This window comes from Aedes albopictus, chromosome 2, assembly GCF_035046485.1.
Source record: "Aedes albopictus strain Foshan chromosome 2, AalbF5, whole genome shotgun sequence".
NCBI classification, from domain to species: domain Eukaryota; kingdom Metazoa; phylum Arthropoda; class Insecta; order Diptera; family Culicidae; genus Aedes; species Aedes albopictus.
The window spans coordinates 260074472-260303353 of record NC_085137.1 but is presented as its reverse complement, the minus strand read 5'-3'; the positions used below and the strand labels follow the sequence as shown (position 1 = coordinate 260303353).

The window sequence follows — 228882 nt, the reverse complement described above, 5'->3', positions numbered from 1 at the left end:
CGCATAACCACATTATGTGAGTATGTCGGGAATGGGATTCGATCCCAGATCCTCGGCGTGATAGTCTTGTGTTCATACCACCACACCAGGTTCGCTCCACATAAATTAATTTTAATTTAATTAATTTTAAAGTTTAGATTTAGGGAAATTATTCCATGGATTCCTTTAAAGGACCCAATGAAGGCAGATTTAAAGTGGAAATGAGCAATTATAGAATCAAATTAAAATTATCCTGGTATAATCGCAATTCAGTCGCATATTTGAGTCGTTTCAGATAATCTTTTTGGTGAAAACCGGGTAGAACAAATCGATGGGGAATTTCCCTTTCAAACTTTCAAAATTACACGACATAACCTCAATTTTTAATCGCCAATGCAGCTGTACCTTCTTGCTTACTTGGAAGGGTCACCATGAAATAAGATAGGTCAGTCGTTGTCCATGAATTCCTGGAGCAATCGTTGAAAGAATTCACTGGAAGCATTGCCGGAAAAATCTATGAAGTAATTCCTGGATGAATCTCTGGTAGAAAGCCTACAGGAATGCATGGATGAATTTCTGAAGAAACCCTAAAGGAATTCCCGGAGAAATCCCTGGATGAATTCCTCAAAGTATACCTGGAGAAACTCCTGGATGAATTCTGGGAGGAATCACTAGAGGAAATGCTAGAGGAATTTCTGAAAGAATCCTTGGAAGAACTTCTGGAGAAATCCCTGAAGCAATTCCTGGAAAAATCTTTAGAGAGAATCCTGGACGAATGCCTGGAGGAACTTCTGGACAAATTCCTGGAGAAATTCTCGGATGAATTCTTGGAGCAATCCCTGGAAGAACTCATTAAAGAATCCCTGGAGGAATTCGTGGAGAAATCTCCTGAAGAAGTCTGGAAGGAATCCCTGGAGAAAATTCTGAAAGAATCGCTTGAGAAATTTCAGGATGATTTCCTGGAAGAATCTTTAGAAGAATTCCTGGACGAATCTTTGAAGGATTTCCTAAAGGAATCCCTTGGGAAATCTCTGGAGAAATCCCTGAAGTAATTCCCTTGAGTTTCTTGAGAAATTTCTGAAGGAATTACTGGAGAACACCTCGAGAGAATTCCTGGAGAAATCCCTGGGGGAATCCTTGGAGAAATTCCTGGAGGAATCCATGAAGCAGCTCCTGGATGAATTCTTAAGGGAATTTCTGGAGGAATCCCTGCATCAATTCCTGGAGGAAATCTGGAAGAATTCCTGGAGGAATGCCTGGAGGAATCCCTGAAAAATTCTCTGGAAAAAAATCCTGAAAATCTTTAAGGGGCTGTTCATAAACCACGTAGACCAAAATTTGGAAATCTCAGACCCCCCCCCTCCCCCCTCGTAGACTTTTGTCCATACAAAAATTTTGAAATTTGTATGGAGCGTAGACTTTGGCCAGACCCCCCCCCCCTCCCCCCAAAAAGTCTACGTGGTTTATGAACGGCCCCTAAGAGATTTCCGAAGGAATTCCTAAAGATACCGCAGATGGAAATCTTGGAGAAATGCTGAAGTAATCCTAAGAAGAGTTTGTAATCCCTTTAGCAGCTCCTGAAGGAATTCCTGCAGGAGTTCTTGAAGAAACCCCAAGAGGATCCCTTAACCCTTTATAAGGCCAAGAAAACTAAAAGAGTTGTCAACGAATACTACATATGATGGAAATGATTATATACATGATTACATGTACAAAAAAAAATGTGTTTGAAAGAAACTCTCAAAAATCTAGGTGTCAATGTTTAGCTGCCCGTTTAGCTCAAAAACGCTGGTGGCAATATAGGTAGTTGCCACTGCCCATGTACCCCAAAAACAAGCTTTTGAGGTGGCAATATAGTTGCCACGGCCTGTTTAGGCCACCAGCGCTGATGGCAATATTCTTGACGTTGCCCGTTTGGGGTACTTTTTTTCTTTAGACTTCGACAAAAAGCCGAAAAAAAGATTTTAGAGTGGTTTAGGGCTTAACCCTTAATAAAAAACTGTGTAGCTTAGCTCATGTCAACCCATAATTTGATTATTTCATAAAATATTTACCAAATCTTAAATTTAACAATAAGTTTGAGCTAATTTTCTTCACATGGTAAAATTTAGCCATTTTAGAGATTAAAAATGGCTCCCAAATTGTTGTTAAAGCTTTGTTTTCTACCAAAACAATATCAGGCGTTGTTAGTAATCCCAATTTTGCGTAAACCAAAAGAAAAAGTTCGAAATGAATTGTTATAAAACAGAAAAAATACAAACAGTAGGTGGCAATATAGTTGCCACGGCCTTATAAAGGGTTAACGAAAAAGTCAAGAAAGTCACGCAGAGACCTCCCCCACCCACTCTTGTGTTACGTTATATTTAACAATTAAAAATTGTTAAATTTGATAAAGTTCAAAGAATGCAAAGATTAGGCAAACTGAAATATAGCTTGTCTTTGACTTGTGATGAATGCACACAACGAATACTTCTTTAGTTCCCATTAGCACTTACGGTCTGCGCTCAACTCGTAACCCAGATTTATACCTAGCTCAAGGGCCAAGCGGTGGTAAATAAACCGGCGCTTAAGTGCTATTGGGTTAGCATAATCACCCTTGAATGTCCAAGCCAGAGGGCACCGTTTTTTCTCCCCAAACCAAACATACCTGCTGCGTTTTTGTTGAGCCCCTCGCCGAACTGGACGGTGGCGCTGATCCGGCAGCCGTGGATGAACTCGGTCCCGTACTGCTACAAACTCCCCCTCCGGCCATGATGTCGTCGTCGGAGTCACTCATGTTGCCGCCACCGTTTTAAAACTGACCTCGTCCGGAAGATCCGATTGTTTAGCACGCCTCGTCGCAAATCTTTCACACACAAACAACATCCAATAAAACAACAATCCTCACAGAGTAAACACAGGGACTTTTTCCACTTTTTTCACACTTGAACCAACTCCGCCAGCTCCAGAAAAGGCTTGACGTACAACACTGAATTAGAGTCACACATTTTCAGTAAGATTCCATGGCACTCAAAAATGAGTAACATTCACATAAATTCTAAAATAAATAGTTCGTTCGCTCACATGTTTGAGGTGTTTTAATATTTTTCTTTATTCTTAACAATATTGTCATGCCTAAATTTTTGCAAATTACAGGTTATGTGGATGCATGAGCTGATTTAAAATGTTTGTCTTACAGAAAGTCCATCGGAATTTGGCCGATTTTGTGTAGGTATCATGCATTCCTGTGTTATGCATTTTACACGTAATAGGAAAGTTTTCTTTCGTCGCACAAATGACGTATTCAATTGTTTGACTTTTGAGCGGTGTCGTGTTTTTAAAGTGGCTGGAAACAAGTTCATTTTCAGTAAACACGGCACCGCTCAAACGTCAAATTAGTGAGCTTAGCTGAATCCATTGTGATGATTAAGTGAGACATCAATGTGATGTTTGATTCTAATGTAACATTAGTTTCAAGTGTCGTTAGATGTATGCTGGTGTTCCAAGATTTCAAGTGGGAAACACTTGACATCACTATGAGGTTTAATTCTAATGTAACGTTGCATTCTGGTGTCGTTACATGTTTTTTGATGTTTCATATGAGCAACACTCGACATCAATATGATGTTTAATTCTAATGTAACATTATAATCATCTGTCGTTAGATGTATTCTGATGTTTCAAGTGAGCAACACTTAACAACAACAAGACATATAATTCTAATGTAACGTTTGATTCTAGTGCCGTGATATGCATTCTGATGTTTCAAGTGAGTAAAACATGACATCAATATGATGTGTGATCCTAATGTTACATTACATTTATCTGTCGTTGGATGTAATCTGATGTTTCAAGCGAACAACAGTTGAAATCGATATGACATTTGATTTTGATGTAACATTTGAAGATGTTGTCCTTTGGATGTAATATGATGTTCAATTCAACATCACATTGAAGTTTGATTTCAATGTTACATGTAAATCTTATGTATCACTGTGTACTCAGATGTTACATTGAAGTCTGAGTACATTAGAAGAACAATAACATACATTAAATGTTAATGTTTTGTTGATGTATGGTGATGTTTTCTACGTTACAATTTCTATTCGGGACTTCCACTATCTACACATTTAATGTGTAGAATTTGGAACCTCAATGTCCAAAGGGAACCTAGAGCAAAAATCCGCGTTGCCCATCTGTGCGGAAGGTCGATATAGTATGTCATAGTCATAAATTGCCATGTCCATTACGTATCTCTGCAATCTTGTTACACACAGTTGGTTTTTCCCCTCTTTACCGAAGATACCTAGCAGCGGTTTATGGTCTGTAAAAATCGTAAACTTTTGGCCGAATAAGAATTTGTGAAATTTTTCACTGTGCACACTAAGGCAAGTGCTTCTAGGTGCAATATGGGGTATTTTCGTTGCGCGGCATTAAGAGAAAAGGAAGTGAAGCTTATCGGCTTTTCTTGCCCATCCACAATATGGGCAATCACCCCACCTAAACCATAGGTACAAGCATCCGATATTACCACTACTGGTTTGCTGGGATCATAAAATTCTAAAATTCCCGCTGTAAGCAATGAGTTCTTACACTCTTGAAAAGCAGACTGACTTTCTTCGTCCCAAACAAATTTAGTGTCTTTTCTTAATAAATGGTATAGCGGACTTAATTTAGCTGAAAGTCTTGGAACAAATTTGCCATAATAATTAACAAGTCCGAGGAAAGCCTTCAATTCCGGTACATCTTTGGGAACTTTTGCTTCTTTTATAGTTAAAAGTTTTTCAGGTGATGGCAGTAAACCATTTTCGGTGATTAAGTGGCCCAAGAGCGGTCTCCATACTTCTACGGTCGGTATGATGCCGCTGCATGGTCGTATGCGCTAGTGGTAAACCGAAACGGGAAGAGACTTGAGAGTACCCACAGGCTGTTGTACCTTAGGATGATCAGCGCATATCACACGGTCTCGAGGGAAGCGATATGCGTGCTAGTGGACATGATGTCCATAGCACTAGTGGTGGCAGAGGATGAACCAGAAGCAGAGTACTTCGAGCGACGCGGTACAAGAGGCGCTAGACGGATTGCCAGAACATCGTCGATATTGAAATGGAGAGATTGAAATTCCTCCAGCAAGACTAGGTCGACATATAAACCGAAGACATACAGGTACTTTACTGCCGTAATTCTGCAAAGTGACGTAAGCGCCATTCAAAATTACGAAATTTTGCGGTATATTATTTATAATATCTGGTGTAAAAATAACATTGTGGTATTGCTTGCTATATTAGAATGCAAGATCTAGTCGTTATCTATCATCTATGGAAAGAAACTTAGAGGATGACCAAGAGTTTTATGCATAATAACCAAAAAATGGGCCAAAACTGTCAATGTCGCTTACGTCACTTTGCAGAATTACGGCAGTTTAGGTGGTATCTGCACAAATTCGGGCACGCAGGCTCCCCCGCATGACCGGAGTGTGCAGACTGAAACGAGCATGTGCTCTTTGAATGCCCACGCTTCGTGGAGCAAAGGTCCAGTATGCAGGATATATGCGGTAGTGATATCACTCCGGACAACATTGTTGAAAGGATGTGTACGAGGGATGACAAGTGGGATTCCGTTACTTTCACGGTTTATCGAATCGTACTAGAACTAGAGAGAAAACAGCTAGTTGAGTTAACCTCCCCCTCCCTTTCCCATCCAGGAGCTTGAGTCCTAAGAGTAGTCTAAGTACTAGTCAGGACCCGAGCCTCCAGGGGAACGTGAACAACTTAAGACGGTATCCGGTGGAACAGTTACCATTAGAGTGTACTCATGTAAGGTAACCCCTTCTTCTCGAAGTTATCTCTAACGAGCGTACCGCGAAGGTAAGGAAAAGAGAGAAAGAGGTTTTAGTGTAGCAATTGAAATAAACGAAATCAAGTGGTAATGATTGAACGCTTCTAACACCACCTAGCGATAAAAATCCAAAACTTATCATTTAGTCTTTTTTTTTTCTATAGCTCTTTGAGCATCCAATTAGACCTGATGGGATTGATCTAAAATTTTACTGACGGTTATGGGTGACATATGGAACAAATTCAAAAGGAATCCCCCGAGCTTTATGCAGTTTAGGTTTTTTCCCCTACAGTTGGATTCTCCTAGTGTACAGCTCAATTCCTTGCTAAATAGGTATGCAACACCACACGCATTCTCTGGTTATCTTCACTTCAAACATTACATGTGCGATTCATATACCTGCTAATGCAGTATCAAAATTTAGGTTCGGATAAAATATTTGTCAGTAGAATCGTAAAAATAATCAATCAATTTCATTTATTAATGTCAGTGATGATTGCTTAAACTTATTTTGTACTTTCAAAAAAAAAAAATAAGATGTTCCTGTCTGATTAACAAACAGTTATACATAGAGATGTGGGAATGTTTTTCTAAAGTATGTGCTCCCGGACTGTCTGACACACGTACGGACATCTTGCAGCATGGCGCCAATGGAGTCATCATTGTTCGTGTCAACATTAGCAATTTTTACTAGAGCTGCTTTCAATATCTGCATTCCTTCGTCATCTTTCTCAATCTGCAGTTGTGCGTAATGGTCTTCGCATTCTTCGTACAGCTTTTGGGCCAACTGTAAAAAAAAAGAATTTAAAATGATTCGATTGAGTTCGTAGGAAACTTATATTTTACCTTAACAACTTCGTTGGGAAATTTGGCAAGCTTTGCAACTTGTATTCCGAAGCTTTTCTCCATGACGCCAGGTTTGACCTGGTACAGCAAAGTAAAGTTGTCGTTGTCGGCAATGGCATTCATATGGCAACTTTTGACGGTCGTAAGCGTCTCTGCCATTTCAGTTATCTCATGGAAATGCGTTGCGAACAGCGTGAAGCATTTCGTTTCCTTGGCAAGGTATTCTGCGATGGACCAAGCGATGCCACATCCTTCATAGGTGGATGTGCCCCGACCTAGCTCATCGATGATCACCAATGACTTATCGGTCGCGGTACGAATAATGCCAGCAGTCTCAACCATCTCTACCATGAAAGTACTGAGGCCTTTACTGAGGTTATCATCTGCTCCTACTCGACCCAAAATCGAATCAATAAGAGTAATCTCAGCTTCCGAACAAGGAACAAATGCTCCCACGTGAGCCATAAGAACGGCTACCCCAACGGATCGAATGTAAGTACTTTTGCCTCCCATGTTGGGACCGGTAATAATGTACATGATCGTTTCGTTCTTCTGAAAAACTGCGTCATTTGCAATGAAGCTCACATCTTCCTGCAACTCCAAGCATGGGTGACGCAGCTGCGTCAGCTTCAAACGACCTTCTCCTTCCGGAAACATTTTCGGCCGGACGTATGGCTCGGGAGCACTGACGGCTGCTATGGCGAAACTCAAGTAGCAGTCCAGCTGGGCGATTTGGTTGTTTAGCATGGTCCATGGCTCAACGTACCCGATAGCGATTCGAACCACCTCGTCGACTATAGTTTTCTGTTGCTCCTCGTACGATGCCTTTGAGGTGGCAAAGTCAGCGTTGTAGTCGGCAAGCTTCTCACTTGTGAATCTGACTCCACCCTTAACGGCATCCAGGGTCTGAAACAAATTAAAGGAAATCATATCAGGTTGTGCTAACGCAAAAGTGCGGAAACTTTTTCGAAGTACGAGTACCGGAAAGAGATTTGTTTGGGGGCGATTGCTAATAGAATTTAGTTTTAGTTAGCTAATGCTCGTTCTAGAGATCTCGAGATATTTCAGGGGACATCTAGAGATTTCAGGAGGTTCGATAGGGTTTCAGGGGCATTCCAATGGGTTCAAGAATGCTTCAGGAGCGTTCCAAGTGTGTTCCAGTGATACCACCTGAAACGCCCTTCTGAACCCATCTGAAACTCCCTTGAAAGCTCTCTGAAACGTCCAAAAATGCTGTGGAATAGCCCTGAAACCCCTTTTCAAAGATAATTGGTAATCGTTCTAATCGTTAACTATGGTTAATTAACAATTTGGAGACACTGCATTAAGGTGCCCGCAGCAGCTTCTTGGAAACCAAAATTAGCTGTCTGGAAAGTCTGGTAGCAAAATTTAAACTTGAAGAAGTTGACTACCAGTAGTGGAGCCCGCGGCTCCATTTGGCACTACACGGAAAAACTTCCATTCGAATTTGAGCAGCTCGTACTCGGGGATTTATTGAGGTAAATCAAAACGAGTTGTTATCTAACCCGACGTTTCGACATTTTGGATGGTGTCTTCTTCAGGGGAAACTATAATTATTTTTTCTTATTGAATGTGACTGTTCACCGACAGTTAGAATTAGACAAAATAACATTGAACAAAAGATGAAAAACGTATCGTCAGTAGGGAACAATTAACTGTGGATTACATAAGTTGTGTTAAAAGTTACATCACTTTTAAATTTGATGATTTAGCCAGACTGCGTAGCCTTCAAAATCCGAGTTGCACAGAATACAGTCGATTCTCCCGTATCTACATAGTAATAACTCTTTTCCAAAATTAAGGGTAGTAGTGCGCGGACGTTTTCAGTTCGCTGAACTAACCAATTTACCTGATATTTTGTGTTTTTCCGGATGATGGTTTCGTCTTTAAGAGAAATTCTAAAGTGGAATCCATGGTGTCCCACAAATTCCAGCTTGATAGAACTTCCAGCATCTAGTCCTAATTCATCAGCCACCTTGGAAAGCAATCGTTTCATTTTGCCTTCGAGATCATCCATCTGCTCTTTGTACTCTTTCAGTTGCTCGTCGAAGGTATGCTTCACCAGATATTCACCCCGCTCAACCGCTTCCAGATCAAGTATCTGTTCGACCATCGACTTGAACAGTTTGAGATCCGCCAAGGTATCTCTCATTGGATCGTTGATGATGTTTCGTACGGTCGGGTTCTCAAGCGTCTCCAACAGACGGATTATTTTCGGCATCCTCAAAACTACTTGATATAGCCGAAAGATATCCTGTAAGGATGCTTTTTTTCTGAGTAGTTTCTTGACGACGATGAGAATGTCTGGAAGTCGTTTCATGTGAGTGTCATGTAACTCAGACCGAACGGTTGCACTGTCGACGAAGCACTCCACGATGTCATGACGATCCTTTATGATGTCGTAGCTGCGCAGTGGCTGTTTGAGCCATTGAGCCATTAAACGATGTCCCTGAGGGGTGCGACAGCGATCGAGAACGCCCAAAACGCTGTGCCACTTGAAGGCAGCCGAATTCATGAGAGCCCCCGGTTTGGGAAAGAGATTCAATGCAGATACTGCGGCTGCATCCAGATGGACAAACCTAGAAAATACAAACATAATAAATAAACAGCGAGCAATTGTACGATGCCGGATAATGAGCAGCTTATCTAGGGTGGGGTGGGGCAAGATGGGTCACGGGGCAAGATGAGTCTGCGCCATTTGTGAGCTTTAGATAAGTTGCAGTACATTGTTTTGAATTAATAACAACACAAGTCTTCAAAAAGGTCACATAAATCCGGTTGATATTTGGTCGGCGTTAAGTCAGACCATCTGTTTTTCAACGGTTTCGGGAAAACGTCCTGCAAGAGCTTGGAATGTCAAATATAGCGCATTTTTGTTTGAAATACTATAGGTCCTTCATGTAACGAAACATCTGCATGAAAATAATGACGAAAAGTTTAGAGTTTTCGAATTCATTCGCTTATCTTTATCTATCCAAAAAATCGCGTAGTCCACTCTGACCGAACGCCGACAATTTGTAAGTTTGGAATGCTTAAACAAATTGTGGACATTTTACGGAAATGGCCAGAATAAAACGGACCGAGTTGGACAAATTACTTCGAATGGATGTATTTCTGTACACTGACTTGTGTTGTTACAATGATGTAGTCACTGGAGAGTAAGCTGCCGACGGCCAGTCAGTCGTAAATAGAGCTGGGGGTTCTGATAACCCGAGCAAAAATATATGTCTGCTACAGTTCGGCTATCCTGCTACTATCGCCCTCGATAGTCCGATAAGGCATTCTAATTACTGCTCGATGACGGGAATCCGAGATCAGCTTCCTGCACCAACTTCGCTTCGATTACAGCGTCCTCTCGTCGATCCTCGTTCTGCAAATTATCGTATTTGACTTGACTCGCTTGTTGGTTCCGGTGCTATTCCTGTGGCGTTGGAACTTGGAACATTCTTTCTCCGGATGTCCGACTCTTCCACATATAGTGCATCGCGGCTTCTTCTGCGGCAATGCACATTGGGCTGAAAGATGACCCTTCTCGTTACAGTTGAAACAGCGTCTAACTGGTGGTTGCTTTTCGTCATCTTCAGCGACAGAATACTCATTCCGTTCGTTGTTCTGCGACACCTGATGTTTCACTGCATCATTCTGGACGTATGGTTGCGTATTCACAACAGCTCTCATCCGAATGTAACGTTGGAGACAACAAATAAGCTCTTTGACTTGGTGCAAATCCTTCGACATCAGATACTCCTGGATCTTGTCATCGTTCACGTTCCTTACAATGTAGGCGATAACAGCTTCTTCGGACAACCGACCCTCTTTCGCAATACTTTGCATTTCGTAAACGTAGCATTCCTCGTCTTCATCCTCGTCACGGAACCGCTTTGCTAGTTTGAAGTGCACGTCAGCTTCGTTCATGCGGCTTGGAAACGCTTCACAGATAGATGCCCTAAAACTCTTCCAATCCAACGTGGTCTCGTCCTGTGCTTCGAACCATTTTCTCGCTGTGCCGGTCAATCTCGAGTGCGCGTAGTGTAATCGAGCTCGCGGTGACCATCCATAAACAACGGCATATCCTTCGATCTTGTTTATCTCCAGCGGCTGCATCCTCCTTCTTTGCCGTTGAAGCACGGAATAAAACGTTCAACTTCTACCGGATGAAGAAAAGCTTCACGAGCGGAGTGACGCAAATGTGCGCTGTTGCGGTCGCAGGATTCAGATACGGTGGATCCTCGAGAGCACACACTAACGGTTGCTTCACTTTCCTCGTCAAATTCTCCCTCCTGAAGGTCGTATACATTCACGTTAGAAAATCTCCTTTGAAATGACGGCGACAACGAATCCTGTTCAGGCACAAATTCGGTGAACACGATTCTCGACGTAGACAAATGTTGCCGACTTTCTTCCTGTTTGGCAATGACGGTGCCTTTTCTCGACGACGACGACATGTTTGCGGAGTCCCAAGATGGCGACTGAATACGTTCCGTCTCGTCGAACCGACGTGTTCTCAAAAACGCTACTTTTAGCGAAAATCGATAAATTCGGATCGATAACACTAAACTCCGATCTTCCGCGTACACAATTTAGGCATTTTCCGGTCTAATCCCACTTCTGAACTGTGGACATTTTACGGAAATGGCCAGAATAAAACGGACCGAGTTGGACAAATTACTTCGAATGGATGTATTTCTGTATACTGACTTGTGTTGTTACAATGATGTAGTCACTGGAGAGTAAGCTGCCGACGGCCAGTCAGTCGTAAATAGAGCTGGGGGTTCTGATAACCCGAGCAAAAATATATGTCTGCTACAAAATAATACATTTTTTAGCTATGTACATTTCTCATGCAAAACACGATGACGAAAAAACATGTTAATTCAGCATACATTCTCAGATTATAACATCTTAGTTTCTGTAATGTTCGTATTTATAATCAATTATGAAGCTAATAACAGGCAAATTTTCTAAAGTTAATGTAAATTTTCAGTAAATTCTTGATTTTTATTACGGGGCAACATGGGTCGCCTCATTTTCGATGTTAACGTTTTTACTTTGAGGTTAGTTTTGTGCTAGTCGCGAAAAAAATAAACCGCAAGTACAAAAGAATGTCTTGCCGCGGGTCATGGAGGGCTGAAGACCTACACTGAACGGCGGCTTGCGGTGAAAATTACTATTCTGAGGGTCAATTTAAATACACAACGCCACTAGATTTGTGCAGACTGATTTTCGTTTCAATTAAAAAAAATATGTTTTCAATTTTACCATGGACTCGATTTTCAATTAAAAAAAGTCTCTGTTGGCAACCGGATTCGAACCAAGAACCTTGACATCACCAGGCTCGCACGCTACCACTCGGCTATCGAACCGGTTGATGTGAGAAGAAACAAAACGCACACAAGAAGCGTTGGTGGGTTGATGACCATGTTTTGCCATAGTAAATTTAAAAACATTGTTATGCTTGTCATTACTACAAGCCGCCTTTCAGTGTAGATAGAACATTGCCGCTAGTGCTAAAAGGTAGGGGTAGGCGGGGCATAATAAGCAGCTAAAGCATTTTGCCACCAAATCCAGTAAATTAAGTGCAATAAATGTGTAATTTTAACGTTCAATCCTCATTTGAACCTTAACTGACAAAAGCTAATCGTTGAAATTCAGAATAAAGTTATAGATGTTGTAGAATTTTATGTTTTTAAAAAACGTATAAAATCGCGAGTTGCGTTTTGGGGGTGGGGCATAATGAGCACCCTAGGTGGGGCAGGATGATCAATATTAGTTTTGCACACAATCAAATGCTTATTCACTATTCTTGTCAATGATAAAACATACCGGCAACAATCAATGAGAATTTGAAGAGATTACGGGGTTTAATTTGTAGGGAACTGTGGGGTTCCAATGAGTCTTCTATTGAGGAATTTTTAAACGGTGATAATATACAGATACTGAAATTTTCAAGTTAATCAATTGAAAGTTACAGAAAAAACCTTACTATATGCATCAAAACAGAGAAAACCAAAATTAAAATTTGTTAGTTGAGGATGTTTACCATTTTCATTATTTTTTCACTAGTTGCTCATTCTGCCCCACCCTACTACCAACTCTTTGAAGCATATTTTTTCAACAAAATAATTATACAAGTAGTTGAAAAGTGTTACAAATACATTTCATTGACCTAGGGAATATCAAGAAAAGCGATAGATGCCCACTAAGTTGTGATTTCGATACCCAAAATCTTATTTTAGGTCACCTGATTCTTATAATATTTTCCCAGTACATGACCACTTTACGCATTTTGATATTTTTTTCAAGGTAAACGGATTTTTTGACTAATGTTTTGTCATCAACTCATTGGATTTTAGATAATAAGGCTACAATCAAGAAATTTGTTTTGTTAATTTGAAGATTTACGGTGAAAATACAAGATGCTCATTATGCCCCACCTGCTCATTATGCCCCGCCTACCCCTACATTTACAGTGCGGGAAGCTTCCACTTGCTACGGTATTCGGCGTGAAACTCTTTGTCGGCGAATGGAAAAGATGGAAAACGGTAGGGTAAAAACCCCTAAAATTTTGCTCTAATCTTCGCCACTTCATACATAAAAAATGGAATTTGTATGGAGGGGGCGAAGACTAGAGCAGTGGCGAAGTCTAGTGCTTGTATCGTATCACTCAAGATTTTTCAACAAATCGGTACATTGGCATCGGCGGAAAGAGGAGTTCTTATTACTGCTGTTATTTGTATGTCTGCCACCGGACATTATGTTCCGCAATGTTGATCTACCCACGGGTTCGTGTAAAGGATGATCTGAAGTCCGGGCTCCTTTCGGAACCCTGTTTAGGGCTCATCCTAGTGGCTGGATGCAAACAGAACTTTTCGTAGATTGGTTTGAGCATTTTGTCTAACACACAAAGGCAACAGCAACAGATTCCGTGTTACTGATTCGTGACGGGCATGCAACCCACACCAAAATTTTGGAATTCCTCGTAATGGCTTAAGAAAACAATGTCACAGTAGTTTCACTTCCATCTCACTGTACGCATCGCCTTCAACCACTTGATGTGGCATTTATTTTTCATTTCATTTCATTTATTTATTTGTACGCTTATCCAATACAATATGATTTTTTAAAAGATCTAACATTGAGATACGGGAATCCTTACAACAATAACGTCAGACAAAATTACATTTAATGTATTAACCTTTCAGTACTCGCGCCAATTTTTGTAACGCGAGCAGTCGCGCGTTGTACTTTGTACAACACCCATACATTCTGAAATATCTAAGGAACCTGATTGTTTAGAGGAGGATTGTCTTTGGCAAAGTTGTTGTAAATTTCATGGGCTACTTGATGCTGACAAAGTTGATTCGTAATACGTCCACTAGGCGGCGCTAGTGAGCAATATCATGTTATATCTTATATCTCAGGATCCTGATGTCTTAGAAAGATGGTGTCTTTGGCAAAGTTGTTTGGTAAGTCAACGGCTTACAGATTATTGGCCGTTTAATTGGAAATTCCACCACTAGGCGGCGCTAGTGAGCAAATAAACTTTATATTCTATGTATCACGGGATCCTGATTACTTTGAAAGATGGTGTCTTTGACGAAGTTGTTTGGTAGGTCAAGGACTTACGGATGATTCGCAGTTTAATTTGAAATTTCACCACTAGGCGGCACTAGTGAACAATTTCATGTTATATCTTATATCTCAGGATCCTGATGTCTTAGAAAGACAGTGTCTTCGGCAAAGTTGTTTGGTAGGTAAACGGCTTACAGACTATTGGCCGTTTAATTGGAAATTCCACCACTAGGCGGCGCTAGTGAGCAAATAAACTTTATATCCTTTGTATCTCGGGAACCTGATAACTTAGAAAGATGGTGTCTTCGACAAAGTTGTTTGGTAGGTCAAGTACTTACGGATGATTCGCAGTTTAATTTGAAATTTCACCACTTGGCGGCGCTAGTGAGCACTTAAATATTATATATTATGTATCTCTGGACCCTTATTACTTAGAAAGATAGTGTCTTCGGCAAAGATGTTTGGTATATCAAGGGCTTATAGATGAGTGACAGTTGCGCTAGCATGTAAATTTTTAATCTCATGTAGCTCAGGATCCCGATTAAAAAGGTACGGGACACCGTCTTCAGCCAGAGGCTGTACAGACTGAACAGAACTTAGCACTAGACCATGGACACGACATACATTACATGCACAAGTGGATAGCATGGTGCGGTTACACGCTTGGTAACGCTAAACGAACGACCACTAAGCTCCAATTTACTCAGAAAGATGGTGTCTTCGGCAAAGTTGTTTGGTAGATCAAAGACCAAATGGAGGAAATGTTACCTCTCGTGCCGACTTTCTAAAAGATCGAAAACTTACAGATAGTTGTCCGTTTGAATCGTAATTTCACCACTAGATGACGCTAGTGAACATAAAAAATGTATATGCAATAGTTCTCAGGATCCTGGTTACTAGAAGAGAGATGGTAGTTTCGGCAAAGTTGTCAAATAGATTAAGTGCATTTGGTTGATGGGTCGTTGAAATCAATATTTCGCCAGTAAGTGGTGCTAATGAGTATGCAAATTTTATATCTTATATATCTCCGAGTCTGATTACCTGGGAAGTTGATATCTTTGGCAAGGTTGTTTGGTAGATCAAGTGCTTTCAGTTGTTTGACCATTTGATTCGTGCTTCTGCCACCAGAAGACGCTAGTTGTAAATTTGCAAAAGCATGAACGTGTTATTATTCATCTAGAAAAAAAATCAATGAGCTGTAAATTTTTATACTTCCGAAAGTTTTCAAAATTTGAAAATTACACGACTAGTTGATTATAATTTGTTTAAATTTGCACTTGATTGATTAATTTTACATAAAGTTAAAGCGCTTAGTAAAATATTCAATATCTGACCGTCGTATTTCAATATACTCTATCTTAAGGTGGTCAATCTCACGGGATAATGGGGCTGTCCATAAACCACGTGGTCATTTTTTTGGGACTTTTCAACCCCCCGCGTGGTCATTGGTCCATACAAAAAATTTTATTTGTCGATACAAAATGGTCATTGGCCCCCCTCATGACCACGTGGTTTATGGACAGCCCCTAAGTACATCCATCCTTTATCCATCAAACAACAATGTCGAAGACATCATCTTTCTAAGCAATCAGGATCTTGAGATATATGAGGTATAAAATGGGAATGCTCACTAGTGCCACCTGGATGTGAAATTGCACGTCATATTTGTCTTCATCATTTAGTGTTTGATCTACTAAACAACTTTTCAGAAGACACAATCTTTCTAAGTAATCAGGGTCCTGAGACACATCTTCTATCTATCTAAAATGCAGTGGCATACGTGGGACCGCGCATAACTTGCGAACGGATGGTCCGATTTGGGTCGTCTAAGTGTTGTTCTGTTAGTTTTCACCCAAGGAAGGTTTATGAGGCCTAAAACATGGGAAAATTGAGAGTTTTTAAAAATCGGGTTTTCATACATTTTGTGACCGGGGACTTGGTCTTGGATAAAAACTTGAAACGTTAAAAAACGCAGTAGGCAAGACAAAGTTTGCCGGGTACAGCTAGTGAGTTATAAAATTTGAATACCCACTAGCGCCACCTAGATGTGGAGTTTCAAATCATACGGCTCTCCACCAGTAAGTTTTCGATCTACTAAACAACTTTGCTGAAGACATCAACTTTCTAAGTAATCAGGATCTCGAGATATATGATTTATATTATTTAATATTTGAGTACTCACTTGCGCCACCTGGATGTGGAATTCAACATCATACTTGTCTTCATCAGTTAGTGTTTGATCTACTAAACAACTTTGCAGAAGACATCTTTCTAAGTAATCAGGGTCCTGAGATGTATGAGTTATAAAAATTCAATGCCCACTAACGCCACCTAGATGTAGAGTTTCAAACCAAACGGCTCTCCATCAGTTAGTGTTTAACCAACCAAACAACTTTGCCGAAGACACCATCTTCCTAAGTACTCAGGATCCTGAGTTATATGGGATATAAAAATTACATGCTCACTAGCGCCGCCTATCGGTTGAAATCTGAATTTCTCAGATCACCTCGCGAAGGCCCTTGATATCCCAAGTAACTTTGCCGAAGACACCATATTTCTAGATCATTTAGATTTTAAAATACACTAATTCACATTCAACTGTCTATCTTATCTTAAATATAGTACGTTCTTCATAATGCGATTTTCAATTTTCCGCATTATAAGGGGTTATACTGTTTTCAAAAAAGGTCTTATAATATTCCAAATAAGATTCCGGTAGAATACATTTGGGGTTGACATCGATAGAAAAGATGGTTTCAAAGTAATAGTCGATAATTCTCATGTGTTGTACAAAGTACAACAGCGCGATTAACGGAAGGTTAAGGGACTAACAAGAATCGACAGGGAAGGAAAATAGAAAGATGGGACAGCAAAAAAAGCTTAATACTAATATCACAATACTACACGGCCAACTCTTGTAAAACGGGTTTTACAGAGGAAGAGCAACTCTGCAGGAATTTGGGAACCAGCCTCTGGAACCAGTCGTCGATCCGTTCAACACCGGGAAGCGCGTACGGAAAAGCGGCATTGGTGTCCACTGCCGATAATGGATTTGTGGACTTCGTGGCAGCGGCAACAACGGATGTAGGACTAGTTCCCTCGAATAAAAAATTGAGCGCCGCATCACAATTACAATCAGAGGAGTCACAGCAGCCATCTGTGAAAAGTAATTATCAAGAACTGCAGCGCGATGACTCGGACTGTGATTTCTTGGGGTTTGATGATAAATAGCTCGAACCGTCATTTATGAAGCGAGTTCCAAAAACTAACAATGATAAGGAAACTGCATGTTCATCCACATGACATCATGCCGGTACCACAACAATTAAAAAAGTCGGTATTATGTTTCCAGTTCAAAACCGAATTAGCGACATTTTTTCTTTGACTTCCGCTGCTTTTGCCTTGCGTTAAACACAATGTCGGAAGTGGGGCGCTGTATTGTACACCTGGTGCTCTATACAGCGCCCCACTTCCGACATTGTGTTTAACGCAAGGCAAAAGCAGCGCAAGTCAAAGAAAAAATGTCGCTAATTCGGTTTTGAACTGGAAACATAATACAAAACCGTGGCAGACTACCGGAGAATGCAACTGTTCTCACAAATAACGTGGCTAACCTACAACTGAAAAAGACGGAAAAGGGAAAAGATACATGCGTGAATGTTCCTAAAATCATTATTCCAACGGCTGAGCAAAATGGTCGTGAGCGTAAGACAACTACGAAATCTAGAGCAAAGAGGGATACGGATGAAAACCTTCCACAGCTGACCGAAGCAGCTGACCCTAAGCGCAAGCTTTTGAAGAGGACAAGGATTGGTCGCTCCAAAAAAGCAGCAAAAGTTCAACGCAAGAAATAATTGATTTGAAATTTCCAAGGAAATTTAAATTTTTCTTTTGTTATCCTAAAATATCCAAAAACCTAAAATATTTCAAAACCAGAGATGAATTTCATAGAAAAATGTGACTGTTGCAATACGGTTCAACGTCCCGTGGTGCCCGAGAAAAGTTTCGCAATCAAGTGCAACTGATTGACACAAATCGATAGAATAATTCAAAAAAGTAATAAAAAACTGGTTTTCCACTGAAATATTGGAAGTTTTCCTTAAGCGACCCATCTTGACCCGCTCCACCCTACATACCTTTTCAGATTCAGCATCTTTAGCTCGTAGTGGCCATGATTGGATGACTCGTTCACCAACTCCAAATATCGTATGGCAACACCCAGTGCTGCCAAGGCAATAGTTTTCGCCGTTTCCGGCATTGTGTTGGCACTTTCCTTTTGACCCTTTGCGAATCTTAGCAGTTTGTTCAAGTCTTGAATTACGTCGTTCTTTTCCAGAGAAAAATCTTGCTTCTTTTTTAATGTGACGATTACGTTGTTTCTCTCCATAAGGGTCTTGATTCGTTCATACTGTATTGAAGAAACATATAAAGATTTGTAAAAAAGTTTGATTTGTTGACCATAAACATATTTACCTCGGCATCGGAAGCTGGAAGAATGCACTCCTTCGGGCCCAGCAGCACCACCATCGCTTCCAACTCGGAGTAAAAATCATTATCCATGAATTCGGACACCGAAAATGTTCGCTCGTTGTTCTCAATGCACGCGATTCCAATCATTTTCTGCTTACCCTGTGGTTTCACATGGAGGGCAATCAAGGCCGATCCGGCCACCATGTCATTGTTGGCGAAAAGGAGATCTTCAAATTGCGACAAATTTCCAGGCGAGCCCTTGAACTCCAACACCCAGTCATTGGAAGTCTTCATGGGTCCCTTGTTGGTGTAGACCTCTACACGGTAGTTGCGCACCAACAGAAGATCGCGCACAAAACTTTCGAAGTTATTCTTACTCAGCACCACGTACGGTACCTCTTGGTCCGATCCTGCCGGAGCCATGATTTTGACCACATTTGTTGATTTGAACACACATTTGGCGACAAACTCAGCGTCCGATCCATGGCAGCTGTAATAATCGGAACGATCGAAGAAACGCACGGTTGTAGCGGGTTTCTGAAAAAAAGTTTTAATATGAAAACATAATCGTTACAAATAATTGTATATCTGATATAAAAATTGATGGAATAGAAAACCCTAATCACGGTACAGTAAAGACTGGGTAACGAGTAATACGGACCCCGTTGAGGTCACTAGCTTTTTCACAGCAACTCCTATTCCTATCTCCCCGTGGCACCGATCGGGCTGGGTGCAACCTTAGGGAAGATCGGGTAACACTTTGGTCGTACGTAGGCTGACATGGGATGGGGGAGAGAGCGGTGTGTTGCTTCTGCATGGCTGAGCGTCTGATTCCCAGGAAGAACGGCACCCTGGTGTCAGGCACTGCGAGCCAGCCGTAAAACCAACATACACGACAAGAATATGAACCATATTCAATGGTAGGTACGCGGAAAGGACTTGGAATTGGAAATTCGGTCAGTGGAACTGCAGATCTCTCAATTTCATCCGGCAGCAACCGCATACTCGCAGATGCACCGAAGGACTGCGGATTCGGCATCGAAGCATTGCAAGGAGTGTGTTGAGTAGGATCCATGGGTGCAAATGTTTAGATGTGATTCCATCTACCATCGTGATGAGCGACATGCAGAAGTACATAATCGGTTGGTGGCCGCCCGTCGAAAGAATCTGCAGATCGCGGATCTGTATTAACCAGTCATTTCGGTTTCGGAGGGATAAAGAAACACGTTGTGTGTTGTGCACGGTCTATAGACTTCTGCCTACATAGTTTATTTATGCTTTCACAACTGTTTCTACTCTCTCGCTCTCTTGGGTCTAGATATCACTTTAGGGTGACTGCCTACATTATCGGTTTATATATATTCGATAAGATCTTTGATCACAACAACTCCTTTCCCCTTAAGTTTTTCATTCATTGAATATCTCTTTTATACTACTACAATCTGAACACATTTCTTAAACGAATGTTGAAAGTTTCTTGTCTTGTTTTATGTAATTGGTTTTAATACAAATTTCCAAATCTTAATCTCATTTCCCCCTCCGAGAAAAAAAAACATGGAATGTACAATTATGAAACCCGAAGCTACCACTTCCATAAAATATTACCTATATTATGTAATAGATTTGCTAAAGTTTTGTGTAAAAACAAACGTTCCTTCCTAGTAAATAAAATGCCTCAATCGATAAAAAAACACGACAAAAAACATTTGCAGTAAAATAGGAGTAACTACCCTAGTCAATACAAAAATATACTCTCAAAAAATCAAAGTATGGTTGAATTGGCAGTCACTCTCACAACAGCAACAAAAAAACACCATTTACCTAATGCCATAAGAAAAATACAAGCTATGCACTCAAGTTTCGCTCAAGTTCCTCTGTTGCTACAAGGTACTAAAATTGGCGCGTCTGAAGATAAACAAACTCCATGAACAACAGCAAGACATCTCATTTGCTCCAATTCAGGCGGCGGTACACTGCAAATCACGTTGCTCGCTGCTGCTTTTCTCACTGTTGCTCAATCTGCCCACTCTCCTTATCTCATCGCGCTTACGGTGAGCCGTTTCATTGAGTACCCTGGATGCTCTCAACGAACTGTAGAGGTTACTCTCCTTGCAACGGAGAACTTCTCATCTTCGTGGGACAACTCATCACAGTCAAAGTAATGGACAAAAAATGCAAAATGCAAAACAGGCGGCCATGAACACAAAAATCAATACCGTATACAAAAAGCCAAAAAATATATCAAAAATTGCAGACACAAAAACAAACGATTGCTCTTAAAACAGGGACGGAAAAAATCTGCTGGACCAGGGAAAAGAAACGTAATTTCAGTATCCTGTTGTCCACAAAAACACGTCCAAGAAAAACAAATGCGAGCACAAAATGGTCTACAATAGGTGGCCCACACAAATTAAAACGCGGCAAAAAAAAATGCATGTGGCTGAGCCGCGCCAAAACACAAAACGATTAAAAAACTACCGTATTAACACACGCGACACAAAAAAAACGATTTCATCCTCGAAGCCACTGTATTAACCAGTCATTTCGGTTTCGGAGGGATAAAGAAACACGTTGTGTGTTGTGCACGGTCTATAGACTTCTGCCTACATAGTTTATTTATGCTTTCACAACTGTTTCTACTCTCTCGCTCTCTTGGGTCTAGATATCACTTTAGGGTGACTGCCTACATTATCGGTTTATATATATTCGATAAGATCTTTGATCACAACAGGATCAAGGGCTTATTCTTCAATTTCAGCATAATCAACGAGCACAGCACAGCTCACACTCAGGAAGTACTGAGGTTTTCGTTTTGGTTCGTCAGCTTGTGATTGCTGAACATTGGCTTTCGTAGCACCTTGTTCCAACATAGCCTCCCTCATCGTTACACCTGAAGATAACCACAGTAGACGGAATCCCTAATCGATCACGTTCTGAATGATGTACGGCACTTTTCCGACATTATCGTGGAGCTAACATCAACTCTGACCATTAGAAAACTGCACCCAAAACTCTCCATAATCAACAATGTACGGTACGAGCGGCTGCCGCGGTACGACTAGAGCGACTTACAGAAATGAATGTCGTCTAAGCATACGCGCAGAATGTCGAGGCAGCGTTGCCGGACGAGGGTTAACTCCATAAGGCCTTTCTAGAAGACTGTTGGAGTACAATTGAAGCAGTCATTAACAACGCAGCCGTGATCACCACGGGGCATGTGGAACGGAGTCGACGGAACGAATGGATCGACGAGGAATATAGAGATTGCTAATGAGAAGAACGCAGGGTGGGTGGTTATCCTACTGCATGGGACTCAGCAGAACGTGGAACGTTACTGAAACGGAACCAGCAGACGCACCTTTTTCAGAAAAAGAAACTCCGCCAGGATGAAGCGGATTGAGAGCAAATAGAATTGCTGTGCCATTCACATAATTTCTACCAGAAGCTTAACGCGTCCCGCAGTGTTGCCGGGATATGAATGGGAGCTTTTTGACGGATCATTATGAGGTGACAGAAAGGAAGAAGCAGCACTTCGACGAACACCTGAATGGTGCAGGTGCAGAGAACGCGAGAATCAAGGCATCGGAAGAAATTACAATGTTAGCACGGCGGATGATGGGAACCAACCAATTCCTTTGTATAGTGTTAAGAATGTCATTCAACAACTGGAGAAAAGTTAGACATTTGTCTGCTCCGGTTGTCAGGATCTGAGAAACAGATCAGCTAACGTAGGAGCGGAAGGGAGCGGTGATTTGGCCTATCTACAAGAAAGGCGACAGTTCTAACTTGTAAGAACTTGAGAGCAATCACCAATGGTCTATTCTGAATGCCGCCTTCAAAATGCTATCCCAGATGAAATTCCGTCGTCTTTTGTCTATAACGAACAAGTTTGTGGGAAGCTATCAAGCCGGTTTCTTCGATGACCGATCGACAACGGACCAGAACTATACTGTAAGGCAGATCCTCCAAAAATGCACTGTGTCAGTGCTAAATCTAAAAATACCATCGATTTTCATAAAAAATTTTAAGGTTAAGGTGAAATAAAACATGATGTTTTGGCAAAATTTCAGTAAGTTTTACTTGGCTAAATTACTGATGTATTTGCGTGTCCAAATTATTGCGGATGTTCGCTATACTACCCTAGGTCACCCTGCTGCGGTTAGTTCGAATTATCAGTCAAATTTAAAATTAATTTCAAGTTCTTGATGATTCACCCCCATTCCATGTATAGACTGTGCATTCGAATAATTATTTCTTTCGGGTAATCGTTCCTGGAACATACAAAACGTCATGATTCAATCTCATATTCGTTTAATCTAAGTAGTAGTAATCGTCATACGTATATTATCAAGTATTGAGCATATGCATGTATCAATGACAAGGCTTCGTGGAAGTGATAACCTCTATGGCCTATATATTAATGACTCGCATTAACGCTTGAACAAAACATCAGTCTACTATTGTGCGATTGCAGTTTCAAAGTGCTGATGGTTCACTAACAGAGCTAGATTACTTCAGCGTTTGTAACTAGCAGACAATCATTTCGAGATGGATCTGCCGAATTTAATTAGTTTTATGATAATAGGCTTATTTTGTGCTGGCATTTGTGCTCGACCAGGTCAGTTAAAGGAAGAAAAATATGAATTTCAAGAGTTCTACTCAAGTTCTTCGCAAGGTGATTTGGAAAGGTATCAATATAATTTTTGATCCAGAAGAACTCCATTAAAACAGTTTAGTATTACAGCTCGTCCCATAATGCAAGACTCCAGGTTGCTCCGATACAATATGAAGTTGTTACCTGGTCCCAGCAACATCCCAATGAAGTGAGCGCATTTGCTGAAATGTTTCGTCAAAACTACAATAGGATGGTCTTTCAACACAATGAAATGATGCAGCTACATCAGCAAACTATGGCTAATATTTTTACACCAGGTAGGTACACAAAATCTTGGAAGGTACTTTAATTTTTGCTCACGATCAAAATTTTCAGTAACTTACGAACTCTATCATGTTCCTGTCGGATACACATGGGACAGCTACTTTGGGAATACATTGCCATTCGTTTACTATGAGACGGAAAGAATGTCCCGTCAGTTGATCGAGGACTTAGAACAAGGTCGTCGATCACAAGAAGAGCTACTAAATCCGAATTTCTTTATCGAACAAGCGGCAAATGAACTAAACATGGTTCATCAATCGCATCAACAAATCGATTCTTCTAATGGCGTTCATAATTTTGATTCTTCACAAGGCATTCATAATTTTGATAATTCATATCAACGACCAGAACAAGCCTTTCTTATTGAACAAGAAACTAATCAACAGGATTTCCTCAGTTTTGGGGATTCTTTCACCAAAGATGAACAAGTTAGCTCAACTACTAAACGCCCTTCATATGTCCAAAGCCTACCCCCAGTAAGGTTCGACAATGAAAAAGTGAAAACAAATCATCAGCAAATCGAACAAATCGAAGTTCATACGCCGATTTCAGTGGAACTTTCACGACAAGTTCAACAAACAGTTACTCCGACGAATCAGCCATCGCAGGTCCACAATGATGAATTTTACGGCAGCACGTTCGATCAACAACCCAAATTTGATTTGCAGTTCGTTGAGAGTCAATCCAGTTCTGTAACGTCATCCAGAGATCATGTTATGTCACTAGTAAGGAATAGGTCCAAAGTCAAAGATATATCAACAAACCCAACGACAACAACTATTGCGACTACAACCACTACAACGCCACTACCAACAACTACCAGTGGCATTATGTCTATGCTTCCAAACAAACAGCCTGCAAGGAACTATACCGATTTGTACCAGCAAGTTCGAGCGGAATTGGAAAAACACCAGAAACAGGAGTCCGATAACAAAACCGAAGAAACGCATTTCATGGGTATGACAAGCAACACTGATCATGTTAAGCTGACCTACGAAACTGTGAACCATCGAAAGAACGAGAAGGAATCTCGTGGAGATCAGGGAATTACTACCGACGACTACGTCTACGAAGACACGAGCGAACCAGAATCAATAATAGGACACAACCCAACGACAACTGAGCCTGCTTCATTGCCAAGAACATCTAAGATTCCAATACATACGAATCCATTCTACTCAGCTGCTCTAGCTCCATTTCCAACTACGACTACATTAAAACCATCGAACCCTTACTATTCAGCGCCATTGGCTCCATTTCCGGGGGAAATGTTCCGTGAATCAAGCGAAAATCAACAACTGCAAGTGAGTTATTATATACGATACTGAGCAAAGTCAGATAATTATTGGGAGTTAACATTTATTACTTGTAAATATATTGATCTTTAAACTCCACAGTATGCAGAATATTCTGAGGTCCTGGACATGAACCAAGAAGTTCAAACTATAGAACATCATTATGGTGGTCACGTTGTAGAAGCTGACACAATTCAAGGTAATGACCAACAATGCTTTAAAGCTCAAGCATCCGTCATCATTTTTCGGAAAATAAAAAGCAGTTTTCTCGCTGCAAATCAAAACAAGGATCATGAAAATATATTCACTGCATTGTATTCCTCATGTGGAGTAAAGTGAATATATTTTCATAGCAAAAACTTTTGTTTTGAACGAAAAAACTGCTTTCAAATGTTTGATGATGACGATGATTTCAATGACGAAAAGTTCAACGTTAAGCGCAATAAATTACCTAGTGTGATATCATTTCAGATATGAATAACCATGAGGAGTTCAATCAAGATCAATTTCAAATTCACCAGGGATATGATGATATGCAACAATATGAAGATCTTCAGCAGCGCTATACAGATATTGGTGGCTCAGTGGACATTGGCCAAGCTTCACAGCATCCAGTGGAACAAAAACTCGAGAAACAATCACCACCTGAACAGGCCTATCGCAATCCGGATTTGCAACATACGTCTGTCAAAAACGTCCATCAGGAGGATGGAGTACCAGCTCATGTGAGTTAAGATTTTTACAGCAACTCTTATAATCTGGAATCACGTGATATTGAAATAACAAGACCACAAAACGGGAAAATGATACAAATTTCTTATTTTTATTTCTCAGGTTCAGGAAGTCACCGTTACTCCAATATCGGTAGATATCCCCAGCCAGAAGAAAAATTGGTTCCAGCGTCAATTTGATAAGATGAAAAATGTTCTACATGTTTAAGTCGAACAGATAAAAAGATAAAAAAATATCTAATAAAGATTAAAACAAAGAACCTACTTACCATAAAATTACAATTTCAATGTATCATATTTTTAATATACGGCTTACATTTCGGATAGGATAAACGTATGCACCCACCAACAACGTCATCTATTGTCTACATCAAATAAATGTCCCAAGAGTAACTCCAAAAATAATGTAAATTGGATGGAAGGTTGATCACTTTTCATTTACTTTGTTCGAAAAAAGCTCACGATAAAACCGCTCAATACTAAAATGTGTAAGATTTACTTGCAAGGGCTTTCAGACCCCGTAACAGTGAGTTGCAGTTACACATTCACAAAATCAGCTCTCAAGGTAAAACTGGATACATTTCCTTATTTTTTTGATTTGTTTTTTTTTTTTCATTAAATAAAGGAATAATATTTTCAAATGTTTTTCGTTTTTTGCAGAAATCATTTAAAAAAATGGTTTGAATGCACACTTTTGAATGCTCGTGATCTTTGATCAGCTGTTGTTTTCATAAGGGACTTTTTTTAACGTCCGAGATCAATATTTGGTTATGTGTAATCAAATAAAGCTTGTAAAACTTTGCAAATAATTTTAAAAATATGTTTTGTGTGATAATCATAACTTAAAAGTATCTTTTAGTGTTTTAGCCAGCTCTGACAACTGTCTCAGGGGCTGTTCATATACCACGTAGACAAAATTGTGGTCATCTCAGAACCCCTCCGTAGACTTTTGTCCATACAAAAATTTAAAAATTTGCATGGAGCGTAGGAATTCACCAGACCCTTCTCCACTTATAAGGTCTACGTTGCTTATAAACGGCCTCTCTGAGGTTGGTGTTTCAGAAAATAGAAACGGCCGGTGATCTTTTGGCAAAACATGTAAATAAGCAAACATTGTATAATTTCGAAACTCTCTGTGTGAATAAAATAATTTCAAATAAGTAGCCATACAGCAGTCCTGCTGCATGAGGGCTTGATGACGAACGGTTAGCGGCATCAGGTGTCTCGTAAGCCTCAGAGTGTGGGTTCGATTCCCGCTCCAATCGGGGAAAACTTTTCGTCAAACGAAAAATTCTTCACTGGGCCACTGGGTGTTACATGTGTTGTCCGTTGAGCGTCTGAGTTTGAGCGACCTCTGGCCGAAGACAGTATAATGGGAAGCAAGCAGTTGCGTTTTTGCTAAAGTGCTGGTAGAGGCGCTTTTCTGATAAATGCGGTAAACGTGATAACAGTGTAAACAAGCACGTGTTCCATGTGTTTTTCACATATACAGCGGCGCCGCTTGCACCTATCCACTCGATACATCATGCGCAACACGGATGGAAAATGCCAGTCAGAAAAAATGAAGTGAACAGCTTGAAATTTGTATGGTGGCGTAATAAATTATCTGTTACTGTAATGGATCCAGAAGAAACGCATAGGTATAATGATTTTGTTTCTAATTTGCAACTTTTTGTCCTAGGGTTTAAATTGCTGTGATGCGGAACAAGTGCAAACCAGCGATTTGCCCATACAAGAAAAATGATTTTACTTCATATATGGTGGTGCCATCTCTGAGAAAAGCAGCTTTGTTTTTACTCTATTATCTTTTATAACCTGCACATGACTTTCCTCTTCCAAAATTAAAAGATAAAAATAAATAAATAAATAAATAAATAACATGATCATGACTTGGATCCTGTGAAGTTTTCGCTTAGTAGGGGAAAATTAAAGCTTGTTTTTCTCAGAGATGGCACCACCACATTAAAAGTAAAATCTTTTTTCTTGTATGGACAAATCGCTGACTTGAACTTGTTCCGCATCGCAGCAATTTGTACCCTAGGGCAAAAAGTTGCAAATTAGAAACAAAATCATTATCCCTATGCGTTTCTTCCGGATTGATTTCAGTCATAGAGAATTTTTTGCACCACCATACAAATTTCAAGCTGTTTACTTCATTTCTTCTGACTGGCATTTTCCACCCGTGTTGCGCATGATGTTTCGAGTGGATAGGTGCCAGGCGGCGCTGCTGTATATGTGAAAAACACATGGAACACGAGCGCCGTCTACGATCGCATAGCGTAACCTTCGCCGTTACTTTACACTGTTATCACGTTTACCGCATTTATCAGAAAAGCGCCTCTACCTGCACTCTAGCATAAACGCAGCTGATTGCTTCCCATTCCTGGGAAGTTTTCAAATTAAGGCCGGAACAAATATCATTTTCTTCTTTTGTCACTTTGCTCGTTTGCTCGTCAAGGGGGAGGATAATAAATAATAAATGAATTTGATGAAAAATCACCCAAACAATAAGGCAAAATCGTAAAACTCATCGGATTTGTTAAGAAATTTTCTCGACAACTTTAATTTCAGTTCAAAATTTTTAAATTTTTGAATAATTTATTTGTGTCCCCCCTCAAAATGTCGAATTCCGACCATAATTTTCCGGGGGGGGGTGACATTAGAGAAAATCGAAATTTGTGTCAGCCTAAGTACTAGAGATAATCTTGTACCGCCTTTTCGAACCCTTTAAGCAGAATACCCTCTTCGAATGAGTGTAATCAGTTTCGTACCTTTTAATTCCGCCCTAATTGCTTATCCTTTGACGGATACGTGTATCTCGACTACCACTTGTAATCTTCCTCAGTGTCAGTTACCCATAACTGAAAACTGACACTGAGGAAGATTACAAGTAGTAGTCGAGCATAATGTCCGAAAACTGATGGACGTAATTTTTGAATGTTTTCATGAAGTGGCATCTTACTTCATGGCAGAAGGCATTTTTGCATCACTTCTGTTTTACGAACCAGTTTTTAAAATTGATAAAATTCGATGAAAATGCAATAGTTTTTTGATGAAATTTTGAAAAATGGCATCTTACTCCACTTTCCCCTGCTCATGCTGGCAGGCCATTTGTCTCTAGCGGTAGCATATGAGAGTGAGGACCCTATACGCTACCACGGGTGAGAACACTCAACTACAGAAAATTGAATGGAAATTCAGCAGCGGGGCAGCGCGGACGTCAACCACGAATAGATGAGCCGTAGTCCACATGAATTTGACATGTTTGGGAAATTGACACTTTTGGGCACTCTGACAGATCTGGGATGTGAACGACATTTGCGAATTAGTCATTACCATAAGTTATTACTTGAGTAAAACGTGTAAAACTAGCAAAAGGTTATCAAAATTTTAGCGTGCAATCGTTCGAAATTACACGACAACGCGAAGATAGCAAATAAATCAGTAAGAAATTGTGTAATGCATCGATTTACAGCACAAACAATTTTGGACGTGTTTTTGTTGTGAGCTACGGGGATTTTGGCTTTCGCTGCCCCCCTGAAATTCAGCTCTGTCAGCTCTCGCTTTCACCACGCTGCGTGCGAGTGTGAGTACCTTTTTCATTTCGCTCCCGTGATGCTGATTGGAAAACAACAATGACAGGTAAACCAAAACGAAGAAAATGAAAAAGCAAAATATCGCTATCATAAAAAAGGCCTGTCGAAAAATTGCAGCACTGTACGATAAACGGGAACACTTTCAAGGTGGTGGAGGACCTCGGGCAGACAACAAGCGAACAAACGAAATACAAAGGCGCATCATCAGTGGAAATCGGGCCTACTATGGGCAACTGCTTTTTTTTAGTGAGGAAAAGTAGACCGTAGTGACACTAAAACGGCAAGTATAAGATGTAATATTATAGTGCCAAGTTGCAAAAAAGCGGTTTTTCATATCCCTTTCGTGTTGAACCAGCATAATTGTGCAATTGAGCGGTAACAGGTTTGCATATATTTTTCATCTGGTTAGACTTTGTTTCAAGTGATGTTAACTGTTTCCATAATTCAGCCATTACTTATACTTGCATGTGTGTAAGCAAACTTTTGTTTACGTTGCCTGTGGGTTTTACCACAACAAGGTAAACTAAAAAGTGGACAAAAACCGTAAAACATGAAAAAGTTATATCTGTCGCATATATTTTATATCCGATTTATCTAGGTAGTCAAAGCTGGAAATCGAAAGATAAAGAGTAGCTCTTTCAAATGAGGAAACATAATTGTTGTTTTGTTGGAAAATCCAAGAGTTCTGAAGAGTCAAAGTTGAGCCATTTGTATGAAGTTTTCACTTTTTTGGGCTCCGTCCCGAAAGGGATATACCCTATTTTGAGGTTCAGCTTCTGAAATGAGCTGTAGGTGATTGAATCTATCTAGATATGTCGAAATGACATTTTCAGCACTGGTACCATGTATAAAACGCTGATGAGACCGGTGGTTCTCTACGGGTACGAGACCTGGACTGTGCTCGAGGAGGACATCTTCTTCTTCTTCTTCTGTATGGCTCAACGTTTCAACTGGAATTTGGCCTGCCTCTCTCCAGCTTCGTATTCTTTGAGCACTTCCACAGATATATTGGAGGGCTCTCTTTGCCAGCCATTGCAGAAATTAGTATATTGTGAGGCAAGCACAATGGTACACTATGCGCAGGGAGTCGAGAAAATTTTCCCGACCGGAACGGGAATCGAACCCGCCGTCTCCAGATTGGCGATCCATAGCCTTAACAACTAGGCTAACTGGGTCTCCAGTTTATACGAGGCTACGAAGAGGACATGAAAGCACTCAAAGTATTCGAATAACGGGTATTAGGACCATGTTTGGCGGTGTGCAGGCGATGTACGGCTAATCTGGCATCCGGAAGGTGGCAAAAGCTGAGCGGTTCCGGTTGGTACAAGGTTATTGAAACGATGGAAAAAAAACAGCAATATACCCAAAGCTTTAATTTGTAAGATATATTCATTCAACCATATTTTCAATAATTCTGTGAGGTCACCTTTCACCGGTCATGCTTCATTCACTGCTCGTTTCATACGATTTGAATATAAATCATAGAACCGAGCGCACGCTATGTCCAAACAAGCAGATTATAAAAAATGAATGTACTTGTACATCGAGTTTCATTCCACATACCTAGCGCCAGAAAATATGCTACATATTAGCATGCGAAACAATGCGAAAAAATATTCTAATATTTCATCGAAGAAATTTTGATTTTTTATCTTTTTAGCTGTTTTTCATACTAATATGTATGAAAACCTCATTTAAGGCCCATTTATCTCCCATAAAAAGGCATGGAAAAATTTTCACTGTTTTTTTTTAATATTTTTGAAAATATGGCTTTAATTGATGTTATGTGGAAAGAAAACCGATGTAATTCAATTTTTATAATCTGTTGGCTCAGACATAGCGTGTGACGACCGCACAGGACCGCACGGTACTAAACATTTTTCAAATTTCCATAGGCTGTTCTAAACTTGACTATATTGTGAAGATTTGATAGAAGATCCGAAATGATAAGACCAAACATGCTTCGAGATAGAGCATCTTTATTATCAAATTATTGTTCAATATCACAATGTTTTTGCATCTTTTGACAGATACGTATTTCGACCTCAACTGTAAGGTCGTCTTCAGTGTCTTGTAGTTGACTCGACTTGAGTCGAGTCAAGTACAAGACACTGAAGACGACCTTACAGTTGAGGTCGAAATACGTATCTGTCAAAAGATGCAAATTCTTAGTGGAATTCAAAGGAACAGTACTTAACGCGATTTTCTTTTTATTTACAGATATTCCCCTAACAAGCCCAGGATAATCATTATCACAATGTTGCTGGTTCGCCACAAAAGGGATATAGGGGTATTCACGGGTTTTCGGCCGATCTGTTCTCTTCATGGGGGGTTTTCTGATACCTGTTGAATTCAAATTTGGCGTCATCTCTTTTCCAACACGACTAAGTTTCAGGGTATTTGGCCGACAAAAATCCTTCATGACGAAGAGAACAAACCTGTCGATAATACCCCAAGTAATGGTAAAGCCGTAAAAACGGCATTAAATCGGTTCTTTAGTCGAATATAGAACTTAGCTAACAGAGCTAACTGGTTCTATATTCTCTAATAGAGCTGCTCAAAAGTCACTTTTGGCGCATTATTCGGCTGATATACGGCCAACTTCAAAATTCCGTACCAAGTCTCTGGAGCGTGAAAAAGTGAGAAAAGAAAAAAGAAAAAAAAAATGTTGTTTATCTTCTGTTCTTTTCCCATTTCTTTTCCTTCACTGAAGTTGCTTTTTGCTGCTTGATTCTGGCTGTTATTCTCCGGGTTGCTGATCGAAAATCCATCCAATTCCATTTGCGTTTTCCATCTGCTCCACCGATGCACCATAGAAGTGTTATCAAACTAGTTTTTGAACCAAGCAAAACATAATAGTTTGGGTATCTCGACGGTTCAAAATGATATGGGAGGGTGATGATTTAGTGGTCAATTTGGTGGTGACGAATGCAGGAGAAGCAACATGTATATAAATGGTCGGAAAACGTTGCAGTTCCGCTTCCGCAACGTTTCCCGACCGGAGCTGTAGTTTGTATAACTAATAAACTATGAGAATCGTGTTTGGAATCGCCACATTTGCTTGAAAGATTCCATTATCTTTTAAACAATAGCATTCCGAGCAGCATTCGTCGAATAACAATAAAAATGATAATTTTCCTCCGTTCCCGATTTGTTAACATTCATGGGAAAATGTATTAATCATGACCAGTTTGAGTCTGTTTTCTCCAAAATCAATTTTGAAAATCTTTGTTAATTACATCAACTTTGTTAATGAATCTGTTAATAATAGAATCGATGTAAATGAGGTAGAATTCATTCTGGATCTAGCCAATTAAGATTTTTTACATTCAAATATGTTATTTATGATTAAGAACTAAATAAACATTATTTTATAAAAAAAAAAAAATATCATGTAATTCAAGCCCTGTGACAGCACTGACAAACTGCTATACAGCTTGTAGGCTCTATATAAGCATACAGGGCTTATTTTAGTTCTTACTGTTTATAGTGCCTATAAGCATTAGGAATGCTTAAACAGAGCTTTTAAGCACTGAATTTTTTTTAATGACCATTATAATGTTTAAAACAGTGCTTAGTGGTTACCTGGGACCCAATATGCACCCTCTTTGCCACCTACCACAGCACCATGATTGTAACATAATTCGGGCGGTGAAAGAAAAGTCCAATATGTCATGTAAATGAACTTGTTCGTACACTCTTGGTTTCGCAAAACCCGGATTTCCGGGAACATATGCGCTCATTCCATATATGGTGTAATTTTTCCTAGCACTATCGGTAACGTGTACAATTTTGAAACTATATCATCCCGAATGATGCTATATTCTGTTCTAGCTTCAATCGAAGGGTTCATAAGGTCACTTAACCAGAGAAGGATTTATTCCTGATTGAAAAAAGAAAACGTGAATTCACAGTGTTAAGATTGTGCGAGATCTGGGGAATCCCGCATTTCTAAATTATAAATCACTACCGTGCGCAATACACTTCAGTCTTCATCCACTGTTTTCATTGTTCACACGCAAAACCATAAGAGATGGATTCCCGAAGAATTATTATATTGGTTTTTGCATTATCAGTGGCGTATTTACCAGCCTTGGGAAGACCTGTAGACCATTCCTATTATTCGCGTACATTTGTTAAATATTACTAATATTATAAGTAAAGATTTATCATGCATGTTATTTTTGCTCCAGGTATTGAAATTCTTCCTCCTCCTCATTTAACCCGTATAAAAGTACCAGAGAAATCTGCAAGAATTTCACCAACAACGGCGAAACCAGTTCAACGAAGTACTATAGAAACAACCACGGAATACAAATATAAAGATATCATAGAAGCCTATACCATAGAAGTGCCCAAACTTGAACCGATTCGACATGCAGCTGGGACACTGTACTACACAGTGGACCCGCAGGAAGATCCGTACAAAAAGTTGATGCAAGTGTACCAGGATAATTTTGAAACAGTAAGTTCTAGCAAAGCATATAAGGGTAATTCTCGCTGAAACCAGGCCGTCATTTACATAAAGACGCTATTTAGCATTTTGTCAAGCTTTTCGGAACATTAGAATATTTAGGTGAGCATTGACCGCGGCTATTAGATATCGTTCGTGTCACCTTGTCAGCCCCTTGGCAAGCGAGGGGTCCATCAATTTAGGCCAACCAAAGTTTTTATTCTTTATTCAAGTGGCTTTTCGCCCGAGACGAGTTCGCCATTACGAACCGACCAAAGCGGTTTTTATCCTTTCTATCATATTCTAGCGAATAAGCAAGAAAAATGGAAAATCCAAGACATTATGGTCATGTCCACCTGGTTTCAACGAGAATTACCCTTACGAGGCCATCGTACGTACTAATTATTTTTCTCTTTTAGCCTATGAACAGAAATTTTCCAAAAAATGTTCGACCTCCTAAATATTGATCGTTTATCGCCTGCATTTAATTTTAGTGTGTTTTGAAATAAATGGAACTGTACAGCATTACATTCAAATCAGTTTACAATATACTAAAAATCAACGGAGAAAACAAGTAGCGATAAGCATGTGTCAGTATTGCATACGTATTTGATAATGTTACACATATTTGACCCTGTGTACGGGGATTTCAAGTGTCTACGATGAGCTGATCTGTTGGAAATTTTGCATTTTACTAGAACTAGACCATTGAATTTACAAAACATTGGGAAATTCTGGACTCTTTATGCTGTGATTTGAAAGGGATCACAAGTTCAAAATTGGCAAGAGAAACTTAATTTTGAACTTTACTCTCTCTCTTCTTGGCGTAACGTCCTCACTGGGACAAAGCCTGCTTCTCAGCTTAGTGTTCTATGAGCACTTCCACAGTTATTAACTGAGAGCTTCCTCTGCCAATGACCATTTTGCATGTGTATATCGTGTGGCAGGCACGAAGATACTCTATGCCCAAGCAAGTCAAGGAAATTTCCTTTACGAAAAGATCCTGGACCGACCGGGAATCGAACCCGTCACCCTCAGCATGGTCATGCTGAATACCCGTGCGTTTACCGCCTCGGCTATATGGGCCCTCATTTTGAACTTTACATATTCAAATAATACAAATGCAAAAATATTTAATCCGTATTGAATGCGTTCCCAACTCATACAAGAAAAATGAAGCTATTCTGTTCAATTTTATACGTATAAGAATCATAAACTCGCATATTTCCACGGATTTTTTTCCTGTTATCATATATGGGCAGGGTTCTGCTAAATCGAACTAAGCGCCAAAAAGAACATTCCGAGATATTGCAGACTACATCTCAAATTGGACTATCACACTTTTTTTTGGTACCCTTAAAAAGTGTGATAAAAGTGCACATTTGCATCGGATCGGCTCGACGTCTTCGGTGCACTTATTCCTCCATTTACAAGGAATAAGTGCACCGAAGACCTCAATTCGATCCGACGTATCCCTGCGCTGTAATCACACTTTGAAGGTGTGTGCACACTATTGTGTCAGTCCAATTTGGGGTGCAGTCAGCAATAATCAAGCATAAAGTTCAACCACTCACAAATAAACAACAGCTAAGATTATTTGAAACTTTTCCGCAAGTCACTTGCTAGCCTTCATTAACGATCACAGATGAAGAATATGTAAATTATTTGAAATAATTGATATAATTACATTTTATTTCTCGGTGCTTTGCACTCAGTTCACTCTGGCTGAACGAAAACATAAGAATAGTTCAGTATGGCTGAGTGTGTTTCAGATAAAACTAGTCGGATTATGAAAAAAATCTCGATTTTTCATCGTCTATCAAGTTGAAATCGATATCACTTACAATCCTTTGCATGAATCAGAGAGGACGCGTATAGTATGGTAGGACGGAGGCCTCAAAATAGTTGAGCTATGAAAGGTGGAAGCCTTCCCAGCTAAGCCCTTCCCCCACGCGTTTTTCCATATGCTGTACATGTGCAGACACAGAGCGAGAGTGATTATGTCAAAAGAAGTCCTTGCTTGTCCTGGGACGCGAAAGTGAAGCAATTTTGCGTTCTTCAAATTTATGCTGGTCGAACAAAGCCATTAAAATATGCTGCCAAAGTGCACCCAAGGTTTTTTTTTTAAATAAAAATGAGATTCGAACTTGGATCATTTGATTGATAACCGAGCGGGTTACCTCTAGGTCATTTTACTTAGTTGAAATTTGGTCGTTAAGTCTGAATCAAGTTCTAAACATTCTTCTCGAGGATGATTTTTGCAAAAACTTCATATTTCGATCAGCCAAAGCGAACCAAGTATTTGAGTTTTGTTCAAGCTTTATTGTTCTAATGAGCATTGTTGTTGGGCTGCAAAACGGTGACTTGATAAGGAGAGCGTCCAACATAGCCCGCTAATCGGGCGAAACAGCCTGCATGCCGTATCGAATGATAACGTGCAGCGATGCGTAAACTTTGCAGCTTCCCGTGGTATGGTAGTCCAAAGCACCTTCTTCCCCCGCAAAGATATCCACAAAGCCACCTGGAGATCACCCGACCATCAAACAGAAACCCAAATCGACCACGTTCTAATCGACGGTAAATTCTTCTCGGATATGACCAATGTCCGCACATACCGCAGTGCGGATATAGATTCGGATCACTACTTAGTCGCGTCGAAGTTGAACATCGAGCAGCTGCGTAACGTAGAAGTGGCTCAAGACTACGCGCAGCAGCTAGCAGTGGCCCTACCAGGTATCAGAAGGTCGGCTCCAGAGGCCGTTGGCCCTACCAACGGAAGAGAAGCTTGGCGCAGCTACACTTGAAGATGGCTGGAGGGATATCCGATCCGCCATAGGTAGTACCTCGGCTGTAGCACTAGGCTTTGCGACTCTGAATCACAGAAACGACTGGTACGACGGCGAATGTGCACAGTTGAGAAACGAGAAGAATGCAACATGGGCGAGAATGCTGCAACACCGCACGAGAGCGAATGAGGCACGTTATAGACAGGCGCGGAGCATGCAGAACTCAGTCTTCCGGATGAAGAAGCGCCAGCAGGAAGAACGAGATCGCGAAGCGATGGAAGAGCTAATGTTGTCGACATAGAAATGCATTTTCCAAATTTATGGAATATTTTTCGATTGTTGTTTATGACAATGATGTCGCTAGAGCTCCTTATACAGAAATTATTCCAGTTTTAGGGTATCGCGCCACTTGGGCGGTGGCTTCTATATTCGTCTGTTTTCCACTATAATTCAGTCAATTTTGAACCAATTGACTTGAAATGTTGTACACGGGTAGATACTATACCTATCTCACCACATTCCAAAAGTTGTGTTAATTGGTTCAAATTTGACTGAGTTATAGTAGAAAACAGACGAATATAGAAGCCACCGCCCAAGTGGCGCGATTCCCTATCTAAAATAACACAGATGTTGACCAAAACATAATAAGTGACACAAAAACGGACTTGCAGCGGTTCTAAGGATCGTTCGAAAAAGGTTGTCGACATCAGGACATATTTTTTCTTCCTAAATCAGTTATTGTGATTTTACTTCAAAGATGAATTCCAAGGGAATTTACTTGAGCTGGTTGGGAATCGCCGTTAAATTTCAAGGGGCGTTTCCATGCGTTCTTGTAAAATTATAGACTTCTAAGTTAAATGCTCTTATTACGTTACACGATCTCTACACTGATTCTCTGTAAAATAATATATGAAGCACGTATTGAAAGTTTAATGCTGAACTTTTAAACTAGAATTTTCTATAACTTTTATAACGAAAACTTTTTATCTCGACAAACCCTTCCGAAAATGCATTGGAGTATCCCTCCGACTAAGCTCCTCCATCCTTGCCTCCATCAGCTGCAGCATCGGCAGCATGAGCAGCATAAAAGAAATGTCAGATTTGATCAAAACAAACCACACCAACCGAGAGAGAGAGAATATCACGCACGTGTTGCTCCTACACTGAACTACAAATCAACCCAAATTTAAGTTGTTTTGACGCAATCCCGGTCTTCCGTGGAATAACTCAAATTTGCGTTAAACAGCGAAAGTGGTGAGTGAGTAGTTCTCGTTTGAGAGCGGCAAAAAAATTAACCCAGTGGTAAGTTATTTTCACCCAACGGAGGCCTCAAATGACGCAAATTTGGGTTAATTCAAGAAAACCCAAATTTGGCTTCTTCCACGGAAGAGCAGCGGATGCGTCGGTGCTTCTCTCTTTGTTTTCGACAACATTGCGGTCGGGCGAGGAAGAGAACAACCCAACTTTGAGTTAAAACTTTAAGCAGTTTAGCCAAATTTGAGTTTTTAAAACTTATTCTTTGGGTTATAATATTTTTCCGTGTACGTTAATATGTCAAAGCGATGTGTCAGTTTGGTTGCTGTCTCGCTCTGCAATCGAACGACGATTCCAACGGCAATTCCAAAAACAACGGTTCTGATTCGTCGTGTTCAGTTAGCAAATCCACGTACAATACTCAGGAAAAAAAAACAATAATTACATATTAGGGTAAGAAATCAAACTTTGAACTAGTCAAATTTTAATCTTAATTTGAACCATTTCGAAATTCATTAAAACGACGTACTTTTTAGGCAAATATTGTCCCGAAAAAGATGTTAAACAGCTTTCCGTAATATAACCTGATAGCATGGGCTTTAAAAGCATTAAAAAAAAACGTTTTTGTCATGGAAAACAGGAAATTGAAAAATCACTGTGATTTCACCCATTTCCCCCCAGAGAAAGCACATTTTCGGTGCACTCGTACAACTCAAGCACTTTATCACACGCAATATGTGAACACGTCAAATGAAAGATTATTTATCGTAGAATCGACTAACCGAATAATATTCCGCATTATTTGTCATAAAATTATCAAATTTAAGTAATTTTTACTTGGAGAATGTTATCTTAAGTTGAACCATTTGTAATCTAAATTTGAACTAGCAAACGAGGGCGAGCTTCCATTGTTGGCCTGCAGACTGCGCTAGTGGTTGTTTTGTTTACTCTTGAGGGATGAAAAATTCCAAATTTAGTTTCCAAGTTCCTGAACAGTTTCGAACATTCTTAGTTGAAATCCCACTGCCTAATGAAAAATAGTTAGGGGAATTAGCAGATCCATGTGTTTTTCTATTGTTTAGCACGAAATTGGCTGTTGTGGGAGATGCTCGAGCTGTTGCCGCCAGTAGTTCAAATTAAGATTAAAATTGGTTCAAATTATGATTACGATGGTTCAAATTAAGATTAAAATCATTGTTGACGAATAATCGAATTTTTCAATGAAATTCGATGCAAATACAAACTTTTTACCATTTAACTGAAAGCTTATACTCGTGGCTTTCATGTACATATGATTTTGCCGTAGTTAATTATTTCCATGTGGTAGAGAAAATCACTCAAAATTTGCGCTACTTCGGAAAGCCGCAATTTGGTTCAACTTTTGATTACCTACCCTAATTGTCGAATTATTTTTGAAATGCGTTTTGTGTGGCCGACATCATTTAGTGCAAAAATATCGCACACACCCTGTACACATTTATTTTAGAATTAGAATGTCGGTAATTTTCCCAACTGGGAGCCAAGCAGAAGAGAATATCAACAGCACAATGAAATATGTTATTTTGGCATAGTAACTGTATAATGAAATCAGAATTTTTTTATGTTATTAACATATCTTATTATGTTATAAGCTTGTCTGTCATAATAACAAAATAACAAAAAATCCAACAAAATATTCCTGGAAAACCAAATTAATAACATGTTTTGTTAGGTTCAATAACAACTTAATAACAATAAAATTTGCAGTGAATTTGAAAGCTTGTTGTTGTTGTGTTATAATCCATCACTTATTTGTACATTTTCAATAGTAGAAAAATAACAAAACTTGGTCCACAACAAAGTATATAGGGTGTCCCAGAAAGTATGGGCACAACTTTGTATAACAAAAATGCAATCATTTTCTTAACAAATAACAATTTTTATATTTTTGTATTTTCAATCAAAGTATTTTCATTGATACCTGTAAAGAGTTAATACATTAAATAGGGTTTTTGTATGCTGAATATTTTAAATGAAAAAACAACTTCAAAAACTTCTGCACAAACAACTTTTTTACGGTTTTGCCAAAACCCAAATTGGAAACATTTTTTTTCGTTTTTTTGGCATGATATATTCGAAAACATGTTTCGATAGATGGTTGATTGAAATTTTTTATAAAAATATGTTTTGCTTGTGCGTACGGGTACTTCAAAATTTTGAGAAAACTGAAAAAATCGCCTTTTCTATTTCTGGATAAGACATGCCCACAGACATTTGAGTTTTAAAGAATGTTTTAACGAGAATAAAAAAAATCATTCTACACTTTATATAGCTGGAGCATTTATTTAACTTATAGTGAAATTTAATTGTAGTTTTCTGCACGCTGTGATATTAATTCAGAAGCTTGTTTTATACTAGTTGAATATCGGGTTTTCAAAAATATCGATTTTGGTGTTTGAATCCATTTTTCAGGTCTAAAGGTATATATTTTCAATTCAAACTAAGGGTTGTATAATAGACACGCATGCATAAAGTCACGCATATTTTTTTAAATTTTTATTTAGCTTAATTTTATGCGCAGAAAACAATTTGTTAAGCGATGCCATTGAAAAATATAGCATTTCGTGCAAAAGCTTTGAAAGGTCTTTTAGGGAATGTTCTACCGCATTCAAACGAAGTGTAAAATGCAAATTCTAATAATTGGCATTTGGTGTTAATATATTAAGGCAGAATATGTGTGAAAATAAAGATTGTTTTTGCATCCATTCCCAAATTTCAGAGCTGCAAAGTTGTGCCCATTCTTTCTGGGACACCCTATATTATTGAAATGTTACAATGATCCCACAATTTATGAATCTGCAAAAATGACCACAGTTCATGGATCACTCATTTGATCAACATAGTGATTCATAAATAGTGTACAAAACTAAGGTGATTCATCGGTGTGGGGTCACTGTACTTAGTGGATGAATCTCAATAATTTGATCATAACAAAATAAGATTTCCCGACAAACAGGCTATGTGATTCTGTTGTTATGAATTTGATATTCTTCTCTGCTTGGGGAACGAACTGTAAACTACTAAAATGGCGACATATCAGTAATCTTCCAGTTAGTAAAATGGAATATAATGTGAATATAGGAAAAGAGTGGATCTAGACGTTCACTTGATATTTTTCAAGTACACGGAGAAGAAATCTTGGTGAAATTAATAAAATTTACGGTTCAATCAACTAAATTTTCCTATTAGTTTAGAGATAACTAGGAAAAGGTTCAATTCAACTATTATATAGTCATAATAACTATACTTCATAGTTGAAACAACAATACTTTTTTGCTGATTTGAATAAAGTGTATGGTTGATTTAACTGTATTAATAGTTGAAGTAACTATATTTTTGTTAAACATTTTGACAGTTCATTATATGATTCGGTAGAATCAATTATATTTTATTGGGATTTCTAAACACTTTTAACCAAGTAACTATTAATTTCAAATTGTTTTTCTACCTAGGAGTTTATTTTTTTACGACTTGTTTGCGTTAGTGAAAAGTTAGGCATGATTTATGCGATTACTAATTATGCCGTTTTTGGTGTTGAACCATTTTTGTGTCAAGTGTTTCCTGAGGAAAGCGAAACTTGTCGTTCGTCCTGTAAATGAATATGAAGAACTTGTATTGAAGTTGTATCTGCAAATTTTTAAATACTCAATAAAATTACCTGAAAAATTCGGCATTTATTCAGACCGTAAAAGCTTGATTCGATACGCCCGTAAAGGTGGTCGTACCTGCGCTTTCAATTATTCTCAAAGAGACTATGTCGAAGTCATTTGCAGTAATTTCGAAAAAAAAGCATCTAAATTTAATGCTTCCGTAAATAATGCTATGCATACTTACTGAGCTGTTCCATGATCTGATACGGAAGACGGGTTTAGAATATCCTGACTCAAAAAACTTTTACTTCGATCCTCTCTTCAGTGTTGCTACTCTCAGACGCCATGTTGAAATGGACGAGAACATGCGCTTGGAATCGACATCAGCATTGACATGGTTTATTCAACTATATATCATTTGTTTTATAATATGTTCAATTGAATTCAACAAATCCATAGTTGTTAGTATCATTTCATAATTAATAAGAATAGGGTCTGGGACCATTTGGGCAGGAGCACCTATTTTGGGCACTTGCTGCTACAACTCAGTCAATTTTAAACCGATTGACTTGAATTTTTGTTCATGGCTAGATACTGTGCCTAGCTGATCGTGTTTCGAAAATCAAGTCAATCGGTTAAAAATTGACTGAGTTATAGCAGCAAGTGCCCAAAATAGGTGCTCCTGCCCAAATGGTCCCAGACCCTATATGGTTGTTTGCAAAATAAAACATTGCTTATGTAACTATAGAAACATATTCATAATGGCAAAATATCATGACAAAAATAACTATAATGTCAACAGGCTCAACAACTATCAAAAATATTATCTTGACATGCCAAAAATCTGGTCCGTGTACAGTGGAATTATGCACGAAAAAAAAATGCAAACAAAAATTTCAGTACCGTAGGGGTAGGCGGGGCATAATGAGCAGCTTAAGCATTTTACCACCAAATCCAGTAAATTAAGTGCAACCAATGTGTGATTTTAACGTTCAATCCTTATTTGAACCTTAACTGACAAAAAAAAATTGTTGAAATTCCGAATAAACATTGTATTGTAAAATTTTATGTTTTTAAAACCGTATAAAATCGCGAGTTGCGTTTTGGGGGATGGGGCATAATGAGCACCCTAGGTGGGGCAGAATGATCAATCCCAGTTTTGTACACAATCAAATGCTAATTGACTATTCTTGTCAATGATAAAGCATACCGGCAACAACCAATGACAATTTGAGGGGATTATGGGGTTTAATTTGTAGGGAGCGGTTCCATAGAGTCTACTATTGAGGAATTTTTAACGGCGATAATATACAGATACTGACATTTTAAAGCTAATAAATTGAAAGGTAATGGCAAAACCTTACTATATGCATCAAAACAAATAAAACCAAAATAAAAATTCGTTGGTTGAAGATGTTTACCATTTTCATCATTTAGTTCAAAAGTGTTACGAATACATTTATCATATCAAGAAACTTTATAGATACCCACAAAATTGTTATTTCGATTCCCAAAACCTTATTTTCGGTCACCTGATTCTTATAATATTTTCCCAGTACATGACCACTTTACGCATTTTGATTAATTTTCCAAGGTAAACGGCTTTTTTTGACTAATGTTTTGTCATCAATTCATTAGATTTTAGATAACTAAGCTACAATTAAGCAATTTGTTTTGTAAACTTGAAGATTTCCCTTGAAAATACAAGTTGCTCATTATGCTCCACCTGCTCATTATGCCCCGCCTACCCCTAAACCGGGGTCAAATTGATCTCCGGGTTGAAAATGATCAGTCGTTTTTCGAATAGATAAATCATTTTTTGAATAACTTCCTTACAAACAGCATTACGTATCAGATTCCAACAGCACGATACTCAAAAGGAAATTATTAAAAATATGCTTTTTCTAGTGGAAAACGTCTGATCAATTTCGACCCGAAGATCAATTTGACCCCGGTTTAGGTACTAACCGTTCAACAATTGGCGAATTACCCAATTTATGTAATTATTGCTGGCCACATTACGGTTTACATTTTAATTGAATATGCGCAGTAGTGATCTTCCTTAGCACATCGGTAAAGCCATATACCGTCCCTACACAGTTTTGGATCACACACAGCTACGGATCACTTTGATGTTTACCCGAGTAGGTGGAAAAATCTGATGAATAGCATATTCAGTTATGATTGATTGAATTACTGAAGAGCAAAAACTGATATTGGTTTGATTGATATAAGAGGTAAAAGAACAGAAATAATAGCAAAATCTAATATGGTGAACTACTGAATAATAGCTCGTTAAGATATTACAAGATCAAAATAATAGCAGACAAGATTTGACACTTTTTTCTAGAAAAAAAAAAAAAATAAAAAAAATGTCAGCATGCAGCATCGAACCTATGACCTTAGGATTCACAGGCGGCGATGCTTACCACTCAACTGTGGCTCACTGTTGTAAATAACATGGGAATAAGAGCATGCGGTTCTTCGTTTCCACAGCTCAGAAAAAGGCACATGGTATTTCACTAACATTGTGCCATCTCTATGGGTGTATGTGTTCCATTTCGTGCAGAAGAGCTAAACTTGTTCTTATGTAGAAATTTTCAGCTATTTCGACAAGAACAAAAACTGATAACATATCACTTTGAGCTATTCGGGAGATATTCATTAGATTTTTGAATAACTCATCAAAATCACTTCGTGCTATGACAGCAAAAAGTGTTCGATTTGAGATATGATTTAGATATTCTCGTCCACCCGGGTAAAGTCGAATATCTTGCTCAAAGCATATATTTCGGCACGAAATTCATTTTTGTAGCATGATCCTATTTGTTTTCTGAGATAAAAAGTCATTTACAAGAGTTTAATCTAAAAATAAAATGTATTCTAATGCAACGATAGTGTTGTCCTCTCACATCTGCCAGTAAACAGTCGAATCCCATAAGAAGCTACTCCTGCAGCGGTAAGCTCTAAAAGTGTAGAAATTCATCAATTTTGATATAAAAATCGCTCGTACACGTTGGATAAGATATGTATGTATCTATTAAAAGAAGTTTTGTTTCATTCTGGGATTCAGATATTAAAATAATGTGACTTTCAACAGTGGTCCATAATGTGACCCAAAAACTGATCGTTTGACGCTATTATGGATCACTTTAAATAAATATAGATTTTTGCTCCACTCAACGCTCTTGATACAATATTCTTACCTTAAAGTATCAAAAGTATCAATAAAAAAACATGTAACCTTGAAAACCAGGTGTCTTGAAACACAGAGTTGTAATAATAACACTTAAAATGGAGAGCATCACTGAAACCTAGTGGCGCACCTCTATCGAAGTAAATGGATTCGGGACTTTTTAATGTTTTCTCTTCATTTCTGTTGTAAAACCGGGTACTTCTTCAGTAAAATAATCAATACACTGCGTAGTTTAGCCTTACAAACGCAAATTTATTATTAGAGTTGGATTTTTGGGTAAATTTGCATTGATCCATAATATGGCAAAAATCGATCCATAATATGTGGGACTCTGTGGAGCTGATCCATAATAAGGCATTTTGTAAACAGTGAATTATTCCTTTTTTACGCGGAAATGACTTGCGATTATACTTCAAATGGATCGATAATGAAAATCAAAACATAGCCAACGGTGCTTTCAAAGTCGTAGTTTTTGTTTTTTTTTTTATTTTTAATTAAATTTTGAAGGTCAAAAATACCACTAAGTGATCCATGACTGTGTACCCACGGTAATACTGCCAAGATCGAACCCAATTCGAAATGTTCATATAACACTTAACATAAGCAGAGCAGGGTTTGTTCCTATTTGAAAGAACTACAAAAAAGAAGACGTAGTGTTGTGTGCGATCTGGGGAATCCCACATTTCGTTATTCAGAAACTCAACCGTGTGCAATCTACTTTAGTCTTCATCCACTTCTTTCATTGTTCACACGAACCTTTAGAGATGGATTCCCGACGGATTATTATATTGGTTTTCGCATTATCAGTGGCGTATTCACCAGCCTTGGGAAGACCTCTAGACGATTACGATGACTTAGGTGCATTTGTTAAATTTTATTGATATTATGTACAGAACAGATGTATCATCCTTTTTTGCAGGCAATGAAATTTATCCTCTTGCTGAGTTATCAGCTATAAAAATGACAGAGAAACCTACAATAATTCCACCAACAACGGCGAATCCAGTTCAACAAAGTATTGTAGAAACAACCACGGAATATAAATATAAGGATATCATAGAAGCCTACACCATAGAAGTGCCCAAACTTGAATCGATTCGACATGCAGCTGGAACACTGTACTACACAGTGGACCCGCAAGAAGATCCGTACAAAAAATTGATGCAAGTGTACCAGGATAATTTTGAAACAGTAAGTTCTCGCAAAGCATATGAGGAAAATTTTCACTGAAACCAGGCCGTCATTTACATAAAGACGCTATTTGATATTATATTATTGAATTGGGATTTTTGCTTTGTTCGCAACCATCGATTTAAAATCAGAACTTACCATTAGACAGCTAAAAGTCTAAGCTTTTCGGAACATTAGAATATTTAAGTGAGCATTGATCGCAGCTATTAGATATTGTTTGTGTCGCTTTGTCAGCTCCTTGGCAAGCGAGGGGTCCATCAATTTAAACCAACCAGAGTGGTTTTCATTCTTTTTATCATTATCTAGCGAATTAGCAAGAAAAATGAAAAATCCAAAACAAATGAATAAATAGTGGCCAGGTTTCAATGAGAATTACCCTTAGGATACCAACGTACGTACTAATTATTTTTGTCTTTTAGCCTATGAACAGAAATTTGCCAAAAAATGTTCCACCTCCTAAAGATTGATAGTGTATGGCCTGCGTTTAATGCTAGTGTATTTTTAAATAAATGGAACTGTACTGCATTACATTTAAATCAGTTTACAATCTATTAAAAATAAACGGAGAAATCAAGCAGCAAAAAGAATGTGTCAGTATTGTACATACATTTGATAATGTTATGCAGGGGATAGACAAAATAATCGGAATAGGTAAAATTTTCACTGTTCAAAATTTGCTGAACTGTAACTTTAAGAAAAGTTTGTAAAAAATTCTCAAAATTTCACTGTAAGTTGTCTATTAATGGTCCAAATTTGGGAAAGATCGTCCTATTCTTCATGAAGTAATGTTTCTACTTCTAAGATATAATTATCCGATAGCCAACTTTGAACTGTAATATCTCCGGATTGCAGGAACCGAATGCAACATTTTTTAAGCGTTCATGCTCATATAATAAGTTTAGACAATCGTTTGACTTAACTAAGAATTGCTTATAAGAGAAAATGTTATAGCGATTTAATTAAGTTAATTGGTCTATTTTTAACATGTATTTATCCCATAGTTTTTTTTAATTTATTGCCGGATGTTTTATTACTTCTTTCAACACATATTTACATAAAAGTCAATTAAGAGGTTTTTTAACTGAACCATAATTACCCTCTTGAGTTTTGAAAAGATGTTGAAGTTTTGGCTAATTTGGTATTTATTAGAAAAAATAGTCTTATCACTATCATTTTTCTACCGGGGAAGGGAAGGAATGTTAGTTCGGCAACCGTTGCTACTAATGGTTGTATGTACTACTGGACCCTCCACAGTTGCCACAGTTGTCACGGGAAGGAGTTTTGTTAATAGGGAGGGATTGATAGTTGCATAGATCAAGGATTCACTCTGGTAAGCGATGAAATCCATGCAACCGTACAGTATACACACAAATGCGTCACCTCACAAGAAAAATGGTGAGACCATGAAAATTTTAAATGTAAATTTATTGAATGAAAAAGATGTTTCGTCACATCGCAATTGGGAGGACTGGTGAACCAATATGCTACTTGCAATGAAATCGATATATTGAAACAAAACTAACAGTGACGGACCGCACAAACTTAGGCAAAATACTAACGCATAATTACGTATCAAATCAGTGTGGCCAGCACCGTAAGGGTGCGGAGTGCGGACTGTACAAAAAAAGGAGAATTTAATTACAATAAAACAAAATTAATGAAAAATTTGGCCGACACTTGAAGTGACGAACTTTGCAGTTCTTGTTGAGTAAATATATGAAGGATGATTTTAAACTAATAGATACATTTACTGCGTTTTTTTCTAAGAAAAACATGAAAGAAACTCACCGATCATCAATCATTCACTCGAGCACCCGTCGACCTATCGCTAAAAACGAATAGTTATTGATCGTGCGACACTATTTTTCAACACTCGCATGCACAGCAAGGAACAACACAATACTAAAAAAAAATAAACATCCATGCGTCTATTGGTTTCGTTTTCGTACGAGACTATAGCGAACGCGATAGATTATGCTGCCATACTCATCCCTTATGGAGCGTTGCATGCACAGCAAAAAACAACACAATACTCCAAAATTTTCAAGAGAAACTGCATTTTGAATTTACATATTATTATGTAAATGCAAAAATATTTAATCCGAATTGAATGCGTTCCCAATTCACACAAAATATGAAGCGATTCTCTTCAATATTATAGGTTCAAGAACCATAATTTCACGAAAGCTATTTTTTTTATTATTATATTATATAGGGTGCCTGTACCAGTCCAGTCATGACACTACCCAAGGCAAGGATCCGTATATTCGCCATATTCCATTCATATTTACTCCTCTTTGCTGAAGCGAATCGAGAAAGATGCAAAGATACAGCAAACAGGTTGTCCTGATCTAAAACATGAATAAATCGTATGGACAATATCACTTGTATCACTCACGAATCACATCGTCGGTCGATTTCCAAGAGTGGCTTTCATACGTTCGCCGGAATTTGCTATCTTCACTGACAAACAGGCACACAAGCAAAAGCGACAACCGTTCGCCACGGAATCAGCAACTCTGATCCAAGGAAAACTAAATTAAACAAAGGCACGCCAAAAGATTTAAAATCGGGTAAATGGTTAAAAAGTTATTTTTTTTTGTAAAAAGAAAAAAAATAAATCTTCAAAAACTCATATTTTGCGTGACTTTGGAAAAATTTAATGTTCTACAAGTTTATTCGAAACTTAATTTGTGAGAAATTTATAAAAAAAAATGAAAATCGGTTGAAAATTTAAAAAGTTATATCACTTGAAGTGAAATTCGACTGCGCCATCTCTAAATCTTAATATTTTTGGCTGAAACTCAGAGCAGGGTTCCTGATTTCCCCTTTTTATCTTCTTCCACATTCGAAGACAGTCAACAGCGAACGGTTGTCGCTTTAGTTCGTGTGTATGCTTGTCAGCGGCGACTGCAAACTCCGGCGAACGGTGGGAAGCCACACTTGGAAATTACTCATTCGTCCACATTCGCATCGCAAGCGAATGCGATTCGTGAGTGATGCGATTGACATTGTGCATACGAATTTTTGATGTTTTCGAATTATTTTCTTTGCTAATCTAGCATTTCAACAAGAATACAGTAAAAATGTATGCATTAAATGCAGAAATTCCCTTCTACTTATGATAATAGCCGCTTCGATCGCTCACCAGCATTCTTCACCATTCGCCATTCATTCATTCGCTTGCGATCCAAACTGCGACGAATGGCAACGAATATTCATGTCAAGCAGTTGGCCCATCGCTTCCCACTGGTGATGGGGTTGCGTGTTTGATCGCGACGATCCGTTTGCTGCATCTTTCTCGATTCGCTTCAGCAAAGAGGAGTGAATATTAGAGCTGTTCACTTTGAAACTTTTTTTCTCCGATTCTCCGTGACACATCAAATTATCAATCCACATGTAAAACCAAGTCTTCGGTCCAAAATTGGGCCAAATTGATGAAGATTTAAAGGTGTATCAAATCGATTTTATGTTTTTTTAGCCGTTTTCACAGAAATTTACTCAGAAATTCACAAAATTGCTCTAAAAAGATGCCGAATATACCGTTAAGATATAGTTAGAACAATACTCTACAACTTTGCCGAAGACACTACGGTGTTTAAATAACGTATTTCGAAGTTATTCAACAATTTTAGTTAAAAAATCACGAAAAACACGATATTTTTACGATTTTACATATAAAAGTCATGTAATTTTACATTGTTTTAGGTGACTAAATTAATTAGCGATTACTCCTTTGTATAACGGACATTTCGTCCATACATCGTTTTTGTGTAGGAATTCGTTTTCATTGACTAATTATCAAAAGTATGTCACGTTGATACTAAAAATCGCACAGAGTTACCAGCACGAATTAAAACAAAGTTACCCATGATCAAGACGTCATGCCATCGTATTCTAATGTCTTTTGATATAAATATTAGAAATGGTGCAGATGGTAAGGCTCGAGCTTGCGGATCAGAAGGTCCCAGGTTCAAGCTCAAATACATGATAAACTTTTTTTTCTTTTTTTTGTAGCCTCAGTTAGGATGATGAATCTGCCATGACTTACACGCAATCTTCCAAAGAATAATGATCGGGACCTACCAATTAAGCCCGTTCCAGGACTAGCTAGATATTTAGTTTATACTTGTTGACAATAAATCGTGTCGACGAGATCAGCTGGGCGAAATATTGAGCATCTGTTTGATAATGATCAATTTAGCTAAAACAATTCAATACGATGATGGAACTGCTTCTGGATGCAACATTTTACAGACAACTGTGGGTGGAGCTTACTTGTTATCTATCTACCCGTAAATCAGTACAACTACACGATGAAGGGAAACTTCATTCTTACTATGCACTCTAGGGTTCCGAAACAATGCTATGATGCCAAATTGCAATGAGACGCACTACGCAACTACGCACTGTAGTAGTTTCATCAACTTATAGCAGGATCGAGACGCAAAAAAATGCTATTCCAGGACTCGAACCTTGAATCTTCGAATCCACAATCTTATGCTCAACCAACTGCACCAAATTTAAACTGACGCAGATGAGACAAAGAAGTGTAATGACGTTTAAATCATGGGTAACTTTGTTTTATTTTATGCTGGCAACTCTGTACAATTTTTAGTATCAACGTGACAAACTTTTGATAATTAGTCAATGAAAACGAATTTCTACACTAAAATGATGTATGAACGAAATGTTCGTAACACATAGCAGCAATAGCTCATAAAATTAGTCACCTAAAACAATGTAAAATTACATGACTTTTACATGAAATATCGTAAAAATATTGTATTTTTTGGTGATTTTTTACAGAAAATTGTTGAATAACTTTGAAATACGCAATTTAAACACCGTAGTGTCTTCGGCAAAGTTGTAGAGTATTGTTCTAACTATATTTTAACGGTATTTTCGGTACCTGTTTGGTGCAATTTTCTGGATATTGAAGTACATTTTCGTGAAAATGCTCGAAAAAACACAAAAACGATTTGATACACCTCTAAACCTTTATCAATTTGGCTCAATTTTGGACTGAAGCCTTGTTTTTGCATGTGGATTGATATTTTGATGTGACACGGGTAGGTCAAAAAAAGTGAACAGGTCTAGTGAATATGAATGGAGTGAGGCGAATATACCGATCCTTGACTCAGAGGTTTCTATTTTTACATCATTTGAATCCAAAAGAGCTTACGAATTTCAGGTTTCAACAACTTTTGAAAAATAAGCCACAGTCTACTGTACACTCGCTGGGTATAATAAATCTATAAAAGTTTTTATTTGTGTTTTTTTTTTAATTTGAAATGTTAACTTACTATTGGTTGCTAAATTTTTACTCTTCTTACACCCATAAGAAGGGTATAAATATTGCTCGAAAAACCGACTTTCGATCCGAGGCCCGACTTTTTAAGATTTTTGGCCAAGTGTATTATAATAAATATCTCAGCCGTTTGTCAACCGATTTGGGTTCTCTTGGCGCCAAATTCATGTTACAACATCCTAGTAGACTCTTATTAAATTTGATTACAATTGGACATTTAATTACTGATATATCTTTCGAGGAGTACTTAGGAGTAATATAACTAAACTTTTTGAGATTTTTGATAAAGTGTATCATATTAAATATCTTTGCAATCAGTCAACCGATTTAGGTTCTCTTAGCACCAAATAAAAGCTACAATACTACTTCGTATATAATTTAATCGACTGATTAAGAGATATTAGACAAAGTGTATCTCGATGATTTTCTTATCCATTTGTTTAGCGATTCAAGACCTTTTGGCAGTTGACGAAATATATTATACTCCAGAATATGAGAACTATTTTTAAAAAATTCCATACAAGATTCCAGGAGATGTCTGGCATGTCTGGCAGTTTAGTCCATGGTCCATGATGCAATTTTGGAAACTAATCCACTATATGCCAAATCCACAATATTTTCTAGAATGACCAAAAGGCACAATCACACAAAATATATATGGTTAATACGAATAATACAACAATAATAATTTTAATAAGTGTAAGAAGGGATCTGTTCACCATAGGTGGATTGAATCGGGTTTTTTTCTTTAAAATTAGGTATTTTTTAGCACTTCACAATCCAATACTAACACTAATTGTTTTGTACTATTTTGGTTTGGACGGTACTGATATGTTTGTTGTACTGAGCTTTTATGGAATTTTGTTTATGTCGTTCGTATCTTCACTGTTTTAGATCGACATATTTGGGTTTGGTTTTCAGTGCGTTTGATAGTGTGCAGAATTGCAGCGTATGCTTTGTTGAATCCATACTACATCCACTCTTCTATTTACTTTGCGTTCTGTATTATAAATATAACACATTTCTAGGAAAGCTAGTGTGTTTGTGTTGTTACTTCTATCTACTATTAATGCAAAGAAAGAACCCTATTCGAAATGTCCATATAACAACTTAACGGAGCAGTGTTAGTTCCTGTTTGAACGAACTACTGAAAAGAAGACGGAGTGTTGTGCGCGATCTGGGGAATTCCATATTTTGATATTCAGTAACTTAACCGTGTGCAATCTACTTTAGTCTTCATCCACTTTTTACATTGTTCACACTCAAAACCATTAGACATGGATTCCCTACGGATTATAATTTTGATTTTTGCTTTATCAGTGGCATATTCACCAGCTTTAGGAAGACCTCTAGACGATTACGATGACTTAGGTGCATGTGTTAAATTTTACTAATATTATAAGTGAAGATTTATCATCCATGTTTTTTTTTTATTTCGCAGGTAATGAAATTGATCCTTTTACTGGTTTAACAGTTATAACAGTAACAGAGAAACCTCTAAGAATTTCACAAACAATGGAGCATCCAGTTCAACAAAGTACTACAGAAACTGATATTATAAGTACAGATTTATCATGCATGTTATTTTTGCTCCAGGTATTGAAGTTCTTCCTCCTCCTCATTTAACCCGTATAAAAGTACCAGAGAAATCTACAAGAATTCCACCAACAACGGCGAAACCAGTTCAACAAAGTACTATAGATACAACCACGGAATACAAATATAAGGATATCATAGAAGCCTATACCATAGAAGTACCCAAACTTGAATCGATTCGACATGCCGCTGGAACACTGTACTACACAGTGGACCCGCAGGAAGATCCGTACAAAAAGTTGATGCAAGTGTACCAGGATAATTTTGAAACTGTAAGTTCTCGCAAAGCATACTAGGGTAATAGGACACAATCAGTGAAGTAAGATTGTAAGTAGTGAGCTGGATTTTTGTACGGTGAGATGATCAATTCTCCATTTCTGCAAAGAAATGGTGCAAACAGCGAGGGTTATATGATTCCTTGACTAATTTGATGTTGTTTGAGCCAGTGTTGCATTTGAACGCGATCAATTTGCGTTCATGTTCATATTCGGCACGCTGCGATCAAAACGATTTGAACATTGTTCAGTTCAAAATTTGGAACGCGAGCGAGCTCGAAATTGAACGCACCTTGAACAATGAGCAAGAACTGCACCAGTATAATGCCTTCATGCTAACGTGGTACCATGGTACCCGCTAAACTGAAATGGTCATATTTCTGTCATTTTTTCGCCAATTCTAGCAATCTTGGGCTCATTGGATTCAGAATCTGACCTTCTATTGTGAGGGGGAACCGGTCCGGTCACCGTGGATTGCGGATAATCCGTATTTCGGTGCAGAATCTTAATGCCCGATGCCACAATGTCCTAGGTCGTATGGCGCATTTTTTCGTGCAACAACGAGTGTATACAAATGCGTCACAAAGTCCGTACATATGTACGTATTACCAATATGGTATTATGTGGTACAGTAAAGGGCCACGTTCCATGATGTCTGATTTGTACAGAACTCTGGACGACTGGACCGATTAATTAGCTTTACATATCGATAGAATAGTGCGTGTTTGATTTGTTCGATTTTAATGTTAATATTGATGTTTTCCGTAATCGTTTGAGTTCAAGTTTGTGATGTATTTGTTAGTTTTTAAGTTCATTCATGTAGACTTTCGTGTTCGATGAATAATAACAATAATAATAAAAATAATTAGAACATTGAGCCGAATGGGGATCTGAACGGGCGTTCTTGAGCAGTGAAAAGCTCTGACACGCAAGTTCAATGTTTACTGCGTTCACGTTCAAAAAATTGAACGCGTTCAGTTCATTTTTGGCTCGCGTTCAGTTCAAATGCAACACTGGTTTGAGCAAAAGCTTGGTTTACTGTATTGTTGTAATATTTATTTTCGGCAACTTTAACAACACAGTTACCCAAACATTTGCACAAACAGCATCAAATTAGCCAAGAAATCGTATAAACCCACACTGTTTGCACCATTTCTTTGTAGAAATGGAGAATTGATCATCTCACCTTACAAAAATCCACTACTTTCAATCTAGTACTTCACTGATTGCGTCATATTCTCTCTGAAAGCAGGCCGACATTTACTTGAAGTCTAGGATATCACATTTTTTTGCTTATTCGCTAGAATATGTAAAAAAAATAAAACCCACTTTGGTTGGGTTAAATTGCTAGACCTCGCTTGCCAAGGGATTGACAAGGTGACAAAAACGATGATGTTCATCAAATTGCACCTAATTCAATGCGTAATATCAAAAAAAAAATCGAATGAGTGTAATCAGTTTTGTACCTTTTAATTCCGCCCTATTTTGCTTATCCTTTGACAGATACGCATATTTCGACTTGTAATCTTCCTCAGTGTCAGTTGTCCTGGATAACTGACACTGAGGAAGATTACAAGTGGTATTCGAAATATGCGTATCTGTCAAAGGATAAGCAAACTAGGGCGGAATTAAAAGGTACAAAACTGATTACACTCATTCGAAGAGGGTATTCTGCTTAGAGAGGGTTTGAAAAGTCGGTACAAGATCAAATAAATTATATTGTAACATGTACAAAACTTCATCTTTCATTTGAAGTTGATTTTTTTGGCAGTCATCTTGAATTTGGACGCTATTTAGCATTTATTCATTAAATCAAGATTTTTGATGTGTTTGCAACCATCGATTTCAAATCAAAGCTCACCATTCGAAAGCCAAAAGTCAAAACTTCTCGGAATATTAAAAAAAAGGTAAACATTGAACTTAGCAATGGATCCTTGAAGCCGTCTTTTCCGCTACTCACCGCATCAAAACAAAAGCGCCACCGTATATGGACGGTAACACAGTGACAGCAGTCGAGTTACGTCAAACACACAAGGCTACGGTGGCGCTATCTGTTCATTTCATAGTGGCCGTTTTAGTTATTTTAGTGATCCATTAGATATCGTTTGTGTCACCTTAGCAGCCCCTTGGCAAGCGAGGGGTCCATCAATTTAAAAACCAACCAAAGTGGTTTTCATCCTTTTTATCATATTCTAGTGAATAAGCAGGAAAAATTGAAAATCCAAGACATTATGTGAATGTCGACCTGTTTCCAACGAGAACTACCATCAGGATACCAACGTATGTACTAATTATTTTTGTCTTTTAGCCTATGAACAGAAACTTGCCAAAAAATAAACCACCTCCAAAAGATTGAACGTGTATCGCCTGCGTTTAATGCTAGTGTGTTTTGAAATAAATTGAATTGTGCTGCATTACATTTGAATCAAATTATCAATTTATTACAAATAAACGGAGAAAACAAGTAGCGATAAGAATGTACATACATTTGATAACGGATTATGGTTGGTCAACTGACAGTGAAGTTGACACTGTGGGACTTGATCTAATTCCAATTCAGTTTGTCAAAATTATTTTACCACTCGCACTTCCTCTTTTTAAACACCTTTTCTCCAGATTTTTTTCTACTTCTAAGTTCCCAAATGAATGGAAAAAGGTTAAAGTCATTCCGATTAAAAAAAAATCAAACTCCTCTGATATTACAAATCTTAGACCTATTAGTTTGTTATGCTCACTGTCAAAAGTTTTTGAAAAGGTTGTTAAAATTCAAATTTGTGAATTTATTGAACGAATGAACTTGCTCAACCCTCATCAATCCGGATTTCGTAAAAACCATAGCACAACTACAGCTTTGTTAAAAGTGCATGATGACATAGCTAAAGAAATTGATAGAAAAGGTGTTGCCATTTTGTTACTTATAGATTTTGCAAAAGCATTCGACCGAGTGTCCCATCGTAGGTTACTTATTAAATTATCTTCTATGTATCATTTTTCCAACTCTTCGGTAATTTTATTGAAATCATATCTAACAGGTCGCATTCAAACTGTTTGTCACGATGGAGTTTATTCGGCTTTTCAAGGGATAAAATCAGGAGTTCCACAAGGATCAATACTTGGACCCTTATTGTTCTCCATGTTTATCAACGATCTACCTGCAGTCTTAGATTATTGTTCTGTGCATTTATTTGCAGATGATGTGCAAATTTACCTTTGTGGTCGTAAAAATGTTGATATGAACGATATGGCAAGGAAGATTAATAAAGATCTACAAAACATTTTCGACTGGTCTAACCGTAATTTGTTGAGTATTAATCCTACTAAAACAAAAGCACTTTTAATTTGCAGATTAAGAACACCATCGCAAACCCCTGATTTATTCCTTGGTGGAGAATCAATAAATTTTGTTGATAAGGCGTCGGATCTTGGTGTCATTGTAGACTCTAGTTTCAGTTGGGATGCACACATTAACTCACAATGTGGGAAGGTTTACGGTGCATTAAAACAATTGAATCGCTCAACACGTCATTTGGACTCAGCCACTAAAATAAAATTGTTTAAGTCTCTGGTTTTGCCACATCTCACGTATTGTGATTTCATTTATAGCAATGCATCAATGGCGTCCATCAATAAATTAAGGATAGCACTTAATGCATCTGTACGGTATGCTTTTAACCTGTCCAGATACTCACATGTGACACATTTACAAAAAGCACTATTGGGCTGCTCTTTTCTGAAATTCTATGAATACAGATCATGTTTGCTTTTTCATAGACTCATTACCTCTAGAACTCCTGGTTATCTTTATAGCAAAATCACACAATCGCGACAACCACGGAATATGAATTTTAGTATTCCTCAGCACTATTCAACCTACTATGGGCAGTCATTTTTCGTAAGAAGCGTTGCAAGTTGGAATGCGTTACCCGTTTACATTAAATCCATAAATTCAGTTGGGGGATTTAAGCGGGATCTTCTTCAAAGATTTGCCGACATGAATTGATGAACATGAACCAAATTATATAAAGGAACCTTCAGGAACAATTTAGCAAGTAAGTTTAAGTTTTAAGTATTGAAAATGTTGTTAACTGAAATTTAATTCACAATATGGCAGCAAAAAAGACATTGTCTTACGTCATAAAATTGTATAACAAATAAATAAATAAATAAATAAATAAATATAAGTACCGTGAGGTCGCCATTAACTGCTCTTTTCATACGCTTTATATTCAAATCGTATGAAATGAGTGGTGAATGGCGACCTCACGGTAGTCTATTCATGGACCAAATTTGGACTATTCTACATGAAGTTAGAGCGATCTCCCAGTAAATTGCTTAATTATCTGATAGCCATTTAAAAACTGTTGTAGGGCATGAGCCTATACCCCCATGTTCATCCTATTTCAAAATAGACGATTAAGGCACCAAATTTTGCTGTTCTTTTTGTTATCATGCATGCTCACTCCTAAAATATTAAAAAAAAACCACAATATAAGCGCTATTTTTATTAGCTTTGTTTTTGATAGGATGAAAATGGAAAGCACTTTGCTGGAGATGGGTTCCGTTCCCCGATCTCCCGATTAGGGAATGCAATTTGAAACAATTATGACTCATATAATAATTTTTGGAATACACGTTGACTTGACTTAAATTTGTTCAATAAAATAATTCATAATGATTAGTTTATTTTTAATGTATTCTAAAACTAACTTTAGTTCACTAAAGCTACATACCTTTTACTGATTTGAATATAAATATTTTTTGAGCGTCAGTATCAAAACAACCGGAAATAAACCAGAAGAAAAAAAGTAGATTCATGTGCAAACTAGACTTAATTTATAGTTACATCCGATTCATTTTTTGCCTGGGAATCCTGGGAATAACCTTATCATGCCCAAATTTGGATTGCCTATCATGGAAATTTGTATAAATGGACATCTAGGGTAATTCGCCAATTGTTGAACGGTTAGTACTGGCATTTATGTTTTTGTTTGTTTTTCCGAGCATAATTCCACTTATGTTGAAAAAATCTAGTGAACGTCTAGATCCACTTATGCCTTATACTTCTCATTTAATTTGTATTCTCTTAAGGCGACCTGGAAGCATTTCCTCACTTTTTGGTTTTTAATTTTTATTAAATAACGCAGCAATATTCTCAAAATCGGGTTTCGTGCACACGTAGAGGGGCTGCAAAACGGTGAGTCGATAAGGAGAGCGTCCAATATAGCTCTGGTCCTCACAAGTTCCTACCTCATGCTTCCACGGGTCAAACGATGACAAAGACCGCCAGCTAAGAGTTGTGTGCTTAGCTGGTAGCGCAGCCTGGGCACTGTTGTCCTTCTGACTTCAGCTAGATTGAGGAGGTACGATCCGAGTGTCTGTTCACCAAGGAGGTGCGGCTCAAACAGCGTCTGTTCTGGCATCCAGCGGCTGAGTAAGAAACGCTGCACCACGCCCAGCTAGATCCAAGGTGGTAGCCCCATCAGCGTGGTCGTCCCAGTGTTGGTTGGGACGTTAAACAGAACTGGCACGATGGCCCTCCGGCGAGACAGGAGTGTTGGCGTAGGCCCAATAAGCCACCCGTAAAAATCCCCATTGCGAATAACATAGGAGAAAATACGACTCGATACAATCGGCAAAGACCCACGCGACGAAATAAGGACTACGATTGGAAACTTGGAACATGGAATTGCAAGTCACTAGGTTTCGCAGGATGTGACAGGATAATCTACGACGAACTACATCCCCGCAACTTCGACATCGTGGCGTTGCAGGAACTTTGTTGGACTGGACAGAAAGTGTGGAAAAGCGGGCATCGAGCGGCTACCTTCTACCAAAGCTGTGGCACCACCAATGAACTGGGAACAGGATTTATAGTGTTGGGCAAGATGCGACAACGTGTGATCGGGTGGCAGCCGATCAACGCAAGGATGTGCATGTTGAGAGTTAAGGGCCGTTTCTTCAACTACAGCATCATCAACGTCCACTGCCCACACGAAGGGAGACCCGATGACGAGAAAGAAGCGTTCTACGCGCAGTTAGAGCAAACATACGATGGTTGCTCGCCGCGTGACGTGAAAATCGTTGTCGGCGACATGAACGCGCAGGTAGGAAGGGAGGAAATGTACAGACCGGTAATCGGGCAAAACAGCCTGCACGCCGTATCGAATGATAACGGCCAGCGATGCGTAAACTTTGCAGCCTCCCGTGGTATGGTAGTCCGAAGCACCTTCTTTCCCCGCAAAGATATCCACAAAGCCACCTGGAGATCACCCGACCACCAAACAGAAAACCAAATCGACCACGTTCTAATCGACGGTAAATTCTTCTCGGATATAACCAACGTCCGCACATACCGCAGTGCGAATATAGATTCGGATCACTACTTAGTCGCTGTATGCATGCGCTCAAAACTTTCGACAGTTATCACCACGCGTCGAAGTCGAACGCCGCGGCTCAACATCGAGCAACTTCGTAACGTAGAAGTGGCTCAAGACTACGCGCAGCAGTTAGCAGTGGCCCTACCAACGGAAGAGCAGCTTGGCGCAGCTACACTTGATGATGGCTGGAGGGACATCCGATCCGCCATAGGTAGTACCTCGGCTACAGCACTAGGCTTCGCGACTCCGAATCACAGAAACGACTGGTACGACGGCGAATGTGAACAGTTGAAAAACGAGAAGAATGCAGCATGGGCGAGAATGCTGCAACACCGTACGAGAGCGAATGAGGCACGTTACAAACAGGCGCGGAACAGGCAGAACTCAGTCTTCCGGATGAAGAAGCGCCAGCAGGAAGAACGAGATCGCGAAGCGATGGAAGAGCTGTACCGCGCTAAGGACACACGAAAGTTCTACGAGAAGGTGAACCGCTCGCGCAGAGGCTTCGTGCCACAAGCCGACATGTGCCGAGATAATTACGGGAATATTCTCACGAGCGAGCGTGAGGTGGTCGACAGGTGGCGGCAGCATTACGATGAGCACCTCAATGGCGACGTTGCAAGTACCGAAGGTGGCGTGGTAACAGATCTAGGAGTATGTGCACAGGACGAAAGACTTCCGGCCCCTGACCTTCAAGAGATTGAGGAGGAGGTTGGCCGGTTGAAAAACAACAAAGCCGCTGGAGCAGATCAACTACCAAGCGAGCTTCTAAAATACGGTGGAGAAGCACTGGTGAGAGCACTACACTGGGTCATTACCAAGATTTGGGAGGAGGAAGTATTACCGGAGGAATGGATGGAAGGTATCGTGTGTCCCATCTACAAAAAGGGCGACAAGTTGGATTGCGGAAACTACCGCGCGATCACACTACTGAGCGCTGCCTACAAGATACTCTCCCAAATTTTATGCCGCCGTCTATCACCGATTGCAAGAGAGTTCGTGGGGCAATATCAGGCTGGATTCATGGGTGAACGCGCTACAACGGACCAGATGTTCGCCATCCGCCAGGTGTTGCAGAAATGCCGCGAATACAACGTGCCCACACATCACTTGTTCATCGATTTCAAATCGGCGTATGATACAATCGACCGAGAACAGCTATGGCAGATTATGCACGAATACGGATTCCCGGATAAACTGATACGGTTGATCAAGGCGACGATGGATCGAGTGATGTGCGTAGTTCGAGTATCAGGGACACTCTCGAGTCCCTTCGAATCTCGCAGAGGGTTACGGCAACACTCCAAGAAACCCATGGGACCCATGTGAAAACCCGTGGATCGCTCCTGAGCTCCCCTGGAGCGCCCTGAAATACTCCTGGAACCGCCTTAACATTCTAAACCCCTCTGAAACGCGCTTGGAACCCATTGAAGTCCCCTGAAGCCTTCCTGAAGATCTCTGGAACATCCCTGGAACGCCTTTGAAACCCCATGAAATGCACGGCTAGGTAAATTGAAAAAAAAAAATCAGGCAGTCCTGCTAACATCGTAGGTGCATAATGATAGTGTGATAAGAAAAATATTGTTTTCAAATGAAATTTCAATGAAAATGTGATTTTTAACAATGTTAAACTGTTAAGGACATCCTTTCAGTTCTTGTAACTATGGTGTGACTTTGATATTTGCGGTCAGTTTGCCAGCAAAGCTTATTTCGTAACAGCAATCTCTTAAAATTAATCTTAACCCTCGAGCGATCGCGCTGTTGTATTTTGTACAACACGTTGAAAAAATCTCGCTTTTTGTACTCAGCATTAGCGTGGTGCTGACGCAGGTAGTCAACCGCGCGAGTTACGGAAGGTTAAGAATTGTGCAGTTTTCGTGTCCTCAGCGGTACAAAATTTTCAATCGATATTTTTGACGTAAAATATGAATAATTTTGTAACTTTATTGGAACAATATCATGACACACATGTATACGCATCTACATCATACGTTTACTTTGATGGAAAATTACTTAAGTTAGATTTAGCCGGGGATGAACCAGCCTCGGGCTGAATTTCCCCATAATAAAAAGTCAATAAAAAAATAAGTTAAATTTATAGTAACTTTTCCAGAAACTGTTCAACATTTGAGTAGTGTTCAACAATTGGCGAATTATCCTAGTTAAAGCCATTTAAAGCACAAATGTGAGATTGTTTGGGCACTTTACGAACCTATTTGAACATTTTTGAAAAATGAAAATTTTGCATGTAACGAAAATTTTTGTTTTAACTGATTAAAAGAACATTGAAATTTCTTCTGCAGCTCTGAGGAATGTTAGTTAAAAAAAATGAAATGAAATGAAGATCAGGGTAGATCAGATTGTTTTAATTTTGCGGTGATCGTCAAATTTGGACTAATTTTTACATCATCGGTTTGCGGTAAACGTCAAAGTTTGACAACATATCCTGGACTATTTTTTACATAATCGGTCACATAATTTGAGATCAATTTAAATCTTGTATGTATTCACGAGATCATTCAAGAAATGAAGCCGGCTATATTGAGTACTCTCACCGAAACGCTAAAAAATTGCTGACCAACTCCAAACTCATGAAGAACAACGAATAACACGCGAAGAACAAATATGTTATCAAAACAAAACCAATTATATTTCAGAAATTTAATAACCGTTAAGTGAACCCATCACCATGGCTATTAAATAAGCCGCTGATAATGTAACGATCCATTGGGAATCCATTTCTTATCGTTTTATGTGTGAATAATAATGGGCTTGCAGTGTGCAATTGTTAGTTGTGTGCGCAATAAATCTGACCGTGATAATTGTTGTCTAAATTTAGTAAATGCGAAATTATGGCCAAAGATGAATCAAAACCATAGCGGAAATATAATCATTTGTGGGAACCCCAATAAGTCTATCTACATTTAAGTAGAAGAAAATCGTGGACAATACGGTTACTTTCCCTACTATGTGTTTGCATCCTATCACAGATGAATATTTCGGCTTCAACTCTAAAGTCGACTTCAGTGTCTCGTAAATACTTGACTCGACTGCAATAGTCGATTCAAGTATGATTTTTTTTTTATCCCGGTTCGGGTTTGTCACTGCGACCAGTTTTTAGATCTATTGTGACATTACCCGTATCCTTAGTGTAGTGCATGTCGCATTACTCAATTGCCATTGAGGGGCAATAAAGTATCGATTTTGATAGTTTTTTTTTCTTAGAAAACAAAACAAGAGTACTGATATTGGCCATGCATCGGAAACCTAGCATCACCCTTGTTTTACTGCTAAATTCTCCCCAGTAGGAAGTCTAGGACCCGGGTTTTAACATTAGCAGCAATATCATTCCAATAATGGAACATGTGTTCAGTAATAAGGATTCTAGTATGTTCCTTGAGTACTAGCACTTTCCAGTCTTCGAATAGTTAGTACATACATAGATCCCTAACCCAATTTGATTTCCTTTGCATTGAGTTTGGCCTCAGATGGTGAGGTTTTTAACTATATGCAAAGTAAAGTTGGTAAACTCAGTTTTATTCAAAAACTGGAAGTCACCAAAACACCAGTAGTAAGGACTAAATACTATAAATCCTTGAATCACCAGAACACATATTCCAAAATTGAAAAATAGGACGACACTAGATTTCGGTTTGGTAGATCTATCACCGCAACGCAACCCAAAAAGGCGATCTACCCACGCTACGGGCTCCGTTAAAGATCGAGCATCTTTGAAACCCCCTCAACCATTCATCCCTCAGCACGGGTCGCCTGACACCTTGGATTGGGGTTACCTGTTTGGTGGACTTTTACCCCTGGAACAGATGGTCCGTAGTGCTATTCTAAGCCGGCAGCTACACGGACAATGAATTTATTTTACTTATAGGTATTCAACTAACCCTGGGCGTGTTAGTCATTGCCCCCATCAATATTTGTTTTTAGAAAATACTGCCTTTGGAACTACAAAATTACATAATTTCGGAGCATTCTTTCATGTATTTAGTTGAGCATCTTTTTTTTATCTGTAATAACGAGATTTTTAGCCCTAGGTTAGTTCATCTCGGGACCCACGCTTTACTTCCCTTACGAAGGAAGCACTCACTATTTTGTGAGTTTGTCGGGAGAGGGATTCTATCCCAGGTCCTCGGCGTGATAGTCAAGTGTTCTAACCATCACACCAGGTCCGCTCCACTGTTGAGCATCTTTACGTAGATTAGACTGAGTCAACAAAACTCCATCACACATTTCGGATTGCTACTGTTTCCTATTTCGGGAAAGTCTAACACTCTCCAAATCACAATCGAACTGGTCAGCCCACCTTGTTCCCTGTGCTTCACTTCGTCTTGTAAATTTGATCTAGTTCAGTAGGAAACATATTTAGCACACCACCTATATAATTGTATCTTTAGGATACTAAGTCCCCCCGATTTTTTTGCCGTCTTTTTACTAAAATTCAATCAAAATTGAACGACGACGTTCCATGGAAAAGTAAAATCGGGTATAGATGTAAAGTTCGACAGAATTAGAGGGTGAGGGGATATTCCTGATTCTATGTTAACATTCACTGACCATCATGATGAGAACGAATTTTCCGGGAAGCTTACTAGACTGATTAAAGCGACGATGGACGGAAGTAAGGAACGATCTGTCTAGTTCATTCGAGTCTTTCCGGGGACTACGACAAGATGTATACTAGGCCTGCCCAGCTTTTCAAAAAGGTTCTCTGATTCTCAAGTCCACCCCCATATTTTGATTGGCATCCTCAAAGAAGTAACTGGTCAAAATTTTAGCCAAATCCATTGAAATTAAGAGGTGCATCAAAACAATTTTGTGTTTTTCGACTATTTTTGAACTTCAAAAAATCATAACTACACTAAAACTTGTCAAAACTTAATTCTTCCGGCAGAAATTGAAAGCTATACTTGTTTGCTACAACTATACTATCATGCCTACTGTTTATGTTCCCAGCCCCAGGCACGATTTTCACGAAATCTGGCCAGTTGGTCCGTTTTGCGGATGACTTGGATATTATTGCTAGAACGGTGGCAGAACTGCACACGCCTGAAGCGTTCAAGCAGCAGCGCTGGTCGGACTGGTGATAACGCGTCAAAAACAAAGTAGGGTCCTATACCATTTGGGCAGGTGTCGTTATAACAAGTTAATTTTATATCCAACAAACTAATTTTTTTGAACCCCGGTGAGATGCGTACAGTATCTAGCAATATATAAAAATTCAAATCAATTGGTTAGAAATTGGATTGGATATATCAGCAAGTGTCCAAAATAGGTACACATGTCCAAATGGTACAAGACCCTACATGCTGACTGGAGGAACTGCGAACGACATGACAAGCCTAGGAAGCAGTGTTCCGATGCGAAAGACGGGGATACCTTCGAGGTACAGTCACTATACAGCCTTTCCAAAGAAAAACGATATATGTAGTGCAACTCCGGTTGTCGTGAAACTTGATAGGCTCGTAGCTCTTCGAAAATAATAAGACCCGTATTTTTGCCTTTCTCGTACACTAAGTGTACTGGAAAGGCTATATGTTCACTCCAAAAATGACTTTTTGATATAAGCTCCGGAGGAACGAGTCACATATACCAATCAACTCAGCTCGACGAATTGAGGTGATGTCTGTGTGTGTGTATGTGTGTGTGTGTGTGTGTGTGTGTGTGTGTGTGTGTGTGTGTGTGTATGTGTGTATGTGTGTGTACAAAAAACTCACATCACTTTTTGGTAGTAAACCTCAACCGATTTTAATGACCGATGGTTCATTCGACGCGGCATATAGTCCCATTGTTTCCTATTGAAAATGGTTCGGATCGGTCCAGCCGTTCCGGAGTTATGGCCATTTAGGTGTTCCGGACCGGTACCCTTGGGAGGGGTCAGCCATGAAAATACAACAAACCCATGCATGCGACACATCAAACAGCGGCATTCCCGATAACCTGATGAACGGTTAGCAGGAAAACAGTATCAGACCATATCTGAACCGGTAGTGTTCCGGAACCGGTTCCGGGGGGTCCCGGCGGAAGTGGTCAAATATAAAAGAGAACCAAAACCATGCATCGACACATCAAACAGTGGCATTTCCGATAACCTGATGAACGGTTAGCAGTAAAACAGTATCAGACCATATCTGAACCGGTAATGTCCCGGAACCGGTTCGGGGGGGTCCCGACGGAAGTGGCCAAATATAAAAGAGAACCAAACCCATGCATGCGACACATCAAACAGCGGCATTTCCGATTACCTGATAAGCGGTTGGCCGGAAAACAGTATCAGACCATATCTGAACCGGTAGTGTTCTGGAACGGGTTCCGGGGGGTCCCGACGGAAGTGGCCAAATATAAAAGAGAACCAAACCCATACATGCGACACATCAAACAGTGGCATTTCTGATAACCTGATGAACGGTTAGCAGGAATACAGCATCAGACCATATCTGAACCGGTAGTGTTCCGGAACCGGTTCCGTGGGGTCCCGACGGAAGTGGCCAAATATAAAAGATAACCAAACCCATGCATGCGGCACATCAAACAGCGGCATTTCCGATAACCTGATTAACGATTAGCAAGAAAACAGTATCAGACCATATCTGAACCGGTAGTGTTCCGGAACTGGTTCCGTGGGGTCCCAACGGAAGTGGCCAAATATAGAGGAGAACCAAACCCATGCATGCGACACACCAAATCACGGCTTTTTCAATAACCTAATTGACAGTTTGTCAGCAAAAAGTCTCAGACGCACATTTGGGAGAACCGGTAGTGTTGAAGAACAGGTAACGAGTGCCCCGCCGGAAATGGTAAAATATAAAAGTAAACCAAAATCATACATGAGGCCATCCATTAAGTACGTCACGATCCTAGGGGGAGAGGGGATTGTAAAAGTGTGACAAGCTATTACCCCCGAGCAGTCGCGTCTTCAGCCACCCTCAGCGACACTACGCACCCGCTTTGTACTACAAGTGAGCTTTTTTCATGGTGCGTGTACTCAGTACACGATGCTCCCGGGTTATTTATAGGAAAAACCCGTACGAAGAGGGGAGGGGGAGCTTCGAAAATTTCCAATTTCAGAGTGACGCACTTAATGGATGCTCACCATGGAACACATCAATTCGCGGCTTTTTAGGCAGCCTGATAAACAGTTGACAAGAAAATAGCCATATCCATACAATATTTGGGACAACCAGTAGTGCCATGGAATCGGTTCCAGGTGTCCGCTGGAAATGGTCAAACGTAAAATTGAACCAAACCCAAGCATGCGGCACTTAAAATAGTGGAATTATGAAAGTGAACAAAACCAATGTTAGCAATACATCAAATGGTGGTTTTTTTGATAGCCTGGTAAACGTTGGGTAAGATTAAAAGGGAAGAAATAGTCAAAGCATTCATATATGTACAAGAGAAAAAAAATCGTAACCCAAGTAATCTCATCAAAGCTCTCCATTTCAAATTCCTGGAGTGTTAATATAAAACATCAACACTGAATAAACTTTTTCCAATCTTCTTTTGCGTCTAAAATTACTGTGCACAATTTGGTTCATAAGGAGGTCAAATTTTACATGAATCGTATTAAGCGTATAAAGCGTTCTCAGAATCGGCTTATGTAGACGTAAAGATCATGAGTATATATTCGACGAGAAAGGCGCTATCACCACTAGGTGGATTAATCTGGGTTTTTTTTTCAAACAATCATAACTTTGGAGCCATTTGACCGATTTTAATCTTATATTTTTTTTTTGAAAGCAATTTAATTGTAGTTTTAAGGAAAAATACGATGAAGGGGCAATGTTGTGTTTAGGTGCAAAAAATCTGCAATTATATTAGTTTTTTTCCACGTTTTCATTGTCTCAGAACCAAGTGGGTATCCTGGTTTTATTTTTTTATCATAAAATTCAGGAAATTTGGCATAACATATCAAAAAATCAGAGATGTAGGTTTTTTATTTTTGAGACTTGATTTTTTGAATATGGAGTAGGGCGGCCCACACTTATATGAAAAACAAAAATTCCGAAAAGTGCCAAGTCTTACCTCCTAAATCAGTTGCTTTGGACTCCCAGAGTCTACGTTCAAAATTTAAGCAAAATCGATTAAGCCTAAGGGGGCGCTCAAAACGCTTGAATTTTGTATGGGAAAACTTGACCAATTGTATGTAGAAATTTTAAGTTTTCGAATTTTTCCGCTAGGTGGCGCTGTAAGCGTTCAATAAATAAACCATTTGGTTTTATTGTAGGTGACTATATGCCGAAGAACTTTGTCGAAGACCGCGAAGAGATCCGACGGCTGTGAAAAAAGTTTTACCCTAGGCAAAGTGAGGCAAAGTATTGAGATTTCATTATTGATATTATTCCTTTACATGTATTGGAAAAACAACAATAAAGTTTATCCTCACTTTGCCTAGGGTATAACTTTATAATCAGGCGTCGGATCACTTTGCGGTCTTCGACAAAGTTGTTTGGCATATAGGGTAATTGTTCCCTTCGTTGTGGTAGTACCTAATGTTGCGGTAGTGGCAACTGAGCACTTTTTCGGCTGAAATGTTACCAAAAGGCATTTTTTATAGATGTATAATGCTTAAATTATGAGATTGCACCATTTGTGTGCTTAAGATTTGCCCAAAAACCTATTGAAAAAAAATATTTTTCTTAAAATTTTTGCTGCTGTGTTCCTAATGTTGCGGTATCCCATATGATTTCAATGGGATACCGCAACAATAGGAACCAAAATTAAATTTTACCTCCATAATAGGAACAGTGTGCCTAATGTTGTGGTATGCGATTTATGATCGAAAACAGAGAGAAACGATAGTATTTATATTTTTCCAAGCTAATTTGAATAGAAAACTACCAACTAACGTTTTGCAACCCTTTATTAGATGGTACGATCATTGTTTTTGAAATGAATTACCTTAATACCACAACGATGGGCACACTTACCCTAGTCACCTACAATAATACAAAAGGGTTTATTTATTGAACGCTTACAGCGCCACCTAATTGGCCAAGTTTTTCCATACAAACTTCAAGCGTTTTAAGCGCCTCCTTAGGCTTAATCGATTTTGCTTAAACTTTGAATGTAAATTCTGATAGTCCAAAACAACTAATTTAGGAGGTAAGACTTGGCATTTTTTGAAATTTTTGTTTTTCATATAAGTGTGGGCCACCTTAGTATTAAAATATATGGAAAGTCATATATTTGAATACTAGCTGCTCTAAAATTGCCTGATATGGTCAATTCTCATAAAACTTTGCTTCTATTTCTTTTTTGAGAGATTCTTGATGTTTCTGGTATCCATAATTTTATAATTGTTCAAAATATACAATCAAATTTTAAAAAATGTTTTGTATGGGAAAATTTGGCCTTTTATTTTCAATTTCCGGATATGTAATAGCTATATATCACATATAAATGATTCAGCTTGCTGAACATTCACCATGTGATAGCTGCAACCCGGGAGCTTCTTGACAGCTGCCGAACAACGTCAGCGTACCTAAAAATTTTGGTCCGGGTGGTACTGTCAGATTCAAAGCAGCAAGCGCTACTTTTGAAAAGGACGAAAACCGACAATAACAAAATATTCTTTAATTTGTTGTTTCCGCTTTTTTGTGGTAGAAAAATGCAAATTAAGTGCGGCATGATAAATTTGTCTATAAAACGGGTAAAGGCACAATAGTCGTCTTTCATAAAATTAATAAGAAACTCATGTTTTCTTCTAGTGCGGTTATTAAGCACCAGCAAATAATAAATTAGGTTACTTATGCTAACATTTTACAGCTACATCTGGTGGCATGCCAAAATGGAAGTTAAAAATAATCATTTGCAGATGTTTTTTTTTTTTCGAGTTTGATCTTCGGTTTGGCTTCAACTCACCACGAAACAAAAAGATGTTTTCGCATGGACAAAAATTGTTTGCGTCGGTGAAGGATGGACCCGTTGTTTACGAACAGTAGCGACATCTGCGATTTGCAAGTAGGTACGCGAAACTGAGCTCATCTGTCAAGTTACGGAGGGGTTGGATTTATTGCAGAACAATATTGACAGTCCGGATCTCCTACGACAAAACGACTTCCTTATTGTTCCTGGGCATAGAACAAACTACGGCCACAACAATCCTTTGAGTTCCTGCATACGAGTGTTTAATGAAGTTAGCAACATGTTCGATTTTGGCATGACGAAGGAGAACTTTAGGAATAGGTTAATAAATTAGATTAAGAACCAGTTTGTACGATTTTTTTTATCGAAGACATAGTAATAATAATAATTATTATTATTATTTACACCTACACTGCCGGTGGACGCATAAATGTCCCATGTGCTAAAACAGACAATCTAGAAAATCCCGTCCAAAGTTCGAAAAAAGTTAATTGTCTCAACTATGAAGTATAAGTGCTGAATCGTGTTCTAACATCAACCAATTTTGAATTTGAACACTAATTTTTGTTTTACAGCGATTTTATAGTTCCATAGGACTTCCAATGGAACGTGACGCTTATGCGTCCACTTTTAAGAATGTTACAAATCGGCCTTGCAGTTTTTCAACAATTTTCGGAACAAACTACCAATTTTTATTTCCCCATATGATAGTACCCCATGATACATGGTCATGGGCTGTAAAATCTCAATATTGCCAAAAATGCACATGGGACAATTATGCTTCCACCGGCAGTACACTACCCGTCATAAGTACGGACTCACAAAAAGTATTGCAACAATATTGCATCACCCTGACTCACCTTGATATCTCCAAAACCTGAGGACTTACAAAGATGCTGTCTTCAGGAAAGTTATTCAGAAGACCAAAAGCAACAACTTTTCTGAAGGCGGCATCTTTGTAAGTCCTCAGGTTTTGGAGATATCAAGGTGAGTCAGGGTGATGCAATATTGTTGCAATACTTTTTGTGAGTCCGTACTTATGACGGATAGTGTATAAAGTCATTTCATTACAAAACAACTACCGTGATTTCGGGTGAAATTGATCACTTTTCACAGTTTTTTGCGTCTAATTTTTGAATGTTTGTCGACATGGTTAAATTCAATGCTTTAAAACAAGTACGACCATGGTTTTCATCAGTCAACGAGGTTTAAACTTTTACAGCAAATCATTTTATTATAATAAATATCATTTTAAATAAAAAATCAAAAAAATTACTTTCGGGGTGAAATTGATCAGTCAGTGAAATGCCTTTGTAAATGCTGAAAATTATTTTTCCATCTAAATTAACCACCCTAGAATGTGAAAAGCTATGCAAAACTGTTACAAGTTTACTAAATTTTTAATAATTCAAGTTTAAAGTTTAATTCGCCTTGACGAAGGCTCTCTGAGAGAATTGCGCTTGCGTGAAAACATTTTTTTTTTAACATGGGAAAGGATAGGAGCTGCATTTTCAAATGCTTCTAATTCTTTATAGATTTTTTTTCAAGCAAAACGTTCTTAATGTTATCGAATGAGATTTTGATACGCTATATTTTAGACATAACATTGTGATTAAAAAACTTTTGTCTAAAACCAGTTATAATGTAGCTAATTGAAAGTATATTGCAAAACATTAACATTTTTTTCAATCTGAAGTCCCTAAAATATTTTAAAAGCATTTGAAAATGCAGATCCTATCCTTTCCCATGTTAAAAAAATTGATTTCACGCACAGCGCAATTCTCTCAGAGAGCCTCCGTCAAGGCGAATAAATCGAAAGAAAAAGCCTAAAAGTATGCAATTTTCTCACTAATTATGTGTATCAATATTGTACTTCCGAAAAAGTGCAATTTTATGCATAAATTACAATATTTATAGAACTTTTTATGACGAAATTGGGTTTAGCGAACACTTGACAGCTATAAACATTCATTCGAATATTCATTACATGTGTGATACAACTACGGTAACAAAAGTTTGGAAGTGTCTATGAAGATCGCCTAACATGCAGTTTCGGAAAATATTGACTTTAATACCGAAATACGTAACAACTTGGCTGTAAAACATGTAAACTCATCATTCAATAACCCTCGAGCAAGGTGATGGCCATTTTCCACATATTGTTCAAAGTTTAAAGCGTTATTTTTAACAAATAAAAATGGACCTCTCGTCGATCAATTTCACCCCACTGATCAATTTCACCCGAAATCACGGTACTACGGATGAAAAATACCCCGAAGTAGTTCATTTTTGTTCAGTTAATTTAAATTCAAGCTGTTTTGGATAAAGCTTTGTTTTTGTCGGCATGTAATAGCTGTGCATTGCACAATTATTTTCTATTGTTGTCGTTTTTTGACCAATTTGTTTCACCATATGTCTACTATAGTGAACTTATAACCGAAAATATACTGAAAGCGAATAATTTGGTTGGTGTGTGATTTAGGTTATATTTTTCCCTTGCCGCTTCTCTAAAAAAGGTGAGTGTCCATTTTGCCCCGGTCGTAGCAGAAGATATTTTTAAACTAGATTTTCGATATTAAAAAGAAGAAAATACAAACATGTTAAGCATGTAGATACAGCAAAACTACTTGCATGTGTTATAGAAATATCAGGTTTTAATCGACCTGCAATAAATTAACTCACTAAATCTTATTTTAGATGGTCTGAAAATTATAATTTCCTTGCACAAAAAACGGAGGACGCAACTTTTTTTGTGTAAAATCAAGCATAATTTTAATTTCGAATGTTCCTTTCTTGAAAGTACGTTTTAGATAAATGGACTATATTCTCCATTCATTAAAAGTTCAAAAGAGATCGCATATTTCAAAATATTGAGGGTGTCAATTCTGCCCCGAGTGTCCATACTGCCCCGCCTACCCCTAAATATGACTTCGCAAACTTTGCGTTTCAGGAATCCGCGGTCAACTAACTGCCCCATTAAACATTTTCCCGACGAAATCAGTTGATGAATTGGCCAATTATTGCACCGACGCTTTACGGAAGCTTAACAGGGATCAATCGATTAATCACCAGATTAACTAGGGTGTTCCGACGAAAACCGGCCAATGATTAGTCGGTTGATAAGATTTGAACAAACTAAATTGACCAACAACAACATATGGTATGTGGGGGCAAGATGGGTCAGGGGGCAAGATGGGTCAGTACCGTTTTCAACCGTACTATTTATTTTTTGAATCTTTCTATAATTTTCCCAGATGAACGACGTGGATACACAAAAAAGTGATATATTGTTTTTAAAATTCTTTACGTTCCTTACGCAGAAAAAAAATAAAATATTTTTTCGTTATACTCCTTATGCTATACATTCCATATAACTACGTGTAATGTGTAGACGGGGCAAGATGGGTCACCCTAATTTTTCTGTATGTTTGCATAGTTTTTAAAAATGTTTTATTTTTGATAGAAAGGCTATTATGTGACCTACATTATCGAAGCGACTAGAGCGCTGAAAATTTGTGAACAGATTTTTAATATTTTTCTACAAAAAATATAAGTTTTCAAAGTTTTTTATGGCTACCTGAATAAAAATATTCTATTTCTGAGAATAATCTACCGATATGTTTCAACACTTCTTTCATGTAATCTGTACGTATGTGAAGCTTAGATGTATAGAGAAAAAATAGAAGATCTAGTATTTTTTGTTGGAGAAAAATCGAATTTCTGATAACTGACCCATCTTGCCCCCGTAGAAATGAGGTGGGGCAAGATGGGTCATGTTTTGACAATTGTTTGTCAAGAAGCAGGTTTCAAACTGTATGACCTTTCTATACCCTTATATCATAGCTGACTAGTGTATCTGGAAGTCGTGATAGAAAACATAGAAATGCTATTTATATTCAGAATGTTATAGGAATCCATTTCTTAGGTGACCCATCCTGCCCCCACTTACCATACTAACCAGCCGGTTAATTTTGGTCGGGCGATTCGTAGGCAAATCCCTGTATTAAGTTCCCATAAGCGTCGGTGCAACAATTGGCCGATTTATCGACCAACTTATTCAGGATTATATTTAATGGGGCAGTTATTGCGATAAGTATAATGTGGATTGCTAAGTGAGAAAGTGAACGAAGACGCTCTTATTGATAGATAGGTCCCCTTTGAAAAGTTGAGCGAGACTACATATTTCACTATCCCATTTGAAAGCGGTTGAACAAAACAAGCATGCATGCCATCATAATATATTATGTGCTTTTGTGGAATGATTAGTTAATGCTAGCTACTTACTTCTGGAAGCGTCCTGAAAAACTTTAAAAAGTTTTTCTGTTGATTTGCGTCTAAAAATAAATAGGAATAAAACACCGAATACAACAAAATGCTTTGCTTTCGCTTACCGAGATTCAAACAGTGGAGTGGTTTAAGGTTGGCCATTTCACTGTGCGTTTGGATGATTTGTAATTTGTAATTTTGTAATTTTTATTGTTAACGTAATGATTCACTTAAAACCTTTACTTCACGCAGTACCTTCAGTTTTTAAACTCTTTAAACTGAATAATCAACGTAGATTAGCGTAAAATTAAATTATAATTAGAAGTTCGGGTAAACTAGATGAGAAAACATAAACACTACCGACCGGGATCGATGTTGATGTCAACAAAAATGACGGCGGATGCGCGCGCTTTGTGAACGTCACATGACCTTCAGCACAACATCATTAATGTGGCTGCATGCTGTGGGCAATGTATCGCGATTAACAGTAATACAGGCGTTTTTGCTCCACACCTGCCAAAGTATCTAAATACCAAGGTAAGAGATTCCCGCTAATATTCACGGATTAGTGAGAAAAGGAAAAAAGCAAAAAATAGTTATGAAGTTTGCGCTGATTTGTATGGGCACATCACTATTTAGCAAACTTTCTTAAGAAATTAAGCACTCCCATCTTAGAAGCTATTATTTAATTGCATCTGACTGGATTAAATGTGACCTCCATGCAATAAAACAGAAAATATCGCCATTTGAAAATCGGTAACATTTTTTTTTAATTGATTCTAAACATATTTTTTCAGCATTTAGAAACATCCAAACTAACAAAACTTCACAAACTTTGCTGAAATAATGACATTTTAGTGTAAAAACACCAACTTTTCATAACTAACGCAGATGTGTTGGTGAGCCTCATTTTTGACATTCACAGGAATCTCTTACCTTGGTACATATTTATATACTTTGCACACCTGCCACGGTGAACGTTTTTGATCCACAAAGCCCGTGACGGAAAATGTTATAGGTAGGGGAGATAGGGGCATTAAAACGCCAAACTATCATTCTTGTCTTTCTACTTTTGCTGTACAAATCCATATTACAACACTTTACCAATTTTGTTTTTATGAAATATCGCAACCAAACACTGAAATAGTAGTCATAATGTAAGATCTTACACTAAATAATTAGTAGGCTCAGTGTAGTTATGACTATAGGGCACTGCATGAAAATCTCTCCTTCTCTTTCACTCTTACAGAAATTTTGTAAACAACAAGGCCACGAAACGTCAAAGTCCCATACAAAATCAAAACAGTGCAGTGCCCTATAGGGCACTGCATGAAATTCTCTCCTTCTCTTTCACTCTTACAGAAACTTTGTAAACAACAAGGCCAAGAAACGTCAAAATCCCATGCAAAATCAAAACAGTGCAGTGCCCTATAGTACCTCAAATTCGTCATAGGGCACTGCACTGTTTTTAATTTGTATGGGATTTTGACGTTTCTTGGCCTTGTTGTTTACAAAACTTCTGTAAGAGCGAAAGAGAAGGAGAAGGAGAATTTCATGCAGTGCCCTATGCAGAGATGGCATGCACCTCAGAGCGCTAAGTGAGAAGATAAAAATATACACATTACACACAGTCTTCATGATGAGAAAGAGTGCGTGTAAAGAATTATCTTCTGCTTGGTCCGACTGCACGCTCTCGGCATCGTGGTCGCATCGCGCACGACGGTGAGCGCAGGGAAGCAAGAGAAAGTACAGTCCAACACACAGCTCACATCGCAGCGCTGCGCTACTCTGTACTGCCGAGAGCCTACAACTGGCAGCTCAGACAGCGCAGATGTGTAGCACATTCCTAGAAATGAGCGAAGCTCACGCAGAAGAAGTTTGAGCTCTGCGTTGTCTCACGCAGCTGGTGTGGTAACTTACACATTCGCACTCTCACGCAAAGTTTTACGGCTGAGCGATGTGTGTTTGTCGCCGGTCCACATTCGTAGCAAAACAGAGCGGCGCACATGTTATTGAAGATGTGTACGCAGAGCTGTTTATCAGTGTATCTATGCCATCTCTGGCCCTATGTAGTGGGTTATAATAAATAGCGAAGTATTTTGGAAAAATATAAATAGTGTATATTCTAAAGAGTATTTTAATCATGATTTATTAATGTCACGCAATTCCTCTTTGACCGTTCACAAATGTTGAGCAAAATAATGCCGATATCTCCACGCGTATCATTGTTCGTGGACCGGGAGGGGAAATTCTACTTCACACGCTAGCGAGGCGTGGCAAACAGGTACGAAAATGTATTTGTCCGTTTCGTCATTCGCTAGTATAAAACTAGCACGATGCGGAGGGCACGACTCATTCGATTGGCGAAATTCGGCACGCGAGCATCGGTCGAGAGGAACCGAACAGCAGCAGCAAGTGAGTGGTCCGGCTGCGCATCCAACAACGTGCCCGGTGTCGAGCTGGCATTGTGTAGCTATAAGACAGGCACACCAGCGAAGGGAGGCTCATTCAGTCGGCGACATTCAGCGAGCGCGGATCGGCAGCAGAAAGCAGCGACAGCAACACAAGCGTGAGCGGAACACCATCGGAACGAGCGTGTGGTCTCGTGAGCGTAGCAGCCAGCATACCGTGTAGTCGGTCACCGAGGCGAGCATTCTACTCGCACGTTTGCTGGCGGTGGTGAGACACCAGAACACCGATTCGAGCGAAAGGCCTCGATAGTTTAACAGTGCTCACTCATCGGGTTCCTGGTCGCACCCTTCGACGTCGAGCCATGTTGAATTACGACAATGGCGCAGTGGAGGATAGCGGTTCTCGGCGGAGGTTTGTATTTTATTTCTTTTTTTTTCTCCAAAAAGTGCCAAATGAAGTGGGTTACGATAGTCACCATTAGTATTCGTCACAATGGAAATCGGTTCTAGGTCAAGCGATAGGTCTTGACAGGAGAATGAAAAGTTTTGCGGGAGAAAAAAAATGTGCTTTTCATTGGAATGGTTCTTTCTATAATAAGAATGCCCAATTTGGCTGAATTGGATGGAGTGGAAGGTCTCCTTGTTCTGGGTCAAGCGATAGGTCTTGGCAAGAGAATAAAAAAGATTCTGTGGCAGAAGTAAATAGCGTTTGCAATTCTAGTTTAATTCGGTGACTGCGCATCTTGGTTTAATTGGATGGAGCGGAAGGTCTCCACGTTCTGAATTTAGCATTAGGTTCAGGCAAAAGCATGCAAATGATTATGCGGAGGAAGTAAATGACGTTTTAATTTACAAATGCACTTTCTAATCTTCGGTTCTCTTGAGTGAACTGCACGATCTTACAAGTTTGCTAAATTGGAAGGAGTGGAAGGCCTCCTCGTTCGAATATGATTGATACATGGCAGTTTTTGCCTGATTTTGTTGAAACACCAAGCTTATGCCGGAATTCGCGTAGTGGATAAAATGAAGATTACTTAGGGAATGTTTGGTCTCTTTCATCTGTGATATAAGGTACAGGAAGAGCATCTGATTGAGTTATTCGTTTTTTTTTCCTTCACAGTGAATCGCCGATCACTATCTATTATACTCGGCCAAAAGTCACAAAATCTGACCTCAGGAATGAACTGAAATCAAAAAAAGAACGTATTGCTGAGTTGCTTGAGGAAATCAAACAACTGAGGGAGGAAAATGAACAGCTTCGTAAATCCAACACAGAAGTTATTGCGGTTGCGAATCATGATGACGCGGAAACCAGTGTCGGTTCAAACGGCACCCAACAAACCGACTCGTCCGTCAAAAACGAGGAGTCAAAGTTGTTGTCCAGCGTACACCAGCTTTCCATTTCTTCGTTGAACGTTCCGGAATGCAAACCCGCTGTAGAAGGAGAAGGCATACAGCGTCATTCGTTCGAGACGTGGCGAGATCTGCTGGTTGATTCGATGAAGTTGCTTGGAGTCCAAGATGAATCGACAATGTTCACCATATAAAGAGTGAAGGCTGGTCAACAACTTCTCGAAATCTTCAAAAACACGAAGTCAGACCCTAATGCACCGGATGAGAGAGAGTTCCCCTTCTCAAACGCTTTACACCGCCTGAAGTCGTACTTCGGGTCTGGATCGGATGTCCTTTTGCAAAGGCGTAGACTGGCCGTCATGGATCAGAAAGCTGACGAATCGGATCTCTCTTACATTACTCGCGTGGGAGCAGTTGCTAGGCTTTGTGACTATGAGGAAGGGAAAGAGTTTGAGCAGATCGTCAGTACCGTTGCTGAGCACGCTACCAGTAAGGACGTCCGAGCCATAGCTCTCAAAATGTTGAGTCGAAACGCATCGTTTACGGACCTCGTAGATAAAATTCGCGAGCTGGAAGCAATTCGGCTAAACGAGGAGTTTTTCATGAAAAAGCGAATGAAGACCGAACCAGCAGCTCTGGCACCAGTACGAGCCGATTTTCCAAACAATCCAAGATACGATCAAAGAAATTCACAGTACGGTTACCAATCCAGGAGCTACAATCGCTCGACAAGCGGCCCGGAGAGATATTCGAGAGGTCGTGCGTATTCGAATGGTGGCCGTCGTGAATTTACCCGAAACTCTGCTTCATCGCGTGACAGGAACTATGAGGGAACTCGTGATAGGAGCGTCGGTGCATCTCGAGAAGGTAGATATTGGCGGTGCAATAGTGTGTACCATTTGCCGGTGGACTGCGATGCGGCGGACAAAGTTTGTCGTAACTGCGGTCAAATGGGACACATTGCCAGAGCATGTTCTCGACGATTTCCCGCAAGTTCGTCATCGTCATCACGTAAGAGATATTCCGAAGTGGACATCACAAGAGTTGGACCCAGCACGAAGAGAATGGCAGCCATCGAAGCACCAAAACTGGAGAATATCGACAAAGAAGAGGAAGTAAGTGGCTTGAAAGAAGCTTAAACTATGAAGTCAATGACAACGTGTTATGAATGAATTCAGCATTATTTTTCTTTTGAAATCATGTTTTGTTATAAAACCATTGATAAAATAAATTAATTGAAGCACTTTGTTTGTTTTATCCAGGTAATTCCAACGGATTTATTCGAATTGGTTTATGCACTGAATATTGGAGACGACGGAATTATCACAGTGACTTTAGCAGGCATGCCTTGTGAGTTCCTTATCGACTCTGGGGCTCAAGTCAACACATTCTCACAGCAGAATTTCCTTAAACTTATGGCCGAAGGAAAATACCGAGAACAAATTTTTAACTTTTGCGAGCAGTCTGACCGTTCATTGAAACCTTATGCATCTTCCGGAGAGATCAAAGTCATGGGCACATTCGAGGCTCCTCTGTACATATCGGACGATAGACCAACCCTCCTTGAAAAGTTCTACATAGTTGACGAGCGTTACTCCTTACTGGGAAGGTCGACTGCGATCCGTTATTCTGTATTGCTATTGGGCTTTAAAGTTCCTGCGCACTCAACCGCCATCGACATCGATTGCAACTACCAAATAGGCCGCGTCCAAGCTTTAAGCACAGCTGATGCATTCCCAAAGTTTAACATTCCTCCAGTTACACTACAGTATGATAAATCGCTTCCACCCTGCAGAAACATTTTCACGAACGTTCCAATTTCGCTCAAACCAATCGTGCATCAGAGGCTGTTAGAGTTGGTCAAGGCGGATATCATTGAACCAGTAAATGAAACCATGGATACGTCATTCTGCTCTTCGTGCTGGTAGTGCCGAAAGGCAAAGACAACATTCGCCTAGTAATCGATTTGAGAGGACCAAATCGTTATATACTCAGAACACCCTTTGCCATGCCAACTCTTGAGGGTATACTGGCAGAACTTAACGGAGCTCGTTGGTTTTCGACCATTGATCTTTCAAACGCGTTTTATCACATCGAACTTGCGAAAGATTCTCGGCATCTCACAAACTTTTTTACAGAGTTTGGAACGTTCAGATGTGTCCGATTACCGTTTGGTTTATGTAACGCTCCGGACTTGTTCCAGGAGACTCTAGAGCGAAAAGTTTTGGCTGGTTGTTACGGAGTTAAGAACTACCTCGATGATGTATTAGTATTCGGCCGCTCCGAAGAAGAGCACGACGAAAACTTGAGACAAGTTATGGCTCGATTTAAAAAAAAAAAAAAGACGCGGACACCGTCTTCAGCCAGAGGCTGTACAGACTGAATTAAACTTAACACTAGACAAGGGACACACGGAGCATGCACCAGTGGATACGGAGAAGAAACTATTCTCACGAAAAGTTTCATCGCCCGGAGCGGGAATCGAACCCTCACCCCATAGCATGGTGCGATTAGAAGCTTGGTGACCCTAACCGCACGGCTACGAGGCTCCACAAGATCACAATGTTAAACTGAACGATGCTAAATGCAGCTTTAAGAAGCAGTCCGTCACCTTTGTTGGCTTTAAGTTAACGGCGGATGGATGGGAAGTCGAAGAAGAAAAGATAAATGCTATACGAAATTTTCGAAAACCAACATCGTGTCAGGAGGTAAAAAGCTTCCTAGGTTTGGTCACTTACATTGACCGATTCTTGCTTCATCGAGCGGACAAAACGGAATATCTGCGTCGTTTAGCAAACAGCGAAAGATTTTATTGGACTGCCAACGAGGATAATGAATTCGAGATGCTTCGCAACATATCAGCGTACACAATCAAAAAATTGGGATACTACAATCCAGAGGACAGGACTGAGCTTTTTGTTGACGCCTCCCCGATAGGCTTGGGGGCCATCCTGGTTCAGTTCAACAGCCAGTCCATACCTAGAGTGATCGCGTGCGCGTCTAAGTCGCTGACAGCTACAGAACAACGGTATCCTCAGACGCACAAGGAGGCGTTAGCTGTAGTATGGGGAGTCGAGCGGTTTGCCACTTACCTCCTAAGCAAAACTTTTATCGTGCGGACAGACTCAGAAGCCAATGAGTTCATCTACAATGGCAAATACAGATTGGGAAGACGAGCAGTTTCAAGAGCCGAGTCATGGGCTTTACGTCTACAGCAATACGATTTTCGAATTGAGAGAGTTCCAGGTAAGATTCAGTATTTTCCAATCTGTTGACCTTTGCTTTCACTGGTTTCTCATAACAGGTAATTGCAACGTGGCCGACGCGCTCTCCAGATTAATACGTGATTCAAATGAAGCAGTTCCATTTGAAAATGACAATGAAGACCATTTCTTGTATTCGCTCGATTTCTCAAGTATGGAGCTTACTTGGCATCAAATTTAATTGTCTTCTGAGGTAGATAGCGAGTTGCAATCGGTGAAAGAAGCTATCGAGAGTGGTCAATGGAGTCCCGGTCTTGCTAAATTCGAACCTCATAAGAAAGAGCTGAGGTTCCTAGGCAACCTTTTGTTTAAGGACAACAAGGTGATACTTCCTCTGTCTCTGAGGATTCTGGCAATGAAATCAGCTCATGAAGGACATGTCGGAGAGATGGCGATGAAAATAATTATGCGGGAGTTCTTCTGGTGGCCGGGTATGTCAGCAGATGTTGAGAAGTTTGTCAAGAGGTGTGAAACATGTATAAGGCTATCAAAGAGAAACCCGCCAGTACCACTGTCAACCCGAGAACTCCCAGATGGACCGTGGGAGATAGTCCAAATCGATTTCCTGTCGCTTCCTGGTTGTGGCTCTGGAGAATTCCTCATCGTTGTAGACATCTACTCGCGTTACTTGTCTATCGTAGAGATGCGATGCATGGATACCGAAAGTACGAACGCAGCACTATGCAGTATCTTCCAGCTTTGGGGACTCCCAAAGATAATACAAAGCGACAATGGTCCGCCATTTCATGGATCTAATTTCGTCTCCACCTGGGAAGATAGAGGAGTACGTGTTCGTAAGTCGATCCCGCTGAGCCCCCAGTCCAACGGCTCTGTTGAACGCCAAAATCAGGGCATCATAAAAGCGGTAGCAGCTTCAAAAATCGATAAAATAAGTTGGAGAAATGCTATCCACAAGTATGTCCATCATCACAACACGGTAGTACCGCACTCTCGTCTGAACGTCACTCCATTCGAGTTATTAGTCGGATGGAAATTCAGAGGAACTTTCCCATCCTTATGGTCATCCACAAAACTTGACCGAACCGACATTCGAGAGAAAGATGCCGAATCGAAACTAAAAAGTAAACGATACGCCGATAAAACACGACACGCGACTGAGTCCGACATAGTAATGGGAGATTGGGTTCTACTAGCGCAAAATAAAGCAAACAAAATGGATCCTACTTTTCCTGCAGAGAGATTCCGCGTTATTGCCATTGATGGACCAAAAATTACCGTGATGAGTAAGAACGGTATACAGTACTCTAGGAACATTCAGGAAGTTAAACGTGTGCCTTGCTATGAAGAGGAAACAACGACGTCATCAGAACTAGTCACGACCAACGATCCAAGCTATGCAGGCGACGATGATCCAGAAGGATACTCGTTGTTACCATCTCCAACACAGGATTGCGATGGTTTTGAGCGTCCTAGAACCAGTACAGCAAGTGGAGAGCCAGCTACAAGCAGAAGCCTACGACCCCGAAGTACCTTGCGAAAACCATCGAGATACAACGAGAAATTCATTTATTCAGTTATTCATTAGAGTAGACATGGTAAGAAATGTAGTGGGTTATAATAAATAGCGAAGTATTTTGGAAAAATATAAATAGTGTATATTCTAAAGAGTATTTTAATCATGATTTATTAATGTCACGCAATTCCTCTTTGACCGTTCACAAATGTTGAGCAAAATAATGCCGATATCTCCACGCGTATCATTGTTCGTGGACCGGGAGGGGAAATTCTACTTCACACGCTAGCGAGGCGTGGCAAACAGGTACGAAAATGTATTTGTCCGTTTCGTCATTCGCTAGTATAAAACTAGCACGATGCGGAGGGCACGACTCATTCGATTGGCGAAATTCGGCACGCGAGCATTCGCCCCCAAAACGACGATTCGACCGCTTGGGAGTGTTGTCGTCGTCGTGATGATGCTTCCCGAAAGCAATGTCAAATTCGTTCGGGGTTTCAAAACATTGGAAAGAAATTCATTACTTTTACAGTCAGATTGAGATTTACGAGTAAATGAGTGTGATCCGAAGGTATAACTGTTTATTCTGAGCATAACAGTATTTTTTACGGCAGTGAAAACTAATTAGAAGTACGATATTTCTGGGTCTGAAAATCGTTCAGGCGAAGTGGATAGCAAATCTAACCTAGAATATCCTACAATTCTAACCTCAACTCCTCACTTGCACAAGCCGGATCTCATTTTTCACGCAAATGGTGGAACAAAATGCAAAACTAATGTACGTGCGACCGAGGGAATTGAAAGTTCTACCATTCCCACTTAAAAAAAATGTCGGATGTGGGTTGTAAGTAGGAAAAATAAAATAATTCCCCCAACAGATTATGTTGATAGGTATGTAAAAAAAAGGTAAACATCATCAGTTCGGTAGTTGCGCTACCGAAACAAAGATGGGTAACAGTATGTTTTGTTTTGCCCTTGAAAGCCAATCGGTCGAGAGGAACCGAACAGCAGCAGCAAGTGAGTGGTCCGGCTGCGCATCCAACAACGTGCCCGGTGTCGAGCTGGCATTGTGTAGCTATAAGACAGGCACACCAGCGAAGGGAGGCTCATTCAGTCGGCGACATTCAGCGAGCGCGGATCGGCAGCAGAAAGCAGCGACAGCAACACAAGCGTGAGCGGAACACCATCGGAACGAGCGTGTGGTCTCGTGAGCGTAGCAGCCAGCATACCGTGTAGTCGGTCACCGAGGCGAGCATTCTACTCGCACGTTTGCTGGCGGTGGTGAGACACCAGAACACCGATTCGAGCGAAAGGCCTCGATAGTTTAACAGTGCTCACTCATCGGGTTCCTGGTCGCACCCTTCGACGTCGAGCCATGTTGAATTACGACACCCTATAGTCATAACTACACTGAGCCTACTAATTATTTAGTGTAAGATCTTACATTATGACTACTATTTCAGTATTTGGTTTTCGCTATAATAAGCGAATCCAACTGATCGAATTTTTAGTCGACAAAAGCACATACGACCTATTCAAATCGAGCTCCAGAATTTCTTAACAAATCCGATGAGTTTTACGATTTTGCCTAATGGATCATTGAAGCCGACTTTTCCGCTACTCACCGCGTCAAAACAAAAGCGCCACCATATATGGACGGTAACACAGTGACAGCAGTCGAGTTACGTCAAACACACAAGGCTACGGTGGCGTACTGACTGCACCCCCGGGCTGACGCGCGTTTCTATTACTACCGTTCATCCGAATCACAAGTCTCGGTCATAAAACCATTTATCGTTAGTTTATCGAATCCGTACACACTCCAACCGTGAAACAGTAGATGTTTCGGTTATCGAATGTTAAAACTTCAACGACTGACAGATGTCAAGCCGTGTTGGCAGAGGAAGCTCTCAATGAATAACTGAGGAAGTACGTATAGAAAACTAGCTGAAAAGCTGGTTTAGCCAAGTGAGGATGCTACGACAAGAAAAAGATGAACTATGATTTTTCTTATGTTTTGCAATAAATTAAAGGAATCTAGTACATAAATACATAGTAAACTACCATTGATAACAATACAATTACAATTAGTTTAATGGGGTCAATTGAACCGAGGTTAAAATAAACATGCAATAATATTTGTTGTTATGTAAACAGATTTCGCCTTTGAAAAAACCAAAGAATTCATATTTCTCGGTAACATTTTTCTCCAACATTTACAGATACTAATGGCCACATGAATTGTGAACGATTTATGGTATGGACCATACGACCTGAGGTCTGACTTGTCATATTTGGCAGTTATTTGAAAAGATTGAAGATAGATCTTATCAACAGCTGCCAAGCAATACATACCAGACAGACATCAAAGTATTTGATTCTTATCATAAAATGTGCATATCATTCTGGCGGCCGTTAGTGCTCGTAAATGCTGGATATAAATGTTAGCGGGAAATATAAGTTCTATGGATTTTCAAAAGCGAAAACTGCTTACAAATAACAACAAATATTATTGTATTTTTATTGTAACATCGATTCATTTGACGCCATTCAATGAATTGTATTTGTATTGTAAGAACAATGAAAAAACATTAAGATATACTGTTTTCTTTTGAAAATTGCCCTAAAAATGTCTCATAAAAACACAATACATTCTAATGTTTTTCGCGAAAAAGTGTATGAAAATTTTCTCAAAATTGTATGGTTAAGATACAAACACCGCTAGCCATCATGGTTTCTCATAGCGGAAATCATGATGGTTACAGGTCGCAAGCCCTGGTAAAGTGTGGAACGTTTTGATGGCTGTGATCCCTGACCATCATGTAATCAAAATCCCAGGGATACTCAAGTGACCATACTGTTGGGTTGTGGGGGTTGCGTGTGTGGGGTGCATATATTGACAAGCATTGCTATGGATCGTTAGGGCTGAGTAGGAGCGGAGAATGGATCTACGATTGCTTAATTGCGATTATACCTACTTACTGGTATAGTCGTGGTTCAGCAGTCCGCATAATCACCAACTGTAAATGCGGTGTTTCTCATACTGTAGATGACTATAATAAATTGTCATTCAACCATCTCTCAAACTATTCGAGATAACAGTAAGATAACCATTCCATGTACAGATTTGCCAGTTTGGCAAATGGTAATCCGCCAAATAACAGTATGTGGAATAGGCGGTTAAGATTGGTTACCATAAAAAATCGCTCGTTTTCTCAAACAAATTTTTCGCAATACTGTAAAGGATACGGTCATTTTACTATCCATTTTTTCAGTCAATTTACTGCATAGAAAATGGTTAGAAAACTGTTTTACAATTAATTTGGAAGAAAAACGAACAATGTATGTGTTATTATTGGTTTATGGTATTCCATAGTTTTTTAATCGTATCATATACGGTTCCATTGTGTTGGAACCGTTTAATAATAAAAATAAATAATTCAATCAAATTAGAAGATGATAGTTCCATTTAAAAGTTGAAAAATCCCATAAAAGCTAAGTTAGCATAATCGTCCCAAGTATTACGTTTCCTATGCAAATTTGTTTAGGCTTTTGATGATCAAACTGCTTTTGAGTCCGGATATTTGGGATTTTTCACCTAAAAACGGAGCTATCATCCTCTTTGAAGAAAAATACAATTTAAGAAGCATTATTTATGAATATTTTTGTATTACATGCTTTTATGTATATATGTAAACATCAAAACCAAATGCAAATGTAAATTTAACAAAATATGCAAAATCTGTATCATTTTTAGATTCATGATTTAGCTATTGTAATTGAGTAATAATAATCTCGAAAAAAAAAAACAAAACAAACTAACATTGTCCATGTCTGCAAAACCCAATATTCCCTTAAAACAAATATAGGTACCTACGCCAAAATAGTGAAAAAAATTGGGTTTTGAACTAAACAGAAAACAAATTAGTATTCTAAATTTTGCCAAATATAAATCACTACGCGAAACACTCCGGAAAGAGGTTCATCTCTGAAAGGTTTGTCTGCGAATGGAACTGGTGGCATCCACGTGATCGACTTCAGTTTGTGCTTTCCAACATCCAAAGGGAGGAACGATTGCTGAGGTATTTCCTCTGTACGTCTTCCCGGGCTTGGCTCCGAGTGTTAGTCCATTATGTTGCTTCTTGATGTCCAACGAAGCTGTAGGCATTTGAAATACTCAAATCTTATCAACTCGGCAAAACTTTATTCCGCGGGTCAAAGATGTTGCTGGAAGAAAAGTACATAGAAGATTTATAAATTTTGATGGGCATACAAATGCAGCAGTTAAAACAGTAGTGTAGCGCAGTGGGGAAATTATGGTATTTTTGGCATATTTTCTCTCGGGTGTTTTATAAACCCTGTTAAACTGAAAACTTATCCCGAGACTTATCCTATAAAACCGAAGTTTCATGGAATTTGTGCAACAAAATCCACTCATGAAGAGATCATACTTGCCGAAAACATGCATCACCCTAGGGAGCATCCATTAAGTACGTCTCGCAAAAATTGGGAACGTTCGACCCCCCTCTCTCTTAGTACGGTTCTTTTTTTGCTGAACATTGCTTGTCACACTTTCACAAATCCGCCTCCCTCCTAGAACCGTGACGTACTTAATGGATGACCGCCTATATAAATTGCATCAATGCACCCGACAGAAGTTTATCCGTATTTACCGTATATGTTTTACGATTTGGAACTATATAAGTTCCAGGGTGCATACTGCCGTTCTACGCCCGATTGTCCCATGTTATATGGGATTCCCATATAACATGGGACAATCGTACGTAGAACGGCAGCATAGCATTCAACTGTTTCGCGGAAGCGGTAGGAGCTGCGTTGGGAATGTTCACTACTTTACCTGGGTTTAAATCCTATCCCGTCTCCGTCCCGAACTCCGTCTCGTGCTCTTTTGAATAACGGCATCCTCCTGCGGAGATAGTGGTTATCCCCTTGGTTATCCCAAGTCGGGTTCCAAGCTGGATCTGCTTTGGTGTTTTTACGATTGCTTCTATCAGCACCGTAGAATTGCAGCTGCTGGACTCCGTTGCGCATGCCTTCACTGACGGCCACCGTATTACACAAAACAGAACACAATTCTGATAAAAACTTGATTAAACGGCGGTAGCTTCTTTCCGCGGACACTTTTTAGTGAGCTCTACCACAACAAAAAAAAAACAAACAAAAAAATCAAACTCAATTTGCCACTCAAAAAAGAATCGTTTCATTTTCTGCAACAAATACTAATGCGCGCAAACATTTGCCAAACTGTTAAAAAATAGTTACTTGTAGTAAAGTAAAGGTGTGTAAGTAAGAAGTGGAAATACGCAATGGTACCTTCTAGCAGATGGTGATGCTTCGTTTAAACCATTTGCATCAAGTTTTCACTCTCATATCATTTAGCATTACTTTGACAGTACAATATACTGTCACAGTTTGATATGGTTTGCACAAACCGTTTTTTATAATACCAAGCGTTAGATGGGTGAATGTTCAACATTAAATCAACAGTATGTGATAAGTTAACCTCAACAGTTGGAAGATGGTTACTGTTTGGACTGTGAGGCAAACTGTATTTTATTATGCGGGTGGTGGTGCCGCTTTTCGCTTGTGTTCGGCCTAGGTGGTTTGTTTAGGCGGTGCGGGTAGGTCTGTATGTACTTCGTACGTGCAGTGCGTACGGCTCCTACGGCTCAGCATTGTGGTTACTTGCAATTTAATTTAATTTGCCGAGGCCGGCAAAATAAATCGCCGAGAATCCAACAGCTGAGAGCTCGGTAAAAATCTCGGTAAAAGTTCAAATTACCGACTAGTCTGCAAACTTGACAAAGATCAACTGTCAAACTTTGACGAGTGGTTCGGTAATGCATTGCCGAAAACTTCGGCATACATTATTACCGAAATTCAGTGAATGTTTATTTTCTTTCATGCTTATTGATAAGAAGAAGTAAAACAAAACAAAAACTATAATTAGGTTAACAGTTTTATTATCAAAAGCATAAATGAAAAAAAAGTACATATATCTACTCCGGAATGTTTTTTTTAATTTGTAATGGCTTGGGTCACTTCCTCCTATATTCCTACGGATGCGCCGGACCAGCTGGATGTCCTTTGGCATGATGATGACGCGCTTGGCGTTGATCACGCACAGATTGGTGTCCTCGAACCATCCGATCAGGTACAGTGACGATTCACTCGTTGAGAGCTCGTTAGATGGGCTGTCTCGATGGTTGAATGTTCACTGGTTGGGGCAAAACTCAACTAAAAAGCACTGTCAATGTCAAAATAGATGTCAAAACGAGTTTGACGTCTGACCGCCGTCGCATCACAGCTCCTGTATACAAAGCGTTTGCGCAAGTATGTGAGTGTTTCGTGACGTATTTCTCGTCACTTGCGTGTGTCTAGAGCATTTTGATCAGTTGTCAGTTGCCCCAACAAACGAACACGATTCACTAATCGGGGCGCAGTCATGACCCAACCAACGAATCCGAACTGTACTTCCCTTTGTTGACTTCCTGCATGGCAGCAACGGCGGCACATTCATCGCAGATCCATCTTAATTCCCGTCTCCGGCCAAAACGATGCTTCTTTACTCCGCCGGTCGAGGGAGCACTTTTGCGGGCGGCATTTGTGGCCAGCTGCTAACGGGGAGCCTTTTCTTCGGTGGAGTTACGAGTGGTTTTTTTTTTGGTGCGGATCATTTTGCTTTTGGTTTGGTTAGTCCGGCAGCAACCAAGCAGGCACTTTTGAAGCAAGAATCCGGCAGCGCTCCATCTCCAAAACAACGAACTGAAAAGAAAATTAAGAAATGCATCCATGTATTAACGAATATCAATAGTAAAAGCATAAATAGCATTAAATAAAAGCGATTTCAACCAGGGATGAGAAATGTACTGGAAAAAACGGTTACCGGCTGTACATTTGACATTTTTCCACACGAACATCACAGGCCCAGCCAAACTCAAACTGTTCGAAAAATAAATGTCATAACATTTTTTTTCCTGCAGCCTTTTTCCTCGAAACGGTTTCCAAGTGCGAGAGCGCCAGTACTCGAGCACAACGACGACAGAAATTTCTGTCTCTCCCATTTTCGCATTTTTCTGCGTTTCAAACCGCTTCTAGACAAACTTCTTTACATGCATCGCAAAGCTAGGAGTGTGCTCTAGCTGTTTGTGCAAATCGAATTAAGTTATTTATTAAAACAAGTGAGTTATTAGCAGTTGAAAATATTTGACATTTTTCGCAATCACCCGCCTCAGCATGACTGCTCATAAAAATTTTCGTGGGGAAGCGAAAACCGTCAAGCGTCTGCTCGACTGCCGTCGGCGCGACATCTGATGGTATTGGTGCTGCCGTTGTGTTGTTTTTATTTTACTGCCAGTATCGATGAACGGTAAACAGAAAAAAGTCTCATTTCCATGCCTGATTTCAACTGCTTTACTTACTGAGATAACCATTCCAGCGATGAAAGTGATTTGCTTTAAAACATCCTTGTTCTATTCTTTGTTTGAAGATGGCACCCGGCAACGCGTTTAGTTTTCATTTTTGACAGATGCGCTTTACCGAAATTCAGCGACATGATCAGATTGCCGATTGCTGTGGCAAATAAGTTTGCCGATAATCAGTAATGACCGAAAATTGCCGAATTTCGTTATTTTTGACAAGTAATTTTTGATGAACTGTCAAATTTTAACGACATTTCAGTTAAAATAAGCTTTACCGATTGAGTTCGTTAGTCGTTTTTACCGAGATCAAATTTGGAGATTAAGTGTGTGGGTAGTGTAGGATAATTGGGTTTGGGACTGAGGGGGTCGTCATTGATTCTGCCGACACCATTGCGTGCTCATTGTTGACGGTTGTGTTGGTGACGATTTCTTCAACTTTAGAATCTCATTCATTCCACGCACAAACTTTGGGAGGAGGAACTGCTTTGTAATGCAAGAGAGGGATTCAAACTCTGCGTTACGGGTTGGGTGAGGTCATGCAGATAGAAGCAACCCAGGTGACCATGCGGCTCGGGTCGTGATGGATGCATGAGTGCAGTGTGTGTGGGGTGCGCTACCCTGTGGGTGCAGTTGAGTCCGGGTTGGAGTGGAAGGAGACCCTTCTCTACCCTAGATCGGTTTCGGTTGTACGGACGGGGTAGTGTTTGGCTTATTTGTGACGTGTTGTGTGGGATTTGCGGCCCGAGCTGCGCGGTTACTTAGGAAGTATTGTGCTCTGCAATCTAGATTTTGGTTTTAAGATGAAGCTATGGCTGGGCTGTGCCTCGGATTTGTTGGGCGCAGGTCGGGAGAGCTGATGGCGGTTTGTGCTGGAGGGTTTGCTCGATTGGTTAATCACTGGTGGTGGCCAGTTGATTGACTTGTCGGCGCTGCATGTCATTTGGTTCTTGGGGTTTGTGCTCTCGAGATTCGGGGCGTTGCTTCGTTGTATCTTCGCTTTAATACTAATATTCCTTGTTTGATTTAACTGACTGTTATGTACAGGCGCTTAACTCATTCTATTTCATAGATTGCCAGATTTAAGGGTAATGGTTCAATAGGGTGTTAGCAATCAGAGTGGATTAGAACGAGTTGGCGCCTACAATACACCAACACTAACACACATACACCAATACTTACACGCACACATGCACCTACAACTAGCTGTAAAAGACCAGTGGGCGGGACAATGGTGCCTACCCAACAGTTGTAGGTGGGGTGTTTGGCTTAGCTACATGACTTGGTCCGGCAAGCCCATAAACATCAATTGGTAGACGTATTGCCTAGTGAAAAGACAACGCAGATGGGCGAAAGCCAGGGGATGTGTTGATAATAGCAGCATAGCAGAATAGCAGAAAATTGTATGGTTAAGATACATAACGACCACCATTTTTTATTGTAAAAGTGCCATTTACCATTCGCCGAATGGTATAGAACAATAGGGGTGATGGTGAGTCTGCCGTGTAAATTACAATACGTTTAATGGTGAACATTTTTCGAAAAAATGGTGTTGTAATAATAAAATTTATCGTATTTTTATGATATTTTTTATCAGGGCCCCTTGACGAGTCAACGAGCAAAGTGACAAAAGAAGAAAATCAGATTTGTTCCGGCTTTATGATAGAAATAAATCATTTTTCTTAACATTTCGGCTTCCTTACACCCTATTTCGCCATAGTGTACCAGTTATGGCTAATCCCGTAAGGAATGCATGTAAATACCAGTGCGAAGTGGAACACAAATTAACCTTCCGTAACTCGCGCGGTTGACTACCTGTGTCAGCACCACGCTAATGCTGAGTACAAAAAGCGAGATTTTTTCAACGTGTTGTACAAAATACAACAGCGCGATCGTTCGAGGGTTAAGAAATGTTTCCATAACTGGTACATGATTTCTATCATTGGTACACGCCGTAATAAATACTAAAAGTAGTTTTGGCTCCGTATTTTTCCTGTAGGTACTACCAATCATTTGACATATCGATGACATTCGTCGGTCTTCTTTTTATTTTTGTAGAAATAGTTTTCCTTAGGTAGTGCGATAACTGGTACAAGCACCCTATACATATTTATGTGCAATGTAAAAAATCTACCGATTTCATGTGAACTGAAAGTTGTGGCGTATGGGGCCGTGCACAAATTACGTCACGCTTCTAGGGGGGAGGGGAGGTCTTGCAGAACGTGACGGCCCATAAAAAAACTTATACAAAAAGTGTGATATAGGGGGGAGGGGGGGTTGAAAAAGGTCGATTTTTTCGTGACATAATTTGTGTATCACCCCTATGAGTAAAACTTACTTAATTTAATTGTTTAGGGAGCATCCATTAAGAACGTTACGCTAAAGTTGGGAATTTTCCCTCCCCCCTTCGTACGGGTTCTTCCTATACTCAATACATTGCTTGTCACCCCCCCCCCCCTAGGACCGTGACGTACGTAATGGATGGCCCCTTAGTGGTTAACCAAAACAAGTAGACTTAATCGCTGGATATAAACGCATCACACATTTAATCAACATAGTGTTGTCTAGCACCTACATAAAATTAGTGGCATAAAAATGGCTATCTGTAATAATCTACATTACGACATCTTATTTAGCTCCGTTTAGGAAGTCCCCCGTGGTGCCTGTATTGCCATTCAGCAGCGCCCCAACCTTTCAAACCGTTGACTTCAAAACGACACAACTGCTCTACAATTCTACATTCACTTTCTTCGCCAATGTAGAATTCTGGACCTGAAACTACGCGAACTTTCATGGTGTACATATTTTCATCTGAAATAAATTCAAATATTTTATACTTTTTGTGCCGTAAGTTTTAGCAATGTTTTATGTGCTACCTGTTCTGAATTGTAATGCATAATCCGTTGGTGGATTTCCCTGCTCTCCATGCTGATATAGGTCAAAATCTACAAATGTTATAGGGATATTCCGTTTTTCCTTCGATTTTGTTATAAACCCAACTTCAAGCCTGTGAACAGAAGTTCATGTGAGTTACATCATTTTATTTGAAAAGTTTCAGGTGTTACCAAGAAAAAGTGACTGGCATACAAATTACTCCAACCGTGATGCGATCTCCATTTTCCAAATGTACGAAATGCATGATGTAGCGATGGAAATTCTTCCAGTTTCTTTGATCCCCTGAAAAATGGAAATAACAATTATTTACAACTGGCTTATTGTTTCCACTTCGATGTACTCACCAAAACTGTGATCTCGCATGCAATCTACGGATAGAGAAAACGAATGATCATCAATGTGAACTGTTCCTTCGAGTGTTCCAAAATGTTCGTAATGAGTTTGGTGATATCTATAACAAGTAAAAGTGTATTATTCAGGCAAAGAGAAACAGACGTCACACTCTGCTCGCTTCCTATCGGCCAATTTTTTAACGGTTAATTCAAATATTCGGTAGTAGGTCGATTGGCCAACCGCGGACTGGCATCGTTTTTGCTCACTACCGCCACCTAGTGATGGCCCGGCCAAACAAAGTACATTTAGCATTGGGTGATTGCGTTTTCGTGACGATGTTTTTTAATAAAATTTGTTCTAAGTGTTACGTCTGTTTCTCTGTGATTCAGGTATACATAGTGCGACCCATATACGTACTTTTTCAAGTTTTGGAAATATTCTCTGCTCCATAGCTCTTTGGCCATAGCACGTGCCACTGTCTTGGGATCCATGTCTGTTGCAAAATTGTAATACGGGAGATTGGTTGTCCAAAACGCTTCCAGTTTGACCTGCATTTCTTGCGAAGGGTCATTTTCAAAGCGCATAACGCCTTGGTACTCAATTTTCCATTTTTTCATTGGTACAACGGGAGTCAATCTCAAGCCTTCAGCTTCGTACCACCCAAGTTCGTCCTCAGTTTGCCACATGCATGTGTCTGGAAGCCTTGGTGAAACTAGCAAACGATCACTGAAGTCAGCGATTTTCAAATATAGGAATCCATTGACAAGGTTGTTTTTCCGTCGAGCAGTACCACAAACCAGCCACGTTGTATCTGTATTGGCCCCATTGAAGTATACAGCATCGACAGCCTATGAAGATTCATAAGAAAAGAGTTTTTTGAAAATTATGAAATGTCCCAGAAAGTATGGAAAAAACCCTACAAATTTCAATCAAATTCAAATTTTAAGTTTAAATTTAGCTGACACCTTTGAACAGTGTGGTTATGTTGGATACCGATACCGTATCCGCATAATCAAAGTTTATTGAATTTTAGAACTTTTCCGAATTATCAATTTTTACGGTTTGGTCTCCTTTCTCCTTAATGGGTTATATATGATAAGGTGCGTGAAAATAAGGAAAAGTTTGAACTTGAATAAATAAATAAATACCGTCTACCACCGTTGGTTTGAACGACACCTCATGCAAACCAACGGGGTTCTTTTTTAATTTGAACTTCTAGTAACCCTGTGGGCATCGAAAAACACTAATACCCCAGACAGACATGTGATACGAGTGTGATTCCTGTACAACGGTACGCAGTGTCAAGAAAATTCTAACAAGACTGACTTGAACTGAGAGAATTTTCAGTATGGCACTCATTTCAAGCGCAATTGTACAGTGATTCTTGTATCACATGTGTGTCATAAGTATAAGATGGTAACCCTTTCTACTGTTCTATTTTGACTATGTATTCCGTTTCAGCTCGTTCCATAAGCAGAATGACGTTTGAACCATTTTTAGTTTGAACGTTGTGCAGATTAGCGGGGGTCAAATCAGATTAAATGCGGTCAAACTAACTGGGGTAGACGGTATTTAATGTGTACCAGCTCGCGATGTTTTTGAATCATGTCAAAAGTAATGCGCATCCTTCCCGTTGTTGTCAGCAACACAGTGCACTAGATGCGAAACAGTTGCGACACTTGTGGCACAGACAAACAGACGTAACACTCTGATAATTCCCATCGTACATCGATTTAACGGTCTTTTTCAAACTTTGATAGGTGGCCAACTGCCCACCTGTGGCGCTCGCATCGTTTTTGTTCGTGTTTGACGTTTGCTCACTACCGCCACCTAGTTTATGGTCGGCCAAACCACAGACAAACAGACGTAACACTTCGAACAATGTCATAGTCACAGAAACATATTCGCCCAATGCTAAAAGGACTAAGTTTGGCCGACCATAAACTAGGTGGCGGTAGTGAGCAAACGTCAAACACGAACAAAAACGATGCGAGCGCCACAGGTGGGCAGTTGGCCACCTATCAAAGTTTGAAAAAGACCGTTAAATCGATGTACGATGGGAATTATCAGAGTGTTACGTCTGATTGTCTGTGGCCAAACATAGTCATTTTAGCATTGGGCGAATATGTTTCTGTGACTATGATTTGAATCGAACATTGTTCGAAGTGTTACGTCTGTTTGTCTGTGCTTGTGGACCAAGAAAATGGCAATTTTTGATTGAATGTCTGTCTTGTTTCCAACCGGATAGACAATATGAATGGAGTGAGGCGAATATACCGATCCTTGGATTCAACAAACCTCGCGATTTGAAACAAAGTCTCTTTAAATTTGATTCTAATATGTGTTATTTTTCTGCGTGTAATAGCTTGCAGTCGAAAAAGCCCAAAATCGCATATTTTGCCATATAAACTAAGGTACACACTTAAAACAGAATGCCGAGATCGGCTGTGCGGATCTCGGTTAAGGCCTTTTCTTGTGTCATCACAAAATGGCTTCTTCAGAATCATCATCCAAATTCAACTTTACACAGTATTGCACTAATACACTTACGTAAGAAAATCGACGCTTACCTTTTCTCTAAAATTCTCCACTTCACGCAAAATATTTGGAAAAGAAATATAGAACACACTATTCCAATTAAAATTCTCTTTCGAATGATCTATGCCACAAAGAAATATTTTCACTCAAACTTGAAAATTATACAAATTTGTCTCAACCGCACCAAGAGTTCGATGGCAATGTTTACCACCCACCACAGTACAACGACGACGGGAGCAGCGCGACGCGACGGTGCCGTCTGGCGCACAATCATCGATGATTGAACGCAGTGATGTCGATCTTGCGGGCCAATTCATCAATAAAATCAATCAAAATCATTGAAATAGTCAATTCAAATTTATGGATTATACGTCGTAAAATCGAAAACTATTCTTCGAATGATTATTGTTGTACTTTGAAGCACATATGATAGTAATAAAAGCAAATAATTTTAATTTGTGAAATCTCCTCCACACTGTCCGCCAACACTGCTGCTGCTTGTAAACATCAACAGCGGAAGAGCATACTAAGGGTGTGAACCATTTCGCTTGTTCGATTAACTTTTAGTTAAAATTTGACACTTGGATAGTTATTTGCCATCGAAAAGTTAAAAAATAACCACGACGGTGGCCCATTTGAAATTTGACAGAGGAGTAGTTATTTGGAACAAAATACAGTACGCAGCCAAATCATTGCGAACAAAAAATAACTATCGAACTGTCAAGACTAACCCTGCTCGCGAGTAGGGTTATTTTCAAAATAACTATCGAAAAGTCAAATTTTAACTAAAAGTTAAACGAACAAGCGAAATGGTTCACAGCCTAAAAGTATTCGATAATTTTTAGCTTATTACATATAAAATTCGGTGTTTTTCGTAATATTGAGACATGTTTCTTTGTTATTTAGCAAAACAAAGAAGTCTACTGCTTGAATTGCTTTTAAATGGTTAACAATCTTGAAATGTTTACATTGGCAGAAGCGAGACAAAGAGGTGCTATTTTTGTTTGTTTGTTTATAGAACAAATGTAAAAAGGCAACACCACTACTGTTGCGCTCGATGATTGTTAGAAATAAGAATCGAAAAAGAAGAGCTGAAATAGGAGTGATACGGGGAGTCACCTTAAAGTTCATTTGCTGAAATCTCGGTTAAACGCTTGACGTTTAATGTTTGATGACAGCGGCACCCATGGGTGCTGCTGTGAATAAACTTGACTTTTTGCTGATATCTCAGTTAAATTGCGATTGCTGAGCGCTCGGCTGTGCGGATCTCGGCAAAAGAATGAAAATTAGCCGAGCTCAACTGAGTGTGTATAGCTCAAAATTGCGACGTGCTGGAGAAAATCTGAACCCGGATTCGGATCCAGCGGCCTAAAATCTGTCAGGACACGTAAGTTTGATCTTGTGACAGACCAAAAGTTTATTTTTGTTACGTTGTGTTATTGGTCAAATTCTCGGCGGTTTTGTTTGACATATGAAAAGTGGTAAACATTCGACACTGATTTTTTCATTTGGGCCTAACTGACATTTTCGAGCTCTCTTCATCGATCCTCTCTTTGTGTTATTACAGAATATGTATTGAATTTTCCAAAGATTTTTTGGTTGAAATGCGAAGAACACGGCTACATGTTGCTATAGAAACAAAAAGAATAATGATTTTGTTTGATTTGATCAAGTTATTAACGAAAAAGAGAGTCGACGAAGAGAAATCGATCAAGTCAGTTAGGCCCTTATGAAAAATCATTGTCGATTTGAATGAAAAATATGCTGTACGGACAATATTGTTTGATACACTGTAGGTATATTTTTTTTTTAATGGAACTAGTACGCATACAAATAACACTAGTACTTACATGTTCATTAGAAGACAGTGGTTGAGGTTCATCCAGACTCAAAATTGAGTTTTCATTGTTTTTTACCGACGCTACCGATTTTATCTGCAACCACAATCCAATAAGCACTTTTTTCAAGCCTTATATCCAGAAGCTTACCTTCCTCATGTGTAACATGAGAAGCATCGAAAAGTATTTTAAATAATAGAACTTTCCTGGCAGTTGGTACACATTAAATACGGGCTCTCTCTTATCTCCAACGACTATCCGAACCAGCCAGCCTCCCAGGGCTACTAGAAAAAATGAAACGAGACATCCGCAAACCATTCTATAAAAAAAATCGCTAATTATGTTATGAGTTAAATAGCGATGTAAGGTGCCAGCGCGAAGGTTATGGCCAGACTGGTGCATATAAAGTTAACGAATGGATGACCCAATATGCCAAAACTTTTATCTGCTGATAAGAAGATAAGAAAACAAATCGTTGCACCTGTTGCACAGTGAAGATAAGATACTTATGTTTAAAATTACTGTATGTTGATTGGGTTTCATTGGGGCTTCGAGATCAATCAGCTGCTGAGGTGAAATCTTTTCCATGGACAAACAGATGTATAACTTTTGTCCTGTCACGGTCGCTATATTGCAGAGTTGTCGAAAAGTCTGTGATTTATATTGAAGTTCAATAATTGAACATGGGGAAAATTCCGCCGAATTTCAAAATCCGACACTGTTTACAAGCTTTTTATTCTATTATTACCCTATGCACAATTTGAGCTGAATAAGACATGATTTAGGGGTGTCTAATTGACCAACGTTTTGACATTTTTACCATTAACAATTATCCTAAAGGATTACCAAAGGAAAGATCGAAAACCTAATAAATAAAAATGCATGATACGTCGAGATCTGATCTCAACTCCTTTTTTTAGAAAGATGCAAACGTTACCAGCCGTGAATGGATCACTAAAATAACTGAAACGGCCGCTATGAAATGAACAGATAGCGCCACCGTAGCCTTGTGTGTTTGACGTAACTCGACTGCTGTCACTGTGTTACCGTCCATATACGGTGGCGCTTTTGTTTTGATGCGGTGAGTAGCGGAAAAGTCGGCTTCAATGATCCATTGACCGCGCCGGGGTCCTTGGCGTAGTCTGACCGCTGACCCTCTATTGAGCTCATAGCATTAACCCGTTTCGGTCCTAGTTGGGAATTTAATTTCAAAAAATCACTGTGACTTCATTTTCCAACCGATTTTTATGAAATTTTGAAAGAAGATTGCGCTACATCTCTAGTTGTATGGAAAAATATTAAAACGGTATTTTGGTGCTTGGGGTTTGAGTTATTAAAGGTGTTATATGGGTCAAATCGGGTCAAAAATGGGCCAACTTCCTTTTAACCACTGATTACTTGTAAAAAACACATGCAATATGATTGCAAACATGTTCAATTATCTTTTTATTATTACAGACGCAAAGTTTGAGTAAATTGGGATTGTCTGGTTTTGGTTCCGGATGTTCCGGGTCGCGTTTGGGGTGCGTTCGGAGGACACTATTCACACGCTCCCTACACCTGACATTTTTTCTTGCATAATTCTAAAAACAAGCTTGTCATGATTCATTCTTCATAATTTTTTATACTAAGTAGGTTGAAGGAATATTCAAAGGTTTTTTTGACACATTGGCCGCCATCCCGGATGTTCCGGGAATCTGGAACCACCCAGGGAAGTGGCCATTTTCCAAACAATTATGAAACATGGCTTGCGACATATCAATCTTCATGATTTTGCAAAACAAGTATGTAAGAGGAGAATTTAGACGGTTTTGGGCATATTGGTCACAATTCCTGATGTTCCGAGAACCTGGAACCACCCGGGGAAATGGCCATTTTCCAAATTGTTATGAAACATGGCTTGCGACATATCAATCTTCATGATTTTGCAAAACAAGTATGTTAGAGGAGAGTTTAGAGGTTTTTGGACATATTGGCCACAATTCTGGATGTTCCGGGAACCTGGAACCACCCGGGGAAGTGGCCATTTTCCAAACAGTTATGAAACATGGCTTGCGACATATCAATCTTATGACTTTGCCAAACAAATAAGTTAGAGTAGAATTCAGAGGTTTTGCACATATTGGTCGCCATCCCGGATGTTCCGGGAACCTGGAACTATCCGGGGAAGTGGCCATTTTCCAAACAGTTATGAAACAAGGCTTGCGACTTATCAATCTTCATGATTTTGCAAAACAAATATGTTAGAGTAGAATTCAGAAGTTTTTGGACATATTGGCCACCATCTTGGATGTTCCGAGAATCTGGAACTACACAGGGAAGTGGCCATTTCCCCAAACATGGCAACATGGCTTGCGACATATCAGTCTTTATGATTTTTCAAAACAAGTATATTAGAGTAGAATTCGAACATTTTTGGACATATTGGCCAAAATTCCGGATGTTCCGGGAACCTGGAACCACCCGGGCAAGTGGCCATTTCTATAACAATTATGAAACATGGCTTGCGACATATCAATCGTCATGATTTTGCCAAACAAGTATGTAAGAGTGGAAATCAGAGGTTTTTGAACATACAGTAGACGTTCGGTAACTGCAACATGTTTACGTTTCACTTAGCGAATGAAATTCGATAACTGCAACAACTGACAGACGTCAAAGAACTGTCAGTTGCTTCATAATGCAGCCAAAGTGCATTAGAAAAACATCGCACTGCAACAAAACTGCATAAGAAAAACATCGCATCGCTGTTGACATTTCGTTTTGAAGGATAGCGGTGCGATAACTGCAAAATTGTTGCACTTAGCGGACTTGCAGTTAAAAAGCATTGCAGTTAAAGCGTTTGCACCGAGCGAATGTCTACTGTATTGGCAACCACATCTTTATGTTCCGAGAAAATGGCCACTTCCTTGGATGGCTGTAAGTTCCCAGATCATCCGGAGTATTATCCAATATGTCCACAACCATCTACATTCTCCTCTTACCTACCTATTTTGCAAAATCATGAAGATTGATATGTCGCAAGCCACGTTGCATAATTTATTGCGGCATGGTCACTTCCCCGGGTGGTCCCTGATTACCAGAATATTCAAGATGGTTGCCAATATGTACAAAACCCTCTGAATTCTACTCTAACATACTTGATTTGCAAAATCCCGAGGATTGATATGTCGCAAGCCGTGTTTCATAACAATTTGGAAAATGGCCACTACTCCGGGTGGTTCCAGGTTCCCGGAACATCCGGGATGGCGACCAATATGTTCAACAATCTCTGAGTTCTACTCTAACTTACTTGTTTTGCAAAATCATGAAGATTGATATATCGCAAGCCATGTTCCATAATTGTTTGGAAAATGGCCACTTCCCCAGGTGGTTCCAGGTTCCCGGAACATCCGGAATTGCGGTCCATATGTCCAAAAACCTCTGAATTCTACTCTAACATATTTGTTTTGCAAAATCATGAAGATTGATATGTCGCAAGCCATGTTTCATAACAATTTGGAAAATGGCCACTACTCCGGGTGGTTCCAGGTTCCCGGAACATCCGGGATGGCGGCCAACATGTCCAAAAACTTACAAGTTCTACTATAACATATTTGTTTGGCAAAAACAAGGCCAATATGTCCGAAAACCTCTGAATTCTACTCTAACATATTTGTTTTGCAAAATCATGAAGATTGATATGTCGCAAGCTTTGTTTCATAACTTTTAGGGAAATAGCCACTTCCCCGGGTGGTTCCAGGTTTCCGGATCATTCGGGATGGTGAAGAATGTCGGGGCTGTCCATAAACCATGAGGGTCATGAGGGGGGGGGGGGGGGGGGGTGGGGTTCGGCCAATGACCATTTTGTATGAACAAATAAAAAAAATTGTATGGACTAATGACCACGCGGGGGGGGGGGGGGGGGCTGGGGTTGAAAAGTCCCAAAAAAATGACCACGTGGTTTATGGACAGCCCCTATGTCCCAAATCCTCTGAATTCTCCTCTAACATACTTGTTTTGCAAAATCATGCAGATTGATATATCGCTAGCCATGTTTCATAACTATTTGGAAAATGGCCACTACTCCGGGTGGTTCCAGGTTCCCGGAACATCCGGGATGGCGGCCAACATGTCCAAAAACTTACAAGTTCTACTCTAACATACTTGTTTGGCAAAAACATGAAGATTGATATGTCGCTAGTCATGTTTCATAACTGTTTGGAAAATGGTCACTTCCCCAGGTGGTTCCAGGTTCTCGGAACATCCGGAATTGTGGCCAATATGTCCAAAAACCTCAAAATTCTCCTCTAACATACTTGTTTTGCAAAATCATGAAGATTGATATGTCTCAAGCCATGTTTCATAATTGTTTGGAGAATTGCCACTTCCCCGGGTGGTTCCAGTTACCCGGAACATCCGAGATGGCGGCCAATATGTCAAAAAAAAAACCTTTGAATATTCCTTCAACCTACTTAGTATACAAAATTATGAAGAATGAATCATGACAAGCTTGTTTTTAGAATTAAGTATGCGAGAAAAAATGTCAGGTGTAGGGAACGTGTGAATAGTGTCCTCCGAACGCACCCCAAACGCGACCCGGAACATCCGGAACCAAAACCAGACAATCCCAATTTACTCAAACTATGCGTCTGGAATAATAAAAAGATAATTGAACATGTTTGCAATCACATTGCATGTGTTTTTTACAAGTAATCAGTGGTTAAAAGGAAGTTGGTCCATTTTTGACCCGATTTGACCCATATAACCCCTTTAATAACTCAGACCCCAAGGACCAAAACACCATTTTAATATTTTTCCACACAACTAGAGATGTAGCGCGATCTTCTTTCAAAATTTCGTAAAAATCGGTTGGAAAATGAAGTCACGGTGATTTTTTGAAATTAAATTCCCAACTAGGACCGAAACGGGTTAACGGACTCGAATAATTGGAAATCGGGGAATGGCAATTCATATTGGACCTCCAATCGGACTGGAAAAGGAACAACAGCCACATATCAACATCACCGTGCTCATCATTCTACCACGGGCAGCTGTCAATGGCAATCGGTCACGGGGCACTAGTAGGCAATAGAGCTGTTAATAGATTAAGCGGTTTAGAATAAAAACGTAGTGAAATGACCGCCTAAAGAATATCGGACGTCGATTGTTCACGATGGATAGTGAGCAGAGTTTGATGCCTGCTTATCTGTGGCTATGCTGTAAATACCACCTCTGCTTTGATGATGATGATGATTGTGTACCCACCATCAGCGCAAGGATTACCTATGGCTGCAGAGTCATACCGGAAGGGAATGATCTACCTGATGGTTTGTTGTAGCAGGGTAAGCTAAATTACTGGAGACCTTCGGAAGTCAACACGATAGTTGTTATCTCGTGACAAAGTCTGGCCACCCCACGAACATTTGTCCAGAAACCAGTTCATTTAGCTTCCTTAGGCTACCCCTCCCAATATCCCAAGTGCCATGTAATTTAAATATATTTAATTATATAGTTGACCAATTACCTGATTTTACCTGAAACAATAATTATTATTATTATGATACATAGAATTTTAATTGACCTACATTTCAATTACAACTTTATTTACCTGAACAGCCGCTGAAACAAATCGTTATTTTATTAAAGTTGAAGTTAAAATCAAGCAAATAATATGGAAACAAATGGCATATTAGTAGTAAAAAAAAACACAAAAATAAAACAAAACACAGAAAAATAAACCAAATTTTGATCTTGTAATTTTCCTGCATTTAAACCAAGCTGGAAAATTACGAAATCAAAATTGGTTATGGTAGATCTTACGCCGTAACGCACCATTATAAGGTGATCTACCCACGTTACGGGTACTGTAAATACCACTTCTGCTTTATGCACAAATTAAGTGATCTTTAGTGGAAAACGTATGCAATGATGCTTTGTCGAACTAAATACGGGCTTACTATTTTTGGATTGATTTCAAGAAAAAAAATATCTGGGAGTTCTAGATGTACAGAACAATACAAAAAGATGTGTATGCAGCATGCAAACAAATATTTCAACGGACATCATGTTGCGTTAAAAAGTACTAAGATGATGTTTGTGAGCTATTGTAAGACTTCGTGTTCGTTTGAGCTTTGAATACAATCATTTATTTCAACCTTCTTCTTCTTCTTTTTCTCTTTCTTAGTGGCTCTACGTCCCTACAGGGACCTGGCTACTTCGCTTCAACTTAGTGTTCTTTGAGCACTTCCACAGTTATTAATTGAAGGGCTTTCTTTGCCTGCCATTGCATGAATTTGTATGTTGTGATGTAAGCACAATGATACACTACTCCCGACATACTCACAAAATGTGGGTTCTTCCCATTGGCGTACCTAGGATTTTTTTCTGGAGGGGGCCCAGGGGGGGCCTGACTTATAATGACTTTTAAGCGGGATGGGCGCCAGATATGTGAATATGCAAATCGGCATTGCAGTTTTGAGGAATCAAAATGACTGTTTTAGATTTGTTCATAGTTTCGTAAACTATATGAGTATAAATAATTCCTCCTGGATTTTGTTCCATAGCTTGTTGCAGCGATTCCATCATGGATTCCTCAAGAGATTCCTTCGAGAATTCATATATCTTCGAGAATTTGTCCTGGGATATCTTCAGTGGTTCCTCCTCTTTGAGGTTTCCTTCAGGAATTTCTCCAGAGACCCTTCTGCAGGTATTCCTTCAGAGATATCTACAGGGATTTCTCCATATATTCCTTCCGGAATTCCGCTAGAGATTGCTCCAATAATTCTATCTGTAATGATGCGAAGTATTTTTGCAAGAATTTATTGAAAAAATCTTTCAGAAAATTATACTAGCAATTATTTAAAAATAATCCAGGAATTGCTTAAAACATTTGTACAAAAAAAATTATAGGGGTCCATACAAGTATTCCTTCAAAAATTTGCCCAGAAATTACTACTGACATGGATTTCTTCAGATTTTTTTTCCAGGGATTCCTACAAAAATGCTACCAGGAATTCGTTAAGAAAGCTTTCCTGAGATTCCCTAAGGAATTCCTCATGGAGTTTCTTCAGAAATTTCTCCAAGAATTCCTGCATGGAATCACCCGCGAATTCCCTCAACAATTCATTCAGGAACAACTTCCGGGATTATTTTAAAAATGCCTGCAAGAACTCTTCTTGGGATCCCTTCAGAAACTTCTCCAGGCATTAATCCACGATTTCAGGATTTCCTTAGGAATTTCAGCAATTTCTTCAGTACTAAGATTTCCTCAGAAACTTCTTCTGGAATTCCCTCGGAAATTAAACTTTGTATTTCTTCTGGAATTCTTCCTGGGATTCCTCCTTCCTCAAGGGACTCCACCGAGAACTGCTCAAGGGATTTCTCCAAAAATACGTCAAGGAATTCTTCCAGGATTCCTCTGAGAATTCTTGTATGGATTCCTCTAAAAAATTCTACAGGGATTCGTCCAGGCATTCCTCTAGAGATTCCTCTAGGGACTCCTCCAGGAATTCCACCAGGGATTCCTCCTGCAATTGTTCCAGTGAGTCATTAAGAGAATTCTCCATTCAGGGATTGCTCATGGAATTTTTGCAGGGAGTCCTCCAGGAACCCCTCTAGAAATTTCTCAAGGAATTTCTCTATCTAAAGATTCCTCCAGATATTCTTACAGGTGGCATGTTCCAGGCATTCCCTCAGGAGTTTTTCCAGGGATTTCTACAGGGATTCCTCCAGAAGTATCCCAGGAACTCCTACAGGAATTCCTTCAAAAATAATTATCGCAGTTCTTCCAGCAATTTCTCCTGGAAATTCTCCAGGGATTCCTTAAGAAACTTCCCCAGGTATTTCTTCAGGAATCCAGGGATTCCTTCAAATACTTCCCCAGAAATTCCTCCAGGAATTTATCCAGGAATTATTCAAGGTATTCTTCCAGGCATTCCTTTAGGATTTTATCCAAGCATTTCTCTGTGAACTCCTCCAGGAGTTCCACTAAGAATTCCTCCAGGATTAACCATTCAGGAATTTCTTCAGGAAATTGTCCAGGGATTCATCCGGAAATTTCATCAAGAATTTCTCCTCCAGGGATTCCTCTAGAGATTCCGCCAGGGATTTTTTCATGGATCCTCCAAAAAATCCCAGGAATACACCAGGAATTCCTTCAGGGATTCCTATGAGGATTCTTCCAGAGATTCCTCCAGGAATTCCTCCGATGATTCCTCTAGTATTTCCTCCAGAAATTCCTCCAAGAATTCCTCCTGGAATTCCTTCAGAAATTGCTCTAGCAATTCCTCCTGGAATTCCTCGGGAAATTCCTTCTGGAATTCCTCCAGATACTTATCTGGGAATTCCTCTAGGAATTTCTCCAGAAATTTCTCCAGGAACTCCTTTCAAAACTTATCTAGAGATTCCTACAGGAATTAATTCAAGGATTCCTCCAGGAATTCTCCCAGGGATAGTTCCTGTTGGGAATATGCAATACTGTTTCCTCTCAGTGTGGCATTCGGCGAGATCGAGGGCGAGATCAACCCTGCGAAAACTTTCCACAGCAGAGCCGAGCGAGCGCGCCACGCGTGCATCAATGAGTAGCATTATTCATTCAGTCCCTTACGTTAAACCCGTTCAGACGTGATTAAAGTATTTTTCTAGTTTCATTCACACGAAGTGTTTCATTCCGAGTCCGGTTCCCTTCTTTGGTTATTTCGTTTCCATTGTGTTTTGTCCACCTCTGCCCAACAGTTCCACGGAATTGCCTCAAGAATTCTTCTAGGGATTTCTCCAGAAATTCCTCCTAAGATTCCGCCATGATTTTGTCCAGAAGTTCCTCCAGGAATTCCTCCTGGATTTCCGACAGAAATCTGTCCAGAAGTTGCTCCAGGCATTCCTCCTGAGGTTTCTCCAAAAATTACTTCAGGGATTCCTCCAGGGTTTTTTTTTCAAGAATTCCTACAGAGATTCTTCAAGAATTTCTCTAGAAATTTCTCTGAAGATTCCTCCAGGAATTCATCAAGAGGTTTCTTCAGAATTACCCCATACATTCCTTCAAAAATTCCTCCAGACATTGATCCTGGAATTCCTCCTGAATTTTCTACAGAATTTCCTTCAACAATTCTCCCAGGAATTTCTCCCGGATTCCAGGAATTACTCGAAAAAATCCTTCAGGGATTCCTGCATGAACTATTCCTGAGATTCCTCTAGGAATTCCTTCAAGGATTTCTTCAGGAATCCTCCAGGAAGTTCTTCAGGGTTTCCTTCAGAAATTACCCCAATTCTCCTGGAATTATTTCAGATATTCCTCCAGGCATTTCTCGATGGACTTCTCCAGGAATCCCACCAAGAATTCCTTCTGGAACTACCCCAGGTATTTCTTCAGGAATTCATCCAGGAATTTCTTCAGAAATTGTTCCAGGAATTCCTCCGCGATTTTTTTCAGAAATTCCTACAGCATTTCATCCAGCAATTTCTGCTGGAAATCTTCCATGGATTCCTTCAGAAATTGTTTCAGAAATTTATGCAGGAATTCCTCCAGCATTTTTTTCCAGGGATTCCTCCGGAAATTCTTCCATGGTTACCTCCAGGAATTAATCCAAGAATTGCTCCTCAAGGGATTTCCCCGGAAATTATCACACATGTGTTTCTCCAAGGATTCTTCTAGGGATTTCTCCAAGAATTCTTCCTAGGTTTCCGACAGGAATTTGTCAAGAAATTCCTCCAGGCATTCCTCCAGAGGATTTTCTAGAAATTGTTCCAGGGATTTTGCCAAGAGTTTCTCTAGAAATTTCTCTAAGGTTTCCTCTAAGAATTCATCAAGAGGTTTTTTCATCATTAGCCCAGCAATTCCTTTAGAATTGCCTTCAGGAATTCTTTCAGGAATTGATTCAGGGATTTGTTCGGAAATTGCTACAGCAATTCCTACTGGAGTTTCCCCAAGAATTCCTTTAGGGATTTATCCAGGAATTCTTCCTGGGTTTCCGACAGAAATTTGCCCAGTAGTTCTGTCAGGCATTTCTTCTGAGGTTCCTCCAAAAAATTTCTTCCGGGATTTTTCCAAGAATTCCTAAAGGGATTCTTCCAAGAATTTCTGTACAAATATCTCTCAAGATTTCTTTGGAATTCCCCAAAAGGATTCTTCTGAAATTTCTCCAGAGAGTCCTCCAGGAATTCATCCAAGGATTCCTTCAGGATATCTTCCAGGGTTTGCTCCAGGAATTCATACAGGAATTTCTCCAAGGAGTCCTCAAAGAATTTCTCCAGGATTTCTTCCAGGGATTTCTCCAGATATTCCTGCATGAATTCCTCTAGGAATTCCTCCACGGATTAATACAGGAATTCTTCCAGGGATTATTATAGGAATTCATTCGGGAATTCCTCCAGGGGATTACTCCGGGAATTTTTCTAGAGGTCTCTCCCAGAATTCCTCTAAAGGTTTCATCAGAAATTCATCTAGGAATTTTTCCAGGGAATTCCTTCTGTGATTTCTCAAAGAATTTCTCTAGGGATTCTTTCAGGAATTCGTCCAGAAATTCCTGAAAGGAACCATCCAGATTTTTTTCTAGTAATTCTTACAGGGATTCCTGATGCGGTTACTTAGGATTCCTCCAGAAATTCATCCAGGGATTCCTCGAGGCATACTTTCAGAAATTCGTCCAGGGATTCCTACAGTTTTTACTCCAGGCATACCTACAGGAATTCCTCTAGGTGGTTTTCCAAGAATTACGTCAAGGATTACTTCGGGAATTCCTGTAGTGATTCCTTCAGAAATTCCTCTCGGGATCTTTCCAAAAATTTATTCAGGGGTTCGTTCAAAAATTTCAGTAACCCGTCAATCATCTTCTCCAGGGAATCACCCAAGAATTTTTTCCAGGATTATCTGAAGATTTTTTGAATTTCTTGAAGGATTTCTAGAGGAATTGCTCTAGCCATTTGTATTGGAATTTTTCAATATTATGATTCCAGGGATACAGTAGAAAGGAAATTCTCCAAAAAGTAATCCAGGTATTCTTTCAAAATTATCTCCGGGAAATCTTTAAGGAGTTCATCCACAGATTTATTCAGGAATCCATCCATGAATTTCTTCAAGAATACTCCCTGCAGTTCCTGCACAGTAGTTTCTTCATAAAGTCGTCCTGCGATTCTTTCGGAAATATATCCTGTGATTCTTATACAGTCACTGTAACTTACTTTAAATATATACACCGTGTCCAATAAGTTCTCATACAAAATCAAATTGAATTCATTTCACATCTGTAACTAGGATTTTCAAAGTAAATGCATTTATTGAAAGGTCAACTAACACTCACCAAATGCAGCATATTTTTTTGGAATTAACTGTCCTTTATCCTTCTCTGCTGATCGCTTATGTATCGTAAGTCCGTTTCAGCCGGCACGCACGCTATTTCTTAGTTATTTCGTTACATGTTAACGAGTAATGGTTTAAAGTTGAAATAAATAAGGTTCCTGTACTCACCATTACTAGTAGTAACTATGACCAGAAGAAAAAAAAAATTAGGCTCTGTATTGGTGGAGTACGAAGCCATTTTATTTTGTACAAAATAAAACGTGAATTAAACAAAAATGGCCATTTACCTGTTTCAGTGAGATTTGTTGTGTTAAAGAAGCATGGCTGTATCTTATCTTGATGATTCGCACCATTTTCATTTCTAAAACATGCTTGCGTCCTTATTATGGAAAATTTTGTCCAAAATTTACGTTTTATGATGTTTATCTCTAATCTAACGGTCATTTTTAAGGAAATCAGCCCAAGTTGAGCTTACTAGCAAATTTCTTACAATAACTTCACTTAAATTGTATTGTTTTAGGCTTAGTTTATCCATTTGGTACAATACTTGAGATATAAACCCAAAATTTAACCATATGGGCACTATTTAGCTACCGTAGAATGAAAAACATTTCGAACATTTTACTTGCGTGCCGGAGCAAACGGATTTCAGAAAACGGAGGTGTACTCCTGGGCTTATAAAAACAAATAGAAAATAATGTTATCCATAACTGTGTGCTTTATTTATTCAGTATTATGTGGCCCTTCAATACATACATTCATTTTGAGAATTCCTTTGAAAACTTAAGATTTCATTATTCGGCGATTTGAAAAAGAAGTCGTACAAAGAATTGCTATTTATATATGTAATTATAATTTATATTTCTGGTATCATATTTCCAAACAAAACTAATAGAGTCAATCACATAGTCCATTTTGGACAATGATCTTGTAAAATGTGACAAGTTAAGAATAGTCTCCAATAACTAGCAATTCAAACGCATATTATGCCAAATCAATGTCTTTTATGGATCTATGTTTATCATTAAGACAGTGGCTCTCAGATTTTTTTCTCATTTCTATACAAAAAGTCATGAAAAATTCCTGGGAGGGGCCTGGCGGATTCTGGGAGGGGGGCCTGGCCCCCCTGGCCCTTCTCTAGTTACGCCAATGGTTCTTCCTTCGGAAGGGAAGTAAAAAACGTGGGTCCCGAGATGAACTAGCCTAGGGTTAAAAATGTCGTTAATACAGACAAAAAAAAATGATACACTATGCCCAGGGAGTCGAGAAAATTTTCTCGACTGGAACGGGAATCGAACCCGCCGTCTCCGGATTGCCGGCCTTAGCCTTAGTAGTTTATTTTTTTAAATCATATTAAAATCTTGAACGATATAAATTAAACGGCTGTATTGTAGGGTAAGAAATCAAACTTTGAACTAGTCAAATTGTAATCTTAATTTGAACCATTTCAAAATTCATTAAAACGACGTACTTTTCAGGTAAACATTGTCCCGAAAAAGATGTTAAACAGCTTTCCGTAATATAACCTGATAACATGGACTTTAAAAGCATTGAAAAAAGCGTTTTTGTCATGGAAAACAGGCAATTGAAAAATCACATTTTTTCTTCTTCACATGTATAAATACACTATCAAATAACCAAAATAGATCAAATTAATGGTCGCAGTGGTACTATGTCCCCAACAGGAAAAAAAACCAATAGTAATAATTTTGAAATAATAGTACAATAGTGCTATTACAGAATCAATTACTTCTTCAATTATTTCGCAATACGTACGTAAAAAATATTTTAAAACCGAAAATATAATGCTTTACAACACAGTTATATGTCATACGATTCATGACTACGTTTTGAAAAGGATTCAAGTTTTTCCAGTCGTTTTTATTGTTGGCAATTGCATTGGAAATGCTTACCAGTAATGAAGTACGTGGAATTTTAATCAAAGATTGCTTTAACTCAAATAAAAGAATATATACAAATATCGCTCTACATTGCTATATATTCGACAGAGTGCCTGCAATTGTATCAAAGAAATCAATTTGAATCCCAAGATTTAACGTAAATCAATTGATCAAATATTTAGATTTGAGAAGAGAAAATGAAGAATTGTGTCCAGTTAATATTACTCAAATAACGTATTTCCTCCTTCTTTTTCCAGCACTACAGTTTTAGGTACTGGATGGATTTTGAGGAAATTTTGTCAATGTTAGCAGTAAATGCAAAATTTCTTATCAAATTTGAAAATTTCTAAGGTAGGTTTTGGTAAGTTATTGTTATTCCTTTACATGTAAAAACTGAAACACATGCATGCGGTTTGTTGTATATAACTATTTTTTACAAGCATTGCGGACTTCAGAACATCCTAGGATATTATTTTACATTATCGATCGGACCTGGTGTGGTGGTTAGAACACAAGACTATCACGCCGAGAACCTGGGATCGAAACCCACAAAATGTGGGTTATTCCTTCGGAAGGGAAGTAAAGCGTGAGTCCCGAGATGAACTAGCCTAGGGTTAAAAATCTCGTTAATACAGACAAAAAAAATCGATCAAAAGTTTTCAGACAAACTTTTCAACACATGACAAAAATAAAAAAAAGTATGTTTTTGCATACAAATGGATCAATAAAATAACTTAAACGACCGCTTTAAAATGAGCAGATAGCGCCACCGTAGCCTTGTGTGTTTGACATAACTCGACATATACAGTGGCTCCTTTGTTTTGATGCGGCAAATCCCACTAAAGTAGGCTTCAATGATTCATTGCAATGCGCAAAGGGTGCAATTCATTGCAATGCGCAACCGATCGTGCTCAAATTTCGAACAGATACCGTAATCTGGGGTGTAGTTGATCAATGGGGTGAACCTGATCACTCAATTACCCATGGATATCGACTTTCAAGGAAGTTACCATTCCATTTTAATGTTATGTCATTGGATTGCGAATGCCTAAAATACAATTGTTACTTCCTTGAACGTCGATATTCGCGGGTAATTGAGTGATCAGGTTCACCCCACTGATCAACTACACCCCAGTTTACGGTACTAAGAACTCGAAATGAAATCAAAAAGACTTTGATCTGAGAAAAGGTTCCGATGACCCATATGCTAATAAAAATATATAATTTTGTAGTTATTTCAATGTATATTTTTATAAAAATAACGGGTAACTTCCCATACATCCTGCAAACTTGTAGGTAGATATTTGCAGCTACAACCTTCATAGATTGATTCTCGTACTCCAATCTGATCAGTTGATGGCTGACGATTGATTAAATGTGGTAAAGAACATGTTTGAAAAGTTACATAAACTTTTTATTATGTGCTTAGCTGTACCGGCAAACGTCGTTCTGCCTGACTACTGTGTTTTTTTTTATATGGAGCTCTGTATAAAAATGCCTCGCGAATTGAAATTTCAAACTTTCTCGTTTTCGGTGCGTTCCCGGTAGATTTTTCCAATTGTTTATTCGTACGAACACGTCGGAGCCATGCACGAAAGAAACACTGAAAGAATGGTGTAGATCCGTTGGCCCGTTTCTGAGTTTATTCATGACATACAAACACCATTTAATTTTATTTATATAGATAGATATATTCGATGGATAAACTTCTATTCTGATTTTCTGTGTTGAAAACTGTTTAAAAATCCACTTGGTTTTGTTATACACAGACGCACTTGAAAATGTCAAATTGCGCTCTCAAGTAAAATATGCAACAGAAACTTTTATAAAAATGACTTTGTGTAATTCAGTATCATAACTTCTATTTTATACTACTCATTTCAAATGAGTTGCATTATGAAAAAATCATTGCATAAGATGTTGTATGGAAATCGTAGTAAAATTTGATTTTTCAGAACTCTTCGTACATATTCAACTCGGCAAGCCACATTGGAAAACTGTACGACTCGTGCTAAAAAATCAACTTTTTGTAACTCGTTACATAAATAACGATTTTCGCATTTTTGAGAACACCATTGATTTATAAAAAAAATATACAAACTCATAAATTAGAAAATCAGTTTTTAGATTTTTATTGACTGCACAATGATTTGGAAAATTTATATAAATTTCTCAGTGGTTCCTTAGTAACATCAGTAAAAACGCTAAATTTTAATTAATTCATCAAAACAAAGTGTTTTGAGATTTTGTTAATTTCTGCACCATTTCAATAGAGCTGCCATTTGTTTTGTAAATTGGCAGTTCCGTTGCAACGTTATTTTCCATACTTTTTGTTTTCATATTTTTATCATATTAGGGTAATTGTTCCGTTCGTTGCGGTAATGGCAATTGGACACTTTTTCGACTGTTTTCGAAATGTTACCAAAAGGCCATTTAAAGAGATGTGTTTTGCTTCAATTATGAGGTTGCATCTTTTTTGTGCTATAAATTTGTCCAAAAACCGTTAAAAAAATATTTTCCTCAATATTTTTTCTGCTTTGTTCTTGGCTTTGTTCCTATTGTTACGGTAGTATTCCTATCCACTACCCACTAAAATCCCGTATGAATTCAATGGGATATCGCAACATTAGGACTCATAATTAAATTTAACCTCCATAATAGAAAGAGTGTGCCAAATGATGGTGCAAGCGATTAATTATCAAAAACAGAGAGAAACGGTAGTTTTATATTTTTCCAAGCAAATTTGGCTGGATAACTACCGACTAACGTTTCGAAACCCGTCATTAGGTGGTTTGATCCATCTTTTAAATTTATTTACACTATTACCACAATGATAGGCACAGTTACCCTCTATCCAGCTCTATTTTACTGTAGGGTACAACGTGAGCGAATCCAAATGACAGCTGCACTTACGCGTTGTACAGCGCCTAAATGTATTCTATTCTACTTTATCGAATTGGTTGCTTTTAATGCTGCTCGCACTTGCTATCCTATCATGATAGAATGATGAGCACGAGGATATTGATGTGTGGTTGTTGTTCCCTTTCCATTCCGAATGAGGGTCCATTATGAGATTCCATTCACCGATGTCCAAGAATCCGGATCCATTAGAGCCATTGGTTCCTAAGAGGGTCAGGTGTCAGTTGTGCTGAAAAGGCTTAAAGAGAGGTTTTTTTCCTTATTTTGGCAAAGGGCGGAGGGGCGCCAAGTGTATGGAACATCGGCAATGGGAGGGGTTTGACCCCGAAAACCCCTCCCTTGTGCGGGGGCCTGCTCTCGGGGGATCAGCAACTGACGAAAGTACCAGTGCTGGGAATCAAATCCATGACCATCCGCTTATGAAGCGAACGTGTAACCTCTTGCGTCACGGGCCCCGGCTTTTGGCGATACAACTCGATTGCAATGGATGATGACTTGATACAATGGAAATTCGCGGTTAAAATTTAAAACCTTTATAGCGCGACAATTTTGGATATGAATTTAAATCAATGGTTTCTGTGCATTAAAAATCATTCGAAAACGTATGAATTGAACGTTTTATAATATCAGAAAATAGTTTGAATAAAAAGTTGTCTCACATAACATCAGAAAATATTTAAATCTTACGTTTTTGTACATTAAACAATAATACTATAATTGACATTTTATGGTAGCTATTTTTAATTACATTAATACATTAATTACATAAAAGCTTATGTTACCATATACCAATCGCTTCCGGAAGAGATCATCTTCAAACTGGTGATCATTTTTCCAGGTTCCAGATATCTTCTCATCCCACAGCGGTCACCATGACGACAACGGCGCTGCTGTTTGCGTCGCGAGAGTGTCGTGTGTGCTTTCGTCGTAGCCGATAGAGATTTTCGTTTCAGATCTTTTATGCTTGGCTCCAACTATTTCCCAGGTTAAGTCCTCAGTTTACCTTCGTCAATCAAGCCGGCCGCAAGGAATAAGTTTTCGTTGTGCTCGCTCCTCGCTTGAATGCGCGCTCGCGATCTGCGGCTCCGAGGCTCCGAGATCGTGGTAATCATTTCATTCTTGTCTGTTCCTTCTGGTTTTTGGCTTAGTCAGTGGTTTAGTTTTGGAGATGTCGGTCGGTCGATCGGTCGAGTCCGTTGGGCGCTGAACGGGGTTCGGATGCTGTGCGCGGTCTGCCGGTATCATCACGCCGTCAGGCATCATTGACTTCTATCAACACTGTATTACCGGACTGAAGTGGTGCTTCCTATAAATCTTCTTCCTCGGGGTGACCACCATGCTTTCGAACCAGTGAAGTGAATTCAGTGATGTGCTTTTCGTTGGATGTAGATACAGTATCGGACAAAACTAAAAAAATCAGAAAAGAAATGCATATTTTAAAAAGCTTCAGCCTCTACAATTGATTGAATTAATTGGTGTTTACTAAATACTGAAGAGTTCAAATTGAACTAGTAATAGTTATCAATATAAGTTCAAATATAATGATTTTCACATATAAAATCCAAACAAAACATATCAAAAAAGAATAGAAAAAACAATTTATCCGTTTCGACAAAAATTGTAACAACAAGAAATTTTCATTGATTTTGCAGTTGAAATACACAAATATTTAGTTAAATTACCATTTTTGGAAATTTACAATTCCTTTTTGCAAACCTTAATATATTCTTGATAATATTATGTTTTTTTCATAAAAAAAACAGTTTAGTATGAATTGATAACGTAATCATTCGAACAAATAACATAATTCAATCTTGATGCTGAATAAAATATGATTCTACTAATACTTTTGTCCGATACTGTGACAGTTTCTCTTCGTCCTGTTGGCTACTAATACCCCAAACCCATCGTGGAGACTCTACGGCTTACAATCTCGGCTGTTATCTCAGTTTTTATATTTTATTTTAATTTGATATTTTATCACAACCCAAACAATCTTGAAAAGGATGGTCAGCAAAAAGGAAAGAGACGAATTAGTGAGCCAGCGAAGAAGATGATACGGAATGCAGAAGTCAAGCCAGTCAGCATACGCAGTTCAAGGAGCAAAATGAGATTTAAATGTTAACCATAAAAACGTCTTGTTCGAAAAGGTGTTGAGTTGATGTTTTATTAGTGACGATAGCGTATCCAAAGGAAAATAAATCTATAAGTGGCGCTTAGCAAAGTGAAAAATGAAGTTGTGATCAATCAATTATGTGTAACAGCGGGTGGTACCCAGACTCTACGGGAGGCGCAGATTGTCTGACAGCTTTTTATTTTGTAGTCATCGGTAAATGTGTATCAACCAAAAATCAACAGTTCCAGATGGAGCATGGATTTGAACCTGAGCCCCCCCCCGAATATAATAATATGGGTCCAGTCGTTTCACCGTGCTGCTCTTGAAGAACGCTAATTATATGTTTCACGCTGAACCATTTCTGGCAACTGGCACGTCGATTAGAAGAGGGCTGATGTTCCTTCCTAGCCATTAACTGATTCTTTCAATCAATTTGAAGGCCCACAATTTGAAGACGATGGAGGAGGTAATAGCAAATTTTGTGTTTGTAAGAATGCTAAGTGAGGAAAAGATTGCGACCGTTTTTATGGTTTCATGTGTGCTAACATTGCCAACAGTATGCTTTTTTTATTATTAAAAATAACATTCCTAATCTTTTTATTGGCATTACATCTTTAATGACTGTATCCAGATTCACAGAATAACATTCGAACTCTTCTAAAAGTTGGTATCAGACATAATTATAGATTACAACATCAGTGAGTGATAATAACTTTTTGTGTAGAATCATTCCCAGCCTTAGTCTGAAAATTGATTTATTTTTTTTAGAAATATTACATTGTCTGTTGGGGTTCGTCGTAGGCTTGTTCACAAAAATCATCAACCCTCCATTTGAAGTCCATATTATTCGCTTCGTTGCCGGCATTGCCTGTAGTAGATCCACCATAAATAACTTTGAACTCTTTTGAGTGGTTACATTTAAAAAAAATGTTAAAATTAAAAAAAAATGCAACATAAATCTGAATAAAACGTTTTCAGCTTAAAACCTATTCAAACAAAGAAACAAACAAACGGGTTTGCTTTTAAGAATCTCATACATGACCGTCTTCGTAACATCTTCATTTTTTTCTATTTATTCAAAACCTTAACTTTGAGGGGGGGGGGGATCTGTGGAGCGGACCTGGTGTAATGGTTAGAACACTTGACTATCACGCCGAGGACCTGGGATCGAATCCCACTCCCGACAAACTCGCAAAATGTGAGTTCTTCCTTCGGAAGGGAAGTAAAGCGTGGGTCCCGAGATGAACTAGCCAAGGGCTAAAAATCTCGTTAATACAGATAAAAAAAAATAAAAAATAAACTTTGGGGCACCATAACATTTCAATTGCTCGACCGTTTTGAAATCTTTCAGCATGTTTTTGAAGATATTTTTGATGTCTAAAAATGATTTAGCTTTAAAGATTGTTTTAACATTGTTATTTATCAAAAACTGTCAAAAAACTCGAATTTTCACTGAAAAATTAAATTTCTGGCTAAATTTTGAAACGCTTTCGTGCATAGTTTTGGTCTTAAATTGAAAAGTTCATTTTAAATAACAATATAAAAACTGTTTACTTTAGGTACTGGCTTCTTTCTGAATAAAATTCAACGTTTTTGCATCGAGAGACTGGAAAACATTTCCATGGGACACCAACTGATAGGAGATGCTATTTATGTAAATGCCATATCGAAATAATTCACCGACGGGACGGGATGGTAATTTAACGTTCAGTTACTGCACAATAATCTTGTCGTTAACTTATTAACTTTGCGGAGCAGAGGTCGTCCGTGAATGGCTCTGCTGTCTGACTGCCTGATTGAGCACGATTGCCAATTGCACATATTGTTGTAGGTAGGTACGTGAACTATCATCGTACCTACGTTTATACTACAATTTGTGTTGATAATTTATGGCATCTGTACTTTGTTTCTGTAATGTGTGTCCATAATTGCAATGATGCATTCCACTTGTCAGGCTAATGCTGCAGACGACGGTTTGATGTCGGATTTTCAAGAACCCCATAAAGCAGGAAGCCTCGACCTATGTTATCCAGTAAATTGGCCGTCGTCAGTTTTGCTGTTCGTTGACGTACATATAGTGCCCACGGACTTTCTACTCGACGGTAATATTGTCTTTTTCATGTCTACATACACCTTACGCCCAATTCTATTATTTTGCACGGGTCGCGTTCTTGTTATAATTTGGTAAATTTTGGATTGGGTTGATTTTTCGTACACGAATAGTATCAACACACAGGGAGACTCGTGTGCAATTTTTTATGCGAATTGGTTCAACAAAGAGTGTTCTGTGTTGATGTGCGTGGGTGGATGCAGATGGGCCCTTCAGAGACAGAAGCATGCTTGTTTACAAAAAGCAGATAGGGCCTTTTCAAATATTTCGCGGGAATTGATTGAGTAAACAAACAAAATCAGCGAAAAAAAATATTCGGAAGTATTTTTTTCGCTGATACCTAACAATGAATGTTGCTATTTTTAGATCAAGGCATTTATACAATCAACTTTCATCCTAATCTGCTGAATGTTTCAGAAATTTGTGTCGATAGCAGTGAATCAAAATTCAACCATCGCGCGATAGTCAGCAACGTTTCGCCGAAATTCAACCATATTTAGTCCAAAATTTAGTAATATGAATGGCTGGCTTAATTTAAAATGGATACCCGCATACAGTTGTCAACAGGAGTTAAATCAATTTATTCTGTATGGCGAAACTTAACTCGAATTTCTCGAAATAAAAAGCTTTTCCCGAAAAAGTATTTAGTAGGCACCAAAGCAGTCATCATTTTGCACAATCGCTACCAAATATTGTGTCGGATAATGTGTTCTACTCTAAAATAATATGTTTTGCCATCTGTTTCCTTCTCACTTTATAATCTAGTAGAGCAAGGTGGGGCAAAAGTTCGACCTTAGTTGAAAATTCAACTTTTTTCAAGAAATCGAAGCAGATAAAAATAAAGGAATACCGTGTGGTGATACTACCATCCATGAGCTAAAAACTTGCTGAACAAAGTTACGCCAAATGCCTTTTCAATTTTGAGTTACAGCACTTTTTGTATGCGTGTGTCTAATTCGAACTCTTGCCCCACCACTGGGACAAAAGTTCGAATCTAGTGTTTGTGGAATTCCACTAACCGTAGCAAACTATTTCGACACTTTGGTAATCTGAATACCAAAAACTATTAATATTTGATGTTGGAACTGAAACACACTTTAAAGTTCGATCTGGATTTTACCCAAATCAGGGTTAAATTTAGTACACCGAAAATTAGTAGTTTTCCGCCAAATTCAGATGTAACAACATTTGTTTTTCAATTTTGATCGAATTTTCTCACTAATTCCATCATTTTTAGAGATAATATGTACATTTTGCAGAATTTAAGGTTTTTACCTAAAGTTGCTACATGACTCGAACTCTTGCCCCACAATTCGAACTTTTGTCCCACTATGTGTAAAATATGATTTCCAAACCTTTTTTGCAAAAAGTTATACATGCTAAAGCATCTTCAAAATATACCTAGTTACGCCCCAAAATAAAATATCGAATTCGATTTCATTATAATTCCATTCTATGCGTTGGAAGGACTATCGCATATTACAATTTTTTGATCAAAAACCAACATTTTGTCATAACTTTTCGAATTATTGATCAATTTTCATAATTTTTGGAGTGAAAGACTCTTTTTCAAAAAGGCTTCGAACAACCTTGACACCCGAAAGGAATACTTTGAATTGAGCTCAAAAACTTCAAAAGAAACTCTTGCCCCACTCGAACTTTTGCCCCACTTTACTCTACACTTAGCCATTGGTTGAACATGGCAGCGTTGATACCAAAGTGATAGTGACGTGATTCTCCAAGCCTTTTTTTAACTTTTTTGCATGAAATTAAATGATACGATTTGCAACATTTGGGTTGAACGAGACAAGCAAGACACCGCTGATGCACACCATAAAAAAATAACCAGATTAATCCACCTAGTGGTGATAGTGCCTTTCTCGACGAATATAAACTCATGATATTTCCGTCGACGTTAGCTGAAGTATTCCTGACTCCTCTAAGAATATTTTATTTTGAAAGGCAGCCATTTTTGCCCTCCCTTAGAATTGGGGAACCTATTGATGGTACATATTCCAACGTTATGCTCAACGACAAGACAGAGATGAAAAATATCAGACCTCTCAGTTGACTACTTGATCGCCTTCACTATCACTACTGGAGGCCGATCAATTCAAGACCATAATTACATGCTAAGATATAATTTTATTCACAATCTCAGGCACTTGCCGCCTCTTTTATTTCGCTCTTTCTTGTGTTTCTTTCAAAAAGAATGGGCGAGAAAAAGAAAAAAAAACTGCGCGCGCCAGTGGTTGGCATCTGAGCAGAAAAAGACTTTGAGTAAAATGAGAGTGTTACGTACAATCCGTGTGGGAAATATGAACAATATTCAGATCAGTTTGAACACCACTGTCATTGCCTTTGCGACCTATATAGTAAAGCTTATGCACAAATATAAGAAGATGGGGACACAAAGCGAACTGAAGCGCAAGTATGGAGATACCTGTTTACGAGGCCGGAAGCAATTGCCCTTCTATTAGGTTACCGAATTTGTTGGTAAATTGTACAGTAAATTTACATATTTTTTTTTAAATGTTAAATTTTAGTTTTTTGGCAGATAATGAATAAATACGTCTGCTGTAAGTGTCTGCTTGTCTTTATCTTCCGCAACAGCGTGTTTATGGTACCGGGTCGGAGTCAGTTTAGCTTTCTAATCAGCAGAATACCTGTTCTGTGGCTTAATTGGTTGAAGCGCCGGTCTAGCAAATACGAAGCCGTGGGTTCCAATCCCACCAGAACGCGATTTTTCACAATTTCAATATACCAATTAATCAACATTCTTTGTCTTCTAATTTTCAAGTTTTTCCTAGTTTTTAATATGGTCTGAGCCCATTTTCTTGCTAGTCGTTCATTAGGCTATCAAAAAACCACAATTTGATGCGCCGCATCCATGGGTTTGGTTAACTGTTATTTTTTACCACTTCCGGCGGGACACTCGGAGGCAATCTGGATTTGGGAGAAATTTGGCTGACGACGGCGGAAATATGTACAAAAAAGTAAACTGAGAAGCACGCCTTGTACCAGTTTAGACGTAACGCCAAGAAAGAGAAGAAGAAGCATAACCCACAACCGGTTCCGGAACACTATTACTAGTCTTAAATGTGGCCTAAGGCTATTCTCTTGCTAGCCGTGCATAACATTATAAGAATAACCGGTGTTTTATGTGCGGTTTGGTTCCCTTCTACATTTTACCACTTCCATCAAGACCCCCGGAATCCGTTCCGGAACACTTCTCAGACTTCTCGGAACAGTCTCTAATATGATGTTAGGGGATCGACTGTGATTGGTATTATGCTAGCGGGGGTTTTCGGCTTCCAGTCTCTATGTAATCATGAACGGATATTGGTTCAACACCTGACGTTTCGGTCACATATATTGTGCCTATCCTTTGAAAAAGGCACAATATACAGGGGATGGCCAAAATGTTTGGGATAGGCAACTTTTTTTTCTCTCACAAAAAAGTTCATCATGCTGTAACTTTTCATACAGAGCATCAAAAAATCTCAAATTTTGGCTGTTTGTCAACCTATTGTATCTGCATCATTGGTACAAATTTGGGCTCGATTGATTAATATTTCGCAAAGTTAGAACCGTTCGAGTAAAACACTATTTTTTAGTCAACTCATTTTTGAGCTGTCATATCTCGGAAACCAGTGAACCAAATTGAATGAATTTTTTAACGTTTATCAACAATATATTGATACTTAATACGAAGTTATAAAATGTAATATTTTCTCACGGTGAATTAATTTATACCGGGTTGTGCATACACAGGACTGCCAGAATGGCCTCTATGGTCAAATGGCAATGCGCGTGGGACAGTTCCACCAAAGGAAGGTGGACCCATAGGTTGATACCGAGGGTAGATAGTTGGATAAATAGGCGCCATGGGAAAGTTACATTCCACCTGACACAGATCCTTACAGGTCATGGTTGCTGTGAGATATAAGATGTACTGAATAAGCTGAGCCCTGCCTTCCCAGAGAAATCCTAAACTCCACAGTTGCTTCCGACAGTATCTACACCGTTTCGGGCATGCGGATTCTCCCGAATGCCCAGTGTGCAATGGTTTAGAGGAAACGGCGGAACACGTTTTGTTCGTGTGTTCGCGTTTTCGCACAATTCGTGACCGCATGCTTGCCACATGCGGGGAGGACACAACTCCGGACAACTTGGTCCAGAGGATGTGTAGGGATGAGTTTGGCTGGAACGCCGTTTCAACGGCTATTACCGACATCGTCTGGGAGCTACAGAGGAGGTGGCGCGTGGACTCGGAGAATGGCTAGTCCAGATGCAGTACAAGAGGTGGTCCAGGGGTTTGGAGTCGGCTTCGTAGGTCATACCGGTGCCCTGCGGTCGAGATCGACCCTTACAGCGATCAAGTGGCCGCTGAGAGGAAGTCCCGGTAGCGGTGCTGTCCTGGCGTCGGTCTACTGGGTTGGATTCGAGCCCGCGGTTGGAAAGGGGTCCCCGGCAAGGGTCGGGGCAGGTGGAGACCCTGCTGTCAGCAACCTTCTGGTGCAGCTGTTAGGGCCTGAAGGGTAGTGATACCCTTGCCTTCAACAGGTCAGATCGGGTTGCACGTGGGCATCAGTTCTTGATGTCTGCAAAGCAGTTGGGCGCGGACGGGGTTGACCCTGCCCGCCTTCCGAGGACAAAGGGAGTGGCGAGGACCACTCGGGAAACTGGCTAAGCGCCAGCATGTTACCATGATGGACTCTCCAGAGCGAGTCATCGATGTTCGTTGCTGCTAGGCTACGCAGCTAACCTTGAGGGTGTGATGTGCACTAGCCCCTCTCTGAAACAATACCTTCTTGGTGGTTCCGGAGAGACGTAGGGTTTGGCGACCATAGGAATGTGTTTATTGGGTACGAGGAGAGAGTAGTCCTGCACACCTAGAAAATATCATGTAATTTTAATTGTCCTGAACCTGACATATACGAGCATCTTCAAAAACACAAATTTAGAGGTTATAACATGTAAATTTACGTCTTTCAAGACACCCCAAAATTAAACTTATTTTTTCTTACCGTCTAGCAATCACTAGAACCGATTTGACAGATAAAACATAGAAAAGTAAAATATTGTCATGCATGGGTTTCGAACTCCGGATCTGCTGTTCGTGAGCCACATCTCTTACCTCTCGGCTATTTCACCGAGTTGGAAGGTGGCTGATGAACGTGATACTAATTCTACGTTTCTTGTGAAACGGATTTGTTAACCAACCAGCACTTACATGATGCGCGTAAAATTCAGTCCAATTTGTGATTCAGTCTTGAAAAAATTTACGTTTTTTGGTGATTCCGTTTCGTGGAAATTTCAGAATTTCTAAGTGTGTGGCTTTTACTTTTGTTGTAGAAGACGGCCTCAGACCTACACTACCCTAACCTTCTGTTAGGGTGTCTGTTGAGCAGATTATCCCCCTATCTTTTAGAAGAAAAAAAAACACGCGTACACACATACACACACGCATACAGACATTACCTATGACACGAATGCCACAATAATGGTAAAGTGTCGTTAATAAATAGTAATAATAATAATAAAAAGACATTACCTCAAATCGTCGAGCTGAGTTGATTGGTGTATGGACTCGGCCCTCCGAGGCTTCTATCAAAAAGTCATTTTTGGAGTGAACATATTGCCTTTCCAGTAAGTTAGTGTACGAGAAAGGCAAAAACTGAAATGAGCCACGACATGGCAAAATTTTGGCAAATGCTTTTGGACAAAGAGACAATGCGGCACATTAACAGAATAGATTTATAGTTTTCCCCCTTTTGCTTTATATAGACTCCAAAAAAAGCGGCAAGGATTTTATTGCCAAAAGTGTCATTAAGACATCAACGTGGTCATTACACTTCTCGCTCGTTGTATGGAAGCTATTAATGCAAGAACTGATGTGTAACCCGATCTCAATTTGTTCATTGACCCTCAATTTCTAAAATCGTTTGTTTGTTGAACGCTTATGTCGTATTGCTTTATAAACATAAAATATTTTAATTTATGGTCGGTCGTTACCATTTTGGATCATATTCAACGTCTAGTTTAGTGTGTCAAAATATTCATAGCACGCGAATTAATGCTCCATTAAAAGCCCATCAACCGATCTCAGTCAAATTTGTTCAACACAACAATATTTCTATCATCTGAATCTCGCTCAAGGGTTGAATGGTGTCAGCCAAATGTATCAATGGACTTGGTCGCCATGCAGAGGATCACGACAACGAACCTGGAAACGTTTATAGCATTACTCATCGTACCCAACGGCGACGACGACGGATGGGATGAGAAGCGATAATATGGTCTGCAGCAGCATGTCATCACCACCGCCTTCATCAGTATATAACCATCAACATCAACGATAATCGTCATCATTACGGCTGCTCTAATGAAACTCGAGCTGGCCTTTGGATTGGATCCATTCCCGTTCTGACCTGTTCACTATGTGATTCAGATGCTTTTAACATGGGTCCCGTGAACCTTGAGGATTCCATTGATGGAGCACAGACGCAGGACTGATATCTCCGTCTCATATTCACCCTGTCTGAAATCTTCGGAGCATCTATTTGGAAGGGTTAAACTTCAATGTTGCAACGATTTTATAGTGGAAAATTTGTAATAATAATATTACTACATTAGATTTTCCCAAATTCTAAATATTGTTCATTTCCTTGTCGCAACGTCTCAACTAGGACGTTAGCCTACTTCTCCAGTGCAGTGTTATATGAGCACATCCTCAGTTTTTAACTGATAGCTTTCTCTTTCAACGACTAATTGAGTTCATATGTAAAAAAAAAGTTTTGAAAATCAACTGCAAAATAGAAAATTGAGAATGTACTGAAATGTTTGCGAGCTGCCAAGAAGTTGAACACGACTGCAATGAATCCGTCCTATGGTGCTGCAGCAGCAGTCAAACTACACAGCATAAAATGGCAATACAACGTTTGTCGAGGCAACTTGTATGAATTGAATTTTCTTTTGTGATCTTACTTCTTTCATAGCCGTGACATCTATTTTGATAATCATATTGTCACGGTGAGTTATACTGGAATAGTATTTTGAAGAAAGAGACGAACCAGCCAAGGGCTGAAAGTCTCTCTAATAAAGACAAATCAATCAATCAATTATTTTGAAGAAACTAAATGAAAATTGTATTTATCCATTCTTTCTTGATCTTTGAAGATATAACTATAACATAATTATGTGCCGAGCCACTTCTCGCAATTGTTTACCACATGTGACAGTTGTAAGGCAAGTAAGTTCAAAAGTTGATGTCTCCAAAAGGACACCACTTCAGATGAACAGGTGGTGATGATGATGATGCTGATACATATTGATAAAGGTGTAGCACGTTCTCCGAAAGATGAAATTAAGTTAAAGTGACGGCAAATAAATTTATCATTCCGATACCCACCGAGAAAGATAGAGGAAACCGGTAGTCGCAGCAAAATTATGTTAATTTAGCATTCGCTGTCGATAGCTATGAAGTGCCACACTTCGTTTTGCTCCTATGCGTTGACTCACGTGTTTTCGAAGTCGAAGAACGTGTTTAAAACTTTTCGATTGGTTTATAAAAATTGGAAGATATATAGAAATTTATTTGGTTGATGAGATGCAACAATTTTAGGCATTTCGATCTCATTCAACAAGCAGTCAGTTCAGTTTCTTGTACAGTTTTGATTTTTCTGGTTAATCACAGAGCAGAAACTCCGAATTGATTATGCTTTATAACATATAAAAGATCTGAAAATAGGATTTAAAAAATGTTCTTGGAAGGTTTTTTCTTGTGTGGAAAAAGAAAAGATAATCTTCGCTCGTCTTTTAATATATGTCGAGTAAATACTCTACAAATGTTCTTGTTTTTATATTCAATATTAACAGCATAAACATAAATTTCGATGAGCGCGATAAATATCCATCCAAATTGTCGTTGTACTTGTTCTCCTGATCAACGTGGTTAAAACGACATCTTACCACTGACTGGCATCGTTACAGCGAATCACACCAAAACTCTTTGGAAATCATTCGGTGTTAATCTATTTTAATAAGAAATACTAATAAAAAAAATCGTGTAACTTATAAATACGTAGCTAATGGAAGCAAACAAAATAAATTTATTTTATCGAATGGCCGGATACTAGTTAAAAAAAAAACTGAAATCGGTAAAAGAAGGGCCTGGTTCAGTTATAACCTAAGTATTAAATAAAAAAACAAATAAAAAGTGAAATTAATTTGATTTATTTGCTACCTTTTATATATATATATAAAAAAAAGACAAACGCGTACAAAGTGACGAATTTAGGGTCTGGGACGATTTGGGTACTTGCGGTAATAATGCAGTCAATTTCAAACCGATTGACTTGAATTTTTGATCATGAATAGATACAGTATGTATCTGTTCGTGTCCCAGAAATCAAATCGATCGGTTCAAAATTCACTGAGTTAAAGCACCAAGTGCCCACAATATGCCCCCTGCCCAAATGGTCCCAGACCCTATAGCCGGGATATTTGGAAATCATGAACTCAGAAGTTACTTTTACGTATGGCTATCTACCATAGTCAGAGCACCAATATCATTTCATTAGCGCTTAACGCATGCATTTATCTTTAGATATTTATCATCTCAGACAAAGCAATAAATAACCGCAATAAGTACAAAACGATTGGATCAGGCGTGCTGCCAACGTGCAATGGACTGTGTTGAAATATGCAAAATAAAAGCATTCAATCTTGTATTAAGAGTGGCAAATGATTGATGCTGGTTGAAGTTTGAGATGTCCGGAAGCTTCACCTAATCGATGTTTTTCTTCGATACAGAAAATGCAAATGCAATTTAAGTTACAAATGGAAACATTCCGTTGATATATTGAGAGCGAAATAATGCGATCGTATATCTTTCCAGCGCTAACCAAGGTATAACCCGATGACGTTATTCATAATTTCAAACACGTAAAGTGATCAGCCTCTAAAATACTAATTTATAATACGTTCTAATTGATCAATCACAGATGCTCAGTCATCTGCATGCCAACCCCCGCTGTTACTACATCAGAAGGCTCTCTATGATCGACAACTAGATACCAACTATAAGTGTATAGAAGATAAACCAAGTGTGAAAAATATAAATAATCCAAATTGATCACGTCTTTTGACACGCAGAATAATGATCAAGACATCGATAATTGCAGTAACTTACAAATTGATCCTCGCGCACGGTGTCGCACTCAGATGGCTAGTGTTAATGGGACCGGTACATAACATTGGTGTTATTTTATGAGCTTATAATTGTTCACTGATTGAGTGTGGTCGGTGGAAGTGAGTGAGTACGTTGAGCTGCTAAGAGATTACATAAATTTGCATAAGCCGACAACTGCCATCTTTCATCTACCCGTGTGTGCGTGTGTGTATGTGACCAGTGAGATCTGATGCAAATCGAAGAAGAGCGGCTCGAAGATTCAGAGTGTTTACCTACTATTCCACTGGCCCTCTGGACAACGACGATCTCGGTGGCACCGACGGCAGGAGTCTGCTCACTTATGGATTTTCCAGCGATGCCCAAGGATGATTGATGAAAGTCATAATAAGCAACCGCATGCTATCAACCAATTATCATGATCTGGATCTTATTTCAACGGGACAATGATCGCACGTGTTGTGGATTAAAATGAGAAACGTTCGTCTGATCATATTTATCATACTTATGTTTGTGGAAATAAGGTAAGTAAGGTGTTTTTATTTTTATGGTTTGATTTGGTGTAACCTTGTTCCGGGATTTTCTTATGATTAATTTTTGTTGTTTCAACGGCATTTTCCTATGTGAAATAGCAAGGTAGGGTAGGAAAAACTATTCATTTAAATTATTTAGTCCTACATCAAATTGTGATAATACAGCTCTTCAACATCGGTCAACGTTCAGGTCGCGCTCCATTTTGCTCACCGCGCTCCACGACTTTTTGTGCCAACCGGATCATTAATGAATATTATCTTTGCTTGGTTGTTTTCCGGCATTCTATCAACATGCTCTGCCCACCGGTCTGGTCTTAGTCACCTTCAGAGTGTTGAATTCGCATAGCGCAGCGAACTCGTGCTTCGCAATCACAAGCCTCACTCAGACACAATGAATTCCATGAATTAATTATTTATTTTTCATGTATGTTTCTGTTGATACAAAAAACGTAGAGGTTGTTACCGTTTCTGGAAAGATTCTCTTAGTCCTAGTCGTAGAGCATAGTATTTTTGTATGTAATACATGCGTTTTAACCCTCGAGCGGTCGGCTGTTGTATTTTGTACAAAACGTTGGAAAATCTCGCTTTTTGTACTCAGCATTGAGCGTTACGGAAGGTTAAGTTTATTGCATATTTTTTGGGAAAATGAAATATAGTATAATGTCCCTTGAGCATGACATCGCCGATAACTTACAACGCGAATGAGAAGCGAATGAATAAATTCCGCACACTTGAAAATTCTGAAATTTGCACGAGACAGAACCATCAAAGAACGTAAACGGTTTCAAGACTGAATCACAAATTGGAGTAAATTTTACGCGCACCATGTAAGTACTGGATGGTTGCGTTAGATGTCAACAAGTCCATTTCAACGTAGAATCAGTACCATATCAAGACCAACAATTGAAAAGGCCACATCAACATTTTGTAAACAAACATGTTTCTGTCGACTTGAGGCCTTCTGAACTCCACCCTCACACCTCACCACCCCTAACCAGGGATGCCAGATGATTTTCTGTATCACTAGTTTAAAAATCTGTATCCCATACAAAATTTGGATGGGAAATCTGTATCCTATACAAATCAAAAATCTGTATTTCATATAAACGCAATCTGTACAGTGACTCAAAAACCTGTATAATACAGATAAATCTGTATATATGGCATCGCTGCCCCTAACAGGAAGCGCAAATATCAAGCTTTCTGATAGTGGTGGTGAGATGCGTGGGTGGATCTCAGAAGGCCTCAAGTCGACAGAAACGTGTTTGTTTACGCAATGTTTATGTGGCCTTTTCAATTGTTGGTTTGGATATGAGTGTTTCCACCCCAAATCACCGATCGACCAGACTTTATGCTTCATGATTCGAATGAAACTTTGCAATTCTTTTTAAAATAGGAAACTAAAAAATTGCAGCTGAAAAAAAAATCGATCTTCGAGTAATTTTTGATAAGGTCCTAAGTGTTTTCGCATATATATATTTTTGAAAAATTGTATCTTGAAATATGAAAAAACTGTCTAAGAACAAGTTTTATGGCGTTGATTAGGTTTTATAGAAAAAAAAATTACATTGGTCAACATTTTTTTCCAAGGAGAAAAATCCAAAATAAACCTTAATTTTTAAATATCTAAAAAAATTGTTTTTTTTTTATTCTCGTATTTTTTTCTCCAAAAACTTGATGTCAAAACACACGTAAAAGTGGCGATGGAGAAAACATGTATGAAAATTTTTCTGAAAAGTCATGAATTTGCACCAATCAAAACATTGACTGTTAAAAAAAATCGTATGAGTTGGAATACAAATTATGATTCTTGGGTTTGTTTTGAATGAAAATGGTCCTATTCATTAACAATTTGATGATTTTATGGCGATATCGGTCTTTTTCTACTCAGAGTATAAAGGAGTAGAGATCAAAGTGGATAATGAAACTGATAGATATGATAGTATTCGCTAGGTTGCGAACAAGTACAGTGAATCAAAATTCAACCATCGCGCAACAATAACGACAATGTCGCAACCTGAATTTGTTGCGTCATTCTACCCAATGCTACAAAGGTTTGTCCCAAGATGAAAAAATGGGATAAAGATCATACGGCACGAGTTTAAAGATTTTTAAGCCTTGCATGGTGTTTTTCGAGCGGTAACTTCGAGTCGGTAAACACTGCAACGATGCTCGAGATGTATCATCAAAAAGTTTCGATTTTGGGTTGGTAATAATTGACTATTAACGAGTTGAAACGTACGCAACAAATTCAGGTTCCGTTTTGTCTGCAACAACAATTTTCGTGTCATTATCTGTTACCAGTTGGGATAAAGAGTAATCGCTGCGCCTTCTTTGTTGCTTGTTTTGTCTCTTGGTCTGACAATTCTCTTCACTGAACAAGTATGAAAATTTTCATAGAAGGTGAAATTAGGCAAGTAGGCCATGTATTGATGTATTGGCTTAAAAAGAAAAGTGTTCTATCCAATAAGATCGAAAAAGCTAATAGAAAGAACACGCCGCGATATAGGCATACCCCTATGAACGGAGTGCGAATTCCGAAAAAAGCTACTGATCGATAGAACTTGTGATGAAAACAGAACAATACAGTCGGGTGCCTGAAACTTTTGCCAGTCTTGGTAAGGTGGTATGAACTACCAACCAAGCCGATCTGTTTAAAAGCACAGGTCGTACAGCAAAAGTTTCACACATTCGATGTATTCGTTCAATACATGGATTACTTGCCTAATTTCACTATCTATGAAAATTGTAATACTTGTTCGCTACCTAGCGAATACTATCATATCTATCAATTTCATTATCCACTTTGATCTCTACTCCCTTATGCACTGAGTAGAAAAAGACCGATATAGTCATGAAATCATCAAGTTATTAATAGAATACGGTCGATAAATCAGGCTATTCATAAACTTCCTAAAAGCTACCGCTTTCAAGATATTTCATCTTAAAATTTGAAATTAACTAAAAAACCTGTCTTACACCAATTTGGAAAGTTACTCGAGATTCTTCATCTTCAACTCTAAGTTTTCCAAGTTGTATATAAAATTTCCCATATTTCATTCTTTTACACCAAGACAATCGGATGAGCAACTTAAAAGATATTACAGGATCTATGAATAATCTGAGGGTTCCTGAATTAAGGTGAAACATCAACTAAACCCATTGCAATTTTGCATACAAATTTTAGACGCACAAATCAGACTAACGAAGCATCGAACCAAGGCGCACTTGTTTTTCCTGGCTTTGCTCACTTGCAAAAAGAGGTCGCATTTTCCAAATCGAGCGCATTTGATGACGATTTTTTAAGATCGGTGCTCTTGGAAACGTGAGTAGGGGTCCAAGTCGGCCATTCTATCTGCAATGCTGTTTTAAGATCGCACTTGAGATCGCACAAATATTTGTGTGTAAACTTAACCTAAAGTTGCCAAATTTTCTAAAAAATGAATATAAACTTACGGCAGTGTCACTGGAAATTGAGTCGACCAAATTTTAGGATAACAGCGGTAATATAACCTATTTTCTATTTGTTTTCAACTGCTTCTTACCGAACATCGCTAAAATATCTATAAAAAAAAGTTATTAAATAAACTAACACTTGATGTCATCGACCAAAAACTTGGGGTCACCCTCCAATATGATGTATCAGCCAAAAGTCTCTTTCGTAAAACATGGAAATGTGATTTGTTGATAGCTTCGTCATCTTTAGTTCAATTTTAGTTCTTTTTGGTTCATTTTAAAGCTAATTTACTAAACCTAGGTTTTATGCCTCTTATTTGATGTATTCAACGATTTTTATATGTAAAAATATTATGTATGTAAAGTTAGGGCAAATAGGGCAATTTTGTGTTAAGTTTTAGTATGTAAATTTTAACAAATATGTACGGTTCAATGCCTATGCAGTAAGTACCATTCAATATGTTGAAAATAAGCCAAGAAGAATTGAAATTGAATGAAAGATATCATTAAATCACTTCCATGTTTTACGAAAGTGACCCCAAACTTTTGGCTGATGACATCAAGAGTTTATTTACTAAATAACTTTTTTGTAGATATTTTAGCTAAGTTCGGTTAAAAGCAGTTGAAAGCTAATAGAAAATAGGTTAATTATTGCTGTCATCCTAAAATTTGGTCGACTCAATTTCCAGCGACACTGTCGTAAGTTTATATTTATTTTTTTAAGAAAACTTCGTTACTTTAGGATAAGTTAACATACAATTTTTTTTGAAAAAGTTTCGTCTAAAACATGATGACAAAAGTTCATTTGACTTATTTTCTTTTGAATGTGACCTAGGGTTTTGGAATCGGACGCAAAATGGCGGAGATATGGGCCTAAAAATGGCATGTATTTGAGGGGTGACCCCAAACTTTTGATCGGGAGTGTACGTTGTTTTCCGATGTAAGATGGGTCTATTAATTACCGTATTTTTCCAACGGGTATTAATGTAGAATAAAGGCATTTGAAATACCAATATAAGATGACCGTCCAAAACACATTATTTTCTCAGACTTAAACATGCATCTCTAGTTCTAGCCTTTGAAAGCCGTAGGAACGTTCTTTATAGCTACACTTTTCGCCTTGGGGAACGCCGCGATAGGTAGCATAAATTTATCTTTCAGCGGTTCAGATTACACACATATATCTTGCAAATTTTTGATCGTATCTTTTCCACCGTATTATTAAACATAAATATTTACATTTATTACTACTTGTATTATTCCTTTCGACTTTGTTTCCTTCGCCTGTCGCGAGCTGAAGATATCACGTTGGCTGGCTGCGTTGGTTCATGCTGGCTGGTGTTTCTCGTGAACCGAGCCGATGCCACTGCTGCTGCCGGCTGTCTGGATGATCTTTATATGTGGGCTTGTGTTTTGATTTATGGCCGGCAGTAGGTATGAACTCACAGCGGGTTACGATCAGTGAGCATGTAGGGCACTTCGTACTCTGTCGATACGTATAGCGCCATCAGGATCCAGCTTTTTTTTTACAAACCGATCACTTTCGATTCTTCACAGTGCTCCGTTTATTGGGGAATAGGGGTGAGGTGAATTATTAAATATTTAATATTAAATATGAGATTAAAACATCTTGAAAAGTAGCAATCTCCGTATTGATTGTCCAGCGGTTTGTCATTGGTGTTGTTAGTGTAACGTTCCAACGAGGACAGAGCCTGTGTCTCAGCTAAGCGTACTTTGAGCACTTCAACAATAAATAACTGAGAGCTTTCTTCGCCTATGGGCCAATCCGAAGTAAGCATGGTGCTCTATACTCAAGAAACCAAAAATTTTCTGCGAAAATTTTCTAAACTATTTCGGGACTCGAACCCAGTACCTTTTATTTTCCTGTTTAGCACATTACGTTTTTTGTTCTATTGTGGACGGCCGCGTTTTAATGTTTTTGCCTTGGTTTTTGTCAATGTCAGTGTCATAGGGGATTCCACCCCATTACCCCAAATTCCTACCCCGAGAGTCATTACCCCGAATAGGCCACTACCCCGAATGGGTCATTACCCCGAATCATTCAGGAGATCACCAAAAAGTGTTGGCTGATTAGAGGTTGATGAAGGTGGTTATAAGTTATAAAAGGGTGATCACCCCCTCAAAAACATGTCATTTTTTTAGGCCCATATATCCGCCATTTTGCATCCGATTCCAAAGCCCTAGGTCACATTCAAAAGATAACACTAGTTTACAGCATTTTTGAACTCGGTAAGCTGATGATTGTTTTTGGTGTAGAATCATGCTCTGAGTTCGAAAACGCGAAGGAAAAAAAATTACAGTAGAACGGAAATTTTTTCGACTTTCCATACAAGGTTGATGATTTGAAATCGATTTTTGTTCTATTTTTAAGCAAAGTCGCTCACTTCACACATCTCATTCTCCGTAATCAATGCTCCGATTGAGCTGAATTTTTTACTGTAACTCGCCTACATATGATATGTCAAATAGCCGTTGAGAAAAAAATTTTAAATTGTTTTTTTTTCTTATTGAAAAAAAAAATACATTTCTTCATAATTTTTTTGAAATTTTGCTAAAATTTAAGGATATTGTCCCCAAAACTCGCCAATATGTTGAATTTCGTCAATCTGACGCAAAACCTGCATTCAGATGATCGAATGGTATTATATTCAGCTTTTAATTTATGGAAAAAGATTTGAAATTGGTTGAACAAAACGCAAGATATTTGAATTTGATTAAATTCCATATTTTAAAAAATTGTAAATTTGAAGATGTTTTGGGTGAAACTTTCTCAAAAATGTTTGTATGTAAACTTAACCCAAAGTTGCCATTTTTTTTAAAGTGAATATAAATTGACGGCAGTGTCGTTGAAAATTGGGTCGACCAAATTTTAAGATGAGAACGGTAATATAACCTATTTCTTATTAACTTTCAACTGCTTTTTACTGAAGTTAGCTAAAAAATCTAGATAAAAAGTTATTATGTAAATTAACTCTTGATGTCATCTACCAAAAGTTTGGGGTCACCCCTCAATGTGATGTATAAGCCAAAAGCTTGGGGTCACTTTCGTAAAACATGGAAAAGCAAGTTGATTATATCTTCGTCATCTAAAGTTCAGTTTTAATTCTTTTAGGCTCATTTCAAAAAGGGCCCATATATCCGAAGCGGTAAACGCACGGGTATTCAGCATGACCATGCTGAGGGTGACGGGTTCGATTCCCGGTCGGTCCAGGATCTTTTCGTAAAGGAAATGTCCTTGACTTCCTTGGGCATAGAGTATCTTCGTGCCTGCCACACGATATACGCATGCAAAATGGCAGAGGAAGCTCTCAGTTAATAACTGTGGAAGTGCTCATAGAATACTAAGCTGAGAAGCAGGCTTTGTCCCAATGAGGACGTTACGCCAAGAAGAGAGAGAGAGAGAGAGAGAGAGAGAGAGAGAGAGGCTCATTTCAAAGATAATGAACTAAATTTACGTTTGATGACTTTAATTTAACGTATGCAACGATTTTTATATATTAATGTTATGTAAAGTTAACACATTTCACCACATTTCAAAAAATGAGGCAATTTTGCGTTAAGTTTTAGTATGTAAATTGTAATAAATATGTTTGGTTCAATGCCTATGTAGTAAGTACTATTGATTATGTTTGAAATAAGCCAAGAAGAAATCAAATTGAACGAAAGATGACAAAGATATCAACATATAACTTTTCCATGTTTTATGATAGAGACCCAAAACTTTTGGTCGATGACATACATACATACATACATACATTTATTTGTTCCACATCATTAAGACAAGACATAATCATCAATAGTACGCCACAATACTCGGTTTGTGGCTGCCGCTCTCCATCCTCGGTCACGCCCAATGCTCGCCAAGTCACGCTCCACCTGGTCCGCCCATCGTGCTCTCTGCGCTCCACGCCTTCTTGTGCCAACCGGATCCGTTGCAAACACCAGCTTTGCAGGGTTGTTGTCCGGCATTCTTGCAACATGCCCTGCCCACCGTATCCTTCCGGCTTTGGCCACCTTCTGGATGCTGGGTTCGCCGTAAAGTGCAGCGAGCTCGTGGTTCATCCTTCTCCGCCACACACCGTTCTCCTGCACACCGCCGAAGATCGTTCTTAGCACGCGTCGCTCGAAAACTCCGAGTGCTTGTAGGTCCTCCTCGAGCATGGTCCATGTCTCGTGTCCGTAGAGGACCACCGGTCTTATTAACGTTTTGTACATGGTGCATTTGGTGCGTGGGTGAATCTTTTTCGACCGCAGTTTCTTCTGGAGCCCGTAGTAGGCCCGGCTTCCGCTGATGATGCGCCTCCGAATTTCACGGCTCACGTTGTTGTCAGCCGTCAGTAAGGATCCGAGGTAGACGAATTCCTCCACCACCTCGAAAGTATCCCCGTCTATCGTAACATTACTACCCAGACGGATCCGGTCGTGTTCGGTTCCGCCTACCAGCATGTACTTTGTTTTTGAGGCATTCACCACCAGTCCGACCTTTGCTGCTTCGCGTTTCAGGCGGGTGTACAGTTCTGCCACCGTTCCAAATGTTCTAGCGATAATGTCCATGTCGTCCGCAAAGCACACAAATTGACCGGATTTTGTGAAAATCGTTCCCCGGCTGTTGAGCCCGGCTCGTCGCATCACACCTTCCAGCGCGATGTTGAAGAGTAGACATGAGAGTCCGTCACCTTGTCGCAGTCCCCGGCGAGATACGAATGAACTGGATAGTTCACCCGAAACCCTTACGCAGTTTTGCACACCGTCCATCGTTGCTTTAATCAGTCTAGTCAGCTTCCCAGGAAAGCCGTTTTCGTCCATGATTCTCCATAGCTCTGCGCGGTCGATACTATCGTATGCCGCTTTGAAGTCGATGAACAGGTGGTGCGTTGGGACCTGGTATTCACGGCATTTCTGGAGGATTTGCCGTACGGTAAAGATCTGGTCCGTTGTCGACCGGCCGTCGATGAAGCCGGCTTGATAACTTCCCACGAACTCATTTGTTTTAGGTGACAGACGACGGAAGATGATCTGGGATAGCACTTTGTAGGCAGCATTCAAAATAGTGATCGCCCTGAAGTTCTCACATTCCAAATGGTCGCCTTTCTTGTGAATGGGGCAGATTACCCCTTCCTTCCACTCCTCCGGTAGCTGTTCGGTTTCCCAGATCCTGACTATCAGCCGATGCAGACAGGTGGCCAACTTTTCTGGGCCCATCTTGATGAGTTCAGCTGCGATACCATCCTTACCAGCTGCTTTGTTGGTTTTGAGCTGGTGAATGGCATCCTTAACTTCCCTCAGCGTGGGAGTTGGTTCATTTCCGTCCTCCGCTGCACTGGCGTCGTTGTTCCTTCCGTTGCCGTGGGCTCCCGTGCCTACGTTCTCCACGCCGTTCAGGTGCTGATTGAAGTGCTGCTTCCACCTTTCGATCACCTCACGTCCGTCCGTCAAGAGGCCTCCGTCTTTATCCCTGCATATTTCGGCTCGCGGCACGAAGCCGTTGCGGGATGCGTTGAGTTTCTGATAGAACTTCCGTGTTTCTTGGGAACGGCACAGCAGTTCCATTTCTTCACACTCCGCTTCTTCCAGGCGGCGCTTTTTCTCCCGAAAGAGGCGGGTCTGCTGTTTCCGCTTCTGTTTGTAACGTTCCACGTTCTGTCGAGTCCCTTGCTGCAGCATTACCGCCCTCGCTGCGTTCTTCTCCTCCAAAACCGTTCTGCACTCTTCGTCGAACCATTCGTTTCGTCGATTCCGTTCCACGTACCCGATGGTGCTCTCGGCTGCGTCGTTGATGGCTGCTTTCATTGTACTCCAGCAGTCCTCTAGAGGGGCCTGATCGAGCTCGCCCTCGTCTGGCAACGCGGCTTCGAGATTCTGCGCGTATGCTGAGGCGACATCCGGTTGCTTCAGTCGCTCTAGGTTGTACCGTGGCGGTCGCCGGTACCGTACATTGTTGATGACGGAGAGTTTTGGGCGCAGTTTGACCATCACCAGATAGTGGTCGGAGTCGATATTGGCGCCACGATAGGTCCTGACGTCGATAATGTCGGAGAAGTGCCGTCCGTCAATCAGAACGTGGTCGATTTGAGATTCCGTCTGCTGTGGTGATCTCCAGGTGTAACGATAAGGGAGGCTGTGTTGGAAAAAGGTGCTACGTATGGCCATATTTTTGGAGGCGGCGAAATCAATGAGTCGTAGGCCGTTTTCGTTCGTTTGCTGGTGGGCGCTAAACTTACCAATCGTCGGTCTGAATTCCTCCTCCTGGCCTACCTGAGCGTTCAAATCTCCTATGATGATCTTGACGTCGTGGCTTGGGCAGCGGTCGTACTCGCGTTCGAGCTGCGCGTAAAATGCGTCCTTGTCATCATCAGTACTTCCGGAGTGTGGGCTGTGCACGTTTATTATGCTGAAGTTGAAGAATCGGCCCTTGATCCTCAACCTGCACATTCTTTCGTCGATCGGCCACCAACCGATCACGCGCCTCTGCATATCACCCATCACGATGAAAGCTGTTCCCAGCTCGCGTGTGTTGCCGCAGCTCTGGTAGATGGTATGATTACCTCTAAACGTTCGCACCATGGATCCTGTCCAACACACCTCCTGCAGCGCTACGATGCCGAACCCGCGGTCCTTCAGTAGATCGGCGAGTATGCGGGTGCTCCCAATGAAGTTGAGAGATCGGCAGTTCCACGTACCGAGTTTCCAATCGCAAGTCCTTTTTGTTCGCTGGGGTCGTTGCCGTTGGTCTCGGTTCGTATTATTCTGTTGCTGATTTTCCGTTACAATGGGTTTTTACGGCTGGCTCGTAGGGCCTGACACCAACCCCCTACTTTCCGGAGGACCATAGTGCACAGTTGAGCTTAGAGTCCTTCCCTGGCACTCGGACGTAGATCAGCCGCCCCTAACATGGGGATCAGACGCTGTTGTGAGCCGCTCCTCCTGGAGAACAGACGCTCAGGTTTGCCGAAGCAAACCCCCCCTTCCCTGTCAGCCTACGACCAAAGGTCCCACCGGGGTTGGTTACCCGATCTTCCCTAAGGTTGCTCATAGTTTCCGGCCGGTACCGCGTGGAGGTAGGGATAGGAGTTGCTGGGCAGAGGCTAGTGGATCACAATGGGATCTGAATTGCGCAGCATACCCAGCCTTTACCGTGCCTTGGTCGATGACATCAAGAGTTAATTTACTTAATAACTTTTTATCTAGATTTTTTAGCGAAGCTCGGTAAAAAGCAGTTGAAAGCTAATAGAAAATAGGTTATATTACCGCTGTCAGCTTAAAATTTAATCGACTCAACTTCCAGCGACACTGCCGTAAGTATATATTTATGTTTTAGGCAGCTATGCCTCATACAAGATCAGCTCTAATACTTATTATTCATTTATTTTGTTTCAAGGTTACTTTTTCATATGGTATCTTCTGGTATTGAAGCTGTCAGTGATGTTATTGAATTATTCCTTCTTTCAAAATATTTTTTCCATACATTCTATTTGGGGCTTATTTTGGTTAACAACAAATTTGAGTATGGAAAATAGCTAAAACCTTTGATAAATCAAAATTTCCTCGGTGAATTATTTTAAAACTTTTCAATCATAAAATATAGTTGAAATGCTGACTTTCTAAAGACAGATTCGGGATTCATGAAAGTTGGATAGCAGTCGAAATGTTGACGCCGTGCATCATTACTGCGATTTTTTGTATTTTTTTGTTGAAGATTTCCAGCATGTTTGGAATTAGCATGCCCTAATTTTCAAATGAAGACCATTCTGATCCGAAATGTGTGAATAAGTATGCATCGACTCGAAAATGTTGAGATTTATTGAGTCAGAAAAAATGCGATAACTGTTTCCCAAGAAATGTAGCATTCCTTAAAATGGGTTTCAGGAAAATAGGTTTCCGAGAAATGGTTCATTCCGCAAAATGTTTTCTGGGAAAGTTCATAGAATCGTAAGAATTGTGTATTTTTTTTGTCTGTATTAACGAGATTTTTAACCCTAGGCTAGTTCATCTCGGGACCCACGTTTTACTTCCCTTCCAAAGGGAGAACCCACATTTGGTGAGTATGTCGGGAGAGGGATTCGATCCCAAGTCCTCAGCGTGATAGTCTTGTGTTCTAACCACCACACCAGGTCCGCTCCACGAATTGTGTATTTTATCGCCAGTTTCTAAGGTAGCCTCGCTCTGTGTTGAACCATATTTTGTTAAGGATCACTTTATAGAATTGGTAATAGAACGACTGTATGGTAAATTTCAAGTTTTTCGGCTACGCAGTCTTAAATAACTAACGACGTTTGTTGTTATCTCAACGTTTCGACGCTAGGTGGGCATCTTCCCCAGGGGGTAAAAAAAAGATCACTTTATTTCATAATTTTATTGAAAGTGCGAAACAAATTGAGTGGTAAAAAGGAAACTCCTCTTCTATATCCTTAACGAAAAATATTTGTGGGGGTTAGAAGCAAAGGGATGTAAGTGACAAAAACCCACTTTCGAGTAAATGAGGTTCAAAGTTTTTCGCCAATTTTTCATCCCATACAAAATGTATGGAGTTCCAAAATCGACCCAATTTTCTACGATTTATTGTATTTTTTCTAATCATCTTAAAAGTAATCTTAAGAAAGTTCCTAAAAGCTTGAAATCTGAAGAATTATTTGATATGCTCAGCTGAAAATCGACAAAATGGTCACATTTGCATCTGGGCCCCTCATTTATAACCCATCACCAGAATCCAAAATATGCTTTCAGGGTAATGGCATTCGAACTTGAAGCCTATTCGTGGTAGTGGCGTTCGGGGAAATGACCTATTCGTGCTAATGGCATCTGGGGTAGTGGCCGTCTTATACAACAATAGTAAAAGCCAGGACTACTCTCTCCTCGACCCACTAAACCACATTTCTATGATGATTAACCTGGGCTTGTTAGGGGAATATCTGTAAATAAAAGAAAATCGGGTTAAGTACGGTTCCTTTGAATTCCACTAAGAATTTGCATCCTTTGAAGTTCGTGCAATGGAAGTTCGTGGCTTTTCAAATTATTACCCCCTAAGCACTCTCGTATGGCGTGCGTCTCATAATGTACCTGTGATACATGAACTTTGTTTACCTATCCTGTGCTGGTGGGAAATGTACCTATTCGGTGGTGGAGGGAAATTTTACCTATTCTATGGTGGAGGTTAATATAGATATCAGTTTTTGCATGCTCGGGAGAAAAAAAAAAAAAAAAAAAAAAAAAAAAAAAAAAAAAAAAAAAAAAAAACTACCTATAATAAGCTACCTATTATTTTTACCTATGATGTATGAGACGTGTAGAATGCGATGGATCTCTTCAGTCGAGTCAAGTACAAGACACTGAAGACGACCTTACAGTTGAGGTCGAAATACGTATCTGTCAAAGGATGCAAATTCTTAGTGGAATTCAAAGGAACCGTACTTAACCCGATTTTCTTTTATTCACATTTCTATGGTCGCCAAACCCTTCGTCTCTCTGGAACCACCAAGAAGCCATTGCTTCAGAGAGGGGCTAGTACATATCGCACCCTCAAGGTTTATGGCACAAATTTCCCAAATGGAGGAGAACGTGCCTCTGGAGCCGACCTACTGATACCCTCAAGGTTAGCTGCGTAGCATGCACCAACGAACATCGTTGACTCGCTTTGGAGAGTCCATCACGGTAGCATGCTGGTGCTTAGCCAGCTTCCCGAGTGGTCTTCACCACTCCCTTTATTTTCTGAGGGCGGACAGGGTCAACCCCACCCGCGCCCAACTGCTTCGCAGACATCAAGAACTGAAGCCCACGTGCAACCCGATATTACCTGCCCGCAAAGGAAGGGTATCACTACCCTTCAGGCCCTAACAGATGCACCCGAAGGTTGCTGACAGCAGGGTCTCACCTGTCCCGACCCTTGCCGGGGAGCCCTTTCCAACCACGGGCTCGGATCCAACTCAGTAGACCGATGCCACGACAGCAACGCTACCGGGACTTCCTCTCAGCGGTCACTTAATCGCTGTAAGGGTCGATCTCAACCGCAGGTCACCGGTATGACCTACGAAGCCGACACCGAACCCCTGGACCACCTTTTGTATCGCATCGGAACTAGCCATTCTCCGAGTCCAAGCGCCACCTTCTCTGTAGCTGCCAGACGATATGGGTGATAGCCGTTGAAACGGCGTTTCAGCTAAACTACTATCGGAAGCGACCATGACCTGAAAGGACCTGGGTCAGGTGGAATGTAACTTCCCCGTGGCGCCTATTAATCCAACTATCTACCCTCGGTATCAACCTATGGGTCCACCTTCCTTTGGTGGAACTGCCCCACGCGCACTGCCATTTGACCATAGAGGCCATCCTGGCAGTCCTACGTGTGCATCTTGTGCCGCGCATTTCGAAGCACTCCATGTCCTCACTGATAAGGATGCTGATAGGCACCATACCAGTAATGACACAGAGAGTGTCGTGTGATACTGTACGGTACGCGCTCGCAACCCTCAGGCGCATAAGCCTGTAAGTACTTTCCAGCTTCCGTCGGTAGCATTCAGTACTTAGCGTAGTGTCCCACGCCGGGCCGCCATACCTAAATATGGACGTAGCAACACTAGCCAGAAGCTTGCGCTTACTGGCGTACACCGCAGAGCTATTGGACATCATCCGGGACAGTGCCGCAATAGCTGTGTAGGCTCTTTTACAGGCATAATCGACGTGGCTACTAAAGGTAAGCTAATCGTCGATCATCACGCCCAAGTGTTTGTCGGAGCGCTTTGACAGGATAGTGCACTCACCTACACTGATCTCCGCCTGCTGCTCTGACTTCCGGTTGTTAACAACTGTCTCCTCAGTCTTGTGGTGAGCCAGCTCCAGTTTCCTGGAGCTGGAATTCGGGGTGATGGGGTATTGGTTCCCTTAATAAGAATGGGGCTCCCATTTTCATCCTACCTAAAACAAAAGATTGAAGCACTATTTGTTTTGTTTCTTATTTTTGTATTTTTGTGTGTGAGCACGCATGAAAAAGAACGGAATCAATCGGTGCCGTAATCGCTTGTTATAGAATAGGATGAAATTGGGAGCGTGAGATTACTGGTTGCACTCGTACCCTATCACTATGAGTTTGCGTGATTTGCACTAGCTGACTGTAGGTATTATCCCAGTACGGTAAAACAGATCGATTGAAATGTATAACCTCGCTAGGAGAAGTCATCCATACATCTGATGATTGTATAGAACCTTTATCGAAAAATGTCGTCTTTGTTGGAAAAGTGCTTCGCAGGTACACAGCAAATGTTCAGAATCCTCCTTGTCCCTTTTACAGAAACGACAAGTATCATCTTCGACTATACATAAATGTTTTAAATAGTATTTACTTGCGCTGTTATTAGGCCAAAAAACGCGTTTGAAGTGTAGCCGATGCTTTGTTACGAGTATAGATCTGGAGGCCTTATCAGTAGTAGGTCGGCTCAATGGGATAAATTCTGATATTCGTGCACTTTCAATGATAAGTCATTACAAATGTAAGCCAAATACCTCAGCTTCAGAATGGTTTGGACGATCCGGAGCAACTCTAACTTATATAATATACGGTTTAACTAATCATTTATGTCTACTAAAATGCACTGTACTCAGTTTTGGGTGTGCAGTGCACGATGCTTTGTTACGAGTGTAGATCTAAAGACCTTAAACATATACTATTGAAGGTGACCTCAGTTATCCCTGACGATCTGGGAAACTTTCTCTCGTGGCTTGTTTTTCATGTATGACTCAAATGGGTGATTTCTGATATTTGTGCATCTTTATTGATAGTCCATTGCAAATTTGAACCATATATCTCAACTTCAGAATACTTTGGATGATCCAAGATGCTACTAAGATGTATATACGAGTGTTATGTGATTCAAATGATTTTCTATGACTACCGAAACGCACTATACTAAGTTTGGAATGCACCAGATGCATTGTTACGAATGTAGATATAAAGAAATTAAACCTTATCTCCATAATGATTTGGATGGCCTAAGCAATCGTTTATGATGTGTAGTCAATCTTGCATACTTTAATTCACAAGTATGAATCGAATGAAATTAGTTCAGACATGCATACATTAGTTTAGGGTCCTTTTACAGGAAAAGGCCTTACAATCAGAAAACCGTTTTGATTTTGAAAATCCACCCACTAGGTCAAAATGTATGAGTAAAAGTATGAAAAAATGTTGTCCACATCCTTAAAGGGTTAAAAGACACCAAAAATCATTCTGAGATATACAGAACAGTCCTTAATATCAGCCACAAATATAAAATTTTTGATTGCCCAAGGGAAAAAATACAAAAAATCTTAAACTAGACCCCGTCTAAAGGCGGAGTGCGTATTAGAGGGATAACCAATTATAATCTAGAGGTTCGATGATGTATTGTTGTTTAACACACACACTCACCAAATTTAACAAGTGTTGTCTTTTCCTTATATTTCATGCAAACAATTCCTGTCCATTTTACTCCTGTTTCTTCTATGCTTGCAATTAGTGTAACTGAACTCGAAGCAGGTATCGTCATTAACTTTAACTTAAACCCTTGAGGAATTGCATGTTAAAGTACGTGGATGTGATTTATTTTAAATACATCCAATTAGTTGTAAGTCAACGTTTACGATCATGTTTGCTCGCTTTTTTTTTATTATTGTTATTGGTAATGTATTGTTAATTTGGAGTTTAAACCATTCAGTAATGCGTAGTATATAGCTAATGCCAAGATAAAGGTTGTTTAGTAATTAAATCGAAATTGTTTAAAATAGTTTCCCTCACCTATTTCTTTAAACTTTTAACTTGTAAAACCATGTTCATATTTTTGTTTTTCGTGGCAAAACGTCCCAATTGGTACCAAGCTTGCTTCTCATCAGTTTTCCACAATTATTAACTGAGAGTTTCCTCTGCTTATAATTATTTTGTATTCGTGTATCGTGTGGCAGGCACAAAAATACTCCATGTCCAAAAAAAAAACAGAAAAATAAATTTGCATACGAAAGATTCCTGGTCCGACAGGGAATCGAACCCGTCACCCTTGGACTCTAGAACTTCGTATGTTTCGTTTATTTCATATGGTTTCCAACAAAGGTTTTCTTTGAAAGAATTAAAAGCGCCAGAGGGCTGACGAGGCCGAACCATTGATGATGTTATTATGCAAAGGGCTTATGTTGCTGATGTGCTAAGCGCACGTGTATTCAGCATGACCATGCCAAGGGTGACGCGTTCGGTTCCCGGTCGATCCAGGAACTTTCATTTATTCCTTTATCGGGAAAAGAGCCTTAACAGAATCTTTTCTTAAAAGAAATTTCCTTGACTTCCTTGTGCACAGAGTGGCTTCATGCTGGTCTGGTTATTGGCAGAGGAAACTCTTAGTTAATAGCTGTAGAATTTGCTCAAAAAACACTACGTTGATGAGCAAACTGTGTCTTAGTTGGGATATTACGCCAAGATGAATGAGAAGTTATGTAATCAAAATATATCTGATTAGGGTATGTGTACCATCAGTAATCTCACGCTCCCAACTTCTTCCTAAACAAGCAATTACGGCACCGATTGACTCCGTTCTTTTTGTTTTCATAGGTGCTCACTTCTAACAAAAAATACTAAAATACGAAAGAAAAGAAACAACGCTTCAATCCTTTGTTTTTCGTAGGATGAAAATGGGAGCCACATGCTTAACAAGCGAACCAATATCTTATTTGTTTTTTTTTATCAATTCAATTTGATTTTTTTTTGTAGAAGGTCCTTGATTCAATCCCTGGCCTGCCCCTTTCCGTTTCTACAATTTTATTTGCATTCTACTATTACTACTTTTTTCACTTTCTTGTTATTGCTAGAATTAAAAATGTTTAAAAAATTGCCACCATTTGGACAATGCAGAGCAGAAACTTGCGAATCTTTATCTTAAGAAGTATCACCTTATGCCGGCCAATGTGTAACTGTGCCATAGTCAATTCTCAAAAGAAAAGCATTCGCATAATATCGACCAATAATGCAGTGAGCGAGCGATTTTATGATTTCGATTTAATTGGCCAAGCTGAACTTGTCTGTCCATTACTCAAAAGTTGCACAATACCAGTTAATTTAAGTACGTGTTTGTTCTACAATCTAATCATTTGTCGTGAGCATTTTCTACCAGTTTGATAAAGATTTCATGTTACATTTTTCTTATTATATCGAAAAATATGAATGAACCAATTCGGATAGGATAAATTTGGGTTTTTCATTGATGATAAACACTATCCATCTATCATTATTCCACTGAACATCCCCAGCTTTCATGGCTGATCACCAAACCAGATTGAATCTTCACAGATCACCCATTTTCTTAGTGTACATTTTTGAAAAGCTGCTTCCTTGTTACGCTTCCATCTTTGTAAAAATTATAGCTACCGTCTTTCGGTTCAATTGGGTTCTTTAGGGGTATCCAGATTATGCCATAACCGGAATCTCCGCCCAAAAATTAGTCGAAACCCAAAATTTCATCATTTTGGTACCCGGGAACTGTTTTTAAAATGCATTTAAAGTTTGTATGGGGAAATTTTTTTTCGGGGCGGACTGTCATTTTATCGATTGAACTCAGGCCAAACATTTCAACAGGTCCTATCTGCATTTGAGAGGCTCTCTTTGTTCACTTTCTCTTTCAATTATTGCAATGTAATGGTACACTTTTCAACTATTTTTGCAGTACAAATCAAAAGACGATTGTTTTGATCATCGTTCAATGCAAGGAGACAATCATAATATAAATACATCAACAGCTGAGATATTAACGAAAGAGAGGGAAACCAAAGAGAGTCTTTCTTCTGCAGATTGGACCTTTAGACATGTTTGGCCTGAACTGTCATTCTATCCACGGAAATTAAAACTGTTTTGTTTATTTAACCATCAATACAAAGGAAATGGAACGCAATAAAATCACGTTATACTCAGAAAAATGAGCTCTTTCGATTAAGGTATAGAAAATGGCAATATTTTATTCACTAAAGAACCCAATTAAAAATGTCTTTTTATTGCCTTTTTTGGACTTAGTGTTCTTTGAGCACTCCCACAGTTTAAATGCATTCCTTGTCTGTCTTTTAGTTTCCAGACCGGAACGAGACTCGAACCACAAAGACGGCGGGTTGGCAATGCCATATATTATTCACTAGGCTTACTGGAGTTCTCAAAGTTAGTAATAATAAATAAACCTAGCCAACTTACCCATGAACGTGAACTTTTAAATTTATAGGTGATTGTGCAATCTGAAATAACTTTAGACTTGAAGGCCCAGATAGCCACTGCTGTGAAAGCTGGGTATTCAGCATGACCATGTTGAGGGTGACGGGTTCGATATGTCAAATTAGTGAATCAATGTATGTATCAAATTCGTGAGGACTCTCAACATCATTTTTATGGACTTTTTAATCTATCAACATTACATAAAAATACTGATAGGGAAACACGGCATGAAATTATCAAATGTATGCAAAATTTTAATTGATGTGTTTTTTATATTAGACAAATGTTTCATACATAAAAAAACCTGAACTTATGGGGGAGCTGGAGCTGTGTTCGGCCACACAGATAAAAATAATGAGATTTACACGTAATGTAAACTTCATTTTAGTCATTTTAGTAGTTCATTTTAGGTTTACATGATAATATCATGTATGATGATATATCATGTAAATTTGTGTTATATGTCATGTAAATACTCAGAGTCATGTTGAATTACATGACATATAATGGAAGTTTACATGATATTTTATGACTTTTAGATGATATGTCATGTCAACTTCTGTGACATCCCACGCTCCAATCATGTGCATCATATGTCACAGAATTTTACACTCTTTTTTTCGATCTGTGCAAGCAAGGCCATGAAAGGAGAGGGGGTTCAAAGTTATGAAAGAGGGCCACGTGGTTTTTTGGTAGCCCATGTTTGCTTTATTCAACACTAAACGTTTTCTACAAATCTTCAAAAAATACTGTTTTATAGCGAACCCACGTTGCAACTTATGTTAATAATGAAAGATTTTGTTACGGACACAGATCGAAAAAAGAATGTAAAATTCTGTGACATATAATGCACATAATTGGAGCGTGGGATATCACAGAAGTTTACATGACATATGATGTAAAAGTCACAAAATGTCATGTAAACTTACATTATATGTCATGTAATTCAGCATGACTCTGAGTGTTTACATGATATATAACACAAATTTACATGATATATCATGTAAACCATCATAACACTAAATTTACATGACTAAAATGAAGTTTACATGACGTGTAAATCTCATTATTTTTATCTGTGGATACAATACCTTTAAGGGGCGATTTCTTCACCCTGGCTTAAGCGTTAAACCAGGTTTAACTATATGGGTAAGCCTGGCTTACCGGTTAAGCCGAGGTGAAGAAATCGGCCCTAAATACATTTTGCGTTGATGTCAATCAGTAAATTCACTGTCGTATTAGATGCCCAGACATAAATCCAACCATAAATACTCCAAAATGGCTTGAACATCTACCTTCACGGTACTTGAAAGTAAGCTCCAAGTCGGGATTCATGTCAACTCTTTGGATGTGTGAGAAGATTTATTTCTAAGGGGCGATTTATTCACCCTGGCTTAAGCGTTAAGCCAGGTTTAACTGTATGGGTAAGCCTGGCTTACCGGTTAAGCCGAGGTGAAGAAATCGGCCATAAAACACACGTTTTTCTATCTTTCAGACTCGCCGAAAGTTTCACATCCTCTGTGCTTTGTTCGCGTATCCCAGGACTTTCGTCGTATCAACGTCAACTCTGTGTTGAAGCACCGGATGCTGTTGTATCACTCAGTACAGGTCAAAAACTAGGCGCCCAGGAGTGTCAACATCAATTTAGAGGTAATAGTTACCATTTTTTGTATATTGTTTTGTTTATTAGTTTGGTATACTATTAGGTCATCGCTGGAATTGTACACAAGTTTGGAAGAAGGACATGTTTGGACATATCGTGATAATTGGTAAGCATACGCCCTGAAGTTTTATTCATTTGCATTCATCGCTCACCACTCTACACCTTAGCGCAATTAAGTGCCTATTCCTGTTACTATTATTCTAACTTATCCTAAGTTTCGTCCTTCGATATTTGTTGTGAAATGGATTCTGTCAGTACATGCCATTGCCAATGCATCCATTATCGCACGTTTCTGACACAATGTTATCGGCAGAACACAAATTGAGGAAACTAATTAAAACGTTTCGACCTATCAGAAATTCCATCGGTTTTGCTGGTCCGAGCACTGTCCACGCGAACATCGCGAACAAGACTATTAATTGGCGTTTTCACATGGGTGTCGTGCAATGAAGTTGAGCAAATTCGAATCGAAATGCATCAGGACAAGTTGCTTTTAGCAGCATCCGACCAGGGGCAGGCTGCAGGCCTCTTAAAGTGCTTCACACTCATGCGCGACCAAGTAATTTACGTGCCGAAAAGATAGCCATAACAAGCTGCATTCAACCGTCGTCGGTGTCGACATGGATTGCGGGAAAAAAGCATTGCCGTTTTAATTGAATTAACACTCAACACGGACAAACAGTGTGTGGAAGTGTTAATTTTCAGGCGTACAATCTGCAGTAGTCCTGTGTTTTACTCACCTTTATGATTATGATCAGTCTCATGGTGGCAAGTCACGTTTTGTAGTAGCCCATTGTGCATGCTCGAAGTAACAGTGTAACTGACCTGCGAATTCTTTCAGTAACCGCAGTGCGATGACTGGTAATGGCGGCCTGTACAGAATTTTCGAAGTTGCAAAAATTGTTGAGGAATGAAGTGATGCTAATTAATCTACTCCTAGAATATGTTTTCTTCTGGAAACTCGAACCTATTGTATGTACCACTCACCAATATGTTCTGTAGTAAGCTATCGACGCAATCAACACCAGTTTTACTCTTGCCGCTTCAGCATAGGTACAGGCTGCTGTTTTGATTCGCCATTGATATTAATGTTCGGTAAATTATGTATACAAAGCAGACAAATTGAAAAGACCTCATGAGGATTTTACTGAAGCTGTACTTCATAAGCCTCATGGCGACATCTACTTCCGTGAATTCTCTCAGCTTCTTACGATTCCCACGATCAGTCAAATGAATTTTATTCTGGTTAATTTTGATAAAAAAACGGCTACGTTATAGCCATTAGGATGGTTAGTCTGTCATTCAGGTGATCATCAGAGTGCCACTCCCACTTTTCAATGAACAAATGTTATTCCTCCCAGTTGCTCGATTTTTTTTCGTTGTATATTTCTGCAGCGAAACAAAGCGTTGGACTTTCGTCGTTTTAAAAACGACTCAGTATCACTTCGTCGTGAAAAAATTGAGGAGATCATCTAAGCAAATGAAATCGCAAATCGATTATTCTGTGATTAACCGACGGCACTTCTCCGACTATTATCGTTATTAGGACTGATCGTGGCGCTAACATCGGCCACTTACTGGTGATAAAACTACGCCCAAAACTTTTCTTCATTATTACATTATACGGTACCGGTTGTCGCCCCGGCAACGACTAATGCAACTAGATGTTCCGACATCCCTTTCGGGACGGAGCGTAAAAAAGTGAAATTTCTATACAAATGACTCAACTTTGGCTTGCCAGAATTTTTGGATTTCCCAAAAAAACAACGATCATTTGAAAGAACTACTCTTTGTTTTTCGATTTCTAGCTTTGACTACCTAGATAAAACGGAAACAAAAAATATGCGACAGATAAAACTTTTCCATGTTTTACGTGCAGAGAACAACGTCCTTTGACCATTCACGTTGATTGCAAAGTTTATCAATTTTATAAAAGTTTCATTTTTAGCGGTTCCACGTTAAGCGGTTCTGAGAATACACTGCGAAATCTCTTTGTGTGTTCGGAGAGCAAGTTACTGAGAGGGTTCCCAGTAATTTTGCCGAAACATGGGGATAGATATTGTACGTTCAAGACATCGAAATCCTATTTCATCCAACTATTGAATGCTGCGATTGACTACAATAGCGAACATTTGATGTTGATTATTTGTAGTAAATGGTAACCGATTATTTGCCATAAATACTGTAAAACCTATGGATTTGGTTTATAAATTCAATTCACGATAACTTTTGATTTCGTAGATAAACTGTTCTTAAATTTTCAGATAGAATACTCGAATGCCATACGTTTCGAATGTTGAATTCCAAATTTATGAGGGACAGGTCGACCGCCACGATCGTGATACAACCACGATTGAATATTAACAGGTTAAAGAGAATTTCATTGAAAATCGCCCTGAAATTTCAAATCGCTCAAACTATTAATTCCCTCGATGAAACATTTCCAAAATTTCAGAGATAATACCTGAACACTATATCTTTCGTATGGTGGATACCGCTTAGATGGGAATTTTATTTTGTTAATAATGGTTTTAGACACACCGTGATTGTACTATGTATGACGTAAAACGATAATTTCAAGACGTTTGTCCTTAACATTATTTTGGTTGGTCAGCCAAAAAACAACCAAATTCGTTGTTCCAATTATCTTTAATTTGTTTTTCGTTTTTAGTTTTGAAATTTATTTCAAATTTGTATTTGTTTTAACTTTTTATCGAAATATTTTTAAAGCAATTTTTCGTATTTATTTTGGAAAATCTGCATTTCTGTAATTAGAACATTTAACTTTACTTGTAAGTATTTTTATGGTAATTGTTGGCTTATGCATTTTCGATGTTTTTGTTACTCAACGGCAATTATACCTAGGTAATTTTTACTTATTAATTCAATTATTAAACTAGTTTACAGCATTTTTGAACTCGGTAAGCTGATGATTATTTTCAATGCAGAATCATGCCCTGAGTTCAAAACTGCAAAAAAAAATACAGTAGAGCAGAGATTTTTTTCGAATTTCCGTACAAATGTGACAATTTCAATTCAATTTTTGATCTATTTTTAGATAAGTTGTTCTCTTCATATATTTCATTCTCCGTAAACACTACTCCAATTGAACTCAAATTTCAACAGTAACCCACTACAATTTGATATTTCACAAGTACGTTGAGTAAGAATTTTATTTTATTTATTTATTTATTTTATTTAATATCTCGAATTTCATAAATCTAATGCAAATGTTGTGTTTGTACGGTCAAAACATATTATATTCAGCTTTTTATTCTTGCAAAAAGATTGAAGATTGGTTGAAGATATTTGAATTTGAGTGAATTTCATTTTTTGAAGAGCTCGATTTTCAGGTAAAACTAAAAAACTCTTCTACTCCAATTTTTAAAAGCTCGATCTTGAAAACAGCATGTAATTATGTATCCAAAATATTGGTTGTTGATAGAAGTTCACGATTTCCGTTTTATCTTGTAAGCTAGTGTTATCATGCTAACTGTGTACTAGATGACAATAATCTTGAATGCTTTTAATTTAATCCGCTATGATATCGCATATGTGATTTCATTCGCTAGAATTAGGGAGTGTCCATAAATAACGCATCGTTTTTTGGCCGAATTTTCAACACTCCTTCCTATAGCATATTTTCCAGTTACTAATGTATGGATCTGATTGTAAATCTGTAAAATTTGTTAATGAAATTGCAAAAAATGCACAGTCAGAGACAATTTTTTAATCTTTGAGTTACTCTGCTGTCGCTGCATTCATAACTTAAAAAGAGTAGGATTCATAAATTACTTCGCAGTCCAAATTCGTTGACAATTGGTCGGCTCACTCTGCTTTTGAAACACTGTCTGAAGAAGGAAAAATACAATAATTGATTCTGTCCAAGCTCACGAAACAATCCCGACAGACAGGGTGGCAGAGAAGACGTACGGGAAGAGCACTTCTCTGAAGACCACCGGGATAGTCCTTCGTTGATGGCCTTCTCATGTGTGGTAAACCTGCTTTATTTTCTGAGTAATTGAAGTGTATTTATACGTATAATTGGAAAAATGTTATGTAGGAACCGTACAGCGGGCTGATTGTTTTATATAGATTAAAAAAAATGATAAGTGAACCTTTCTCTTTTCCATCCACGACCACGGATAATGGTGAGCTTGGACCATAGAGTGCACCTACGTGATCGAGTCCATTGCTGCATTGGCTGATGATGGGCATTTATAGGTTGATGCTAAGTGCATCCGATGAATGTTTATTTTTAGTAGCAGTGTGTCAAAGTATAAGTCATAATCCGTGCAATCGGCTTTCAAGGATAATATTCTCTCGTTAATGCTTATTTTATCATTCTATTTGGTTGGATACTCGCAGCACCATATAATTCTGTAACAAATGGTCAGAAATAAATTATCATCGAGTTTTCTTTAGTCGACTAGAACGCAACCTCTGTGGATTGTTTCCCTACCTTTTGGTCCACACTTGCCTTTGAACGCGAGATTTTGTTGAACAATTCAACAAAGTCTATTGATAAGTGCTTGATTTATTGTCATTCTGCACCCAATGACTCACGCTTACAGTATGATTTATTTCTTATTCCCGCTAGGTCTTGATGCTTATTAATGCCACGACATTAAACATATTAATTCTCTGTATGATATACTGATCGAAGACACACTCTGATAACAGAAAAAAAACATAACGCATATAACGTTGTCTAGTGCTTATATTTTTAGTCTGTTCAGACCGCTAAAACGTAGTGACGATCTTTACAAGCTTTAATTGCAATTTAATTGTCCGCCAAATCGATGAACGATTAAATCAGTTGGACTTGTACTTTTTTTCTTCTTGGATTCTTACTCAAACAGGTCGTGCACATTCAAAACCAAATGTTGTACAGAACCTTTCCTGCTTTTAAAAAGTTGTAGAGTTTCACGGCGTTAACCATCTTATATATTCTTTCAATCGAATGGAAGAATGCAACGTATTCTAATACATAGTTCCATACTCATTCATATTATTTATCAATTCGAATAAAGGCTCTCGTGAGGCTGCGTTTACGTATGGAATCACAAGCGCCGGGGCTGTCCATGCGATAACGGCAGCATGCGCCAAAGGAAACATCACAATGTGCGGTTGCGATTCAAAGCAGAAGATGCAATTTTCCACGGAAAGTGATGTGAGTATCAACAACGAAGACGTTGCGCTGGTGTCCTCTGTTATTTCAGAAACAACTCATCTTGCCCGCCCTGCTATAATAATTTCACGCCCGTGAGTGCAATTTATTTTGCCCTTTTTTTTTTTTCTTTTTACGACAGAGCTGGAAATGGGGCGGATGCTCCGCTGATATCGGCTTTGGAATGCGATTCACCAAGAAGTTCCTGGATGCACGGGAGATCGAAAACGATGATCGAAGTCTGATGAATCTTCACAACAACCGGGTGGGTCGAAAGGTAAGCTTACGCATGCAGTACCAGTATTTAGCATTTCAATTTGTGATCTGAGGAAAAAATAATATGTATGCGGTTTTTTGGTAAAAAACAGAGGCTTGGTCTCCAAAATGACTTTATTTACCCTGAAATTATGTAGCTGTACTTCGTCGGCGGCTGTACATCTCATTCTGTGTTCATTGAATCCCCTTAGAGTAAACGGAGTGGACTTGATGTTCACTTTACGATCCAAACAAATTTGAAACTTATGATTTAGTTGAAAACAATGAGGCATAATACTATTTACATTGCTATTGAGGTGAGCAGGGAGGGATATTTAATATGAGACTGCTTGAGGGTCTCCAAGAGGGTCCACCATGAGTTTAGCTCATTGAATCTACTTGTGTGATGAACTAGCGATCATTTGAAGTACCATGAGCAAAAAGCCAATACAAAGAAAATTTGGTTTGCTCTTGCATCAAAAATTGTACCCAAGCTGGTTATGTAGTCTAAAAATGGCCCTATTCGAAGCTGCAAAAATTAAGTTACAGTAACTTGTGTGCAAGCAAAACATGTACTGCTGTGATATTTTTGTGTGTTGCTTGAAAAGGTACCATGAGATATCTGCTCTGGGACTAAATAACAGGTATTTTTAGTGTGTGATTGTAGATAATCTTTTATTTCTACGCAAAAATGGGGCCTGTTACGTCAGATTGCAGGTCAATATGGGGAAAGTGATGGAAATGATGTTTGCAATCGCTTACCCACGGCAGAACGCTGAGTATTTGAAAAATGTCTGTGTGCCAGAGGGCTCACGTTAGTGTGTGGATGCTAAGGGTATGCGGTATGAGATTATTTCAAGGCGAAACGAAACTAAACGAAATAGGTAATTTCTGATACGATGCGGTACGAAACGAAACGAAATTCAAAAATATTTCGTGAGATCGAAACGAAATCTGAATTCACTCGGTATTTTTCGATACGAAACGAAATTTCCGTAAAAGTTCCGCGGAATTTTGCAGTTTTATCAATTTTGTGCGAAATGATTCTGCGTGTTTGCGGTGGCGCGAATTTCGTTTCCATAAAGACTCTCATCCCCCAGCTTCATTTGCTACAGTGCCATTTATATTTTTATGCAATTCAGTATCGTTATTTCTATTTTATACTACTCATTACAGTATCATAATGACCTACTTTTCCGTACCGGTGCATTATGCAACTAAAATTAGTTGCAAAATGAAGAATAGTTGCATAATGTCTATTATGCAACTCATTTCAGTTGGATTATGAATATTATGCAACTCAAATGGGCTGTATAGTAAAAAAATCATTGGATAAATTTTTGTATGGAACTCGTTGCAAAACTCGATTTTTCAGCACTCCTCGTATTTATCCAATTTGGCAAGCCTCGTTGTACGACTCGTGCTAAAATAATCCACTTTTTGTAACTCTTCACACAAATAACTATTTTACACTTTTTTGGCGACATATATTGAACATTTGAATAATTACACATTAATTACACTAGTTTACAGCATTTTTGAACTCGGTAAGCTGATGATCATTTTTGGTGTAGAATCATGCCCTGAGTTCGAAAACGCGAAGGAAAAAAATTACAGTAGAGCGGAAATTTTTTCGACTTTCCATACAAGGTTGAAGATTTGAAATCGATTTTTGTTCTATTTTTAAGCAAAGTCGCTCACTTCACACATTTCATTCTCCGTAATCAATGCTCCGATTGAGCTGAATTTTTTACTGTAACTCGCCTACATATTATATGTCAAATAACAGTTGAGAACGAATTTTTTAAATGTTTTTTTCTTATTGGAAAAAATACATTTCTTCGTAAATTTTTAGAAATTTGGCTAAAATTTAAGGAGATTGTCCCTAAAACTCGTCAATATCTTGAATATCATCAATCTGATGCAAAACCTGCATTCAGATGATCGAATGGTATTATATTCAGCTTTTAATTTATGGAAAAAGATTTAAAATTGATTGAACAAAACGGAAGATATCTGAATTTAAGTAAAATTTTTATTTTAAAAAGTTGTAAAACTCGATATTGAGCTAAAACTCAAAAACTGTTCTACTTTAAATTTTTTGAAGCATGGTTTCGAAATCAGCGCTAAATTGTGCTTCAAAAATTTTGGTCGTTGGCAGAAGTTCACGACTTTCGTTTTATTTTGTAAACTAGTGTTATTAGGATATATAAAATTGCTTCAACGACTTAATAAGATCACACTAATGCGTTGCATTATTGCGACTATGGTATAAGATGCTCTGATGCCGATTGTTTATCAGAAACCTGTAGCAATGATATGGAAACACCAACCAGATGTTTATCAATCATGCTTTGATGAACAGCGTTACTTCTGAAGAGAGCCTGGAATCATAACCTGAAATTGGTAAATGTTTGCTGATAAAAAACACCCAGTAAAATTCACAAAGAAATTGAAAGGCTTACTCAAAAATATATGCGAAACTTATTAAATTGAAATTCGAAATATATAACACAATCATCTCCAGGTATTTGGCGAAAAATTTTACCAGATAGATCTGGACTCTAGCGGACCTGGTACGATAGCTTAAGTGCATGCCCTTTTTGTCAAGGACCTGGGATCAAATACCACTCCCAAAAGACTTGCAAAATGTGAGTTCTACCTTCGGATCTTTCGATTCAAGACTAAGGGTCCCGATATAATCTAGCCTAGGGCTTAACATATTAATACAACAGTTGAAGAAAAAAAAATGAATTTGATTTTTCAGAACTTATGTATTTAAAAACAAATGTCTCAGCATAGAGTTTGTTGGCGAATAATCTGATGAAATCCAGTTTGTAAAATTGGCTGCGAACATGACGATGTTAGAGTTTGTCATGCTCAAAAAGGTTAGATTTTGACATTTCAAATTACTCCAGAAGGTGTTTGAAGAAATTCGTCAAACATATCGGTATGAATCCCTACGATCACATAGTTTCCACTTGCAATATTTTAAGAATTTTGCTACGAGTTCCTACATCGATGTCTTCACCTGCACATGTTTAAGAAATTGTCCAATAAAAAAACATCATTTAGGATTCCCCTAATTTTCATTTCCAGTATTTTCTGAAATTTATCCAAATATCGCCAAAATACTCCTTTCAGTTTCTGCCAACTTTCTTATTTAAGAAGAGTTGCGTCGTCATAAAAATTTTATGGTAAATTTCTTTCAAGAGTTCCACTGGAAATTTCCTGAAAAAGGGGTTTTCCAGAAACTTTTCTATGTATCATACCATCAACCGAATTTGCCTTAATCGATTTCTCCAGGGATATCCAATATTTTTTTCTAGAGATATATTTTGGGAGAGCTTCCATTAAGGTGGCCCACACTTATATGAAAAACAAAAATTTCAAAAAATGCCAAGTCTTACCTCCTAAATCAGTTTTTTTGGACTCCCAGAAGCTACGTTCAAAATTTGAGCAAAATCGGTTGAGCCTAAGGGGGCGCTCAAAACGCTTGAAGTTTGTATGGGAAAACTTGGCCAAATGTATGCAGAAATTTTTAATTTTCGAATTTTGCCGCTAGGTGGCGCTGTAAGCGTTCAATAATCAAACCCTTTGGTATTATTGTAGGTGACTATATGCCAAACAACTTTGTCGAAGACCGCAAAGTGATCCAACGTCTGTGAAAAAAGTTATACCCTAGGAAAAGTGAGGATAAACTTTATTGTTATTTTTCCAATACATGTAAAGGAATTATTGAACGCTTACAGCGCCACCTAGCGGCAAAATTCGAAAACTTAAAATTTCTGAAAACATTTGGCCAAGTTTTCCCATACAAACTTCAAGCGTTTTGAGCGCCCCCTACGGCTCAACCGATTTAGCTCAAATTTTGAACGTAGCTTCTGGGAGTCCAAAACAACTGATTTAGGAGGTAAGACTTGGTATTTTTCGAAATTTTTGTTTTTCATATATGTGTGGGCCACCCTAGCTTCCATGTTTGCTTAGAAATTTTTCTAGTGTATTCCACACCTATAGGGTGTGGATCCTATCCTAATATTATCCATTACTCTATTAAAAACTGCTATCGGGAATCTAAACTGAAGACAGGAACTAAACTTATTTTTTTTGGTTCCATCAGAAAATTTTACCAAAATATTATGTATGGTTCCGCATACTGAAAATGGCGAAACCATACCTATTAGGGTAGCCCACACTTATATGAAAACAAAAGTTAAAAAAAATACCAAGTCTTACCTCCTTAATCAGTTATTTTGGACTCCCAGAAGCTGCGAATTCTAAATTTAAGCAAAATCGGTCAAGGCTAAGAAGGCGCTCAACAAGCTTGAAGTTTGTATGGGAAAACGTGTCCAAATGTATGCAGACATTTTAGGTTTTTGATTTCTGCTGCTAGGTGGCGCTGCAAGCGTTCAACCAGTAAACCCTTTGGTATTATTGTAGGGCAAAGGGTGGTACGATCAAAATTTGGTCACACTGTTTTTTTCTCAACTTTAGACTGCGTACACCAAAACAGCTTATTTTTGGACAAGTACTTTATATGTAGCTTATACCATAAAATTTTCATCTAAATCCATTAAGTATTGGTAAAAAATTTGTACAAAGCGTTCCATAGTCAATTTTTGGCAATTTAAGAACAGTAAAGCACAATTTTGATTATAGAACCACCAATACTGCTCCTATTCTTATGAAAATGTTACAGTATAATACTTTTATAAAAATATGTTCTTAGTTAAATTTTGAACCATTTTGTATGAATTCTTTCAAAGTTGTAGCAATTTGAATATAAAAAAAACTGACCGGGTGCCACGTAAGAAAATATAGCTTTGTAACGGCTGGATAAAATTGAATGAAATTTTTACTCAACATTTTGACATACTTTTCAAACAAAAAAAAAAAAATGTCAATTTCTTGATTTTGCTTTGGCTGACCAAGCCATGTGGGAAATTACACTGTTGAAAATGCTTTGACATCCATGTGCACAACAGAACATGTGCTCGATGAACAAATTGAGATTTGAAATTATGAAAAGAAATCCACGTACTCCGGTGAGACTCGAACTCACGACTCCCAATTCGCTAGACGGGCGCTTCTATTCCTTCAAGCTACGGAGTCACTCGACTATCTCCGTCGCCAGCAGGCCTAGAACTGAACTCGATTCGAATAGAGTTCAGTTCTAGGCCTGCTGGCGACGGAGATAGTCGAGTGACTCCGTAGCTTGAAGGAATAGAAGCGCCCGTCTAGCGAATTGGGAGTCGTGAGTTCGAGTCTCACCGGAGTACGTGGATTTCTTTTCATAATTTCAAATCTCAATTTGTTCATCGAGCACATGTTCTGTTGTGCACATGGATGTCAAAGCATTTTCAACAGTGTAAAAAAAAAATCATTGAAATCGGTTAACTTTTTGTGGCTATATTTTTGTATATATTTTGTAGATAAATAAGCTATTTTGGTGTGCGTAGTCATGAAAAGAATTGTATGACCAAAATTTGACCGTACCGCACTTAACTATATGCCAAACAACTTTGTCGAAGACCGCAAAGTGACCCGAGGCCCGGTAATAAAGTTATACCCTAGGTAAAGCGAGGCGAAGCTTTATTGTTGTTTTTCAGTGAGTACATATAAATAAATAGTATCAATAATGAAATCTCAACACTCCGTCTCACTTTGCCTAGGGTAAAGACCGGTCCAGAAAGTATGGACGCATAAAGAAAATACTTGCATTTCAAAACTATAAGTGACAAGTCCTTTTTAAAAGCTACATCCTGTTGGTCAACCTATTTTCTCAGCATTTGTAAAGCAGTTTTTGCTATTCTAACAGTTTGTTTCAAAATACATGAGCTTTCAGCGCAACATCATCGAAAAAATGTGCACAAACGATGAACAGGGCTTGAAAGATCACTAAGGAAATGAGCAAAATATGGTGGGAGTAAGTGAGAAAACCGTGCAAGTAGCAATCAGAAAACACGGTGGGGATAACACGTTTAAGCATAGGCAAAAATTGGGTAAAAAATAAAGGTCCTGCTAACCACCGTTTGGAAAAACAATTGATGAAGATATTTGAGCACAAGAAAAAACCTTCTAAGTTACACAGAGCAGAACATGGCCAAAAAAGTTACCATTTCGAATTCCGATGTACATTGTGGCAAAGAACGTTTGAATTTTCGATCCTATAGTAAGCAGAAACAGCCAAAAAGAAATCCGAAACAAGAACCATCGATCAGGCCCAGTCAACTGAAGACTAGGTGCGTCCATACTTTCTGGGGCAGTCTTTATAACTTTTTTCACAGCCGTCGGATCACTTTGTGGTCTTCGACAAAGTTTTTTGGCATATCGTCATCTACAAGAATATCACAGCGCCACCAGGCGATAAAAATCGAAAATTTAATATTTCTGCATACATTTGGCCACGTTTTCCCATACAAACTTCAAGCCTGTTAACCGCCCCTTAGGCTTGACCGAATTTGCTAAAATTTTGAACGTAGCTTCTGGGAGTTGTTTTTCATGTAAGTGTGGGCCACGCTTACACCTATTAAGCAAGATCTTAATGGTAGTAGGTTCAAGATAAGAAGTATATTCTAGATTTTTTTGTATGTGGCTTATAACACTTTTTGGTACCTTGAGATTAGTAAGATCTTCAATAGATGATATAGACATGTACACTATGCATTGGCTTTCGAAATTTTTTAGACATTCCGCGGAACTTCGTTTTATTTCGTCAAAATCTATTTTTTTTGAGACGAAATTTTTAGAATTTGGCGAAACGAAACGAAATTCAAAATCATAAATTTCGCCTTGTTGAATTCCGTGGAATTCCGCGGAATTTCGTTTCGAGGTGTATTTGACGAAATTTTTCGGTATACCGCATACCCTTAGTGGATGCCAGGCCTAAAGTGATAGGGTGCCAGTACCACTCTTGGCACTGTCTGAAGAAAACTGTTTCTACTCAAATAATAAGAAGACCTACGAATGTCGTAACTATTTTAAATGATAGATTAGCTTCCATAGTATTCCATTTACAGATAGAGAACATAAAAAATAAATATTAGGATTGTAACGAAAATGATCTATTTTTTTAAGTTGGAATTCTTACAGTATTATTGTACTTTTTTCCAGAAATCGTAAACTATAAACTGAAAATTCAGAATTTACCATCATTAACTTGTTTAACATTTACAGAATATCCTAACAAGTGCTCGGCAAAGATTGAGTTTAACGTTTTACCCACCAATATCGTTATTGAAAATGACAAATAAGAATTGATAGAAAAGAATTGTCCATTGATTTTAGACCAACCCACGTATCCACTTTTGATGAAATAATTATAATAAACTATTAGAAAAGTTACAGATAAACTATTGAAATTTTCATGTGTATATTTTGTAAAATGGGCAAGATACATATGTGATGAGACATTTGGATCAACTTTTGAATACTTCCATGGTGCTGTTTGAGTTGTTAGAGCAAGGACACTTGTTATTGTATTAGGAAAAGATATGAATAAGAAAAAAAGTATAAAATATATTAGGGCTTTTGTTGGAGTAATTCGTTAATAATTTAATGCTGAAGCATGTCTTTAGATGCTTCATGTTTTCGAAGATAAGTTATTCTGAGATTAAGCCTTCTTGCGCGTTAAGGTTATTTTTTATCCAAACCGTACGTAATGCGTCAACGAGCTGTTCCCAAAGTGATACATGAGGAAGGCTAAGAAGCATTTTCAGGAGATAAAAGTAACAAGAACTGAAAGAATATCATTTGAATCATACTTTTTTTTTTTAAATAATTACAGTAATTCGTTGAAAAAAAACTTATTACTCATCATTTCGCCGGGGCCCGTGGCACAATTAGTCACACGTTTGCTTCATAAGCAGATGGTCATGAGTTGGATCCCAGCCCCGCACTTTCGTCAGTTGCTCTTTCCCCCTGAGAGCAGCTGACACTGACCCTCATCTGAGTCCTTGGCTCAAATGTACATGGGTGAACGGCAACTCATAATGGACCCCAATCGGACTGGAAAAAAAGGAGCAACCAATAGCCAAACACATCAACATCCTCGTGCTCATCATTTTACCATGATAGGGTAGAAAGTGAAAGCAGCGCAACGGCAACCAGTTCAATATATTATCGTCGCACCACCAAATCGAAGTCGTCGCTAGCAGTACATGCGAAGTTGCAACTGCGAAGTAAATTTGAATCTATTTTTTCTGTTGTGCATCATTAAGCTGATTAAGAGCAACAATATGCACTAATCCAAATTGAGTTGCGACATTTCTAAGTAGGTTAAAACTCAATTTTCGCACGTTCGGTCACTTCGTATTTCGACCAAAAGCAGGTATTCTTCGATATAATGTACCCTCAATATAGCGAATTCGATATAACGTACATTTTGCTTCGATATAACGTACAACATTGAACATTTCCCAGGAATAACCCTCAGATAAGCTACGAAACCACTCAAATCATTGTTTTCTTGCAGTATTAACCTTGTTACCTAGAATTAGCGCAAATTGGGGAAAAATTTTGTGTACGTTATATCGAAGCACAAAAATCGAAATTACTTTATCGTGAAAACTCATGTTTTTCATTATTGGTTTTGTGAATTGCACCGAAATCATTATTTGAGGTTAATTTCACGTCGAAATCATCAATATTGGCATGAAAAACATTAAATTTTTCTCTGCTTCGATATAACGTACAAAGAGAAAACTGTTTTGTACGTTATGTTGAAGAGTACCTGTAGTACAATTAGAATACAATACATTTAAGCGCTGCACAAGGTGTAAGTACAGCTTCCAATTGGAATCGCTCACGCAGTGCCATAGTGGACAATGGAGCTGTAAATTAGGTTAAGTGATGGAAGAATACACATCATTTCCTGCTCATAACACGACTCGATATTACTCCATACAAGCTGCTCCGGCACACTTTGTCCTGCCTACTTCGTACATTAACGTTTCAAGTCGCTAGCCAAGTGCAAGTCTCCGTTGAAAATGTATAAAAATCAATTAAAAAAAGCTCTAAAGTGTTGGATGAAAACTAACATTACAAAACAAAGACGACCCAAATCGGAACTTCCGTTCACAAGTTATGCGCGGTCCCATTGCCACTGCATTTTCTACCTTCTTCTTCTTATTTTTTTTGAGCACTTCCACAGTTATTAATTGGAGGTCTTTCTTTGCCTGCCATTGCATGAATTTGTATATTTTTCATTATATTTGTACATTTTTTCTCGATTTTTTTTCAATCGTTTTACAAAATAAGCAAAACGAAGAAATTTCTGAAATGTGTTACCAAAAATAGATTTAGCGTTTCCGCTGAAACATATTCATTATTTTTCTACATTCATCATTCGTTCTAGAATTATACTTACTAACTTTACTATATTTTTTTTACTATAAATTTAAAGTCAGAATTAAAATAACAAAAACAAATACCCAAAATATGTAGTCATAGCAGCAACATTATAACACAGCGTAACAAAAATTAACTTTTGGTCTGTCTCAAGAGCTAACTTATGTATCTCTGACAGATTTTGGGCTGCTGAATCTGAATCCGGGCTCAGATTTGCTCCAGCACGTCACAGTTTTGAGCTATACCTCAATTTATAGGGCAAAATATGCGATTTTGGACTTTTTTGACTGCAAGCCATTAGGCATGAAAATATATTTTTTAAGCCAGTCAAAGGATAAATTGGCCAATTAACATCTAAATTAACGACTCATGCAAAATATTTCGTTTTACCAAATCGTTTTACCAAAATTTAACCGATAATTACAAACCAAATCAAGTGAGAAGGTGGCTGATGAATATGATACTGATTCTACGTTTCTGGTGAAGTGAATTTGTTGACATCAAACGCAACCAACTAGTACTTACATGATGCGCGTAAAATTGAGTCCAATTTATGATTCAGTCTTGAAAATGTTTACGTTCTTTGATGGTTCTGTTTTGTGCAAATTGCAGATTTTTTAAGTGTGTAGGATATGCCGAAAAACTTTGCCGAAGACCGCAAAGTGATCCGACGCCTGTGAAAAAAGTTATTCACCTGGTAACTTAGGCCAAAAATTGAGATTTTATTAATGATGTTATTCCTTTACATGTTAAATGTTAGGCAGCACCGAGCAATCTGTACGTTATAAGTTTTTTCACAAGTGTCGGATCACTTTGCTGTCTTGGGCAAAGTTTTTCGGCATATCCAAGGCTATATTTTACCGTCATTGGTTAGATTGTTTTAGACGAAAAATTTCAATTTCTGAGAAAAATGCAAAAAAAGCACGTTTTCCCATACTAAATTCCATACAAATTATAATCGCAATGCGGAATACGGGGAAGCAACCAATCGCTCCCAAATTTTGCACAGTTACTTTAGACGCTAAAATGAATCGAAAAAGCTTTGTTCCGAAAAATCGACTTGGTTGACCCAGTCTAATAGGTATTGTTACAAAAGTTCATTCAATTCATCAAAACAACAAAATTCATTAGAAAAAATGCTGAAGAATCATGATAGTTTCTTCAGCAAATTTATTCGGCATTACTTAAGTAACATATTCGCCGATGACACCATTATGTTATGACGTAACCATTTTTTGCTGTAAATGTTTTTGTCTTGGTGCATTTTTATTGTCAAAATTCAACCTACTTGTAACTTTTTTTCAACAATACTGTTATGGACGTTTGTAGTTTGATAAATGAAACCTCGTTGGTACTTCCTTTAACCTTCTGAAACCTTCCTGAAACTTTCTCAAAATACATATACCTAAAATGCTTTAGGATTTTTGAACTTCCTTGAATTCTCTGGGGTCCTTCTAAAATTGCGGAAACCCTTTGAAACTTCACTGGAACCTTTCTAAAAAAAAACCTCCATAACCCATTGAAACGCGTTTAAAGCTCTCTGAAACATATGCTATACCATGCTTAGTTCTAGTAACACTCGTGGTTATTAATGAGCAGTATTGTAATCAAACATCATTCAGCAACGAGAATGTTGAACGCGTGGAAAACGATAGTAAAGCTCAAAAAACTCGTCGAAAAGCTCGAATTCACACAAACTGCCTTTTTGTATTAATGGTATTATTTTGTTATCGTTTCCAGATTGTCAAATTGTTGCTTCGTACGGAGTGCAAATGCCATGGTGTGAGTGGATCATGCGCCATGAAGACCTGTTGGAAAAGTTTACCTCCGTTCCATGCAATCGGTGACATCATGATGAAAAAATACCGCAAGGCAAAACTGGTGCAGGCCACCCGGGTAGCGATGGCGGTGACGTCGGCTGGAAAAACCAACAACGGGCAGCTGCAGCTGGTTCTGAAAAGGTTTTGTATTTGTTTTGTTTTTTTTTTAAATTTTTTTTTTATTGTTGGTTCATTGTTCAAGAATAAGCGTTGCTCCAGCTTTTATGCATTTCGATAGATACTGCTTGATGTTATATTTATATATCGCAAGAGCGATAATCATTAAATAGTTATTTATGTAACGAGTTGCAAAAAGTTGTTTTTTTTTCAGCACGAGTCGTACATTATGAAGAGTGCTGAACAAATCGAGTTTTGCAACGAGTTTCATACAAAACTTTATGCTATGATGTTTTTCATTATACAATCCATTTGGGTTGCATAATGTGGGGTCGAAAAAATGTGTCATTATAATACCAAAATGAATTATATAAAATTAAATTATGATACTGTATTGCATAAAATCATTTATTGTTTTATAAAACAGAATAAAGCAAAAAAACAGAAATTCTTTTGATACATTTACTTACTATGTTTGACCAGAAACTAAACATTTTAAGCTAATGAGCTGTGCAGAACAAAAGGGATTAAAAATAGATTCTATTTTCAATAATAGTACAAAAACTTATATTGAAGCTGTTTATTATAGGTGGGTTTCCCATAAGTGTTGTTTTTATTTTTTTAAATTAAGGTCGTGTATAGTAAATTTAATTTGAAATTTCAAAAATATTTCGATTCTGGTATTTTGTCATTAATTATATACATATTTAAATTTAAGAAATTAATTATCAATACGAACCATGATTTAATAACTATTTATCAATTTGCTAAACGTTGTATTTTTAGGAGAGGCAAATTGCCACATACCACTGTAAACAGTCAAAAACCAAAGAGAATGGAATTGGTTTATCTACAACCCTCGCCAAACTACTGCGAACGGGATCTGGCGTCTGGCATACTGGGGACGATTGGGCGCCAATGCAACCGAACTTCGACTTCAATGGACAAATGTGACCTGCTATGCTGCGGGCGAGGCTACAATACGCACCAGATTGTGAAAAGCTGGCAATGCAACTGTAAGTTCAAATGGTGTTGCACCGTCAACTGCGACATTTGCACCGAACGATCCGAGGAGTACACATGTAAATAGGGAGCCAAATGATTTATTGAATTTATTGTAAATAACGTAAAAAACGAGTTTTAGCTTTACCTTAGTTGTGTTTTGTGTCATGGACAAGAATCAGTATTATTTGTATTTTTAATAAATTTATTTATAACAAGTGTAGGCATTGGCTTTCATTATTAATTTTAAGACCACTTATGATCAATCGTTTGAAAGAAAACACAGTGATATCGCTTCTAAGTTTCTGTATTCTGATTCATTTAAAGCTCAAACTAAGTAGGTTTCCTGGGGGCATGACACTTCCCTTGTTAATCGGAAAAATCCGCTAATATGTAGTCCAGGGGTTTTCAGACATTTCGGCTCGCGGTGCACTTTTTGAAAATAAATCGCTCCACGGTGCACAAGTTTATTATTGGTAAAAAATAAACAATTATAAATTCGTCAAAAAGCTGTCGTATTTTTCACAGCATTTCCAAGGTGCATACACTCGTCATTATTTTTTTTTTCACGAATTATGGCACTGTCTTACGTTTTTCATCACTTATCGGAGCATAGTGAAGTGACATAGTTATTCAACTTGGAATATTTCTTGCTCAGAATGTTTCTGAAAACTTACAGACAAGATCTTTATAAACGCTGAAGGAAACCTTGAGCTGAATTAGTGGTATTTTGTTTTCAAGATCCTCGGGGAAGTCCTTTGAAGACTAGTGTATTATTTCTAGTGTGGTTTTTTGATAGACGTTTTTCCAAGACTTTTACCATATTTCTTATAAATTTCTAGCAAGACACTTGGATTATTTTATTTTATTTGTTTTTTTTTCAGAACTTCAGCATATATTAACAATATTTTCGATAAATTCCTTCCAGGCTCTCTTGTCAATTCGGAAGGAGATTTCTATGAAAATCATAAATACGTTATCAGTAGAATTCTTGGTTAACTGATTTCGAGAACAGTGATAGTTCCTTCTCTGGTATTATTATGCGTTGCGCGAAAACTTTTGAGCGCAAGTGCTCGTATACCTCCGCCAGTACGGTAAATCGTGTTGGTGTTTTCGGCGCAGTATTCTTTGGCCCATTCGCGCACTTATTGTAAAAAAACACCAGAACGATTAAACGTACGAGCGGAGGTCTATTAGCGATTTTGCACCATTTTCGCTCTCTATTTTCTTGCAACGGATAATAAGCAAAGCCACAGAAATATTAGTAAGATTTGTTCTGAGATTTCTTAACGCATTCATTGAAGATACATTGGAGATGCCTTATAGGGTGCTTGTGAATAGACATTACGAGATCTTGGAAAAAAAAAAGAATAATATTTCTTAGGAGAGTTTTGGTCAAGATTTTGGCAGATTTGTTCCATGATTCTTTGCGAATATCTGAGACGGTTTTTGCTGGATCCGAGTTTAACTCGCCGGCTGGAATAATGGAAATTTTATTCTCAACCCCTTGAAGCACCTCCCAATAGTCCAGTTGTTCTAATCAATTCGAATTATTTTTCATGAAATAGGTAATGAATTTAAATTTAAATTTGAATATGAAAGACTTTTCTGAAGTGCTGCGGTGCACTTGCCATGGCTTCGCGGTGCACCAAGTGCACCGCGGTGCACGATCTGAAAACCGCTGATGTAGTCGATAACCGCATCTAACTGCTGGTCAGTTAGCAGCAGTTAGCGACGGTTAGGGACGGATAACTGCGGATTTTCCGGTTAGAAAAGGATATGTCATTCCCCTTGTAGGTTTCTTAGAGTGTAGTAAGATTTTTTTTAAATATAGATTCACAAACAAATTATTTCAGAAAGTTTTGTTTTTATGAAAATTTCTAAATTTTAATCTTCGTTCTATTTCTGAGGAATTCCACGGAGTCATGTCAGTCGATCCTGAGCGACCATTTCAAAAATATCTGAAACTTTGCACAGTTTTTCAATTTCATATAAATCGCCATTTTTTGATATTAAACCTTCATATTCACTCACGACTAACTTTTCAAAAGGGTGTATGCGAAAATAGTTCTAAAATATTCTAAAAGCTGTACAGCAAAAACGGATTGTTCGATTGTTATAAATTTTTCAGCAAAGTTAGATAACTAAATGATGATTCCTTAGAAAATATACACTGTAAAAATTTCTTTTTCTACTTTGAAAAAATATGATATTTGTCACAAAAACTCAAATATCTCAAAACCATATCTTTTTACCAACTTCAATTTTTTAGGGGAAATGGCCCATTATATCAGCTATCTACCATAAAATTTTGGTGATGGTAAACTGATAAACAAAAAAGTTATGACATTTCAAACATTTCACAATTTTTACATTTAGTAACAAAAAAAATTTTTTTTCTGTGTAAATTATTTCGAGAATTATATTTTGATGCTGATTTTATTGTAAAGGCTACCGCCTGAATTAAACAAGTTGTTTTCATGATACTTTAGTTTGATTATTCGTAATTACTATAGTATCTATTTGAAACTTAGACGCGATCCAGTGTTGTGATCAAAAATATTGAGATTGTCATACTTTTTATTGTACGTGACTGGTGAAAAAATCCCTTGATAGTGTTGAAAAGCTGTTGATTATAAGAAAAATGGAATTGAATTTATTTTTAAGACAAAAGCTGTATAATAAAAGTTTTTTATACGCGTATACGTCTAGTTTATCCGCAAAAAAAATCCCTCTTACACACTTATTTCTGAATTGCCTGTTCGGTACTTTTTTGACGAGATTATAACAGCAGTACGATCTCGGTAGTTTCGGTAATCGATTTTACTGAGGCTCAGTAAAACAACTGTCAAAATCGTATGGAAAAGGTAAACAATGCATTTTTGCTGAACGAGTTCGGTGCTCAGCAGTTTTAATCTCGTCAAAAAATTACCGAACTCGGTAATCAAAATTAAGTGTGTAGAGAACAGACTTTATGATCGGAAGAACGCGAGTAACTTCAACAACAACAAATGCATAAGAGGTACATACCACAGACAAACAGACGAAACGCCTAGAACAATTTTAGTGAAAATTCATCGCCCAGTTCACACTATCACCACCTATATTAAAAAATGTTTCACGAAACACTGCGTTGTGCAATATCGTCATCAGAAGGCGCTAGTGTGAAACGTCAAACGCAAAGAAAAACGATGGGCGCTCTTCTTGTTATGAAAGCCACAACCAAGATTCAAAATGATCGTTGAAGGCGTGGTCAATGAAAATTTCGCCAGTGTTACGTTTGTTTGTCTGTATACATACCTGACAATGCTCACGAAAAAAACAAAAAAATACTACCGCTATGAATATTAAAAATTGTATAGTATTTTTTTTTTCTTCAGCCACCAACACCAAACAAGTAAGTTAAAATTAATAAGTGATTTTGTTTATTATAATCTAACGAACAAGATGAACAGTCGCTTTCTTGTAGACCGTTTGATGAAAAAAAATGTTCAAAAGAGTTACGAAATCTCACCGAAAGCACCATAGATAAACTGAAAGAGACTGGTTATGCCCAAATGTCCACATTGTGTACAAAATTACGCATTTGCACGTCCTGCCGTCTAAAATTTGACAAACGAGCCATCTGTATATCATCGGTAAAGCAGGGCGCAGGAAGTTCGAAAACGACAACAACTGAGAAATTGCCAGCGACATCTGTTTAAACAATTTAATTACGCTCCTTTTCAAAAATGCCCTGTAATATTCTTCAACATCTATACCCATTTCAATATTTTTAACGTTGCAAAACACGCTTTCAACATTCATCTTGAAGAAGAGGGAAAACACTTGTCCTCAAATGTAACAGCAAATTAATGAATAAACGACTAATGCGCGGAGGGCGTGATAAAATCGGAACATTACGGTACATAGTATATTATATGTATATATAATATATAATAAAAACAACTTGTTTTACTCACGCAAGGCCATTAACAATAAAATCAGCATCAAACTTCAATTTCCGGCCGAAATAATTTACATTAAAAAAAATTATTACTAAATGTGAAAATTGTGAAATGTTTGAATTGTCATAATTTTTTTGTTTATTTTCATGGTAGATTGCTAATACAATGGACCGTTTTCTCTAAAAAATTACGTTGGTAAAAAGATAGGGTTTTGAGATATTTGAGTTTTTGTGACAAAAATGATATTTTTTAATGTTAAAAAAGATTTTTTTCACAGTGTATATTTTCTTAGGAATCGCCATTTAGTTATCTAACTTTGCTGAACAATAAAATCAGCATCAAATCGCGATTCCCGGCCGAAATAATTTACACAGAAAAATTTTTTTTACTAAATGTAAAAATTGTGAAATTTTTGAAATGTTATAACTTTTTTGTTTATTAGTTTACCATCACCAAATTTTTATGGTAGATTGCTAATACAATGGACCGTTTTCCCTAAAAAATTCAAGTTGGTAAAAAGATAGGGTTTTGAGATATTTGAGTTTTTGTGACAAAAATGATGTTTTTCAATGATAAAATAGATTTTTTTTCACAGTGTATATTTTCTTAGAAATCACCATTTAGCTATCTAACTTTGCTGAAAAATTCATAACAATCGAACAATCCGTTTTGGCTGTGCATATTTTTGAATATTTTTGAACCATTTTCACATACACCCTTTTGAAAAGTTAGTCGTGGCTCTAAATAAAAATTTGATATCGAAAAATGGCGATTTAGATGGAACTGAAAAACTGTGCAAAGTTTCAGTTCAATAGAAAATCATGAATTAAAAATTTTCCTTAATTTTGATGCTGTTGCTTGGAATCGCTCTTCTACTAATGTGCTCAATATTGATGAACTACTTTTGTTTCTAAAAATAGAGTTGCTGAAAAAAAATGTGGACCTTGTGAGACTACTTTTAATTTTCAGCAACATATTGCTCATGGATGGGAGAAACACGTATTCAGTTGCTTATATCGGCGGCAGCTTTTTTAACCCTGGTGTGGCCGACAGGGTACCCGTGTACCTTTTTCGATTTCAATTCTCGATATTTTGATGGTTTTTGATAGTACGAAGTTGATACTCTGTTAGATCCAAAAGCTTGTGAATATATGTCTACTGGTGGGGTTGTTCGAGTTTTCAAGTGGGGAGGGGCCGGGAGGAGGGGATGCTGGTTTTTTTTATTACGTGGAATGCTGGCAGGGTACCCGGGTACCCACGAAATTGAAATGATTATATCTCCATCAATTTTTCACCGATTTTGTTTTTTTAATCATTCAAATCAGAAACATTTCATCTATCGGGAGAATATTTGGTTGGACCGGCCCGATCACCGTATTTTTAGGAAAATCTGGATTTTCAGGATGATGTTCTTATACAATACTGATGTCCACATTATTGGGGTTAGGATACATTAAACTGTTTATTGCTAGCTCTTGCCTCACGGGAATCCTGTTCCCAAGTGACAATTTCGGAGTAAACACCTTTTGTTATCCGAGACTGATCAGATACTTTCTGCTGGGGCAGCTTTAGGATGATTGATGCCTATATTGCTGCTGGCTCACCTAAAATTCCATGCATTCTATTGCATAAAAACATGTGCCCGGAAATCCGGATTTTCCGGCACTCACGGCCATCGGACCGGTCCAACCGAATACTCTTCTGACAGAATATGAGTTTCTGAGTTGAATGAGCCAAAAAAATTAAAACCGATGGATAACACCTGTTGCAGAAACCACTGTGTTGTAGGGCTGTCGATTCACTTGTGAAGCAACCGACTCATCTTTGCGCGCAATCTATATACAATGGCTATTTGAACCACTCAAGAGAAGATCAATCCATTTTAATATAATGATAGGGCAGTTGCAGTCACGCAGTAAGGGATGAAAGATTGTAAATTTTCATTTTCAGTTCACAGTTCATCTAGTAGGAAACCGATGCTAAAGAAGATGTGGATGTGTAGGAAGAATACAGAAATGTAAGATATTTGTAATTTTGTATAAGAAACGATATAATTTGAAATAAATTTCCAGCTTTGAAGCTGTCAGTTCGACAACTGCAAAAACTGTCTTCGTCCCTAGAAGTTACGCCAACATTCTTCAAAGATTTCTAGGCCAGAGATGGTCAGAAATCTATACCTAGAAATCAATTAGTCGGCGAGTGATTCCAGGAGCACTGCGAGCATTGCGTTAAAGGAAATCGACAAACCAAACCACCCGTTAGAAATCAACAGTAAAGCTTGTTCTGCAGTAAGAAACAAGTACCGTTTTTCGAATCACAGTCAGAATCAGTCACAATTTCTTTCGGGTTGGTCTAGTCGAACGAACATCAGTACCCAGTGGTTCACGTGTATTTTAACTTATGGATGACATTCGTTGGTCTTTTCGTTCTTTTTGTATAAATAGTTTTCCTTAGATAGTGCCATAATTGGTACACGCACCCTATATTTTAACTGTTGAACTTGGCATGTAAATCAAACTGAAAATGCAAACTGCAAGCAACAACTTGAACTCATTTTTTTTTTCAGAACACAAGTAAATACAAGTAATATACTCCAGATCTTGTACCGACTTTTCGAACCCTCTAAGCTACACTCCAGGTAGAGATAATGTTGAATAGAATTAAGAAGAAATAATTTCTAAAAATAACTCTGTTAACTCATTCATTTTATGTTAGTTAATTAAGACATTATATTGTAATAAATGTCTTAATTAACTTACTATATTATTACATACACTTACGCCCAAGCTTTCGCGACCCCCAAAAAATTAACCTGCGACCCACCAGTGGATCGCGACACATAGTTTGAGAAACGGTGCTGTAGAGAGTAAGGTGGGGCAAAAGTTCGGCCCTAGTTGAAAATTCAACTTTTTTCAAAAAAAAATCGAAGCAGATAAAAATAAATGAATACCGTGTGGCAATTCTACTATTCATGAGCTAAAATTTTGCTGAACAAAGAAAGCTACGCATAATGTCTTTTCAATTTTGAGTTACAACACTTTTTGTATGTGTGTGTCTTTTTCGAGCTCTTGCCCCACCACTAAGGCAAAACCTCGAATCTAGTTGATAATGATGAACCTGGGCTTGTTAGGGGAATATCTGTAAGTGAAAAGAAAATCTTGTTAAGTACTGTTCCTTTGAATTCCACTAAGAATTTGCATCCTTTGACAGATACGTATTTCGACCTCAACTGTAAGGTCGTCTTCAGTGTCTTGTACTTGACTCGACACATCGAATCTAGTGTTTGTGGAATTTCGATAATCGTAGCACACCATTTTGACAATTTGGTAATAAAAATACCTGAAACCAGTAAATATTTAATATTGGAACTGGAATACACTTTAAAGTTCGATCTGTTTTTTTTGCAAAGGATTAAATTCATTACACTCATAATTAGTAGTTTTCTGCCAAATCAGATAACATATTTTCATCTCTGGCCGAATTATCTCACTAATTCCATCATTTTTAGAGATAATACACACTTATTTCTGAATTGCCTGTTCGGTACTTTTTTGACGAGATTATAACAGCAGTACGATCTCGGTAGTTTCGGTAATCGGTTTTACTGAGGTTCAGTAAAACAACTGTCAAAATCGTATGGAAAAGGTAAACAATGTATTTTTGCTGAACGAGTTCGGTGAACGAGTTCGGAGTTTTAATCTCGTCAAAAAATTACCGAACTCGGTAATCAAAATTAAGTGTGTATGTATGTTTTGCAGAATGTTAGGTTTTTACCTAAAGTTGCCACATGACTCGAACACTTGCCCCACAATTAGAACTTTTGTCCCACTATGTGTAAAATATGATTTCCAAATCGTTTTTGTAAAAAAATATACATGCTAAAAAATATTCAAAATATATCTAGTTACGCCCCAGAACGAAGGAACGAATTCAATTTCATTACAATTTCGATCTATGCGTTGCAAGGACCATCGCATATTACAATTTTTTGATTGATGGATTGATTTGTCTTTATTAAAAAAACTTTCAGCCCTTGGCTGGTTCGTCTCTACCATTTTTTTTTTGATCAAAAACCAACATTTTGTCATAACTTTTCGAAAAAATGATCAATTTCCATTATTTTTGGAGTGAAACACTCTTTTATACAAAGGTTTCAAACAACCTTGACATACAAAGGAAATAATATAAATTGAGCTCGAATTTTTGCCCCACTTTACTCTTTACCCGATTATTTTTTGCACAGGTCGTTTTTTTACTATAACTCCGTCAATTTTCAACCAATTGGCTTGATTTTTCGTACACAGATAAAGCATGCCCCACTTAATGATGGAACAACATTATTCTGGTCTCGATTTCAAACAATTAATTTGAATGCGGTTTTTAGTCAAATGCATATTATCGATTATATTTTAAGGAAAAATACGAAACAAATAATTCGGCACGGATTTGGCGGCGCACAACAGTTTTATCTACTGTTTTATTGATTATATTCCACAAAAGTTTCATCTTCGCAGTTTTTTTTTGTGATTGCACTCATAGCCTTCTGTTTCCCCTTCATAATTGCTCAATAGTGTTTAATAGGCCTGAACTGAGGATAATTGGCCGGATTACGAGTTTTCGGAACAAACTGTGCGTTACTGTTGTTATACCATTTTTCGCTTCCTGGCTGTAGTGGCAATCCTCAAAACCCGACCAAAAGATCACTAGGCCATCATGAGACTGAATTAAGGTCAAAATTCGATTCTTCAGACATTCGGTTTCATAAAGCTCCGAGTTCATCGTTGTTTTAGTGATGTCAATTTTGCCTTTTGACCACAACTGCTAATTCTCAGCCAAATCATATATTTGCGATCGAACTTGTCCACAAAATCGAATTAATATCTTTCAGGGACACGTCCTCAAGTCTTGTAAAAATTTGGTCCCGGAAGCTGTCGAAATCTGCCTTTACATAGCTTTCACCATACATCAGTATTCACCCAACAGGGTTTGTCAGTAGGTTGTCACAAAGCTTCCGAGTACAGTTTTCAGCCACGGAATTTTAATTGAAAAATCTGTTTGGTCGCCTGCTAGCTCGGTATGCATATAAGCCTGCATGGTACCGAATTTTCTTCATTGTACGTTGAGCGACACCATGCTTTTAGCAAAAATCGTGATCAGACATAGGGTCTACCTAGATTTGCTTATAATGGACCTCAAGACCTTTCCATGAAGCTATCGATTGGCAACCACACTTCGGCGTTTACCTTTCGGCCTCTGAGTCATCGTCAAGGACCAAGGTGCCTTTGTACCATTCATGCACGCGAAACACGGTGTTTCTGAAAAAAAAACTAAATACTTTTGTCAGCTTGGAAGCGGACCACGTTAAATTTCTAGAGGACTGTGCACGATCATGTTTCTACGCTCCTATTGCATGTCTAAGTATCGAGTCAGCCAATCGGGAATGTCTTAGAGACTCTCCGACTCAACTGCCTCAGGGTCGGCACACCTACCTTTAATTTATCACGGGACAGGGAAATTTCACAAAAGACCCAGGAAAACCTCAAGCACGTCAGTAGTCAAAACTCTTACTTTATTCTATCTTTCTTAATGTTTATTCTGGCACAAGTTTGACCTATTCCTTATCCTTCACTTTTTCCCACTTTCTTATGCGCTTATCTGACCTTTTTCTCTTCGTTGGGGCCCCTCTGCTCCTCACCAACCACCTGACCACGCTTTCCTAGCAGCCTGGTAATGGCCGCCGATGTTCTCCTTTGGTTCTTGACGGCTCCGGCCACGTCTGGCAACTTTCTGCTTCCGCGATGGCTCTAGCGGTTCTCGCTGCAGCTTCCTGGGACCTTCCCACGCGTCCTTGGCTTCCGAGTTTGGCGGATCGGTCGTCGGCCAACAACGATGCCGGAATTCGCCGTTACAGCGTAGGTGCGATAATAGAAATATGGTGGTTTCTATATCAAAACGGCGGGGTCCTGTTGTGAATGGAATGGCCAAACCAAGGTAATAGAAAAATAGTGGTCCATGGCCGTTATCTGATGTCCACTTTCCGCTCACTTCTTCCTCCTCTATTTCCACTCTTTCCACTATAACTTCTGTCTTACTAAATTTTCTCACAGCTTTAAACTTTTCTTCGAAGTAATCTCTGGGACTGTCTTTAGGTAAGTGAGCGAGTGGAATTTCAGTATTGACTGTCAAACGATAAACTGCAACGATCGACGCGCCACCATCTTTCGAATAGACCTTTTTCGCGGTGTTGTTTATGGTGAAGCAACACCACGAAAAGGGTACCTGTGCTCGCCAACATTCGAAAAATGGTGGCGCGTCGATCGTTCTACGCTGGCGATTTTGCGGTGGGGTGATGACGTTTGGAGGCGAATTGGCCTTCAAGGTTCTTGACCTGAGCCATCGGTCATTACCCTTTCATCCAGGTTTGTTGTAATGGCGCCTATTTCGCCCTCCTAATGGCCGCCTGAATGGGCCGATCGAAGACCTCTAGTAGTGAATGTCCAACACAAAATCTACCTCAGTTCTGCTCAGGCATCGGTTCGGTTCGGACGTTTTGAACTTCGCTCTTCATTGTTGGGATAACTTCATTGTTTTGCCGCCCATGGCGGTTATCGGTTTGCGTGGAAACACTTTTAAAGTGGATTTCACTAACTTTCCGGTTCGTCCTTCGTTTGAAGAAATTCAATCTTTTCTTCACAATGTTGTCGGTCTACAACTGCGTGATGTGAAAAGGCTCCAAATGAGCCTTCCTCAAAACTGCGCGTATGTAAAGTGCGTAAACCAACAAGTTGCAGAAAACGTTGTTGATCACCACAATGAACAGCATCAAATAGAAGTGAAAGGCGTCAAGTATACTGTGCGTCTTGCTTTAGACGACGAAAGCATACAAGTGAAAATACACGATCTATCCGAGAGTGTTTCGAACGACGAGCTTGCTGCCTATTTACGGCAGTACGGAGACGTACATTCTGTGAAGGAACTGGTTTGGGGACCATCATTCCCCTACAAAGGAGTTTCAAGTGGCGTCCGAGTAGCAAGGATGACACTGCGAAGCCACATTAAATCCTACGTCACAGTGCACGGTGAAGAAACTTTAATTTCGTACAAAAATCAATTGAAATCAAGTCGCCACTGTATGCAGAACATACATCCGGGAAAAACATGTTCTAATGCCAAGAAAGAAACCGCCAAAGAAAGTCCAGCTAAACCATCACCCGCATCCCCGATGACACAACCCAGCGCACCATTGCAGAAATCATCGCAAATCAAACAACCTCTACAGTCATCGAAACCGACTGCTGATGCTGTTAACACCAACCAGGCCAACGAAGCGCAAACAAAATCACCACCAAGGAAAAAAATCGATCGCAAGCAGGCAGTTAAAACTACTCCAACAAAGCAGCCCGAAGAACAATGCGTGAGCGAAGAAACGGACAGTGATATGGAGACCGTGAGCACCGTTCATTTGAATACAGATACTGAACCAGAACCCGACCCCGGAGATATAGATGGATGGATAACGCGATTCGATAGAAGAAACAAAAGACTGGAACAAAAAATTGTAGCTTTTTAATTGCAAAATAAATCTCGCCGACCTGAATAACCCTAGGGTTAAAAGGTCGTTAATACAATAAAAAAAAATCTACCTGTCTTTAACACATTTCCGCACATACAAATACAAAATCCCTTCAACACAACCAATTAACAAACCAAACACTTACACATGATACCTATCTCCAAAGCCACGGCATGTTCCACTGCTAAGTGGGCCGTGCTTTAGAACTAACTGTGCCAACATGTGTACAAAATTTCATGAGTTCAAAATTGCCTGAGTTATGGCAAAAACAAGACCCGTGCAAAAAAAGAATCTGGTGTATCTCAGACCAAATGTCTGTAAAGTGTATTTTCATTTCTAAAAAAATCATTTAGAATTTGATGTTTTGGTGACCTTTCAGATATTGTTTCTCTTTTGTGGAATTGCAACAATTATTTAATTTTTTTTCTCTATCATTCTATAATAAGACAAGAGTTTAATGTAGTTGAATAGCCTCTAAAATTATTTTCCTTTATATTACAAGGAAAATAAAATTTTCCATAAAACAAATTTGATATAAAAATATTTTAACAATAATCATAAAATCTCAAAATGTTTTCATCCTTAAAAATCGGCAAAATAAGCTTCTATAGAAAAATATGATAGTGTAGGGATGTTTAAAAATTAAAAATAGGAAAATCAAAAACCAAAAATTCCAAAAATTGCGAATTAAGGAGAAACATCAGAGAAAATGAACATGGCTGCCACAATGGGCAACTTGGCCCCCTTTCCTCACGTTTTCAAGAGCATCAATCTTAAAAATTCGTGAACAAATGCTCTCGATTTGGAAAAACTGCTTCTTTTTGCAAGTGAGCCAGGATAAACAAATGCGGCTTGGTTCGATGCTTCGTTCGTCAGATTTACGACTTCAAAGCTTGTATGCAAAATTGCAATGGGATTTCTTGATGTTTCACACATAAAAAGAATCACCTTCCAAAACATGTTTAAATCGATTTTTGATGACGAAAACTGATATTTAGATCAAAATCAAAAATTTGGACATTAGAGGGTTAATAAGAATCGAATTGGTCGACGCTAAGTCAAAGGGGACCAAGTAATGAAATCGATAAAAATGTGAATTTTCAGACATTTAATCAAGAATTACATTAGCTACGTGATAGATCTACCTGATTTTCTCAATGTAAAACTACAATTAAAAAGTGATGCATATAACATAATTTTACTTTCATTGATCTGCGAAAATCGATAATAGCGTGCAGTCAGGATGGACCAAATGCTTGATGTCAAAAGAATTGGAAAAGTATATTTTGGTTGAAATTTTGCGGTATTTTGCGTACACACACAAAGTGAACCTTGTGCCACTGAGAAAGAATGTTTAAAATACATGTTTTCCTAACTTTATCTATATCAGCATATCTTTGTTCACTAGCTGTTGGGCATCTTGTTAAAATGTACCATCACCCGTATTATGTAAAAGTTTATTTCATCGGTAATTTAAGAATTGTGCTTGGTTCACTTTGACTGATTGATTTTTTGAAAAACTTCAGTCCTTTGAATTATATTATTAAAAATGTGTCGACAATATTTTTAACTTATGAAACTATGAAAACACCTTTAAAATTTGTTTTAAATACGTTAATTTTTGACTATCATTTTTGTAATGTTAAGCTGTTGTACTTGGTCCACTCAGATTAAACATAAAAATTCGAAAAATGTAATCTTCTGTGTAAGAAAATGAATATTAAATTTCAAACTTTTCGTTCACATAAATTTAACTCTTGCTTATTGTCGTCCTTCTTGTGTATTAATAATTCACCCAGGAGCGGACCTAGTGTGATGGTTAGAACACTTGACTATCACGCCGAGGACCTGGGATCGAATCCCACTCCTGACAAACTCGCAAAATGTGAGTTCTTCCTTCGGAAGGGAAGTAAAGTGTGGGTCCCGAGATGAACTATAGCCTAGGGCTAAAAATCTCGTTAATACAGATAAAAAAATAATAATTCACCAAATATTTTGGATCATGAACAATCAATTACTCAGAAATCGCTTGGTTTTAAACTTTTATTTTACATTTTTTTCTGAAATCAGTAAAAAATACTACTGTAATGAATAGTTTTCGAGGTCTATGGAAAAAATTTAAGAAAATTTGTAAAAAAACTGAAAATTTACAAAATTGTAAGCTTTGAAGTCGTTTCGAAATTAAGAGAAAGACACATGTTCCTTTCTGACTTAACGCCGATCATCAGCTAAAGCAACTGTAAAATTAAACAGCTGAATATTTAAAAACTACGGAAGTGATACAATCAGTTCATAATTTAATGAGTAAAAATTACAGTTATCCAAGTACGCATCAAACAAGGTTGCTTTCATTATTGATGTACATACAAAGTCCCCTAAATTGTAATTCATTCATATAAAAACATGTTTCCAAAATGTTTAACAACTATTATCTATTGAGGACAGAAACCAAGTGCTGGGAAACTCAGAGCTAAAACTGAACGGCAGAAGCGAAAAAGCTCTCCTTCCTTGGTAGCGCGACAACGGGGATCCTGCGCGATGAACGAAGAGCTTTTCATTGATTCTTTTATCATCGTAGCGGAGTGTAGAAGTGAAAATTTCGAGTGGAGCATTAAATTGGTGCAAATTCCAGTGAAAAAGGCCAGAATTTGGCTGAAAATAGTGAAACGATGATGAAGAACCGACCGGGGCCTGGATTCGATGGCCCTTACTTAGCGAGAGTTCGATTGCGCTAGAAAATCGGTGGTGGAAAATTTTGGGGAGTGTGAAGGAGCCTCTGCAGGGCTGAAAATTTCCTAGCCTGTGTGAATCGTAGTGTAAAATTTGTATCACCAGGCCACCTGCTTCAGATGTGGATCAGAATGCGAAGGAAAAAGTGCTAGCAGAGTTCAAGTCGTCCTTCTGGAACAAAGTTTTGGTGTCTGGTCAGCATTTTGAATAAGGTTCTGTTGGAAATTGTGCAAAAAGGAAGATTGCTGCCTAGCATATTGGGGCAGCCTGAGTGAAGAACGACCGTGGGCTGCAGAAGGCTACTCTGGTGGCAGAGGCCAAGGTAAAAGAGAAAGAAAAATTGATTGAACCCACACTCTCCATGGTCGTGATAAGTGAAAATTGTGAAAACTCTCGAGGTGAAAAAATGTTTGCAATAGAATTGTAAGTGCAAAAAGTGCAAACGAAGAAAAATCAATGAATGGTAATTTTCTATGTTATTCAAATTGCCTAAGTGTCCCCATCAAAATCCTAAAAGAGCAAGTTTCTCAGAGTCACACACAGTTTTCCATTCAAAAGCATAAAAATAACACTATTACATATACCTCATTAAGTATTTATCTGGTTTGTCGCTGGAAAATTTCTCCTTTTCAAATAGAGGCAAGAAAAAAGCTGCTGTGGACTATAGCTCTGTGAATCACCCACACACGTAGGCGAAGAGTTTTCCCCCAGAAAATGACATCAAAACGGTTACCACTGAAAGTAGTGCTACCACCACCGTTTATGTGGTATAATGTGTGAGTACAGTGATAATGTTGTGAACACTCACAATGAAAGCTCCTGGCAGCAGAATGCCAATCGTGTGGGTGTAGTTCATATGTCCTAGAGTTTGTTTCGTTTTTCGTGGTGGTATGATTTACTATCAGGCCTGAATGCAAATATTTGCAAGATTTTTACTCTTGCATTTGAAAGAATGTAGGCCTGCAGTTCTGTTCAAATAGCAGTCAGCAATTTTCAAACCTAGCTTTTGAGTAAAATAAATAAATTGTATCTGCTTAGAATCTATAGCCGTTGATTTCCAATATGAAGTACAATGTAACTGAAAAACTTTATGAGATATGTTATGAATTACTCTAAAAAAATGACAGAGTTCTAAATTTGAGACTGTGCATAGTTGAATTTTGAATAATATCCCACCACATCTCATAGTTGGCAATGATTTCGTTGCAAACAATAGTGTATGGTAAGGTACAACTTTTGTTCACATTCACAACGATTGTTGATTAATTGGAATGGATTTGAGTGTCATTACTGGGAGGGAGGAATACATGCTGGATTCGATCAATAGTTCAATTGTGTGTTTATGGACATGTGATCGAATGAGCAATCCAATGATTTTTTTTCTTATATATGAATGTTGAAATTATTTCTGGCACTTTATTTAGTCCTAGCAAATATTTATCTCACTTTTTGTATCCTTGCTATTTGGCTGGTCGAGGGAAGAAAGATAATAAAAAACAAACATTTATTTTGAAAAATGTCAAAAATTGAACTGATTTGCAAACATATTCAGAAAAGATTAGGCAGTTTTGCCTGTGAATGAAATTTCCAAGAGTTTGGTTTTGGATTCCTTGATGAAACATATGTGTTTTATGAAAGTGATTGTTTTCATTGCCTTCGTATATACTTAATTGTAAAAATAATTATTAACAAATATTTGAGCAGGGCCCATTCTTATTAAAAAAAGGACTTGTTAGTTTCGTTTGTGTTAAGTATAGCGAAGGCTCAAAAGCTACAACTGCTGAATGTCGATAATTTGAATTATTACGGAAACCAGAATAACTGAAAAGTGTTTTCATAAAATAGAAATAAAATATGTGTGCTTGAATATGACTTAAATTTGAGAAGTATTTTTTTATCCTGATTTATGAATACCGAATTCGGTAAATTTTTGACGAAATTAGAACAGCGGAGTCAACAAATACGGTTTGTTTACCTTTTACTCACATTTTTGACAGTTGATGTACTAAGCCTCAGTAAGTTCTATTACCGAAACTATGGAAATAGTTCTCAACCCGATCTTTCATTTTAAGGTAAATTTCTAAATTTTGCGGCAATCAATTGCCATTAATCATATAATTATAATTATATCTTCAAAGACTTTGCACAGTTTTTTTGTTTATTTTCAGAATATGTGAGAAAATACCTAAAACTTGTTCTGTAGTGTTGCATGGATATATTAAAAATCTTAAGCTTATCTCAAATTCTTTAGACTATAGACTGTTTCAGAAATTATAAGTACACTTTGTTTATTACAATAAATGAACTGTTCTAATGATTTTTACCAACTTCTTCCAGAGTATAGCATATTGTACTCCATATATTTATGTTTCCTTTCAATTGTCTTGATATTTTAAAGAACAGTCGAGTTCTCTAACAAATAACTTAATTTTTAAAATTCACATTTGCACAAAGGTGTTCTTAATGATTTCAACATTATTTATCACTAAATACCAAAAATTATCTCAATTTTTATCACATTCGCTTTCTCAACAAGTTTTCTAAGGAATGTCTTGATCAAAATTTGGGAAAAATCGATAAAGGCATTTCCACAACATTTTTTCGGAGATCAAGTTTTTTTTTATTTTTTAAGGTTTCATACGGAACATAAGGACTACCACACAGTTTCTTAGCATTCTTGAAGGCATTTAATCTAAACGAACTGATTTTTTCAGCACATTCGATCCTTCAGAGGGCAAAGCTTGTCATACCATAAAAACGAATGCAGTAAGTAGTAATTAAGGCATTCGTTTGTTTAAAGTTTGTTGCTACTGGTGTTGTTGAGAAATTTGAAACGAAAAGTTTTGTATTGAGAAGGCCCGTATTGGTGGTTCTTGATCAAATATTCCAGTAAAAATTACTCTTACCAATCGAGAAATATATTTTATTATCGATACAGCAATTTTTATTGTATTTGGAAATTAAATATTTTATCTGTGAGATTTTTTTCTTTTCTACTATGCTACATTTTTTGACCACTTTGTGTAACTTCAAATTTTAATCATCTAGTTTACAGAGCCCTATTTTTTAACTTTCACCACAAACATCAACAAAATTGGTATAATTTGCTTCGTTGACATGTTTACTGTAAGAGCTTGAAGAAACTTTTTTGGATATTGTGCTCAAATTGAAATGGTAGTTAATGGTTAGTGTATTTTTAATTTCTGAAACAGTCTATAAGAGTCTATTTACTAATTCCAAATTAGCTTTAAATGTGTGTTGGAAATAAAAGCATACTATAAGGATTACCACTCATGAAAATACGGTTTTAACTGGACACTAGACTTAAAAATAGAACGGCATTGATTTTTCTCAATTTCACTACCATTGAAACATTCATTTGTAAGGTCAGAAACTAGTACGCCCTACTATTTCTGTTATAGAGATTTTGTGTATCAAAGTTGGATATAGTGGAAAAATGTTTCAAATTTTTATATTTTCAATCATATTGAATCAAAGCCGAAAAGTGTTGCAAGTTACCCTATTTGACGGTAATCGTAAGGTGTTCTAGAACTCATTTCAAATGAAACTAGGGTAAAATATGTGAGATTACCAGGATGGTTTGTGAAAACCGACATTTTTTTGTGAAAAAAGTCTAGTTTCATAAACTGGTGGGGTGTTAGGGGATGAAATTTCTCATATAACTTTTTTATTTGTATCTATAATAAAGTAATAATAATAATATTGTTTTGAGACGATTGATTAATTTTACAACAGTTACAATTCTGAATGATGTATTACGGATTTCATTTTGGGTTATAAGCATCCCAACATTTGCTGTTGATGATAAATTCAACAAATATAATAGAGATCTTAACCTTCCAGTGCGTGCTCCATCAAACAACCGAAACTGCACCGCGCTCGCGCTGTATACGAAAAGCGAGGTTTTTTGGTAGTGTTGAACTTTTTACAACAGCGCGCGCGCTGAAGGGTTAAGAAACAAATGTTAGATTAATACATATAATTAGAAAACTTGTCAAATGATTATACTCAATGCCGCAGCAGCATCCTCTTGACAGAAGTTTGTGTTTAAGGTGTTTTGTTATGTTTTAGCGAAGGAGTATTCTTCAAAATAGATTTTCCATCTGTTTTCTTATTTAAATATTATCAATGATTAGCGCTAAAACGTGACAGTTTTTGAAAATGTAGAATATGCTCACTTGTTCCATATATTATGTAAACAAGACTGTCACTAATAAAACCAAGAAGACTCATAGTTACTAAAATATCCCAGAATCTAAAATACGACCTATCAGCGATGCTCCAGAGTAGAAATATCAGCATTGAATACACAGTTCACATCCTGAGCCATCTAATGATGCTTGCATATAAAACATTTCAATATAAATGAGTTTTAGGTGAACAATAAACTGTTAATACACATCCTTAGTTTACAACCTGTTCGTCAGTCTGTACTGTTCAGTTTGGTTACTCTAAATAGTAACTATGAATAATGTGTTTGTTATAAGTTGAAGCCACTCAGGTACAATTGACGGTATTTTTTCAGATTTCGAGGCTTTAACAGAAAAAAAATCATATACAATAGTAGATGACAGTGAAAATGTCTCTGCACTTTTAGGGCTATGATAATCTTTTTCGGCAATGTTCAAGAAATATTACAGTCACTGTTAACAATTAATCAATTTTATCTTTCATTGAAATACAAGAACTTTCACATTCATCCTCTTAAGTTCCTTAACACCCCATTTTCATATTTTTCTAAAAATTTCCACATTTTGTTAAATATCTTCAATTTCTCCAAAAAATCGTTAAATTTTGTAATCTATATGCGTAGCAGGCAGCAAGACAATAATCGGACTGCTTTTCCTGAAAGTTTTAAGAAGCAAAACCCATGAATTAATGGGGACGAAAAATTGTTCCGTCGCTTAACACCCCATTTTACGGTATATGAAAGAAATAAGAATGTAGAGATGTTCAAAAACAAAAACTAGGAAAATCAAAATCCAAAATTCATAAAATCGCGAAAAAAAGAAGTGCTGTCCAAAACATGATTAAATTGATTTTTGAATACGGAAAATAATATAAAAAATGTGCATTTACAAAATTTACACCAAACAATGTTCTTGAATGACTTAATGATTATTCATGATTATCAAAAATTTTAATCCTGATTAATAATTGATGATAAATAAATAAATAATCGTCCGTACCATTCCAAGAAAGCGAAGCTTTTTGAATGCTCATCAATGGGCTGCTGTTCCGATAAAATAAATCAAAGGCAGCCACCTGAAGCATGTGCATTAACTAAATTTCCCTTTAGATGATAGGTATACTCAGCATAAATTTTCTGGGAAAGACCATAGAAACAATACAAAAATGCAAATCAATATTATTGTTATGTCTAACTTCATCTACTTCATGTTACCATAGCCAAAGTTTTGCCCTACTTCCAAGTTTTCTTCATCAGAAAGATTGTTTTGGTGGAAAACCATGGCTCACCTTCATTCAATTGCGGCAGCGAATAAGTAAGCCCCTGTGGGATAAGATCCATCTCCACTGTGACACAGTAAAGTGGAGCACGCTGATGATGTGTGGCATCATTGCGAAAGGTAACCTGATAACATATCAAGAATAAAAGAAAGGAAAAAGATCTCTTCGCTGCAAATCGCGTGCTTCAATTTATTCCGAGCTCTGCATGTAGCAGATAGAGGTACAGATGAGAAAAGAATGAAGTACACGGGAAGAATAATAGAAGATGTGCTTGTATTTCTTATCCATCTGAATGCCTTAATGAGACCGCAGGGCAAAACGTTCGTTCTAGTCGTTTGTGCAAAAGTGAGAAAATTCCTGCCTAGTCTTTGAAGCATGTGAATCTGAGCTATTCGGTGCCTCTGTATCTTCAATGGCAGTTTATTTTCGTTCACTTAATCACGACCGGGTACCTCAAAAACTTTTTTTTCTGTTACAACTAGCAGGAAGGACGAAAGTTCTTGGTGAGAGGAATGGAATTGATTTTTGTATAAGGAATTGACTTAACAGCAAAGAGATTGTAGTAGAGCACATATCGAAAGAATAGTGTAAAATTCTGTGACATATAATGCATGTTATTATAGCGTGTGATTTCACAGAAGTTCACATGACATGGCATGTAAATCTCACGAAATATCATGTAACGTTCCATTATATGTCATGTAAGTAATATAGACACATTCTACGGGCCCCGTATCATCAATACCAATTTTTCAAAGCTTAGTTATGGCATATTTGACATTTTTATCACATTCTACATTACTTTTGTCATCCAAAAATGTATTCGACATGATATTAGTGCTACGATAAATATAAATTGAATGACGATTAAGATTAACATTAAAATCGTGATTTTAAGTCTTTTAGGCACACTTTTCATCCAAACTATCGTATTTTAAACACCAACACACTGATTTTCCAAAAGTCTTCCATCATTTGTAGATAAATGTATGTAGATTTTTAAGCATAAAAAGATTTTTAATCGGAAGACTTTACAACTCTGAAATATGGCTGATCATAGTATGGGTTTTTATTGCGTTGTAACGTCACGAAAAATCAACATTTTTAAATTTTATTCAAATACGGAAAACGTTACAAATATGAAATTTTGTATGCTCTTTGTACTCGAAAAGATCTTTCAAATGAGATTAAAAAAAAGAAAATCGGTTCACGGAAGCCTGAGTTTCACCTGGATGAAGTTTGCGTTGTAACGTCACGAAAAAAAGTTCTGTGGAAAAGACCAAATCTTTCTGGCTTGGACGGCTTCGGAATTGGACAAACGTAGTTCTATATTCAAAACAGTTTCGTTCTCGTTGTGTATGAGCTCTTTTTCGAGATATCGTTTATAAATTGCGTACCATTGCCGATTAATAAACTACGTAGACTTTTGAAGGACGGGGAGATGGTTATTATTGTTATTTATTTTTAACTAAAAATTTTGAAAGAGAGAAAAGCCCCTTTGAGTGATTTCGACGGGGAGATGGTGTTTGGCCAAAATCCACTATGTAATTGTACTGCGATATTGTAATTTTTTTAATCGTAATCTAGTACCACTCAAACCGAAAATTTCTGTGATATGAGTGGCCAACAGACGAAACACTGACGAAATTGCAAAGTTATTAAGTTGGTCAAAGACTTACAGTTGATGGATAGTTTGAGAGAGAACTTACAAATTTTAAATTTCATACATCTCAGGATCCCTTTTACATAGAAATACGATTTCTTCGGCAAAGTTGTTTGGTAAGTAATGGACTTGCAGTTGATTTACCAATAGATGCGAGATTTTGCCACTAGAAGACGTCAGTTTCCATTTTGCAAAAGCAGGCAAGGAATTAGAATTTCTTGAAAAGTATTCTACAAGCTGGAACTTTTTTCACATTGGACATACTGTATTCAAATCAAATTGTAATCAAAGATCAATATATAATTCTTAACTTTTAAAATTTTATTTGATTTGATTCACTTATTCCTTAAATATAAGACTTAATAGAAAACAGTCAAAAGTATTATTGTGCTTAAAGCGCTCCATCTTTGTGTAGAGCTAACCAATAAAGTCCAAAATTGTAGATATTACAGATAACAAGATGAGGAACTATTAGTCAAAATTTGAGAATTTTTGATATATTTTATAAAAAGTTTCGGCTTGTTGAATGTGTTTTGGGTAATTAATAAAATTGGCATGCTTTTGAAAACTGAAACCACCACTGTGTGGCAGAAATTAATAACATACGGCTATTAAACTGAAAGTCTAGTGATCTACCAAACAACTTTAATGAAGCAACCATCTTTCCAATTAATCACGATCCTGAGATAAGTAAAACTTAAAATGCGTATGCCCTCTAGCGCCTCCTAGTGGAAGGATTTGAAATCATACGGCCCATCAATTGAAAGTTCTTGACCAGCCAAACAATTTTGTCGAGGACACCAACTGTCTAAATTTTAGGATCTTGAAATATATGGGATGGATATTACGTCAGTGTTACATCTATTTTTGATATAACAAGAATCACCGACAAACAGACGTAACATCTACGAAATTGAAACTCATATGTATCTCGGGACTCTAATTACTTAGACTTTAGACTTTTAGAATGTTGATGTCTTTGGAAAAGTTGTTTATCTTGCCCAGAATTTTCAGTTTAAAAGCCGTTTGGTTCAAGTTTCTAACTGACTAGTGGTAGTTAAAATTTTGAAAAATAGTGCACTTTATATTTATTCAAAAAATATTCAACATGTTGTAACTTCTTATAAAGTGCCCAAAGATTTTGCCAAAAAATAGTTTCTCAACTAATCAAAATTTGTTGAAAACTTTTTGAGAAATTCTAAATTATTGTAAACTTTTAATAAGCGTCTCCCAGTGTGTCTGAATCTCACATCCAATAGTAAATCAGCTGTAAGTTTTTGACTTATTAAACAATTTTACCGAAGACACTAACTCTCTGAGTAATTATGACTCTGACATCTCTCTCTCTCTCTCTTCTTGGCGTAACGTCCTCACTGGGACAAAGCCTGCTTCTCAGCTTAGTGTTCAATGAGCACTTCCACAGTTTTTAACTGAGAGCTTCCTCTGCCAATGACCATTTTGCATGCGTATATCGTGTGGCAGGCACGAAGATACTCTATGCCCAAGGAAGTCAAGGAAATTTCCTTTACGAAAAGATCCTGGACCGACCGGGAATCGAACCCGTCACCCTCAGCATGGTCATGCTGAATACCCGTGCGTTTACCGCCTCGGCTATATGGGCCCTGACTCTGACATATATATGATGGATTGTTTTTGTCAGAATTAGGTCTATTTGTCTCTGGAATCACATAAATTGATGCCCCTAAGTGGTATTCAGATCCTCAGGTATGTCTTTGGTTCAATAACTGCTCGCACATCTTAAAGCGTTTTTAATTGAATCAATGACATTGCATAAATTATTGAAAAAATGTTTAATTCGACGGCGTGATTAGTTTTATGCTGTAAAATCTAAATATCTGGCGGTACGAAGTATTGGATATCAACGGTTTAGTCTTTGGGACAATATTAGATGAATATGGGTGGTACTAGGCCGAAGATGGGTACCATTAACCTTCATGAAGGAGTTTTCATACTGCTGATAGCAATAACTTAGCCCTCCGAGCCATTTATCACAAAACGGATTTTTAATAGAATAAAGTTGCTCTTGAAGCAGTAAAAATAATGCAATAATATATTCACAAATTCGGGCAATTTTGTCTGATTATTCTGATTAAAAAATGATGTGCATTTTCGTGACGTTACAACGCGAGCAGAACCCTGTTTGAAACTGAATGTTGTAACGTCACGAAATGTAAAAGTCGATTATCCAAAAAACGAATCCGAAATGTAAATGTTTTATTTCACTGCATTGAAGAACAAACCAATAAATTTCAATGGTGGGAGAAATTTTCAGTTTAAAATACAAATCCGAGCAAATTTTTCAAGATGTTGGTTGCGCGGTAGAGGGGGTCGAATTCTAGCGCGTTGTAACGTCACGTTACTAATACGCATTTTAAACAAATTTTTCTAATGAAAACTAAATGTTAAACAGGTCAAACGTATCGGAAATTTTACAAAGAATCTAAATATGATAAAATATTTTGAGGTTTACTGTCGTTTTTATGAATTAAAGTACAAAATGTGACTACGGATGCCTAGAAACGTTGTAACGTCACGGTAGAATGTGCCTTATCTCGACGGCGTGATGAGTTATATGCTGAAAAATTTAAATATCTGGCGGTGCAAAGTGCCGGTGTCATTAACCTTCATGAAGGAGTATTCATACTATTGATAGCAATAACTTGGCCCTCCGAGCCATTTATCACAAAACGGATTTTCAATAGAATAAAGTTCCCCTTGAAGCAGTGAAGATAATGCAATGATATATTCACAAATTCGGGTAAATTTGGCTGATTATTCTGATTCTAACATGATGTGCATTTTCGTGACGTTACAACGCGAGCAGAACCCTGTTTGAAACTGAACGGGCGTTGTAATGTCACGAAATTTAAAAGTCGATCATTCAAAAACAAATCCGAAATTTAAATATTTTATTCCATTGAATTGAAGAACAAACCAATAAATTTCAATGGTGGAAAAAAAAATTCAGAATAACATAAAAATCCGAGCAGATTTTTTAAGATGTTGGTAGCGCGTTAGAGAGGGTCGGATTCTAGCGCGTTGTAACGTCACGCTACAAATACGCATTTTAAACACGTTTTTCTAATGAAAACTAAATGTTCAATAGGTCAAATATATCAGAAATTTTACAAGGAATCCGAATATGAAAAAATATTTCGCGGTTTACGCTCGTTTTCATGAGTTATAGAGGAAAATCTGACTACAAATGCGTCAAAACGTTGTAACGTCACGGTAGAATGTGTCTATAACACAAATTTACATGATATATCTAGCTAGACGTGTTTACATGACTACATTACATGACGTGTAATTCTCATTATTTTCATCTGTGAGGAAAAGTTTAGAATTACATAGGACATTAGAGAGTTTTCTACATAATAAGGCACCTCCATGAGCCCTCCCAGACAGGCTCGCTGAACGTACACTACGCTGTCGTGGTGTGCCTAGCCTAGCATATTAGGAGGGTACTATGCCAACCTTATCGTTGTACATGATGGAGATCATTGCAACATACGGGATTGCAAATCGATCACGTTTCGATGGATTGACGACACTTCTCCTGCGATGTTGATATCAGGGATAGTCACGACGCTAACAATAACTCGGATATCTTTCTGCTGATGGTTAAGCTCACCCGTCTGTCACGATTTCACCTATTGGGTATCCAACATCTGAAACCGCGCGTTGTTTACCTTTGGTTTACTTAGACCAAGCCCACCCGTGGGCTTAATACTACACACGCAACAGCACGTCGTTAACGATTTTTAATTTCGTTATCAACCCATTTTCGCACCGGTCGTTCGTTTCCATGTGAGTAAAATAATGATCGGTCGCCTTTGCGCACCGGTGGTCTCTATTCTCTCCGTACCATCGGTTTTTTGCACTTCTGTAAATCATCGCAATATTTTGTGTATTTCTATGGTGTTATTGCAAATCTTATTCAGTATAATAATTTGTGTTCATATTATGAAAGATGGGGTTTTGGACAAGACTGAAAACTGTTTGAAAAATTGAATTCAAATAAATAATTCCCTTGGAGATTTGTGCCAGTTTTGGTGCGTTTAAAGTTATCATTTTCTCAATCATTTATGATTGTATTTAATCCTGGAATTCAAGCAATCTTTTTTTTAAATTATATGTTTGTTGCTTACTTTTATCTAAAATAATATCCATCTCTTCAATATTCATGTTTCCTTTATCGCAAGAAATTTATCTGAATTTGAGATTATGAGCATTTTTTTAATAATTAGGTTTATTGAATAATTACATCCCTTGCATTTTCAACACATTTATAACGTAGTTGTCTCCTTTACAACTTCGCGTAGATCAAGATTCTTGAATCCTGGTCATAGTACAAGCTGTCTTCTAACAGTCTGCGATAAGTTTGCACAACCTTTTTTCATTAACGTGTATTTTAACATCAGCTAATTCTATACTCAGTCACAACCTTTTAGTTACAAAGCATCACTCACAAATCTTAATATATATTGCGATCTTTTGGATGCTGCTATATGAATATTTTGTTGGAAGCAGATTCTATGTGCTTGAAGTAGACTGCGTATTTGTCAAAGTACATAATGAGCCCACTCTCCTTTCTGGCACTTCATGCAACAATTGTTGTATTTTAACATCCAACGCCTTGCTTTTTCTATAACGAGGAACCTACAATATGGCAGTCCTGCACACCGCCTATTTTAATTGGTGAAACTTGGCAGCACGACTACATTTTTTAAGATTTTTATCGGTGTGATTTAGTTTTTACAAAAAGAAATAACTGTAGTGTTTCTATGATATCTGAGTTGAGTTAGGTACAGTCAATGCAACTTTGAAAAATCGTAACTACTCTTATCTAATCTCATACATACGCGGAATTACCCTGGAAAGCAATCGTGTTACTTTTCTTGTCCATACTGATGCTTGCAGCATATCAGAGATATGACACATGCATCAAAGCGGCCTGGTCTACTGCGTTGTATTTACGCGCAAAGACTATTCTTCGAAATACTTGGAGTACAGAATATTTTATTTCGGCAAGGTACTTCTCGAATTTACAGGGGAGGAAGGATGCGTGGACGGTGAAGTTACTCATTTCACACACTTTCTTCCTAATGTCTCGTTTATTTAATTTATATTTTCAAATTTATATTTAATAAACCACCCACTGACGACCACCATTTTCAAAAACAGCAATCAAACCAAAACTCTTTTGCCTTTTTGAAATATACACGACAAAACGAAACGCGAGGCACAGCTCTTTCAAAGCGGAGGATCTCAGCCCGGAAAGTGAAGAAAGAAAACCTTGTGGTCACTTATTACCGTCAAATAGTTTATTTTCGGGTTAGAAAATACGCACATCTTCTCACCGGAATCTGCGTCGGATGACGATAATTTTGAAACTTGTCGGTACGAACTTCGCGAGTTATTTATTTGGACATTTTTCTAAATGTACAAAACTAGTAAAGCTAGCTGCCCGGCTCAAACATGTACGTGTTAAAACAGCAAAACTCACTGAATCACTATACATTTTTTCAAATATTAGTTTCGAAACAATCGGCCGAATCAAAAACTAAAGGTGCGATTAAAATTAAAATTAAAATCATTCCCTAGAAACTATATACCTGGCAACAAATCCATACTCATGTTCTTTCGTCTCCTCTTTACGCTACCCAGAGAGCTAAACGCGAGAGAGCGCACGAGCCTACGGATAGAGACCGTACTTTGCGTGTCTCTATATTCTAAGTCCTGCTACGAACCGTACGTAAACTTTTCGCTTTCGAGCCTTACTTAGCAGCGACCGGTGCGGTTCGCTTCTTTGTTCGGGGCTCTACTTAACGTTAAAACGCTTGATTGAGCCCATGAGTGGGCTTGGTCTTAGGAAGCGTCCATAAATGACGTACATAGTAACTTTTTTTCTGATTGTTTATTCCCCGTCCCCTTCGTAGCATATTTTCCCATCCCATGCACTGACGTAGGTATTTCCTCCGTTGCCTTGGTGCTAATCAAAGTGCAGCTTACATCTTTCAATTATCTCAAAACGAGCTGTCGTCATTATTTTCTTCTCTAATTTCTCTCTATTGGTGAATTATAACTTACTGCCAATTCTTTACAATCATTATCCCTGCATATTTCGGTACGCGACACGAAGCAGAATGCGTTGAGCTTCTAGTATCTTCTATATCTTTTTAGAACGGCACACGAGTTCCATTTCCTCATACTTCGCTTCTTTCAAGCAGCGTTTCCCCCCAAAAAAGGCGGAACTGTTATGGGCGGGGGACTTGTATCGTTAAACGTTCTGCCAGGTCCCTTACTGCAGCATTGCTGTTCATGCCTCATTCTTTTCCAAAATCTCTCTATACTTCTCGATAGCAATCCTACATTATAAAGGTATAAATGTATGCGGAGTGAGTCAATCGTACAGCGAGAACTGTCAAAGTGCGATCCAAATGAACATGTTTATTGTAGGAATGCGGCGTTTGAACGGTATTGTTATAAGAACTAAATAAATTATAATTATTTATTTTTAATGTCAAAAAGCTGATGGCATAAACAAAGATAATATTTAGGCTCAGTGTACCAGTTATAGTACCTCAAATTCGCCATAGTTGATTTTCAACCTTCAAAGATATAAATCAACAAAAAAAAATTGTGGGCAACAGATCACGATCACAAAAGAAACTTCACAATTTGCTCAAATTATGATAGAAATAAATAATTTTCCTTAACTTTTCAGCCTCCTTGCACCCTATTTCGCCAAAGTGTACCAGTTATGGCAAATCCCATAAGGAATGCATGTAAATAGTGCGAAGTGGAACCAAAATGAACAAATGTGTCCGTAATTGGAACAGGGTTCCTAACATTGGCACACGCCGTAATAAATGCTAAAAGTAGTTTTGGCTCCGGTTTTATATTTTTTCCTGTTAAGTATGAAAACTAATCAATCATTTGACTTATTGTTTTTATTCGTCGGTCTTCTTCTTATTTTTGTAGAAATAGTTTTTCTTAGGTGGTGCGATAACTGGTACAGGCACCCTAATTGATTCTGCTTTCAAAAGTGCATGCTAGTGAAGAAACTTTTGTAGCTGCTTTTCTAAAAAAAAATCCAAAGCTGCTGCTTGATTCACTTCTGCCGATATGATTAGCGCTATTCTTTGCAATGCATTTCAGATTTCTCCGATTGCACTGTTATTTTTTTTTCAAAGTTTGGGAAAAAAGTTCGACTATTATTAGCAACCGTAAACAAAACAACGTGTAGGAACTTGTAAGGACCAGACCCGAGCAGGAATGAATAACTGACACATAACTGCAGCATATCAATGTTAGGTATCATACCAAGCCAAGGTATTGGTCGGTTATTCAGGTATGGAAAATAACTTATTTTGGTATTTTGTAGGTATTGACAAAATACCTCAACGAGTTATTGGTTTCGTGTTGAGGACTGCTGTATTGTGCAATTATAGAAAAATCGCTATTTATATGGAAAAATCGCCGATTATTATTTATTTATTGTTATGCCTGATGTCATTATTCACGCGTTATGCATATAACCAGTTATTATTTTAGATATTTTACCTCTTATGCAGGGCTTCTTAAAACCTCATTTAGGTTGTAGGTATTTGGGTTTCCATACCTGAGTTTGGTATTCTTCAGCTTTTTTCTGCTGCTCAGAAAGCTATGTTGGGCAATTCTTCCAGGTTGCCGATTCACCATGTTGAAGCCCTACCATATTCGGCAAAAATATAATAATTGTTCAAGATTTCAACTCCAACGTTTTTTTAGCAATTGTTTCGGACGGATTCTACTTCCACAAAGCTTTTCAGAACAAAGGCGTAGAATATGTAATACACATCGAAATGTCGGATGAAGGGGAATATTTGATCGTATGATTGCAATTACGTCTGCCACGCCAAAAACATAAAAATAATTGATTGCATTACTCAGTTATTCAGCATAAACGACGCATTTTATTATGTCATTTTTAGGGCCAAATCTACACCAATTTGCGTCCAATTACAAAACCCTACATCTCATTCAAAAGATAATAAGTCAAAGAAACTTTTATTATGATTTACATGAAAGTTTTTCAAAAATGTTTGTATGTAAACTTAAGGCGAAACTGGAAGCATTTCCTCACTTTTTGGTTTTTGATTTTTTATTAAATAACGAAGCAATATTTTCAAAATCGGTTTCGTGCACATGTAGAGTATGGATCAAGATATCTTCTGATTTTTTTGTGGTGGAAAATATTTTTCGTTTTTGCAGAAACCATTTTTAAACAAAATTTCACGACAAAATGGTTTCTGCAAAAATGGAAAACATTTACCACCTCAAAAAAAAATCAGAAGATACCTTGATCCATACTCTACATGTGCACGAAAACCGATTTTGAAAATATTGCTTCGTTATTTAATAAAAAATCAAAAACCGAAAAATTGAGAAAATGCTTCCAGTTTCGCCTTAAGCTAAAGTTGCCAAACTTTCTAAAAAATGAATAAAAATTTACGGCAGTTTCGCTGGAAATTGGGTCGACCAAATTTTAAGATGAGAGCGGTTATATAACCTATTTTCTATTAACCTTCAACTGCTTTTTACTGAACATAGCAAAAAAATGTAGCAAAACAAGTTATTAAGTAAATTAACTGTTGATGTCATCGACCAAAAGTTTGGGGTCACCCTCCAAAATGATGTAACGGTCGAAAGTTTGGGATCACTGTCGTAAAACTTGAAAAAGTGATTTGTTTATATTTTTGTCATCTCACATTCAATTTTTATTCTTCTTGGATTATTTGAAACATAATGAATGGTACTTACTTGTATAGACATTGAACCACACATATTTGTTGAAAACTACATACTAAAAATTAAGGTAAAATTGCCTCATTTTTTGAAATGTGGTGTAATGTGTTAACTTTACAAAACATTTGTAGATATAAAAAAATCGTTGAATAAGTTGCATTAAAGACATCAAACGTAAATTTAGTTATTTATCGTTGAATTAAGTCTACAAGAATTAAAATTGAACCAAAGATGTAGAAGATATCGCCCAATCAATTTTCCATGTTTTACGCAAGGGACCCCAAACTTTTGGCTGATACATCATAATGAGTTCGCCATATCAAGTTCAAAGCTTCTTTGACTTATTATCTGTTAAATTTTGAAATCGGACACAAATTGGTGGAGATATGGGCTTTTTGAAAGGGTGACCCCAAACTTTTGATCGGGAGTGTATGTTTCTCCTAAAAAAACATACACTATAAAACATGGGCGACTAAAGCCCCTAGGAATCGACGACAATGTGCACGTATTTCATATCACTTTCATTTTTTTTCATCTCATGTGAAGACAGCATGCAGAGAATTTTAATGCAAGAAATGTGTCTGCAGTTTGCGAAGTTAAGGCCGGGGAAAGCCTGAGAGTCTCCTTTGCCTAGGCACCTTTTTATTACATAGACTTTCAGGCGCGTCCCATGATGTCACTTTTAAGACAGCATTATGTCTGTCATATGCCATGATAGGAAACAAGGATTTTAATGCTGTTCCTTAAATAATTCGACACGAAAAAAGTACAGATCAAATTAGTAAAAAAAAACTGTTGCATCCTCATCGCTCCAACCTAAATCCAAATTAAGAGCAATCGATAGCAATCAGATTTATCCGCTAGATTGCACATTCCAAGCACAACATCAGTGCGTCTTATGATATTGGATTTTTCGATGACCTTGTTCTTGTCTCTGCCCATTGTGATCATAGCTTTGGCTGTAGGCAAAATGAGGCTGGGAAATAAATTTGATATCATCTGTATAATGCTCCCATCTCGGTTCTCGTGTCGATGAAACGGGGAGCTCGAGCTCCAACTCTAGCATGGACACGGCACGAAAAGCGAAGAAAGGAGGAACGCTTCTCCTTCCGCGGATAAATGAAGGGTATTTCAATAACCAGTACAATAGAGGTCTACTTTGGTATTCGTCGTTTTCCGCTGGCCGTCTAGCGGTGAGTTTAAATAGGATAAATTTTATCATAAAAATTGAGCTTCCCCATGCATAAATAATATGTTGCTCGAGTTTAACAGTGTCCTCGTACACGTGACAAAAATGAGCTCGTTTAAATTATAGTGGTTATTTAAAGTTTCAACAAAATGAAAGTAGTATAAATTTGACAATTATTATCTATTAGACCGATAATCGTACTCATGAAATGATAATAAATCAATATTGTTGTAAGCACCAAAAAAATCAAGTTTATCAAGTAGTTTTTAGCATATCCCGGGTAGACGAGAATATCTAAATCATATCTCAAATCGAACACTTTTTGCTGTCATAGCTCAATGTGATTTTGATGAGTTATTCAAAATTCTAATGAATATCGCACGGATAGCTCAAAGTGATATGATATCAATTTTTGTTCTTGTCGAAATAGCTGAAAATTACAGCATAAGAACAAGTTCTGCTCTTCTGCACGAAATGGAACACATACACCCATAGAGATGACTTAATGTTAGTGAAATTTCTGAGCTGTGGAAACGAAGAGTCGCATGCTCTTATTCCCATGTTGTTTACAACAGCGAGCCACAGTTGAGTGGTAAGCACCGTCGCCTCTGAATCCTAAGGTCGTTGGTTCGATGCTGGATGCTGCCATTTTTTTAAATTTTTTTTCTTGAAAAAAAGTGACGTATCTTGTCTGCTATTGTTTTGATCTTGTAATATCTTAACGAGCTATTATTGAGTAGTTCACCATATTAGATTTTGCTATTATTTTTGTTCTTTTATCTCTTATATCAATCAAACCAATATCAGTTTTTGCTCTTCAGTAATTCAATCAATCATAACTGAATATGCTGTTCATGAGATTTTTCCACCTACTCGGGATGGTTTACCCGATGTTTGCTGCTTTCAGTAAAAATAAGATGGCAATCTCGCGTGTCTTGCCTAGATCAGCAATTAACTTCCTCTGATGATGATATCCTGGAATGCTTTTTCGATACACACTTCTCCGGATGTGTGGATATTACATCTTCATATAAACTTGATAGATATCGATTGAATGTGTACTAATTCGCTATGTTCCTTTTAATTCTCCAAAATAAGAATATTTTAAATATGTTTTTGATAAAACTGCTTGTTTGCAGCCTTGCTTTTTCCAAATCTTGGCAGGATTAAGGTAGTGGACGTATTTTGGCCCAGGGCAGGTATTTTGGCCCAATTTGGGAATTTCATTACATTTATCATATAATCTCTACAAAATTTTGGCAAATTATTATTGGAACTTCCAATAAAACTTTACCAAGATTTCCAATAAAAAAGTTGCCATTGATTTTGGGATTATATGATAAATGTAACAAAATTCCTAAGGTGGGCCATAATATGTACATGTCTTGGGCCAAAATACGTCTACTACCCTATACTGTCAAGTTTATTCCGGAAGTGGATAATGCATCGTATGAAGATCAGATCAATAAGTTTGACCTCTTTCTTCTGAAATGATTAGAACCAAAGAATAAGAATATCAAGAATGCCCACTCCGCTGATGCTCGGGGGGACACTACCGCAGCGCTATCTGCGGATGAAAGTTCAACCTTCATGCGATAGTGTGCGTTACTGATTGTATGCGGATACCAAAACATACGCACACCATTTTCTCTTATGACAAATCACGAACACTGTTACATAGAGCTTCCACCTTGAAACGCTTAGAGAGCGTCACTTGTCTTGTCGCTTGACGTTTACATAGAAAAAGGCAAGAGAGGGCATTCTTTCTATTTTTATTCTTTGTTAGAACGCTTTGTTGAGCATCACATCCGTGATGTTTTTCTGACAAACATGCCTCTTCATGGGAACCAACACTAAAATGGAGAGTCCACTGTGATTCGCATTGAGCATTCACTCAAAAGCAATTTTGTTTGGGTGTTTTCTTGGATTTCCAGGACACTTTTGAACACATACTTTTCGATTCCATATAGGAAGCCACACAGATTTTCCTGTTTCTCTTTAATGATTTCCAATTGGATTTACCAAATGCTTAAAAAAAACAACTTCACTTTTCTCCATTACGCCAAGCAGCGATTAGGAAACTGGGTGTTTGTGGATACCTCGTGCGGGAGTCTTGTCGCCACTTTTAAGGACAGACTTGTTAGAATCCCAAAATGGCCGACTTTGGCACCTACTCACGATTTCGAGCGCACAAATATCTTCGTAAACAAAACCAGCGCACCTGATCTTCTTATTTTAAGCTTATTACAAATGAGCAAGAACAGAATAATGAAATGCACTATTGTTTGAAGCTTTCTTTTTGAGATTTGTGCATCTGAAGTTTTGATGCACTGTTGAAGCGGGATTTCAAGACGTTTGTCCTTAAGGAATTTCGTAGAAGAAACGTAATTGAGATATTTCAATATGGTTTTCCACACTGATTTTTCCATTTCTTATCGGAGCATAGTGAAGTTGTCAAGTGGCACAGTTATTCTAACGACTTGAAATATTTCTTGCTGAGAATATTTCTAAAAAAAATTCAAACAATATCTTTATGAATGCTGAGTGATATCCTGCCCAGTAAAATTGCTTTCAAATTAGTGACATTTTGTTTTCAAAGATTAATCAAAAAAATAAATAAATAAATAAATAAGTAAATAAATAAATAAATCTCGCGTTTAGTATCATACGGGCGTAACTACAATGATCGATTTCTCTTCATCGATTTTCTCTTTCGATTATTCCGTGAAATACGACCAATATTCGGATGATCTCTCGGTGTGTTTCGATAAAGGACGACTAGGACTAGCATCTAAAACAACAAAAACAACCGAAAATGATTTGCCGGGCAAGTTATTAACCAAAGAGAAAATCGATGAAGAGAAATCGATCATTGTAGATACGCCCGTATGATACTAAGCGCGAGAAATAGAAGGAATCAAAATGAAAACCTCGGTAAAATCTTTTGATATCTATGTATGATTTTTGATAGACGTTTCCCAAGACTTTTACTGGATATCTGAAAAATTCCTAGCAAGACACTTGGAAGTTTCATTTTCAGAACTTTGGTATATTTTGCAAATTTTTTAGATGAATTGCCTCCAAACGCTCTTGTCAATTCAGCCGAAGATACGTTGTCACTAGATTTCCAGGTCGACCGATTTTTGGAGCAGTGAAAGATTCCTTAACTGATACAGGTATGTTCCGTTTTTATCAACACGGTGCGATTTTCAGTTGATAAAAACAGAATAGTGACAAAAACGGAATAATTTTCTTTGACAAAATATTTTGCAACATTTCAATACGAACTGAAAGTGTTGTTATAAAGCACACTCCCAAAGTAAAATTATGCAGTTTACTCTGAAATTTTATTGTTCTTTGACGTCTTTTAGCACATTTTGGTTGCACAGTTCACATTTGCAATTTTTCAACTAACGCCAACAAGAGGTTTTCACATTATTTTGTGACTTCACATTCGTGACCTTGTTTGTGACCATATATTTTGGGAATCAAAGAAACTTAAACTAATATATCTTTCTATTTTCGTTGATGCATATTATAGTTTCAGAATGTTTTTAAAAATGACATGAATTGTGCACTTCCTGGAATGATCAATCTCCCGCAACGTAATTTCTGTATCTTCGCAAAGAAGAATATGTTTCTTTACTCCTGGAAGGCTTTTCTCCACGAGTATCTTCTGAGATTCTTCCAGGTATTCCTGCACAGATACCTATAGAAGTTACTTCTGGAATACTTTTACGAAAAACCAAGACATTTTTCTATGCAATGACTTTGAACTCCTCCAGAACTTAGGACTTCCCAAGAAGTTCCTTCTGGAATTCCTCTAGGTTATCTCGTACTATTTCGCTTGGTTATCTTTTGGAATTCCATAAGATTTTCTCTAGTAAAGAGTTTCCTTTGAAATTTCTTTTGGAGTTTCCGGTGCACATTTTCTTTGAAGAAGAGAAAGTTTTCTTGCTGATGAGCGATGGAAAAAAATGTCTTCTCTTTGAAGAATTAGTGCGCTGGAATTCGGCCACAGATATCCTTTATAAAATTTACTCTGGATTTTCTTCGGGGATTCTTTAAGAAATTTTATCAGGATTTGGAATTCATTAAGTAATTCACTCTGAGATTTAACCAAGACATCATTTTGAAATTCATCTCAGAGTTGCTTTTGAGATTCAAAAAGATTTTCCCTAAACATGACTACGGTAGTTTTTTTGTTCCTTTAGAACTTCTTATAGGAATTCTTCCAAAATTATTTTCTGAAATTTCTTCAAAAATGTTTCTGATATTCATCCAGGGATTCCATTTAAAGCTTCTCTAGGATTTCATGAGTAGTTTCTTCTAAGATTCTTTAAAGAGTGACTTTTGGTATTTTTTTTATCTGTATTAACGAGATTTTTAGCCCTTGGCTCCAGCTGGTATTTTTGGTATTTCTCCAAAAATGTCAGCATGAGTCCTTTGTAGGATTTCTATATGAGTTCTTTTTGGTATTTGTGTGCAGAAAAAGTTTTTTTTTTAAAGTGATTTTGAATACTTCTAAGAGATTTTCCTGTACTCTGTCTTTCGTTTTTGGAATTTCTTCAGGATTTCTTACTGTATTTCCTCCAATAGTTCTTTCTAGTTTAGTCTAGGAATCCTCCAGAAGTTTATTCTATAAATACTCCAGTTGCTGGGTTAGCCTAGTGATTAAGGCTATGGTTCGCCAATCTCGAGACGGCGGTTCGATTCGCGTTCCGGTCGGGAAAATTTTCTCGACTTCCTTGGCATAGTGTATCATTGTGCTTGCCTCACAATATACAAATTCATGCAATGGCAGGCGAGGAAAGTCCTTCAATTAATAACTGTGAAAGTGCTCAAAGAACACTAAGTTGAAGCGAGGCAGGCCAAGTCCCAGTGGGGACGTAGAGCCATAAAGAAGAAGAAGATCTCGAGTTGCTGATAAAAATCTGACCCAATGTTATTTCTGGAATTCCCTAGGAAATTTCAAGTGTTTCAAGGTTTTCACCTTCAGAATTGATGAGTTTCCTTTAGGATTTTTTTTTTCTGGGAAACACTTAATGTCTTCTGAGTATCCTTCAGAAGTTCTTGGAAAACTAGGGTTCCGGATCTTAGACTAAACTACTGTTCTATAGATACTGCCTAAAAGACTAAACTCCTAAACCCTCTTAAGAAATTTCTGAAGTACTTTCTGGAAAAATTATCAGAAGAAATCCATTATGGAATCTGGATGATTCCACAGAAGCCATACAATGTGAAATCCCTCGCAAAGGTTGTTGAGAGTAATCGAAAGATAAAATCCCAGATAAAAATTCTGTAAGAATCTCCAATTTGCCTAGTGGATAAGACATTTGATCGCCAATCCGGAGACGGGTTCGATTCCTGTTCCTCTCGGGAGAATTTTCTTGGCGTCCTGGAATTGTTGGAATATACTTACAACAATAACTCAAAGAACACTAAGTTGAAGAGAGGTGGGCGAAGTTCCACTTGGAACGTAGAACCAAGAAATAGACAGAGAAAAAGATGAAGAAGAAGTTGTTCAGGAATGAAGTTACTGGAGCACCAATGAAGATGCCCTAACACAATAAACTAGAAAAATCGAGAAATTTTTTGATGATTTGTTATTCCCATCTCGTTTTTTATTGGTTTATCATGATCAGCCACGTGTAGTACACTTGATGAATGAATTGGTTAAATTTCATAAAAAGCAGTATAATTATGCGTGAGGCAAATTATGTCTACTGTGGCGTATATGACTTTTATGTCATCACTGGTGGTTACTTCGAAGATAATCTTGGATGTAGAGCCTCAAGATTAATTTTTAACTATAAATAAACGATAATAGAGGGACAAAATGTGATAAAACTTTTTGTGTTGACAAAAACGGAATAATTTGTTGACGAAATCGAATAGTGACAAAAACGGATAGTGATAAAAACGGATGTTGACAAAAACGAAACATACCTCTATTAGGCAAGGCCTCAGAAATATTAGTAAGATTTCTACTGAGAATTTTTAGCAAATTCATATAAAAGTTTTTGGTGAGGTGCTTGTGAATATCCATTACGAGCTTGTGGAAAAAATATGCTACTTATAAAAAAGGCCTTTTTGTTGACTTGTTCCTTGATTCTTCGCGAATATCTGCGAGGATTTTTGCTGGATTTAGGTCGGCGTGGGAACAATTTTACTCTCAATCCCCTGGAGCACCTTCAATAGCTTAGCCATGTACCCCTTGTTCCGATAATTTCGAATTACTTTTTATTAACCTTCCTTTTGTATCACGTTGGGAACAGCTCACTGAAGCAGTGTACGGTTTGGGAAAAAATGATTCTAATGTCAATGGAGGGTCAAACAGGTAATTAATTTGAATATGCAAGAATTTTCTGAAGCATCACGGTGCACCTATCATGGATACGAGGTGCTAGTTCGTTAACTAAGTTCAAAATTTAAAACAAATCTGCTTAATATAATCTCACAATTTATCGACGAATCATGCAAAAATTAGACGATGAAAAAAAAAATGGTATGGAGTTTTCATTTTTGAGGCCAAATAAAAAGAAACCGCATAAATAAGACCTGTATTTTCGAGTGATATTCCTTGTCTGGGATTTATCAAGTAATTTCTTTCTAAATTTATCAAGAAGCCAACGAATAGATAGAAAACTCAATTGGGAGTACATAAGAATACTGTCAGAAATTCACCATAAAATACCCTAAAAATCTTTCGGAGATTCCGTAAACGAAGGATTTTTTTTTTAATTTTAAAATTTCTGAAAAAATGCAGCAATGATTACTCCAGATAATTTATTCGATTTCCATTGGCATCTCTTCAAACGTTTCAACATTGTAAATTTGTTGCAAGTCATAAATACATACTATACCAGGGAGGTAACTTTAAAATCATTTTGAAAATTTTATTCTGAACCTTCTAATGTGTTCTAATGTTCTATTTGGTATTACAACTGCTCGACCATATTGGGGCAGCATACAACATGAACTAAATTTCAATCTTACACCTTGGAATCGCGACGATCGACAATATTTTTGTCTACGTCACCGAAAGCTTTTTGGCACCATGTCATGAATGTGGCAGTTGGGTGTAGATGTGACACTTGATTTAATTTTCCTCCGTAAGGCGCAAACCAAATTCATATTTGAAAAAAAAAACAATAATTTATCATGTTCAAGCTTAAGAAACAAAACCTCTCCATATCCCACTCCACTGGCACACATGTTTCCAAGGACACTAACGTATGTTGTTCTCATTTGTTTAATTCCATTAAAAACGAACTTGTGAACTATGCTTTCTTTCTTTTCCTCGTGCTTCTTAATTGCATCATAACCTACAACACCGGTCATCGAAGCAGAAACAAGTGCAAATATTGTATGCTAAGTATGCTGAACGGAACGACGGGAAAATGCATCTCTAGAGTGAAAGGCACCATGGCAGCCTAGAAACAGCCGCATTGTGGTCGGAAGAGTAGTGCACACTTAACGATAAGCTGCCCTCGTCCTCATTCCGGGTGCTCTACTCCGTTCCGATGTATCTCCTGTATACCTACGTACCACCGAAGTTCTAGCTGTGAAATCCATTCGCCAACGGGTTTTGGATATAAGAAGAAACTAATTCCTACGACGTCGTGTCCCTTCCCTGAAAACGTTCGTTGAAACAAGATATTCCCGCTCTATTCGATCAACAAAATAAGTTTAAAAAGAGCTAAAACAATAACAAACCGGCTGTAATCAGACAAACGAAAGACACTTGAAATCTAAGTCTCCTGAGAAGCGCACAGGATTCTCTACGTGCATGGTTCAAAATCCATCATCTTGCGGATGCCACAAACAACCATTAGACCCGGAAATATAGCCAAATAACATTAAACAGCGAGCTTCATTATTAAGTAGTGCTAAATAATTCGGTAAGTAATATAAAATAGAACATATCACTATTTTATCTTTTATTTATCATATATGGCTCTTGCTTTTACTTCTTAGGTCATGCATTCATGTATCTCATGGTTGAAATGCAAAACGACTCCATTAATACTACACTCAAACATCATGGCTTAGTCGAGCACTTATCTATGTGTGCTTATTGTTTTATCTCTAGTTTACAACCCACGCACAGAGATTAACACTCAGTATATTCTTGGTTACCACTTTTAACAGGCTAGCGCACCATTCTCTAATAAAGCCTGTGATGTTCCGGAAGCAATCTCACTGTTTGATAGTCAGTGCCTATAGCCACCACTTATTCTTTAAATATCCTCAAGACAATCCCGCCTCAATTAAATGCAAATAAAAAAAAAATTGTAACATTCTAAGCAATATTTCCATTTACGGCGCTTTTTGATACCGTGTATGTAAATGGAAACACAAAAATTAAATGAAGATGCATATGGAATTGTTTAAATTGCTTGAGAAATTTCTGGCTTCATAGCAGGAACTTTTGAATCAATTTTATAAAGAGAATATTCAGAGACACTAAGAGACTATTAGGGGATCTCTCTTATAAGGTAAGATTATCAACAACCTAGTCAACGACAGTCCTTGATAATTTCCAGGAGTTTCAGATAAAATAATTCACGAAACTTTTAGAAGAATCCATCTAGAAGTCCGCGAAAGGGTTTTTTAGTTAAACTCTCATGTTTTTCCAAATCCAAGAAAATGTTATCTTGGATTTCTGTTTTTTTTTGATTAATTGTAATTTTTCTGCTCTCGAGATATGTACAGTTGTACAAACACTATGACCAATATTTGATCTATCGTGGCATATTCCGTGTACGTTGTGTTTCAAATGTTCTGCTGATGACGTCGACCTTCTTCTTCTTTATTTTGAACTATGTTCTTACTGAAACTTTGAGAACTTTCAGAATTTTTGGCTAGGTTATCTTGAGTTGAACTAAATGCGGCTTCACGAAGTGGCGAATATTTTAAATGATTTTTCTCTCACATGAAAATAAATAAGGGGCTGTTCATAAACCACGTAGGGTAAGTGCTCCAATTATGGTTATAGTACCAATCATTCGCCATAGTTGATTTTCACCCTTTAACGGTGTAAACCAACAAGGAAAAATTTGTGAACAACAGATCACGTTCACAAAAGATGGTTGCACTCATTTAAACTTAACATTTTGCTCAAATTATGGTAGAAATAAATCATTTTCCTTAAAATTTCGGCTTCCTTGCACCCTTTTTTCGCCATAGTGTACCAGTTATGGCTAATCCCATAAGGAATGCATGCAAATAGTGCGAAAAGGAACCGAAGTTAAAAAATGTAACCATAATTGGTACAGGGTTCCTAACATTGGCACACGCTGTAATAAATACTAAAAGTAGTTTTGGCTCCGTTTCTATATTTTTCATGTAAAGTGTGGAAACTTAGCTACCTTTTAACATATTGATGACATTCGCTGGTCTTCTTGTTATTTTTGTACAAATAGTTTTCCTTAGTAGTGCCATATTTGGTACATCCACCCTAGACCAAATTTTGGCCATCTCCTCCTAGACTTTAATAAAAAAAATATATGTATAAAAAATCAGCTTGCAGTCTAACAAATTGCGTTGATTTATTACTGATCATCCGGCTATTATTAATTAGTGATCATCCGGCTATTGGACCATTTCCAGAGCTCGATACACAAAGCAACAAAACACTCCATATTGTTTAGTTTTGAAAGCCGAAAATTTCCAGAAAATTTAACTGGATGGTTGAAATCTTTAGTAAAAAAAAGTATTTTGTGTAGACTTTGGCCTGGAACTCCCACCTCCTCCGCCTTAAAGTCTACGTGGTTTATGAACGGCCACTAACCACGGTAAAACCTTCTGGATGCCAACACAGAATATTCGAAATCTTGACGAATGTATCTACCGAATTTCACCAAAATTCACGGCAAGCATTGGCGCAAACTTGTGACGTAGTAAAGGGGGGGGGGGGTTAGGAAGCTCTCCAAAATTGGACAATATTGAACTTTTTTCAGCTCAATGTATTAGTTTTCACGTCAATATGCCTAAATTAGATAAACTGCGTCGATATTTTATAATTTCATTGATTTTGAGAGGCCTTGCCCATCCCCTCCCCCCACCTACGTCACAAGTTAGAACGCTTACACTAGAAGGTCGCTTCGTTTACAAGTTCAAATCAGGATTAAGAATGGTTCAACCCAGGATAACATTGTGCGAGTTCAAATTACGTCAATTTAAATAACATTGTTATGACGAATAATGCGAAATATTATTATGCTGGTAGATTTTTTTTCATGAATAAGCTTTCATTTGACGTATGCACTTATGACGTAATACATAAGCTGTACGAGTGCACCAAAAAATGTGATATCTGTGGAGGAAATGAGTAATTTTTCAAAAAGGTTTTTTATAATAGTAAACAAAATATGTTCAATGCTTATTGGAAGCAATGCTACAATTCCACAATACGAACAGATCAACAGCTGTGGGGACAAAAATTGTCTTGAAAGTATGTACCTAGTTTTAATGAATTTCGAAATGGTATAAATCAAGATTACAATTTGACTAGTTCAAATCATATTTTTACCCTTACTGAAGGGCTTTCTTTGCTTGCCACTACATGAATTGGTAAATATTTTGGTAAATATTGTGACAAGCACCGATGTCAATTATTCAATAAAATGGAGAACATTGGGCAAGCACAATGAAACACTAAGCCCGTCTCAGGATTTAAAGCCTTATCTACCAGGCTAACGAAATTAATGTCCTCAGTGAAACAAATTAGTAAGATCTATTAAAAATGTATCTCGGACAATCAAAATTCAACCATCGCGCAACAATAATGACAATGTCGCAATCTGCATTTGTTGCGACAATCCACCCAATGCGACATAAGTTTGTCCCAACTTTAACAGAATGGGATAAAGGTCGTGCAAAACGAGATTAGAGATTTTTAAGCATTGTATTGTGATTTTCGAGCGGTAACTTCGAGTCGGTAAGCACTGCAACGCTACTGAAGATATATCATCAAGAAGTTTCGATTTCGGATTAGTAATAATTGATTATTCACGAGTTGAAAAGTACGCATCAAATTCAGCTTCCGTTTTGTCTGCAACCAAAATTTTGGAGATTATGTGATTATCTGTTACCAGTTGAGATAATGAGTTATTGCCGCGCCTTCTTTGTTGCTTGTTTTATGCCTCTTTTGTCTGACAATTCTCTTCACTGATCTCGGACAATACATCAAGCTTCCTGCATGATAATGTTTAGGGTTCCGGGTCATTTGGTCGAAGAATACCATTTGGTCGAATGCTGTTTGGCCGAACGCCATTTGGCCGAATGACGTTTGGCCGAGAAGGGAATAATGAGCTTAAATGATCAAGCCACTGATCTCCACATCAGAAGAAATCGAAAGGACAGCCTTCATTCTTAGAGAAAATCATGTAGGGGGATTAGGGGCATAATGGACACCTTAAGCAAATGAGTACGTTAGGCCTTTATAACAGAGAAAAACTTTGTTTTCCTACGTATTTCAATCATTTACAGCAGGTTGAATATCTTTATTGTGGAGAAATAATGAATTTAAAACCGTGTAAGTAGAAGAAAATCGCGTTAAGTACTGTTCCTTTGAATTCCACTAAGAAATTGCCTTTTTTGACAGATACGTATTTCGACCTCAACTGTAAGGTCGTCTTCAGTGTCTTGTACTTGACTCGACTCGTTGAGTACAAGACACTGAAGACGACCTTACAGTTGAGGTCGAAATACGTATCAGTCAAAGGATGCAAATTCTTAGTGGAATTCAAAGAAACAGTACTTAACGCGATTTTCTTTTACTTACAGATATTCCCCTAACAAGCCCAGGTTAATCATCATTAAAACCGTGTGTTTTTTAAGACTAGCAGGAAAGGTACGGGGAGAAAAGGACACCCATCGGGGCATAATGGACACCATAGCAAATTTTATGCTTATTCATTGATTACATCGACCAGTAAGGTAATTTGCCTACGGAGATCAATACCACAAATATAATACTCCATCTTAGACGAGTAACATCAAAGTTAATTTAACCTTCCGTAACTCGCGCGGTTGACTACCTGCGTCAGCACCACGCTAATGCTGAGTACAAAAAGCGAGATTTTTTCAACGTGTTGTACAAAATACAACAGCGCGATCGCTCGTGGGTTAATGAACTTTGAAGTAAAATAATCGGATAGATTTTTTGTCAAACTCTCTAAAACGCCTAACAGTATGCAATGCGCGTTTATTCATTTGTAATTGCCAGTGTTCATTTCGCCCCGAATCAACTACAACATTAAAATTGCTATTTTGAGTAAATTCTGATCAAAAATAAAATATTTCATTCATTGTTAAATTTGCGTATACATGTAGATAAGGTAACAATTCACTTGTTTATATGGTGGACGTACTCAAACACTCGTAATTATAAGAATATCGCCATATGAAAAACATATTTCAATTTCAATAATATTTTGAATATTTTGGAGGTATATAAATGACACTTTTGAAAAAATAGAACAATGACTTGTTCCTTTACACTTATGCATTGAAAGCTTAACATAAAAGTCAACGGTTTCAGCGAATACAGGGGTGTCCATTTCGCCCCGGATGTCCATTATGCCCCCAATCCCCCTAAATTAAGTTCAGTTGGATGCACATAAAAGGAGCGGCCAGTTTTACACACGTTCGGTGTAGTAGTAGATTTGTAGCAGAGCGTTAATGATTAATCACAATTTTAATCATGATTAATGATTAAAAATAGTGATTAATCAAGTGTTTCATTGATATACATTGAACTTTTTGATATTTTTATTTTAATCACATAAACTAGGCATCAAGTTTTACTATGTAACCCATTCATTGCATACTTACAGGCGATACATGAATACTTTATAAAAGTTTAATCATAAGAATAAGTTTAATCAATGATTAATCGGTGATTAAACGCTTTTCGAATGATTAAAACTAAAAGTATGCAATGAACGAGTTAAATACTAAAGCAAGATTGCCATTTTATACGATTAAAGCAAATTTATCAAAAAGATCACTGTATGCTAATGAAAGGCTCGATTAATCACTATGTTTAATCAAAAATTTTGATGGGTGTTATTGTTACTTGCCTAATTTGATGCTGTTTGAGCAAAACTTTGGGTAACTATGTTGTTTATGTTACAAGAAATGGAGAAAACACCAACACTGTTGCCCACCATTTCATTGCAGAAACGAAGAATCAACCTTCTCGCCATACAAAAATTCAGCTCATTACTACAAATCTAGTACTACACCGATCTGTCCTATTACAAGTAAAGTCGAGCTAGCAATTGCTAGAGCCGAATCGACAAATAAAACATATGAAAGTAAAAATTGGACTAGATTCGAACACAGGTCCGCTGATTGAGGGGCACGGGATATACTGCTCGGCCATACCACCGAGTTGTGAGTTGGACGATAAGTGTGAAACTGTTTCTACATATTACTTGGTAATATAGATTTGTTAGCATGTTGTGCAACCACCCCGAACTTACATGATGGATGCAAAATTGAGTCAAATTAGCCAATCAGTCATGAAATGTTTACGTAAGTTGTTGGTTTACGTGACGTGTAAATTCCTATTTTTTAAAGGTTATTTGTATCCCTGAATTGTGAAACTAGAAAGAATAGACTATGATTACACACCGTTTTGCACACCGTCCGTCGTTGCTTCTAGCTATCCTGTTATCATCTCGTTCATATTTTTTCTGCCATAATATTTGGCGAAAGTGAACGAACGAATCATTTATTTAATCTAACTTATCAACTTTTGTTGCTGGAATGCTCAGCATCCTAAAATACTATCTACCAAGGGCCTTAGCAAAACAGCTAGTAATATTAACGAGTTATTCTAAATATTTCTAAATACAATAAAAAACAAGGCGATTACCCGAGCAGGAGAGAATAGCTGTGCAATACCATACCTATAACCTGAATGAGGTATTGAAGAGCTCTGCATAAGAGGTAGAATGTATAAAATAATAACTTGCTTGTTTCTAACGAATATCTGGTGAATAAAAACAACAGGTCTTGCAATAAAGGTGTACAAAATCAAACTGCGCCATGGAAAATAGTGTAGGGGAGACTGAGGAGACTTGATCCCTGGGGAGACTTGTTCCCCCCATATTTACTCGGAATCAAAAACATTTTTCTTCTAGCATATTTTTTCCAAAACTACTCCTGGACAAACGACTATGTTTTGGCTACAAGTGATTTCGATTGTACATTGCATTATTTTTTTACGGCTGATGGTTTGTTTTCAGTCCTTCAGAAATCTTTTAGGCGATTCCGAAAAATCTCAATAACTTTGTGAAAATTGAACCAAATCGTGTCAAAATTTCACAGCACATACTTTAAATAAAATATTTTCAAACTTATTTATCCAAATAAGGCTGTTGTTAACATATTTTAATTAATTCAGCTTAGTATACAATACAGTGACATGGGGTGACTTGATCGCTCGAGGATTACACACACATGTGAAAAATAAAATTCTATTCGGAAGCCTCTATTTACTTGGAATTCTAGTCTTTTCAACGATAAAATATGTCAGATAATTATAACTTTAGTACAAACCAAGAAAAGGGGGATCAAGTCTCCCCATTTTGAAAATACGGCATGTCCTTAAAAATTCAAGGAAATCTTACAATTTCAAACACTCCATATTCATCGAAAATACAAGAAAACTCGAAAAGAAAATGAATAGGAAGACTCTGGAATTATTTTCCCTTTAAATAAACCATGTGCTCAAAGGGGGATCAAGTGTCACCCATTTTTGAAAAATACATCATAAGATATGCCTCCATAAAAACACAGTTTTTAAAACTTCAACAATAATTTAAAGGCCTTCTGTTGTGTATTAACTTGCAATAGATGTTTACCTGCCATTTTGTACGGAAATCGGATCTAGTTTTGTGTTTTTTCTTTAAGTTTCAGGTAAATTAAGAAAAAGGGATCAAGTCTCCCCAGTCTCCCCTATAACTTTTGATTACACAAGTTTACAAAATAAAACGAAAGTCGTGAACTTCTGTCAACGACCAAAATTTTTGAAGCACAATTTAGTGCTGATTTCGTAACCGACCTTCAAAAAATTTTAAGTAGAGCAGTTTTTGAGTTTTAGCTCAATATCGAGTTTTGAAACTTTTCACAATATGTAATTTACTAAAATTCAAATATATTGCGTTTTGTTCAACCAATTTTAAATCTTTTTCTATAAATTAAAAGCTGAATATAATACCATTCGATCACCTGAATACAGGTTTTGCGTCAGATTGATGAAATTCAAGATATTGGCGAGTTTCAGGGACGATCTTCTTAAATTTTAGCAGAATTCCCAAAAATTTTTGAAGAAATGCATTTTTTTTTCAATAAGAAAAACCCAACTTAAAAATTCTTTCTCGACGTTTATTTGACATATCATATGTAGGCAAGTTACAGTAAAAAATTAAGCTCAATCGGAGCATTGATTACGGAGAATGAGATGTTTGAAGTGAGCGACTTTGCTAAAAAATAGAACAAAAATCGATTTCAAATCATCAACCTTGTATGGAAAGTCGAAAAAAAATCCGCTCTACTGTAATTTTTTTCCTTCGCGGTTTCGAACTCAGGGCATGATTTTACACCAAAAATGATCATCAGCTTACCGAGTTCAAAAATGCTGTAAACTAGTGTTACATGCATCAAACTGGCTGACTTTTTAACCAATAATAGCTAATAGTGCGCAGATGATACTGTAAAATTTTCATCAGAACCGGTAAACAATTGGCGGAGATATTTCCGATACTAGAAATCGAGGTTTTGGAATTGTGAAAATGGTTTAGGCTAAAACTTTATTGTTACTTTTTCAAAACATCTGAAAATTTGACTTTAACCCTCTAATACCCAATCCCGCCTATAGACGGGGTATAGTTTGAGCATTTCGTAATTTTTGTTTCGTGGAAAATCAATTTTTTTATATTTTTGGCTGATATTTAGGACTGTTCTGTATATCTCAAAATGGTTTTTGGTGTATTTAAAAGCGTATTTACATTTTTTTGAAATCATTGAAAAATTGATGTTTCAGTCACCTTTTAGAAGTCATTGTTTATTTTGTATTAAATCGCTACAATCAACATATTTTAAATTTTTCCCAAATCATTCTATCCTTGTTTAATAGTTTAAGGGAATCGAATACACTCTAAAATTATTTTCCTTAAAATTACACGGAAAATAAAATTTTCTGTAAAAAAATTTAAAATAATAATATTTCAACAATAATCATACAATCTCAAAATGTTTTCATCTCAAAAAATCCGTTCCCCAAATTGGCTTCCAGGAAAAATATAGAAGTGTGGGGCCCATATAGCCGAGGCGGTAAACGCACGGGTATTCAGCATGACCATGCTGAGGGTGACGGGTTCGATTCCCGGTCGGTCCAGGATCTTTTCGTAAAGGAAATTTCCTTGACTTCCTTGGGCATAGAGTATCTTCGTGCCTGCCACACGATATACGCATGCAAAATGGTCATTGGCAGAGGAAGCTCTCAGTTAATAACTGTGGAAGTGCTCATAGAACACTAAGCTGAGAAGCAGGCTTTGTCCCAATGAGGACGTTACGCCAAGAAGAGAGAGAGAGAGGGGATGTTCAAAAATAAAAATTAGAAAAATCAAAAACTGAAATTCAATTCAATTCAATTCAATTCGAGAATTGAAAAGAATCTTCTTCCAAAACATGTTTAAATCCATTTTAGATGACGAAAAATGATATTTAGATCAAAATCAAAAATTTGGGTATTAGAGGGTTAAAGTAACAACATAATGAAAACGAAGTGGTGAAAATTTTATCAAGACCGGTTTAGTACTGAATTTTATAGAATTCAAAACACCAATCGTTTCAGAGTGAATTTTAAATCCTTCATCAAAATTTAAAGTCCGTGTGCACTATTTTGACTGTAGATCTGTCAATACTGATTCGATTATAAATAAAATTTGACACTTCTAAACTATTATAATAAAATGTTTACAGTCAAATTTTGAACCATTTTGGCTGAAAACTTTGGAAGTTAGACAACTTTGAATGTCTCAATATAGTTAAATCGGTTTGCGTATTGCGATTTATGGACACATATACGACCACAACTTTTTAATGGTTGGACCAAATCAAATGAAACTTTCACAACAATATTCCTACATACATAATTCACTTACAGAAAAAAAATCATTGCATTCGGTTTAGTATTTCTTTTCCTAGAGATAGTAGATCTATAAAATATAAATGTTATTTTAATTTTTTGTTTGCACAAGAATCCCAAAATCTAATTTTCCAACGTCAGAGATATCTTCGCCAATACTACACCGATTTCTCTGAAAATTTGATGGTATCATCTGCGCACAGTATACTGTTAGTGGTTGAAAAATTAGCCATTTTGATGCTTGCAATCAAAAAGGTCTACACTACTTTCAGTGGCGCAATTTGATTCCGTACACTCTTTATCGCAATATTAATGAACGATTTATACATACTAATGTTATTTTTTCATTTATTGTTCTCAGTTCTCATTGTCAAACCAACTTAGTAGGGTATGTTATTCGTTCCTGCTCGGGTATCCATAAAGTCACATGAGTAATTAGTTACAACTGGTGATCATTGATTGTCAGGCTGGCTTAAAAAATCAAGATCGTGTGTTATGATTGATGTTGATGAACCATTTGCTGCACTTCCGAGATTTGGCTGTTCATTTTTTGAACTTTTTAAGAAACTTTTCATAGTTTTGTTTAAGCCGCAAGTAAGCACTTCATTTTTTTCATGGATGTTCTAACAACCTATGGGAAAAAAGGGTCTTCCATATATCTTTCTTCTTCTGCAATATTTTTCAAAAACAATCGTTAGATGCCAGATTAGCGAAGAAAAAAAAAATAAAAATTTGAATGATTTTGAAAAAAAAAAGATGTAGATCCAGAAGCTTGTCTTGGATCATTGACGCAAATTTCGTTCATTTTAAGTTTTACTAGTTTTATAGCACACTCATCCATAAATTATTTTTGGCAATCTCTTTTGCATGAATTCATTTTTGTCGCTAATGCTGATTTCTAGATAACAAGTAAATGCAAAACTTTGCACAACTCCACCCCTATTTTGCATATGAACATAAAGCCAACTCAGATTTATTTTGCTTTTATAACATATCTAATCGTTTTGAAGAAAACATGATAATAATTTACAGGTGCAGCACTACAAATCAGTTGTGAATCGTAACTTTTATGACGTACGTATGGTCGAAAATACCTACTCCGTTAACAGTTGTGCAGGTAACATGATAATTTTACAGGAGTTTTGTAAATAACATCCACCATTTAAATATTTTGAAACGTAATGCTTGATATGCACTTCCATAATTCACCTTGCATTTTCTTGTTGCTGTTATACTTTATCGAATGTGCTAAAACAGTGATTTTTATCAATCTGCGGGATCATTTATTGAGAAGTGAAATGTAAATGAATATCTGTGTTTTAATGGATTATGTTGAGGTCGGGGAAATTTTTTTTTCATTTACCAAATTTTCACAGAGATCCAAGCTGTAGAAGCAAATATATTGCGGTTTACGCCAGGCTCCCTTACGAGCGCGTAGTGTGAACTTGAATTTTTAAACGCGATTTTATTAGGAATCATGTTTTTCCAAAAAAGTCGATGTGGTGACTACGATTGCGGAAACAGCACGCAATCAAAGTTTTGTGTTCACTATTCTTGTGTCAAGTCCTTGAACGATCAACTTTTTTAGAAAAAAAAAATGTATTAGTGTTATGATTTTTTCATACATTTTTGTGAATGAAAAAAGTATATTTAAAAGAAAAATCGTCACCATTCGCAAAATAAAACCCCCTTTTTTTGACATACTGATTGTTCTAGGTCACCACAATGTCCACCAAGAACGATTTTGTTTTGGGTTTGTATTTCCAGTTGAGCCATTGAGAAATTGTTAAAACTTTAGTAATTAGTACTATTTTTATCATAGTCTCACGCTGATTTCACACTTGTAAACAAGAAATTAAAAAATATGGTTACATACTTTTACAAAAATTCAAACTTTTTCTTATTTTCACGTACCTTAACCTATCTATCTTAAGACTTACTGTTTTAAGAAATATTGGCATTTAAAAAAAACGTAACATCATATTATAGCTTATTCTAACAACTAGATGCCCTTCATTAGTTTAGTTGGTGTAGTTTTGAATCAAGACAACATTGTAATAGATCGGAGAATTGAATTGAGGAAATTATACCGTTCAGCACACACACACCGTTTCGTAAACGAAAACGGTACGACTCATTGAATTCGTCGGATCCTCGGCCATGCATGGCCATTTGTGACATTTCCTTCCAGCGAAGCCTCGCTTATCGTTAGGTATTATTACTCTGATTTTTTTTCATAGTTTTTATTTATGTGTATTGAAACTGAATACAAATTCTAATCTAATTTTTTTTTTCTGTGAGAAACATTCTTTCTGTAAAATTTCAACCAGCACTTCGCATTTTACTCCATTCAGAATATTGATATTTAAAAAAATTATGTAACTATCAAATAAGAGCTTTACGAATCGATCCATAAAGTAGATCGCTATACAAAATGATTGTATTGAATTTGTTTTGAAGATTGATATGTTTGATATATAATTGTAAAAAATCATTAACAATTTTTCCTCGATGTTTTGACAAAAACAAAATACAGTTTTATAAAATTTGAAATGATAAACCTCGTCTAAACGAATGTAACCACCGCAACAAATTTCTAGCTAACTTTGTTGTTTATTTGCATGTTATAGGTGTGCATGCTATAGGTGTACATGAATGTGAAAATGCTACAATGTGTTGAATACCTACCATGCCGGTATTAACATAACACACTAGTTGGAAGCTAGTGTCTCCAGCCTCCAGTTAGCCTAGTGGTTAAGGCTATAGCCTGAAGTACACAGGGTCAAATATTTTACAAGGAAAGAACTCAAGAAACAACATCAGTTTGACACTTATGAAAATTCGATCGAGTCAAACAAGATGTTTGAACATTGGTTTCTTTTTGGACAAATATTTGACCCAGTGTACTAACAGCTTACGGATCGCCAATCTGGAGAAGGTGGGTTCGATACAATGGTAGGCAAAGAAAGCCCTTCAATTAACAACTGTGGAGTGCTCAAAGAACACTAAGTTGAAGCAAGGCAGGCCAAGTCCTGTTGAGGACGTAGAGCCATAAAGAAGAAGAAGAAGAAGACTAGTTGGGAGGTAGAAACTGTAACTATTTATAAAAAATAGGGTAGTGTGATCATTGATTCGTCATGTGCATCTTGAAACCAAGGACGTAACTTTGATTTATATAAAATCCGAAGAACTTTACCAAAACAAATATTCTAATTGAGACAACATGTTACAACTTTGTAACTAGATGATTCAAACGGGGCAAAAGTCCTAGGAAATAATTTAAGAAGTCCCGGGAACCTAGAGAAACCCCAGGATGAACGCTATTTTACAGTTCAGATTGCTACACACTTAAAATAGAATGCCGAGGTCGGTCCTGCAAGTCTCGCTTTCGAGCATGAGCATGATTGACCATCCGCGGTTGCTCCTCTGTTATTGCAAGGTAAAAACGAGTAAAATGAAAATAGCAAACGGAGAAAAAGTACATCTACACAAGCTTGTACATCTGAAAGAGAAAACGGTGATACGCTCTCAACAGTTATTTTTTTGAGAATGAAACGTCTAGCTAAAAATTACCTGAATGCTTTCGAAACAAATGGTAAATTAGCAGGATAAAACAAAATACAACAAGAGATGAACCAGCCGAGAGCTGAAAATATCGATAATAAAGATATACACTCCCAATCAAAAGTTTGAGGTTCCGCTTTCAAAATCATATACATTTTTAGGCGCATATCTCCGCCAATTTGCGTCCGATTTCAGACCTCATTCAAAATATAATAAGTGAACATGATTTAAATGAAACTGCTTTAAAAATGTTTGTATGTAAACTTCAGCCAAAGTTGCCAAATCTTCTAAAAAAAATAATATAAACTTATGGCAGTGTCGCTGGAAATTGGATAGACTAAATTTTAAGACAAGAACGGAAATATAACTTATTTCCTATTAGCTTTCAACTACTTTTTATCGAACTTAGCTAAAAATCCAGAGAAAAAGCTATTAAGTTAATTAACTCTTGATGGCATCGACCAAAAGTTTGGGGTCACTATCGAAAACATGGAAATGTGATTTGTTTATATGTTTGCCACCTTTCATACAATTTCAATTCTTGGTGGCTTATTTGAAACATGATGAATGGTACTTACTGCATAGACATTGAACCACACATATTTGTTAAATTTAAATACTAAAACTTAACGTAAAATTGCCTCATTTTTAGAAATGTGTTAACATTACATGACATTTTGTGTATAAAAATCGTTGAATACCTTAAATTAGGAACATCAAACGTAAATTAAGCTAATTATCTTTGAAATGAGCCATAAAGAATTAAAATTGAACTATATATGACGAAGATATCACCAAATAACCTTTCCATGTTTTACGATAGCGACCCCAAACTTTTGGCTGATACATCATTTTGAGGGGTGGCCCCAAATTTTTGGTCGACATCAAGAGAAAATGAACAGTTTAATAACTTTTTTTCTACATTGTTTAGCCAAGTTCGGTAAAAGCAGTTGAAGGCTGATATAAAATACCGCTATTATCTTAAAATTTGGTCGATACAATTTCCAGCGATGCTGGCGTATGTTTATATTCATTTTTTTAGAAAACTATGCAACTGTGGTTTAGGGTAACATACAAATATTTTTGTAAAAGTTTCACCTAAATCACGTTCAAAGTTACTTTGGCTTATTATCTTTTGAACGAGACCATGGGTTTTGAAATCGGACGCGAATTGGTAGAGATATAGATCTAAAAATATATCAGTTAATTTTCAGTTACTGAATTCTCGGCTGTGAAAATCTCGGCAACATAATAAAAAACCAAGCTCGACTGAGTATGGTTAAGTCATATAACCTTATTAATTTTTGAATTATTTTTTGCATACCGCCATAATGATAGAAAATACAGGGGGTGGCCAAAATGTTTGGGATAGGCAACTTTTTTTTCTCTCACAAAAAAGTTTCTACATGCTGTAACTTTTCATAGAGTCTCAATTCTCAAATTTTGACTGTTTGTCAACCTACCATTATGTCAGACATAAAAGCTCAAAGTTGAATTTGAACCACTGATACACAACTAGTTGATGAGCTTACAGTAAAAATTTGAGAATATTCGATACATTTTTCGAAAAGTTACAGCTAGTTGAACATTTTTTGAAAAGTGAAAATTTTACCTGTCCCGATCTTTTTGTCTATTCCCTGTAGGATCTAATATATCTAATTAGAGATATCTTGAGAACAGAAGTAGAAAATCTTTGGATATCAAAGCTAAAATTTAATAGCATTGATGTAAAGAAAATACCTTTTCTCAAGAAAGATCCAAAAAGTGTCAATCCATGATAACTTTTTTTTTTAATGTTTCAAAAGTACCTATGTTTTAACAATTTGTGAAGCACTAATATATTGTTGATACACGTAAAAAATTTCATTCAATTCTGTCCACTGGTTTCTGAGATATGACAGTTCAAAAATAAGCTGCCTGAAAAATAGTTTTTTTTTTTTACAAAAACGGTTCTAGCTTCGCGAAAGATTAACCATTCGAGCTCAAATTTGTACCAATGATGCACTGCACATAGAATAGTTTGACAAACAGTCAAAATTTGAGAAATTTTGATGCATTCTATGGAAAGTTACAATATGTTTAACTTTTTTGTGAGAGAAAAAAGTTGCCTATCGCAAACATTTTGGCCACCCCCTGTATATCACAGAAAATTGTCTTTGGAGAAATGTGATATTCAAAAAAAAACATGAGCTTATATGGATGATATATGTATATACAGTTTTTAATGCACTTTCAAGGTATAAAACATGACTAAATATTCTCAGAAAACGAAGGAAAATATTTTTTTCGTTTTTTTCTGTGTATTCTAACCTAATCTAGTTCTACACTTGAGGGAAAATGTGATTTTGGGAAACAATCATTGGAAAATATTGAAAAAAGTGGAATATCGGCTATCATCACCTTATATTCTTACTCATACAAAACGTTGTCTTAGATTTTCATGTTATCAATCATAAATAATATTTATCACAGCTCCTTGATTTTTCACACAAGTTTTTTTTTTCAAAATAAACTAGTTCACAATATAAAACGAAAGTTATGAGGTTTTTAATGACCAAAATTTGCATGTTTTTTAACGTGCTTATTCCAAAACCACATACATAAAATTGAAGCAAAGGTATTGAGATTGTAGTAAAGGTATTGTGATCAGGGTTTACACTTTTTAACCCTCTAATACCGAAATTTTATGTTTTTGATCTAAATATCATGTCAAAAATAATCTTAGTTCGATTTAAACATGATTCTATTTTGATTCTAGAATTTGTGTTTTTTGAATTTTCGGTTTTTGAATTTTTTTCTAATTTTTATTTTTGATTATCCCTACACTTTTATATTTTTCCTGAAAGCCTATTTGGCATACCGATTTTTATTAAAACGAAACGAAAATATTGTTCAAATATATTTTTGAATGTTTTTTCATGGAAAATTTTATTTTCCGTGTATCTTCTAAGAAAACTATTTGAGTATGTATTCAACTCCCTTAAAATATTTTATAATAATAGAATGGCACACTTAAAATACGTTCATTGTTGTGATTAAATTCAAAATAAAGAATGCCATTTGAATGGTGGCCAAAACATCAATTTTTCAAGTTTAAAAAAATACGCTTCAAAAACACCAAAAACTATTTTTAAGATATACAGAACAGTCCTAAATATCAGCTAAAAATAGGAAAGTTTTCATTTCCCAGGCAACAAAAAATACAAAAATGCTCAAACTATACCCCGTCTAAAGGCGGAGTTGGATATTAGAGGGTTAAAAATTGAAATGTTGTGTTCTTGTTTAAAAAATTTTCTACAAAAAATCCTCCGTAGAGTCCTACAAAATCCTCAGAGAGTTGGTATGTTTTTACCAGGCTACAGATCAAAAGTGGTTTGATTTGCAAAAATATGTTGTAAGAAAAAAATAAGGCAATTTATTGTATTCTTAAAATTTCTTCTTAAAATTGCATAAGAGATGCATTGATAAATATGCATAGTATCCCATACGAAAAGTACTGGTATAGAACAAACCGATATTTTGACCCAAAATAATATGAATAACAGTTGCTTGAAAGCTGTATGGGCGTTTCCATACAAAAATCATTGGATTATTATCGTGATTCTCTGAATGTTTTATCAAGACTGAATCTGCTAAGATGTTCTTTATCTGTGATCATAGCGTTAGTTTTACAGATTCATCATATGTATACTTTTCAGTATTTCATACATGAAAACTGTCCAATTTGAGTTTTATAAGAAGGAGTTTATTTCATGACTAAAGCGTTGGAAAAATAATGAATATTTCCAAAAAATGTGACGCGAACTTGGTGTTATTATTAAAGCTCATGCCTTTTACACCGAGGACCGCCGAGGATAAACTAGTCCCGCGTTAAGATATCTCGTTGATGATTATTTCAACAAAGCCTAAGAGAGTAGAAACATATTGTTGGATACGAATAGGCTCAACCTTCAGTGAGATTTGCGCCAACAGTTGATTTTGTTTAAACATGTAATATATCCATTACAAACATGCATAATCTCTTATGAAGTCTCCAGCGTTAATCACTGTGCATTCGACTAACTTGTAGGGGAAGCATAATGGAAGCTTGTAACGAAATTAACACCAATTCCTCTGTACGATTGACACTTCAAGTTTTCACTATGCCTCCAATTGCCCAATTTAAAATTGTGCCTAATTCAAAAAACCCTTAGCACTTAGCGTATTCTGAGTTATCATTTAGATGGAGTGTAGCGTCATCATCTTGATTCCATCACATATTATTTTACAGTCAAAATTATTGATCATTTTCCCATTTCTTTCTTCTTCTTATTCTACACGTACCAAAAACACAACCGTCACTAATTCCAACGCAACCACTGCAATCACAAAAAAAATAAATCACACCTACGACGACTCTACTATTCATTTGCTTTCGGTCACATAAAATGTGCACCTAATCACGTGATGCCTCTTGCCACATCTTTCATGTCTGAAAAAAAACTAAATTCACCTGCTACACAAATCACACAAACATCGTTCAACCCCCACAATCACACCAACCGACACTGAAATCCGACATAGACCGCGGATTATTCGCGGCATATTATGTCTCGTGAAGCCTACAGCTCAGGTCAAACAGTTAATACAGGCACTAGAAGTCCCGGTCGCCCAAGCAGACGTTTAACAGAGCTACCAACCGTCGATAAGTCGCCATCGAGAGAGTACGGAGCCCGAGGAAGTCCTTTAGGTGATACACAACTTTCAATCGAAGTCAAATTTAGCTTTATCCATGACTAAAGTACAGAACCTTTTTCAATTTTGTAAAGCTATTACATATCTTGAAGTAACTTTTTCCAAAATTTCGTTTCATTACAATATCCTTTACTTTAACGCGTATGATACTTTGCATTTTAATGTTACATGGTTTGATTGAAGTATATTTATATATGAAGCAACCAATAAATAAAAAATGACCTGCATTCGCGATTGAACTATTTTCAGTAATTTTTTTGCCATATCTCCTCTCCCAGCTCGGACGACTATTTTTGCCAGAGCGTTTTCATGCTGTTTCTATTTTGAGACATTATCTGCAGTACACAAAACCTATTAGTCTTTCGTTCATGTCGCATATAGTTGTTGCATACAGTCATACAGTATGTTCCATAGCTTGTAGATACATGTGTTCTCTCTATCTTTCTGTCTCCCATTCTGTCAATATCGGTTATATATAACATCACGATAAAGAAAAAAAAACTGATGTATCGTTTTGTGAAAGTATGGTCATTTTTTGTTTGGCTCACATCCTGTTCTTTTTTGTCCTAGTACATTTATCAACATCTAGATATTTTTCCTCCCATGTTTTGCTAGAATATGGCATTAAACCTTCAATTGTTTTTTGATTCACATCCTTATAACTGTTAAGCTCCTCACTGGATCATCAATATTTCCAATATTGTTCAAATCATGTTTGGGGTTTTACAGCTCGTACTGAATGACACTTGGACGCTCATTAAATTTCCATCTACAATCTTATCTCCAACATACCTCCATTCCAGCCATGGGTAGTCCATACTACAGGGATATGGATGAGCCCATCAGTCCAGCTGGGGGAGGACATCATCGCAGTAGAAGTGCAACGCGTGCACCAACACACTCCATGGAATACCCACGAGAACAGCTACGTAAGTATTACTATTTAGATGAAATCTTGCATTTTGTTTTTATGAAACTCAATGTTTGCCAAAACAGCTTGAAAGCGTTCCTTGAATTAAATTTTCAGAGCACTCGGTTAAAATGTGGAGTCAACAAAGGAACATCCATAAATTACATATTGAAATAGAAAAATTTTGTAATACGCTTTGTAGAGTCAGCAGAAAACATACCACTTCTATGTTTTTTTTATCACAAGCACCTCTAATGATGAATGAATGAATGTTATGAAAGGATTTCATTTTGTACATTTGCGAGTAACCCCATTTGTACATTTTAAACCATATTCCTTTTAAACCCTTCCCCAACTAACTGTCCAATAGAAGGGTGTGACATGCATAGCCGACTTTAAAACCATGAGACCACGTTTTTGCAACTGACTTAGCCCCTTCTCGAGTCCATGTACCAACACCACCGTTGTTTCGAGACGACTGGTAATAGCTGATGAATCGGCGTACATGTCGAAAAGATCAGTACACGTCCTCTGGATAAAATTATCTGGAGTTTCCACACAGCAAATAATTTTATAATATCTAGGTGCGTAATTTCTGGCGATGTACCTTATTTTACTCATTTACATCGCTTTCGAACAAATATCACACTTCCCGAGCAAAGTCTGACAGCAAATTGAAAACAAATTTTGATGTTGTGATATTGCAAATTATGATAACTCAGGTTGTTGTCGTTCTGGTCGTTTTAACGGTTAAAACATCACAAATGATAGCAGAAAAATGTTCCCGTAACAGCAAGTTGAAAACAATTCCTGCTATCAGTGATAGCCAATTGATAACTGTTTTTGCTATCAGTACGAAAAAATGGAAAAATAGGAAAATATAGGGGTTTTTTGAGCAGGCTCTGTCGCTTCATTGTCCAGACATTTCTACATAGCGGATCTGAATCGCTCGAAAACTCCAAGTGCTTGGGTCCTTCTCGAGCATCGTCCATGTCTCGTGTCCGTAGATAACCACTGGTCTTATAAGCGTCTTGTATACATTTAGTGCGAGGGTGAATCTCTTTTGACCGCAGTTTCTTTTGATGGCCGTAGTAGGCACGACTTCCACTGATGATGCGCCTTCGTATTGTCAGCCGTTAGCAAGGAACCGAGGTAGACGAATTCTTCTACCACCTCGAAAATATCCCCGTCTATCGTAACATCGCTGCCAAGGTTTGTCCTGTCTCGCTCAGTCCCACCTACCAGCATGTACTTTGTTTTAGCCGCATTCACCACCAGTCCGACCTTTACTGCTTCACATTTCAGGCGCGTGTACAGTTCTGCCACCACCGTTCCAAATGTTCTAGCAATAATATACATGTCATCCGCAAAACAGACAAATTGGCCGGATTTCGTGAAGATCGTACCCTGGCTGTTGAACCCGGCTCGTCGCATAACACCTTCCAGGGCGATGTTGAATTGTAGGCAGGAAAGTCCATCACCCTGTCGTAGTCCCCGTCGAGATTCGAATGAACAGGATAGTTCACCCGAAATCCTTACGCTGTTCTGCACACCGTCCATCGTTGCTCTTATCAGTCTGGTAAGCTTCCCGGGAAAGCTGTTCATGGTTTTCCATAGCTCTGTGCGGTCGATACTGTCGTATGCCGCCTTTAAGTCGATGAACAGTTGATGCGTTGGGACCTGGTATTCACGGCATTTCTGGAGGATTTGCCGTACGGTGAAGATCTGGTCCGTTGTCGACCGGCCGTCGATGAAACCGGCTCGGAAACTTCCCACGAACTCATTTACTTTAGGTGAAAGACGACGGAAGATGATCTGGGATAGCACTTTGTAGGCGGCATTCAAAATGGTGATCGCTCGAAAGTTCTCACATATTAACTTGTCGCCTTTCTTGTGGATGGGACAGATTATCCCTTCCTTTTACTCCTCCGGTAGCTGTTCGGTTTCCCAGATCTTGACTACTTACTGGCAGGGGATCCGCAAGCGGCAAGGTAGGCCTACTGCTCATCTTGTGCGAGTATGTTAGTGTCGACTGGCAACGCGACCTGGAGCCTGGTCGAATCCTGATGGAAAAACGGTTTGTGTTGCCGATGGGGATGGCCCGCGACATCGCATTGTGTTGTTTGAGAAGGCCCGCTCGATGCATGTTAGGTAGGCGTAGTTTGTTCGAGTTTGACGTGCCTGCACCCTCCCTGACTAACTGGCGCAGACAAGTGGCCAACTTTTTGGGCCCATCTTGATGAGTTCTGCTGCGATACCGTCCTTACCAGCCGCTTTGTTGTTTTTGAGCTGGTGGATGGGATCCTTAACTTCCCCCAGCGTGGGAGTTCTCGTTACAGTCCTCTGCTGCACCAACATAGTCATTTCCTCCGCTGCCTTGATCCCCCGTGCCTACATTATCTTCGCCATTCAGGTGCTCGTCGAAATGCTGTTTCCACCTTTCGATCACCTCACGTTTGTCCGTCTGAAAGCTCCCATCCTTATCCCTGCAGATTTCGGCTTGCGGCACGTAGCCTTTGCGGGATGCGTTGAGCTTCTGGTAGAACTTACGTGTTTCTTGTGAACGGCAGAGCAGTTCCACCTCTTCGCACTCCGCTTCTTCCAGGCGGCGCTTTTTTCCGGTGCTCTCGGCTGCGTTGTTGATGGCTGCTTTGACTGTACTCCAGCAGTCCCCCAAAAGGCGCCACATCGCGCACACCCTCGTCCGGAAACTCTGCCTCGAGATTCTGCGCGTATGCGGTGGTGACATCCGGTTGCTTCTAGGTCGTACCGGGGCGGCCGCCGGTATGGTACATTGTTAATAACGGATAGTTTTGGGCGTAGTTTATCCATCACCAGGTAGTGATCAGCCACGGTAGGTCCTGACGTCGATAATGTCGGAGAAGTGCCGTCCATCAATCAGAACGTGGTCGATTTACGGTTCCGTTTATTGTGGTGATCTCCAGGTGTAACGATACGGCGAAGTCAATGAGGCCATTGGTATCGGTTCACATTCTTCTCTTGTTGATTTTTCGGTGCTAGTCTTTTTACGGCTGGCTCGCAGGGCCTGACACCAACCCACTAACCCAGGGAGCTGGGCTTACCTTCACGGAAGCTACGGGCATTTCCTCCAACTACAGTGCTAAATAGATATTTAGGCTCAAGCGCCAATCTTCACCGGGGGTGGTGTTTTTAATGGGCGCCCAGGAGATCCCCCCCCACCGACACCGACTCGAGGCATTACGAGGTAATAGCCCCAAGTTGATCTCCTCCACCATATCTGGATCTTGGGGCTGCCCGGTGGGAACCACTATACCTCGTATCTTGACCATCACGACTCTGTAGGCATCAACTCATAGGTTCTTATTGGTACTCTGATACAGACCCTTATAGCAGACATTATTGCTTGCCCTTATCACGGCCTTAAGTTCAACTTTGACCGCTTGACCGCTCTGTTCCGGTTAAGGGTTTTCTTTCTATACCATTATTAGTCAGATCGACATCGAGCCTGATGAGTGTGCTTGGCTGAATCTGACTCCGCTGGATCTCGGATTCACGGACAATGAAGTCATCCGCTATTACCACCGGCCTTCGCCTTGTAAAATGTTGACACCATCTGCCATTTTGGACCCGTCTGTACCACTATATTGACAATATACGTCGCTACTCAGTTACTGACTGACATAGCAGTTGCTGGGCTGCGTCACAAAAGCTTGGCTCCGCCACCTGCACTGTTATTTACCAGCTGCTCTCTTGAAGGGCGGGCACTTCGGGTCTCTTGTCTAGGTTACCTACTTCAATGGATGCTTTGACATACGCCATTAGTTGCCGAGCCAAACCACCTGTCCCAGTGTTGCCGCAGAGTCGCTTAAGTAGTGAAAGCTTCAGGTATCCGTAGGTCGGCTTAAGATGCACGTTCTTCTTTGCGTCTTCAGGACCTGCGATTACTTTGTTTGCTGCTATGAGTGTGTGAGGAAGAAATTTGTAGACTTACAAAATCTTCCAATTGTGTAGATTGCGCACAATTTTTGCGTAAATTCATCCATGTCAACGGGGATAGAAGTTCATCAAATAACCTTTGCAACAACGATTTTCATAGCGCCACTGACATGCTTTGAAAGCCCTCTGAGGTAGCAGCTATGCATAACATGCCAGAGATCATTAGCATAAATCTTCCATATGGTTATTTCTTGATGTTTAGCTATAGTTTAAGCGATTGTCTCTGGAGGCTAATCGATGAATGAAATTGATACAGCACTCAGCAAACTATCTGAATGGAAAACACCAAGTCTTGAGTGCTTTGCCAAAACCCTCATACACTATCACCATAACTTGAGCCCTGTTACATTGCTCCATTCTGGACAATGATAAATTTTACTTTGTGGTATCTGCCAATTGCTAAATGCACATATGTACCTTCCGTACTGGACTCTCTGAAAGCAAACTCTGTGTTATTAATTTCTTTTAAGTTAAAAAAAAGTTTTAACTAGTTCCAACGAATCGTAAAATGTATGCGTTCACATCACTTATGTTAGCGTTTTACATAATTTCCATGTATACCGGTATACCGAAGTTGATAGACAAACTTTATACGTCCATACATTCTATGTATGTGCACTGGGAAGGATGAAAATGTTTGAAAATCAAAACATCAATAAATAAAAAAAAATATATCCAATTATTATCTTAAGTATAGGGGCTTTATAAACGATGTTTATTTTCCGAATCTCTCAACAGGAACTCGTTATCAATCACTCGACAGAGGACTAGTGGACCCACATGACAGAGAATTCATCCCGATTCGGGAGCCACGAGATCGCTCCCGCGATCGTTCTTTGGAGCGAGGTCTCTACTTGGAGGAGGAACTTTACGGCCGCCCACCAAGACAAAGTCCGGGTCATCTGAGTACGGTTCGACCGAACTGCGGTATAAGGTATTTATTTATGTTTTCTACTTCTCAGGTATGCCGGACCGGGGGTATCTTGGTGATTTGCAGGTGCAAAACAATGAATTACAGCGTGAACTGGGCAATCTGAAGAAGGAACTAGATCTGACAAATCAAAAATTAGGTAGCTCCATGCACAGTATTAAGACATTCTGGTCTCCAGAGTTGAAAAAAGAACGCGCCCTGCGTAAAGAGGAGAGCGCCAAATACAGTCTAATCAACGATCAACTGAAGTTACTGAATAGCGAAAATCAGGTAACGCGAACGAGAGTTACAATGTTGGTGGCTTTTCTAAAGCTCAGGAAGATTTGTATACATGTCTTTTGAGATAGTTTTCACTTTCAGTATCGTGTTTAATTGCAACAGGGGAATGCTCACATATTGCATAGCATAGATCTTCGTTTGTATTAAAACGCCAAACTAGCATTCTTGTGTTTCTACTTTTGCTGAACAAATCCATATTACAACACTTACTAATTTTATTTTATTTTTTTGAAATGTCGCAACCAAGCACTGAAATAGCAGTCATAATGTAGGAACTTACACTTAATAATTAGGAGGCTCAGTGTACCAATTATGGCTATAGTACCTCAAGTTCGCCATAATGGGTTTTCAATCAACAAGAAAAATATCGTGAACAACAGATCACGTTCACAAAAGATGGTTGCAATCATTCAAACTTCACTATTTGCTCAAATTATGGAAGAAATAAATCATTTTTCCTAACATTTCGGCTTCCTTGCTCACTATTTCGCCAGTTATGGCTAATCCCATAAGGAATGCATGTAAATAGTGCGAAGTGGAACCCAAATAACAAATGTGTCCATAACTGATACAGGGTTCCTAACATTGGTACACGACGTAATTTATAGCAAAAGTAGCTTTAGCTCCGTTTCTATATTTTCCCTGTAAAGTATGACAACTAATCAATAATTGATGACATTCGCCGGTCTTCTTCTTATTTATTAAACATAGTTTTCCTTAGATAGTGTGATAACTGGAACAGGCACCCTGGTATTAGTATATTTATTAAAGCCATTTATTGAT

General features: G+C 38.0%; 6 protein-coding genes and 2 long non-coding RNA genes across 18 annotated transcripts; 5 read left to right on the top strand and 3 right to left on the bottom strand.

Moving 5' to 3' along the window:
* Positions 1 to 6250: 6250 nt before the first annotated feature.
* On the bottom strand, positions 6251 to 73917 carry LOC115256148 (DNA mismatch repair protein spellchecker 1-like). 2 transcript variants are annotated; one of them, XM_062851637.1, is made up of 8 exons: positions 73707 to 73917; positions 73605 to 73663; positions 73498 to 73547; positions 18709 to 19242; positions 18372 to 18643; positions 8513 to 9242; positions 6643 to 7548; positions 6251 to 6583 (listed from the first exon to the last, which is right to left on the bottom strand). In XM_062851637.1, the coding sequence occupies exons 2-8, from the start codon at positions 73639 to 73641 to the stop codon at positions 6359 to 6361; spliced, it is 2754 nt and encodes a 917-aa protein (XP_062707621.1). In that variant the 5' UTR covers positions 73642 to 73663; positions 73707 to 73917; the 3' UTR covers positions 6251 to 6358. The 2 variants fall into 2 exon arrangements, with proteins under 2 accessions (XP_062707621.1, XP_062707620.1); XM_062851636.1 differs by having other exon boundaries at positions 73605 to 73917.
* LOC115266334 (uncharacterized) lies at positions 23132 to 25946 on the top strand. The gene is made up of 6 exons (XM_029872428.2): positions 23132 to 23393; positions 23450 to 23637; positions 23696 to 24948; positions 25042 to 25138; positions 25411 to 25664; positions 25774 to 25946. The coding sequence occupies exons 1-6, from the start codon at positions 23254 to 23256 to the stop codon at positions 25876 to 25878; spliced, it is 2037 nt and encodes a 678-aa protein (XP_029728288.2). The 5' UTR covers positions 23132 to 23253; the 3' UTR covers positions 25879 to 25946.
* On the top strand, positions 32612 to 34293 carry LOC109414447 (uncharacterized). Its single transcript, XR_003897202.2, has 3 exons — positions 32612 to 33393; positions 33460 to 33731; positions 34139 to 34293. It is a non-coding gene; the product is annotated as an uncharacterized LOC109414447 (long non-coding RNA).
* LOC115266293 (uncharacterized) lies at positions 50985 to 55402 on the top strand. Its single transcript, XM_029872275.2, has 4 exons — positions 50985 to 52457; positions 52528 to 52623; positions 52683 to 52954; positions 55266 to 55402. Exons 1-4 carry the CDS (start codon positions 52364 to 52366, stop codon positions 55311 to 55313), a joined length of 510 nt encoding a protein of 169 aa, XP_029728135.1. The 5' UTR covers positions 50985 to 52363; the 3' UTR covers positions 55314 to 55402.
* Positions 73918 to 85613: 11696 nt separating the features above from the next.
* On the bottom strand, positions 85614 to 87564 carry LOC115263117 (uncharacterized). Of its 2 annotated transcripts, XR_009997012.1 has the most exons (3): positions 87315 to 87564; positions 86839 to 87135; positions 85614 to 86207 (listed from the first exon to the last, which is right to left on the bottom strand). It is a non-coding gene; the product is annotated as an uncharacterized LOC115263117 (long non-coding RNA). The 2 variants fall into 2 exon arrangements; XR_003895584.2 differs by having other exon boundaries at positions 86839 to 87564.
* A 4377-nt stretch (positions 87565 to 91941) lies between these two features.
* On the bottom strand, positions 91942 to 97439 carry LOC109414443 (uncharacterized). The gene is made up of 7 exons (XM_029872272.2): positions 97174 to 97439; positions 97036 to 97119; positions 93065 to 93495; positions 92659 to 92765; positions 92485 to 92596; positions 92296 to 92426; positions 91942 to 92230 (listed from the first exon to the last, which is right to left on the bottom strand). Exons 1-7 carry the CDS (start codon positions 97423 to 97425, stop codon positions 92052 to 92054), a joined length of 1296 nt encoding a protein of 431 aa, XP_029728132.2. The 5' UTR covers positions 97426 to 97439; the 3' UTR covers positions 91942 to 92051.
* Positions 97440 to 114007: 16568 nt separating this feature from the next.
* On the top strand, positions 114008 to 165346 carry LOC109621322 (protein Wnt-2). 9 transcript variants are annotated; one of them, XM_062851632.1, is made up of 9 exons: positions 114008 to 114356; positions 115124 to 115268; positions 126504 to 127061; positions 147248 to 147402; positions 147459 to 147521; positions 152449 to 152588; positions 152728 to 152862; positions 163929 to 164149; positions 164912 to 165346. In XM_062851632.1, exons 3-9 carry the CDS (start codon positions 127009 to 127011, stop codon positions 165213 to 165215), a joined length of 1071 nt encoding a protein of 356 aa, XP_062707616.1. In that variant the 5' UTR covers positions 114008 to 114356; positions 115124 to 115268; positions 126504 to 127008; the 3' UTR covers positions 165216 to 165346. The 9 variants fall into 9 exon arrangements, with proteins under 9 accessions (XP_062707616.1, XP_062707611.1, XP_062707610.1 ...); XM_062851627.1 differs by having other exon boundaries at positions 114008 to 114468; XM_062851626.1 differs by having other exon boundaries at positions 114008 to 114473.
* Positions 165347 to 179088: 13742 nt separating this feature from the next.
* LOC134288025 (ELKS/Rab6-interacting/CAST family member 1-like) lies at positions 179089 to 228090 on the top strand (the record flags this gene model as incomplete). Its single annotated transcript, XM_062851625.1, is given in 7 exon segments — positions 179089 to 179840; positions 203883 to 204437; positions 214736 to 214820; positions 221831 to 221996; positions 222805 to 222930; positions 227628 to 227795; positions 227852 to 228090. Coding segments are annotated over 5 exon segments (747 nt in total), but the record flags the coding sequence as incomplete, so codon positions are not given.
* Positions 228091 to 228882: the final 792 nt, after the last annotated feature.

What these genes read in the sequence shown, in the direction of transcription:
- LOC115266334 (XM_029872428.2), top strand. Translation starts at nt 23,254, where the DNA reads ATGGATCTGCCGAATTTAATTAGTTTTATGATAATAGGCTTATTTTGT. An exon ending in TCGCAAGGTGATTTGGAAAG is followed by an intron (nt 23,394 to 23,449) that starts GTATCAATATAA and finishes TTAGTATTACAG; the next exon opens with CTCGTCCCATAATGCAAGAC. An exon ending in GCGAAAATCAACAACTGCAA is followed by an intron (nt 24,949 to 25,041) that starts GTGAGTTATTAT and finishes TAAACTCCACAG; the next exon opens with TATGCAGAATATTCTGAGGT.
- LOC115266293 (XM_029872275.2), top strand. Translation starts at nt 52,364, where the DNA reads ATGGATTCCCTACGGATTATAATTTTGATTTTTGCTTTATCAGTGGCA. An exon ending in GGAGCATCCAGTTCAACAAA is followed by an intron (nt 52,624 to 52,682) that starts GTACTACAGAAA and finishes TTTTTGCTCCAG; the next exon opens with GTATTGAAGTTCTTCCTCCT. An exon ending in ACCAGGATAATTTTGAAACT is followed by an intron (nt 52,955 to 55,265) that starts GTAAGTTCTCGC and finishes TTTGTCTTTTAG; the next exon opens with CCTATGAACAGAAACTTGCC.
- LOC115256148 (XM_062851636.1), bottom strand. Translation starts at nt 73,641, where the DNA reads ATGGCCAACCTTAAACCACTCCACTGTTTGAATCTCG. An exon ending in ACTCCACTGTTTGAATCTCG is followed by an intron (nt 73,548 to 73,604) that starts GTAAGCGAAAGC and finishes ATTTATTTTTAG; the next exon opens with ACGCAAATCAACAGAAAAAC. An exon ending in TTTTCAGGACGCTTCCAGAA is followed by an intron (nt 19,243 to 73,497) that starts GTAAGTAGCTAG and finishes ACTTTTTTTCAG; the next exon opens with AAACCCGCTACAACCGTGCG.
- LOC109414443 (XM_029872272.2), bottom strand. Translation starts at nt 97,425, where the DNA reads ATGCACCAGTCTGGCCATAACCTTCGCGCTGGCACCTTACATCGCTAT. An exon ending in CATGCGAGATCACAGTTTTG is followed by an intron (nt 92,597 to 92,658) that starts GTGAGTACATCG and finishes TCCATTTTTCAG; the next exon opens with GGGATCAAAGAAACTGGAAG. An exon ending in ATGCCAGTCACTTTTTCTTG is followed by an intron (nt 92,427 to 92,484) that starts GTAACACCTGAA and finishes TTCTGTTCACAG; the next exon opens with GCTTGAAGTTGGGTTTATAA.
- LOC109621322 (XM_062851634.1), top strand. Translation starts at nt 127,009, where the DNA reads ATGAGAAACGTTCGTCTGATCATATTTATCATACTTATGTTTGTGGAA. An exon ending in TGGACATATCGTGATAATTG is followed by an intron (nt 147,522 to 152,448) that starts GTAAGCATACGC and finishes ATTCGAATAAAG; the next exon opens with GCTCTCGTGAGGCTGCGTTT. An exon ending in AATTTTCCACGGAAAGTGAT is followed by an intron (nt 152,589 to 152,727) that starts GTGAGTATCAAC and finishes TTTTTACGACAG; the next exon opens with AGCTGGAAATGGGGCGGATG.